The sequence below is a fragment of the Triplophysa rosa genome, linkage group LG6, assembly GCF_024868665.1.
Source record: "Triplophysa rosa linkage group LG6, Trosa_1v2, whole genome shotgun sequence".
Taxonomy (NCBI): domain Eukaryota; kingdom Metazoa; phylum Chordata; class Actinopteri; order Cypriniformes; family Nemacheilidae; genus Triplophysa; species Triplophysa rosa.
In genome coordinates this window covers 2,008,962-2,237,374 of record NC_079895.1, presented here as the reverse complement: position 1 = coordinate 2,237,374, position 228,413 = coordinate 2,008,962, and the positions used below count along the sequence as shown (strand labels likewise).

The window sequence follows — 228,413 nt, the reverse complement described above, 5'->3', positions numbered from 1 at the left end:
AGACAGACAGACAGGCAGGCAGGCAGGCAGACAGACAGACAGACAGGCAGACAGACAGACAGAAGACAGACAGACAGACAGACAGGCAGGCAGGCAGGCAGGCAGGCAGGCAGGCAGGCAGGCAGACAGACAGGCAGGCAGGCAGGCAGGCAGACAGGCCTGATGTCAGAGCCGCTGTGGCTGAAGAATCTCGTCTCGGTCCCGAATGATGTTGATTCTGTGAAGTCTGCTGGAAACTGACAGTAATCTGCTTTAACTCAGACAGATTGACACACGGCACAAAGAGTAAAGAGAGAAGAACGGCAGAGAGATAAGACACACGAGACAGACACATGTTTAGTTAAACACACCACAGAGGAGAGATTTTAATATCTCAAATTAAAAACAACATTTTTGCAATTCCGTTTGGTGACGCTGGTGGCTCGTGCTTCTCAAACAGTTCTCCTGAGAAAAAGACCCTACAACGTCATGTGTGCTGTCCTCTTATATTACAGCTGTGTATTGATGTCTATTGGTTCTTTGTCTGAATTTAGGAATTTTTACAAAGAAAATCTATGTATTTACCCTCATACTGTACACATCCAGTGCTTGTACAGTAGTTGGTTTTCTCGCTCTCGTCTACCAGCGGTACTGCGGCATTCTGTCTGTGATGAGAGAAGTGTGTGCGTGTGTGTGCGTGACATTAGTTTTCATCCTCATTCTCACAGTGGCATGTGTCTGTTCCATGTGAGTTTTGCCAGGTTTCCTTTTATATCCATTAACACACAAAGACTCTAAACATCATTACCCGCAGGAATGTGACCGGGTCAGAGTATGAAAGCTTCTAAGATCAACAGCGAGGGTTTGTGTTTAACAGCGCACTGATTCTCTCCTTTAGATGAATTCTCTCCATAGTGCAGCATAATTCTAGATTCATCCTGTTCGAATTCAAGGCTGCCGGGTGTAAAGGACAAAAGAACCTAAAGTGAAAAAATGAACTAAATATATCAACAGTTAGGTGACGTTAGCCTCTTGTGTGGTTGTGCTCGTGTCTGGTTAAAAAAAATGCTTCAATAAAACACTGTTTATTAAAAACAATATCTTATTCTATGTGTTGATGAAAGGCGTCCTGGGGAGGGACGCCTTTACTGTTAGTAAACATTGTGATGCGTTTTTGTGGGCGGAGCTTAGCTGGAGGCAGAAAGATCCCCCTGACCGCATTACTAATGCTAGGTAGCACGTTTTGTTTGCTTGCTTTTTGACAATGACTAGAAAAAAATCTGATTATATTTGAACATGTAAGGTCGCTCACTGTCTAGGACCGAGATTGTTTTGAAAAAGTTTAACGCCAGGAACCAGGCCGACATGTACGCGCTCACTCAATGGATCCAGGGACAAACCTCCAGATAGTTAACTGCTAGTTGTATAACTAATAAAGTTAGCTAGCATACCCTATGCGTCCAAAAGACAACGCGAAAAAAATAACCTTGTTCCCCGGTTTCTGATTTGGGCATATGTGAGATGTTTTTAGACACAAATCATAATCGCACCAACAAAAGACAGTCGTTTTTAATCTTAAGTGTTATGAAGTGAAACGCGGGCATTTTTGATGATCGTTTCTGTTCAGTCGGCTCGTTTTATTGTGTTTAACTACAGCTGTCGTCAGTGTTTTTGTTTGGCAGTGGCAGCAGGTATGTGTTAAAATATCAAATTGGAGACCGTATTCTGTCGATCGTGGCACTAAACAACACAATAAGATGATACTTTAAACTCCTTATGTAGCGGAATCTGTTCTGGTTTGTTTTGGCCGCCTCAAGTTTTGCCTTTGTTTTGCCTCCAGCTAATGCCGTGACGTAAGCGCGACGTTGGCGCAAAAGGGGTCCGATTTTACCTAATTTTACAACAATTAAACAAATGTGATATTGTGCAGGGATACAAAAAGCTGCTTCCGTAACCAAAATCAAGTGAGAAACTTAAAATTAATGTTTTTTTTGTCATACTGATGTTGCCGTTTTAAAGCTGCGTTCAATTAATATATCATTAACATTACATCTACAGTATGAATCCTGTAAACTCAATATTATCTAAGCCTATCTAAACATAAATAAAAATATTTTTTAGAATTTGTTCATATTAGATATTGTATCTCATCGATGGGCCTTGATCATGAAACACAAGAGGAAATCGTTTGTGTGTAAATTGTTGTAAACAGTGTAAAACCCAGAGTAAATATAAACAGGATTTACACAGAAATGTGTTCTGCTTGTTCTTCATGAGCAAGGCCGCTGTATATGAGCTTGAATGCCATCAGCAAATAAATAAACCTGCACTCGAGCAACACTTCAGCATTTTTAACTGCAGAGGATCGATGTTTTAAGAGAAGCTTGTTTAAACCACAGCCCACTAATAGGACGTTGAACGCTTTTTGACATGTGACACGGGTTCCATCATACTACTTTCCCACATATGAGGAACGTTTCAGCCTGTGACAAATCTGCTGCTGACGAGAATACCAACCACCAGATTTAAAAACAACCTCTTCAAACAATGTTTTTAAAAACAACTACTATCACACCAAAGCGAAATGTAACAGATTTTGGTAACTGTAATAAGGTTTTTTATGTTTAATTCTTTCCAGAAACTTTTCGTTAAGCTGGCTGAAAGTCTCGTCACATACTGATAGCAATTGCAGTAAAGTGGTCAAAATATGCTTAGTACAATACCAACATTACTAATAATTAGGTCGACCGATATGCAATTAAATGAGTAAACTGGATACACACAGAAAATAAGTGAATCTAAATGAACAATTATTGTGTATTATGTGCCTAGTTAGTAACAGACTTGAACACATGAAAAGGTCCACACATGACGTTGTATTAATTGTGGGTCACTAAACATGGCTTAATATGAATAAAATATAGCAATTTAAACATATCGATACTTACCATACAATTTTAGTATCTTTTCATACTACATTACTAAGTGGCAAATGCCTGTATCTTAGTGGCATTTTTATAAATAAAATGCTAATGTGCTGTATGGAGGCCAAACAGAAAAATATATCGTCCATATGTAAAAATATATATGAGCTGATGCTGATAATTAAAAACTTCCAAATATCAGCCGATATATCGGACAGGGCAACATATCGGTCTATCACTACTAATAATGCTTTCAACATTACTAATATATGATTAACATTAAACTCTATGGGGTGGTTTCTTGGACAATGTTTAGATTAAGCCAGGACTAGGCCTTACTCAAATTAGGAGGTTGAAGTAGTTTTTACAAACAAGACCAGTGTTGGGTGTAGCTAGTTACTAAGTAATTAGTTACTGTAATGTAATTACTTTTCCCTTGGAAAAAGTAAAGTACGGGATTACTCTTATTTTTCTGTAATTTAATTACAGTTACTTCTGATGCAAATAAAATAAATACTGTGTGTAATATAGTATGTGTGTGCAATAGTGGAATTGGCAACAAAATTCAAAGTCTAACTTTAAAACCCGTATAACGTATAATTCTCACATTAGTAATACTTTGGTCAGTTAAAAATACCACTTTATGTAGTTTTATATTATTTATTTGAATGAATTAAAAGAGCCGTTTCATGTCTATCCTTGAATCACTTAAATAATCAAGGTTGATGTAGGATATAGAAAGTAAGTAGTAAGAAGTAATTAAATACTTTTTTGAGAGAGTCATTTGTAAAGTAATCTAATTACACTATTGAATATGTCATTAGTAACTAATAATTCATTCTTTTATTGACCGTTTTAAACGTTTTTTTGTCTAGTACTAGTCTTTAAGGTTCAGTGTATGAAATTTAGCAGCATCTAGTAGGCAGGTTGTGAATTGCAACCAACGGCTCACTCCACCCCTCCCTTTCGAAGCACTACGGTGGCTGACACAGGACAAAGATGTCATCACGTTTTTCGCTTCTTTGCCGAAGGAGACAACAAATTCATGAAACACGCCCTGTAGCAGTTTGTCCATTTAGGGCTACTGTAGAAACAACATGGCCAATTTGGGGACCCGCGGTGTTTGTAGATAGAAATAGCTCATTCTTGGGTAATAAAACCATAACGCTTCATTATGTAAGGTCTTTATACACCGCACATAGTTATGTATATTATATTACATCGATCCTCCAAAAAATGACACCTTTAAGCCCCGCCCAGGAAACCACCCCGTTATTTAATGCACAATGAACTAACATGACTGAATAATGAACAATCGACAAATGCTATAAAACATCAAATGAAGTTTCTTTCCAACAAGATTGCATCATTGTGATGGTGTTTATTATTTAAATTCAACTCATAAATATGAAATCACTCCAACGTGACTTCAGTATTAGTGCTCTTTCAGAGCACGGTTTGACAATCTATATGGTTTCTATGGCCCTGAGACACCCTATAGCCAGAGAGAGAGAGAGAGACATGGGGAAAGTAAGAGCGAGAGAGACAGGGAGCGCGAGAGATGGAGAGGTGACGGAGAAGCGGAGTGGTTTGCGGGGGAGAGGGGCAGCTGCCGGCTGGGATTAGATACCTGAATCCAATCTCGAAGAGCAGAGGGTTCCAGCCGCGCTAAAGTGTTTTCAGGAAAATTTCTCATGTTCCCCCGCCAGCTGATTACTTCCAGATTTTAGTTCTGCTTCGGTGAAGATGAGCTGCACGGACACTTTTTGTCAGCTGCGGTTAAGATGCAGTCGGACACCGGTGAGATGTGCTGTATAATCACCGCTAAAGCAGGAAAAGTGTGGGAAAGCCACTGGCCAATCACCGTATGAAAATGGACGTGACATTAAATCATGAAATGGCACACTATACGTTTAGACATGCGGGACGGTGGGCTTTGATGTGAAATCGAGTTAAAGGTGATGGGTGTCAGTCTTTTTCTGTGTTAAAATACTTTCTCCTTTGCCAGTTTGTCGTTCCCAAAAAAGCGTAACATGGTCACTCGTTTGTCTTGTTTGAGATCGACCAATGATGTGAGCTTGGGGAGGGACTAACCGTTTAGCCCACCAATGATAGAAGACTGATGCTTTGTATCCTGGTTGCCAAGGCGTTGCTAGGATGTTCTAAGATTTGATAATTGAATATGGCGGATTCGCTATTTACACGGCGGAATATGCAAGAGCAAAGACTGGACGCTTATCCAGAGAGGAAACGCATCTGCAGACTATCTACAGGACAAGCCGGATTTTTTATCTTAATGCACACAATAATAATCTTTTACATTGTAGTCCATTTATTTTTCATATTTGGCATCCCTCTGTGTGTAATAAGCAGAATGTACGAGCGCTGTGCACCTGCCTATAGGCGCATATTACTAACTCACTCTTTAGATGACCAAAACCATATTGCGCCATTGACTTTAGACCAGGCTTGAGTTGGTCTATTTTCAGTTCCAACAATGCGCCTGAACACACCTCTTTTTTAGACCAACACGCCCATGAGCGCACAAATAGGCGCAAATGAATTTGCTATTTAAACAACGCGGCGCAGGACGGGACACTGAGAACTGCGTCGGGCTGAACTAGTAAAAACACTAGTGCCGCGCCTTGAGCCGGGTGTATGATAGGGCCCTTAGAGTTTCACATTAATATGTTTAAAGAGTACATTCCTCAATATTTTTAAGGGCTTATTTTGGTTTATGGAGTGTCCGACAACAAGTTTATGTACATACATGATGTAAAAATACTATTATTTCGTAATAATAAGCAGTTTTTATTACCTTACTTCTTGACTGACTCTCAAATGATTCGTTCCGCGATTCATCTGCGTAATCTCCGCCTTTCCGCCAGCGTAGTCTGATCTGATTGGTCAGATAGTGTAGTCTGCTGTGATTGGTCAGATGGTCTAGTCTGCTGTGATTGGTCAAACGCGTTCAGCATGTGTCGCAAATGGACCGCCTATCATTACTGCTGTATTACGGTTTGCAGGTGGTTGGATATTAACAGTGTATAGAGAGAGATGGCGTCGATTTTACCTTACCAGTTCGAGCCCGAGTCTGACGAATCATTCTTTAATCCTTATACAGATGCCAGTAAGAAAAAGGACTGTTTTAGACACTTCTCTTGTAACAGTTAGTTATCACGGCATACAGTGTACGGTGTTCGTATCTTCAGATGTTATTATAACTATAGTACACCACGCAGTTCTTGAAATAAAGACTTTGCGAGTTAATATGGTTGAACACTTACATTAGCGCAACGAGTTTATAGCTAACGTTAGGTAAACAAACAGTAACAACCCCAAAAATAACGGTAACGTTAGCTAAACACAGACATGAGATAACGTCACACAAATTTAATTTTAAGTAAAGACAAAAATAAAGAGTCACACTTACAGGTTGTGATTCGGTGGAGCTTACAGGTCCAAATAAAGTTGGTATTGCAACATCTTTTAAGGAAAGACGTTTAATGTATCCTGCAGTAAAGGCGCCAAGATTGATGAAGCAATCTTCGGTAAAATGACGCGCGCAAAGTAAAACGTTCGGTTTATACTCCTTTGGTGTCGTTTGAAAAATAAATAGTAACCATTTTTTCCTCAGAAGTTCTTCCTTTGGTAGTGAAAATAAGACTGACTTTGTTTCACTACATAGAACACAGCTTCTCTTAGACATGATGCACACGTCACGAACGAGCTAGTACAGTGTTTGGGGAGAGTTAAGTTTTCGCAGTCAGTAGGCGGGGATTTTTCTAGTGACGTAGGTACATTGTGGTTAAAGATTCGGACAGGTCATGGCTTGTTCGCGTGATTCAGAGTCGATTACCTTTTTTATAAGCTAATAACTTTGTTATTCGTTCACCTTCGGATTTACAACTTGGCAGATTGCGTACATTCAAACACGGCAAAATTAAACACTTCATGAAATGTATTTTTTATGATCTCGAGGAATGTACTCTTTAAATGGTGTTGTCAAGCCAACCTAATAAAAACCAATCTGTAAAGCATCAAGTGCTGTTTTAAAATGAAATAAAACGGGAATTCTAGATTCATCACACAAACGTCAGATGTCAAAAAGCGCCCGTTCCAAACTCTTTTCTCACACTGCTTAAAGTTCATGAGGGAGTTAAATCAAAGCGACGCCTATTTCTGATGCCACGCGACTAACAAACGCTTGTTCTTTTCTCTCTCTCTCTTTTCTAAACAAATGTCAGTTCTGCTCTTTTTACTTCTTCTCATTAACCTCGGCTTGCTCTTCCGACTACACACTTCTCACCGCACCCCTCAGTCTCCTGCCAGACTCCACGCTCCTCCTGGGACCCGTGTGGAACGGAGAGGTTGGTTAATCATATACCCTTAAGCTCCGTGAGATTCATCCACAGAGAGATTTTTATTGGCACCCGCTGTCTTCTCAACCTTGTGTTGTTGTTTTTTTTTTACGTTTTCATGATTTTTATGACTTCATGATCGAATCATCAGATCATCAAAGTGCTTTATGGTGAACTTGATCTTAAAAAGTTGAGGCTGAAGTAACCACATAATATTCAGGTCATTTCAACAATGCAGAATTTTAATGTCCTCGTTATATAATCTATGGCTAAAATAATATAGAATACAAGAAAAAACGAACTAGTATTATTTACTTCTTTATTTTAACAATGAAGTATAAGGGGGAAGATTTCATTAGTTTGGATTTTATCATTCGTGTCCTCGGGTGTTACATGTATTATCTTCTAAAACAGAAAACTGGCATCTTATTACAAAACATTTTTGCTTCTTGCTTATAATATTTATCGACAGTACCATATATAGTTGGATATATGATGTAAACCCTCATCTCAAAGCCTATGCACCCTCGAAGTGATACTATTTATATTCTGGTGTTGTTATCTTGCTGTTTTTCCTGTAAATATTTGTACGAATTTACTTTAACTTCATAATGCATCGACGGACACATGCAATTTCAGAAACCTGGCAGCACGCTTCGGCTGAACTGCTCACATTAGGCCTTTGTACAAATTGTCACGAAAAACTTGATAAAAGCAAATAAACTTGCTACATTTGTGCTCAAAATGAAAAGGGTGGAAATATTATCCGAAGTATAAAAACACAAAGGTTTATCTCTATCAGTCAGCCCCAGTGTGAGCACAGGAACACTTACTGTTATGAGGAGCTCTGGTGTGTTGTTCAGTCCATCTCTGGTGTAGAGCCGTACAATCTCAATAATTCAGCAGTGGGATTGCTACACTGTGTAAACACAGCAGAAGACAAGATGAGCAGCACATCATCTCCTCTACAAACTAGTTTTTTTTAAAAGTGGAACCAGTTCCATTCCCAACCCCACTCTTGATATCTGTATTTATCCCGAACTTCATTGCACCAAACAGATGCAGATTCACAAACAGTTAAGAGAAGATCGTACATCATCGTCTGCTGTGGTGATTAACTCATCACGCGGTTACTATAGTAACGACACAGCATCCGTAGGGGGGTGCAGTCATTACAATTAACCTCTATCATATTGTCTCTTCTCTTTTAATATATTTGACTATGTAACCTATATTATCAAGGTAACTTCAAAAAGAAAAGAAAAAACGCTCGAGGACAATTTTTCGGATTCCTCATGATTTTACAAGCAGAACTCAAAACTCATGGTGCAATTATTTGGGGCAACCTGTAAGAAAAAATCAGATGAGATCTCTGAACAATTGCTAGACATCAATGAGTTAAAATAAAGAGCAAATGGAAACTTTAGAAGAGACGTCAACAATGTCACAAACCGAGCTCAGATTTGTCTCGTCTGCAATCAAAAGTCAATATTATTGAAGATCTCGATATGAGCTCCAACATTTCTCATCACATTTTCCCAAATCCAGATTATTTGACCTTTTCTCTTCATGCGTTTCAACAATCATCTCTTTTGTGTTTGTTTTTATTTTTCCTAAGCAATTTGGGGAGAAACATCTGAGACTTGATGTTGAAATGAAGACCTTCTGAGCTATTTGAAGAACTCAGGCTAAAGAGGCAACACGAGACGTATCATTTAAGCTCTCATCAAAACCAGTCCGTCTCCATTCACACTCCCTGAAGGGAATACAGCAGAAGTTCTCATTGTGGGCATTAAATGTGCCACCAGCGAACGTGTTTTCCTCGATGTTTATTCAATTTCTGGTGCGAGGACAGCGATTAGCGGCTGTCTGACTGACATTTCCAGCCAGAGTTGTCATTTTTTGCGCTGTATTTGTGTTAACTGCTCAATAGAAGCGGTTTATTTAGCTTTATTAATCGATGTATTGCTCCCTGAACTCTCTGTTAAGTCGCTTTGGATAAAACCACCTGCTAAATGACTAAATGTAAATGTATTGAAGGACAGAAAGGTTTCCCTCTTTGAAAAATGTGTAAGAAGTGTTACATTTTTGAAGTTAGAAAGTCAAGGTTGAGGAAAAAAAAAAAAAATTAAATAAAAAAAATAAGTAAAAATTGAATAGAAAGATCCGGTAACATATTACTTAAAGCCTTCATGTATAATGCATTATAAAGGGTTATTAAAGGGTATGATGCATTATAATTGTTCATAACTTGTGTTGTGATACATTAAATGCTGTTGTAAAGAATAATTATAACCTAATTAAAAATGAATTGATAAGTGTTATAATGTATCAACTGTAGTTACAATTATTCATGAGACATTACAATGCATTATAAGGTGCATTACAAGGCATAATTAATACATTAAAACTACTTTTATAATGCATTATACATGCTTTAAGTTATACCACCATCGATAAAGGTTCAAGCTATAATATATGACATTTAAACTTGAAACATGTAAAAAAATATACTCGTTTATTTTCTTTAAATTCATCCTGGAAACCAAATAGACCATTTTAAAACATTAAATTCGGTATATTTTCACTCTGATTCTTACTGTTAAGGTCGATGTAGTATGAGTGTGAAGTCATGTCCGGGTCACACAGAGTTCTGTCTGTTTTTAGTTTTTAGTTCTGCCAGATTTAACAGACTCCTCCTGTCTTGTGCCACCCTGCACCAGTCGCCCGTCCACACAGATAAATGCGAGACGACAGGCGTGCCTGCCTGGTAACACTCCAAACACTGGCCGTGTTTTCTACCCCACACACACAACACTGTCGATCTGCTTCACTCTTACGGGCCGTTTCACGTGATTCCCCTTTAACTGACATCAATGTAATGACATATGTTGGTTGTATAAAGCTGCAAAAAAATATGTTTGCAGCGATGTCTTACGAGGAATCTTTTTGATTTCCCAATGAACCAAAAGGGTCTTCAAAAACCTTTATTTTTAAGAATCTAATAATGATTCTAGGAACCTTGAACGACAGTAAGATCCAGACAGAGCCTGCAGACAGTTCTGTATTTTGTTTTGATTTTCGAAAACTGTAAAATGTGTTGAACAATGCTAAGATTACTATACTTATATTTAAAGGATATTACATATTTAATATATTAGAGATAATATTTACTAAATATTTAAAGGAACCGCTTACCAGAAAATGAAAAGTCAGTCATTATGTACTTTCCCTCGTGTCGTTTTCAGAATGCTGTTTGTTTCTGTGGAAGACCAAAAAGGACCCATTTAAAAGAAAAATCACAGATGACATCTCTCAGTTATTTCTCCTGGACATCAATGAGATTAAACGGAGAGCAAATGGAAACTTTTGCTTAAGTCTCATCTGTGTCTCAGAGCTTTCTCCTGAGAAAAAGAGTCAGAAAACTCACAAGAGTCTCCATTAGTTTCAGAAGAGATGTCAAAAATGTGTCAAACTGAGCTCAGATTTGTCAAGTCTGCAATCAAAAGTCAATATTATTGAAGATCTCAATATTAACTCAAACATTGCTCATCAAATGAACCCAAATCCAGTGTATTTTAGATTTACAATCTACATTCATTTTTGACAATTTTCTTGTTTCTTTTTATTTCTCCTAAGCAATTTAAGAAGTAAAAACGAAGAACTCCATCTAATCTTGTGAGCTACGAAAGAGCAACATATGAACATTTTCCACTGGGGAGAATTTCTCATGAATCAAACAACCATTTCTGTCCATCATGAACTTTAAAAACAACTTCACACAAGCCTTCAAAAGAGAAAGAATACAAACAGAGCTCATGTGGACCTGCACCACATTATTTCTTTACACATTTACTTTTCAAATGATTCATTTATACACAAATCATCCGAACCCAATTTGGAGGTTAAAACGCAGTAAATCCAGAATTCATTTAGGAGCCATAAAGCTTTGTTTATGTGATGTACAGATGAGTAGACTGGTAAATAACTTCCATATGCTTACAGATTGTGCACAGCATGTGTGGTGATGAAAGAGAGATAATTACACGGCCTGATAATAAGTATGTATACGCATAATCACATCAATCTGTAATTACCTGAACAGCGTCTCATTACATGCGCATGGTTAGTATGTAAATAGTGCTGTTTCCAGTTAGACACAATCAACTACATCACGTCTTTTATAAAGTACTGTTCTGTTTGCATACATAAACTCATGTGGATTCATTGGCACAATACGATCCAAATGAATTTCTATGGCTTTCCAGTTAGGTATTAATTACACATATAATTCGGTGACTTAGTAAATATCACAAAAAAATAAACAGCTATATTACTTTCATATAATCTTTTAAAATAATTTAAGTGATTTTTTTCAGTGGGACATATACATTTTTAATTTAATTGTTTAAATTTAAATAGTTAATTTCTCTAAATGAATATGTTTATTTAACGAAAATAAATATTTTATAAACAAATTATATTTTTAATATACACGCAATATTTTTGGTGAATTCTAATAGAGATATGTGAGATACTCAGATTTACTTAATTTTTTTACTTGCACTATAACAATATTTCATTGATTTCACAGCTTTAAATTGTGAACATTTTTTTGAATGTGTAAATTGTTTCACCAATAAAATGAGTAAATCACAGTTAGACTTTTCAGAGTGTATTAAATAATTATAAAAACTGTCATTTAAATTCTTAGTATTATAGACCAACATAAAAATACTGTAATATTTACTCAACCTGCTAGACACGATAATGTTTTTGAATCTTACTATAGTAAATAACAAAAACTACTAAAATATTTACTACATCAATTAACTATATTTGAAGAGTTTGATTCCAAAATGCTATAAATCCATTTTTATTAATTTGAGTAAAAATGTGTTTTCTTTACAAAGAGAGTGGCAAGATGAAAACCACTATTTTCTGTTTCAGAGTTTCACATAGCCTAGCATCTTTAGGTTCTAGTAACATAAACAATTCAAATCCAGATTTTGATTTTAAAAGATTTATTATAAAAACTGATCTTTTTTCCCCAAAATGCAATAAATCCATTGAATCAATATAAAAGTTATTTTTCATATTTAATCTGTTGAAAATACACAACAAAGTGAGTTGATCCACACATGACAGCCTCTGAACTCAATACATTACTAATCTTACATACAGGCACTGGACTAAAAACACATTCAATCAGTCATCGCTCCTAAAATGAATTCAACGGGTCATCTTTTAATGCTATAAATTAGTGCCTCGTCTTCTTAATCTCCTCGCGTAAATGATTAGATTTCGATGGCTTACGTTTCTTCCCCACCGCAGACACCAGCACAGGTTCATCAATGCCGTCAAAATTATTCATTTTTGTGTTTGTTTGTTGAACACAAAGTAGAAAGTCGATCAGGGAAACTAGGAGCCGACCATATTCAGAGCGCCGCCATTACTGTTTACAGCGCGTGGAATGCTGTGCTGTGATTGGCTGAGCGGATATATCGCGTTCTGCAGAGAAGTGACACTGGCGTATACTGCGGTTTGGAAAGAAAGGGAGAAAACATGACAGAATAACACGGCAGATATCGCATTTTGCATAAAATTAAAAAGTGACTTTTCAATACCGACCTGATACAAAACTGATTTTGGAGGAAACTCATTTTTTTAAATGGCGTTTATCGCGTTTTGGAACCAAACTCTTCATTTAATATTACCGTATAAGATAGTATACTTACATAAGCATACTATATTGTACTACAGTATAGTTTCTATAATACAGTATTCTACAATTTACTACAGTAAATATAAAACTACACACAGCAAAATCGCCAGTGTTAAAAAGGGTCTCGTTAACTCTCACAGTGTTTATATAATCCACACTGAGAGTGTGGATTATACATACACTGTGAGTGTTAATTTGTCATTTTTTAACACTGGCGATTTATGTAGCCTATTTATGTGGGGAGGGTATATACAGTATAATGCAGTTAAATCTGGATACAATAGATAGAAAATCATTTTCTAAACATTTTAGGTGATTGTTAAATGATTGCCAATCTGCTCTGGGTAGTTGCCACTGGGTTACTAGATTAACAGATATTCACTTTAAAAATTCCCACGGCCGTGGGAACCCCGTATGAATATTTAAATATATAAAGTGTGGAGAGGATCTCTAATGAAGGTGCTTTTACCAGGCGCTACCAAACTCCCTGATGGAGCTAACGATGACATTTTGGGCCACTGCAGCCAGGGGTTCTGAGGGAATTCAACAAAAATGTTCATTAAAAGGTCTAATAATTAAGATATTGATTAATTAGTGCAGCATTGATTTACAGTCACGCCATATCAAGTCAAGGGTTTCTAATTACTCTGCCATTATGGCACAGGCCGACCCGAACATTTTCTCGTCACATGTAATGAAAAAGAACATTTCTTCGGTGCCGTTTGGATTTTTGACCTGTAAAATTTTAATAGGGACTACAGTGGGAACAGGACATGGATTGGCGGATAAGTCAGAGCGAGGCTAATATCTCTGAGTCTGGTTAAGTGGCTGTACACCAGGAGTGCTGAAGCGCCTCTCCAGAGGTTTCGCTTTAAATACACACTCCCTATTCTTCATATGAAAACACTGGGATCGAACGAAAACGCACCCGCCACTTCTCCAAGAGCTTAATAGCGCATTTTCATCGCATTCTTGAAAACCTGAAAAGCCCCAAAAATGTAATAGTACAACAAAATTCTCCAAAGTATAATTGGGATGGTAATAATATAGAATTATGACTCTACTTGGATACAAGCACGCACTTTTTCTGGATGACATTCGGAGCTCGGTTAATGAAAAGGCGTTGAACAGGAATTGGATCATATTTTCCACTCCATAGCGTCAGAAAATGGTGCTTCAGACACTTGTGAGTGCAGTCAGGAATCCCAATTTGCCTGCTGGAAATTGGAAATGGTGGAACAGCGAGGCGTGATGTTGTTAAAGTGTGCTCTCTGGCTGGCCGGACGGTGACTGCCGAGCGCACGTTCGCTTTAAGAGGGCCTGCGGCGTGGAGTTGGGTTTGGACCCGATTACAGTCGGTCTGAATGACGCAATTCTCCTGTCAAACAAACACAGACACACAGTGAAACCTCAGTCTGCTCTATAGATGTGTGTGTGCAGATACGGTCAGTGGACTGATGTGGTGATGTGGCAAAGATAGACAGACAGATATAAAGATGACAGAGAGGTACAGCAGACAGACAGACAGATAAATACAGAGATAACAGAGAGATACGACAGATAGATAGACAGACAAATATAGATATAATAGAGAGATAAATAGCCAGATAAAAATAGAGATAATAGAGAGATACAGCAGACAGACAGATACACAGACAGACAGACAGACAGACAGAGAGATAAATAGACAGATAAATATTGAGATAATAGAGAGATACAGCAGACAGACAGACAGACAAGTGACAGACAGACAAATCAAGAGATACAACAGACAGGCAGGCAGATTCACAAACATACAGACAGACAGGGAGATAAATAACAGACAAATATAGAGATAATGGAGAGATACAGCAGACAGACCAACAAATATAGAGATGACAGAGATAGACAGACTGACAGACAGACAGACAAATATAGAGATAAAGAGATAAAACAGACAGGCAGATAAACAGACAGGGAGATAAATAGACATGATAAATATAGAGATAAGACAGACAGATAAACAGACAGGCAGATACACAGACAGACAGACAGATAAACAGACAGACAGATAAACAAACAGGCAGATACACTGACAGACAGATAAACAGACAGGCAGATACACAGACAGACAGACATAAACAGACAGACAGATAAACAAACAGGCAGATACACTGACAGACAGATAGATAAACAGACAGGGAGATAAATAGACAGATAAATATAGAGATAATAGAGAGATACAGCAGACAGACAGACAGATAAACAGACAGGGAGATAAATAGACAGATAAATAGAGAGATAATAGAGAGATACAGCAGACAGACAGGCAGATAAACAGACAGGCAGATACAGCAGACAGACAGACAGATAAACAGACAGGGAGATAAATAGACAGATAAATAGAGAGATAATAGAGAGATACAGCAGACAGACAGGCAGATACACAGACAGACAGACAGAGAGATAAATAGACAGACAAATATAGAGATAATGGAGAGATACAGCAGACAGAAACTGCATGACTCATATTTACATGAAAAGATTTACAGATTTACAAAGTACACCGAGATGATATACATGAAAACACTTCTCATATACAGCAGACTGTTTCTATTCCTCAAACAAAATTAGAAACAAATCGTAATAAATAGTCTAATGAGAGACGAGGGGTCTTCTTTTCTGTTCTAATGAGACGAGGGAGAGAAGCCACCTCTGCGATTTAACTCTATCTGCACCTCTGTCTGTCCAGACCTTTGTTTGCACTCTATATTTGCATTTCAAAGAGCGCCCAGGGGAACCTGCCTTGCATATTTACATGCGATTAGCAACTTTAAATGAATATGTCAAAATCTGTAAGGTGCTGAACGCTGACTTTGACGTGCAAACCTGCGCCACACACACACACACAGACAACAGAACTCACTGATGCTTTTTATGACAAAACAAGAAAAGAAATATTTCTTTGGCCCAAATCAAAAACGTGCAAAAAAAATCTGCATGAAAATGCATTTTGCGGAGCAGTCAATAAATTAAATTATGTGCATATGAATGGAGGCGGTTATATTTAGATTAATTAGATGAAGTTGTAAAAGTGCTGGTTTGGGCATTTTGAGAAGCTTAATGGTAGAGAGCGTAACTGACGGTTCAAGGTCGACAGGAACCAGAATTGTGCGTATGCAGATAGTAATGTTCCACAGGTAAAGTGCACTTATGCGCTTTGCAAATATAAAGAATTTTACAGGACAAAAAAACGTATTACCCACAAAAACATCACTAAAATAATAGCCGTGCCATTTTTGCTTGATTTACAAAATCCAAGAATAAAAGACAGTTTGAGACAAAGAGCGGCCAGGCGAGCACATAATTATGGCCGCCGCAACTCGGCCATGCAGAACCGGCGGAAAAAACACGAAAGAAAGTTCAAAATGTTAAGGTGAACGCGGCCGGCGCGTATAAAGTAAAGCGAATATTCCAAATTTATGCTCGCTCGAACTTTGTTCGGGCTCGGCGTATAAAATATGAACTAACTATGTGATTATTAATTGGCCACCGTTTTGATTTCTGTATTCTGGGCTGCATATTGTTCGCCAGCTCTCGGCGGGGTCCGTCTGAGCGCGCGCGTGTCGAGGGGCTCGAAGCTGCGCGCCTCAGCCATTTAGAGAGCGGCGCGGCGTGTGCGCTGCAGAATACCAATGAGCGAGGTTAAAAAGGCACGGCTCCTCTCGGAGACGACTCTCCTCCTTCCGCGCACCTCCGTCTGGTCTCCACGGACTAATTTTCAAAACCACCTCTTAATGTGGGCTCGTGTCAATCACCTGAACAGACAGCTTCATCCCCAGATATAGAATCGGCTCTATATTAGAGCTACGCACGCCCGCTCCTACACAATGGGACCCCGCTTTCTGAAATAAAGAAGAAGGGGAAGAAAAGGCACTTTAATGCCAATTGGGTATAAAATAATGCCTTATTCATGTTCACGCACACATTTACATTATAATGATAAAGGCCCATATCAAAACGTGTCTGAGTGTCGTGTCGATAAAGGGGAGAAATACATAAAGCTTTTCATTTCTGCGTTTGGTTACACACACATATATATTTTATACACACACACACTAAGTACACATTTCTAAAAGCAAGGAACAATTTCTTTATTCTCTCCCCCCCACCCGTCTCTTTCAGATGAATGACCACTCTGTAAACTTTCATCTGTTCACGCTGGACGAATGCTTTCTGACTTCATCTTGTGACTGAAGTCTGAATCAAACTTCAAAAGAATCGACTGCGGATAAAAAAATAAGACTGGCAACTCATTTGGTCCTGAAAGCTGTCTGTTGTAGTCATTTCACTCCAGACCTTATCACACACCCTTTCAAGAGCACGGGTTCTGAAACAGCCCGACGAAGACCCGGAAATCTCCCACTGAAACACAGCTGGAAGAGAACAACGATTGGCTCTTAATACTTTCAAGGAGTCGTATTTAAACAGACTCATTACAGCTATAACCGCGCTTCACCTAACTTGTGCAAGGAATCGGTGCTTTAAGTAAGGAATAATTGACGACTCCGCTTCGCGTCGGCCTCATTACCACCTCGGGTGTGTAACTTTCGAATAATTGAACGGACCGGAGTCAATTATTCCGCTTATACCACGGTTCCCACACCACAGGACATTGTTCAAATGTTTAATTTCAATGTTTGTCATGTTATCATCTTTTAAATGATGTTGTACAGTATAAAGAATACAGTTTGTACAGTATACAACTCATTACGCCAATGGACTGTCCCCACGGAGATAATAAAACATACATGTGTGTGTGTGTGTGTGCGTGCGTGCGTGCGTGCGTGCGTGTGTGTGTGTGTGCGCGCGTTCATGTTTGTATATCCCGGTGGGGACCTAAACCTGAATACACATCAACACATGGGGACTCGTGTCACCGTGGGGACCAAAATTGAGGTCCCAGGGGCAAAAAAGCTAATAAATTGTACAGAACAATATTTTTTACAAATCTAAAAATGCAAAAAGTGTTCTATGATCTATAGGTTTAGGGATAGGGATAGGGGATAGAATATACAGTTTGTACAGTATAAAACTGTCCCCACGGGATAGTCAAACAAAGCCTGTGCGTGCGTGCGTATGTGTGTGGTGTGCGTGTGTGTGTGTGTGTCGTGTGTGTGTGTGTGTGTGTGTGTGTGGTGCGTGGTGTGTGTGTTGTGCGTGTGTGTGTGGTGTGGTGTGTGTGTCGTGCGCGTGTGTGTGTGTGTGTGTGCGTGTGTGTGTGCGTGTGTGTGTGTGTGTGAGCGTGTGTGTGTGCGTGTGTGTGTGTGAGCGTGTGCGTAAATATACAGTTTGTACAGTATAAAAAAACATTACGCCTATGGACGTGTGTGTGCGTGTGAGCGAGAGGTCGCGCTCGCACACCTGCGTGTTTGCAGTAATGTGACAGAAAAGCCAGCGATAATAAATGATGTATTCCTTGTATTGTTTCTATCATCAGCAGTAAAAAAAATCACGCAAACTTTTGAAAGAGTAGGTCTATCAAAATATATTTGTTATCAGTTTAGCAGCATGAAGAGGAAAACGAACCAGTAGGCTGTCAGTGTTTATTAAGGCATTCTGTTTTTCTATTTAGTCATTTTATTTATTCGATTTCAGTATATGTATTTCTTGTTTTTGAAATGCTTTGTTTATTGAAACGAACCTGCACACGTTTCCATTAATTGCAACGTTTGACATGATAAACGTCAGATCAAGAGCGGGTGCAGTGTGCGGTGATGGCCTGTTGGCTACACTATAACCTTCTGTTGTTTAAACTTGGCGAAGTGATTTGGAACTGTAATGCGGTCAGCAGACCTGGAACACCTTCATAGGTGTGCGTTTAACTGAAAGTTAATGCATACCCACAGAACGTTTGTCAACCAATCAGATTGAAGCATTCAACAGCCCCGTGGTATTACCGTGACTTATTACACGTAATGCAAATACTAAAACGGAACTTTAAAAAGGATAAATAGAACATAAGCAGTCTTACCGGCGGGGGTTTGCACACCGTCTGCTGATGATGTCAAAGGCAGAGGGACCAATCAAACTTCATGCTACTTTGGCACAAATTCATCGGTCACTTGGCACTAGCGGATGCCAACATGGGCAGTTTGTGTGACGTGCCCTCGCCCTGAAAAAAAACGATGACCCAGAATGCACTGCGTACGAGTTCACTGACAATGAGGATAAACATCACAGATTCCAGAGCAAATGACTTCACATTACATCCAGATTGTACTTATTTGAAATTACTTTGATACCAAATAAACAGTTCTTTTATCATTTTCTTTTATTCACATCCACAACACTTGACGGGTCTATAGTAGAATTCAAGAAACTATTCCCATGGCCTCGGAAAGCAATGGACGGTCTCCTGCTTTTCTTTCTGGAGAATAATACATATTCAGCGGAACTGTAACTGTCAAGCAAATTTCTCTCTTTGTTTTGGACAGCTCTCTTTCCCTCTTGTCCTGTGACAAAATCTCTCAAGCTTGTCAAAACTGTTTACGAATGTGTTGTCGGAGGGCTTTAAAGTCTTCGCGAGGGGCAGTCGGCTGTGACAGGGCCCTGCACATCAGCATGTCAGTGTATGAGAACATACAGCGGTACATGAACGCATCACACACACACGCACACACACACACACACACTTGAGGATAACTTCTGAAAAGAGAGGTCCAAGGACAAGTGTGTTTTATAGAGTATTTCGATTCACCCTCGTGTTAATGAAAATTGCATCAAGACGCTCGACACATGAAAGCTCATGTGCGCGCACCAAAAACGCACATGCATCGGATAGAAATGATCGTCCTTGTGTGCCGTGCATCGCATAGAAAAATGTAAATTTAATTAAAATGCAATTCAATAGCGATTCAACATTTCCACCACCAAAACCAGAATCAATTCTCTTTGGGGTGTTTAATTACTACAACATACAACCAGACGGATTTTCAAAAACTCAAGGTCTGTTCATCCACAAGCACCGATGAGGATTATTAAAGAAATGATTCTTGTCAAGGACTGAAATATAGAAAGTTCATTAAAAGGAATGTGCGCGAGAACCTACGGCAAATACAGAAGCGGTGTTAAATCCTCTGAGGACGGCACTCAATAAACGTCAATAGAAATGAAGAGGGACGATATGTTAAATCGTAAAGATTGCCAGCTTGTGTGGAAAAAGAAAGGACGGCTTACAAAGTTGTACAAATGCAGCTTTCACGCGCAACTAGTTTTTATTACCGCATGCCACTCATTTAATTCGGAAACAAAAAAACAATGGATGAGCTGACAAAAGCTTTTCTTTCTCCCCGTCCGCCATTGCTTGGACAAACAGATCCCACTCCAAATTACAACCCTGTCACATGTTGAATTCTTTATTTCTGGTTGTTCTTAAGAGCAACATGAGAGTCCGAATGATTCTCTGGACCCCTCCTGAAACATCTTGATATCTCAAAGCGAGAGTTTAACAGAGTGACTGCGTGTCAGCACAAACTCCAATCATCGATTCAAATACGATACTGCTGAGGTGGCTTTAGGGTGCTGATGTGCCCTTCAGCAGATTCAGCACAGAGATTTCAAACAAAACAAATGTATAGACTGACAAATGAGACGTACAGGAGAGCTTCCCACCGCAGGCCATTCTGAATTCATCTCAAGACTTAAAGGGGTCATATGTCACGGCTAAAACGAATATTACGGTTTGTTTTAGATGTAATGCAATGTGTATACACGATTTAAGGTATTTTCCACATACCGTCCATGTTTGTATCTCCTCTTTGCCCCACCTCTCTGATTTTTTACAAAGCTCATGGCTCTGAAAAGCGAGGTGTGCTATGATTGGCCAGTTAACCAGTGCGTAGTGATTGGTGGAATACTGCAAGCATGTGAGGGAAATGTAACGCCTCTTACCATATTTGGAACATCATGCTCCAAAGCAATTGTACTGACAGGTACACCCACCTTCCTTGTGTATACAATTGGGCGGTCTCAGTCAAATCAGACCACCAACTGAGGTAGATTTGTGGGGGTGTGGTTACACGAGGCGTTTCAGGCAGGTCTGGGTGAGCATTCGATTTTAGATAGAATGCATCTTTTGTTCCCACACTTTCATTGTTGCAATTTTACGTGTCTAATACATGTATGGGCAACTTATAACACACCAAAGACACAGAAAAACACGTGTTCGTGCCATATGACCCCTTTAAACGGTCAGCACTGAAATCTATGACCGCTTCAGCCACCCTTGAAGTGATACTCCACCCAAAAACAAAAATTCTGTCATGACCACTAGTTGTTCCAAACCTGTATAAGCGACTTTGTTTGGATGAACACAAATATGTTTGGAAGAATGTTAGCAACTGACATTTCTGGGGCATCATTGACTACCACAGTAGGAACAATTAAAACGGTAGTCAAACGTGCCCTGGATCGGTTTGCTTTACAAAAAACCTCAAAATATCTTATTTGTGTTCAAAAGAACAAAAAAAAATACAATCATTTTTCCTATATGGTAGTCAATTAGGGGTGTAACGATACACTCAGCTCACGATTCGGTACATATCTCGATGCTGGGTTCACGATGCGATACACATCTCGATATTTTGAACAAAATTAAAAATTCAAATAACATTTATTTTCAAAATATTAATAATTTCAGTAACTTATTTTGTTTGTTGCACAAACAACTTAATAAAGAATTTTAACATTTTAAGGCTTAACTGAAATTAGAATTAAGATCAGTGTCAATTTTGGCAGCAAATTTTGATTTAGTTTTAGTCATAGTCTTTTGACTAAAATGCATTTTAGTTTTAGTCATCCCAATTTATCATAGTTTTAGTCCATTTTTGGTCGACGAAATCTACATTATATTAGTCTACTAAAATCTATCTGGATTAACTCATTTAATTGGTGTAATTAAATGTTCCATACAAAGATTGAACTGTTTCGACATCATTTACTTTACCTTGGAGTTAAATGAAACCAGGTCATTACCTTTATTCTTCAGAAAAGTTGAGTAACTACTGGATATGCATTGTTGTAACACAGAGAATATTAGACCATGAGCGACATGGAGCTGTTCATTCAGTCTCATTTTGACTCAATTGACTCGTTCGTTCAGTGAAGGGCGTGTTCATTCAACCAATGAAACGCTCTGACAGAGCTCACGCTCGAGCGCTATTGGCTCGTGTCTCTTTGAAGCTGCGCTGTCTTTGCTTGAGACCGTAATGAATGAGAGAAATCTTTCAAAAAGACACATTACATAACCTGTATTACATTTCTTCAATCATGCAGATCACATACTTGTTTTTTAGCGTGTCATTGGATCTTTTAATCTACAGTACGACTCACTTCATCGCTTCTCTGATCGGAACAGCGCTGGTTTCTTTTGACTTACTTTATGTTCATATCACGTTATGCAGCAGCTCACGTCAGCGGATAAATGAACATTGGCATCTAAAAACGTTTGTGCTCCTTTGTAATGAGTTTCGGGGTGACTCGCCTGCAGTCACGCTTCAAGTTTGCTGTGTTTTAAAGGCGATTGTGAAAGAAAATATGACGCTTTGTAAACCACTTGGAGACAGATTGTGTCTTGTGCTTCTCTCTCTACGCATGTGCGAGATAAGCACACGTGACGCGCTGGTGCAGAGTACAGTAGGTAGCGTCTTGACCGCTGAACGCATAGAATTAAACATATCGTAAAATATCCCCATCTCTCTACGATGCGCATCGTAACATTTTTGCATCGCGAAATATAGTAATACGAAGTATCGTTACACCCTATAGTAGTCAATGATGTCCCAGAACTGTCAGTTGCTAACGTTCTTCCAAATATCTTTCTTTGTGTTCAACAGAACCAAGAAATTTATGCAGGTTTGTAACAACTTGAGGCTGATGAGTAAATGATGACAGAATTTTCATTTTTAGGTGAGTATCACTTTAAATGCTTTGTTTAATACATAGTGAAAGATATAAAATATACATTTACTTGCATGTTGACAAGAAGTACTTCAGGAAACGGTTGCTGCGATATTTCTGTCCAGTTTTCCAGTGCAAACATCTCAACATTTTGAAATCACGATACGTTTACTTGAGAAGCAAAGTGACCTAAGATATCAAGTCTTGTTTTCTAAAAAAAAAAAAGTTTAAATTTCGAACAAGAAAACATATCTGCCAATAGAGTAAGAAGCTTTTTAATCACAGTTGATTATTAATTTTCTTTCAAAAAACAAGACTTAATATCTTAAGACACATATTTAGTAGTATATTTGTACTGAAAAACTAGACTAAAGTAATTTTGTTGCAGTGGAAATGGAGAAAACCTTTTTTGTTCTCCATGTAGATCGCAAACCCCTGAAATTGCTGAAGAAATATAAAAGTTATTGCTCTTTTTATTCAGAAAAAACAGCCCCCTATCCCTTCCGTGTGCTTCTAGATGGTTTCATCAGATGCACAGGCCTGGACCAAAGTTTACTTCCGGTCTGTGTTTGGTTATAATATACCAATATACTTAATATGTAATTTATATTACTTTTTTGATTATATATTAATTTAATTGTATTCAATTCAATTAAAACTACTCAACAGTTGTTGATTCTTTGCGGAGGTCTACCAGAAGTTAAGTTTGGGCCACATAACGTTGTGTTCCGTTGTTACCGTCTATAGGGCAGTCTTGCCCTTTTCATTATGACGGCGAAGTTGAAATATGATTCACATATGACGTCTGCATGTCTATGATCTGAATAATAAATAATATAATTAAATGGCACAGACGTCTGAAGGTAAGTCTATCATCCCCTTGAGTACCGGCTGAAGTCTGGTCCACGGATGAAATACTAAGTTCTCTCGACCATATGCGAATAAACACATTGTCATGAAATTCATTACAAACTGTACGTAACATTCATCCCGTCTCGACTCATCTCCTTCACTTATCATTCCTATACCCTTAACGTGCTTTTCATGTTCTCAGACCAAGCCAGAGGGAAAGACACAACATCAGCCCACATACCGCGTTTGCGCTCTTTCCCCGTTACACACGGAGATGACACGCGACACGAGATGTGATGAGAAAACTGTGGGGAGGCTTCCAGTAGATTGATCCTGCCATCCCCTCATTCTTTTCTAGTTAGTCTTTTATTGGGTACAGAGGTAGGGGCGCGATGCAGCCAGGGGACGGCTCTGGCCTGTTTAATCCTCGGGGAATTATGGGAAGGCGATCACTTCTGAGGGCCTACAAGGAAATCAGCGCTACAGCGGAGAAGATAAGCTGCTTTAAAAGTTCAACATCGCTTCTCACGGGGAGGAAGAGTTACGAAAGTAAGGAACACAGAAGACAGAGAGAAATACTAGAAATATTCGAAGGAATCTAAAGATCAAGGTTCGGAATTCATTCAATGTTTTTTTCGTGATGGTACAGATTTGACCTTAAAAAAACTGTCTCAACACTCATGAACAAGAGTATATTTTTGGTAATGCTACATGAACGGACTAGCAACGAAAACACTACAGCATTTATTGATCTTAGTTGATGTTAATTTCAACATTTACCAATACGTTTTTTACATCCGACGATGTATCATTTGTTAATGCACAATGAACTAACATGAACAAACAATGAACGCTTGCATTGGTTCAAAGATTAACAAAAGATAGAAAAATATGTTTTGCTGTTAGTTCATGTCAGCTAATGCATTCAATATGAACAAGAAATACACCAAAAGTGTATTTTCTATAAACAATGTAAATAGTTTTTCTTCTTAAACCTCCCTAAATCGTTGAATTTTATTTGCTTTCCTAAGGATAAAGAATAAGGATAACGAAGACCATGAAAACAAATCTTGACATCTTATGCAAATAAATTCATTGTTTTCCTCGTGTTTATGCATGGTCACCAGAAAACAAGACCAAAATACTCATTAAGAATACAGTATATATTTTATCACAGCGTTTAATCCACATTGATGTTGTAAGACAACACAGAACCGTTACCAGACCTGATCACCATGAAATCACTCGACGCCTTTACGTTTTTCGGAACCAAATCTGAAAGAGAAGCTGTGTAGGCGGGAGACGCGTTTGATCTCGCTGATGCCCTGACCTGCTGCTCAAAGCACAAAATGAGAAAACACACAAAGTCCTTGACATGACAACTAACTATTTCACCGGTTCACTGTGGTGTTTTATCTATTGCGGACTCGGTGGATTTCAGGGATTTAGATATACAGATTAAACATCGCACTCGGAGTCTAATACCCACGCTTCAACTTTCAGTATTTTCTCCTGCTCTGTTTCCCTCCACCCCCCGGCCATGTCAGGCAGACAGCGGCGTCGATTACCCAGTGTCCTCTGGGAGAGAGAAGAGGACATGCGGTAAGCTCTCGCTATATGCCTTAAACTCCATTGCATTTCAAGGCAGATGAGTTGTGTTTATTCAAGACTAAACCAAATGCGTTTCCAAAAGTAATTCTCACCTCTCGCTGGACCTGACACGACATAGACATCACGACCACAACACTTCTGTTACACACTGAGGACAAATCCATATGCGTCTCGTTTCGCTATGTTCAGGGTCCAAAACGATCACACTTCGCAAATAAAAACTGGATTTGGTGAGTAAATAAAACTTCAAAAGAAATAATTCATGTTAAATGGTAGATTCAAATGAAAAACTAGTCAACCCTATAATCATAGTTTGATATTTTTATTTGTTGAAAACCATATTAAAACGAACACAAAGTGTAGTTAAGCCGTGAATGATCATGTTTGTGAAAAAAATTCAAAAAGAAGATAACAAGGGTTTTCATATTTCTTGTAGAAAAGCTGTAATTCCACACGTTTGCCTCTCTAGTGCCATCTCTGTTTGAAACATAAATTGCAGGTTATTCTATGTATACTTATCTTTACGCGCGTAGAAAAACAACCAACATTTCTTATGAAATCGTACGATTAATCGCGATCAATCGCGTCCGGAATAAAAGTTTGTGTTTAGATTATATATGTCTGTTTACTGTGCATATTAATTTTGTATTTATAAAGACATACATGCACATGTATATATTTAAGAAAAATACAAAATATAAAAATCAATAAATGTTTATATATAATTTAAATCTTAGATAAATATAATTAAATATTTCCTACATTTATATACATGTACGTGTGTGTGGTAATAAATATACAATTAATATGCACAGTACACAGATTTATGTAAACAAAAACGTTTTATTCTGGATGCGATTAATCGCGATTAATCGCTTGACAGCTCTAATTTTAACCCAAAAAGCGTACTTAACCATAGGCCTTTGACAAACTCAAATGTACACAGCAAAATCGCCAGTGTTAAAAAATGTCAAATTAACACTCACAGTGTATATATAATCCACACTGTGAGTGTTAATTTGACATTTTTTAACACTGGCGATTTTGCTGTGTATACACATTTATCTAAACCAAAAAAAAAACTACCAGCCAGTGATGCAAGAAAAAAAATGTTTAAAGTATCTTTCTAAAATCAAGATCAAAGTAGACATTGTAACTAAAAAACAAGACCAAAATACTCAAGAACAAGCATAAACCTTGATCTTTGCCTTTGACATCATTTTTCTTTAACTGATTTTACGACACGATCTTTCAAGACGACACGATCACAAGCACAAACATAACCCGAGTCTTTCCTCGCAGCGGATCAAGCCAGCGTGTGCTCAATGCACAGAGCCTCGCCTGCATTAACCTGCTCACCTGCATACATGTGCAACACAAGATGCTTCCCACACAACAAATCTCCCCGATAATGATGCTTTTTCCTCACGACAGCTGCAACTTCGCTGCATCTATTACAGAGCAAATGAGCGCTATTTAGATCTAAACTCTCTTAAATAGCCCCATGTGAGTCTGCGCATCAACACGGTGCCCAACAACCACCATAAAACGCCCACAGGATGTTTGAGAGGATGAAATATGGAATTAAACCTGTGATATATACACGACTTCAGTGGAGCGGGAGACCAAAACTGAACTCTTCAAGGGTCGAAAGGTCGGCGGCTGGCGTCACGTTTGCAAGTGATGAGCGACGTGTGGAAAGCTTCGGTGGGCTCGGAGAGTCTTTAGTGAGGGTGAGAAAAGAGCTGGCTGTCCGAATGCATTTCAAAGCCTGAGAGAGAGAGAGCGAGAGAGAGAGAGAGAGAGAGAGACTTTAAAATTAATGAAGGGAGAACTCTGACTTTTAGTCAATGTAAAATTTTCATTAATGTTATTATTCCGTTGTCTGCGTGGTGCTGAATTTCTATCACTTTACGTTCTGTGCGCTGAATTTTTATGCGAGTCACAGGGGTGGGGTGGACAAAAAAATCTTCTAGAAAGTTAACTGAACACATCGTTGCGTTAAGTTAAGGACAGTGGATTTTGCGTTACGCTTTTATTTACTAAACACTGTGACAACCTTCATTATCCTTTCAGATGCCTCTAACGATTTCAACCACATTTACCAAGTTTCAATCCACTTCATACATCCTCCCCGGAAACCAGAGCCTAAAACGCAACCTGGGCCTCGGTAGGAGGTTTATGTCCCATTAATTACGGCGCAAAATGAACAAGAAATCCTCAAACAAATCCAGTCAAAACCGAACGGCTCGACAGCAGTAATGAATCGATTCTCTGTGGCGTTTAGGGTTGGGCTGAAGAGGCCCGAGCACTCGGAGAGAAAACGTCTCTCTCTGTCAATAGCGCTGAAACGCTCTTCTCGTCTCAAGTAGCGCCGCACTTCACAGAAAACATTCTGGAATAACAACTCTCTTCAGATTTGAGGAAAACAGCGCGTACACGCCGAAAGAGTTTTACGCTCAAGTGAGAGAACGAGACGAGAGCAACTCTATCAGCCAAACAGCATCAATTGAGAGGAGAATGAATATTTTTTGTCAGGGGGTAAAAAGAGATGCTTCAGTGTAAATTGACTGAGAGGAAATTAAATTTGAGTTTAGTCTTGAGAGGTGCATTCATCCATCACAGGTAACGTATAATGCGATCTGAACTAGCGTGTATCATAAAACAACCATGCACCTGATACTTCATTGACTTTATTCATTCTCTTATTTGTGCAGGATTTGATGGCGCGTGTTGAAATACCAACTGTTTCCTATTTCTGTTATTTCTGTATTCTCCATGCATTGTAATTATTTTGCTGATGCTTTTATCCAACGTCACAAATGAACCACATCACAAGCAATTCTAGTATAAAAATGCACTTTCACAATCGGATCAGTCCACAATAGAGAAAGCCCCCACAATCTCATTGAATGTCGTGTTTCTTGCAGAAATACATCAGATGTAAAACAAGATGCAAGTTAAATGGGTTACCAACGCTGTGTTGACATTAAAGAGCCCACAGATGCGACGTTTACCGTGATGCACAACAGCTGCATGAAATGCCAAAGCATGGCATACAACTAAACAATCGCAAAAACAGATGCTATTAGCATGTAAACAGAAGCAAAACGCATCAAGCAATTACAAACAAGCCCATAAGCCACACAAACACATGCCTGTTTAGATGAAAAAAACATGTTCAGAATTAAATACGGCCATTTATATTCTCAGAATTATGACCGCCAGTATATGTGTTTTGTTAAACGCATTGCAGAATAAAAACGATAAACTAGACACTAAACATATTCATCACAACGAGGGCAACAATTTGTTCATAAAATATCGCCGCTGACCTTTGGATGTCCAAATTTGCTGTTTTTCAAGAAAAGGACTTTTGAAATGATTAAATACTGTGTTGTCAAAGTTGACTTCTTATAGGTGAGATATTTTCAAAACCCAGTGACAAACATAAAAGTTGACTAATAATAATGATTTATGGCAAAACAAAATCATGAAATATTGAAATAGGAGCGATATGCTGCATTGTAATTAGCGTTGGAGAATAAATATCTAATTACATAAATCGCAAATTAATCTTCTAGTAGTTCAAACCGATTCAAAAAATCTGTTTTTAAAAATGTTAGTAACTTTAATAATAACCTGATGCTATTGAGACAAAAAGGCGGATACCAACTGCGAGATAGGTGTAGCGGTTTAAGGAGCAATGAAGGAAGGGAAACCAATAGGAAATCGCGTTTCATCACTATTTGATACTTGTTTTAATGTCTGACCACAGAAACAGAAAATATGTCAACGAGAACCGCTTTATTGGCCATTCAGTTGTATTAAAATGAAAGTGCCAACACTACTCTGAACAAAACGTGATGTGATGATGTCACAAATATGCTAATTGGCCGTTTTTGAATCAAAACATGAGGTATCAAAGGTTCCCACCCGTAGTTCTTACATCCCACGGTTGTGTAAAATACGGCCAAACCTAAGCTAGAAAATGTTCATATTTGACCCAACCATGGCTGTTTTTTTAGCAGGGTAGCCGTCATCTGGACCTCACACAGGCCACAGGAACATGACGCTACAGTAATAAGCTGAAGATTCGTGAATGAAAAGATCAGAAAGTGCAGGATGTCTTTCATTCCGACGATCTAAGTAAGCTCTGTGACCCTCAAGAAATCAGCGTCCTACCAGCAGCTCTCTTCCTCTTTAATCTCAGGGATCAAAGTTTGCTCAGTGAAAATCATCTTAGCGTTTCTCAGAAGAGGAAAGAGCATTTGCTTTTGCACTAATTGGGAAACATCATATTTGTTCGTAAGCGTAAGCTCATTTAAATCCAAACAAGCTTTTCAGATTCTCGTGGGGGGATTTTGTAAACGCACCATTGTGTGCCGTCTGCTATTGATAATGAGCCTTGTAGAGGACCGCACCAGTTTGTTAGCTCCGTGTATCAATATCCACTTCGTTTTAATTTTCCAACTCACGAAATCTGAAAGAAATGAAAGGCAGAGAACAGAGAAGGGATTACAGATAACAGGTGTGTCAATGTCCTGTGGTCTGTCTGGACGGGAGAATCCACAGGAACAATGCCTATAATGCAATTACGCTCATTAATTTAAATCTCAGCGACAACACGGATTGAAAAATCGGAAATAAACCCAAATTACAAGTATTAACCTCACACTGAACTTTTACCGTAGGCACACCGTACCTTCATTTTATAGCAAAATTATTTATTGCTATTTTGGCCTAAAGGAACCACATCTGCCAACTAATCAAAGAATCATAAAAACAACGGTTTTCATTTAATGCTTTTAAAGTCATAAGACATCTCTGTGTGAGAAAAGCACCAAACTTCTGTCATTCAAAACTTTGTAAACACTTTATTCATTAAAAAAGCATAGATTGAAAGATTTTTTCAAAACCTTTACACTCTTAAAAATAAAGGTGCTTAAAAGGCCACAGAAGAACTATTTTTGTTTCCACAAAGAACCATTCAGTCAAAGGCTCTTTAAAGAACCGTCTCTTTCTTGCCTTGTTATAATCTGACGAACCTTTTTTCGCCACAACGAACCTTTTGTGAAACAGAAACATTCTTCGGACGTTAACGGTTCTTCTATGGCATCAAAGAACCTTTTGAAGCACCTTTTTATAAGAGTGTGTGTATATTTATCTGTAGTATTCATTTACTTGCTGATAATTGTTCCCTCCATCAAGCGTTATTCTCTGTTCAGAATTCATTGCATCATGCCTTTTTTGTGAAACGAACAGGTGTGAAAAACATAAATAAAGACAGAATTATAAATGAACAAACTTCTTTAAATAAGTGCACATTTCTTTCTTAAACATCACACATAGATATTCCCTATATAGTTTTATTTGTTATAAAATCATACTAACCATCAATTTATCAACAGAAGGCATAGTTTAACCGTGGTAATTAAAGGCAATAAATCCACAAAAACATAAAACCATGGTTAATTTTCTTCCATAACACAAACTCTGTCTGAGTGACACTGCAGTCGCCTGCCGATTGAGCGAGCGCTCACAAGGTCAAAGGTTATCGGTCTGGAGAAAGAACCGTGGGACGCTGATATTGATGAGGGTGCATTTTGATCTCGTCTAGTTCGATACTTAACAAAACTCCCAACTGAGCGGGACATGATAAACACGCATGCCACGCAACCCCTTGCATGCGAAACCATAGATCACTCACTGTTCCAGAAATGCATTTCGTCCAGAACCAAATAAACGATCATAAACTACTCATAAAGGCACTTAAACATGGCATATAACCTGTCTTTGTGTCAGAAAATGAAATTGAGGTTAAACGTTAGCCTGTTAACAAAACACATCACTTTTGAGCGATTCATTTTCACTCATCCGTAATGCTAAATTCTTTAAAAAAGATATCAAGTTGAAGGTAAAGGCGGCAATTTTAAGAAATGTAAAATATTGGGAGAAAAGTGGTTTTGTGTTCACACAATGGAAGTCAATGGAGATCAGTCTTGTTTGCTTACCAATGTTCTACAAAACATCTCCTTTTGTGTTCTGCAGAAGAAATCAAATCAAACCGGTTTGGAATGACGTGACGGTGAGTAAATGATGAAAGAAAGTCCCTTTAAAGCCTGGAAATCTCAATTAAAACTACCCGATTTCCCATCTTTTCCACAATTACAGGACCTCCGTGTGCAATAAATATTATAGCTCTACTCACATAAAAAATAATCAAAGATGATCATTACTTTCAAATCTGTGGAGTAATTGGAAGACTGAAGCTGCTTTTGTTGGGATTTCCACAATAAATTTTTCACTTTACAATTCTACACAATTAGGTCTTTTAAAAGAGACTCCAGCTAATGGCCGGCGGCCCGCAACACGCTGAGAGCTCCGTTCTGAGCAAGAATCCTGCTGGTGAACACAACAATAACAGGTTTTTCTTAACCCCGAAGAGACACATAAAGCTTTATCGATAAAAAAACACATCGCATGCTTCCGCAAGCTATCAACTTCTTCTCCGCTCTTGATAGACAGTCGCTTTCAAAGCTAATCTTTCAGAATTACACAATCTGGCAACTAAAAAAAAATGCTTTCTGCGGATGAATGCATTAGCGTGCTCGGGCCAAACGTCTATTGTGATGTCCGTTTACACGATTGTGAGCTTCAGTCACTCTGGATGTTGCCTAAAAGAAGCGGGTAACGGCGGGTCAGGGCCGTTCTAACTGTGTCCATAACCGAGACGAAATCAAACACATCTCTTCTCTCGCCGACTTTTCTCCCTCCACACAAGCAAGCGTGGACTTTCCACGGATGTATCAATAGGCCGATATGTACCAAGGTCACATTTTCTGAAAGGTACCGACATGGGAATGACGTCCAGAGAATGTTTACAAAGACAAATCTGCCCGTCTGCGCGATCTTTAATAGAAATAAGTGTTAACGTGGATCCACCTGAACCGAGACTTTGTGTTTCCCTGCAGGAGCGACTGGAGGGACGGAGTGAACTCTAATTCAATTAACATGTCCTGTAACAAGGGCCACTATGAGAGGGACACAGAGACAGGCCACGCTTGCCTCTAGTCTTCCTTCAACTCGCCGATGAAAGAAAAAGCTCTTTAAATCTATGAGTGAATAACACGCAGAGCAAAGGTAACGGAGCGAGCGTTGGAAATAAACGTAGGATGAGAAAGTAAGGCGATTGAAGCTGAAGTGTACAAATGTAACGTCACATGCACAGACGCTTTGTTTGTACTTGAAATGAAAGCAGGCCAACATAACGACTGGGCGAATGGCACGCGTTTTGGGAACTGTTTGTCTGACCAATGACAGACAAGGAGTGTTTGAAAACACAAAAAAATTTGCCGTCATATATATTTTTATTTAATCAAACTGGCTTTACAAGTCAACTTACTGTTTTACATTTTTTTTATGCTTTTACATTACTTCAACTCATCAAAACAAATTGAGCAATTTCAACCCATTTTTGCAAGTTACAGCAACTCTGGACAAAAATGTAAAATTGTAAGCTGAAATGAGCAAAATGTTTTTATAGCGTACGTTCACAATCACTCACTCGTTCCTTCATCCACTATTCCCAATACAAAGTATAACATTCGAGTTCACTACATGGGGAAGAAGGGAACAAAGTGATTTCTGACACTGATGTAAAAATGCATTTTTATTAATTTATTTTATTTAATTAGCGTTGCGAAACTTTTTACCATAAACATAATATCCATCACATTTTAACATCTGTGTGGCGATATGGTTTGTTTCATAAAATGGTCAAGTTCCTTTTCGCACTATTTGATATATTTCACATCACATTAGCTGCGTCTCAATTTGAAGGCTGCGTCACATTTGTCGGCCGCATATGTCATCAAGGTTATTATTTCCGCAACCATTACATTTCAAGGTTTAATGAAACTACAATGAGTACGTCTAAGAGAAACAAATGTTAATTTTATGTTTTTGTTTTTACTGAAATTAAACAACCTCGATGACATATGCGGTCGTCAAATGCAACCTCCGGAGGACGCAGCTTTTGAATTGAAACGCATGTATTAATTGTATTTGCTGATAATAAGGAACAAAATCAGTCTCTTGTCCTGTTTATTTACTACCATGTTTAATTATAATATGTTTAAAAACATTTAATTAATCTTCAAAAATAAAACACTCCTGTGTGTGAGTTTTTTATTTATTTTATTTTTAGAACAACTAAAAACTCAACTAAACTAACAAAAAAAACAATCGTCAACAAGAACAAACACAAGTGTATGAACACACTTTATGACATTTTCGCAGACTTTACCGTCAGTGTCCTTCTGTCAGGTTGCCGTGTCACATTGAAACATGGGAAATAGCTAGCGAGTGTACAGTACATCAGAGTGCATTGTGGGTAAAAAACGGAATGAATGCAGGGAATGAAGGTGTTGGCTAACACTCAATGAAGTGCACTAAATAGGGTGCAGTTTCAGACGTAGCTAATGATTCGACTAATACATCTTGATCAGCTCCTAATCAGCGAACTGAAACGTTCGTTACCTAAACATTCCCACAATGCAATGCAAAACCCAGGGAGCATGACACTTTAACAACACGTTTACGACGAGTACGCACACTTTCTGTCCAAAGAATTTCCAACACGTCTTCTAAACACTTCATTTCTCTTCCATTGTATACCAAACAAAAAATTCGTTCAGCATTTCGCTTCCATTACAGACAGACAAATTACTTGACGTTGGGCGATCATGTCGCGCCTGGTTAGCACACAGCGTAAGAATTAAACGCAGCCGGTGATGATGGTCCTTTGTTGTACTCTGACAAACCAGAGAGCCGGACCATAAATCAACCGCTGAAGGACACCAACGCAAGACCCTACAGCGTGTGCGAGACACAGAAGGTTCAGAGACTCAAAGCGGCGCGTCTGTAGCTCTCAGTAACGCTAACTGCGGTTTTACACATGTACGTAGATCAGCTGTCATCTCGCACTTTTCTAATTTTGCTTCTGTAAAGCAAAACACAAAAACAAACCTTTTAATGGCGAGGAGGATTTTGGGGGGCCCGGCTCTGTGCTGCGGGGGGTTCGGGGAGAGAAGGGGCTTTTTATCTGCGCCGAGCTGAACGACACCGTGTCACATCCTGTCTGGAGCCTTTCATGTTTCACTTCACCGCACACTTCACAATCCCTCCGCTTCCCTCCCCTGCCACCGAATACATTAGTCTTGTTGTTCAGGCAGTTGTCATGTTTTGAAGACATTCCAGTAAAATGCAGAATAATAACAATGGCTGTGATAAAAGCTAATGCAAAGAGAGACGATGCCTCAGCTGTATATGTGCGGAACCCAAAGAAAATGTACAGGGATATACTGTATATATGAAGAGTTTGCTTCCAAAATTAGAAAAAAATCAGTGTTTTGATTATGTTTTTATTGTGTTAGTTAGCTGTATTTTTTTAGTTATTATGGCTTAAATTAAAACAAACCAGCTGCAGTTTGATTGATATTAATTGGAACGCACAATAACAAAAACATGACTTTTGAAAAAAAATGTAAATGGAGTCATCTCATTTTGAAACCAAACTCGTCATATGTATATAAAGACAGAGAGTTCGGATTTTACATGTATGCATTTGGTAGATGCTTTTATCTAAAGTGACTACCAGGGCATTGTATGGTACACATTTCATCAGTATGTGTGTCCCCTGGGGATCGAACCCATGACCTCTGCTCGGCTAATGCAATGCTCTTACCTATGAGAACATTTTCGGACGATTTCCAGAGGGTGTGATGTTTACCTGAAAATGAAGAAAGAATACAACATTACAAATGAACAGTTAATAAATCATCTTATAGATTATAAAATGTTACCTCTCTTTAGCATCATCTAAGATTGAGATAACATTTTGTAGATGTTCTTAAAAGATTCAAAGCCTTTTCTGTTTACGTGGCCTATATGATGGACAGCTCCACCCCAAATCAAATCTCATTCGTCCTAAATTTCACTCCATATAGACTGTTTTGCAAGACGTAAACAATACTAGTCCAGAAGCACTTTCTGGTTCGGATGTTTAGTCTTAAAGATGCTCGTTTCGGTTTGATTCGGTTAAAAGCCAAACGTCCTGTTGTTCGATCTATATTTTGGTCCAATTGTTTGTGTAGTGTTCAAAAACTGAAACCGGAAGTGCTTCTGGATCAGTGGTGTTTGCATCTTACGAAGCGGTACCTGTAATTAAAGACAACCTGAAATCCTGTTCACACACCTGTAATCTGCTGAAGCATCTCCAAATGAGAAAGTAGAATGAGATGAAAAAAACATGGTTTAGATGGTGAAAGGCAGAGAGGGGTTGGAAAAATATGAGGGCATGATGAAAGGTTAATTCAGAAGTTGTTGTATTTCAAAATATTTTTGAATGAAATAACACGTATTAATGCCTCATTGTCCTAAAGTAAATAGAGTCAGTTTTGACTTTAAACATTAAATACTGTGTGCTCGGGCTAATGTAGCCTGATTTTAGTAACGTACGCTCTTTTTAATATTATATTTTACCTTCATATTACAATTATAAGCAAACTTTTTGTGATTTTTTCCAACAATTTTTTTTATATCACAACAATTTGTGGTGCATTTGTCAAATCTGTGTTTGTGTGCGCGCGTGGAGAGAGAGAGGGGTTTTAGTGAGGACGCTGTAAGTGTCTCTGATCCTAACATCTGTTCATCCCTGGCAAGCTGTGGAAAACCCTCTCACTCTCTCTCTCTCACACACACACGCCCGGTTTATTATCTCCGTGGGGACAGTCCATAGGCGTAATGATCTTTATACTGTACAAACTGTATATTTTATCCCCTACCACTAAACCTTAAGATCATAGAAAACTTTTTCATTTTTAGATTTTCAAAAAATATCGTTCTGTACGATTAATAAGCTTTTTTGCCCGTGGCCACCGTGACACGAGTCCCCATGTGTTGGTGTGCATTCAGGTTTAGGTCCCGACCGGGATGTAAAAACAAGGCCACACACACAGTTTACAGCCATCTTGAGGACATCCCGTGGACTTGTGCAGCTACACGTGAACAATTCACATGAATCCTAAACCAAACCCCACACCTAACAGAAAACACGTATTTAATTGAAATGTTTACTAATCTAAACATTCATAAATACACACAAATGCAAGATGCAGATGTGATAAATCTTTTTAAAAAATCATTGAAATTCTTTTTGAGCAATGTGCCTAATAACTCACATTGCTCAATTCAATTAATTTTCAATCTTTTTCAAGACTTTCAATCATTATTACGAAATACTAAGTAAATATTGATTCACTGATTGACTGAAGATCTGGAACACTGAGAGCTTGAACTTTGATGTGAATGTGTTAAAAGTTGAAATACATCAATCCAGATTATTTCTAATGAGCAGTCTTGAGTGCTTCTGTCTGGATCTGTTCTGCCCTCTAGTGGCCGCAGTTGATAAAACAACTGATCCATCGTGTAATTCAAAACCCTGTATCTGTAAAAGCATGTCCGGAGTGATCTCAGTAAAACAATGAAGATAACTGGGGCTGTGTTAGGCTCCCAAAACAAAAACAATGTCATCCATGTAATATTCTGATAGCACAGAGAAATCTAAGTGTAAGAAGCACGATGAAATGAAAGTCATTATTTACATATTATTCCGCTCTCCACTGAAACTCTGAATTTTTCCCCTGTGCACTATTAAGAAATGACAACTTTAGAAGACGCACCAGGTTTAGTGCACTATAAAGAAATATAATACTGTAATGTTACCTTTATAGTGTTCTACATCCAGTTTGGAGATGACAGCTGTGGTCACCATGAACTGTCATTCTATAGAAAACAGCAACAGAAATGAGATATTAAGGCTAATTCACACTGATTCAAACAACTCATATATTCTATATATATATTCTATATTACAATGATGGTGTTTGTTAGATCAGTTTGAAATAACCTTTAAAGCACATGAGATTATTAAACGTGTACTATATTGTATAATGTTGATATTTTGTTGCTTTGTAACCAAGCAGAAAATCACTATTTTTTGACTATTTCATACATAAGTGACTTTTAAACTAAAATAAATGACACACAAAAATAAAAATAATACATCATTTGAAGTGAAAGAATATTTTGTGAGTATGTCTGTACTCTTGTTGTATGTTCTATTCTATTCTAAATACAAACGTGTTATTGCATTTAAAACGGGACATATTAAATATATGTTTTGCTGTGTGTTAAACTGCGTGAATGTTTTTTTTTTTTGTAAGATTTTATTTCTTAATAAATGAGTATCTTAGTCTTTCTCTAAATGCTAAACTGATGCTGAATTCCATTACAACGGATTTTGCTTTAATCTATCAGGGTCACACGTGCTTCTGTTCTGATCAAACAAATGACAAACACTTAGTAGCCAAATTATTACTCGATAATCAAATTTTAATATTGGCTCCCCGAAAAAATTGGACATTCTATTTTTAGCAAGATAAGCCTATGTGTATTAGGAGAAAATACACATAGAAAACACAATAAAAAAAATGAATTAGGTTTTTTATTTACAATATTGCTCAGCCGTATTATCGGTGACAGCTTCATTCATATTTCCAAAACGTGAAACTCAAGTCATTCTCGCGAATTCACACAAAAACAGCTCAAGTTCAAGCTACATTTATGTTTGACAAAGACAATTAAAAACTCAGCACCACCATCATAATTAAAGAAACAAAACATATTTACGTCAAATCAATCCGTCTATAATCCAAAACAATTCATAAAGCGACGCGTTACTGTAAGAAATCCAGAGAAACAGAGATAGTGTGAGAGGTAAGAGAGGCCCAGTGAGAGGTCAGCTCAATATTGAATTTTTGCGAATATTTCACGGAATACCTCCTGGCAGTGTAAATATTTTTGACTACAGCCTGATACTTTAGGGAAGTCAGATCTCCCGCACGGCTCCGCTGCACTTCTAGCCTGCCCAGAAAGAGAGAGAGACAGAGAAGAAAGATTGCTTTAGGTTATTCATGGATTGACTCTTCAAATCCCAACATATGCTCCTCTGTTTCCATTCCCAAACACCAGGAGAAATGGACCATTTCCTCTCCGCAGTCTCTTCTGCAACACCTCGTCCGCTGCTCGCAATGTAAATCAGACGGAGATACGAGCCAAACCAATCCTTCCCAAACACATGTGGGGTGTGTGTGGGCAGCCTGTGATGTTTAAGACCTCATCCAAGAGACCGTGTGTGTGTGTGTGTGTGTGTGTGTGTGCATCGTATTTGTCTTTAAATAACAATTTCAACTAAATTTGCATTTCCTCCAGGAAATATCGGCGCTCGCAGCTAACGGCAGAACGATGTTTAAGTTTAAAGTTTACTTTTGGTGTAAATGCCACGTTTCTTTTTTTTTGGCCATGCATTAGGCCAGACACAAACTTTACCAACCTGATCTCACGGGAAATTCGTATTTTACAAGGCGGCTAATTCTTAAAATTCTTACGTTGTGAATTGTACAAAACCGTACAATTACTAGAATAAAGCAATGTTTGAAGCCCCACCCCCAACCCCGCCCCTAAAATGCAAATCGACCCCAATGTACGAATACGATCGTATGAATAAGCCAAATTTATCCACTTCGTAAAATAGTTAGATTGTGTTGACTATGCAGGTATTTTAACAAAACTGTTTATCTTTCAGTTTTGAATGCTTATCATTTCTAAACGTTCAGTATTTTGGGTCGCACTAGTTCATACTAAAAGCCAAAAATTTTTACTTTCGATTTTATGGGGACTTTACGGTATTTTAATCTCCCCCTTACTTTCAAACGGATCCAGATCTAATCTCAATTACGCCTCCATTTAATTGTGCCGTTCTTTCCTTCAGCTCTTTACACTGACAAAACATATGCCAAGCATTTCTTCAGCTCCTGTCGCCGACGTGTCACATTAGGAGATTTATTATCAAGTCTCTGAACTGATGATGAAACGCTAACGCTAGACAGAAGGCATCATTTTCTCAACAGTGTCAGAAGATCAAATCTACAAACACAAACGCGTGTTTGTATGTGTGTGTGTGTGTGTCTGGCACACTACGCTGCTGTCACAAATCTTTCCGTTTGTTGTATTTATTTCTTTATGTTTGTTCTTAAGAGACTCTGTTTTTTTTCATTCCTTTCTGTACAAAGATGTTTTTGCCTTCCACACCTCCCTGATCCAGCTGCGTCGTTCTTTCATGCGTTTCTGCGTTTGATGGTTGGTAACAGCTGCCCATCTCCTCCGCTTCACTCCCGCGTGTTCGATGCGCTCTACACTTTCACTATAAACTCTTTTGAAACTCAAAAACTGTCTGCAGTCTTTCTTGGAGTAAAGAGAAATGTTTCTCACCCGAGCCTTCAGACGCCGTGTCTATGGGCCGCCCACCGTCCGTCTGATGCACGAGTACACAAACGGGAAGAGCTGCTAAAATCAACATTTTCAATCCGAGATCCATCTGGAAACAAAGTCATATTTACAAAGGAAGTATTTTTGAACAAGATGAGAGGCATGAAAACCATTGAAAGATACTCAGAGATTTGACGCAAGTACACTAGATATGCGCCAGAAAAACTGTATCCGCTATGTTTTCCAAAGAGCTAAACATGCAAGTAGGTTTTAAGGTTTAGACATATAAAAACAGGTAAAACAACCCAAAGTCTGGCTATACAGTGCCACAGTTTCATTGGATAAAACAGCCATTAACTTAAGGAACTATTTTACCAACCGCCCACTCGTACACACACTGAAGGACTGGATCCAGGTTTTGACAAGTGTATAGCTGAGAGCAGTCAGTTTCATCTCATAATGAGAATGCAGGAACATTGAATATTGACCATTAAAATGATTGACCGAGAAGGCCTTCTCTCTTCTTTTACCGCCCATCGCACGCTGCCGGGGTCATGACAGTGGTACGCGGTTCAGGTGTTGAGTTCTGGCCTCCGGGCGCACAGCAGCGGATTCGTGAGCTGTGAAAATAATGCCCCCGTGTTGAATTAATGTGCAGAGTTGAGGGAAAGTACAATTATTAAAAGCTTGATTTGACCAGGTTAGTCCCTTACGATTAAAAACTCTTTTAAGAGAGACCAGGTCCAAACTGACAGTTTACAACATAAACTAAAAAACATTCGGGTTATTTTAGCAAATAAAAGGGCCTGCTAAAACTCCGACTGCACTTTAATTTCTTCTTATTTTCTAACACGCCTTTTAAAATGTACAATGTTATTTTGTTTTTCTTTTTTATCTTCTGTATCTTTGCAGCTTGTATTGCAACTTTAAATGGATTCCATTTTGAAGATCTTTGAATTTGACTGTACTTTCATTCATTACCTCTTTACTATTATCGTTATTTGTTTTATATCACTTTTGCGTTTGAACTGTGTTATATAAATTAAAATGCATTCACTTTTGCATTTTTGGCATGACATAAACCGTCTTATGTCCAAACGTGACATGTTATGAGCAAATAGAACGTGCCAGTTTGAATATTTGGGACAAAGGAAATCTGCAGCAGTAGGAAACATCTTTCTACTTTTCTTTACTAAATTAATTTAAAACACAAACCACCATCTAAAAACCTAATATCTCCAAATAAAGTCAACATGTATTCTGACACATTCTTCCATATTTTACGTAGAAATTCAAACAGAAAAGTGGCTACAGTATATATTTACTATACTATACGAAGAGTTGAGATTCAATGAAATGAGATTCAAAAATCATGTTTTTTTATTGTACGTTCCAATAAAAATTTAAAAACGGAGTTATGTCATTTTGGAACCAAACTCTTCATATATACAAACATATACATATTATATATATGTAAATACATACACACACACACACAGTGTATATACACCAAAATATATAAGTTATAAAAGAATCGTAAAATTGAGTTTATTTTGACTTCATATTGACAAAATTTTATTGACGCATGTCACAATTTATTTATTTAACAACCCTGTAAATATTCTACACGTGTCATTCTTTAAGTCTGTGCTCTGTACTTCAATTCTTTTCAATGTCCTAACTGCTACCAGCGTTTCATCTGGCCTTTATCTATAGGAATTAAATGGTAAAAGCATCAGAACGGCTCTGAGCCAATCCCCCTCTGGCATATTTAAAAATAGTGCTCTTTTCTTTCGCCTTTTGAGACTTAATGACTCTTTTGCAACTCTGTGGAGAATCGCTCACGGTAATTGATTATTAAAACTTGAAATTGCAAAGCACATCCATTATTTCATGAGTGAATGTGTATCCTCGTAATTAACAAAGCAGAACACTCTCGGTCCTTCCACACAGAGACCTCAGGAAACGAAAAAAAGAAATGAAAAAAAAACACAGGACAGAAATCCTGAGGTTAAGCAGACCAGAGAGTCCACGCTGTAACACTGCAATTAGCTCCAGCTACAATCTATCAGAGCGAGAAAAAGAGAGAGAGAGCGAGAGAGAGAGAAAAAACACACACCTCATGGCCACGACAGAGAGTCTGTGTCAGTTTATTCGCTCGAGAGAGAGAGAGAGAGAGAGAGAGAGAGAGAGGCCTATTAAATATAAGAAAGTTTACAGAGCAAATTTATTCTGAGCAAATGACTTTTTTTGATGATTAGTCATCAGGATACAGAGCATTCTCTGTAAATAACTCTCCTCTTCAAACGTTACAGTATTATTATTGTCATTATTTACTCATACAGCTGTTATATTTTATTTGCAAAAAACGTTGGATACAAATTTCAAAGAAGCTTGTATGGCAAGGGTAAAGACAGGGTTATTCTATATTGTGCTCAAGGTGTAAGAACTGACTTTTAAAAAATTATTCAAAGCAGGATCTGAGTTTAAATACAAGATTTTTTTACATAAAAACTTAACTTATTTATAGTACATTTCTTTCTGGTAAAAAATTAACTTGATTTTTAATAAAGAATTTATTTATTTTTGGGCAACATGTCATTTAAGCTGCATAATTTAAAGAATAAATATTTTGTTAATTTTAAGGTCCTACTTTGGTTTATGGAGTGTCCAACAACAAGTTTACGTACATACACGGTGTAAAAACACTTTCATTTTCTAATAGGCAGTTATTAGTAATTAGTTATTATTATTATTTGACTGACTCTCAAATGATTTGTTCATCGATTCATCTGTCTAATCCCCTCCTTTCTGTCAGCCTACTCTGATCTGATTGGTCAGATGGTCTAGTCTGCTGTGATTGGTCTACCGCATCGCAAATGGAACGTAGGCAGGCATTACACAGAGTGACGCAAATCCAGAACTGAAATTAGAACGACAGACGACTCGTTCGCGTGATTCAGAGTCGACTCCTTTGTTCCCAAGCCAATAACTTTGTTATTCGTTCACTTTCGGCTTTACAACTTGGCCGACTGCTCACATTCACACACACCAACATTACACAAAATTAAATGTAATTTTAAGGACATTGTAATAGTTACTCTTTAAGTACAGACCACTTCGGAAGACGAGTATGGTTTTATTTTTAAACAGTGCAAACATTTGAACAAAATACAACTAAACGGAACATTTATAACCAAATCAAACTGTGAAACGAATATCTTTAAGATTTAAATATGGGTATAAACCGTGTGTCCTATGGTGTGACAAAAATGAATATGAATATATAAACAATGAATATATAAACTCTCTCTTTTTCATATTATAAATATAAATAATGTAAAATAATATTTTATTAGCTGCTGGACCAGTGTTCACATCTAGTTCTATAATGAACTACACAAGAAGCATTTGAAATGTCCCTAGCGCATTTTTATAATTTCTCAAAACTCAAACATAATTCACACTTCATCGATAATGAAAAATGTCTGTTTCTACCATTACTACCCGCAACACACACATACCATTAAATATTTCCAACAAAACTGTAACTGTCAAACAGTATATGAAGAGTTTGGTTCCAAAATGAGATAAATCGTGTTTTTTAATTGAGCATTACAATTAATATCAATCAAACCGCAGTTGGTTTGTTTTGATTTAAACCATAATAACTAAAAAAAATACAGCCGACTAACACAATTAAACACAATAAAAACGTGATAACATAATAAAAAACAATTAAAAAATTAAACAGAACTATCTCATCTTGGAACCAAACTCTTCATTTGTCCGTGTAAACAAAGTACAGAATTGATATTGCACTGACGCACTAAAAGCTCTGATGACTGAACTGATGCTCTAAGTCACTGTTCTACTCTGAACCCTACAGAGGCTTCTCATGGCGTGTATGTTTTTAAGGGAGCAAGTCTCTGGCTCCTGTAATCTTTACTTCCTCCGCTGGCAGTTCACCACCTCTGGGGCTTCTGTGACATTAGCGCTCGCATTAATGCCAACTACAGTCATTCGTACCTCGGGGCACAGCTTGACCCCTTTCGAGGGAACACTTCCTGTGACACGCTCTGGTTGTGTACCCTCACCTCTGCTCTGCCTCATCCCACAGCCAGGTGACTCCCGCAGACACCAGGATGCTTGACTTTACTACGGTAGTACAGCTACCGCCTTTACATTCAAATGTGTCTGTCATTAGAGTTTCAGAAGAGATGTCAACAATGTGTCAAACTGAGCTCAGACTTGTCAAGTGTGCAATATTCAAAAGTCAACATTATTCTCAACATGAACTCAAACATTTCTCATCACATTGTCCAGCTCTACGTTGCTAAATAAGAGGTGCAGTAATAAGTGCCTTCGCTGATCGGCGATGGCAGCTACCCACACCACAGGCACTTTGGGCCGCATTTAACAGGATGAATTCATTAAGGAGCAGATTCTCTCCTGTGCTGCTCGCACACAGACAGCTGCTCTCCCTGTAAACCCTGCAGCCAAACACAGATCAATGGAGAAATACATCCGCAGGAGCTTTTAACAGCAGACCTTGGACAAGACTGGAGTGTGTTTAAGACATTGGTGCATTTATATCCTCCAGATCTGAGTGGAGAGAGAAAGACGAGAGAGAGAAGCGCTCGGGGTGGGCGAGGAGAGATGCTGCGCTTAAACTCACATCTGGGAATCAAAGCTGATAAAATATCACATGCATGAAATGTGTTATGTCATAGGAAAGGTGCATGAGATTTCTGATCTGCTGCAGAGATGCAGGTGTTCACGTGGAGCAGATGTCACTCACCAGATGCTACCGGAAGTGACACTGTCCTCTACAGCTGACAAAGGCAAGGTGCAAAACAACATCTAGATCAATTATTCAGTTTACTGTATTAAGACTGATTTAATCAAATAATGCACGCACAGTCACACCTGTGAGAGGATTATTAATGAAAACACATTACATTGAAAATGGTGTCAGTAATGAGCATATACAATAAAATAAAGTTGTAAAAATGCGTGGTTTCTTATTTATTTATTTAATTTATGCTAGTCTATTGTGTTCTATTAAATAATATTTCTCGTATTTCTAGCTCTTTACATAATATTAATCATTGCTTCTTCATTTTCAAATAAGCAAGATTTAGTATATTTATTAATTAATTAATTTCCCTCGTGACCTCAAGTGTTACAATTTGCGGAAGCATTTGAAAGCTACACCTGTACACGTGCACGCGCAAACATCAGAGCGCAATACACGCCAATCTCAACAACGTACGTAGTGTTTAAATAGAAACTCTAAAGACACACACGATTTGGAGAACTGGAGATGCCAAATAGTCTTTTTCCCAACTGTGTAGATTAGTGGTTTTCGCCGTGAATATAACGTTAGTCATAGATGCTGGAATCATGGCGTTCGCAAGAAAACTCACCGTCTAAAGCATCAGCAGAGTGAACGTCTTGGATAGAAGTAAATCCACGTTTTCGCCGTCAAATAATTATTCACATTTTGTGTTAAATTACATTGAAACTCCATAGAAAGCTAATCTGCAGATCACCCGAAACTTTACCAAACACTGAAGAGACCAGTAACAGTCACGTGCTGCCCTCGCGTGGTCAGTGACGTGTAATGCAGGTCTTACAAACTACTGCACCTTACAATCCCCACAGCACAGATCTTTATTTTTTAAATAATTATAAGTTGCTTAACTACAGTCGATCTATATCGGTATACCCACGCATATGTGTATACTTTCACGACAAAGAATTAGTGTAAACATTTGCCATACAACCAAAAAGCGATGGTAAAAAAGGGTATCATACCCTGCTGTACTACATGTTTTGCTAGGTAAAAATAAAAGACAATATTATTAAGAATTTAAGAATTAACAATTAAAATTAAGCAGTCTAAAATAAAAACATGACTACCCGTAAGATTTTGACTTCCCTACTTTTGAGTGGTTCATTCACTTAGAAGCTGCTACCTGATTGGTTCCTATCTTTAAAACCCGCCTTCAACACCTAATTTTAACGAGTGGATGAGAACCTGCCGGAAGAAACATAAATCGGCGTAATCATACAAATGATCCTAATATTATCCTAATCCTAACTATAGTAGGGTAGTCAATATCGTGACGTGACGGTGAGACCCCTAATGTCGGGCCGAAGAGAGCTGTGACGTATGTCTCGCCGGCTCCGCCCAGACCCCCTGGGTTCTGCCCATATAAATCTCATTTAATGCCACTTCAGACATAATTTCTTTCATGGCTACTTTGAACCTACGTAAATATTGGGGACACCTCCAGCCAGCACTTTAACACAAATGAATTGTGTTATTTGACCATGCACAATTGTGTTTGTACTGTAACATAATTTATAAACATAGTAAAACAGCACATATAAGTACATATAAGATAAGAGGTCATCGTGGATGGATGGAGCAAGGTGTTTCAAGTTTATTTGCTGTCAGTGTCATTAAACAAACTGGAAATAAAAGGTAGAGTGAGTTTTCCATTTACATAAAATAACAGAAATAAAAAATGCAAAAAAAAGTCTAGCACTGAAAAAGTAACCAACACACACACACACACACACACACACACACGCACACACACACACACACACACACACACAGAACGGCGAGTGAATGTTCACTAAACATTGGAGTCAGAAAATGACTGAGTTCTTTGATCAGATACAGGCTTTTGATTTGATCCGATTTCAATGCAGGCAATACGACTGTGGGTGGGTTTCCACTCCGATACAATCAGAAAATCACAAGCACATCTGCTGTAATTGATCTTTGCTCTTGAAAAGAACACGATACAGTACATAATCATGGTCATTTCATTTCACCTACAATCCAGCATTCAGACAGACGCAGATCCATGTACTAGGATGGATATGACGGCAATAACAGACACAAAATATCCTTAAAACATCATCATGAAATAAAACGAACAGTCGGAGAAAAGGAATCGTATCGTACTGGATAAGCATGACGAAAAGAAATCAAGTTCCCAGTGTTTCAACTACAGTGCAATTACAACCTTGACCATCTGAACGATTTTTAATGGTTTTGTGATCCCCCCCCCATTTTTGTTTTAATACACGGCTGTAAAACAATTGATCATATTGCGACATTGTACAAGTCATTCTACAAGAAACATACACAGAAAAGATCAAAGACTGAGAAAACGCGGTTGATTCGTTTCTACAAAACAGCCCAGTGGACGTGATGAATGTGCAGTTCTTAAATGGCACTTTCCACAAAAAAGTAAAGAGTCATCGGTGCTTAAGATTTAGAAAACGTTCATCATCAACCTCACGAGGTTAAACCAACATGACATCAGCTGTTTAGTCGTCCGTTTATTTTTTAAGAGGTCTGTAACGTTTGGAACCCCGTTATCAAATTTTAAGACTGAGGTCTACTTACAGATAAAAACCTGATTGGTGTGATAGTTTGGGACCACGTGTTGGTTAATAATCTTCAGGAAATGTGAGCCAGTCTGTATAAACCAGGCTAAAGTCTCAAATCTAATTCTGAGATAAGCATCAAAGTTTGATTTTCACTGGGGTTTCAATATTTGATGTGTCCTTACTCGGTCAGTATTGAAGATACAAAGGTTACACTTTCACAAAATGTTCTTTACAGTATTATGTTACATTTTAAAAATATATAGTTTGTCATTTGTTATGCTTTTTAAAACCTTTGGTAACAGGGTTGATTGGTTGAGCACATTGAATGCATGTGTGGGAATGAGATTCTTGACTTTGGGTTGAAAAAACTTCATTTGGTTTGTGTGCAAAAACATCACAATTAAAAATGAGAATCATAATTAATGTTCAAAATCACCAACTTTTCATTTAGAAAAAGCCAACGTACCCAGGATTTATGGCTCCAATGCTTCGAAAAAGTTAATGAATATTTGTGGACAGTGCCCAATCATTCCATTTTGTTCAAGCCATTTCATAATTATTATTACAATAATTTGTTCAATGTTTATGTTTTAATCTACATCTTTGTTTTTGCACCATTATATTGGACATTAAGAAAGAACATTGCTTCTTCGTTTTTTTTAGATGAACTACGCAGGATCTCATAAAAAAAACTGCACATGCAGCATGTTTTAACAACCGCTTTCATCATTTCACCATAACAAATGTACCAATTCAGGTCTAAAACACCATTTACCTGAATTCTGCCACGTGTCTATAAAAAAATCAATTTCAATGTACAACAATTGTGAGTTCTGTGATCATCGATAAGTCACATGATTATTCTCACACGCTCTTCGTCCGAGCGCACAGCTCTTCCATGTAAACCGCATGATATCGTAGGCCCGTCGCTGTCATTGGGAGGAAATGATACGTTCCACGGCACGGAGAGTCTAACGTCAAGCATCGCCCACGGCAAACACAATTGTGCCATCTATGGCATGCACGTACATGAATCTTTTGCAACAAGCATGTCCGTGTGTAACAAATACCTGAATTTTTGGACACATGACTAAAAGAGTAAAACGTAACCCTCTGGAAAACAGCAAAAACGTTTCAGCTTATATATTTAGGTTATGGCTATACCATGTCTTGTAAGCCAGGTGCACACCGTGCGATGTTTATCTGTCTTACGATTGTTGCTTTTAAGATTGTACGATGTGACTCCAGTGAGTAAAAGCCAAAGCGGATTGTGCGGCATCAACCATCTTGGATGTCAAACTGTACCGTGTACATCTTTAGGGCTTTGGTCACGATTGTCAATGTTGGACGTTTAATAGCTTTAAACACATCTGACATCCTCTTTCAAAAAATCGAAACGGTACAGCTAAACCCTCGCTCTCATGTCAACAATGTGTCGTCAAAAAAATACAAAATAAAAGATAAAAAAAACTGGAGTGTCAGGAGTCTGTTCATGATTCTCAAGGTAAGTTTGATAGTATAGTTATCGTTTTTATAAGATTAATCAAATCTAAACAAATGAATTAAAGATTGTTGATTTTGCCCTACGAAGTACAGTACAAACCTGGCAACCATCGTTCAGTGTACACCCAGCTTTAGTTCGTTCACACCACTACATGTCAAAGTGAGCTTTGTTCGGTAGCTTAATAAGGTGGTTTCAGGAAATAGTAGCTGCAAAATTACGCTACAAGTTCCCGTTTACATCCACACCGCAAATGATTATCCCTCCATCAGGGTCCTGAAAAGTCTACGCGTCACACACGCTCTCTTCTAATATCAAGCAGACAGCACCAGTCTTTCATAAATCAGTGAAGATACACTAAAGTTGATCAGGTCAGACCCCGATGCTCATCTCGGGGTGGACGGTGAAACCCTCCCGGATAAAGTGGGTGGTTTCCGCCGGTTGAGTTTCCCGTCCAAGGCACAAGCTGATGTCCGAAATATCCCCGCGTGTTTAAGGGCGCGGTGCGTTGCAGGGGTCCTCGGGAGCCTCTACGGGCCGTCCTGCGATTCAGAGGGTGATTCGTGCACAGTGATGTTTAAGCTTTGAGGGCAGAACGCCTCTGTTCAGCTGGTAAAACTCCACGAGCTGCAGCAGGTCAGTGAAACGCGTGTGTCCGTCGTCCAGACTGTAGAATAACTCGCCGCTCTCTTCGACCTGACGCCGTCGCAAACACATACACAAACAGCATTAAGACCAAATACATGTGATGTTTCATGTTGTTTTTTATGGTTCAGACTTACAGGTACGATCTGAAAGTGTTTGATCTTCTGCGTATGGCACAGTGACAGAACAAATGTCCTGGGGTTACTTTGGCTGTCCCTTACGAGAAAAAGCCTGAGGAGGTACAAATACGGTAAATAATGTCAATAAATAGAACTGTTTTAAAATACTCATATTAAGATCATGTAGAATGACATGAGAGTGTCCGAGTGAATGTAAATGTATTGTTAAAAGATGTCTGGCAAGACCTTTTAAGACAGAAAGGAAAATGAATCGATCGTCTTAAACCTTGAATTATCGGTTTGAAGTGAACATACCCATCAATGAGGCCGTGCTGCGTGATTAATTTCTGAGCCTCATCCCGGGACACTTTACTGTGAAACCACGGCTGAGCCACATGGATAGCTGGAGAAACACAGACATGACAGTAAGAAACAACTTATTTATTCTGTCTACTCATTAGTCTGGTGCGTAGATTCAATTCAAATGATTATTTGAATTACCTCCAGAGCACTTTTCACAATTTTACACTGCAAAGCACGTACAAATCCACATTACTACAGACAGTAGAGACAAAAAACCCCTGAAAATTATGTAAGAATTAAAAATAAAATAGATAAAAATGAAACAGGAAGTGCTTCTACACCAGTGTTTACATCTGGCGAAGTGCTCTATATGTACAACAGATAATGGACTAAACAACTAAGGAAAGCCACATTTCTGTCAAATTGTACTTGTAATAAACACTACTTGTCAAAAAAACGAGGTCTTATTCCACGGATAAAGTGAATAATCTCACGTTAAGCATTTTCTCCCGACCTCTGACAACATCGGAAGTTCATCGCTACGCTTGAGTCCATTACATAAATTAGTAAATTTATTTTCTAAACAGAAAGATGGCCAAATTAGCATTTCAAAGATGGACGGGGGTAAGAAATATCTGTCATTTCATACAAAGGCTCGAACCTACATCAGTTATTTATGGGAAGACAATGTATGTGCTAAATATATGTTCAATGTACTAAAGCGGAAAATACTTTTTCTGATTTATTTATTCAATTAGAATGAAAAATAATAAATAATTGTATTTTTATTGTGTGTATACTATCCTTGTGTACTGCGAGAAGAGTGTTCAAAGCGTGTTTCATATGTTGTGTATGGTTATGCACGTGATGTGTTAAACTAGAAATGATAAATGTGTGCATCTGACCTATGTTGGACATGGAGCTGTGAGTGGTAGAAGGACTGCCGTGAGAGCTCAACCTGTGACAGCTTTTCCTCTGGAGGAGAGAAAAAAATACACAAAAGCACACACACACACACACACACATTACACACCGTGTTACAAAACATCACAGCACCATACTGATCTGTGCGGCTGTGCAATGTAGCTAAAATTATACCTTCATATTTTCAGGTTTGATCATATTCGATATATATCCTAATATGAATGAATTTGCTCAGACATGGCATAAAAATAAATCTTGAGAGATTGAGGGAGGTATTTTATACCCGCCATGACAGGCCTTCTTCCACAGCCACTGAGAGCACCTCGGACGGGTTCTCGATCACTCGACTCTTGTGTCCTGAGAAGTCCATGGCCACCAGTGAGTTCTCCGAAATGCTCCTCTGCAAACACACAAACACCCCAGTAAATCTCACGTAAACATCAGCGTCTGACCTCTGTCCTGCTCTGATCGTCTCAAAGCCTTGATCTCACAGAACCGAAGAAGAGGTCAGGTTTTCTACACCAGCTGTTGAGGTGTATGTGACTATAAATGAAGTGGTTTAAACATTGTTTTGTGCTAAACAAACACGAGAGATTATGGACTCACCATAGGAGAACTCTTCTGCTTCTGATAGGGCTGGATGAAGTTCTGATAAAGCTGCATGCCATACTGCGAAGAAACCAAGAAAACATCATGACTGTTTCATAACCAGCAACCAACTTAAAACATTACCAGTTAAACCCAATCAACAACAAACAGATATTTGTATAAAAGCGATCAAAGGGGACAAATAACTTTCAATGCTACTTTCAAATGTTAAATAAATGATTAATACATATAGCGCAAGGCAATAATAGACAAAGGCTAAATGGCTAAATGACTAAATGTCATTTCATACCTGTATAAATAACTCTGTTCTGATGAACACAGAGAAAGATATGAAAGATATGTGTTAAAATTAATATTATTGTGTTAATATTACAATATTGTTTAACAGAACAAATAAATTCATGTAGATTTGAAACAACCTGAGGGTGAGCAAATGATGACAGAATTTTTATTTTTGGGTGAACTATCCCTTAAAAAAAAGAACGAAAAAAGAGAGAGAGAGAGAGAGAGAGAGAGACCTTCTCACCTTGAAGAGGCGCATGGCTGTAACCCAACACGTTCTTGTCTGCTCATCATCTGCACACAGCAGCTTCAGGTCACGTGCAGCATTCGACTTACTTGCCTATAGAAGAAAAAAGGACTTTTCTTTCTTATAAAACTTTAAAACAAATCCTAGGTCCAAGTATGGAGTCACAGTCCACACTGGTGATTTAAACTAAACTCGTTACTCTTTTCTCACAGTGAATTTCGCAACACATTTGTTTGCTGTAGGAAAATGGTTACATTTCAGAACAGTCTAGCGACAAAATACAGTATTTGATCTGTTTACTGAGCTCAAAAACGATACAAACAGAAGTCAGATTAATACCCCCTCTCCACCCACACATTAAAAAATATATATTATAACAAAATAAATATAGGATACATGTTGTGTTGTCTGAATTTAACAGTAATTTACACAACCAAAAGTAAAATACAGTAACAGTAACTTTATGAGAAGACCAGAAAAATGCAACCAGAGGCGAAGGCTCAATTCAAGATATCACTTTAGGAGACGACTTGGTTGTCAATGAAGTGAAATATCAGCTTAGATGTGATTATGTGTTTGATAAACACCACGCCAAATCTTTAATGAAACTGTATGTTTATTTATATTGCACTTTCACATGTAATGTCTGACCACAGATCAACACTGTAGAAACATTACAAAGGTCAGAGAAGATAAGAAGCCAGACAGATTGTTTGATTATGATTGTTTATAACTCATAAATCTGAGACTGTATTGGGCTGATTACATGATAAAACTCGCTGCGATCGTGTATGATGACGGCGTGTAGCAGCTTGAAGTGATTTAATGTCCGTTACCTTCACACAGAATCCGTAGTCTGTCGGGGCGCTGTAAACTTTCCTGCCGTTTAATAATGTGTAGACCTCACTCTCGCTGAACTCACAAATAAACTGGAGGTGTCTCGGTTCCTACAAAGGGAATAGAATTATGATCCAATATCAAAATATGAATTGAAATCCTCAAACATACAACTGATTTATATGCCTAACTTCAGTGCATTAAAGATTATATAAACAAAACGTGATCAAATAAATGATAAAACACATACACACAAGCATTCCTCCAAAACTTGTAATCTTTAAAAATGTATTTCCTTGAATATTTTTTTAAGTCACGGCTACGAGCACATAATCTAATCTAAAGACTACTGCAAAAAATAGTATTTCTTCGTCTTGTTTTCTTATATTCTTTCTAAAAACTTAAGCAAAACGATTTACAGATATTATGACTTAACGATATTTAGTCAGTTTCTGAAAAGAATACAAATGTAAAGTTAAGTTTATACTTAACACAAGAAAAAATATATGCCGATTGGGTTAACCAAATTCAAAGAATTGAAGTTTTTTTATTTCCCCATTGGTAGATATTGTTTGGTTATTTTAAGCATTATTTCGTTTTTTTCATTCTGGCTTTCAAGCAAATATATTCTGACTTAACCATTTTTATGATATTTGTACTTTTTATAATAGTTAGTAGATTGTACAAACTATTGAGTTTATAGAGCACACAATGGTATTTTCATATGTGAATCTTGCCCTGATCTACCAGACGCGTGTGATGGGCGCGTGCTCGCATGCCATCTGACCGCGAGTCCCAACATTAAGCTTGAGCTTTAACTCGGGATAAACTCCCACATGAGAGCTATGCAGAACATCTCTCAAACCATCAGGACACAAGACACATGCGGTGAATCTGTAACGTAATATAGAGACGAAATGAGTGCCCATTGACGGTCACTCAGAGACGTGTGCAGGGTGAGGAGAGAAGCATCTGTTCATACTGACATTATTCAAACATATTATTATTATTTGTTTTAAATATTTTCCAGAAATTCCAAACACATGATCTGATGAATGTCTAGTGTCTTCTCTTTCAGACCGAGCTCTCAGTTCCAGCGAGGGTGTAATATGCATATCCATGACGAGAGAAACACGGAAACATGCCGCAATGGCAGGAGCTTTATCTCAACAACCACTAGTGAAGCGAGTCGAGAGAAAACTGAGACACACAGAGAGAGACGACACACAAAGACAGGCTTTGTCTCACCTCCATACATCTCAGTTCTCTCATTTACACACACACCAAGATAGAGAAGAAACTACACTACTGACCTACAGTATAGACAGACAAAAACACTATGACTGCAACACTGAAAAAATATATATATTTCTTACTTAGTATTCTTGTTTTCCCACACAAATAACAAAAAAATCTAAAATCAAAATACATTTACTTGAGAAGCAAAATGACAGATAATAAGTTTGCATGAAAAATAATGCAATTATTGTCAGAGCCAGGTGGTCGAGTGGTTCGTGCTCCGACATGTGGCGCCGGTGCATCCTGGGTGACCCGAGTTAGGGTCCCGGCTCGTGGTCCTTTCCCGACCCTACCCCCTCTCTCTCATCCACTTTGCTTCCTGTCCTCTCTGAAAAGAGTCTCTCTCTGTCAAATAAAGGCAAAACGCCAAAAAATAAATCTTTAAAAAAAAAAAATAATAATAATGCAATTATCAAAATTAAATTCATTCCTAAAACAAGAAAAAAATATCTGCCAATGGAGTAAGAGAAATAGAATTAAAACATGTTTACATCTTTATTAAGTATTTAATTGCAATTGGCAGATTTTTGTTTTGTTTTAAGAAAAATAAAAAATTGAAATAGGTTTTACGTCCTTATTAAGAATTTCATTTTAAGTTGATTTCTCTTACCACATTGGCAGATATTTTTGCTTGTTTTAAGCATAAACCGAATTAAGTTTGATTTAGTCGTTAGTTAGAATTAGTTTTGATTTAGAATTTTTTTTAGAAACCAAACTAATATCTTGGATCATTATGCTTCTCAAGTACATTTATTGTGATTTAAGATTTTTTTATATTTGTACTGGAAAACACAACAAAAGAAAGAAATTCAGTTAATGGCAAAAAAGACGAATCACGCCACGTCGTCTCAGCTGAATTAAAGCAACTGCTTTTTTATTTTGTTCTGTGAAGTATTTTGCAAATGATTTACCATGCCCTGATCATTACGATGTGACGGTAAAGCTTCATCTTTTTTCTAATAGTTACAGTATACTTATTTACGTTTTACATCATATAAATTCATACGAATTAGCAATCTCGTAACAAATCCAGGCCAGAAGTCTCTGGTGATTAAAACATCTCTTTTTACTGACAGTATTAGCAGACAAGTCACATTACCCATTAAACACATTTCAAAAAAGACAATTGGCTAAAAAGGACAAATAAAACTGTCCATAGCTGAAGAAACAGCCTTAAATCATGAAGTGAAGAGCGAGGACTTCGCATGTCTCAAACAAAAGCTCTGTTGTGGTAAGAACAATGAAAAAGCAGAAGACGCCGGTTGGCACAGCTCAACTGTTGTGTGACTGCAAGGGTTCGGGGCTGGAAGTGTTACACAAAATCCGGCTCTACCAGTTTTACTGAGCTAAGCCCCATAAAGCCGCTCTGTTAGATCTAACCATCCCATCTCAAAACAAGTGACTGCAGAACTCGAGCGAACCTTTATAAACCGAGGGCTCCGTATAATCTGTCTAATATAGACAGGCGGTGCAGCTCACCTTTAAGGGATCTTATGAGTAAGAGCAAGTGGTATTGTGAATGATTAAAGCTAATCCCTGCAGACTCCGTGGCGTTGAGATCTGAAGATGGAAAGTTTTCACCGTCTAACTGCACGCAGAAACCCAGCAGACGCTGGAAATCGCCCGGTGCCGCGTGAAGATTTCAACCGACCTTTGATGTGCCCTTGTTGGAGAAGTACAATCCTGATCTTCTCAGAACAAAGTAGAACTTCTTCCAAGACTTCCTGCCGTGTTCTTTAGCGTGGAGGTACCCGTGGATCTCGGGACAGGAGCTGGAACTGAGGAAGGTCTGCGGGTGGAACGTCAGTAGTCACATTAACAATGGTCTCTTATAAAGTTCATTTGACTAAATGCACCAAATAATCGCATTTTTAGACAGTTTTAATTTATGAGTACTTCTACAGTGGCATCAATAACTGAAAACTTTGGTTTTGGTGTAATTGTGCACTTAAAATAGAGGTCTGCATTCCCGCAGGACCCGATATGAAATTTTGCAGCGCGGGATACATTTTTTCAGATAAAAGTTCGGTAGCGGTCGGGAGCGGGTCTTTGGACGGGAGCCCACTCCCGACATCCTTCTAACTGACCACATGTACAGCCTGATCAGAGGACTGTGTTATGCATGTGCTGCGCGTGTGGACCAGTTCTTACTCCGTTATAAGTCTAATTTGCACGTGTCAGCCCCCAGACAGAGCGGGGAAGGACCTTAGAGAAGAGAGAGAGAGCATTCGTGTTTTTTGGAGGGGCGTCGGTCATCAGGACATTTCTAGCATGGATGTTAAATAGTTAGGTAAAAAAAGCGATTTAATTTTACACGAGATAGCTATAAGCCAAAGGGTTTCGTTGATTCGTGAATAAAAGTGAAAGACGTCATATTTAACGTATTACATTTATTTTTCTCTATGACCTTTTGTCTACTGTATTGACATTAAAGATCGCGTATCACAGGCAGTTTCTGCCAATCTCATATTAATCTTGAGTGCCTGTACAGTAGTATTGCATACGTCGTATCTTCGAAGAGGATTTAGTTTGATCATATTTATAAAAGAGAGATACAGCTGTAGGATTATTTCCGGAAAAACACGAGCTGCTAGAGGTGGGACTAGTGGGGAGAGTGGGATGGAACTACAGCACGAGCACACAACACATCATCACATCATCCCTTCGTGTTTTGTACATTATGCACGTACACGCCGATTGCCAACAAAACACAGACATACAGTTTGACTTAGTTTCACTTACCGCATGCAGTTCCGGCATCTTTTAGCGCTGGGACCACCGCCATCTATCAGTTTCAAACGATCTCCAAATCCAGCGTTATATCCATCGTTTATATAACATCCATCACTGAGATGCCGTGAACCAACAGACGCACCTAAACTAACACTATCGCAAGAGTAACCAGCTGCAGCGTAGTGCAGCCCATCTTGACGCAGCGCAGATAATCTTGATGGTAAGCGGGTCTCGCTCGTCAGTTGGCTCATGGGGAAGTGTATCAAGTACAGAAATACTACGTCATACGTCCAACTCGTTTTTTAACAAGTTGACCATGTTAAGCATGAGAAGCCAGCACGTTTAACAGTGTAAGGAAGTCAGAATGCATGACATAGCATGATAGCTCCGCTTTAAAATGTAAGAACAATTTTGTATATTGACAAGACAAAAAAAAATAAGTGATAAGGTTTTTGTCGAGCTTACATTTTATATTTGTTATGGAGAAATTTAAATGTGAGATCTGGAAACGTGATCTAAATTTAGCGGGATCCGTCAGGTCGGGACGAAAATCATTCTAAGCAGATAGCGGGCGAACAGTGAACACAGAGTAAATTTTTAGCGGGAGCGGAAATAAAACTTAGCGGGTGGAAAGAAAAAAACAGTCCCGCGCAACCTCTGGTTCAAAATATCCTTTTTTGTCTTCCACAAAATACGTGTTTTGAATATCAGGGTGAATAAATGATGACAGAATCTTTAAGGTAAATTATCACTTTAATATTATTCATATAAGTAATAATAATAGCGTAAGAAAAAGTTTGTCACCTGGATTAGTTGTGAGTGGTTCATGACTCCATTGGTTTCACTTGATACAGACACCATGTGCTCAGGAAAAAAATCCTGCGAAAACCCAAACATCACATACAAAACACAATGACTTCTGTTTCCACAAACACAATCTGACAAACAGGTCAGGTTTGAAAACTCTTAAATCACTGATACAGTATTTTACTAAGCGCTACATGAAACCGTACTACGACCACAATGGTAAGCTTATAACAATGATTTAGTTGATAGAAGTTGATCTGTCGGATGCGATTTCATGGAAAATGTCAGTTGGATGTCATCGGACTTTAAACCACGGCAAGATACATAAAGTACATAAAGTAGCCTGCATTTTTAGATTTTGTAAAGAGATGGCGACAGAGGCAAAAATGATGTATTCCTGATTTAAACCATGCTTATTAAGATCTACAGATTCAGTTTTTAACGATGCTTGATTCCCATCCAGCACAATTACAAATCATGGGAAACCCTTTGGTGTGGCCATCTGTGCTTTCAGGTACGACTGAGAGCTTGACTAAAACTCTGTTCCCCAGCAAATCAATTGCACACGATGAGGATGCCATGCGTCCAGAAACACACAGACTCACAAGAGGCTTTTTGAAGAACTCGTATTTGGCATAATTCTTCCTGAAGTACAGACAGCAGTGCGAGTCCATTCCCCAACTCGACTGAACCTCCATCACCGGCTCATGGTCTTCTATGGTTCTCTCTGGAAAAAGAACAGATACACAAGGTTAGTATGTTCTCACCACTTGACGTATGGACACTATATGCTGACACTCATTCATGTGTATATGCAGTACATAAACATACGGATGACGTGTGATGCCTTCGATGTGTATTCAAGTCAACGTGAGACACAGAGCGCAAATTATTTGATCATGTACTGAACCCAAACGTTGATCATGAAATTGTATTGGCCATTATTGGTCAAGAGGTTGGAGGGGGGCATTTTTTTCCATTTATAAATAACGTGAAATGGTCTAGTTTGATTTCATGTTGACTTCATAGATTAATATAGTCCACACAAAGTAAATATTGCACACGCTGTTCAATAAACAAAACTTTTCCTGTAAAGCCCCGCCTTCTGTTCCATAAAAAAGATGTGATTTTACCATCAAAGCCTAAAAAATAAAACAACAGTTAATGTGTTATGTGTTACAGTGATTTTACCATAGTAAAGAGCTGTTTGAAGGCACAAGCAGCAACTGCCACGTAACAAACAAGCCATTAACGTTCAATGAACACTTATATTTATTATTAATACAAAGAGAAATGAACTAACGCAGCTGTGTGTTTTCTGCACTTTGCAAAAGCATCAAAGGCCTCTCGTCCAATCAGAATTCACCGTCAGAGCTGTCTGTTTTATAATACTGCGTTTGTTTTCAGCCCGGAGGTTTGGAGTCTGGCAGCAGCGTGGGCTTGACGGATGAATTATTATAACATTTTGCAAAAATTATGCTTTGATAATAATGAGCGACCTTCGAGGAGAGTGATGCGCAGGGCGCCCGTTACTTCATTTCACCATTTAATATTCTTCAGCTCCTGCGATCCTGAAAGCTATTTATTGACCATATAGAACACAGCCATCTGAAAGACTTGCGTTATCTAATACTCATTCATTCACGAAGCGTTTCGGAAGCGAGACGCCAGGAATGCTCGGACAGTGACAATGTCGTTTGCACTGGTTAGGATCTCAATTTCTCAGTGAGGCTGGTTAAAAGTTGTCTTGGCGTCTTTTACATTTTTCTTCTCAAAACTCATATTGGTGCATACTGGACTCAATAGGCGTGAAGATATTTATTTTATGTAATTATATGCACATCTATAAATTACAATTAGATAAGTCATGTATGAAGCTCGATGATGTTGTAAACACAAGACATTACAGTATTTTTACACATCAGGTCACTATTAAACAATGACGTGTGTGATTATATCGCTGTTGTCACCACTGTATAAAAACAATATTTATTCCATAACCACTCATTTAACCGTAATAAAGTATGTCACAGAGAAAAACACCCTTTATATCAGTCGATGTACTCTAAACGCAGGGCTGGGGCTGAGTCACGTCAAACGGACAAAGTTCATATTTTTGTATCTTTACTATAGTATTAAGTGTAGTCCTTACTGTTTCAACTAAAACCAATACATATTATCATGCAGGATGTCAATAAAGAAGAAAATTCATTAATTGAGTGAATACATTTATTCAGGGTGATGTTTCAATCCAGCCACTTTATATGGCAATGCCTTATATACACTATATATACAGCCGCAGAAAACATTGAGAATCCATTTCAAAGCACCATTTCAGATTTACTAAGTCTATTTATAGGTATGTTTTAGGTAGAATTATCATTTTTGTTTCATTCTGTGAACTAATAACGATATTTCTCTCAAATTTCTAATTAAAATATTGTTTCTATTTGCATTTATTTGCAGAAAATGAAAACTGGAGAAACAGGTGAAAATAACAGAAAAGATTCTGTGTATTTTTTCAGACCTCAAAAATGGCAAAGAAAACAAGTTCATATTCACTTTTAAGCAATACAACAGTTATATTTCTACATGTATTTAGGACAAGTTTAAAGTTTAAAGACAAGTTTATATTAGGACTGTCAACGTTAACGCGTGCGATTCATTTTTTTAGATTAACGCGTTAAAAATATTTAATGCCATTAACTCAACATCTGTTTCTTCTGTCATCAATAAGCACATTTTGTCTAGTATTTTCGCTTCCATTGTATGAACACAAAAACCACTGAGACATTTCTCAAAATATCTCCTTTTGTGTTCCACAGAAGAAAGAGTCATATACAGGTTTTGAACGAAAGAGAGCGGCTTACCGATGCCCAGATGTGGTATGTGTTCGAACAGAGTCCAGCTGTGGTCATCGACGCAGTGGTTCTTCAGGATGAACAGCTGGCAGATGTCCCGGGCAGTGATGTCACTGGGTACCTCCACAGCCCGGCTGGTATTATCTTCACTGTACACTTTGATTACCTGCAACGGAGCAAATTCAACACTTTGCTTTTGCCGAGTTCAAACATAAGCGTTTTGTCTTTCTGTGAAACGACATTTCACTTCACGTGCCATATACGCAACAACCCATCAATTCAAAGTGGGAACAGTGTGTTCTGTGGAAGTCATGAATGTTGCCTTTCATGAACGGCGGAGTTCACCGTCACGTTTCAGTAAAGCAGCAAACCTACAGTCCGATGAGCGGAAGAAGCCGCTGGCTACAGTATCTCTAAATCAAAGCTTAAATGATCCCACAGAGAAACAGTTTCGCATTTATTTCAGGAAGGAGTAAACCGGCGCAGAGCAACTTACCCCCGTGTTCGGCGAAGCGCAGGGCTGAGATTTCAGACCATCTCTGCAGCTTATGTAGGGATGAGTGCACAGCATTTTCAAACTTAAAACATAAACGCCAACCGTCTTGCTTTATCTGTCCCGTCTCTCTCTCTCCCTGCAGCTGAGCTCAAATGAGGTAATTACAGAGAGCACGCTCAGTTGCAGCCTCCGCTGCTGCATGTCACCCATGGTTCTGTCCAATCACCTGCTACCGTTTATCCAGCGGGGGTGAGTCCCGCGCCGTCTGCCCCCAACTCCCCCGCCCCCCTCACACACCAGAGAAGAGGGGGGTAGGGAGGAAAAGTCACAAGTTTTGCCGTTCACAGTCAAGCATGCAATTCTGCATCAATCCCAGCATGCAATTAGCAAGCTGCTGGTTAAATGCAAGACTGCCTGATGTCGTCAATGCTGACTGAAGGTACGCAAGGTTTAATCTAATGAGCTACAAAAACACACACCAGGAAAGGGCAAGAAAACGAGAGTTATATTATACAGTACGTAATATTTGAGATTAAATCTTATAAACCTATTTTAAAGATGGAAATAGGATATTTTCATGTAGCATATTGTAAATTATGTAAAGGAAGGAATAGATAAAATGAAAGTGAAAGTTCTGTCACATTCACCTCCCTCAAAACGTTGAAATCTCATTTACGCTCGATGTCAGATTCACAAGATTGTGGTGTTGTGTTAAACCTCTTTTGAAACGCTCCTTCACCCGGGGTTTACAAAGAAAAGAATTAACAAACGAATATGAAACAAATATTTGAACAAATCATAGTTTCTTGCATATTTATATCGCTTTCCATCCTTTGCGAATATCCTGTAAACTATGGCTTCTAAGACACAATGTTAAATGCTCTCTCATTTATAAGTTGCTTTGGATAAAAGCATCTGCTAAACAAACACCTAAGTAAATTTACCTAAGAGAAGCTAGTTTGCCTAATGACATCACTTTCAGTAGAACAAAAACTAATCAGTAAAAATAAAAAAACATCAGTATGAATGTAAGCACTGAGTGTGATCATTTCTGATGTTTTGTGTAACTAATGTCACTTTAAACATTTCTAATCATGATAAAATTACAAAACATGTATGTGATATCCAGTATTTACAAATATAAGAGACTGTTTTTCTGATTAGGTAAAATGATGATTTTAATGAACATTATTTCTCCCAAATTTCAAATAAAAAGATTGTTTCTATTTGCATGTTTTTGCAGAAAATGAAAACTGGAGAAACAAGTGAAAATAACTATTTTTTTGCACTATAACTATAACGTGTTTTTGCAGAAAATATATTTTTTAAGACCTCAAATACTGACAAAACAAGTTCAGATTCGCTTTTAAGCAATACAACAGTCATATTTCTACATGTATTTAAGAAAAGTTCAAAATGTATTTTGTAATGAGAGAGAGAGAGAGAGAGAGACAGGCTCACACAAGCTTGTCACACTTTGTGTGTGTGTGTGTGTGTGTGTGTGTGTGTGTGTGTGTGTGTGTGGTTGTTTGTCTGTGCGCGTGTGTGTGGTTGGTTGGTTGTTTGTCTGTGTGTGTGTGTGTGTGTGTGTGTGTGTGTGTGTGTGTGTGTGTGTGTGTGGTGGTGCGTTTTGTCTGTGTGTGTGTGTGTGTGTGTGTGTGTGTGGTTGTTTGTCAGTGGTTGTGACCATGTGTTGTTGTGTGTGTGTGTGCTTGTTTTCTGTGGTGTGTGTGTGTGAACCAATAGTGTGGTAGTGTGTATTGTATTGTGCTGTTGCTGTGTGATGAACAAAAAACAAACAAAAAACACAACCTTGGTTGTGAGTTTGGTTGTGTGGTATTGTTATAGTTCTGTGTGTGTGCAGATGATGTGGCTTTGTTTGCGTGTGCGTCGCTTGTTTGTGTGTTACGCGTGTTGGGTTTGGGCTGCCACGCGTGGTTGTTTGTGTGTGTGTGCGATTATGTTGTTGTGTGTGTGTGTGTGTGTGTGTGTGTGTGTGTGCGTGCGTGTGGTTGTTTGTGTGTGTGTGTGTGCGCGTGTGTGTGGTTGTTTGTGTGTGTGTGTGTGTGTGTGTGTGTGTGTTTATGTTTGTATATCCCGGTGGGGACCTAAACCTGAATGCACACCAACACATGGGGACTCGTGTCACCGTGGGGACCAAAATTGAGGTCCTCATGGGCAAAAAAGCTTATAAATTGTACAGAACAATATTTTTTACAAATCTAAAAATGCAAAAAGTGTTCTATGATCTTTAGGTTTAGGGTTAGGGATAGAATATACAGTTTGTACAGTATAAAAAACATTACGCCTATGGGCTGTCCCCTTGTGTAAGGCACATCAGTAGGAAGGACTCGCCGGCCCTCTTTCAGTGAGAAAAGGAGGTCAGAGCTCCCCAGCAGGGCTGGGGTTAGCAACCCTTTCAGCCAATCACAGCCTTCCATGGTGACATCATCCCTAAACAATCTACTGTTTAGTCAGTAAGAGAGACCTACAAGACACAGAAAAGGCAGCGAGGAGGAGGAAAACCCTCACAAGGACCGGTGCTATAAATCTCTCTGACAGGCGTAACCTGTTAAAGTCACGAGGTAATAAAACAAGCAAGATTCCTGCTGCGCCCTTATCAGAGTAAATATAAACAGTGCTTACGGGTAAATGAGTAATCGATGGAAAGTTAAAGAGTGTCCGGTACACCAGCACAGTACAACAGTGTTATGAACAAAATGTTAATTTCCTGGAACAGGACATCAATTCAAACTCGTCCAGACCACCAAATGTTTCTTACTGTTTGACAAATTCGTAAATGATCACTTGGATACATCGGGCAAACAATCATTTAATGTAATAATGATTAAATTAAATAAAAAAAACAGCATAGGCCAAATCATTCGCCAGGTCACCGGGTGCACCCAGAGATACAGTATGGATACAATATGGCCAAATAAGACAAGTTTACATGTTTAATTGTTTACAAATACTCCAAGCTCAAATAAAGAGTAAAAAATCAAGTTTTTTTTTTTCCAGATAACATTCGATTCAATTCTGTTATAGTTTTAATAAATGAATATAAATTCACAATCAGCATGTGACGCTCGCCCCACACCGCTTCCTCCAAATGAACTTTTAGCAAATGTTTGTTTGGATTCGTTAAAAATAAAGTCTGAAGGTTTGAGTACTTTGATGAACTCTCAGTTTAAGGTCACAGTTGAAAGAAGGTGATGCCACAGAAAATCACATTTAATGTGACAGTTCACAAATAAAAATTCATTTATTCACTCTCATGTCATTCCAGAAGAGTCTGTCTTCAGTGGAACACAAAAGCAGATACTCTGAGAAATGTCTCCGTGGTTTTGTGTTCATACAACGGAAGTCAACAGGGTTCAGTGCTGTTTGGTCAACGTTCTTCAAAATATCTCCGTTTGTGTTCTGCAGAAGAAAGAAAGTCACACAGATTCGGAACGACATGAGGGTGAAGAATATTCAAAGATCTCTTCATGCAATGCATCCATGCACAAACGATATCTTAGTCAGAAACCAGGTTGGATTTGAACAGGGGCTTTGGGCAAAAATGCCGTCAAAATTAACCAAATTTAAAACAGAGTTTGCATCTGCAGTGTTATGCAGGTTTTGTTGATGTTGATAACATCCTACAGTGTGTCTTTACTCTGGTATACTGATATTCTAATTTAATTACACTTGACATAAAGGACAACACACAAACATTTCATAATTAAATTGTGTTTTTTATCATTGTAAAAATGCCCCTGGAAATCAATTCCAAATACTGCCCTTTAATGAAAGGGGTTTGGTCTCAAAAGCTGCGTCCCAATTTGCATACTATCCGTCCTAAATAGTATTAGAAAATAGAATTAGTATGTCCCAAATCATAGTATGTTGAAATGAGTATACTCAAAGTACCCGGCCGGATGGTAAACTGTTTCCGGTGAAAATTCGAAGTCTGAATCCATGGACACTTAACGGCTGATATTACCCACAACTCACCACGAGAAGGCGGAGTTTAGTGACGCTACACTACATTACTAAAATTAAATAATAGATGCTTTGCTAAATTAATAAATGTAAGTATACAGTAAACATTACATACGAAATAATGAATGATTAAATACCTAAATGCAAGGAAGAGCTGTATTTTGATGTTCGTGACAGTTAAGGATCAGAGTGTCGTCTAGGCAACAACTACTACTTCCGTTTCGTGCTAGTATGTCCCAGTGCGTGCACAGTTTTGCTACGCACATTTTAGTGTATAAAAATATACTATATACTTTTCCATAACAAAAGCAGTGCATACTTTAAAGGCATAGTATAAGTAGGCGAATTGGGACGCAGCAAAAGAAAGTATATAGTATATTTTTATACACTAAAATGTGCGTAGCAAAACTGTGCACGCACTGGGACATACTAGCACGAAACGGAAGTAGTCGACAGGATGCATGATGGGAACCATTTCAGCAGTAAAGCTGAACTGTGTCAAACTTCAAAACGATCTGACATTCCTCTTTTGTAGAACACTCCGTTCTGCACGAGACAAACACACGGCGCGGCCACACACATGCACACCCTGTTCATCGCCTTTTCACACATGTACGCAAAAACCTGAGAATACAAAAAGCTGAACTAATGCTTTACATTTAAGCATTTGGCAGATGAGTTTATCCAAAGTGACTCACAAAGTGCATGTCAAGCTTCACTTCCAAAAAAAACAAGAAAACGATCAGATGGTATTCGCAGCCGTAAAATAAAAATGAGATCCAAACCAACCAATACGACCGACGCAAAACACAAAAGTCTTTCTTAGTAAATGTATTCTGGCTTCCGATGATGGTCGGGTACAGCAAAGTAATAATGAGTGTTATTTTGATTGTGTTTATTTTTTACAGTACTTCCTTTTTCACAAGTCACAGAGAATAATGGGAAACGCAGTTTGATTGCACAAACCCATCATAAGTCGGCCAAATTATTATTTTATTATCAACAGACCACAACACGAAATGTCTCGAAATTCACAATTAAAAGTCACAACAACCAAAGTTTCCCCCATCATAAATGTATGTTTTTTATTGTTGTTCATGAGCGCTCCTCTCGTGAATACGACGGTTCCCACCTGACATGAAGGCACAAGACTCATTAGCTCAAGGACGGAACGCAAAGATCCGTTCACCAGCCTGACTAAACCTTGAACCTCTTTACCACAGCTGCGGGCCGCAAAAACACTCAACTTCACATATACCCACCCATCTACACACTGATATTTATAATGTCTTAAATCTATTCACATTTTACTGAAAAAAATCTAAATCATTAAAATATTTACAGGATTTTTAAATCAGGAATTGACCGGATTATGAAAAGTGGGCGGAATGGAGCCAGGTGAGCGGAGCGGAGGCTCGGAGGCTTTTAATTTTAGGAATAATACGGAATTATTATTTTATCTTTGAAATAAAATGTGAAATGCTTAATAAAAATTAACAGCAAACTGACGTGACTTTAGTAGTTTTTATTGGACCATCAAAATAAGACGTGTACAAATGGTACAAAATGAAAAAATTACAATTTAGTTAAGGTATTTGTAAAAAATTATTTGCCAAAAGGGCAAACTACAGCATATCAGGGTTTATTCTAATAAAAACAAAAAATGCACAGATTACAAAAAGTTTTAACAATTATTAATATTTTGTTTGATTCTTATTAGTGTCTAAAGCAGTCAGTCATGGGTCACTTAAAGGGACAGTTCACCCAAAATGGAAATTCTGTCATCGTTTACTCACCCTTAGATTGTTCCAAACCTGTTTAAATTTCTTTGTAGGAAGATAATTGGAAGAATGTCATTAACCAAACAGATCTCATCCCCCATTGACTCCCATAGTATTTATTTCCCTTACTATGGCAGTAAATGGGGGATGAGATCTGTTTGGTTACTGACATTCTTCCAATTACCTTCCTTTTATTAAAAGCTTTTCTCATGTGTCGTGTTATGTTTTGACAAACCTCCTTCAATTCAACTCAAAGCTGAGCTTCATTTTACACTCCAAACACAACAACAAATACAAAGTCTTAATACGTGTTGGATAAAATGTTTAAATAATAGGCAAAAACATACATTTTCCAAAGTTGGACATCACTTTTTTGCCACGACTATAATTTTAAAGTCCCCGTGAACCGCAAGTTGCGATCGATTTTACTTCCATATTCTGACGCATTTCCGAGTGAGACAGAATTTCAAATGAGAAAAAATAGTGGTTGTGGCTTGTATTTTTCACTGCGATTTGATCGGATGTATAAAAACAGCAGTTTCATTTTGAAATGGAACTGGGCGGAGCCGTTGAGTATGAGAGTTACGACACTCGATCTCGCCGCTGTGTGGTCACGTGGTTCATGGAGCAAATTTGGATTCAAATACAAATGTATAGTATCATGCAATATAAGTCGCTTTGGATAAAAGCGTCTGCCAAATGCATACATGTAAATGTATTTAAATTGATTTTAGCGGGACAGATAACAGCAACTGTATTTGCATACATTTTGCTATATATTAGCACATTGTGTACGTACACTGATTACTACGTTGACTACATTTATAGCAGGATTTTATCTTGGGAGTAATATGAATATAAGATCAGTCTTTGCGTTTAATTTTAACATTTAATTTCAACTGCCAACTTGTTAAAATGTAAAAACATGCACTTATTTCACCATCTGCACAGGGAGACACTGAAATGAATGGGCTTCAGTGCAATGTTTGGAACTATCGGACGCTTCATGACGCGAGTTCCTTTCTTCCCATGGAGGTCTATGTGAGTGTCGTAACTCTCATATTCAACGGCTCTGGAACTGGGAGCAGACTGACAGTTGAAGGGGAGGAGTTAACGGATGCTCCGCCCAAGCCGTCTAACTTACGCCATTTGATATGGATAGTCACTACAGGACGGAAGTGCATTTTCAGATGTTAACTGAAGATTATGAGGTCACACGGATTTTAAAAAGAGAACGACCCACATTGGTAAGCTATTTACAATAAACGCTGCAATATTTCATGAAAACATTGAAATTGTTCTTTTTAATTTCACTGGGACTTTAAAAATTCTGTCCAACCCATGAGTTGACTTTGAAAAGAAGAAAGCATCCTGGAACACAACCGTGTACAGATTGAATTGAGTTGACTGAACATAAATGTCCATCCCTCCATAGACATCTGTACCCAGTAACTGAAATTAAAGCAACTACTCAACACAACCATACAGACGCTCACAATTCAACAAACCTCCAGTATTGTGCTTGACATGTTCACGGCTCTCACACAAATGTTATTTAATCACTGTGTTTTTTTTAAAGAGCCCTTTCAGACGCGTTTTTCCACGAGCTGTCAGATTTGCAGTATTTTCCCCACTGCACCACAGTTAGGCCATTGTTAAACTCATCGCAGCGGGGTATTACCCTGTCTAACCAAGTGTCAAGCGTGCCTCTTTTGGCATCGGATACAACGATGACAACACCGATGGGAAGATCAGAATTCCCTGCCAGTGAGAGATGTTTCCAGGTGTTCGGAGAGGCTGGAAATCCACTCCAAGTCCAAAAACCAGCGTTTGTGTATAAAACAAGCTTCTGTCAAAAATCTTATGGATTCACGTTCACAACTCTTATTAAAATCCTCTGACACAAAACCGAGAATAAAATCGATTGAAGATTGACTGGATGAGCCTCGGAGACAAAGCTTGTGGTTTTGAATTCAACAGCCATTTGCGATCAAACGTATTCTTTATTGTTGTAGTACTTCACGTTTGAGAACACTACTAAAACCATGAAATAAAACAAATAGAATGATCAGAATTGGATGGAGACCAAAACAAACCTTCATAAAAGTGCATGCTGGGATGTTTTTAAACAAGGGTTCTAGCATGTCGGACACGGTCTTATATTAAAAGAACTACTCTGGCAGGAATGAATTTGACTTCTTGACAAAAAATACTTGAACATATTTGTGCACGCAACATATTTCAAACATTTATATAACCTTAAGCCTCATAAGCTTCACCAGATAAAAACATTATCAACGCACGTCACGTGAAACGAAATAAAACCAGAAATTACAAAACGAGAGACCCAGATTTTGAACCTCTTTTTCTTTCTTTATACTCCGGTGAGGTGAGATTTTACGGAGAAAAAGCTGCAAAAAAACGTTCTCCCTAATTTCAGCATGCAGCTGCCCACTGTGAACACACACAGTATTGTTTAAGCTCGACTAACACAACTATTAGTGACCAGCGTACAAATAAAAAACATACCCGCTTCTGTAGACAGAGAGGCGTTATAGCAGGCAGCGTGACTCTTCTGGCGTGGAAATTCATTCTGCTCTCCTCGTACTTGATCTGTTCTGTATACCTCCAGATCTGATGTTTCTCCGAGTGACGATTTCTGTTAATAAACAGCCGCAGTCGTGAGTTAATGTCTGCTCTTTAAAATAGTTGATAAGCGTGGAGTCTGCCGTCCCGTCAGAGACGATGTCTGCGAGAGTCTCCGGCGATTCTTGTCCTTCTGCAGACCCATCCTCCTTTGGCCTTGGAACCTGGAGGGTGTTTTTTCATCCCGCTCTCAATTCTAATAAAAACCTCTGATAAATTAGCCACAAGGAGTGAGGTCGAGAAAAAAACGACACAGTTATCTCAAGCAGAACCTATCAATTCCCATGGGAAGAGACCGTCGCAATAAACTCCTCTTCGGTTGTAGGTCTGAAGGTTCTATTTTTGGCTCGCTAGACATTAAGAGTTATTTGGTCACATTACAGCTCAGGTGTTGGAGGGTTAACCCAGGCCTCCAGGGCGAGACGGATTAAGAGCGGAGAATTTGACCACTGAGAGAACGCATTGATTCGGATTCCTAATCGCACACCAAAACAACTTCTGTGAAGTGTACTCGGACGAATTTCATCACAGGAACATAGAAAGTCGTCTTTCTTCTCGTAAATGTTGTCAAACTGATTCACGATGCTGGCAAAGTTTAGCCAAAAGGACGGCAGACAGGAGAATCTTAGGAGGAATTATTATGAGGATTTATGAAACTGGAGACAAATGAGATGAGATGAAGGATGGACCAAAGTTAGAGAAAAAATCTAATTAAAGCGTCCAAAGCAACATAAAAGCTGTTCCCTCTGGGTCCTTTTCTATTACATTTATAAGTGCAGGGCATAAGTAGTATGAACTTCTACAAGCTATGACGCATATGATAATTCTATTGTAAAACAATTACGGGGCCCTGTTGTCAAACGTGAACCTTTCTATATGACTAAAAAAGCAAAAACCTGCCTTAGTTGGCAGAGCATTGTGTTAGCAATGCAAAAGTCATCGGTTTAATCCCGGAGAACACACACAAACACACTTTGGATAAAAGCAGCAGATGCATACATGTTAATGAGGATTGGATTGGTTTCATTTGATTTATGTGTAATGAATAATTAAATAATGAAACCCTCTGTTTGTCATGTTCATTTAGCTGACAGCTATTAAAATCTATCTCATGACCAGTCAGCTTTTCTGAACCACACAGGTCAGAGGTCGAGCTGAAGGTCATCGGGAGAATGTAATCTGCTAGACTTTGTCCTGCACCTTGTCTCTAAAACCTGACTCTGTAAAACACTAAGATTTCAGTCGATGAAAAGGATCTTTAAAGGAAGAGTGCTGGGTAAAACCCAAAATTCGTTTACATTTTTGGCAGACGCTTTTATCAAAAGAGGCTTACATTGCATTATACTTTACATTTTGTTTCTGAGTATGCGTTGCTAGCGGCATGCTCTAACCACTGAGCTATAGGAAAGCTATATTCACTGGCTGTGGAATGAGAGATGATACCGATACAGACATCTCAATAAAGAACATGCAGAGCTCTATAGACCGTTTCAAAGCAACAACAACATAAACAAACGTTACTACGCATGCGCGCGTTCATGGACTGCCTTTAACGTCCGGTACACATTCGCAAATAACAGAGTACCTGTAGATTATTTCTGATAACAAGCAAAAGAAACCGAGAAGAACCATTACTTGGCTAAACTTGTCTCTCCAATATTTTGACTTAAGACTGCGATACCAAGCTCAACCGCTAGATGTCACTCACTGTACCATACGGTTTCTTTAAATGCAACAAAACTACAGGACCCATTCAACAAATTGTTTATTTAATTAAATGAACATACAACAAAACTCAATAAACCGCTTACTTAATACGATCATTATAAAATTAAATAATCATATAAATTAAATTAAATATCAATAGTTATATTATAGGACACTAGCTAGGCCGATAAACAAAACACAGACCATAAGATAACTGCAGTCCAGGCGCGCAGGTTCGATAAAACGGTCTATAGTATGAATTAGTTAACACTTCACAATAAGGTGTGTATTAGTTAATGCATCAGCTAACATGAACTGACAATTAAAAATACATCTATAGCCTCTTAGCTCATGTTCATTCCAGTATTTACTAATACACATTTTAAATCAAAACTTGTATGAGTTACCATTAGTTTATGCACTAATGTAAACAAGTACAATTTGTCTTATCTGTGAGTTTGATTTCTATGCGAATGGACTGCGAATGGAAAGCAGCAGCATTGTATTTATAATAGGGCTGTCAACGTTAACGCGTTAACGCATGCGATTCATTTTTTCAGATTAACGCGTTAAAATTGGTTAACGCCATTAACGCAACATCCGTTTTTTTCTGTCATCATTGTCTAGCGTTACATTATGTAATCACGCTCTTATTCATATAAAGGTCTTTAAACTATTTAGGCACGATTTGAAATGGTTGTATTGACATTAACAGCGGTCCCGTCTGGTGAACACATGGGCTAAAGAAGAAATCAATATGATTTTGTAGCTTTAATGAGGATTCTTCTGTATTTCATGTATTTAGCAGTAAAGACTGTAAAGTGTTAGAGAACTTTATTTATTTTCTGTATATTTATTACATGTTAGACACACTTATTATAATGGGTTTGATTAGTATATTTAATAAAGACATCAGTTGCAAAGCCAACAATATTAGAATGTTGGCATTCATTCATAAAATGACGCTGTTAAAGAAACATGTTGTTTCTACGTTAATTTGGAGATAAAATGTGAAATTATTAGAATGGAAAAGTATATTTAAAAACAAAAAAGCTGTGTGTGATTAGTTAGTTAATTTTTTTAATCGATTGAGAGCACTAAAATAAACACTTTAAACGAAATAAATAGTGTATGTTTAATTTCACTATACGTGTGCGATTAATCGCAGTTAATCGCACGGAAAGGGTGTGATTAATCGCGATTAAAAAAATGTTTTATCTATTGACAGCCCTAATGTATATATATTAAGGAAAAATATGAAATATAAAAATGAATAAATCTTTATATATAATTTCAATTATAGTATAAACACACATCTCTCTTATCAAGTCTAATCTGTAGTTGTTCTGTTAGTCGTGCAAGTTCACACAAGTCACACAGAAGAGTTAAGATCAGATCAGAATACCACCGCCATCTCAAACGCTTCTCTACAGCACTGACCAGAGAGAGAGAGACAGAGAGGCTGTTTCTTTATCAGCTGTGGGCAGTAGTAGCACAGACATGCAGGCGCTAAAGCTTATCACAGAAATATAAAAAAGCATAATAATTGAAATTAACTGAAGCGACTGATAAGACAAGTCTCTTCGATTCTCAAAACACTGACCAACTCAGACACGGCGACCTTGACCGTCTTTGAGAGTCAAACAATCGTCCAATGCTTAAAGACACACACATCTACACATCGAAACACACCCACACCCACATACAAGCTCGTCTCAGAGACATTATACATTACACGAATGAAAATAAGGGCCATAACATTAAAGGAATTATTATTCAAAAAATATATACATCTGTTTCCTTTAACCAAATGTTTCCATCAGCCCTGTGCAGTGTAGAAACATAAATGGTTCAACTGGGATCTGCGCCACATTTAGCTGTTTTACCCTATGTATTTAACATTATTTTTACATTTTCAGCAATAAACCTTCAATCAAATCAAGTCAATACTGTCAAACCTTAATCTTAAATTTCCGTAAGAACCACAATGCTTTTAAAGTCCAAAGTATCTCAGCAGTTTGCACATTAAGCATGTTAGAAGGAGTTATTAGCATAAGTTTTAAAATGAGTTTTAGAGAACACCCAAAGCAGAATGTTTGAGGAATATTAATGATATAGTGCAACTAACACGGTGAAAATAGGGTAAAACAGCTCAATGTGGCGCAGATCCCAGTTGAGATTTGTTCTGTATGGGAGTTGTGGGATGGAGGCCGGGGTGTCCGGAGCGGGACAGATATCTCCTCCGCCGCAGACATCATGATCTGATGTGAACACCAGCACGTCTGCAGACCATCTGTCTGTCTGATGAGAATCTCTCTCCGTACTTAACCCTTCATCTGCTGTCAATATGTCATGTCCATCTCATCAGCTGCTTTAATATGACATATTTCTCTTGTCTCTTCTCTTAACTATGAGCTATTTTTCAAACAATCCTACATCGGCCAAACCGTAAAAGAGACCTTAAAGCAGCAATAGCACAAAGTAGCACAGTATTTACACACTGTTTGTCTGTATTTTTTACCATTCTGTCGACTGATGGGAAAACCAAAATAATGCCAAACGTCATTTTGAAAGCTCATGTTCAGTTCAAGCGATTTGCACGTGACACAGGTCACATGTTACCACCTCGACCAATAACATTAAACATATACCGAAGGTTAAAGAACTGACCTGATATTGAACCTTTTACTCATTCAATTAAACCCTTGGTATGGGAAAGCGAATAATACTACTAACTAAGACATGTCGATCCTTAGAATCCGCACCACGACATGAACTTGTGAAAGTGGATTATTTCAGCAGCGCTGAGAAGTGTTTAGTGAAGAAAATCTCTGGCTCCCCGGTGGCAGCGGAGGGATCGTGGTGAGGTCAGACTCCAAAGTGCAGTGGGATTCTGTTTCACTAAGTAGTCACATACATCCTGCGGTACCCGTCCTGCTCTCAAGCGTGAGGTACGTGAACGAGAGACTCAACACTCAACACAAATCTACCCTGACGGAAAAAAGAAGTCTATTCAAGTGTACTATTACTATACCTTCAGTCTGCTTCCCAGAAATATACTTCAAATTACACTTGACATATACAGACAGAGAAGTCCGAGTATATTCAGCCTGTAACTGTACTCAATACTTAGCTTGAGAAAAAGTCAAGTAAAATGAAAGTTTACTCTTGCAATCTTCTAAAAAATAGGGGGGGGAATAAGTATTTATTTTTATTCACATTCTGTATATATTTCAAGTACAGATGAATACTTTCATATTATTTTATATATACTGTAAGGTATATTTCAATAAAACTACACTTAAAAGTGCAAAAAGAACATATAAATAGTCAACTATAAGTGTGAAGTATACTTGCGTATAAAAACTATTTAACTAAAGGTTTACTGAGAGTATACTATACTTCAAAGTGCTACAAGTGTTGAACTAGAAAATTATCAGTATACCTACAAGCTCACTTTTAAGTCTACCAAAGTTTACTACAACTATACTTTTATATATAACTAAAAAGTGAGCCAATTTAGTCAATAGTAGTATTGAAATAGTACACTTACAATATACTGCTAGCACACTGACATAAGTATACACTGAAAAAAATGAACGTATGGGTCTTTGAAATTACAAAAATGAATCACGTATAAGCAACACAATTCATTTATATTCCTTGTGTGAATGTGATTTAATCAATTAGTTTTAAATTTATTTGTTTGAATGTTGAATGCAGACATTTTTCTCACGTTGATTGAAAGTGATTAAATTGAAAATTGAACTTAATATAATTGAGTTTGCATGCACAACTGGCAGAAGGTGGCGGTAATGCGTCAATGAGAAGAACGTAAACTGTCATAAAAGAATAAATGACGTCGACTGCGTTAACCGCCAATTTGCGCCAAAAATGGAAAAAAGATTCAACAGCAGCCAGCAGGTCGCCTCAGACTTGCACCTAATTACTGAAAGGTAAGTTTATCAATTTGATTTGTATTTGTTTTCAAGTGGGTGATATCTTCACTAGATTAACGTTTTTTTTTTTACAGTGTGTAAGGTTAGAATCATCGATTTTTCGAATTTGTTTATTTAAAAAAATGTTGGTCTACTCGAGAACAGTCAGGTTCATAAAAAATAAAGGGGTATTTTTTAAACGAATATTGAAAGTATATATTTTTCAATATGTATATAGTATATTTTCTTCACAGTACATTGAAATTTTGCTGACATTGTGGCGGTAAAGTTAATTGGAGATGTAGAAATGGTGCACGCCTCAGTAAACGCAAGTTTGCAAGTCGATTATGGTATCGTTAACGTTATAATATAAAGTAATTATTTGTGTGCTTGTGTATCATGAAGCAAATTACACCATGGCAAAATAACTATTAGCATGTCCGTGCTTTATTCGCATGACCCTGTAACGTTACTTAAACGGGCACCGAGCGAGCATTTAAGTTACAATCCATTCCTGTTTGAAAGTTCAGCTTAAAGCACGCAAGTACGAATATGTTTTTTTCATGTTTAGCCGTTGTGTTCGAGTTGAAAACGATCAGCTTTGTGTAAAATGTGGTCGTCAATGTCACCTAGCCGCCTTTTTCGCTAACTTGCACACAACAAACTACACTATTGCGTGGGGTTGCGAGTCAAGAGCAGCTAGTAATTTTAAACTAGTCCTTGTGACCAACATTGAGCTGTATGACAGACAATACTGAAAATGCTCGTTTAATAACGTTAGTTGTTTTGTGTTTTTGTGGTCTTAATTATTGAAGGTTGTGCTTGGAGTTCACCTAACTGATTCTTAATATTTTGTTTTGTAGGTTTATCATATGAGATACACACTCAAAAGCTTTATATTGGTAAGTCATTTGAATTACTTTCATATTGCTGTTAGGCCCAAACTTTACATCTTTGTTTTTGTGACTAATATAGGGGCTTCATTCTAGCACTTGCATTACTCAAAAATATTGTAGTAGTTTTATTGTAGTAAAATTTAGTAAACATTATTGTCGACGGATTGTCTTGGTATAGTTTTAATGCAAACATTTTTTGACTAAACTAAACCTTTAACAGTTTTTTCCTAAAATGTATTTTTTTACTTAACATTAACTCAATTTTTCCTCACATTTGTCTATGTTGTACAGGACATGGATGAAGTCAGTGTCTTGAAAGCAATTAAAGACACCACTATTGGAGTTTATGTTCTAAAACATGCTGCTTGCTAGGAGCTAGAGGATGTTGGTGTTGTCCTTGAAGGCATCAGGGTGTTGCAATACCTTGACAATGTGTCATTAGCTGTTGGTATGCTGTTTGGGCTGATGTATGCCTTAAACCTCAGCTATCCTGCTGACCTCCGCTATACCTTTGAGGTAATCCAAAAAATGTTCATGGAACTGGATGGAGATAAACTTTCAAATAAAGTACTGACTTTAAAGAACAGGCTCTTTCAGTGAATGGGTCAGAGGCTGAAAAAAAAACATGAAGATTGTTCTGTTATGTTGAACTGTTTCATCTTTGACTCTTTTTTTTGTGTGTGTGTGTTTTTTAGTGACTTAGTATTTCTCTTGAAGGAATATGCATTGTTTTCATTTTGCCATTTACACTGTGACTATTGTGGTAACACAATTGACTATTTCTGTTGTCCTGTGACAGTTACTATTAGTTTTATTAATGCCTGTTCTTAACATTTGAGATGAATTTGACTGTTGTCCGTATTCTACTGGGACAACTGTACTACATTTATTAATGCCTGTTGTTCTTAATCCACATTTTAGATCAATTTGACTCTGTTGTTTATATTCTATTTTGACCGCAGTAATGGTTTTTAGTGATTTGTATTTGCAGTATGTTTTTTGAGATTCATTCGACTTTTGCGTTTACTATTGTTGAAACTGTACTAGATTTATAAATGCCTGTTGTTGTTCTTCTTCATCATCCATATTTGACATGCATTCGACTGTTGCATGTTGTAATGTGAAAACTGTTTCCACATTTGAGATCAATTTGACTCTGTTGTTTGTATTCTATTGTGACAGCAGTTATGGTTTTTGTTGATAATTTTGTGTATGTATGTATATATATATATATATACTGTATATATATAATTCTTTTACAATGCTGTACTGATAGATACTGTGCTGTATACTGATACTGCATTTACAGTGTTTGTTAAAAACTGAAGTTTTACAATTCAATACAACCTGACTATCTGCCTTTTTTGTCAGTCCCATATGTATTTTAATGATTTTTGTATTCACACATTTACACACAGTAACAATACATTTGGATGAAGTTTACTTAAAGCAATAAGAAATCGTGTGAGAGTTACTTAATATAACATATTAGCATTCAGAAATTCAGTTGGAATTACAAATGAAAATCTGGTACCTATGACTTGATGAAGATACTTCAACATTACACAATTAATTTGTTTTACATTAATGAGAAATAACACTTTCAATCAACATGATTGTTTTAACTAGTGTAATATAAATTAAATGTGTTGGTCTGACACACAAAAATTAATTAAGGAAAATTAAGTTGGTTCAACACAATCTGATCATGTGGGACCGATGTACACATTAAAATTAAGTAAATCCAATAGATTATTTTTTTCAGTGTTATATCTATATATACTATATAAAGTATCCTTAATATATTTTTTAACTTGACGCGATGAAGTACACTTGTTTTTGTAAGGGTACTCTGAAAACCTGCATTTAGAAGTGTACACTTCATGAGCATGCAAAATGCAACAGCACATAAATAAAATGTTACGTCTGTACTTCTAGGTATAGACTCACTGTTTCTTACTGATAAAAACGTGAGCAGAAAGTATTTTTCACAAAACAAATGAACACAGCAAATCCGTCTGCTTGTGGTTCACGAACAAGGCCAAGCGTGTGCAAGCACACAGGAGAGGTCTCACCGCGTGCTTCGTTTCTGCCACGCTGAAGCCAAATGTCTCGTTTACATGTGAACGTTACTCTCCTGGATGTGCGACATGTGAAAGGGGAAGTACAGATCGCTAGAGCACGACTAACCGAGAAGACACGTTGCACACTGTTTGCATTTCGACTGAGAAAGGAGGGGTGGATATTCTGTCTCGGGAGCACGAATTTAGCCAACTCAGCAAATAAAGCAAGGCCAAAGCGGTGGTGCGGAGAGGGAGCGATAGCAATTTACAGCTAATAATACCTTGTCCGTCGCCTTGAAATATAACAGCGTGTTCCAAGTCAGTGTCGGGGGAAACAAGGAACCCCCAGACCTTGAGCTAAAATAGGCTTGGGTTGTGTTGGGTTGTGCTGAATGAAGCTGTTATTTGCCCAGCCGCGGTTTAGACGGACATAATCGCTCGAAGACGATACCAACTGGAGTGGCTTCTTAACTCTTACAGCGATAAGAGTCGTGAGAGTCCAGACGCTGAGATAAGAGTTTCGATGGACACATTTCCTGTGGTCTGTAATGCAAAAGGAATTCTTAAATCGACAGATCCCATAAATACATGCAACAGAGCTATGATGATGACTACAGTGAAGAATCCAAAAACAAACATGTCATTATTTACTCACTCCCTGTCTGCCCTCACTCACCACCGGACTACACTTCCCATCAGCCTTTGCACCCATCATCCATCATTGAATACACCCGCACCTGATGCACATCACTGGACTCTTTAAATACTCACCCTCATCTTGCACTTTTTGTCCGATATTGTTTAATGTTAAATTGCTTGTGGTTTCCCTTGTGTTATTCTTCGTATTAGATTATTAAAGTCTATGCTACTGGAATATATATTCCCTTCTCCGCACAAGAGCATTACAATGTTATTTGAATCCTTTATTTGTTTTTCTTATTCCTAAAACACAGGAACGACGATGTTAAGTACAACGTTCAGCTTCCGTTTTACTTGAAAACAAAGTGGAAGGTGATTTTTATTACCAAAACGAAACTAGAAAATCTTATCATATATAAAACTACAATACCAACTTTGCAGTGTTCATTTATTTAATATACAGAATTTTACTGAAAAGTTGCTGGGTGGATTGACAGTGTTCGTCCTATAGCAAAGATATAAAAATATAGATATAAAACATAAAACTACAATAAAATATAAGTAGTACATATGACTTCATAAAATATTGCATGGAAAAATGGGACAACACTCACTCTTTCTAGAAAGAAAGAATTCAACTTTATTAGTTAAAATTTACAAAATTAATCAAGTTTCATTCTTTTTTCTAGAAAGAAAGTGGTACACAATTTTTTTCTATGTAGTATGAATTTTTTATTTTTGGTTGCACCTCCTCTTGTTTGATGTTCGAGCATCTCTTTTCAATTCTTTGTATTCTTTGCTATGAAAGAAATTTTACCCCCCCCCCAAAAAATGATATGGAGTTGAACATAAAAGTGAGAAAATACATTTTCATTTTTTGGAAGAACTGTTCCATTAAAGTCCCCGTGAACCAAAAGTTGCGATCGTTTTTATTTCTGTATGTTGACGCATTTCCGAGTGAAATGGAATTTTGAATGAGAAAAATAGTGGGCATGTCTTTTGTCTTTCTCTGCGATTTGATTGGATGTACAAAAAAAGCTGTTGCTTTTTAAAATGAAACTGGCAGCAGACTGACAGTTGAAGGGGAGGAGTTAACTGATGCTCCGCCCAAGCCGTCTAACATGTGTCAATACTAACCACAGGCCGGAAGTGTATTTTCAGATTTTAATTTAAGATTATGATGGCAAACGAATTTCAAAAAAAGAGAATGACCCAAATTGATAAACTATTTGAAATAAACGCTGCAATATTTCATGAAAAAATAGGCATTGTCATTTTTTATTTCACTGGGACTTTAAATACGTCTATTGTGTCGTGCGAACCGGCAGTTCACATAAAAAGAACTAACCCATCATTGTCTTACAGAAGAATTATGGTGAGGTATATAAATCAGTTTAAGTGCATATGGATGTAGTGAAGTGTGAAAGCGGATCAGGGCTGGAGTCTGGGAGAGGTTACTGAGCTCTGAGACAGCACTTCTCACTCTCTGGGTCTTTGTCATGTAAATGTACCATGACACTGCAGGAGAAGTGCTTTCTCACGACTAAAATAGCTTTTAAAGACCGCGTTAAACAAAGCCACGTCAATGGTCGGGACCTCTGGGCGTTTCAGACTCCACTGGTAAAATAAAAAGCAAGAGACGGAAGGCACGATTCAACATACATGTGAATATTTACAGATAGGAATGTTTGTGAATAAAACTTGAATTGAAATCCTTGTGGATCCTATATCGGGACAACACTGCCCTCTTGTTGATCTCAATGACAGTCACAGACACCAAATGTCATTTCTAAAGCTGCCCATTTATCAAGGACTCAACTTTTACACACATGGAGAAAAATAATAATACTCTTTCATATCTCAGGATATATTTCATATCTATCTAAAACAACTGTGATATTCAAGAGACCTCAATTTTCTTTCCTAAATGCAAAAAAAGTCTTTCACATTGAAACAAGAATTAAAAGATTTGAGTCCTACATCTGACCACACGCAAAAAAAACCCCGTGTAAATACAACAATGCCTTTATTTACTTTCAGTGTCTCTTTTGCTAAAAAAAAATGCAGTGTTAATGCTGAGTGGTGAGACGGGCGGGTGGAACAATGATGCAACACTTCAGCTGGTCTCTCTACATCTATTCAGTCGAGTCTCAGGGCAGTGGGGGGGGGGAGAAATGATGTCATGGCCTGACCGTGTGACTCAGACGTGCTGTCAGACAAACAGCTGTGAATGCAAACATTCACGTTTTGTCCTGCTTGAAGCAAAGACTGCTGAAAGACCTGTCACACAAATCACCCTGATGCAGGAATTAAACCTTTTCAGCCCCGCCCCCTCAGTTACTGCTGCCCACTTCACACCCCTTAAGAGTGAACTTTCACAAACAGCACTATTTTAATAGTACAACATGAAAAATAAATATGTATACAATGTACAACTTTGTGCATGTACAATTATATAAATGTACACTTTTTGAGAACTGCCCCAATCTACCTTAATTCACACTGTTTTTAAACATTTATTTGAACACAAATTAAAGTGAAATAATTATTTGGCTACCGTTTCTATATGGGTTTGCTTACTAGTAACAGTGCCTTAGCAACAACCTTTTACTGAATTTTACAAAAAAAAATTCTGAATGCATCACAGAAATTGAACAGTAACTTTTCAAAGATTTACATGAATTATCCAAACACACATCCCACATGAAATTATATTGTAGAATACTTTGGTGTTTACTATATCAAACTGCAATAAAACTTCAAGATACTATAGCATTTTAAAACCTTACTATAGGAAATATTAACGTATTTATTACAGTTATCAATTTACTACTACAGAATACCGTAGAATACAGAATATACTACAATTTACTATATAGTCTACTATAGTACTTACTACAGTTTAACAATTCACTATTGTTAATACTACTGAATACTGTAGAATAGGGCTGTCACGATTATTATTAAATAATCTTGTTTGACCTCATCGCGATGGTTTCAGATCATCGCAATTATTGCACATCTCTATAGAAGACACTAGGGGGAGCTGCAGTGCATCTGCATATTGCATATTTTAGTGTATATATTGTAACTAAAGCATGGTAATACTTGTAAAATGTACCACCACAACACAATCACTTAAAAAAAACTAAAGCATATACCATAAAAACAACCTGCAGTACAATTTAATATTATTTCAGTGTGAAAACCAGTCTACCAAAATCTCATTAACATAGAAGTAAACTTTTATTGTAGTCTTGCAAGTGAGAGAAAAAACTGACTAGAAGCTTTTCTAAGACTGATAGCATTTTAATGGTGGCTTCAATTCACACCTGATCAATTTACAAGTATTTGGCTGTTGTATTATTGACAGGTAAAAGCCTAAACCTTAAGTATGATGACCCAATTTTTTCCTATGTATTTCCAAGAAAAAAAGAACATGGTCTTCATATTCAGAACAATATGGTCGTTTCAAAGTTTAATAAAAAATGTATGAGAATTAAAAGTCAAAGCTCTAAAACAGACAATTAATCGTCATAATCGCAATGATTTACTAGACAATTAATCTCCAGCCAAATTTCATAATCGTGACAGCCCTACTGTAGAATACACCAACAAAATTAAGCAATTATTATGAACTACAATTTGCTATAGTATATTCAAAAGTCTACTACAGTATTTACCACAATCTAGCAAGCTACTAATGTTAATACTTCAAAACACCGTAAAAAGTAAGACTAAGAGTACTCATTTTTATAATACTGTATACTATAGTAGTATACCTCAATTTACCACAGATTACTATAGTAAATACTAAAGTCTACTACAGTATTTACTACAGTTTACCAAGTCACTAGTGTCAATACTACAGAATACTGTAGAATGCATTAACAAAGCGTACTCATTTTTTTATAATATACTACAGTATACCTCAATTTACCACAGCTTACTACAGTAAATACTAAAGTCTACTATAGTATTAACTACATTTGACCAATTGACTATAGTTAGCACAGAATACTCTAGTATGCATTAACAAAGTGCAGTAATTATTTGAATATACTAAAGTTTACTATAGTTCTCAGTAACGTTTTAAAAGCAGGGTTTAGCAAAGGGTTAATTGTGATGTCCAAAAACCCGCAAAGAACATCTATGAAGAGCGCTGGAGGTCATCCGAGACACCGTTTCGCTTTCACAGCTGAAGCTTAAATATTCCCCTCCTCTAAATCATCCAAAAACAACAGCAAATCCCCCATAATCCCATCAGCGGCCTTCAACAATAGCAGGCCAGGCACTGGAGAATTACAATACAGCAGTGAAGTGCAGCCCGGGGCACGTTTCACAAAGCATCAGGCAACAAGACCTGGATTGTATCCTGAGAGGACTTCACTCCTCTGAAAAGAGAACATCAACACAATCAGGCGCTTTATACAGCGAACAAAACAACCTGATTAACGGCAACGTCTCTGAATCCTACAATTACCACTGGCATGAAATAAAAACTCAACCGGTAACTTTATGTCACGCATATTCCTCTGCGGTCTGCAGTCTGTAATTTCATCTCTCACACACACACGCGTGTAAACCCTGACGCCGCCCGGCCCTCGACCGTCACCTCCACGACAGGCTCAGTCTGGGTCACAGCCTGCCCTCCCTGACTCGACAAACTGCAAAAACTAGCACAGCAAAAAGGTTTGGATGGCACGTCTCTGTAATCCCCCTCCTGATTTCCCTCCTTGTGTGTGTGCAGAGGCCATAATTGCTATCCTCAGATATAATGTGAGAGCGAGGGATCATTACTGCCCGCCTCGAATGTAGTGAAGGCCCCCATAATGGCAAACTGGAAAGCCACATTACGATGGCACGATCTGAATATGCTGTAATTTGCAGATTTTGCAGGTCAAAGCTGTTCTGGATAGTCGTTCATAGCATATATTTGTCATATAATAAGATCCACGGGGGTCGACGTCTTCCCAAACCAACAAAGCAAGCAGATGGCGTTGCTTATATAAGCTCTGAAAGGAAAAGCGCTTTTTCGATACGTAAGGGATAATGTACAGCCAGCCGGTTGTTGTCGTAGAAATAAGCCCTGACAGTGTGATCAGAACCCAACACGAAGCAGAGGGTCTTGTATCACACTGAAGGGGCTTATTTTGCGATAACAGCCGGCTGCGTGTACATGAACATGTATATTTGTTGAACAGTTTGTTTTGTATGCTGCATCTTAAGCGCACCACATCGCGTCTACAACTCGCGTAAATTCTGCATGCGCGAGCTGAGGTTCAGAGTCTACTCCTGATGCAGGATGGGCCATTTTTAACTACTTTTATTCTGTATTGCTTGAAAAGCATGTGGCCTTTGAATGTTAATCGGTAAATAAGCTCTTTAGCTCACTTTGGTAAATTCCGATGCAGCGCTGGCCGTGGAATTAAATTCTAGAATTCGTTTTGATTTCATTTTGTTCACATCAGTGGGTTTATTTCATTATTTGATCAGAAATTTCCCGCTTTCTTAAAGCTAGATTTGCAGGGATGACATAAATGATGCGTAACCCCGCGCTAAAATTCAAACCCTGCTTTCAGCCCTGGCCAAAAAAAAAATACAGCACCCCCAGCTCAATATACGGTCCCGCGGCTTTGCTAAACACCTTCAGCTTGTTTTGATGAAGTGAGTCGTAAGGTTCAAAGTTTATTATAATCCCAAAGGGTGATTTTTAATGCAGCATAGAGTTTGTAAACATACAAAAAACACACAAACAAATAAAACAGAAAAAAAGCCTTACAGCAGTAAAAACATAAGAGTTTCTATACCGATTGCTTTTAAGGATACTTCACCCAAAATTCTCTAATTTACTCATCTTCATATCATTCCAAACCTGTTTGGCTTTCTTTCTTCTGCAGAACACAAAAGAAGATATTTTGAAGAATGTTGATAACCAAACAACACTGACCCTCAATAACATCCATTGTATGAACACAAAACCACTGAGACAGTTCTCAAAATATCTTCTTTTCTTTTGTGTTCCACAGGAGATTCAGATACAGGTTTACAACCACATGAGGGTGAACAAATGATGACAGATTTTTTACTTTCAGATAAAGTGTCCCCACACTCAAATGGCCTCATATCCCACAAACATCCACCAAACATTCCGGACTGTTCTCAAGCCAAGTTTGAAATATATATGTACAGACACACAGACATTCAGTATGTCATCCTCTGAAACTGTTCAAAATGTCATAACACTCTTTCATAAAAAATAAGAAAAACTAGTTTCAATTGTTACTAGAGGTGTAACGATACTTCGTATTACGATAATTCTATGCGTTCAGCGGTCAAGACGCTACCTACTCTGCGCCAGCGCGTCACGTGTGCTTATCTCGCATATGCGTAGAGAGAAGAAGCACAAGACACAATCTGCGTCTCCAAGTGGTTTACAAAGTGTCATATTTTCTTTCACAATCGCCGTTAAAACACAGCAAACTTGAAGCGTGACTGCAGGTGAGTCACCCCGAAACTCATTACAAAGGAGCACAAACGTTTTTAGATGCCAATGTTCATTTATCCGCTGACGTGAGCTGCTGCATAACGTGATATGAACAAAGTAAGCCAAAAGAAACCAGCGCTGTTCCGATCAGAGAAGCGATGAAGTGAGTCGTACTGTAGATTAAAAGATCCAATGACACGCTAAAAAACAAGTATGTGATCTGCATGATTGAAGAAATGTAATACAGGTTATGTAATATGTCTTTTTGAAAGATTTCTCTCATTCATTACTGTCTCAAGCAAAAACAGCGCAGCTTCAAAGAGACACGAGCCAATAGCGCTCGAGCGTGAGCTCTGTCAGAGCGTTTCATTGGTTGAATGTACTGAATGAACACGCCCTTCACTGAACGAACGAGTCAATTGAGTCAAAATGAGACTGAATGAACAGCTCCATGTCGCTCATGGTCTAATATTCTCTGTGTTACAACAATGCATATCCAGTAGTTACTCAACTTTTCTGAAGAATAAAGGTAATGACCTGGTTTCATTTAACTCCAAGGTAAAGTAAATGATGTCGAAACAGTTCAATCTTTGTATGGAACATTTAATTACACCAATTAAATGAGTTAATCCAGATAGATTTTAGTAGACTAATATAATGTAGATTTCGTCGACTAAAAATGGACTAAAACTATGATAAATTGGGATGACTAAAACTAAATTGCATTTTAGTCAAAAGACTATGACTAAAACTAAATCAAAATTTGCTGTCAAAATTGACACTGATCTTAATTCTAATTTCAGTTAAGCCTTAAAATGTTAAAATTCTTTATTAAGTTGTTTGTGCAACAAAATAAGTTACTGAAATTGTTAATATTTTGAAAATTAATGTTATTTGAATTTTTAATTTTGTTCAAAATATCGAGATGTGTATCGTATCGTGAACCCAGCATCGAGATATGTACCGAATCGTGAGCTGAGTGTATCGTTACACCCCTAATTGTTACACTTTCTCATTTGGATCTTGACGTACAAAGAAATACTGTCTCTGTCTAGATCGGTGTTTCGATCACAGATACCATCTGGAGCGAAACTATGATGAAACATTAAATGAGACGGTGTTGAAAGTATGTTTTGGCCCATGGAGATTTTCAACAAATAGCAGCAAACAGACGTCCAAGAACAATCCATCAGTCAACCGATCTCTTGCCCAACCATGTCATCAATCCTTCAATCTAAAGAAATGCTTGACATACATTCATATTATACTGTACTATGCATAAAGTTTTTCTTGTAGGATACTCCCTTAGAGGTTAGCACCCTATGTAGACAGCAGACAGCAAAAAAGCTTTTTTTAAATAAGAGAATGTGGAGTAAAGCACGGAAGCGCGTCTCACCTGACTCGCACTGTTTTTGGTCCAGGGTAAAAGACACTCAGACACTAAGGAGACAGCGGCCGGCAGCAGCTCTGGAAAGGGATTTGGGACGGGTCCCATTTGCGCTTCTGCCCCCTCTTTGCATTTCCTGAAGAAAAGATAGACATAACAGTGAGAGAGAGAGAGAGAAAAGTATATCTACAAAATACTAATTTACCCGACCTCCTCCGGGAAAACTCTTACTGCTATAAAAAAACAAATTTTGTATGCGAGACACATAATGATGGTTGCAGAGTAATGAGACATAAAGCGGATGTTCTTCAAGCTGCTGTGTAAGACGGCAGGCACAGACAGAGGCTGATGTCATTCTAATGATGGAGCAGATGACTTGACTTCTGTCTCCAAGGCAACGCTGGAGTGTTCAGTTACTGTAGCGATGACCTCATCGGCTGTACCTGAAGGGTCCCCGGAGAGCCCGTGAGAGGAGCAACAGTGTGATGTTGTGTGATCATGTGCTTATTTATAATTCGCTTGGAGAGATGTCTGGAGCATGACTGGGTGAAAGTTCAGGTCAAAATCAAAAGAAATACATAATATAAAAAATATAAATATGTATTATTTTCTTTAATAAAAAGTAGCCTATTTTGGCCTGTTATGTTTTTTCATGATGCAATTCTAATTGTAACAATTTGACACAAATTCACTCAAAAAAATGTTATTACTGTAGCGCATTAAAAACATATTTATACTACCTACATTTTTATAATATTTAAATAAAAAAGGAATAAACATTTTCATTAAAACTCAATGAGTGTTAATAAAGACAGCAGATACAGTATTGTTCATCTATCCTTGAGGGGACCAAATATAAAAACCGATTCATAAACATATTAAATGTGGCTTATCTGAACATCTAAAAGGCAAAAAGGTTTTTGTGAGATTTCGGTTAGATGTGTGGCTAGCAGTAGACGATAGAAAATACCATTAGGTCTGTATAACAACAACAGAAGTCTATGGCAAGTCCCATGAATGTGTGTGTTTGTGTGTTCGCTCCATCTCAGCTGGCACACCCAACCTAGAGAGGGAATGGATATTTGAGAAGCCTGAAGAAAATGGAACAGAACAGAGTGAGAAAGAGCGAGAGAGAGGTGGCGAGAGATAGAGAGACTGCTTTGATTTTTCCATTCAGTGAACCCTACAAACATAAATATGGGGTGATGGCTGGCAGCATGCAGAAACCACAGAGTAAATCAGCCAATCAGCATCAAGAGCAAACAAAAATGAGATGTGACAGATTCAACAAAAACAAAATTCAACCTAAATAAACCTAAATAAACGGCAAAAGCGACCATTAAAGACGGCATAAAATCAAAATTGAAAAATCACATTTTAAAGAAATATTATAGTGTAGTGGTTTTTATAAGTGACTTCTAAAAATTCACGCGCCCTCGTGACCTTTAAATAAAAAGACCCCCACCTAGAAACGACTTCTCATCACATCCTGTAACGAGGAATGGCGCGAGGGCGGAGCTTTCTTCATGGGAGGGTGCCGATGGTGAGTCCGGTGGGGAATAATCCTGCACGTTTGCCTTCATTTCATCAGCAACGCCCATCTTCCAACGATCCAATCAGTTCTCGATGTGGGAAATCAAGTACCGCACAACATTTTCTCTCATTTCCGTTCCACTCAGACATACGGAATATACAGATATCCACAATACGGAAAATATGATCGTTACTTCCGTTTCATGCCGACGACTAAAACTTGTGTGACATTAAAACACAAAGAGAAAGAGAGACTATAAAAACAGAACAATCCGAGGTTGCGCTCATGTACGAGCATCTTCTTCGTCTAGCACAGATGTCCGAGTTTAACTGGGACAGTCCCACTTTAACATGATTCTCGAAAAATAAAATAAAATGTCCCGTTATAGAGCTGGATTGACTAATTGATCATGGGGCGGTTTCCCAGACAGGGTTTAAGGCTAGTCTCAGATTAACTTAAATGTGAGAGATGCCTTGATCGAAAACAACTTGCACTGACATATCTTAAAATATATCACTGTGATTGTTTTGTCTCAAGATGCACATAGTAATATTTTTTTTGTAAAGTATGTTTTTTAAAACAACTTAATTATCCTAATTTAACTAAGGCCTAGTCCTGGCTTAAGCTAAACCTTGTCTGGGAAACCGCCCCCATATGGATTATAAAAATAACAGATGACGGGAGAGAACAAGGGAAAATCTTTTCAAAGACAGAAATCGAATACGTTTAAATTCAAGTTTACAAAAATATTTTTTCCTGATTGAATAGTATAGATGAACTGTGCACCGTAAGATAATAATTGTGTTTTTAGAAACTAATTTGGACTTCATTTTGACCTTAAATGGATGATTTTAGTTAGGGATGCACCGATATGTAGATTTTGGCCGATAACCGATATATTGGCCGATATACAATATCTAAATATTAACATAAAATTCCCTAAGAGTGAAACAAAAGGCAAAACATGGAAAGCTGCTTTAATTTGAAAACATTCACTGCAGAAAACAAGGTAACCATTAGTTATTTTCTCCCCTGAAAATCATGTAAGCCTACTTTAAACTTTTCTGGTATACTGTTTTTATTTAATAAACAAATTATAGATGTTCTTCCAGAGCAACGCATAATTTTTTTCTTAATAGCCACATGTCTAACAGGTCTCAAGAAAGAAAGCATATGTGTATATGTGAATAACAATATGCTTTTGTTCCTTTAATTTACACGTTCATAAATATCTACATACTGCACCTACATCAACAATGTTTTGCTAATAGCAGTAAGTGAATGATAAGGACAGAAAGACAGTACTGTACTGTATTTTAACTGTGAGCAGCGTGCAGCTGAAGAAGTTTAACCAGAGGAAATGATTTATTGGCTGTAATATATCGGCCTAAATTGTATTATCGGCCGATACCGATAACATTAAAAATGATCGTTTATCGGCCGATACCGATATGGCTGATAATTGATCGTGCATCCCTAATTTTAGTGGCATTTTGATGAATGGCATTGTTTACTTTGGAAGTATAATTTTTTCTCATATTTGTGCATCTCAAATCAAGACTATAAAACCCTGGTGATCCAGTATAAAGAAACACACTTGAGCGCAGCAGGGTTGTTTTTGTGTCTACACATGAGGACACGCAGCGGCCATGACAGTTGTTTGCGACTGTCATAAAACTGTTATACCGCTTTACACAGAGTCCTGTTTGTGATTGAAATACAACCCCCCAGAGCTACCGAATCACACATACATAACAGACGAGATATAAAGTTTTCGTGCAGAGGCCCCTGTCTGCGATCCGTCTCGCTGTCTGACCGGGCCGGACAGTAACAGGTGCTTGGTCTGATTCCAGCTTCTCCGGCCTCTTCTGTTTACAAGTACAAAGTCTACGGTCCTCTCTCAGGCAGACAAAGGCAGCACTATTCGCCGCAGGTAGAGAGACGACCCGTCGCATGTGCGGATGTGTTAACCATTAACCCGTGAGAACCGCGGTACGGTATCGGCACACACAGGTCTATGTCCCGAGTTGCGTGTGTGCACAAACCCATAAACACAAAAAAGAAAGTTGAGTCAATAAACGGGTCAGAAAGAAGGAAGAGAGGGTCTCACCTATTTCCCTTGAAGAGCATGGAGGCCGCAGGAGACGTCTTGTTGTGATGAGCATTGGGTGGCTGCAAGGGGGAACGCAGTGGGATCAAGGTCGGCCCGACGTTCTCGCTGCCTCTCGCGCCCCGAAATATGGCCGCTCTCTCACCGTGGCTGCCGGAGGTGTGCGTCTCGCCCAGAGAATCATTCATAGCATTCATGGAGCAGGGTCACAGCTACCAGCTCATCTGGAGCACAAGACAGAACAGACGGCATCAGGACGGGTCGAGTGAGTGCGAGCGTGTGTACTGATCTCTCTTCTTCTCTCGCCGTGCTGGTGTTGTCACAAACACACACGCTCACATGCACAAACGCACACACACGAGTCTGTGCTGCCCCTGCATGGCAGGCTGTCCTAGCATGGGAAGCAGAGCCCTCCTTCCAAAACATGATCCGCAATAAAGTTATTTTTAACTCTGTGACTCCTGAATGTGCGCGGCTGGCTCTCACGCGCCGCGGGGATCAAAAACCGCCCGCTCCGTCTAATCCTGCCTCTCTCAGTTTGGTCTGGGATTTCTGGGCTGCTCGAAAAGCAGACCTGCACGGACAGACAAAAGGTTTTTTCCGTTATTGGTATGCAACTTCGCTTCGTAATGAGACCTGGAGGTCGGCCAGACAGTAAAACCTACTGTTTCTTTGTCGCCGACTTCGCTCGGCACTTCAGCCCTCCCCTTTCCTCACTTCTCGCTAGCGCAGCTGCTGGTAAGCTGTACGCGGAGGTTAACGTCCTCAGATAAGGTGTGTTTGGGTCACTCATTGACAAACAGAGACGGATCATGAGTTACGTACATAGAGAGAGATAACCAAACAATTCGATGTTTATATCTGAGCTAAGAATATTTATAAGCTAAGGGCCTGTGTTTCAGCTTTGACCATCATGAACTTTCCGGTGGGACATCATTTATTCATCCTCATGTCATTCCAAACCTCTGTGACTTTCTCACTTCTGCAAAATGAAACACTGAACCCCATTGACTTCCGTTGTAGGAATATAAAACCACCGAGACATTTCTCAAAATATCTTCTTTCGTGTCTCACTGAAGAAAGAGTCGTATTCATGTTTACAAACACATAAGGCTAAATAAACGATGACATAATCGGGTGAACAATACATTCACAGCTGGGTGAAAAAAGCACTTGAAATGATTTATTGCTGTCATGTCCTCTACGGTAAAGGACTTTAAAGGATCAGTACAGTATAGTTTTATCTTTAGTGCATTTTCTACATTTCCCTGGACCATTTTTTGTCCACCCACACCAGCGAGGTAAAACTGCTCGGAAGAGCGAGTTATCTAACATCAGCTCCCTAAACGTGCGTGTACTGTAAAGTATAAAGTAGTATAGTGCAGCACAATAAAGCAGTAAAAACAAAGCGGACGCTGTGGAATACTTTGTACCACAATGCGTTTGTCTTGAACATCTATGAAAGTAAACACTGACAGGATTGTTTAAACATCTTTAGATTGCCAAAAGTTGGTCAAGGTTTATCTTTACATAACTCTTTCGTTTCAACCCATAAGAAAAGAAAAAGCAAAGATGAGATCTTTGCAATGCAATTGTTTTTCCTAGATATCATTACTTGCTTGCTTGAGTTTCCTTCTTCGCTGATATTTCCGCTGAGGAAAAAGAGTCAGAAATCTCACAAAGGTCTCTGTCATTATAGTTTAGACGAGATGTCAACAATGTGTCAAACTGAGCTCAGATTTGTCAAGTCTCCATTCAAAAGTCAATATTATTGAAGATCTCAATATGAACTCATCCGTTACTTTTTATTTCTTCTAAGCAATTTTAATTGAAACTTATGCCGGGGCCTCACCACAAGATTATCCGAATTCTCCCCTTCCGACAATCCTAGGTAAAGTCCCGATGATCTTAAACGGCTCTAAAGATTATCTTATCAGATTTTCCTGTGGTGTGGTGTGTGTTAAGAGTGAATGAACCTGATCGGAACAACATCGGAGCCGCCCCGATAGCGAATCGTAAATATTCAACATGTTGAGTATTTACGATCAGAAATCCTGATGTGTGCGGGAAACCCCGAGGACAAACGCACAAAAACTCTGTTGATTGTCACGTGGAACAAAACAATACAGAATCAGAAAGCCAGCTGACCGACGTAGACACGACTTCAACCAAACCCTTTTCATTTATCTGGCAATTTTCTGTCAAAAGCATTACAAACACTATAATCGCAATTACGAATAATTTCAATTAAAACACAGGCAATTCGCAAGTGACGGTATTGTTAGGAGTCCGAGTGTGCGGATGCTTTAATAGGCATTTTCCACTCGTTCAACTTCATTCACACGGCACGGCAGCCAAAAATGTGCAATTCATTGATGCATACAACAGAACAAAAAAAGAACAGCAGCAACAATAATGCGCTTACCTTTGAGAGTTGCCTTAACATCTGACAGAACAACAGTACGTCTTTCTTGAAGTATATATTGCAGAACATATAATGCAAAATTTAGCAAGTCCAGCAGCTGTCAAGGGCGAGTATGATGAACAGAAGTAACGCGAGTAGAATCCCATATTCAGTTTGATTTTAATCATTCAACTGCTGTGAATTCAGTTATAATTATATTTACAAAGTCTTCGAGTCGTCTGTCACCACATGTGTAATCCACGTTGTGAGATTTGAGTTACTCTCCCTACCGTGCAACATATATTTGGGCCACTTTGACATTGCGATCGCTTCAATATACAAAATCTGGTACTTTATCGCGCCAAAACCCCATCACTCACGAGCCATCACATGATCTCAACTGTAGATTGATTGACAGGTGAGGTCTTTCTATCCCAGACCTGTTTGGTTAAACTGAACCAATAAGGGCTGTGTTAAAGAGTAATGTGTTTATGACTGCACTACACATTATTTTACAACGTTTTGAAATAACTTGAGTCTCAAAAGCAAAGAAAAGGCAAGCTGCTTGGGCGGGTTTTTAATTTCGTAGGCAAGCCCAAATTTTGTCCACCCGCCCAATGCATTTTTCTCCCGTCAAACCCGTTCAAAAGAAGCCCAATTGGGCGGGAACCCTGCGCGCAACCTATATCTATTCGTGTGTGTCTAATTTCAATTGGATTAAATGATGTGACAACACATTTTCTACTTGTTTATATAATAATAAATAAATCAGCAAAAAATAATAGGCCTATTTGATAACATTGAGAGATTAATAATTCGTCGCTTTACTTACATACATAGGACAAACATAAAAATCTGTCCATTAAAATACACATTTAAATATTTCAAACAGAAATTCGTTGCAGGCAGCTATCCAACCCACTTCTTTTAATACTGGTGGTCTGCGCTGAATACAAATTATTTTACATTGCAGAAAATAAAGCAGTGTTATTCTATTCATAAATTCTTTATTTTTGGTCTTATTTTTTATTTAAAAAATATATCCAAAAGCACCGATAAGACAACCGTTAAAGTAGCAGACCGATAAGCAGTATCGATAAGAGTAGTAATACCGTTAAAATCTTAACGATACCATCCCCACACCAAAGACACAGAAAAACACGCACCATATAACCCCTTTAAATGCTTTAGACAAGGCTGCTTGAGCATATTATCTCAACGATATGTTTTAAATCACATAAAAAGTTATATGTACGCATTATACGTACACGATTAAATCTAGGATTTTTTTCTCCTCATGTTTGTGGTCTCTCACAGTTTAAAACTCATAAGATTTCGAAACAAATGTTTTGGTGTGGCCCCAGCTTGAAGTAAATCACAATCACCTGAGCTATGAAAAAGCCACATCTGAGCATTGCAATTTTCCTATGGGAGGGCAAATACACTGTCAATCTTACACAAAATCAAGATGTGATGTTTGTCTAACACAAAACATAAATTAGCAGTCTCTCTGGTGACCAAAGGTTTTACTGGGTCTAAGACAAGGACACCAAAGGCCGGACGGCATGGCGCTCCAGAAATAGGCTCCGGCCTAAAACACATTCTTCTGTTATCAGTCAATGCAAACGCTTTCTAATTACATTAGCAGGACATGAGATCCAGAGCTATTTCAGTTCAGCTCGGTCACTCCTGCATGGGGCCCCACATCATAACAAGAGTCCCAACTCAGCGGGTTCATAAAGTTGAAGATGAAAATATAATGAGTTTAATAATGGAACAAAAACCAGAGCGACAACTATGTTCAATGAAGCATGCGCGTATAGATAACCACTGACCATATTAACTTTACATATATCCATGTGTAAACAAATCATCAGCAGCGCTCACTTCAACGTTCACTCAACAAATTTTGTTTGTAACTTAGTTAGAAAAACTTTGTACCAGACCCCTGCGTTCAGTGTACCATCATTTATGAAGACTTTTAAAAACCGAATGCAAAAAATGTAGTTCTAGATTTGGCAATTTCCCATAAGAAATCTCGTCTGCCTTATAGCATTTTATCTTTATCTCTTCTGTGCAAACGTGACAGGTGTTACAAGATGATGCAAATATTATTCAGAGACATGTTCCGTGCATTATACGAGAACATCACCGCAAACAATGCTTATATAACATGCAAGTAGAATTAGCAAATTATCTCACAAATACTAAGAAATCAATCAATACCTCTGTCTTTCTCAGGCTGTAACGTCAGAATCCACGCTACCGCGTACTCTTTCAGGACGAGCACGAGCTCAGTGAGCTGCGCGCGTAAAGAAAGTCCGTTCTCGCATGTTTCTGAATCTGGACCGCCGCCTACATGCTAAAAGCGCAAGCGCTACAAATTCGACGCGCAAATGCATCAAAAGCGAACTGAAACAAACCTGATAATCAGTGATCATACGGAAAGAAACCCACCTACGCTCACAACGCCCTGCCGCTTTGTGGCACACGCGAATGTCCCACAATTTACCGCTCTATAGAAAAATGAAAAAGAGACGCACGTGATCGCGTAGTTTTGAGACGCTGATACAACATCTTTGTCAATAAATAGCGCAAACGGCAGTGCAATACATGAAATTAATACATCTTTCTTTCTCATGCTGTAACGTCAGAATCATCGCTACCGCGTAGTCTCGCTGGGCGAGATCAGTGCGCATGCGCAATAGTAAAGCGCGATTAAGTTTACATTTCTATCCCAGTTTAAATGCTTGACGTAAATGAGTTTTCACACTTTAATATGACGAACAATAAAATGGAGCCAGCATGCAAAGGATATGTCATTCAAAGAAAAGTTTCAGGTGGATAGCAAATCATTACATTTCGAAAAAGACTACGTGACTAGGGAGGCGTGACGAGAGCCGTGAGAGATAGGAGGCCGGTGTGACGCCCAGCTGACACTCATAATCAACTCGCTTCCTCCTCCTCCCACGGCTCTCGTCACGCCTCCCTCGTCACAGACTATTATAAGAAGATCATTATTTTTTACATGCACTAATAAATTGTGCAATAGACCAAGTATGTGCATTTAGACCGTTTGATTTAATGTTAACTATTTTAATGGAACTCGGACATTAAACATGGCCTAAATGTTTAGGATCAGCTGTCTTGTTTCTGCTCCTAACAGAGTTCCCCTCATCCGATATTACATCTTAAAGTTCACTGAAGGAGAACGCAAGGAAACCCGCATCCCGAGGGTATAATTCAATGTTCCTTTGCTGGCTTTACTGTAATGATTAATGTTAACATGTAGACAGAGGATGCTGGGTGTACACTACATGCAAACAAAGGCTTGTGGTGCTGGTTTACTGTGTCACGAGCCATCAGAGTTTTGTCATGAGTCTCAGTGACGTTGACAAATGACACTTCAAAGTAACATCGTAGAGACGTCCATCTCTGTCTCCATAAGCCGGATACGTGCTGCCGGGTGATACACAAAGCCACTGCTAAATCAAACAGTCTATCTTCACATCTTTCTATACGTCAGGTTACATATTAACATTCAAATGCACACAGAAGCCCTCGATTGAAATTTAACTTTGCATTTAACTTTGATTTACTGAAAGGGAACACCAGTAGTCAGTCAGTTACAGAGTCCAAAGCCTTGGGAAAGAAAAATCACACAGGACATCTCAAATGTCTCAATTGTTTCTCCTACACAGCAATTAGAGGAAATAGAGAGCAAGTGGAGAATTTAGCAAGAGTCCACTGCATCTCAGACGTTCTTCATTCTGACTAGAGTTTCAGGAAAGATCCAACCGCGGCTAGAATGGCATACTGACATACTGCTTTTACTATTTCTGCTGTTTGTAGTATGCATACTGTATGCCCAATATTTCAGTTTCAATATGAAGTCATCCATTTATCCATTTGCACAAGTGTACATACAATCTGTTAATATGTTTATTCTACTATATACTACCCTGTACAATGTCTCTTATATGTTATTATCCCCCATTTTCTGTAAAATAGTCTTTATTTTATATATGCACAATTTAGAATCTTTTAGACTGTAAATCGTATTATATTGTATTGTCATTGTGTTGAATGTCTGTACTAGAAGCTTCCAACACCAAAGAAAATTCCTTGTGTGTGCAAGCACACTTGGCAATAAAGCTCTTCTGATTCTGATTCTGATTCCATCCACCTTCATTTCATACTCTTGCCGTAAACCTCGCTGCTTTTGTTTCTGTTTTTATCTCTCTGAAAAAATAACTTTAGGGGTAAACATCTGAGACAAAGTCGATACTTCCACAAAACTTCACAGAGAACCAGGTCTCAAAAAGAGCAACCTCCGAGCAATGAACTCGTCCTCTGGGAAGACATTAGCGCTCTCGTGGGTGCGGAGTTAGAGGATGGAGCCCCGTGCAGGGGTGGGGCAGGAACACGAGCTGGAGTCAGCATCACTCGTACGGTCTGAAGTCATTATCAGATTAACAGGATTCACAGGGGAGTGTGCACACCTCATCTCTGCTTACAGACAGGCATTTGTGCATCTGTGCTGTGAAGGATGACGCGGGCACAGTTATTCTGAGGCCATCATGTACAGACTGAAGTGTACATTAGAGACACGGTGCATGGTTTAACCCCTTTAGAGTTATTTGACCTTGAAATACCACTAAGTAAAGACCGTATGAGCTGCAGCAGCAACTGGTCAAGGTTCAGCAGTCCATAACACCCTGCTGGTACACGTAAGGGGCTACATTTTTCACAGAGTTCTATTAAAATATTATTTGTGATTTGTGTTCAGTCCTAAATAATATATTATAGTAGATGCACAGCCAGTGACATTTGTTTAAAAACGAACCATTGACTCGAGGTGGACAGTAAGTGTAGCATTTTTACTCTCAAGTACATTTTTAAGTATCTGTATTCTATAAGTCTTTTTTTGGGGGGGATGTTACTTCATATCATACTTTTGACTCCACTAAATTTCATAAATACGTGTCTCTTATACCTTTAATACTTAAATGTATTCAAATCTATTTAAAACTTTTTTTTCAAAAATTTTACCCGAATAAAAGTAAGAAAGTACTAGATTTTTTAAGGACTTAAAGTCCACGTGAACTGGAAGTTGCAATCATTTTAAATATAGAAAAATAGTGGGCGTGGCTTTCATCTTTCTCTGCGATTTGATTGGATGTACAAAAACACCCGTTGCATTTTGAAATGGAACTGGCAGCAGTCTGACAATTAAAGGGGAGGAGTTAACAGATGCTCCACCCAAGCCGTCTAACATACATCATTTAAGATGGATAGTCATTACAGGACGGAAGTTTTCAGATTTTAACTGAAGATTATGAGGGCACACGAATTTTAAAAAGAGAATGACCCACATTGATAAACTATTTACAACTAACGCTGCAATATTTCATGAAAAAATAGGCATTGTTATTTTTAATTTCACTGGGACTTTAAGTATTAAAGCTTAGAAAACGTAAAAACAAATGTATGAAATGTAGTGGGAAAAAGTATGTTGAACTATGGTTACAATGTTTAATTATAGCATTTGTAGTAAAAAAATAATAACCACATTTAAATTTATTATTGTCATTGTAAATATTGTAAAAATGTATCATTGCCTACAGTAACCATAGTAACCACAAATGAACCATGTGCTGGGTCCTAATTCGCCTACTTATACTATGCCCTTAAAGTATGTACTGCTTTTGTCATGGAAAAGTATATAGATTTTAGTGCATAGCAAAACTATGCACGCACTGGGACATACTAACGCGAAACGGAAGTGGTTGTTGTTGCCTAGACGACACTGTGATCCTTAACTGTCACGAACATCAAAACAGCTCTTCCTTGCATTTAAGTATTTATTATTCATTCATTATTTTATATGCAATGTTCACTGTATGCTTACATTTATTATTTTAGAAAAACATCTTATATTTAATTGTATTAATGCAGTGTAGCGTCACTAAACTCCGCCCTCTCGCAATGAGTTGTGGGCAGAGCTGTTAAAACAGAGTTACGACATCAAGTGCCGTAACTCTGTATTTCAACGGCACTGGTTGCAGGTAATATCAGCCGTTAAGTGTCCATGGATTCACACCCCTTTTACAAAGATAAAACCAGCAGGGAATGTCCTCAAATTCACAAAATAGACAAAACAGAGATATTGCATGTCTAAAAAGTTACCGTATAATAATATACATTTATGCATATACTATAATAGAATACGCAATAGTGCAGTTGCTGTAGTTTAGTTTTCAGCCATAAAAGTCTCAAAGTGTAACAGCAGAAAATGCCCTGAAACAAAACAGGTTTGTGGAATGTTTCTGTTCTGTCCCAATGAAATCACTACACACACATCCATCACTCGCTGTGGAAGTCATCATTATGCACAAGTAAGCAATGTACAGTATATACCTGGTCATATTGTGCATGTCATTTGATTAATTATTTGTAATCAAATATTAATATTATCTCCTAAACAAGTTTTTTTGATGTTACCAAACCATCACACTGTTTACCTTTCCATCCATCTACCTGCTTAATTCTTGTATGTAACACCCCCTTCATGATAGATGAAATGTGTCCTGTCCTACTTTTAATTCTTGTGAAATATCTTAAAGATGTCAGTAAAACAGACACAAGTGTTTTATTTCCAACGCAGCAGTTTCCCTGCAAAATAATAACAATACTGTTGTGTTTTGTTCCTTGCTATTGTTTTATAATGGCTAAAGACGCAGTCTGTTGCATTATAACTTACATAACTTTTAACAGCACTTTTCTCTAAAGTCGAATCATTCGATCAAGGTCTCATAAATCAGTATTTTATCAGGAGAGAGGACAGGCCTTTAAATATTAACTAAACATGCAAACCATAAAATATTGATGTCTTGTTTCTCTGGGGCGCAAACAACTGACACTTTTGTGTAAATCCCCTTCAGCTCAGATGCATCTTCTCATTTCTCCCTTATTGAGATCTCAACAGTGTCTCAAACTGCACAGATCGCTTAATTCCTCATCTAAAATCCTCTTAGCTATGCAATCCACATTATATCATTATATTATGTTATAGCTCTATACTATTAACGTATAGAGAATGTGAAGGTGACGTCACACCCTGTTGCATGTTGCAGTGGCGCCGCCATCTTGGGAGGATAGTACTCCACTGCTATTATGGTTTTGATTTGTACCGTTACTTGTGTTGTTTGATATATGGTGAAATCAAAAGTGAAAGAACCATTGGCTTTTCCTGAACGACTCTGCGTAAAGCTATTGCGGTTTTTAACACAACAAGACCGACCTACCATTGCGGAGCCTGTCTGGTCACCCGTCGGAGAAAAAAAACAAGACCCGCAACTCCGTGGCCACAGTTTTGTAAATCGTTCCCTCAGTTTAAAAAAACGTACTCACCGATTCTTAAACTGTGCTCTCGGATTAATAAACTGTACCCACAAGTTTCCAATCCGTGCTCTCGGTTTAAACCGTCCCCTCAGTTTTTTAAATCTGTATCCGCAAATTCATAAATTGTGCACACGCTTTCGCAATCCGTTCCCACAATTTTAGCAAATTAGACCCTAATTTTAACTCAACTCAACTCAACTTTATTTATATAGCGCTTTTACAATTTTCATTGTTACAAAGCAGCTGTACATGAGACACATTGACTACAAGCAAAACAATCAAAGTTGTACCTGCAAAAACAAGAAAAGGTTGAAAACACAGAAGACAGACACACCCACACACAAAACACTCCACACACACGCACCAACACACACAGACACACACACACACACACACACACACACACACACGTACGTACACAGACAAGTACGCACACACACACACGCTCAGTGAGAGCACACATTTAGGATAAAGGAGAGAGAAGCACAGGTCAAATATAACAGATAATAAATTTCCATATGCAATATTAATTAAGTAAAACTTTAAGATTCTAAAGCAGCCCCCCCAGTCAGGCAGATAGTGCAAAAACAGTATGCAAACGGTGGCGAGGAACCCAAAACTCTAATCGAGAAAAAAAACCTCAGGAGAACCCAGGCCCAACCAGGGGATTCCAGTTCCCCTCTGGCAAAAGCTGCTGCCTCTTTTAGGGTAATTTTACCCTAAACGTTTAAAATAAATGAACATTTTGTGTCAATGTTCATTAATTACATGTCTAATTTTTTTTCATGAATTAAAAATTATTATATACACATTTGTTTCATTTTAATTATTCCCCTTGATCTTGTAATTGAATATTAGATTTAACATTAAGTATAACTTTTTGTAAAGCAATTAAATGTCACGTTTGATATAAACATCCAAAAAACAGCTCCTGAAATATTTTATGATCAGGTCAGTTTTATTTCCAACACATTAATTAAAACTCATCAGAACTGTATACGAAATAGGTTGTTACTAAAAATTATAAAATAGTATGTTATTAAAAAAGGTGTTATATTTGCAGCAGTCAGATTGTTCCGTTGTGCATGAGAACGCGGACTGGCATAAAGTAGTTGGTTGGACGTTCGATATTCGTGAATTTAGGGACCATCTCTAAAGTTACATACACATTAAAATACATGTTTCCATATATTATTGATATTTATTACGATAAACCGTCAAACCCTATGCAAATATTACTATGTGTTTCACTGTACAGTTAGTTTTGTGGCTAGTCATCCCTTTAAATGCAATTGAGCTTTAATAAATGTATATTTGTGTATGAGCCCATACAGCTGTGAAACACATAGCAATATTTGCATAGGATTTGACGGTTTATCTTAATAAATATCAATAATCTAAAAGGTGTGCATTATAGTTGACACACACATGTGTACAGTTAGTTTTGTGGCTTTAAATGCTATTGAAGTTGGAAACATGTATTTTAATGTGAATGTAACTTTAGAGACGGTTCCTAAATTCACGAATATTGAACGTTTAATGTCAAACCAACTTTATGCCAGTTAAATGCGGCAATGAACGCGTGCTTTATCTGCGCTGTAAACGCGCGCGTGTAAACACATTTAGACAATTTATAATATAATCTAAATTAAAACAGTATACAATAACCTTTCATGTTCCTGCAGGAGCTTGTTCTGTTCTTATGACAGAGGCTTCAATTCCGCGAGTACAGTTTGCAAAACTGCGAACGAATTGCGAAAGCGTGGGCACAGATTATGAATTTGTGGGAACAAATTTCAAAAACTGAGGGGACGGTTTACAAAACCGAGAGCACGGATTGGAAACTCGTGGGTACCGTTTATTAATCCGAGAGCACGGTTTTGTAAACCGTAATCTGTGAGTACGTTTTTTTAAACTGGAGGGAAGGAATTACAAAACTGTGGCCACGGATTTGTGGGTTTTTGTGGGTTTTTTTCTCTCTGACGGGTGACCCGACGGGCTCTGTATACCATAGTTATATTTCCTAATCAAACAAGAAAAACAAAACACTGCATTGAACCCACTAGCAGCCATCCTCCCAAGATGGCGCAACATTCAACGGGGCGTGACGTCGATTAACAAGCTCTATACCGACTTGTCTTATTTGCATCTCTCATTTTTTCCTAAATAATTTTTTCTTCAAAAAAAAAAGAGTTGAGACTAACTTGACACCATAACAAAAGAGCAACTTCGGAGTAATGCAACTTTCTTCTGGTCTTTGTAGAATGGATCCATGCAAACTTTTGAATTCATGAATATTTCGCCATAAATGTCACTTCTGAGCAGATCCAAATGGAATTCCTATTTGGGACCATTTTATTTCAGAGTCTATCCTACAAATCACTCATAAACAAAACTCGTCAACATTTTCTAGGCCTGAGTATCGGTATACGTCTCTGAAATGTGTATCACGTTTAATTGACAGAAACTAAAACCAGTTGCCTGTGTAAATGATTCGCAAGGAACCGGTTGAGGAGTGACTGTCACATGGTCTTTCATTTAAGCGCAGACACACAAAAGACTGGAGGACACAGAAGAGCAGAAAATTATAGCCTGTAGCAGACACCCACCTCACCTCACCCTCCAACCAATGCGCTCGCTCCATCACTACAATCAGCACATTCACAAACACTAATGTGGAATTAACATGCAATCATGTTACTAACACACACTTTGGGCGTCTGGCCGGGGGGCGCGGAGCCACAAAGATGAATAAAGCCGGATCTGTAGAATACGAGCAGAGAGGACACAGAAATGCACCGGCATACTTTCACACACTCCTACACCCCATCAAGAACCCTGCGTTCTTCCTAACTCAGTCCGGTCAACCACATCTCTCACAACATTCAAAAAACGACTTAAAACCCATCTCTTCTGTCAATACTTGACAGACAAATGAGAGAGAAAAAACACTAACCCTCTCTCTCTTTCTCTCAACAGGTATTGGTCTGGCTTTTGTTGAAACTAGTAACTTTGTATTAGCACCTATTGTATTATTGCTCCTGTATGACATATCGCTTATTGCTCCCTGAACTCTTTGTAAGTCGCTTTGGATAAAAGCGTCTGCTAAATGTAAATGTGAATGCTTTTGGGTTGCAAAAGTCTACAGGGTGGTATTTAAAGGAACAGTTCAACCAAAAATGTATTTAGGCTTGGAATGACATGAGGTTGATGATGAAAGAGTTTTCTCTGGGTTTGTTGTTTCAAACACAAATATATTCTGTAGGACACAAAAGGTGAAATTAGGCAAAATATTTATGTAGCATATGGTTTGCTGGAATGCAGCTACTTTGCAAGTCTCTATGCTATTTTGATACTTAAATATAACTAGTGTCCCTCTTTCAACGCAAGTCTATTCCTCACTTAGAAAAAAGAATAGTAAATTAACTTTTTGACGCAGCTACCAATGGCTGGTCACTTGAGAAAAAAAATCATTAAATTGTATTTTGCATATTAATTTGTTTTATTTGTATCCCTATGACAATATATGTATACAGCTCTTTTTATTTGTTTCCAAACCTGATTTTCGGAATAAAACTATGATTTTGTTCCTTTTCATGTAAAAAATCTAGTCTATGTGGCCACATGGGGTTCAGGAGAAATTTCTTGTAAAATGGGAGTATCACCAAAGTACAGTTTCCCATGTTAACACATGCATTATGCTACACTTACTAATAAATGTACCTTTTTTTGCATGTATAATTGCTTGAACTTTTACTCATAATTGACCATGAACGACAAACCCAGCTGTTCCCAACAAGCCACACAATCAGAGTTATGTTTGGAGCACAAACAGTGTTTAAATCATTAACCCTTAGAAAAGTGTCAGAACGCATTGCTAAATCCAGGCGACATAAATCCAGTCCTACAAAGATTAAATATTGCGTTTCTCTGCACTGCCAGCAGGTGGCAGCAGTAAATGTGCCACTTTTACCACAGAGCGACAAACCCCTAAATCACATCATTCATCCCTGATGTAGTTGATCCTATAAAACTCAAAAGGGCAGTGAGGTGTAAAATTTCAATTATAGTATATAAAAATCACTTTTGACTACGTGCAAAGATTAAAAAAGCAGTTGTATTTTAATAAAAGAAAAAACGGGGAATTGAGCACGCAGCAACTGACTCCGATTGCACAACATACACAGACGCACAAATCTCATCAGATGTGATCGGAGTGATGAAAATAATGTGAAATCAGACTTAAAGCTCCCTCCTCTACTTGATACGTGAACACCTATGCACATATTAAACTGCACTCTGTTGTACAGTAAAGTACAGTACAGCAGAGTAGGCTACAGTACAATAGAGTCCAGTGAAGTACACTTGAAGTACAGTAGACTAACAGTATACTATGGTAAAGTACAGTCCAGTACAGCAGACTATAGTCCGGTAACGTTACAGTCCAGTCCAGTCCACTACAGACCAGTACACGGCAGTGGCCTCTACTGCAGTAGCGTTACGCAGCGCGTAAAAGAGCCCGCATATGCCACTTTAATGTCATTTACAGTCATGCGTTGTGTTATATGTGTGTGTACCTGCTTCTGCTCGGCGCTCCCCCTCTCGCCACCATCGCTGCCCTGTGAGCGTTTGGACGCCTCTGACGAGCGGCGGTCCTCAGGCTTTAAAACGCGACGTCACGATACTGCACGGAGGCGCGGATCAGACGCGCGCGCGTCTGCGGGAACGAGGACGGGCATCACAGCCCCGCAATTTACAAACAAGGAAGTAAGCAGGAAATAAGAAAACAAAGATATGCAAGCAAAGAAACAAACGAGGAATGAAAGCGCTGAAAGAAAAAAGGCTGATTAAAATACAAGGAGGAAGTTAATCCTCTAGAAACATTCAAATGCAACATTTTTGGGATTATCATAGTTTGGGATCAGAAGAAACTCATTATATTATATTATATACATGCTTTAAAGTCATTTTTTTATAAATACATTAAAAAATAAATCAGGAAATAAAATTTAATAAATTATGAACATTTATAAATATATACATGTTTTATACATTGAACATAAATGATTTTAAATTGAAACGCCCCTTACTGAAAAAGTGAAATAATTTAACCATTTGTTTTAAATAATCATTTTATAGTATTACTTTAAGGACTGCAAAGACGACAATCACTTAATTGCATAACTGAAGTAATCCTTCATTGTATTTCAAAAGTATTTTGTTGTGTTGCCTCAATAGTTGATAAAAGAAATCAACGTAAAATATCAGAACTGGAATATCATGCAAAAATAACGAAAGAAGTCGTTTAAAAGTCTGTTATACTTTAATACAGAACAAAGGAAAGTTCAGATATTACAGCAGTTTTCTCCTCACAATAAGGCCAGTGTCTTCTGTGTTGGCACAGAAGACACTGCCATATCATTATTATTATTGGAACATATAAAACTATAACCCATCATTAATAACAATACATTTTGTGCTAACGTTTGACAAGTGAAAAAGCAGGGCTTTGTGTATATTTCAGTACCATTGGCTAGCAATTATATATCAAATTTGCAGCTAATAATTTAAACAAAATAAAGGCCTTATAATAGAATAAAGCATACTCTAAATCTGCACATTTACAACATTTCTCATCTCATTCGTAAGACACAAAGCAACCCCAAAATATTCAAATGGATGGATTTCAAAATAAAATAACATTAATAAGATTTCTGTTGTTTAATTTCTGTCTTCAGGGAAAAAACAGTGTAACAGATAATAAGAAAACAGTTTAATCTCCGAGAGTCCATCTGAAGAATACATGAGAAGAGATCAACGGTTGTAGCTTGTTTCTTCCACGTATCCACTCGGCGTCGATCTCAACGTCAGGTTATCAAACCGATCTTCCCACTAAAGGTAGTTCAACCCAAAATGTGAATTCTGTTGTTATTTATTCGCTCTTATATGGAATTAGGGTGAGTAAATAATGACAGAATTCACATAACTATCACTATAAGGCACGAAGGCAGATGAAAGCATCACCGCAGTCTGAGGAACAGCTTCACATCCATGATAAGCAACGGAGAACGTTCTGGTCAGGTCTGGAAGGTGCTGAAAGTATTTTGAACTGTGTAGCTTTGAAAGGTAAAAAATCATAATATTTGAAAATTCGAAGAAAATACGTTTTGTCGTGATGAAAGTGGTTTGCAGGAAAGACTGCAGCTGGATGTCCGTCAATAAAAACACTGCGAGTTGAAATTCCTCATTCCTCTACGGATGCTTCTGATATTCCCTTCAGTGTAGGAGATGGTCCTAAAGATCCCTCAGACCCCTATAAACAACAAAAAAACAGAAACTTTATTAATAGAATAAATACAGTGGCTTTTTTCATTTGTGAAAAACTGTCTCTCAATTATGTGCATAAATGATGTAAATTCCCTTAAGGATATCGGAGGAAATGAAGGAAAGTCTACAGTTTAGAGGGACTCACGGGTGACGGTTGAGTGTTTTCAATCTTACACGTCCCCATATCTGCGTCTGAAGCAGAGCACGGCGCTGGGTCGTCACGGCCCGCTGTTTGTGATGGGGCCGCTCTGTATCTCTCTGTGTCTTCCTCTCCATTGTCTGTCACCTGTGGTCCACAGGGGGATCAAAACACACAATACACACTCTGTCATTGAGGAGTGGGAACGGTGCACGCCAGGGTCCACCACAAAAAAAGAAAAAGACACTGTGTCGTCTTCATATGATTTATGTGTGTGACACAGTATAGACCGCTAAACTGTACCCCTCTGGGAATCACGTGCATTGAAAAAACGATATATTTACACACACACGAGTGAAATGCAGATGTCTACGTAACACAACCAAGAAACTCAAACACAGACACAGTCCCATCAGTAAAACAAAAGCTTTAACCACAAGCATGTTTTGATGGCGCTGAGGCCCAAACACACATTGTGGGGACTGACGGCACACAACAGCGCCCTGAACACACTCACAGCTGACCTCGCTTACACAACGACAAAAGAGCAGACGACGGGTCAATCCAGGACACAGATTAATGATGTTTGTGCGTCAATACATTCAGTACACACAACCATTACAATGAGTGTCACCCAACTCTCGATATTAATTTACTAGGGCCGGTTTAAACTGGGTGTATTTTACAATAGATTATTTGCTTAACAAACAACCGCAATACAATGAGACTAAAAAATGAGAATCAGACCTTACAGGTCAAGACTCCACCCGCACTGTACTGTACTCTGACCTCATCACTATTTGACTTCTGTTTTTGAGTGGGTTTCATGAAAGCTGTGACAAATAGATAGATATAGACAGACAGACAGACAGAGAGATAGAGACAGGCAAACAGACAGATTGACTGACAGACAGAAAGATATAGGCGGACATACATAGACATAGACAGACAGATAGATGGATATTGAGAGACAGACAGATATATTAATAGACATAGACAAATATAGAAAGACAGACAGATATCTAGATAGCTAGAGACAGACAGACAGATATCTAGATAACTAGAGACAGACAGACAGACATCTAGATAGCTAGAGACAGACAGACAGATATCTAGATAGCTAGAGACAGACAGATATCTAGATAACTAGAGACAGACAGACAGACAGACAGACATCTAGATAGCTAGAGACAGACAGACAGATATCTAGATAGCTACAGACAGACAGACAGATATCTAGATAACTAGAGACAGACAGACAGACATCTAGATAGCTAGAGACAGACAGACAGATATCTAGATAGCTAGAGACAGACAGACAGATATCTAGATAACTAGAGACAGACAGACAGACATCTAGATAGCTAGAGACAGACAGACAGATATCTAGATAGCTAGAGACAGACAGACAGATATCTAGATAGCTAGAGACAGACAGACAGATATCTAGATAGCTAGAGACAGACAGACAGATATCTAGATAGCTAGAGACAGACAGACAGATATCTAGATAGCTAGAGACAGACAGACAGATATCTAGATAGCTAGAGACAGACAGACAGATATCTAGATAGCTAGAGACAGACAGACAGACATCTAGATAGCTAGAGACAGACAGACAGACATCTAGATAGCTAGAGACAGACAGACAGACATCTAGATAGCTAGAGACAGACAGACAGACAGATATCTAGATAGCTAGAGACAGACAGACAGATATCTAGATCTGTTAATTAAGTATTATATTTTACCTAATAAATTTTACACAGTTTTTAAGTAAACTTTACTATTTTTGTGTCAAGTTGCACAAATAACAAAACATAAGGACATCTTACTGGCTGTTTTTTTGCAGTGCATAAATAGACATAAACAGACAAATATAGACAGACAGATAGATTTCTAGATTGATGCAGGACCGCAGATAAATATAGAGAGACATACATATAGATAGATATAGAGAGACAAATACAGACAGACATATCTAGATAGATAAAGACAAACAGACAGATACAGAGAGACAGAAATGATAAAGACAGACAGACAGACAGACAGATAAATAGATAAAGACTGACAAATATAGACAGACAGATAGATATCTAGATAGATAAAGACAGACAGAGATTTATAGATAGATAGATATAGACAGACAGACAGATACAGAAACACAGACAGATAGAAGATAGATATAGACAGACAGACAGACAGCCAGGCAGACATAAACAAACAGACAGACAGACAGGTACAGAAACACAGACGGACAGAAGATAAATATAGACAGACAGACAGCCAGGCAGACATAAACAAACAAACAGGAAGACAGACAGATATAGACAAGACAGACAGATAAATAGATATAGAGTGACAAACATAGACAGACAGATGTATAGATAGATAGATATAGATAGACAGACAGACAGACAGAGACATACAGGCAGAGAGATAGAGACAACCAAACAGACAGACAGATATGCACAGTCAGTCAGACAGACAGACAGACAGACAGACACAAACAAACAAACAAACAAACAGGCAGACAGACAGACAGAGACAGGCAAACAGACAGAAAGACAGACAGACACAAACAAACAGGCAGACAGACAGATACAGAAACAAACAGATAGATGTAGACAGACAGACAGACAGACAGACAGATTTGACTCACTGTGTTCGCGGGTGGCTCGTGTGTCTCTTTAACGGAGCTCGTGTGCACCAGAGGACGCCGGGTAAGAGTGTGAGAGCGCTTGGCGGCAGACAGCACAGCCTGAGCGAAGCGAGAAGGTGTCGACGGTGAGTACGGCTTGGGTGCAGCAAAGCTTCTCAACTTATCCAGACTCAACGCAGGCGAGGGGTTTGCAGGAAGACTCTTCTGACGGGTCAGACATGAAGCGGGGGGGAATCTGGGAGGCTCGACATCTTTCACAGGGTGTTGGGGTTTAGTTCCATCTACCTCGGTCTCCTCAGGATGAGTGACATCCCTCGGCCTCTCACGTTCCTCCTCGTCCCATCGCACAGGCCTCGCTGCAGGACTGCTACACCGACTGCTGCCGCTACTGCTGCTCCCGACACTCGCCCTGCGCACTGCCGCCGAGCTCACGTAATCCCCGGCCGTCCGTTTGTGCGGAGGCAGACGGAACGAAGCTGGTTTGGGTCTTACGGTGGGTGGAACTTTCTTCTCTTTGACACCGTGCTCGGTTCCTGATGGAGACGCTGGAGAGAAGACGTCATCTTGAGGAGAACCTGGAGGAATGGTTTGTGAAAGTTCCGCGGGTTTTATGGATGATCTCGAGTGGCCGTTAAGAGCAGGCGTGCCATTGGTCAACAGGCCAGGCGGAGATGAGACGGTCTTGCTGTCCGAGTTCTCCACGCCGGCATCATTGCGTCTTTCCAGAGTCAGTTCCACTTCAAAAAAACGCATCTTTTCCCGAGACATCTGAGGCACGATGGTGTAAGTCGTCATGCCCACTTTGGGTATGTATTCACGGGTCAGCTCGTTGGAGGGTTTGGGTTTGGGCTCAGTATTTACGATATACTGTGCGTTGCTTGATTTAGACGCTGGGAGTTTTGGGGATTGAATTGTTGAGCTGGTTTGGGGTTCAGGAACGTGAAGCTCTTCTGTAGAAGTGGCCCTGTCCCGCTTTGGCCCCGTTGAGGGTGTGGACACAACTACTGGAGGTTTGATGCAAACGTCAGATGATGGAATGTTAGAGAGAGCCGTGGGATCTGTCGGGTTGGTTTTTTGCGTGAGAGGTGAATGACTGGGCTCAGGGCAAGATCTGGGTGGGACCGTGTTGGATTCAAGGGATTGAGATTGTGAGAGTGACGTCTGGATGCCGCAGTCGAACGTTTGAGGCATGTTGAGCGTAGAACCAGTCGTCTCTGAAGCGCTCACAGAAACCTTCTCCAGAACAAGACTGCTTTCAGAAGATTCAGCTGCTTTTTCTTTCCTTTCCTCCAGGGGATCTGCAGAAAGAGAAAACAGTCAGTCACTGAATCCTGTCACTTTTGGTAGCTCTTCTTAAGAACACAACCCTTAAACAAAAAAATAAGATATTTCATACATTAGAAAACATTAGCTTTCAAATCTAAAGAGGCGTGCATTTATAAACAAATGTAAATGTAATCCCCTGTGTCCAAACCTTTGACTGGTAGCGTATTTATAATCAAACTAATGATGTTTTTAGATGTCATTTTGTACATGGTGTGCATTACAGCAGTAAACTGGGTTCTGTGTGAACTGACTGTTAGATAAGCACTCTTTCAATCTTTTTAAAACAATGTCCAGAAGTTTTAAAATGTTTTAGAAGTTGAAGATCAGCTGAAGCGTACCCGTCTCTGATTGGGCGTGACAGCTCATGACCTGCTCTGATTGGACCTCTCCATTCATTGCCACCTCAGGTATTCTGTAAAAAAAAGAACACTCACAAAATAAAATAAATGGAAAAATATATATATACACATTACAATTAACCAAACCATGAAAAAATGTAATACTTTAAAATAAAAACTAACAACTTTTACGACAACGTATAAAAAGCAACAATTTGAAAAGTCTTTGGAATACACTATTAAAAAGCTTCTATAGTACATTTAAATCAAAAGTTGACTTGAAAAATGCTCATGACCTTCAGAATTTCTTAAATAAAACCAAATATTAGTCCAAGGTTATTTTGGTTTACTAAAATTAAAAGTTTGAAAACGTTGAATCTAAAATATTGATCTAAAAATGATTTGAAAAACTTAACTAAAGGAAAATCTTGAATGTTGCCTTAAAAATAAAGTGAAATAAGTTTAAAGCAATAACATTATAACAATAAACAAAAATAACAAAAAAAAAAACTTAAATAGAGACATAAAAAATAAACCAATAAATAAAAAAATGACAAAAACACATACCAAAATTGCTAAAACTCAAAAAATCGACACAAAAACACATAAAAATAAAAGCTAATTTAAAATATTTATAAAACTAAAATCAAAACTATAATAATTCTGTACTATTCCACTTTTAAGACATAAAAAAAATGTTCAAGGTTAATTTGTCACATCGTAGAACCATTAAAAATAAGCTAATGGAAGCAAAACCAAAAAAGACTAAAAACTTTTATACATTTATATGCAAGATATATGCACAGATGCATGCCGATGTCACACATTATATTAAAATGGAATGATAACGTAGACATGTTAAATGAAGAAAAGCTTTAAATTTTATTGTAAATTTCTTTAAAAATGTTAAAAGTCCTAAAAAGTAATTTAGTTACTGGTTCAAGAGTATTTTTCTACTAAGCTCTTTGACATTTAAACCCCACTGTATACTTTATAAACACACCCTGGACAAACAGCTTCTACTGTACCCACCCTGGATCAGCAGATCTGAGGTCACGTGATGGATCGTCTCGGGACGTCCCGTGTAAAGATACACGTTCCATGTCTGAATCTTGAGTAGTGGAGTCGATTGAGAAATCAGCAGACAGGTTCAGACTGCTGTTGTCCTCCAGCTCTCTGGGCACAGACACCTCCTCCTGTTCCCTGATCTCCTCCAGAGGACACGCCAACACGACCTCTGTAATATACAATCATGACAATCATTAGAATTGAAAACAGAAATCTCTCTTATAAAACAAAGTTGCATTTTGAAATGGAACTGGAAGCAGACTGACAGTTGAAGGGGAGGAGTTACAGGATGCTCCGCCCAAGCCGTCTAACATACGTCATTTAAGATGGATAGTCATTACAGGACGCAAGTGCATTTTCAGATTTTAACTGAAGATTATGAGGGAACACGAATTTTAAAAAGAGAACGACCCACATTGATAAACTATTTACAATAAACTCTGCAATATTTCATGAAAAAAATTGTATTGTAATTTTTTATTTCACTGGGACTTTAATGACAAATGGTGTTTAACACGTTTGTATTATATAATAAACGTTTTTTTTTTCAGAAAGATGAAAGCGTTTTCCAGAATACTGTAAGGTGCACTTTATTGAATAATTTACGCTTTACAAACAAACTTGAAAGAAGTCTTTCCTTCTTGACTATATTACATGTATAGCACAGCCTCTTGCGCCGTATTGCATAATTCTCACGTGTTTGCATAAACTCCATCAAGTAATGCTTTTATATTTTTTTATATTCTGCATCGGCTGTAAATAGCATGATGCAAAACTCGACAGTATGTGAAAGTAGCCTCCAACACTTGGAGTTTATCGCGGTGTCCCTGAGCTCCAGTCGAGCAGGGGTATCCCACTTCAACATGAATTATTCACATCCTCTCTCTCTCTCTTTCATGAATGAACAGCAGATATAAAAGAGAGAGAGATGGCATTTGCAGTATTAATATGAAATCTGTGCTTCTGAGTGAGCGAGCACAGCTAATGAACACATCTCCGTCCTCTGGCTTCATTCAGTTCAATCGCTGGAGACACACGAGATGAAGAACCATTCCTGTGATCTTTCCATCTCCACAGAGACACTTCCATTCTGAAACTCATTTCTCTTTTTCACTATCGTCTTCTGCCTTTACACTCACAAACCATGCAGGCAAAGTTTTTTTCTTTTTAAATGCATCATATCATAGAGGAACATGTAAGTAGACAAAGGGGGGAAAAAACAATTCAACAAAATGTATCGTGCACGGTGCACCTCAATACATACGAGAAAAGAAGAAATAAGACATTAAATGAAAATCAGATTATTATGTCCTGCATATCAAGTTTTCTTCCAGATTGATTTTTAGAAGCAGATGAGAGAAAGGGAAAGAAGGGAAAACATTTGTTCCTAACAGATGCGCTTAAAGAAAGATACATACACAATTAAAAAATACATAGTGTTATCAATAAATTAATTTAAGCTGGGATAGTTCACCCAAAAATGATCCTTTATGCACTCTCGTGTCATTCCACAACTGTATGACTTTCTTTCTTCTGCAGAATGCAAAATAATACATTTTAAGGAACGCTGACCAAACAACACTGAACCCCATTGACTTCCATTGTGTGGAAACAAATCCACCGAGACATTTCTCAAAATATCTTCTTTTGCGTTCCCCAGAAAAACAAGTCACATACAACCACATTTAGCTTTTTTAATGGAAGACATGTCATACACTAAACAGGCTTTAAAGCACAACCCTGCACATTTGATACAGCATTTGGGAACGAACATCTTTGACATCAGAAACTCAATACACCTCAGAAACAGCTGCGGAGAAAAATACCCTCGCGTGAAAGCGAGCGCAGTGAAGGATCGTCCCGGGTCTCTGGAGAACGTCTCTGTACGGTTCTGAACAATGAGAAAAGTCTGCCTGATGATCCCAACGCCAGATTAGACACCAGATCCAGTCCAAAACAAACCTCCGGACCTGTCCATCTCCTCCATTACTTCACACAAAACCTGCTATCACATCTTAACAAAACAATGTGTTTTATGAGTTCAGGGTCCCCGGACAGAGGAACAACACGTCACACTGACAATAGCAGCTTTAGTTGGGTTACATAACGGGACGAGGAAACACTTACATCCGGATTTAAAAAGAAGAAAAAGCACAGAATGACAAAAGAAAACAATCGGAGAATGACGAACTAGTAACCGCATTAAAGTCACTACATGCTTCCAAATTATTTACATTTCTTACATTTACATTGACGCTTTAATTCAAGTTTTGTCCAATGGACGTTTTTTATTCATCATTTTTAATATGTGACCCTGGACCACAAAACCAGTTATAAATATCACGGATATATTTAGCAATAACCAACAATACATGGCATGGGTCAAAATTAGGATCTTGTAAAGATCATGTTCCGTGAAGATATTTTGTAAATTTCCTACCGTAAATATATCAAAACTTTATTTTTGTAACTTTAAATTCGATTTTCTCAATATTTCGATTTTTTTGCACCCCCAGATTCCAGATTTGTAAATAGTTGTATCTCGGCCAAATCTGTTCTACACAAACAAATGTAGAGCTTTTTTATTCAGCTTTCAGATGATGTATAAAGCTCAATTTCAAAAAATTGACCCTTATTACTGGTGTTGTGGTCCAGGGTCACATGTGTATTAAACACTTTCTATGCATGTTGTGTTTGGAGTGTAAACTGAAGCTCAATTTTGAGAAAAGCTTTTTCACCAAAGCCGCACTAGTTTTCACATTATAAATTAATCATATAAAATATATAACAAAATAATATCAGAAATAAATAAGTGACATTGAGGAAAACTTTTAAAAGAAAGAAAACAAGTAATATGTTCTGAGTAAGAGATCAAGTGCAGGCATCAGATGATGCTGAGAGAGTCTCATACGCCCCCTGCTGGTGAATCAGCAGGACGAACACACATTAGTGAGATAAATGATGCTCTGCTGTCACAGATAATGACATGAACAGATTCTTCACCCACATTCACACCATCACCGAGTGTGTATGAGATCACAGCCCGTCTCCATGTCTTTGACTAATGTCAAGAACAGCGAACAAAGTTTAGTGCTTTCTACAAGTTGCCTGTGCAAGAGGTAAAACACAGTCAAATCAGATTATTATTGATATATAATCACATTTAATGACACTAACTAAATACTAAAAAACACTTCACACACCTACTGATGAATTATTTTCATGTTATTGCTTGCGATTATTAGACATCTTTTTTTAACTAATGTCATACAGACTGCTGGAGATGTCATAAATCTTTGAAATTTAAACAGTTATACCTTTCATCGAACAAATGTCTGAAAACAGACAAAGCTCAAGTATGCGATTGCTGACAATTCTTTCAATCAAACGTAGAGAATGAAGTGATTTTGTAAGAATTTCAACTCAATCTTCATGAGGCGACTGCATCATATGAACGATGTAGTACGATCTGCTTTCACACCGGTGTCATTTTAGTTTCAGGACGGGGCTTCCTTCTTGAGATTTCCTAATAATAGCGTTCTCATATGATTCACATTGCACAAATCCGTCGTAAAACAGAAAGGAAGCCCAAGATTGAATTTCTGATTTCATACTATGATATGCTGCACAACACGTGTCAAACACAGGCAACAGAAATTAAAATATACCGTTTCATTGTGTTGTCCTCGCTGGTTAAAAGAAAGAACACACACGATACTAGGGATGCACGATAAATGGTCATTTTCAATGTTATCGTACCGGACCGATAATAAAATCAGGCCGATATATTACAAATGATTTCCTCCGGTTAAACCACTTCAGCAGTACAGAACTGTCTTTCTGTCGTGATCGTTCACTTACTGCTATGAGCAAAACATTGATGATGTAGGTACAGTATTTATGAATGTGTCAATTATAGGAACAAAAGCATATTGTTTGAATCAGACTGCTGTCTGAATGCTTTAGACTTAAAGTCCCAGTGACATAAAAAATGACAATTCTTATTTTTTCATGAAATATTGCAGTGTTCAATGTGGGTCATTTTCTATTTCAAATTCATGTACCCTCATAATCTTCAGTTAAAATCTGAAAATGCACTTCCGCCCTGAATAGACTATCCATCTCAAATGACTTAAATTAGACGGCTTGGGCGGAGCATCCGTTAACTCCTCCCCTTCAACGGTCAGTTTCATTTCAAAATCAATGCACCAGCTGTTTTTACACATCCAATCAATTCACAGTGAAAAACGCAAGCCACGCCCACTCATTTTCTCCTTTGATATTCCTTTTCACTCGGAAATGTGTCAGAATACGAAACTTCCGGTTGACAGGGACTTTAAGAACACTTTTCTGGGTTGCTCTGGAAGAACATCTATCATTTGTTTATTAAATAAAAATGATACCAGAAATGTTTAAAAGTTAAAGAATCGTTAACTAGTGTAAAGTAGAATTTGATACGTGATTTTCAGGGGGGAAAAAGAGAACTAATAGTTATCTTGTTTTCGGCAGACAATGTTTTCAAATAAAAGCAGTTGTCCACTTTTTGCCTTTTGTTTCAGTCTCAGAAAATGATAATTTAGATACTGTATATCGGCCAATATATTGGTTATTGGCTTCCAATGTTAAAGAATTATTGGTTATTGGTAATGGCCAACATTTACATATCAGTGCATCCCTACATGACACTTGATTGTGATGTGCGCAGCAGGTGAGTGTCGGTTAGAAATGCTGTCTGACTTGATATGAAGTCATGCTAACGTGCGCCAAGAATACTTTCGTGGCACTCCGCTGTTAGAATCATGACAATCCTTACCCTGGACTGAATGTTTTCACAAGCAGACCCTCTCACAACAATTCTGATGAAATGTCAAAGCTCTTTTTACACACGCACACACACACACACACACATAAACATACGCGCGCGCGCTCGCTCGCTCGCTCGCTCACTCACTCACTCACTCACTCACTCACTCACACACACACACACACACACACACACACAGGCTTTGGTTGACTATCCCCGTGGGGACAGTCCATAGGCATAATGTTGTTTATACTGTACAAACTGTATATTCTATCCCCTATCCCTAACCCTAAACCTAAAGATCATAGAACACTTTTTGCATTTTTAGATTTGTAAAAAATATTGTTCTGTACAATTTATAAGCTTTTTTTGCCCATGAGGACCTCAATTTTGGTCCCCACGGTGACACGAGTCCCCATGTGTTGGTGTGTATTCAGGTTTAGGTCCCCACCGGGATATACAAACATGAACACACACACACACAGATTTGCAAATGGTGTGTGTGTGTGTGTGTGTCTGCGTTTGTTTGTGTGTCTGCGTTTGTGTGTGTGTGTGCGTGCATGTGTGTGTGTGCGTGTGGGTTTGTGTGTGCGTGCATGTTTGTGTGTGTGTGTGTGTGTGCGTGTGTGTTTGTGTGTGTGCGCGTTGGTGTGTTTGTTTGTGTGTATGTGCGAGTGTGTGTGTGTGTGCATTTAATTAATACAGCTGCAAACATTTAGACTCCGAGAGTTACATCCAGTAAATTTTCAGCATCTGGGGAAACACTCAACTCAAGCATATAAAACACAGATCTGCATTACTTACAAACAGACTTCATCCCAACACAAAAACCTCATACGAGTCCAGTTCACAACACAAACCTGCGTTCAAATTCATCGACTTCCATACTGTATAGTATGGAAAAAGCAGTATGTGAAATGAGCGGTATTTCAAAACACCAGCATGCAAAAAAACTGCATGTGAGAAATACCCAGATGATCCACCGAGATTTCTCAGTTTGCATCAGATGGACACTTTTCTATCCCAAGAGAAGACACCCAATTCTAAAAGTCAATACATTAAAAATACTACAAAACTATGAAGCGGGCAGCATTAATAACGTGTATACAGTTGTGAAGAACTATACAGGACATACATACTTTCACATTTACTTCACTATGTGCTGTACACTATTTTAAACACATTGAAAGACTCGGCACAAATGATTTAGCATACTCTGACAAGCATGAAAAACATTCACATTTGGCACACTCACAAATGCAGGCCTAATAAATGAAGTATAATAGAAATTTCTCTTTCCTTGTCCGATTTATTTTCTCAAAGCTCATCGCAGTGCATTATGGGATTCTCTACAAAGGACACATGCAAGACTTTGGCCAGTAGAAGGTCTTTTAGAAGGCATCATAATCCTGTTGCTTACATTTCTTAAACAAGTAGTTCACTAACATGCCGCTCTGGTTTTAGAACAGAGCTCGGCATGTGCCTGCTCTCAAAGTCTCAAAGTATTCCGCTCTTTTGTGGTATCAACGCTAATATTAAAGTTTCATTCTAGAGGGGGGATTACACCTGACCTTTCATCCGGAGACACAAAACAAAGCATATGGCTTTTTAGAGAAAAGATGTAATGTGTATGTTTCATCACTAGGTGGCATCAAAGCATACAAAAAGATTGTGCACCGTTCCTCAGATTTCCAGCTACACTTGATAACGCGTGTTAACATCCTGTCCAAAGAACAGCTGCGACACTCATTCAAGTCCTTTCATACTCAAAATACTCTAAAGAACGGAACGCTTTTCATCACTTTAACACACTGACAAAAACAGTCTGAAGATGACTCCAAACCCACCTCAGAAAAGTTAGTATTCTTAATCATTTGCTTTGAACTATTGCCCTTGTTATTAGCAGGGGCGGACTGACCAGTAGGACAGTCTGTCAAAGTCCAGAACGGCCGTCCCACCGATTGCGGCCTGGCGGACGTGATTAAAAATGAGAATGCACGCAACGCTAAGGCATTAGCGAGTCGGACACGTAATAGTGCAACACAATGCACACGCTACACCCGTCGACACATTTGGTGGAGGGCCGATGCCATCAAACACACTTCAAAGTATACTTTCATAAAAATGTGCTACAAGTATTGAACAAGTAAACTATTAGTATACTTGTAGTATGCTTACCAGTACATACAAAAATATAGCTATTTGTAGCTATAGCCAATATCTAAATGTAGATATTGAATAGTACACTTCAAAGTACATTACTAGCACACTCTTGTTAGTATACTACATAAAGTATACTTAAAATGTCCTTGAACTTTACTCAAAAGTATACTTAATAAAATGAACTTAAAATACTTATTTCTTGTATTAAGGGTTCCTTAAGTATGATTGATTGAATCTGCAGACCGCTTTTTTACCCAGAAACCCCTGGAGAAGCTGATTACCGCGAGCACATTCTTTGAATTCCTTCTGTTTAACACATGTCTAACGTTTTCTAACCAACCTGTCACGCTTCTGTCCTGTGCAGCTTCATCAGGAGGGGCTCCGGCGCTCAGGGCGGGGGGCGGGGGAGCCTTGCGTTTGGTGGACGTCCTCTTGAAGCACGATTCTGTCGAGGGTACCGAGCTCAAAGGGGCCACGCTCTGTGGAACGCAGACGGGGGGTCGGCAATAAATATGACAGATAATTCCAAATATTTGGCATTCCCTGATGACACCGAGTCAAGAGTTTATGTAGAAACGAAACGAAAGAGTGTGAAAGCAGATTTACTGTTTTACAAATACCTGGTTGCCATCCAGATGCCCTGCCGTTTCAGGGTTTCCCTGGTGATGGCTGAGGTCAGCGGGCATGCTCTGTGACATCATTCCGGGTGGCAGCGGTGCTCTTCTCTTCTTTGGCATATCGGAGGGCAAGGTGTTGTAATCGTACGTCGGCGAATGAGCGCTGAAGGAGCTCATGCTCACCGGACGATGTTTCCTTTGTACCGGAGACGCCGGCGCACTCACGGTCATAGACTTCAAAGAGAGACAACCAATCACACGTCAGCACACTTCAGACCAATAGCACGGCCTTTGAAGCGACAGCCAATCACAACTCATTTCAAGGGAGTATTTGTAAAAGCAAATATGACCGCTGGTGCTCGGAGAACGTTTACAGATTAAACAAAAATACAGATGCCTTTGAACTCGCCCTGAAGTCAAAAAATCTTTCCTGTGTTATCGCAGCAGTTTTCTCATACAGGATTTCAGCACTCACCTGTTCTGACTGTTTGCGACTTCCTTTTCTAAATAAGCCGAACAGTCCTTTATTTTCCTTCTCCTTCTGCATCTGGTCCTTTCGGTGCCGAATCGTGTCTGTGATGTAATGCGGTTGTGTACGTTGTAGTTACATTCCAAGTATTCATATTGCAAAAAAGAATCAAATGTGATGTTAACTCACCAGAGCGAGTAGGAGATGGTGGCAGACTCACAGGACTCACTGGACTAAAAACTGTACAACAACATCAAGATTATTAGAATAAAATGCTTTGTGGCCATCTTGAGAACCTTAAAATCCCATACAAAAAATAAGCAAACTTCAAGGTCATTTTATTAAGTATACTGGTATAGTTTTTAAAGTATACTTTATGTACTAATTTCAATGCACTAGTAGTATACTTATAAGTGTGCCATTTCAAAACTATCTTATCTTAAATATCTTTTTAAAGATATTATTTTCCATCTGTTCCCCCTGTATACTTGAATGTTTGTCCTTATTAGCAGGGGGTTGTCAAACAAATTTTTAACATGGGGAAAACACACATTCGTTTCAATAGTTTTTTGTTTCATCACGAATTAATACGTTTAATTACGTACGGCAACAGCCATCCTTACATATAATAAAGCACAACATGCTTTAAATGATCTATTGATGAAAACATGATATAGTTTAAAAACAAATGGAAGCAGATCTGATATGTGATGTGAAAATTTAGAATAGTGAGATCAGCGGATTCGAACCTGCTTTACGGCTGTGTCAATATTACTTGTCACGCGTCTTTCGCACTAACGTTACGCCAATGAAGCCGTCGATAAAGCGGCGTATTTTTTATACTGTTTTCTAAAGGAGTCACCTACATGTTTCGCGCTTGTGACGCCCATGAATATTCTCAACGAGTTCTTACAGAAACAATTTATTCAAGTATTGTTTGTGTCGTCTTTGTCCCCACCACTTTTCAAAACAAAGTTACGCCACTGCTAATAGCACGCTTGAACTCTTTTTCTAAAGGGTGACCTTGTAGAAAGCAGTGGGGCATGATTTAATAGAGTGATTTTAATGTGTTTGTGATCAACACACAGTTGATTCTGACCTCTGGTATCTCTCGCGTACACTTCTCTCAGGCCAAAGTCATTGAGAGAGCAGTTCAGGTCCAAAGTGTCTTCAGAGTGAACGTTTCGTAGTAAAACTGTGGTCTGCGGGTCAAATTCACATTTCTCACAGACGGCTGGCAAGAGCTCTCGCAAAGGAACCCGAGGACTCACCCTGAGAATAGTCTTCTGTGTTTTCTTGTAGTTTATCACTAATCGTACAGTTGCCTGAGAAAAGAGACAAGAGGAAGAACAGTCTAAACAGTGGCGGATTTAGTTTAAAGGAGCTGTATGTAATCATTTTACTGTATTAAATCAAAACAATACATTAGTTTGTTCGTAGACATTTAGGAAACATGCTTCATATTTCACAAGTTCATATTTTGGTTTGTCCAAAAAACAATGCTATAGCCAGTTATTCCACTCTGAAATGTGCGATCCGTGCCGGAATGTTTTGGTCCGTGTTAATGTTATAGCCAAAAACTAAAGGGGTACTAGTCTAAAGGCCCGTTCACACCAAAAAAGGAAAACTATAATGATGACCATATAGCACACACAGCATCAGATCATGTTTACAATGCAGCATCACATGTATCCTTCACAGATTAGGCAATCCCAGATTGTTAATATATTATCTTTGGCCTTTCCCATTGAGCGCACGTTTACTTCCATTACAGCAATCGCAAGTTTTGCATTACGTCATTTTAAATACTCTGATGCTCAAAAACCTCTTCAAGAAGCTTATTTTACTGGCATGATGACGAACAGTAAACCAAAAACTGCTGTGAGCTGCCAGTGTAAACCTTTACATTTATTCAATACACCAGGAATTTGTACAAGTTGTTTTTGCTTAAAGATAATAAAATAAGTCAAGTAAAATAAAGAGAATTTCAGTAAAATCGTTTTTTTTCTTAAGTTTTTACTATTCCTGTCACATAAGCATAAAACAATCAAAAAACACTTTAATGTGCCGAAGCCATCAGAACCGAACCGAAAACCGTGGGCGAAAAACCGAGGTTCGTATTGAACCGTGGGTGAGCTGTATTGTTGCATCCCTAATAGTTGCACATATTTTTTTTTACTTTTGTGCTTACATTGCATTTTTGCATCATAGCATTAAAATCAAAGACTTATTAAAATCTTCAATGACTTGAATTGGTCGCTGATGAGGTTCGGTTTCAGTTAGGATGCCGTTTCAGAAGACAGCTGCCTACGAAGGTCGTGGAAGTACAGTGCACTAGGTTTTTTGAACAGAAAAAAATCTTAAACCATCACAGAAATTCTAATGGGTTTAATGGTTATAATGGGAATTGTGTTGTTTGTAATGGAAACTATAATGTGTTGTGATGTAATCTGGCAGATGGGAACTATCAAAACGCTGTTACCGTTAAATCCTACTGGAATAAAACCCAAAACACACTACATAAAGGAATCTTGTAATGGTCTTAATGGTAAAAAGCTGATGGTTCATAATGGTATTTGTAATAAAAACCATAAGAATTTGTATGTCAGTCAGGCTCCGCCCCTTTGAGTCAATGAAATAATTCTCAGGTTAATCTCACAGGGTGTGGAACAGCACGGCTACGGTTACTTATGACTAAATGAACAAACACGACTATGAAAATGACAGACGTCTATTTGAACACACAGTGAATAAAGTTTACAGAAACGTATCTGTCGAATCAAACCTGACACTGTTTACTTTCCTAATGCTAGTTCCTGGAATTATTGTGTAGAGTTCATTTGTGCATATTGTTCAAAAATAAGTTTGTCTCATGAACCTCTTAAAATGTAATAACTTGTTTGGCTTCTGAACAACTTTTCTTGTCGGTTCACGTCACAAATATTTGTTTTTCAACCTCCTGCCATCCAAACAACTCGTTTGATAATCAAATAAACATTAGTAATGAATCTTCTTCCGCAGAAGAAATAGATTTTTATAGATTTGGAACGGCATGAGAACAAAAGTGTTTTTTGTAGATTTTTGGTTGAGGTAGCTTTTTAAATCAGTGGAGCTGTACCTCTGGCATCTGTGGTCCTGTCTTTTTGCTCCTATCCTCCAGTCCTTTGGGTTTCAGTAAGATCTTCTCGGCCTCAAGGGCTCCGATCAAAGCGTTGGGTTTGAACTTCACATGGTTTCTGTTGGTGGTGATGAGCTCAATGGTGTGACCGGAAGGGTTCAGGTGGTGCTTGGCACAGAGCGTAACCAGCAGGTCCATCATGGGTTTGCTGAAACACACAAAAGCTCAACTTCTTAAAATGACGGCACTTGTAAATACATTTCAAGTCCCAGTCACCAATGTACATATATACAGCCGCAGAAAAAAATAAGAGACCACTCCAAAGTTTCATTTCAAATCAGCCTTTCTAGATGTATTGTGGCTGTTCCAGTCCAGTGTCTGTTGAATTTCAACCAAATCAAACCTCAGGAGGGACACAAAGTCATCCAACAGCAATGTGAAAGACTGACAGCAAGACAAGACACATGAAAACCGTGACAAAAATTAAGGTTCTTACAAATTGTTTTTTACTTTTCATGAATACATAAATACAAAAGTGCATATGAACTTTTTTTTCATTGAGGTCTGAAAAAATACACAGCATCTTTTCTGTTATTTTCACCTGTTCCTCCAGTTTTCATTTTCCGCAAATAAATGAAAAAAGCAACAATATTTTGATTTGAAATTGGTAAAAAATATTGTCAGTAGTTCACAGAAGGAAACAAATATGATAATTTTACCTAAACACATACTTATGAATAGTAAATTCAGAAAAACTGAAATGGTGCTTTGAAATGGTCTCTTAATTAATTTTTTAAATATATATATATATATAAAGTTCTCTAAAGTAATGTGACCAAGTCCAAGGGTATAAAAACAGCAGCTTAGATACATGGTTAACTATTCAGGTTTCACATAAATAGCAGAAAATTCATACCTCAATAATTTTTTTGAGAACAAAAGGAGAGCAAATGAAAACTTTTGCATAAGTCGCATAAGTCGCAGATATTTCTCAATATGAATAAACATTTCTCATCAAATTGACCCAAACCCATATTATTTAATGTCAAAACACAACGGAGAACTCCATCAAATCTCCTGAGCTATGAAAGAGCAACATCTGAACAATAGCATGTTCTGGGAAGTTATATGGGGTTGCAACATCATGTGGATAATGATTTTTGGGCGAACTATTTCTTTGCATTTCCAAAAAGAGACAAAGATCTGTTTCTTTGGTTCAAAGAGTCAAGTCAAAGCCTCGGGAAGAGTGAGGAGGAGTCTGAAATGTCACAGCATCAGAGGAATTTGCATGAGTGAGATGTTGCTGCAGGGAACTCCAACATGACATCTAAATCACGTAAATGAGCTCGAATGTTTTGGGGTTTTTTTCATGTTTTTTGCACTGCCATATGATGCGAGAACCATGTGAGAAACGGACCAAAGCAAAAACCATGATGCGATTTAAAGCCCCAGTGAAATCATTTTTATTTTAAAATTAGTCAGCCTTAAGGACGTCAATAAACTGATATGCTCCTACGCGCTAACACAATTCCCATTTAGAAGATATAAGCATTCAAAACTGACAGTTTGGCACCTGCGCTCAAAAAATCTAGAAATTCCATCACATCACGCTACACTTCAGCCTCTCGTCAAAGTTCTCGTCCAATCAAATCTGCTTTAGAATCCCGCCCCCTTCACTATGAGAGCTGCGGAAGCGGCACCTCAAATCAGCCACTTGTTCGCACATTTATTTTGTTCTACATGGTGAATGACGCATAGTGCACTAGATAGGAGATAGGGGATGATCCAGACAATGTAACCATTAACATTAAAGTCTTCATTTTTCGCGTTAGTGTCACGCGAGCGGTTGCACGTGAGTGTCCTCCGATATAGAGACATGATAGTAGAGAGCTGATCATTTGCACAAATCCGCTGAGAAACCAAAACCTATCTGACCCGTTTCAAGTCTACGTAGAATGTATATATAGGATCTCTCATTATGAAACAAAACTGTATTCATAATGTGACTTAAAACAGTAACATACTGATAAAAAATGTATAGCATGAATGCACGGTAGGTTGTTTTGGATAAAAGCATCTGCCAAAATAAATAAATGTTAATGTAAGAATGATTTGAATGTTTCTACAGTGTTTTTGAAACTTCAGTCACCATAAACTGTATGGCAGAATTGACAGTATTTTCCTTTTTGGATAACCCATTCTTTTAATACAACACCCACATCATCATGGCGTAAATAAATCATGATGTTACAGTAAAGTTTGCACCACATGAGCATGAACAAACAACAGCTTTCAGTTAAATGTGTTTTGCTTTCTCTTTTCATTGGACTCTAGCGGGACTTTAGAGAACACCAATCATACACGCTCGACATGTTGCCCATTAAAAGTGTGGAAAATTCTGCAGAGACAGCTTATACATCACAATACTTTCCAACTGCGTTCGGTACTCCAAGATCGGAGAGCCCTTTAAAAATGCACAAATCATTTCATCCCGATCAGAATGAGGCCGGTTTGCGTGGCATGTGTTAAATTCACAAAAGCAAAACAGAAGGATTTGATGATTACTCCTTTTTATTGAATTTGGTTTCAGGGTTAAAAAAACAAAATCAGCAGTTTAGCCTAAAGGTGTTTTGCATAACGAACAAAATAAAACAATGATTAAAACAGCGATGACAGATCTAAGATCAGTCCAACAACTCGCTGTCAAATGCCTGAAAACAAATCCAAATAGCATCATCATAACAATCATTGACTATTATGTCAGTTAACGGATGATATTTGCGCATGAGCTTGTTGGCTGATAAACGACTGAACAAATCAGATGATAAAGATGCTGGCACACCTTCAACAGTTAGCTTAGTTTGACACTAAAACATCCTGACAACGACACACTATTCACATAATCTCTTTTTAAATACACACACCTTCATGTGAGTAAATCATCTGAATAATGAAACTATAAGTGCTTAATCGTCTCAATGTTAAAAGATGCAAGATTACTGTAACGTCTTATTCCTCATACCCAAACCGGCTGAGATCTGCTGCAGGAAGTTCTGAAATGTGCCGCCACACCCGATGACTCACAGCAAAAATTATTTAATTTGTTTCATAACCGAAATCATGTGAAAACCTTCATGATGTCATTGTCACCAGAGTTGAGTTTTAGTGAAGCCCCCCCCCCCCTTCGAAAATCCCTCATCATTTATTGACCTTAACGTCGCGGAACACAAAAGAAGATATTTTGTGAAATGTCTCGGCATGTCCATACAATGAAAGTCAACGGGCGCCGCACAACCAATACGAAATGCATTCCTCACCTGCCGTGGACCACGGTGGTCTTCTCCACCCCTCCTGGCAGGACCACGGTTAGGGTCAGGTCCTGATCCAGCAGATTCTCTTTCTGGTCCATGTTGGGATGAGGGTACGCCGGGAGCTTGTGACTCAGCAGTGGACCATCCAGCCCTTTCAGAACAGGAGGAGGAGAGGGGGCTTTGTGTTTCGAAGATCTCCTGTAAAACAGAGAGAGAGGACGTTAAGAATATAAGAAAAGAGCTCTTTAAATGAAAAACGAGACGTTTGGGTTCAGGGCGAACGCAGTAATTGCACCAAAAACGTTGCATGATGTTGTCTGAAAGACCGTCTTTCATCTGCACTCGGTTTAATGAGCCGAGATGCACTTTACACGCCAGTCACAAGACCGAGGGGAGATGCCATTCATTCATCACAGCAGACAGTCACCATCTCAGTTTTTGAGCCGCATGGGGCCACATTAGTTTTAAAGCACTGCGCTGCAAAAAATGAATTTTATAAAACTAAATCTGCCGATGGGGTAAGAAAAATAAAACTTGAATTTAGTTTTAGCTTTTTCTTAAGTACCAATTCAAGTACGTTTGTCTTACCCCATCTGAAGGTTTTGGCTTGTTATAAACAAACTTAAGACATTTATAATAGAAAAAGACAAAAATATTTAGAAAGAAATTCATTTTTTGCAGTGTGAATATAAGATTTACCTTCACCTTTATTCTTTTTTCTATAAAATCAACATTAAGCACAAAACAGTCATAATTCAATTTTTCATCTTTCTTTGACCCTTAGACCAGACACATACTTCACACCCGTACACAAGTGCAGACACGAGCATTTTAACCCCTTGCAACCATTTGGTCTTGGTGATGGAAAGTGAAATTCTAATGTCTAGCGTGTTGTTATTGATGGAAAAAGCGTGTCATGTAAACTTGCTTAACAAGATTCCAACTGTGGCTCTCTCAAATTTAACATGAAAAGACGGTTTACGCTAAAGTCTGTTACAGTGTCATTTGCATACCTACAATGTGTTTCAACTATAAAGTTCAACTAAACCAGTTGTTAATGAAGTTATGCCCTTAAAGGGGAACTCCGGCCAATAATTACTCACCCTCAAGTAGTTTAACATCCCTAGGACCTCCGTATTTCCCCAGAACGCAAAGGCAGTTTTGGAAGCTTTCCTCCATAGATTGCAACGCAACCAAACTTCAAAGCGCTGAAAGTGCGTAAAGACATCATAAGATAGTCCACGCGACTCCGGTGGTTCAGAATGAATTAATATAATGTAACGAGGATACTTTTTGTGCAACAAACAAACAAAAACGTCCTGATATGAGTGTTAGTTTCCAGCGAGCGTTCCCGAGAGCCACACAACAGTGCATCCGGTGTCAGCATCGCTCGACGCATGCGCGTTCTGACGTAGAGCCTGTGTGGTCAGAACATGCATGCGTCGAGCGATGCTGAGACCGGATGCACTGTCATGTGGCTCGTGTGTTTGGTTGATAAAATAAGATAACGAAACTGCTCAACTAAATAAATGTCAATTAAAGCAAGAAGCCTACATTAAGCATGGTAAAATCACAGTAACACACAGCCTAAAAGACACCTTTATTGTTTTGAAGCAACACAACCCAATGAAATGACTTTAAATGACATGACTTCAAACAGCAAGCAAAGCCGCAGACCTTGAATGAAGAAATCAGTCAACAAACTCACATGCAGACATGTGCAAACAACGGCCTGACACGACGTGTACGACACTGATGTTTCAAGGTTGTGCAACTATCAGCCTCTGTAACCATAACAAAGTACGAATGCGTGGAAATCAGCTGGGATTCAGAAATACTGCAATGGGTCATTCTGTGTCAAATCAACCGAATGTCAATGGTTAAAATGACAAACATTTTTTATTTTTCTAATTCTTTTTCTGTAAAAAGAAGGACTTAAATTAGGCAAAAAAACTAAAATATGAAATGCTGTAAATGGATATTTATTGCGTAATTCATTTTGTAGATGGGGAAAAAATAACTTTCACCTAAACATTTTTGAGCCAAAATACAGGGGGTGCGAAATGACTTTAGAAGGACGGCAGCATCATAATTGTATTTTTACACAGAGATTGAAAGATCTGAAAGTAGATATAATGTGAACACTGACAGCTCCAAAATGAGAAAAAGCACTTTTTCGTTTTCTTTTTCCAAAGTTGACATGCTTGTAACTCAAGAAATATTCATTCTGGTTCTTAACAAACTTGTCTTTTGTTATCTATATTGATAAGGCCTCATATTTCACAAAAAAGAGAGATATCAATTGTACCCTTCCTATGCTCTCTGGTTAAAACCAAATATGAGTCCTTTTGCATACAGCTGATACTTATTGTATTTACATATAACTGTCAGAAGAACAGATAAAACCGATACCAGATGTGTACCTTTATTTATTCACATAAAAAACAATGTGAGGCCACAAATATACTGTAGATTTGGCTGATGGGAGTTGACGCGGAATGACCCCAATCAGGGCTCTAGACTGCGACTAAATGGTGGCATTTTGCGACTATTTTTCCTGCCAGTGCGACAAGTTTTCTTAATGGTCGCACCGGTGCGACTGCCAGACTGATCAATATATAATTTTTGCGTATTATAAATTTAATGCGCAGAAATGTTATATTGCAGCGCATTCAGTCACTAATTTTCGTCTCCCCTCCTTCAATCATTCACTTATCTATCAGTGCCCCGCCCCCAAAGATGTAGTTCATGAAGTACCGAAAGACAGTACATCAGTCCAGGGGCGGAGCCAGACATTGTGGACATTGGGGGCTTAGCCCAAAATCTAGGGGTTCCATCCAGGGCATGGTCCCCAGGAGATTTTTTTCACATTTATGGCAGCTATAATAAACTATTTTTAATCTTTAATCGAAGTGTTCTCTTTTTTATCATTCTGAAACTGTCAAAATTTGATATGTTACAAAGACATTTTCACTTCTCTCAAATAAAAACAGAAAAAATGCTGTAAACCTGTTACCATGAAGTTACACAAGAAAGGTAGATTAGGAATTTGGAATAAACATTACTAATTTAAAACCTATTTTGTTGCTTAGAAAAAAAATTAGCAGACAAAGGTGCTACCACTGAATCCATGAAGTAACAAGTAATTCAAATCAAAGCTCATCAACAATGCCAAGTAAATGTGGCATCTAATACTCTAATTATACTCTTTTATTTTTCCTTTTATTCTTTAACATAACAAAACAATAGAACCATAATTTGTTAGGGAACAGCACATTCCTTTCGTACTCCTCCTGACTTCATCCTGCTCTATCTCTCTTTGTGCTGTAAAACAAAGGCAATTATAACAACAACCAATAGAGATTTTTTATATAATAAGAGGTATCAGTTGATCAGTAATTTTTCAAATTATCACCTAAACCTGGCTGTCTCTTTTTTTTTTAAAGTTCGTATATCCATCTATGAATAGATATTTGCTATGAGCGTGGATTTGTCACAAGGCTTTAATTCACTTTGAATAACTGTACTGTAAATATACCAACATGCAGACAGACTAGATCAGTGTTAACGTTAGCCGTTAGCCGAACGCTATTTAACAGTATAAACAAACCACATAACTAAAAATAGACACTTTCAAAGTAATAATGAAGCCACTGTAATAATGACTGATTTAAAAACGTGTTTACTGTCGGAAGATTCTGTATTTTAAGTTGCAGTTGCACAGAATGCACGCACCTTCGTTCAGACTTGAACGTCTCCTTCGCTTTGACTGGAGTGGCGGACTCGGACTTCAAAGCTCAATGCCGCCACTGCGCCACCTAACGTACTGTATGAAATTATTTAACCTGAGAAGATTCGGGGCTGAAGCCCCAGAAACCACGCCCCCCCCCCAACCACCCCCCGCGCTCCGCCCCTGCATCAGTCAATCTTGCAACTGAAATAAATATGCAGAATACAAGAATTTCCCGGCTAAGGTACAAAACAGCAAAGTTAACGAAATGTGTTGCGAGTGTTGTATGAAGCTGAAGCTAATGCAGGAAACATGCGTTTAAACTTTAAGCACTATTGTACAAAACGTTATACATCACGCTAAATACTATTTATTTGTAAGTCGCTATTGATAGAAGCCAAACGTGTATCTTTCATGAAGAATAATCACTAAAAGCCTTCAGGTCTCGCGGGTTGTTTGAGATGCGCGCGCCCAGAGAGTCAGAGCACAAAATACTAAACGGAGTTCTCTTTCACGCCTTCTTACTCTGAAACGCACATATAAACACAAAATAACCTAAAAATTCCCATATTAACAAGAGACCTTGTAAAGGTATTCAGTTTCGTGACCAAACAGTTGGGAAACAAAACACATGCGTGTTCCAGTATATTGCGCGAGCTCTTAAAGGGGCAGCAGCATAATAAAGATCTCTGTTTATAATGTTCATCAAACAACAAAGGACGGGCCCAAAAACCCTCACTGATATTAAAGGAATTGTGTTCTCTTATAGGAGTCGTTCACAACAAATAAAGGAAGAAAGTAGCTTTAAGAAAGATGTGCTTTAAATATGGTAAAGTGTTGAAAGAGAGTTTACATATACAATAAAAATAATTCAATCATAAACAATGTTTTGTATTAATTTCTAATTGATTTATTAATGTATTAAATACATTTCAATGAAGTTTTAGTGATTATTTTTTCTTACCTCACCCCACGACTCTGATGCTATCAAATTAAGGGCTGGTGCCACCAACTGAATGACTTGGTAGCACCAGTGCCACCTCTCTCAAGTGTTAGTCTAGAGCCCTGCCAATGCACATTCTCTTATACTGAAAGTAAAAACATTGTAATTTTGCGCAATATCTGATACATGCAGCTCATTGTAAACATTCATAACTGTTGTTCCATACACTTTATGTGTCATGTGTCATGTGTATGTGTTGAGACGCTGGACGCCCAGTGCAAATGATTTAAGAGCCACTGCCGCCGATCTTACATTTCTACAATGTTTTCTCAACATTTCATCTACTCAGACCAATATGTGATGCTTATATTCAAAACAACTGAAACTGTACCCTATTGGAAAGAAAAGCCCATGCATGGCGGAACACATTGTGAAAAAAAGAGCATCTGACAGCACACATTGAGCGATGTGTTTTGTTGACATATGCAGCTTTGACCGACATGTTGATGTGTAAACAATTGATTGTGCTGAAAAGACAAAAGGTGTGTGACCTGTTGACTGAGATCTGATATGCTGGTTGATGTTTAGTTTACACCGGAGCAGAGGATGCAGATCCAATGAAACTGTGATGTGGAGTCAAACATACATCACAGACGTGTTGGTTCTTGACTGGAAGAGACTCTTTTCCTGTGACACATACACTCCATTTAAACTCATCAGATTACTGTCATTAAACACACATCCTGAACAAACTACAGCACTCGCACAAACACACAAACAAACATGATTTGTTCAGAGACAACACAAAAACCCGATCATACTCAGCATCTCAGTTTTTGCATTTATTTTACTGCTGTCAAACGATTAATCTCATCCAGAATAAAAGTTTGTGTTTACATAATATATGTCTGTGTACCGTGCTTGTTAATTTTGTATAAACACACACACATACATGCATACTGTATATTTAAGAAAAATATAATAATTAATCAATCAATCAATCAATCAAAACTTTATTAGGGACACTTACGGTCCAGAAATACACGCAAGCCTACATCCACATTATCACGTATTTACATATAAGCTACAATGCCAATTATTGGCGTTGATTACCAAATGACCTCTTATTAGCTATTAAGGTGTAAAAATGCACACAAGATCATGCCAAAAACATTCACATAAACACAGTGGTTTCATAGGACCCCCAGTTAACTTCCGGTTTGTGTTTGGCTAGTGTCTAAAAATATAACTATTTTATTTATGTTAATATTAATGTATATAATAATTTGTGGTTTGTTGAATTTGGTTGTATATTCATTTTATTAAATAAACAATTTGTTTGGTCGCATTTAAAGAAACCGTATGGTACACTGACATCTAGCGGTTGAGCTTGGTATCGCAGTCTAAATTCAAAATATTGGAGAGACAAGTTTAGCCAAGTAACGGTTATTCTCGGTTTCTTTTGATTGTTATCAAAAATAATCCACAGGCACTATTGTTTGTTAATGTGTACCGGAAGTTAAGGGCAGCCCACGAACGCACGCATGCGCAGCAAAGTTTGTTTATGTTGTCACATTGATACCGTCTATAAGTGAAGATAACAGTGGATGTGATTTAGCATTAGCTCTTAAAGTGACAGTCACCTAATAAACCTAAAGCTGTCTCTTATAATAAGGCGATTTATTACGAAAACACTTCACAGTAATACAGTAAAAATGGCAATGTGTGAATATCGATATTGAACGATATGAAACATTAAATCGATGATGCATTTTTCAACTGTATCGCCCAGCCCTAGACAAAACCAAATCAGACATGCGTGCACAGCAGCTTTCATTGGCCAACCACGACTACAAACATCAATCCTGTAAGATGGCTGTTAGATTTAGAATGAACAGGTGTGTTGCAGTTTGACAGATCAATGTGTCTTGGCCTTTAAAGAACAAAACACACATCTCCCGAAAGTCCTTCAGCCTATCACATGATTTTGAACCTCTTGAAGTTTGTGTTTCTTATGCATCAGACGTTCATCCAGCAGTGCATAAATGTGACATCTGAGGCTGAGACTACACAAAAAGTCAATCTGGGCTCAGAAATTTACATTCATTACATCATGATGTCATTTTATAAAATACTGCGGTAACAGTGTGACTCAACGTCTAGAGAATGTCTGCATGGATCATTTAATTCTTTAATAAGCCAAACCTACAATTTGATCATGTGAACAGCTGTGCGGATCACACCTCGAACTCTCTCATGCGTGTCAAACACCTGCTGCAGTTTACAAAAGAAATCTGACAACATGTGCAGCTAATTTCTGTGTCTCCAAAACAAGACTGGGCCAAAACATCAAAGCATCAATTTACTGTACAGGATGTTGTGATCGTAACGCTGAGTAACACGCTTGGACTGGGCCGGATCATCCTGTCCCCAAACTGATCTGCTTCGAAAAGAGGTTTTATCAAAACATCGGTGAAAAAACACTGATCTTGTGGACGAGTTCTGCTCATTCTCTCATCATGGTGCGTCCTGGCATACTTTCTAACCATTTAGATGCAGTGTTTTCTTCAAACTTCACAAAACAAATGTAGTCAAAGGTGTCCAAATGCTTGACTGGTAGTCTTTTAAAAACAGCTGCTCAGACCCTTACTGTAAGTCGGAGGTTGTTGTCCGTCCTTTTGATGGACAGGCTCGTAAAAAATCGATTATTACCCGTCACTATGGTGCAAGGTGGCATTACGTGCTAATTAGCATGTTTGTGACGACATCATGCTGTACTTTCATTTACTCTCTGAACTTACTGTATTTTAATACAACTGAAGGACGCTGAATCACTTATTGTACAGTACACTAATGCTGTTAACATCCATCAAGATAAGCTTTAAGCACATCAACTCAACGCCAGTAGTCCTTTAATCATCCCAGATCTATCCATCAGGGTGAGAAATATACCAACGTCCTTTACGGAAGCCGTGCCACTCGGCGGCCATGTTTTCAATGCCTCTGGGCAGCTATTTACGTCATAGCAAGTCCAGAGTCCTATCTACGTGAATGGGGGAAGGCATATATTTCTAAAAACGCTGGCAAATCACAATTAAACAGCATATTTCCGATCAATAATTAAACATGACTTGAACTGTTTCATAACTTTGGTTTGCTAAGCCTAAATTTTGCTAAAAATCTCGGGCGGGACTTCCTTCGCTAGAGCGCCGGCTGTATTGAGCGTTGCATTCCTCGCCGTTCATTGTAACGGCAGTTAATATTAATATCTTTGGATATAACTTACTGTGTGTAAAGTGTTTATACTGTTGTTTTCTTTGCATATAGTTAAACTTGAAATGCTTACATCTTCCCAAATTTAACAGTACATAAATAAATAAATCAACATTTTTGCCATTGCTCTAGAGTCCAGAATAATCAAAAAAGGTCATTTTTCTTTTTCCCCAATAAAAAAATCATAATTTTGATCAAGCATTTAAAATGTTTAAGAGCACAACGAGTAAAGGATGTAAATGCTGCTTGAGGTAATGGAACAGAATGGCTGTGGTATTATATTTGGTCACGGTTGTCTTCTTGCACAACTTGCCAATGATGGTATTTCATTTGTTATCCATTTCCTGAAAAACAGATCATCCCCATTTGACAGATGCATTCTTTTTGGGGACAAATTTATCATCTACTCCGGTGTCTTTTTCCACACCTGTTGTCGCCATTTTGATCATGACACATTATGTTTTGCACTACTCGTGAGATGTAAGCGGCGAGCAAAAATGCCTACTGATGCCATTTTTGTCACATTAATCTTTCATTTTAACAATATTCAATATTTGCAATATTCTGAAATTTTATATCTTTTATATCCTCATCTCATATAAAAATCAATATATTGCCCAGATCTAATGCACATTCAACTATAGTTGCCACATTGAACTGAAACTACAAGAAAGAGTAAAACACAGACACAACCATTGCTCTGAGAACTGAAACAGAGACTTGTCTGACTTTTGTCTGTTAACCAGGCGTAACGTGTCTTGTCCGTCACCTTTATTAAAGGCCGTGCGGTCTTGTGGGCGGCGGTGGGCCGGTTACTGTACACTAATGAATGTTTACATGACTTACACAGCAAGACCACTCGCGTTATTAAAGCGCTCGCAATCGCCGCAGCCGGAGAGAAAACTTTAATATGTATTATATTGGGAAACTACAATATCTAGAAGACGTTTGTGGGGGTCACTGGAATGCCACGCATTCCAGCTCGCATTATTGCAGCTGCCGTGTGAGGCGGCTTCCCGGGAGCGACAGTTGTGCCGCTGGACGGAATTTCAATACCCGAAACATGTCAACTGTTGCCTCTGGATTGTTGAGAGAGTTTTAAAAGCATGCTGAGTGAATCTGGGACAGTCGCATCAAAGCCGAGCGAGATCCTACAGGGTTATTGTGTGCAATTGGTGGTACTGACCCTTTGGGAAAAGGTGGGTTTACGTTTTAAGAACTGAACAATATCCGACAGACACCTTCCTGCTCCGTGCCCGACTCCACCCGGGATATTTTAAGAAGGCAGTTTAACAATGCACCGCTGTTTAAAACGAAAACCAGCAGGAATCATCGTTTCACATTTCACTTTTATTCTAACGCACTTCATATTTAGTCTTGTACAGACAAACTCAAACACCCACGGTGTGATTCTTGATAACACCTGCCCGATGACTTCTTTTAAAGGTGTAATAAAAACAAACACGTAACGTACCGTCGTGTGACTGGTTTCACCGCGTCGTGTAAACACGGCAGAATAAACTGAGTCACTTATGAACGTGCACCGACAAGATCAACTCAGATCTGCAAACATTCAGTGCCGTAGAGTTACCTGCCCCACAGGTACAACACAAGGCTTTCATCAAACCCAGATTCAGATACTATTGTTTCCATTTGTTTTCTTACCTCGTAGGCTGTGCTGTGAAAATCCTCTTTTTAAATATGTGACATATTCCATTAATCCACACAGTCAGAGAGAGAGAGAGAAAGACTGGAATAGAGCAAGTCTGTACACAAGTGGCAGGCCTACCTTAATGCCACACCCCCTTCTAATGACATCAGAGATGATCTATGCCTCCCACCCTGGCGTAACGCTCCAGCATGCCTTGTCAGAGATTTAGAGAACCCCACCACCACGGCTGTGTGTGTGTGTGTGTGTGTGTGTGTGTGTGCGTGCGTGTGTGTGCGTGCGTGCGTGCGTGTGTTGCAGCCGATTGTGGTCATATTGTCAATTGTTTAATAAAATATAAATATATAAAGTATATAATAACTATTGTATATAATATTAAATTATGTTAACTCTGTTTCAGCACGAATATATACAAAAACAAACAACCTCTAGTACTAATGAAATAAGACAAACGCTGTCAATAGATTTAACAATTCCATGTCAAGATTCACAATTAATCTCAAATTTTTGTAGTTAACATGTTAACACATTAAATTCTTTCTCGTGGAATGAAAACAAAACAATCGTGTGTAAACTTAACTGTTTATACCAACAAAGGCAAAATTCCACAGCAATCGCTTTTTCTATAATCTTCAAACTACTTAAAAATGTACAAACTGAAACTGAGAGCTCAGTGAATTCAGGGGCGGGTGAGAAAAACCTCCCAGTATCACTCGATTTAGCATGAAATACTTGATCTTTCACTGTTGACTGACCAGTTGAAACAGCATTGATTGTGTTTCTAATGTAATCAAGTCTTATCACTTTCAGCTGTGTCTGTGTTTCATTCATCATTATCAAACAACGCAAACATACATCATGCCGGACCCAAGAGCGGATACATATTCAAGTTAAAAAAAAATTATATGATTTTGATCAGTTTTCATGTGTCTTGTCATGCCGTCAGTCTTTCACATTGCTGTTGAATGACTTTCACTCCTGAGGTTTGATTTTGTTGAAATTCAACAAACACTGGACTGGAATGACCACAATACATCTAGAAATGATGATTAAATGAAAAATTGGAATGTCTCTCAATATTTGTCTTTTTATCCAATACAAAATTTTTAAAACAAGATTTTATAAATTCAAGCTTCAAAAAATGTACCAAACTTAATTCAAGTTTCTTTTATACATTTTTTAAGTCTTTTTTTCTTTAAGTGACAGAGTTTCTATGCTTTAAAGTCCACTTTTTACTTCCGTATTCTGACGCATTTCCGAGTGAAAAGGAATTTCAAAGGAGAAAATTAGTGGACGTGGCTTGCGTTTTTCACTGCGAATCGATTGGATGTGTAAAAAGAGCTGTTGCGTTGATTTTGAAATGAAATGAAACTGGCAGCAGACTGACAGTTAAAGGGGAGGAGTTAACAGATGCTCCGCCCAAGCCGTCTAATTTACGTCATTTGAGATGGATCGTCATTTCAGGGCGGAAGTGCATTTTCAGATTTTAACTGAAGATTATGAGGGTACATGAATTTGAAAAAGAAAATGACCCACATTGATACGCTATTTACTATAAACGCTGCAATATTTCATGAAAAAATAAGAATTGTCATTTTTAATTTCACTGGGACTTTAAACCAGGGGTTCCCAAACATTTCAGCCCACGACCCTCAAAATAACAGTGCCAGTGACTCGAGACCCCCACTATCCTTGGAGGTGGTTAAAGTACACAACTGTGCACATGCACTTATTATGTCTATCCAAACACGCACATATATCAACACAAAAGAACACAGTCTATATTATTTTCTATTCTTTTCCGTGTTTTGGTCGATATTAACCAATGTGTCATTTCGACGAATAAAAGTATCCTAAACTTAATCCCTGAAAAATAATCTGTGTGCACATATGGGAATGTTTAACGTGGTGCTGTAAATTGACTTGCTTGCACCTAACCTTATGAAGTCGCTAACGTTGTTAATGTGACGTTATCACCTCAGGGGTCACGATCGAGGGGACGGAAATTCGAAAGGCTGGTGGCTTTTTATTTGTATTGTTTTATTTTTAACTTAACTAATATTTTGTAACACTTATTGATCAAATGTTATTTCTAATCATATAAAAAAATGGATGTCTAGAAATCATCTTGCGACCCCGCCCTCACGGCCTTGCGAGCCCTACTTTGGGAACCCCTGCTTTAAACAAGACTTCATATCTGTTTATTGATTGAAGAATGTTGAGATATTTGTGCTGGAAAACATGGCATAAAATACTAAAGAAAAAAAAAAGAAAAGCATAAAAAAGTAAAAAACAAACACAAACTCTCAAATAAATTGACGTGCTCAAAGCCGAGTGTGACCGCACCTTAAATCTGTTTCAAACAAACCCAGAGAGACAGAGTAAAACAAAAGTATTTCTGCACATTCTTGCTCAGGCATGTCATGACCCAGAGGTTCAATTAAACCTGCTAACAGAACAACAACAACAACACGGCTCTTCTGCGGTGTCTGTCATCTCATGTTTGTCTGTGCTTTTCACTCCTCATGAGATCACATCAATACACTCGAGTCACGGTTATGAGGTGATAACTGCCAAAAAATTATCGATTTAAAGGGCTAGTTCACTCAAAAATGAAAATTCTGTCATCATTTACTCGCCCTCAGGTTGTTTCAAACCTATAAACATTTCTTTGTTCTGTTAAACACAAAGAAAGATATTTGTAAGAATGTTAGCCGTTTTCAGTTCTGGGACATCATCCACTACCATAATAGGAAAAAAAATATTGTTTTTGTTTTGTTGAACATAAAGTGTGATCATTTGAAGAATTTAGGAAAACAAACAGTTCTGGGGCACCTTTGACTACCATTTAATTTTTCCTAGTATGGCAGTCAATGATGTCACAGAATTGAAAATGGCTAACATTCTTACAAATATCTTTCTCTGGCTGCGTCCGAAATGGCATACTGTGACAGTACGTACTGAATTTGAATAAGTACCTACCTATCGGCCAATAAAACAGTACGTTCTATATAGTATGAGTGGGAGTAGTATGAATATATTTCGGACATACTGCGTCCGCCATGTTTTATGGTCATGTGACCCATATGCTCTTTGACCTATGACGTATTAACAACAACCTACACGTGAGCGTTGAAAAAAACATAATTTAGTCACGAGAAATTCATTTATTGACACTTACATTAGGGCAGTTGTGGCCTAATGGTTAGAGAGTCGGACTCGTGACCAGAAGGTTGCCGGTTCGATTCCCAGGGCGTAACAACTGAGGTGCCCTTGAGCAAGGCACCTTACCCCTACTTGCTCCCCGGGCGCTGCAGTGATAGCTGCCCACTGCTCCGGGGGTACGTGTGTTCACTACTCTCTGGATGGGTTAAATGCAGAGGTCACATTTCGTTGCCTTGTACCTTCGTACATGTGCAATGACAATAAATTGAATCTAAATCTAAATCTAAATCTAAAAAAAAAATCTACATTAGAAACGGACGTCCGCCTTGAAGTTTTCCGCTATATTTATTTGATTTACTCTTGACCGTTGCTCAGCTCCCATGGCATCATGGGATAGAGTAGTGTCCATCTGATCCACACTCATGAATCTTGGCGAATCAATTAATCGTCATAATCGCAATGATTTATTAGACGATTAATCGTCAGCCAAATTTCATAATCGTGACAGCCCTACATCCGGGTATTTCTCGCCTACTGTTTTTTGCATACTGAGGTTTCGGACATACTATTCATGACTCATACTCATTTTCGCCTACTACTGTATATAGTATGGAAGTAGGAGAATTCAGACGCAGCCTCTGTGTTCATCAGAACGAAGTAATTTATGCAATTTATGTAATTACATGACGGTGAGTAAATGATGATTTTTGGGTGAACCATCAAACGCAAATGCTGTGAAGAACGCGGGTTTATGAGAATTTGGATGATACAACAGATTTTGTAGAATTAAAAAGGATGCAATATGTTGGGTGACTCAGGAACCATTCACACCGAGGACAATAACTATTAAGTAAAGTCCTTGATGTGAATGGGCCACACTTTCTAAATCGTTTAATTTGCTGTTATGACACCAGATAGTTTAATCGCGCTTCACAAATGCGTTCGATCAGTTCCTGACAGACACCGACTCACCAATTGTGCGCTAATACACATTAAAACATCTTCAGCATCTTCCTTCAAAGAACAGCTGTGATTCATGCGTCCGTCTGTCAGCTGGGTTCTTCTCTTTATCATGTGACTGGCTCACAAACAGAAGCCTGCGGAGGCGCTGAACCAGACCGTTGCGTAGGAAGAAACAGATTGTTTTGCTAAAACTCCAGATTTGACTTAATGAGATAAACTGGTGCATCCAAACAGTTCTGCTTCAGCCCAGCTGTCAGTCCCCGGGTTCCAACTGTGCTTTAATAGGCCCAAGTATGACTGTGTCATGAAGGACAGAAAACACACAAGGAACGGGTCACTAATTTACAGGGTTTCATGATGTTTTGTGAAAACATCGGTTGTGGACTGAGGCGAAAAACGATGCTGAACAAATGAAACGCAATTTAACCATGCACTTAGGACGGACGATCAAATAAAGAGGACAAATGCTACGTTTCTGGGGTGGGTGTGAAAGGCTGAGCATCTAACAAATACATGAATAACTTGAGAACAGTCGTGTGACGTGTCGAATCATCAAAAAAGATCAACTTCTAAACACAATAAATTCACGTTCACTGGCATAACCATGCTTTTAATATAGTCAAATTGAAGTAATCGTGTTTTTTGGCAGATTGACTACCGACTGTTCCAATATGGCAGACGACTTGCGAGTCTCTAATGAGGCATCTACTACGTATACATCTACGATTAGAACATCTTATGATAAAAGGTTTACCTGTAGAGGTTAAAGTGCCTGAAACAATCAGATGGAGGGAGAGGCCCTAAAAATTCCAGTCATATGCTTTCAAAGATTACTGCCTAAAAGTCAAAGAGTATTTGCATGCTCGAACCTGATTCCTGCCGAGGAGAACATGTCTGAATGAGACCTCGCTCCTGACTCAGTTTATGCACAACTATTTGAAGTGCGTATCATTGTTTGCGCAGCGGAAAGTTGAATTCAACATGAGCGTTAGAAAGGCAGGAAGACGTGACCTTGAGTTCCCAGTTTACCGCGGTACGACAGCTTCCTCAGCTTCACAAAGAGCCCTCAGATCTGCGAGGTGGGGTTTGGTGATTTTCTCTCTTTATATTCGCGGCTTCCAGCACCCACACACCTCGCTGGAGACAGATGTTGATCTTGCCAGTTTTCCCTTGGCCTTATAAAAACAGTAGGAATGGTAAAAGCGCTCACTGCTGACAGCTCCTCTCCGCAGATCTGTTGAATGGGTGTGACGGCTGTGAATGAGGGCATTATGTTGGCTACCTTTGGAAATTAGGCTGAATTTCCACATACAACAACACAGGGCAAGAAAATCAAAAATGTCTTTATATATTATATAGATATGTTGACTCGTTTCTCAGATGTTGCTCCACAACCGAAACAAAAGTATCAAAAGTAAACAAAAATGTCAAATCTACTCATATGAAAACAGAAAAGTAATTACATGACAAAGAAGTGAAACCATGCAACGATAAGCAAGAATACTGAATGTTAGGTTTGTAAATGTCTCGTGATGGTTTCATGCTTTGCCAGCCAATAATTCACCACACGAAACACATTGTGGTTGCCACAAATCAAGTTTATCTTCACTGCTAATGAAGCTGGATTTAATGCAGTCTGGGTCATAGTGGCTTTTCTTTTATCTTTTACCTTGCGTAGGTTTCAAGGATAAGGCCATGTAAAGCTTTATTCGTGTTGGCGTCCAACAAACCATCTGGCTAACTCTTACGCTACCAGACAAATTTATGTGAAAAAAAAGTATTAGACTGTATTTAACACTAGCTTTTGACATCAACATTTAACCGTAGTTATGAGCCTAGATGCATTTTATTATTTGCATTTATCATTATTGCAAATGCAAATGCACATTTGCATTCAGAACAGACCAGCATCTCAATATATTTTCCCAAAACCAAATGATCTGAGCTGTGCCGTCCACATTTATAGTTCTGAAAGTCTTACTGCATGTCAACAGTTCTCTTACAAGTCTTAAAGATCGCGTATCACAAGCAGTTTCTGCCAATCTCATATTAATCTTGAGTGCCTGTACAGTAGTATTGCATACGTCGTATCTTCGAAGAGTATTTAGTTTGATCAAATTTATAAAAGAGAGATACAGCTGTGCGATTATTTCCGGAAAAACACGAGCTGCTAGAGGTGGGACTAGTGGGGAGAGTGGGATGGAACTACAGCACGAGCACACAACACATCATCACATCATCCCTTCGTGTTTTGTACATTATGCACGTACACGCCGATTGCCAACAAAACACAGACATACAGTTTGACTTAGTTTCACTTACCGCATGCAGTTCCGGCATCTTTTAGCGCTGGGACCACCGCCATCTATCAGTTTCAAACCATCTCCAAATCCAGCGTTATATCCATCGTTTATATAACATCCATCACTGAGATGCCGTGAACCAACAGATGTACCTAAACTAACACTATCGCAAGAGTAACCAGCTGCAGCGTAGTGCAGCCCATCTTGACGCAGCGCAGATAATCTTGATGGTAAGCGGGTCTCGTGGGCGGGCTCTTTCTTTCGCCTTGCCGTGCTTTTCCGGGAGAATGGCCAATAAAAGGAATAGGATCCTTTGACGACACAGGGATCCAGAATTATAAAAAAACTTTCCGAAACAAGTTGGAGTGCTGGGGAGTGTATCAAGTACAGAAATACTACGTCATACGTCCAACTTGTTTTTTAACAAGTTGACCATGTTAAGCATGAGAAGGCAGCACGTTTAACAGTGTAAAGAAGTCAGAATGCATGACATAGCATGATACCCGATCTTTAAAAACAGCAACACATGAGCAATAAAAGGTTTATCCGGGCAATCTGATGGCAGACATCCCTTACTTTTTACAAAAAGAAGATCAAAACTTCAAACCATTCTGTGAGATGATGATAAAATGACAGCCAGACAAAATGGGTGGGACGTGAGCTGAAGAAATGACTCTGATTGGTCAGAAGTGTTTGACAGACAGAGTGGGTCACCGCAGGAGGTTGGGGGGATTATTCCCTGTGGAAAGACAAAACACAGAACCGCAGTCGCAGCTGGTAATATGGTAAGCGAGGTCGCTCACAGTAAACACAAGCTGTTCAGAAAAGGTCTGGAAAGGACATTACTCCAAAAAGCATTATGGGATGGGAAGATATAGAAAGGGAGAGATGAGGGGGAGTGAGACTGGGGCAAAATAGAGAAGAAGAAAAATACACAGTGACTCTGGACATGAATTCACTTCCTCTTTGCATCCCATTTATTTTAAGCCTAAGTGTTAAACTGGGCAACACATGTGTGACACATACTCAAACAATCAACTAAACACAGTTTTCTAATATCATCTTACATAATAGGCTGGTTGCGATAGTCGTGTCACCGGTGATAGTTGATGTGCACGGCCGCATCTTCGACCACCCCACAGCAAACCCCCCACCGCCAGTACTACCGGTGTTTTTACACATCCATTAACCGGTGGGAAAATTGAATCACCGCAACATCCCTATTACATAACATAAAGAACAATCTGAGAAAATAAATGTACTTTGGTATATTTAATATTGACCCAGTAGGGACAAGTCAAAAATGGAAATCATTGTTTAGGAATCTAATCGGTACTTTTTGTGCAGAATAAAAACACACAGGGCCAAGAAAATCATCAATATCAATATATTATAAATAAAGATATCTTCTATCAACGTATGTGTTTTTTAGGAAAACCACTGAAGACTCAGAATCTCACAAGGGAGCTGATGGGACATAGACATGAAAGTTAAGAAAGTTTCAGAGAAGCGTAAAACATTTATGGTCCACACTAAAGCAGCTTTCCCATGACCAGTGCCGAAGCTAAACATCGTGCTATGACAGAGAGTCAGTACACTAGCGATCCAGATGTGACCCGCAAACGACCCCATACTGTAAAGGTCATGTAGAAGGTCAGTGTACTGGTCGATGAACTCTCACTCTACCATTTCACCCACAAGACTCTCCGGGGTCACGCATGTCCTGACCTCGACATTCCCACCACGGAAAACAGAGATACGGAAAGACAAGGCCAGCTAAAAATCGCGTTCTCTTCAGACTGGTGAAAACATCTGCCAGGCATTTAGATAAGCAATGCTGAAGAGAAACGGTTCAAATCCCACCCTCGCAAGAATGTTTTGTACCATTTACAAGATAAGTCATCCGAATTAAACGCTCAGCTTACCGACAGGGCAGTGTAATTCAAATCCACTTTACCCACTAATGGTGTCGCCTGCTGAGTTGGAATACACAGGGTATACAAGGTTTGCGAGTTTCCCCTTTATTAGCTCGAGAACATTTACATTAAAGTCAAGGGAGATAAGTATTTCTCCTGGAGTCATAATTCAATCTATTACACTACATCCTTTCTTCAGAAACAAAGAGACATTGTTTACAGACAACACATTTGCCAGAGATACACCAGCTCGAGTTTTCCCTCCACAGCCAATTACACACACAGTAGCATCCAAAAGTCACCAGACGCTTCTTGACTTCAGAAGTCTAATCTTTATATCTGCTTCAGTGTGCTAATGCATTCACTGTTGTGTTTGTGCCATCCGTATAATTCTAGTACCATATTTATAACATGGACGTATGTCCGTGTGGCTCCCTCTGCTGAGTCTTCGTTCCTTTTCAAATGTATTTTTCATCAACCTAAAACATCTCAGGAAGCCTCTACTTTGACTTTATCGAGTTGACACTTCCTGTCTGAACAGGAAGTCGGAGTGGAACATATCAAAGGGCTTGTCTCTATATGTATAAATATACACTACAGCTCAAATTATAATAATATAATACATGTTAATTTTTTTCAAATTCAATTTGTTTTAAAAAATGTTTTTAATATAATGACTTGTGCCGAATAAGGCGGAAAAAGCCATCCAATAAGAGTTCAGAATAGATGTGAACTGTAAAACTGTTTTAAAAAGCATTTAATGGTGAGGCCTCAAGATTCTGCTTGATCATAAGAAAACATTTCTAGAATTCTAGATAAAAGTAAACTAATGTACTGAAAATAATACAATTTAAGTTTTGATTTATTGGGATTTTATTTGTGTCACAACATAATTCCCAGTTACATTTGTGTCATTCTATGGTGAGTTCAGTACTTTAAAATGTGGAAAAAAAATATAAATAAAGAAATAAATATAATAAAGAATAGGCAAGTGACTAAACTTTTTAACGTATATATGTACAAACAGATTAAAAGGAACAAAACCTTTTTTAAGGTTTTTAGGAAACGATTAATATTAAAGTATTAAAAAAGGTCTTGACATCTAAACTTCATTGACAGCTGTTGTACATCAGCAAAAAAATATAAAGATTTGACAAAGTTCAATGTGTTCACAGCGATGCTGTAATGAAATGTGCAGATCAACTGTCTGAAACTGAGTAACTTTGATTCATAATCGATACGACAGATGGATATTAATACATTTCAAGTTTCCTAGAAAAATGACAACGAGGGGAAAATCTGGACTTTTGTGTGCCGAACAAAACAAAATACCATGATATCATATTAAAAAGATCTTTAGATGTGGTAGGTTTCGATTTTAATATTCTTAAGTAAAAGTAGTCCAAATGCGGGGTACTATGATTTCCAGGAGGATGTTGCTAGGTGATAGCGACTGTGTTCCAGGTGGTTGCTAAGGAGTTGTTAGGATGTTCTGCGTGGTTGTATACTGGGCCAAGTCAACAAGGTTTGTTAAAATCAAAACAATATTAATGCTTTGGCAAACACCAAGCCAACCGCCGAATACTTTATGATTCTGTGACACCATAAAACTTAACTGCAAATTGTTAAAACCATTTACTCCGGCTATGACGAATCACGGACCAGCTGCCAAGAAATTAACCAAACAAATTAATCCTCAAACCTCGCTTAACAAATAAAGTCATGCGTCCATCACTTCTACAATATGAGCAGAACCGCATGGCTGAAAAGGATTTGTGTGTAGGGTTTCATTAATGCAGTCAGATGGATTTGTGGCTTTGGAGTGTGTTCACGAAAAGAAAAAACACGAAGGTGGAAAAGTCTGCGACAGCATTTCTTCATGAAAACTATGAGTCCTTTCAGTTCCCACAGCAGGTTCAGTGTGTTTTTATGAGGTGAATGTAGGTCTGCTGTGATTGTGAAGGTTGTCAGTGAGCGTGCACATGAAGCCATCCACAAAGACGCATTCTTGTGTTAGAAAACAGCACGCCACTGAACAGACTGCGGGGGTCTCGCAACATGTTTTTCAAATTTAAAATACGTTTTTATTAGACAATGACTGCGCTGTATTCATGGTGTCTCGAAGGAGCCTAGCCCATAATAACAATTCTGTGTATATGTTTCAAACGGGGTATATAATATCAAAAATGCTGGCGGGGAAAGAGTTAATTGTCTACAAAACCCAAACTCATCGTGTAAAGCCGTCTTCAAGTGCTCATGGGCGTCTTCTGTACAGTAAGCGTACACACACAACACTGACAACATACTACTATCCTGCCAACAAACGCATCACACTGGAGGAACTCGACACGCATCATATTCTGGAATTCGGTTTAGCACGCAGTATCTGCCCACTGGAAGAGTCAACCTACCCCACCTACAGCAAACACAACAACCCATTCACCCCAAACTCATCAATCTGGTGCATGTTGCTCTCCGCTGTATTCAAAACTGTTTACGGTCACTGCCTGCACGACCGACAACGAAACAAAGCCACCCTCATTCTCCGGCGTTCTCTGGAGTTCTGCCACTAACTCTCTCTTTCAGAGCTGAGAAGCACAACATGCAAAAATAAAGGCCTTGTTTTCTTCAAACAGGGGAGGCAGGAGAGATCGGCTCTCCTAATGAAAGTATTCTGTTGAATACAGCTGTCGAGAGAGCTTGTGCGTGCGGTATGCGGAGGAGTCATGACTTATGGTATGTGCTGCAGATCTATGGCATCAACAGACACAGGCTCCGTACCAAAATCTAGTGAGCTGCCTACATAGGCAGCATATTAAGGCATCATATGTCATCATTACGTTGCTTAGAAATAATAAACAGAGTAAACTTAGCTCTGCGTTTACTGAACAAACATCTTTCAGCTTTGACAAACATAATTACACCAATACTGTAACACTGTGAATTTCAACACTAGGTTTAAGACAACAGCTGTGTGTGTGTGTGTGTGGGTGTGTGTGTGGGTGTGTGTCCCCACAAAGATGGCAATATCCAAAATCCTTGTCCTTGTGGGACATTTTTTGGTCCCCATGAGGAAACAAGCTTATAAATCATACAGAATTAACTTTTTTGAAAATCTAAACGAGCAGAAAGTTTTGTGTGATTGTTAGGTTTAGGGTTAGGTGTAGGGAATATGATGTACACTACAGTATAAAAACCATTGCGTCTATGGAATGTCCCCATAAAACATGGAAACCCAGTGTGTGTGTGTGTGTGTGTGTTTGCGTTTTTGTGTGTGTGCGTGCGTGCGTGCGTGCGTGCGTGTGTGTGTGTGCGCGTGCGTGCGTGAATAGAGAAAGATGGAGTGTGAGAAACAAGGAACACATCTACAAAAATGCCTTCATCCCTGAAGTGACGCAGTCTCTTGAAGCCCTGGCCCTCGTTGAGGGGTCTAGGGCCCTATATTTTCCTGCAATGTGGAAAACACAAACGGAATCGTGGAATCCAGACATAAAAACTGAATTTGCTGCATAACACGGAATGGCACAGAATCTGGCAAATATATTACTTCTTAACCAGAAAGTAGCGCTGCACAGCTAACAAAATGTGCTATAAATAACGTAAGAATTATTCAGATGCGGTTTACATAATTTGCTTGTTTTGCGTGTCTGTATTAAAAATAGTTTGGTTGCGTGTGTACTGTACGCGTAATGCCCCTGTGGCACTTTCAACTGCATTGAAGCTCCTGTGAAACACACTTAGCGGCGACACGTCAAAATAAAAGTCTGGTTGACTTGAATAGGTTATAACATACCCACATTTTACCACGCCATCCCGCTTGAATTTTTTTATAATTCGACCACTGAGAATATTATTTACTTTAGAAAATGGAAGTTAATGTGCTAGTAAAATAAAATAAATATTAAAAATAGACCTGAAAACAAAAGAAAATAGAAAATGTACTGGTAAAATGGTTTAATAACAAAGTACATTATATATATATACTGTATGGCTCAAAGTATCCACTGTAGCTTTTTTAATATAGTTTATACTATAGTTTGCATTTTTTATGTGGGCAAATATATCACACAAATATATAACAATTTGGGAAAAAATATTTTCTATTTCATAGGCCCTAGGGGTCCGTGCTGATCATTTGGAAATGGTCAAAGATCACTTAACATTACATCATAAGTGAGTAAACGTTCTGACAGCTACTCACACAACTAACCGTCCGTCCAGCTCCGAATTCCAAGAACAGATGTCAAGAGCGAAAGAAGCCAAACTGCAGCAGCGCACGGCACAGTCCTGCCAACACCTGTGAAGTTTCACATCTTGCATTCATATTTGCAGACAAAGAGAGTTCAGCTGAAGCTAAAATTTCTCTCATTTGTCTTTTGCAATTCTGAGTCAGGTGATGGCAGGCCTATAGCGAATCGCCAGGCTTATTGTGTTTATTTGAACGCAATCTACAAATTTAGGTAGTATGGTAAAATGTGTAAATCGTGTAGAAGCGTTCCTGTAGCTAAACTGGCAGAACATAGCGTTAGCAACACACAGGTCATGGGTTCAATCCCGTTCAACAAAAACTGTATGGATAAAAGCATCTGCCAAATGCGATCACTGTTCACACACAAATAATGTGAAGACAGACCGGCGTGTGGAAACAGACTCATGTTTTGAACCAAGTGTGCAAACAGTTATTATAAATTAGGCAACTTTGGAAAATACTGTGTGTGTATAGTTTCCAAATAGTTTCACCACACAAAAGGTCTGCAGGTCTGTTGGCCCACAGTGCCAGACAAACCAAAATCCAGCTTCCGAATTATACAACTGCTGTCACAATTTCTTCCAATCCTTTCTGATTAAAATCCCAATAACGCGGGGATGCGCTCATTGCCAACGGGAGAGGAAACGCGTGTGCGCAAGAGAAACGATAACAGCTATGAGAACGTGCTGGAAAATATCTCAGATTTCATAGAAAATGCTTCCAGCCATTGGAACATTCAGAGCTGACATCATCTAAATCTGAAGCCATTGAGCACATATTTCCAAAGTCCTAAAATCCAAAGTATGTTAATAAAGATCATATTTGACTCTAATGTGAACACGGGATTCCAGATCCCATCGCTCATTATATAGACGGATAATCTGTCTCATGTGGTATCCAAGGACAAATGTCTGGTTGGTATATCTGAACGTCTTTTCATTTCTGCGTACTGTAGAGTCTTGTGATTGTGAACCCGTAGCCCCACAGCTATAGATTTTAACACAAGATGAGCCCAAGTACAAGTGCCTCTGAGATCAAATGAAGCACAACATCATAGTCTAGATGTTTATCTTCAGTCATATCTAAAGGGAAATGAAAACCATAGGATGTGTTTCTTATGAGATCTGTACAGTAGTAGTTTTAAATGCAATTACATGCTCGTTTCCTCAGCAAAGAAATGAACCACGAGCATTTTATAGAGATTTCTCTCCTCCCAAAAGTTCATTTCCCATGACCTCCACATGTGCCGAGAACGTTTCTCAGCTCTGCAAGCAGGAAATGCATTAATGTCAAAGGTCGAGGCAATGCCTGCAACAACAGGGAGTTTAATTACAGCCACGCTGTCTCATAAACAAACACACATCCGGGACAGCAGAACTATGGTTAGACATATAGACCTTCTTAAAGAGAGAAAAATATACTGTGGTCATTGACGGTTTTACTTTATTTTGTTTTGATCGGCAACTTCACTTCCATTGTATGGAAAAATTATCAGCTTCAAAATTCTTGATCTTTTCTTGTGTTCTAAAAGAAGAAAAGAGGCAAGTACAGTAAATGACAACAGAATTTTGAAGAAACCTTTTAAAAGACCAGTCTGCAAGGAATTGCTCACACATGTCTTGCCCGGTTTCTCCCAACACATTAAACTAACTTAAGTTATACAAAATATCTTTTAATTCCAAAACTCACAATATCCATCATTAGCTCTTTCCTTTGCAGCCCAAAAATGTGGTGGTTAAAACCCAAAGGGAAGAGACCTGCTCTTTCTTCCCGGGACCTCTCCACTATATATAAACACACAGGTGTCACCAGATGATCCATCATCATATCCAGGTATGTAATCACCAAACACGTTTCATTTACATTATGAACTTTCCTTCAATTTCCTATCAGACTCACTCATCTACAATAACAGTGCCATTTATAGATGTATATTGACTGCATTGACCATTTAATCGTATGTCGCTGCCATATGGGACAGGCTTAGAATGCCCTATAAATACATACAAGTACAGTACAGAAATGTTTACATTTCTTAATCAGTTCCAATGGGGCACAATCCATACTTTATGGAGTATACAAACACTATATGTCAAGAAACTTATTCATTGTCAAAAAAAGAAAACTCTGCATTGTCAAGCATTGAAATCAATTTAGAAATGTAAGTTAATGAGCTTGTGTGTTTTTGTAGAGCAGTTTTGCCCTTTCCAATATGGCGGACACGTTGACACATCTCAGCAACAGACAAAACGTTCTAGGTTTCTAGTGCCTTATTGTCATGTGCCCTCACTTTCCATCCCGTTAAGTCTTCTGTAAATATCCCTTTAACTAACAAAACACTGTTCCATAATATCCTCCCGGAAGTGGTGTCATTTCGTGGGAAAACAACAGCACAAACGTCAGTAAAGATGAGCAAAGAACGTGCGTTTTCTTGTCTGAAATCACACACACATATCTATAACATCGGTTTGTTTCTCAAAAAAATAATTAAAAGCTGTCAAAGTTAACATTCAAACTGACACACAATGTCATGCCACGCTGATCGATGCCAAACTTCCTCGTTATTTACATACTCATTCAATGCTCGCTCCATTGTGACAATAATCGAGTTACAGTAAATAAAGTTCAAACGCATGTGTCTGAACCACACGCTTTCCAGAGGAATACTAAACTACAGGTTACACAGTTAAACAGGTACTGTAGGACACGAGTAACCTAACTAAAGTTACACTAAACAGACAAACCCAGCGCAGACGAGTAAATCTGTCAACTCTGTTTACCTTCGGTTGCGCGCATCTCCATCCATCCCAGCAGCGGCTGTGAGATTCACGGCACTGTGAGACAGAAAGCAAACAGCAGTCATTCATTTACAGCCCGAACGCAATGCGGATCGATCGAGAAGTTAACAAACTAGATCGGTAAGTTCATCGCCTCTCTTCATCGCATTGCCTGCGGCTTCAATAGAGGCGTTTTCCCGGGGAGGAGGATCTTTCACCTCTGTTACCAAATCACATTTCAGCCTGTGCAACAGGGGCGTCGTGCACTTTTATGTTGTTATCTGGGGTGCATCAAAATGAACCATTTTACTTCAATAACTATTCGTTATGGTAGATGTTGTAAACCTACACTAACCACACATTTACCATGGTTTTACTACAGTAACCATGTAGCATTTGTAATAAAACCATAGAAACCACAAATTAACTACAGTCTCACTACAGTAATCATAGTTTAACCATGGCATGTGTAGTAAAACTAACCAATCCGCAAAAACCATGGTTACTGTACTTTTATATATTAAAACAATGTCAAGTTAATTTTCATAAGGAAATTCTGGCAGTCCTTGCTAGTTTTGTTTCTTATGTGACCAACTAACTAACTAAATAAACGTTTTTGTTTAGATGACCGTGACTTTACGTTTGTTCTGCGTTTCTTGACTATTTTTAAAACAGAGCCACGCGGGTTCGAATCCCACATCGGCATGACATTTTATTGCGTCGCTAGTTCGAACCCCGATCAAGCTCGATTTAAAAAAAAATATGACGTTTCGAAATATGACAAGGACCAACATTGTGATACTAACTCCTTTCGCGGTATGACATAGAAAAGTCACGGTATGAACTGACCTTGATCGGCCTCGATGCTGCGCGCTGCTGTCAACCTTCATCAGTGCTACTAAAATATCAAACTCATCACCTTCAGGTCTTGACGCGTGCTGAAACCACTTCTGACTAAACACTCTCGGGTCTCTCTACAGCTGTATCACTTTTGTCCCGTTACACCCTTACAATTCTGTAACTCCCACCATATTTTCCAAAGTCCTGCCCCAGTCAACAGAAGCTCTCTGTTCCCATTGAAGAAAGAAAGAGACTGCAGTCGTGTCACGATGGGTTCGTTACAGTCATTCACAGTCCTCCCATCTTCATATTCACACTCCAGTCAGACGGTGGGATGTGAATTTGCATGGTCGCCCCCAAAAGTCACAATAGAGCAGTGATGTGCTGAATCCCACCCAAAGCCATGCGTTTTCCAGTTTGTTTGTTTACATTGCAAATTGCATATAAAATATCATTAGGATATACTAGGAGCTAGTAACTTGATATGGCAATGTTTATTAAAAAGTAAAGAATTAAAAGTGTATTAGGAATTCATGAGGTAAACACATTTCTAGCTATACAGTGACATCTAGAGTCGTAAGTGTGCATTATGAAATCCAATTATTTTTACAGTAAGCACTTGAAATTGTATCCAAATTGACTAAAAGTGGCAATTAATCATAACATTTATCTGTACGTGTATTCCCTGGGATTTGAACCTGTGACTTTCCGGTTGAGCCAGAATCGAGAATTATTTTGCAGTTATTTTCAACACAAAAGTGTATGGTGTCCACTTCTGTCCTAAAAGAAAGCTCAGGGTCATTTTGAAATATGTATAATACGTAGGACACCTAGTGAGTGCGCATCCTTGTTAGAGCGCCTGATACCCACGCCGGACCTATTGCGAGTTCGAGCCCCGCTCAGAGCAGGGTTGAGTAGGACTAGTTACATTTATACATTATTTCTACAAATGTATTTCTGAAATTGTACTTTTTACATTACAGTTGCATTCCATTTACCTTAAGCACAAGTTTTACAATTATACTACCTCTAAAAACGATTTGTATTTTGTATATCGTCGCTGTCCTTCTGAAACCTTGTATGTCCAAATTCACTGTTTTTCAGGAAATGGAAAAAAAAATACGACTTTTTAAATGATTAAAAATAGTTGACAAGCACTTTATCTTTTTTATTGGTTAGATATTTGCAAAACTCAGCTACAAACATAAGGTTGACTAATAATAATGATTTATGGCTAAACAAAAACAAATCATGAAATATGGAGATACAAGGTTTCTGAAGGACAGCGGCGATATGATTTATTTAATACACCAATTAAATCATACAACAATTAAAGCCATAACAAATGTATCTTAAAAACAGCATATAAAAAGGTCTTACAATATCAAATCTTTAACAGACTGATATTCTTTGTAGCGTTTATAATCTGTAAGAGAGTGCTGGTGGTGCTGAGAACAGAGGTGTTGGAGACGGTGCAGTAGAACATCTCTGCTCCGTGTGAACAGTCTTGAGGGAAGAGCGCCATCATGATGATACCGATTATCATGACGCAGACACCCACCACCAGGATGATGCTGGGAATGAGGTTTTCCCCACGAAACCAGCGGCCATTTGAAAGCTTCAGAAAACAGGCGGAGGGAAAGATGAAGATGAGAGGTGTGGCGCTCAGAACTCCCTGAGAAACAACACAAATGTAAGTATGATCTTCCTTACACCTGCAAATCATAGTTATAAATTAAATCCAAATACTCTTATAAAGGTGCTAAAAGAGTTCTTCACCATGATGCTATAGAAGAACGTTCAGCCAAATGTTCTTAAAATAACTTTTTTCTTTTTTGAAAACTTTTTTCTACTACAAAGAACCTTTTATGGAAACATACAGCCCAACAAAGAACCTCTTCGGGAAGATCTTAAAGCACATGATACGGCTTTTACACATGATTAAACAAATGAGACATTTATTAGACAATTACAGCATTCTCAAGTTTTACGAGAGCTCAGTTTAGATCATTTCCAAACATCATGAATCTGTTTTGAACTTGAAAATCGCATTTTCCATCTTAATAAAACTGGACGTGAACTTCTGTTGCTAGCAGCTGACTGTTCTGTTGCTGATGTATTGACAGGAAAACTCACGTTTAGTTCCAGTACGATACCCAGACAGTCATAAAAGAGGGATATGGCAGTCGTTGCCGATATAATCACCATGGTAACAATGATGTGGGCAGCCTTACTGAGTTCGCCTTCAAAAAAGATATTAGAGACCACCTGGACACAGTGTGAAAACCATCAAGTCGCAGCCAACTGGTGGGTTACAAGAAGGATAAAATACTAGAACACACATCAGTGACATGTCGCTCTTTAAAAAGCCACCAAACTGTAAAGGAGGGCTAAAGAGGTTTCATTGTTCAAGTTTTTAAGTAGCCCCAATTGAAGAATCGGTAACACTTTACATTAAGGTTTCCTTCATAAAGCATTTATAAATGTGTTTATTAATGATTAATAAGTCATTTACAAATGTAAATTAAAAATTATAAAGCAGTTATAACTGCGTAAATAAAAAGGGATTCTAACGAAATACCTGCCAAATAGTGAGCCATTTTTAACTCGCATGTTATGAATGCTTAATAAATGTATTTATTCATTATTTATTTGACTCGAAAGCAGATTCATTATTATCTTGATGTTGTTTGCAAAATAGGCTGTCAGACGGGAGACTGTAGGGTGTTATGTTGGTTTTTCTTATGTATATTTGTATATTCTATATCTTGTGTCACTTTTCAAACCATGTTGCTTACCTGATCCGATTCCGAATGTCTTACGGTGCCCTCCAGGATGCCTTCAGATCAAGATGCTTACCCAAAGTAGTTTTTTCTTGCTTACCAAGATAAATACATCAAACTTTTGATCACTTTTTAACACTAAATGAACAAAGGTTGTTACTACTTCCAATAGTTAATAAAAACCAGAAAACATCTATTTATTATTTATCGTAGAAACAGAATACTTGCTCACAAGGCTACATCTCTGATGTGAATCATACATTTAGAAGTATTGACCGCCCATGAAAGTGCACTGTAAAGAAAAGTGGATGCCTGTGAAGTATTCACATGTATTAAGCATGTATAACATGTGAGTTAAAAATGGCTCACTATTTGGCAGGTATTTCGTTAGAATCCCTTTTTATTTACGCAGTTATAACTGCTTTATAATGCATTTGTAAATGACTTATTAATCATTAATGAACACATTTACGAATGCTTTATAAAGGGAACATTAATGTAAAGTGTTACCGAAGAATCTTTTATATGAAACCCTCCAATACGTTCTGCACTATTGCAGGAACGAAAAAAATGAAGTCATACCTCACGCGTGACAAAGCACTCCAGAGGGAACGTGGTGACTATACTGACACCAAAACAGAATCGACCAAATGTGGCCAAGTTGTCATTCTTGCAGAAATTCTCAAATATATCACCTCAGGAAACACAAGGAGGGAAAGCAAAACAGGACTGCCATGAATAGTTTTAGTGTATCTTGCACATTTTTAAACAGTGAATTTAAAAACAGTGACTCCCTGATGTAGAAAAGTCATGGAAGTTAATAACAACGTGCAATCTCTATAACATGATTTTTAAACATTAATAAAAATGAATTGCTGGAAAAGTCATTCCCATTCATTGCAACGGGAAGTCTGATCCAAGGACTGGGTGTACCTTGCGTGTAGCCAGTAAAAGTTGCATAACCTGCAGTTGCGAAGACAACGCTCACGACGACAGCTGAACCCACGGACACATGCGTGACCAGAGACCAGTTACTCAACGTGGGCTGCTGCAGTGACCCATAGATCATGAAGCTGTTGTGATGGCAGATAAAGGCTGAAAAAAATGCCACGGTAATGTTGAGCCAACAAAAATCTCTGACCTACTGAAATAAAAACATGTTGACGATTCCAAATGAAATCCCACCAAACGACATGACAGCGACTGCCGGAATGGCATTCCAGCGAGCAAACACCCACGCATCATCTGACGGAGGTCTGTGAACAAAATATACAGTAAATGAGTAAATCTGAAGAGGTCATGTCATATTTCAGATATCATGGGCAAGGTGTGTTGAAATGTGTTCAATAAGGAATGCATGTTACACCGTTTTAGTGGCCTGATTTGGTCTTCACGAGCTAGGAAATCATTTTATAAATATAAAAACGTTATGTTGTGTTTCATTGCAACATGCCACAGATGTGCTCACTAAACAAAGCTTCTGATGGAAAGTCAAACCAAAATCCATATCAGGAGCTCACAGGGGTCACTTACATCAGCATTTACAGGGGTAAATATTAGCCTGAGCTGCCGTCAGCAAATACAAGCATATGGTGGACATTATGTGTGAATGCACACAGGAGAGAGAGAGTTTTCGTACATCTGTGGTCCTAGTGTGGCTGCTTTCACGACAACTGTGATGAGGATCGCAACAGTCAAAAACATGGACAATAAAGACACCTATAGAGCAAAGAGAGAGAGTTCAATCATCTTCCAGCTAAAGGAACACAAGTTTTGTCTCATTATTTCACCCTCATTTCATTACAAACCCAGTTTTGAAAAATCGTAAGATATCTTCATATAAGAACAGTTGGGAGATTTCCCAAAAAGAAAGAGAAACGCTTCTCTGCCAAAGGCTCGAAGTCTCTCGTTCGCATTTACATACAATAAAAGTCTAGTTTGACATTACTGACTTACACAAAACTTGGAATATAGTTGCAGTAAATTGTGTGCACAACATTGATGTTTTCTGATAGGGATGTCAAACAATTAATAAGATTAACCAGAATAAAAGTTTGTGTTTACATAATATGTCTGTGTTCATAATAATTTTGTATTTTTAAACACATGCACATATACATATTTAGAAAATATTTACAACATTTTTAATACATCTTTTTTTCTTAAATATATGTATGTTCTTATAAATACCAAAATTAATATGCACAGTATACTGACATATATAATGTAAACACAAACTTTTTTTCTAGTTTCTGGTCCATTAGAACTTGACAGCCACTATTAAAAACAAATATTTATATCCATAAATAGAGAATTGTTTGTAATACTTTACCTTTCCGAGCTTTGCTATATCTCTATATAGAGACAGAGGGGTCGTGAATAGAACAGTGGACAGAAGAATTACAAAATGTCTGTCTGTCAGAATGTCTCCAGGTCCAACTGCGCGAACAAAGGACACATCACGCTGCTTAAAATGGGTGTCTGAATTTGTATTCCTAGTCTGGTTTTCTAGCTAAATTTTGAAACAACATAAATCAACTTGATAAGCAAAATTATGTTAGACATTCAGTCTTGTTTTTAGATAATAATTATTGAATTTAGTGTCTATTTCTTACCTCACTAGCCATTTTTAAGCACAAATCTAAGTTTCAGTTTACTTTGGTATTTTAGTTAGTATATAATTGTTAACGTTTTGGTAACACTTAACATTAAGGTACCCTTTATAAAGCATTTATAAATGTGTTCATTAATGATTAATAAGTCATTTACAAATGCATTATAAAGCAGTTATAACTGCATGAATAAAAGGGGGATTCTAACCAAATACCTGACAAATAGTGAGGAGGTATAAGAAAAACAACACAACAACCTACATTCTCCCATCTGACAGCCTATATTGCAAACAACATCAAGATAATAATGAATCTGCTTTCAAGTCAAATAAATAATGAATAAATACATTTATTAAGCATTTATAACATGTGAGTTAAAAATGGCTCACTATTTGGCAGGTATTTCGTTAGAATCCCTCTTTTTATTCATGCTGTTATAACTGCTTCATAATGCATTTGTAAATGACTTATTAATCATTAATGAACACATTTATAAATGCTTTATAAAGGGTACCTTAATGAAAAAAGATTACATTCACACTTTACACAATAAAACATAAGTGAGACAAAAACGAATGAATTGCACAGTACAAGAAATGTAGACACAATATAAAAATAAGGAACAATGTAAGCATAAGCAAAATATATTTATAAACAGCTCACCTCCTTGGATTCTCATAAACACTTTGGTCAGTGTATCGCCTGCTACGATGTTGTAGCTGATCATGGCTGTACGTGGGAATCAGAAGTTTATTTTCTCCATGAACCTTTGAGTGCAAATACAGGTCAGATAAGGTCGGAAAATGTTGTAAATTGTGATTACCAATGAATGGATACATGAACTGCAGACCAGATAGAATCAAATATCCCGTCAAGCCAAAAGTGCTTCGCACCAGAGTCTGATAACTCTGAGTACCCGACAGATTTCCCCCTCGAATCAGCAGGATGATGGAGTAATCTGCAATACAGTATACAACTACATCTCAACGTGTTTCAACAGGGTTACATCATTTTATCACAGAAATGCGGGACATCTGACGGACAGGGCGGAATGAAGCATGCATACTGTACCTGTGATGAAGGCAACCAGAATGAGCAACAGAAGGCCCATTGGGAGACCTGCCTGACTCATGGAGTATGGTAAACCTAGTCAAACAAAAATATGTCAGAGATTGTTCACTTTGAAACAGCTATCTTTTTTGAATAAGAAAGATGACGATTTACACAAGTATAAAAACGAACTCTTAACTAAAGAGTTAACGCCTTTTCTCTACCCTAAAGATACATCATAGGACCGCGTAAAAGTGTTTTTTACCCTGAGCATCATGTGAATGAACTGGCTGCTGTGCAGTCATATGATTCTGCAGCGTGCGAAAGCCAAACCAGTTCTCACGTTTTTTTGACCTACGAAAATCCACGGAAACTGGATTAATGGGAATCTAGTAACTACAGTTCAAACATAAATGCTCTTCAGAAGAACGAGCTTTCTATTGTGCATGTCAATATTTTGTTCAAACTAATATATTCTGGCTCACGTAAAATGATTAGAGCAACAAAACTGTGCACGCGTTTATTTATTATCCTTATTTAGTACGACAAAGCTTTACCAATAATTCCTGATCCGATGATCGAGTTTATGAAATTAAAAGAGGCTGAGGACATCGAGCTGCTTCCGCCTCTATCCTTGTCCTTTTGCAACAAACTATCTCGGTCATGATCTGTCTGAAACGACAAAAATCACATTAGGACCGGGGTTAAAACTGTATTCAGTGAATTGCAGATCATGTACAAACTCACCTGTTTCTCACTTTCTTGGTTTTCCATTGAAACAATCCGTCTGTGTTTCCCTACATGAATGTTCTCCCATATCACTGACTCGAACAGCAGTGAAAAACTCGCTTCACTTCATTCATTCATTCCGCCCCTGAATATAATAATACGCCCCTTGTTCCACTTAACCGTTGAATACAATTGTTATTTCCATTTTGAGAAAATAATCTCCGTTGACACACCAAACCGTATTACACCGCATTAGAGCAGTTGGCCTCATACAGCCTCACTTTTTTTGGATAACATTGTAAAATCATTCATAAAAACGAATGGTCTGTGACTATCATTTATTTTGTCAATGAACATCTGCAACACCTGGGCCAGACAGATTAAGATGGTCTGAATATGTGAGGTGCACTAACACTAAACATATAATAGGTCTAACTTAAAACTACATTGATTTTCTTTAGCCCACAACTGGTGATCTTTGTTTTCTCCGTTTGTTTTGTTGTTGAAGCATGTCTTCATGACTTGCTTATTATTTACGTTTGGTTAAGACTTAATATAATATAATATAATATAATATAATATAATATAATATAATATAATATACATAATATAATATTACTTAGAATTTGTTTTATTCTCGGTACAGCATTGCTTTGTTGCTGTTCATCCACTAGATGGCACTAGAAGCATTCGTGCATTCGTTCATAGAGCAGAACTGCTATAAAATCTTAAAATTGGGCCAAAATGCCTCATTTTTCTCATCATACATTCTGTAAATGGTGTGTTTACGTGTTAATGAACGGCCTTGTGCAAGCTATTTTAATAAATTATGTTGGGGCATCATTGTGCTTTCGGAAAATAAACATGTAAGGTAAATATGTGCAATAATACGCGGTAGAAGTTGGAGCCGTTAGCGTCAAAGTCGTTATGCACATATAAGCTTCAAAAAGCACCGATAAATAAAATGAGTGGAGTAACGAAATTAAATCACGTCACACACGTCAGTCAAACTCTGGCAATTTGCGACGCCTACTATGTTTATCTTTCTTTTCTTTCTTTCTCTCTGGCAATGTGATGTAGCATTGTTGTATTGTGTCTGTGGCAATGAATATTTTTGTTTTGCGACGCCTACTATGTTTTGTTCGTATTACGTCTTTAACATTCATAGCAATTCTTTATTGGACTGGGGGCATGCTACGTCACTACAGCATAATCAATATCCCAAAACAAACCCCTTGTAAATGAAACATTGACACTTATGTCTATGCATTGACCGAGCAAAGTCGGCACTGCATACTTAATATTATTGAGCTCGTCCTCAACCATAGTATGATTGGTAATTTCGCTCCCTACAGAATTCCCGGAAGCGCGCATGGCTCCGCTCCCAGGCGCTTCTCACTGTTCATCAGTCTTCTGTGAAATTGATCCCCGCCGAAAATCTCTTGGATCTAACTTACTTGATTAAAGTTTCCTCACTGAATATATTTTTCTCAGGTTTTGCTCTTGGATGCTGAGGATTATTTTATCTCCGCCGCATGTTGGCAGAAATTCCCTTATTTTGCTGGACGGTGGTGAGTACACTATGAAGTATTGATGAAAGCGATCATCTGTAATTATAATAAAACAAACAATATCACATAAGCTTCGTGGTGTTTTAGATGCAATACAATTATATTATGTTTAGGCAACTTCAAGAGGGCTGAGGAACAACATCAGACAACAGTGGAATATTTTCTTTCTTTAAATTCAATTCAAGGCTGAGACGGTCTGATATTTATTATAAACAATAAGAAAAGTAATTAACCTTATTTGTTTATAGATTATTTTGCCATTCAGCCGCGTTGCAACATAATTGAATCTAAAATCAAATAATTTATTTTAGAGAATGATAGGGCCTATCAATGCCTGTGCTTACCTGTGTCTGTGTTGTGTTTATAATATTAACACGAGATAATAAAAATATGATAAAGTTATAAGCATACTGTTCTGTACACGATGGATTTGGTTCTATTCCGACATCCATTACTAGACTTCATGTCAGCTGCGCCACAGGTCTGTGCACTAAAATTAACGCAAATTGCGTTTGTGTCTGTATTTTAAAGGGTGCAAAAGTGTGATGAATGATTATTAGTGCAATGCTTCATATCTTATTCTTATAATGGTTTGTGTTTTGGGATTCGTTGAGGGTGCATGCTGCTGCCCATGGTTGACGCCCTGGACATTCAATTTTCCAATGATTGATTCCTGACGTGGTGCAAGAGGATACTGGTTTGCATATAAAAATAGTTCATTCAGCGTTTACCGAGTTGCTATTCTAAGCATATCTGTCTGTTGTGCTAGTGCGAGATTTGTTTTTGTTTTTTATGCACGTGCTCTTTAAGATTTTCACATAGCATTAATGCAGACTGTCCTGTTAGTGCAGGACATATTGCACGTGCGAGAGGAGAAATAATAACAAATTAATAAATGTTGCACGATATTGCACGTGCAAAATCGTCTCGCGCTTTAAGCTCCCTTCATCCACTATAATGTTCAGTCTGTATTTTCTGCCCACCCAACAGTCCAGCAGACGCCAATTGAAATTAAATCAGATGTTTCCTCAGCAGTCAGTCATAATATTAAGCTCGTTTTCACCAGTTGCATAAAACGAGAAATGATGCTCACTTTGTGATGCAGTGGATTGTATTACACGGACTAAAACGGTTTGATCGTTTATCTGTTTTCTACCGATGCCAGCAAGTGGCTTAGAAGTGCTGTAAGTGACTTTACAGAATATACTAAGAAAAATCACCCTACTATCTCAGATATTTCTGAAATTGTTCTTAAAATCACACATATCTCTGTGACATCACAGCCACCTTGAAAAAACGCGTTGTTTCTGTACCACTAGCGGGACTAACGTTAAACAAAAAAACAAAATAATGATTTTCAATCAGGATTCTGAAACACTCCCCTTTTACATCGGTCGGAATTACAGGTAGCCGGGCCTCGTCTTTTTTTTTGCAATTCACTAGAGAATCAAATTGCGAATCATTCGTAGAGATTCACAAGAATGTTCGGCGAACAGTATCGCCCATATTGTATTTTATTAAAATATTTGAATTTTAAAAAACCTGTAATATCAAAACATTTTTTAAACTATTGATGACCGAACAATTGCCTTTAAAATTAATATTAGAAACGTTCTCTGTGGGTATTTTAGAACAACACAATTACATTTATATTACCCCTCAGCTAACAAACGTCTATTATGTTATTCTATTAATTTATTTGTTATTATTTTTTAAATAAAACATTAAAAATAAATGCATTACAACATGTCAGCAGGCATAGGCTACAAAAATATAGTACGAATAGTGTGTGTCCATTATTGTGCATGGTTTGTGATTCAGAGGCATTCTGCTAAGTGCTCTAGGAAGGTTTTAGTCCACCCCAGTCTATAGGCACACTTGGGAAATGTAATGTTCTAGTTCATGAGGTAACAGGAAACAATGGGAAGTGCCTGTGCATTTCAGGAATGGTTTTTGATTGAAAGTATTTGTGGTTGTGGCTTTACTTCTTAGAAAAAGCATGTTTTTCCTCCCTGAACAAAGGAACAGTGAAAACGAGAGAGAGAGACACTGAGAGAGAAAGGTGAGGAGAATTTTAACATTGCAAGCAATTGTATTTATTTAGAGTGTAGAATGAATAAAAAACAATGGATGCATTTTATAGAATCAATTTCCCCAAAAAGTGTAAAGATGTAATGGTCCTGTCCTCCTTGTCTTGAAATTTCTAGTTTTATGGACAGGGTCATGACAGTACCATGTCTTGTGTGTTATGTCTTGTGTCTGTGTTATTGTCTCGTGCTTTGGCCCCCTTGTTTACCCGTCATTGTCCCATTAGTGTTTCATTCCCCTCACCTGCCCCGTGTAATCTTCCTGTTAGTGTTTCATTCCCCTCACCTGCCCAGTGTAAATCTTCCTGTTAGTGTTTGATTCTCCTCACCTGCCCCTTATTAACTTCCCTCGTTAGTGTTCCCTATTTGTAGCCCCAGTTTCTCTTAGTCCCTTGTCGGTTTGTTCTTCGTACCCTGTTTATGATTAGTCCCTGTCTAGAATATCTTGCCCCGTCCCTGCCTTGTCCCTTATTGTGAGTTTTGTTTGTTTTTGCTTTAGGTCTTGGTTTGCCCCCAGTGGTAAGTTTTTGTTTGCCTTTTTGAGAAGTCTTTTTGTTATTGTGTTTGTTCCCACATCATGGGTTTTAGTTTTACATTTTAATAAATATTTTCTGTTAACCCCTTCACTGCTGTCTGTGTTCTGTCCGCAAATCGTGACAAAACTGGTGCTTTAAATTCATTCTTCTAGCCTAGGTGACTTGCAGTGCATTCAGGTGACGCCTTTTATCAGTATGTGCTCTTCCTGTAAACATAAACTCATGTTATTTGTGTTTAATCATTTTACTCTAAGGTACAGAGATTATTGATGGCAAAGATACTAAATATTACATGTATTCATTTTGCATCATTTTTGTTTATCTGAAGGAAATAAGAATTATAAGCACAAGCTACTGTTTAAAATCATCTACTACTATAATTCAGTGTGATGGCAATGAAAAGTTTTAAGTGACTAATAATGAATCAAAGTGCAAAACAGCTGCCATGTGGTGTTGTTTTCCCAGTGTCTGTCTGGTTTATTTACCTCTTCTCAAAAGCCTCACAGAGTCAGTTTGTCATGAAGAGAGATTTATTGGCTTTGAGTTAGAGTCAGGTTTCTATTGTCGATGGTAATTGTGTGATGAGCATCATGTGTAGTTTGAAGAAACCTCAGCACAATTTTAATTGTTGACCCGTGGCTTTATTTGAAGTTTATTTTGGCTCATGTTGGATATCTGGACCCGTCAGCTCACCGCTCAACCTCTAATTAAAATGATCCGCTGAATCGCCTGAGAGTACAGATGTGTTCAACAACCTGTTAATCTCTCTGAGGACAAAGCCTACAGATAATCATCTGGATTTATTACATCCTTCGCGTACTCCGGAAAGTACGGTACATTTCTTACAAACAGCTCGATGATGTCACAAATGTCTTTTGACAACATTTATCGTATTTCTCTGTTTGCTCTAAATGGCTTGATTGTTTTAGGCATCATTTCAACGAAAGTAAAATGGTCACATTATACAATAGTCTCAATAGGATTTTCACATTATTTTATTCGATTTTAATAGCCTTGGGAGTACATCAGACCGTTTAGATATAAATTGTGTTTACAGGGTTAGTTTAAGATACGACATTTGTTGAATTTAAAGGAAAGATATACGTTTTTTGATGAACGTTTATTTGTTAGGCTACACATTGTGCACAATACATCAGAATTAGCCTATATGTTTTGTTGCTAATGTGCCACTGAATGTTTTTAATCCTTCAAACTAAAGGCAAATTTTCAGATGGATGCAGAGTGAAATGCATGTAGGTTATCGTGTATTTTATTATATTTTAATATAGTCCAAATTGTAAAACTTGAAGCATTGAATGCATACCACGTTAGTTATATTACATTTTTCTTCAGTATTGTGTGGCGGCCCTATTTGTTTGCATTGTTTAATCTTTGTTTGGTACTGATACTATAGAACACTGGCTTCTTATTGTCTATTACATAAACAGATGTACAGTAGGTTCCCTACAGCCTGTTAAACTAGACTATAGGCTTGCAGCAACCGCTGACTAAATGACCAAACTGAACAGCGCAATGTTCATTCTTCTGTAAACCGCGTAAACTGTGGTTTGTTTGCTTTAGCGTATAATCTGAACCCTGTGTCATGTTGAATTGCAGACATTGAATGTCCCTAGACAAGAGTGCTGTTTTTTGAGCATGATTCTGTTCTTGCTCCACTTGTCTTTTTTAATGTGATTTGTAAAGTCTGATATGTGAAGGAAATGATGTCTCCTTTTCAGTGACCTGAAGACAAATTATGGCGCGGTAATAGAATTAGGAAATGATATCTGCTAATGATTCCAAGTAGACGCATGTCTGCCTGCGTGTCTCTCGCATGTTGGGAGTTTCGACATTGCTTGTGAGTTTTTTGCTGGTTTTACACTGTTTGTTTTGATTCTGGTCTAGGTCGCAGACAGACTGAGAAAGTAATTCAGTCAAAGTGCAGAAAAACGAGCTTTGTCACAAATGTTGAGCATTTTCCGAAGAAAACCTGGAATAACACGTGTTCTTCATTTTAACACTGGCTTGGTGTGCAGCTTGATAGAAAGGAACGCAGGGCTTGTGTAATATATCAAATAATCACAATCTGTTTTGGTTGACTAGCATATGTTATGTTGTATATCTTGGATGCTGTTTTGGAAAACAAACCCATGACCACCATGCGTGCATTGGCATTTTTCTGTAGTAACCGAAACTACAATGTTTTTAACTGGAATGGGCTGCAAAAAGCCCCTGACTCATAGAGCGATCTGTTTCTGATATGATGGTTTTGAGTATAGGCGTGTCCATCACTTCATAATTGCTGTTTTGTGGTTCCAGATGCATCATGTAGAAAGCTTTACCATACCGTATACCATGAGTTACCCGCTCACTCTTTCTCATCCTCTCTCCGTCTGTGGTTCTGCCAGTCGGATCTCATGCAGAAGTGTAGAGAATCACTCTGAAGCTTCAGGATGAAAAGATGGCGCAGACGTTTACTCCACCAGGACCAAAAAGTCTCCGATTGTTCACCCGTGAATCTCTCAAGGCCATCGAGGGCAGGATCGCCGAGGAGAACGGCAAGAAGTCAAAAGTCAAGCGGGAGGGAAGTAAGGACGATGGAACCAAAAGGAAACCCAACAGCGGCCTGGAGGCTGGCAAAAAAATGCCGATTATTTATGGAGAAGTTCCCAGAGGAATGGTCTCCACACTGCTGGAGGACCTGGACCAGTTTTACAGAAATGAAACCGTGAGTTTATCTTTGTTATATAAATGAGTGTTATGTTGTTTGACACTTCTGTAAACATCCCTTACGGTCATCTTCATCTACCTTTTCTTTAGACTTTTATAGTAGTCAACAAACAAAATGCAATCACCCGGTTCAACGCCACTCCTGCCTTGTACATCTTCAGTCCCTTTAACCCTTTCAGGAGAATATCAATCAAGATTTTGGTACATTCATATCCTTCACAAAGGCTGAAATGACGTTATCTTATGCTTGCATGCATACCGTTTTTCTGTGTTGGATGGGTTTCATATGTTTTTGCCGTAAGACGGAGGTTCTCATGCTTAACACAATTATTAAAATATAATTCTAGTTAGGTTAGCAAAATAAATAAGCCTGTTAACTTTTAAAAAGAGAAATTAAATGTATAAATGAATATATCGTAATGTAAAGCAAAAGGGGCTTTACTAATTTAATTAAGGGGCTTTATTAATAATAAAGGGGCAGTTGTGGCCTAATGGTTAGAGAGTCGGACTCGTGACCAGAAGGTTGCCGGTTCGATTCCCAGGGCCGGCGGGTAACAACTGAGGTGCCCTTGAGCAAGGCACCTGACCCCTACTTGCTCCCCGGGCGCTGCAGTGATAGCTGCCCACTGCTCCGGGGGTACGTGTGTTCACTACTCTCTGGATGGGTTAAATGCAGAAGTCACATTTCGTTGCCTTGTACCTTCGTACATGTGCAATGACAATAAATTGAATCTAAATCTAAAAATAAAAAATAAAAAAATAATAATAATGTTCATCTTTTTTTTTCAGTGTTTTATTCCGAGAAATTCTTTTGCATGTGTACTATGATCAGTTAAGTATTGGTCCTCCTGAAAGGTGTACTGAACTGGCCGTTTTTATTATTTTATACTGTTGTCTGAGGTCTACTTATGACGTTCTCGTGGTTTTTACATTCGAAAACATCAAAATCAATAAGTGATAGGTTATTTTCTACACTGGTTTTGAGGCCGGCTGGAGAAACGCTCGGTTTTAATGGGCGTGCCGCATAGAAGACTTGGGAGTAAACGCCCACTGCTATGATTGGATAGCAGCTTGCGTAGTAAACTTAGTTGGAGCCTTCTGTGAATTTGGTTAGACACGTAACGTTAGTTTACACATTATCAGGGCATATCAAGCGATCTCTAACAAAGCAATAGTGACGCATAGTACAAATATGTTTTACTCACATAAGATTGCTGCGCCATTCCTATCGGATCCAATATTGACTGCACAGCACTGCTTTTTAATTTTAGTCTCTCTGCAAATCCAGCGCCTTGTTCACAAAGGAATCCATGGTAAAATGATGCAAACAAATGCTCAATGTTTCTTCCACAACCAGGCGCTGCACAATGTTGCATGTTTGTTGCTTGGTCGCTCTAAATAAAAATAACAGTGAAAGAAGTCCTCACTTTTGCACATATGACACGGGGCTAGCCGCCCTCGAGAGCCCTTCGCTAAAGTGACAGGGTTGCCAGATCTTCACAGAAAAAATAAGCAAATAAAGACAAAAACAAAACTTAAAATGCAAATTGTTTATATATTTTATAAGACCAAAAATTCTTAAACTCCGCAACAGACCATTTATTAAGACCTAAGTGCCGAGACTTTTTGATCTAAGACCAAACAACAAGCATAAAAGCGTATATTAATAACAAACATGGCAACACAGCAAAAGAGCGCTGTGTGATGGAGCATATCAGCAGTTTAGTTTAAACTGACGGACAAAACGAATCTGTAGCCGAAAAATATGTCGTGCATTCCAGGACCTGGCGTTCACTGAGCCTGGTGTCAATAACAGCTGTAATTTCAGCTGACACTTACAGGATGTTCGCTTGAATACGATTCCCTCTTATATAACAAAAGCTCCGGTTAAAATTGAGGTCTTAATTCATTGCCCCTTTAAGCAAAACCATTTGAGATTTTTGTCTGTAAATAGTTGTAGATTGTAAAAAGTTTTTGTTATACAAACCAAATAAAGATCTTTAAAATATTTAGCCTTGTGCACTTCGAAAACCTATTTTACACCTTACTGCAAAATAACAATTTCAAATGGATGCTATTTTAAATATTTGCCCACCAGTACAGTATACTTTCCTTAACTGTTTTCACATTGTTTAGCATGTTTATAATGTTCACTATATTGGCCAACTGCGCTTTCATGACCTACACACAACCCCCGGATTGGGCCAAGAATCTAGAGTAAGTTGATCTCTACCTCTGTTTATTTTATTTTTTTACATTGTAGATCAACGAAGGATACTGTACAGTACAAGCAAGTTGTTCTTGGTTTTAACAGGTACGCTTTCACTGGGATATACACCTTTGAAGCGCTCATAAAGATTGTTGCCAGGGGCTTCTGTGTGGGCAAGTTCACATTCCTTCGAGACCCATGGAACTGGTTGGATTTTATTGTTATAGTCATGGCGTAAGTATTCCTGTAATATGTCTAAATGTCCGGCTGGCTGTGAGGTTACATTGCTCTTGAGGACAAACTTATCATCAATTCATTTTTGATTGCTTAAAGGTGATGTCAGTAGTTTGACATTAAAATACTGTCTCTTGTACCTCATTACCTTTTTTTCTGTGACCCTGGAGCACAAAACCAGTCTTACGTACCACAGGAATATTTGTAGCAATAGCCAACAAAACATTGTATGGGCCAAAATGATAGATTTTTCTTTTATACCGAAAATAATTAGGATATTAAGTTAAGATCATGTTCCATGAAGATATTTTGTAAATTTCTAGCGTAAACTTTATTTTTGTGATTGGATGCCGCAAAATCGCTCACAAAAATGGCCAGAAACACGCCTACAGACTCGCTGCTGCCCGCTCTTTGAGAATTACCCACTCAAGTTTGGTATCTATGTAAAGCTTAGAGTTTCAGCTTTCGGGTTTATCTACTCTCCACAACGTCATTACAGCGGTAAGCCAACAGAAAGCGTTAAAACAAACCTGTTTTTTTCTTAGCCATAGCCTGCTACAGCATCTCTAATTAACAACTTCAAAGGCGATATTCTCAATGTTTAGATTTTTTGCACCCTCAGATTCCAGCTTTCAGGTGGTGTATAAATCCATAAGGCCCGATTCACATTTTGCGCAAATAGGGGATGACGCGGTGCGAAAAATTTTCTAGGCGCTTTGGCACCGCCAAGATGGAAATAGTTAAACTTTTTGGAGTGCTGTGCGCGAAATAGTTAAACTTTTTGGAGTGCCGTGCGCGCGGGTCATTTGAAGAGAGAAAGTGGCACGGCTAGCGTTTTTAGACGTGAAATGCGAATTTGGCCTAATGCTGGGTTCACACCAAACGTGAACAATCGCGTTCCACGCTCTTTATTACTCGCGGGAAAAGTTCGTTATTTTCGCGTGAGTGACGCAAGCTGACAAATATTTTCAACCTTCGCGGAAGACGAGATTGACGTGCGTTCGCGGCAATCGCGCCACCCAATTTGTGTCATTCGCATCGCCTGCCGCGAGTTCACGTTATGCGCATCTTTACATTGACTTTGTATGTAATTTGCTCACTCAAATCGCTTAATTGCCATTTGGTGTGAACCCAGCATAAGACTGGTATTGTTGTCCAGGGTCACATTTCAAATATTACAACTTTTCGTTTAATGGTCGCAGCATTTCAACATTTGTTGCAGGCTAACTGTTTGGTTAACTAGTTTGGGAAATGCATGGTGCAGACTGTGGGGTGGAAATTACACACTTCACCTTTAACACTACATAATCCATGCAGTTTAATTGTCATCTTCAGATTCATGTCATATTTGTGATCACTAAGAAAAGCAGAAAGGTATAAAAAGGGTATTGGCAATGCTAAAAAGCCATGCGGTCGTGCAGGTTTGTTACAGACTTAATAAATCTAGCAGGCCTAGACCGCTGCCGTCTTGACCTTCCTGTGTCTTGTATGTTCTATAGTGTAAGACTGCCCACCCTCCATGTTTCAGATACGTTACAGAGTTTGTGGATCTGGGTAAGGTCTCCGCCCTGAGAGCGTTCAGAGTTCTGCGAGCCCTGAAAACTATATCGGTCATCCCAGGTGAGATGTTAGATGCTAGCGTTACTGTAGATCAGTGTAATGCTGGCTGCTTTCTTTAAGCTTGACGGTCTAGAGTAGCAATGCTAGTGAACATTATACTTTACAAATGAAAAACTTTGAATGTGATCATTTTCTCTTTATTATTTGTAACTTGAGGGACACAAACAAAAACATCAGATTATTTCTAACAAATTAAGAAGTTTAGCATCAGATATAGTTTGCTCTGAATGTACTGCTTTAGCTTAAATTGAGCAAGACACTCACATCTGTAAACCTTGCATTGTAATCCAAATATTTAAAAACAATGAAACTTCAAGAAATCAAAGAATCATTTCTGCTTTCGTTTGTGATCCATGCATTTCGTGATATGATTTCACTTGTGTGCATTGAGTGTCTTTCATGTTTTCATACGGTCATTGTTTTACATTTTCTATTCATGAAAAACGTCTTCCATTACTAACTGGACAGCTTCAGCTTTTTATTCTGCCACATTTGATGTTATTTTACAAATCAAATGCTATTACTTTTCTTTTGTAGTAATGTTACCGAAAGCTGGATAGTGACAGTGTTTTTGTGTTCTCCACAGGGCTGAAGACGATCGTCGGAGCTTTAATCCAGTCAGTAAAGAAACTGTCCGACGTGATGATCTTGACCCTTTTTTGCCTAAGCGTCTTCGCTCTGGTTGGACTCCAACTCTTCATGGGATGTTTAAGAAGTAAATGCGTGCGGATGCCACCCAATTCCACATTCAATGTCACTTTGCAATTTGACTGGGATGTGGCCTGTAACCAAAGTTCTGATTATTGCTGGGAAAGTTATTCTAATAATCCTGGTGAGTTCATGCTAGTTTTGATGGATATGCAGAATTAAAAGTGATGTGTAAAGGGTCTACTTCCAGCTGTCTTGGTATCACATTTTTATATTATGATAAAAATCTGGAAAAAGGTTTTCAACTCAGTTTTAAAGGGGTCATATGGCGCGAATACGTGTTTTTCTGTGTCTTTGGTGTGTTATAAGTTGCCCATACATGTATTAGACACGTAAAATTGTTCAAATGAAAGTGTCAGAACAAAAGATGCATTCTATCTAAAAGCGAATGCTCATCCAGACCTGCCTGAAACGCCTCGTGCAACCACACCCCCACAAATCTACATCAGTTGGTGGTCTGATTTGACTGAGACCGCCCAAATGTATACGCAAGTAAGGTGGGCGTACCTGTCAGTACAATTGAAGAGGAGCCTGATGTTCCAAATATGGTAAGAAGCGTTACATTTCCCTCACACGCTTGCAGTATTCCACCAATCACTACGCACTGGTTAACTGGCCAATCATAGCACACCTCGCTTTCAGAGCCATGAGCTTTGTTAAAAATCCGCGCGTTTCAGAGAGGCGGAGCAAAGAGGAGATACAAACATGCACGGTATGTGGAAAATACAACGTTTTTGAACCTTAAATCGTGTATACACATTGCATTACATCTAAAACAAACCATAATATTCCTTTTAGCCGTGTCATATGACCCCTTTAATATAATGCAATATAGTGATAATACAGCAATTATCTTGATATGAAAATTTGATACAGACGCATGCCTTTAGCCATCATTCAGGATATGAGTGTGCAAATTCAAGAATAGGAGGAAGGGGTTCCCGCTGACTCTTAGGAGGGGAATTTGGTAATCTACTGCAGACTAAAATACTTTGTAAAAGACATTAATGTTTTGTTATTAAACAAGGTTACGCTTGATTTCAGTAGTCCTCTTTAGACATTCTACTAATTATAAGTAACATTGCAATTACATGTCAACTAACTCTCATTGGAGGATTCGTAGGCTATTGGGGTTAGGGGAATAAGCTGACATGGGGGACTGTCAGAGTAAAGTTTTACCAGACATTAAATCTAATGACTGGTAGTTGACAAGAAATGTTATTAAATATGGTGCACCAATCTGTGAACTGTTTTGGCCTTGTGCTTATTTGCATGGGGTGGCTCCCTGCGCCTTTGTGTACAAAACACGTTCCCCACCCCACCCCATCTCAAAAGTTACTTGGATGATCAGCTTTATATAACAAAAGAAAAAGTATTAAAAACGTATTAAATTAACACAGTGTTCTCTGCTCAAGTTCAAATCTTCCGAGTCATTTTTTTTAGATCACAGCCTAATGCACTATTGCATATTGTTTAAATTATGTTATGGATATTTTAACATTTCTCTCCTTTTCCTTTAGATAACTATTATATCCTGCCAGGAAAGAGAGATGCTGTGATCTGTGGAAAAAGTCGTGATGCTGGGTAAGCTCTGGATTTCAGATCATTTCGTGAACCTTGGTGAGAGTCGCGTGTGCGCTAAGTTTGTATGTCTCGTGTATATTTCAGGCAGTGCCCCGAAGGATTTTACTGTGTTAAAGCAGGTCCCAATCCAGATTATGGTTACACCAGTTTTGATAGCTTTGGCTGGGCCTTTCTTTCCTTATTCAGACTGATGACTCAAGACTTCTGGGAGAATCTTTACCAACAGGTGTGTTTGCATACTTCTGTCATTGACATTCTTTTTTGAAACCCCTTTTTGCTTAAAGCTGCCATAACACACGCCGTTTCTGCCAATCTCATAGTAATCTTGAGTGCCTATAGAGTAGTATTGCATACTTCATGTCTTCGAAGAGTATTTAGTTTGATCATATTTATAAATGAGAGATACAGCTGTACGATTATTTCCGGAAAAATACGAGCTCCTGGGGGTGTGCAGGTGGAGGAATTAAATCACGAGCACACAATAGCCTACTTCACCGCATTATCCCTGCATAACTATTGATTCACTATAAGTTCGTGTTGTTTACATTATACACGTACACGCCGATTGCCAACAAAACACAGATATGACTTAGTTTCACTTTCCGCATGTGGTTCATGTCCGGCATCTTTTAGCACTGGGACCGCTCCATCTATCAGTTTCAAACGACCTGCAAACCCAGCATTATATCCACATCCATCACAGAAATGCCGTGAACAAACTGACACACCTAAACAGGCCTAAAAAAATCTTGACACAGTGCAGCCAATCTTGACACAGCGCAGCCAATCTTGATGTTAAGTGGGCCTCGCTCGTCGGTTGGCGGGTGGGCGGTCTCTTTCTTTCGCCTTGCCGTGCTTTTCTGAGGGAATTGCCCAATAAAAGGAATAACAGGATCCAGACTTATAAAAAACTTTCCGAAACAAGTTGGAGCGCTGGGGGAGTGTATCAAGCACAGAAATACTATGTCACACGTCCAACTCGTTTTTTGACAAGTTTACCATGTTAAGCATGAGAAGCCAGCACGTTTAACAGTGTGAAGTCAAAATGCATGAAACTCCGTTGCATGCCCCCTTTAAATGCTCAATCTGCTTTTAACATACAATGACAGTGAATGCGGACATCAAGTTGGCCTAGAGCCCTTGTCGAACCTCCTCTAAAAAAAGACTATCATCAAATGTTCTTTCTGGAGTGAACTATTCCTTAAAGCGACAGTTCACCCCAAAATGAAAATTCTGTCATGGTTTACTCACCCTTGGGTTATTCCAAACCTGTATACATTTCTTTGTTCTGCAAACATAAAGGAAGATACAGTATTTGGAACAATGTCAGTAACCAAACAGATCTCACCCCCCATTTAATGCCATAGTAGGGAAAACAAATACAATGCATGCAAAATGCAATAGAACTATCCCTTTAAACGTTTGCCACAAAAGTTTCCGCCAACCCTTCTGAATGTCTTCCTGTGTTTCGCACACACTTATAACAAAAAAACATAATCGTGAGCTTTTCTTACAGACTCTTCGGGCCGCAGGGAAGACCTACATGATTTTTTTTGTGCTGGTTATCTTCCTGGGATCCTTCTACCTGGTGAATCTGATTCTGGCTGTGGTTGCCATGGCATACGATGAACAGAACCAAGCCACTATCGACGAGGCACTGAAGAAAGAGGAGGAGTTTAATTCCATGATCGAGCAGATCATGAGACAAGAGGAGGAAGAGGTGCATTCTCGAAGTGCATGCGCTATGATTAAAGAAATAGTTCACTCAAACATGATCGTTTCTATAATAGATAATGTGATTAATGATGCCTTTCTTTCCTGAGTTCATATTTAGTTGATATTTAAATGTCACCTTATGTTTAAGGAATAGTTGTACACCAAAATGTATTTACTTACCTTTAATTGAGTAAATTGAATTATTTACTCTTCAGGTTGGGTATCTCTAAGCTTTACGAACTGTTGCTTTAGTGACTGCGTGGGTTTTCTTATATGATCGACAGGCGGCTGCTGCGGCGTCCAAGTCTGAGGAACTCAGCGGAGGGATGACGGACAGTTCTTCCGACAACTCCAAACTGAGCTCCAAAAGTGCTAAAGAGAGACGCAACCGCAAGAAACAGAGGCAGCGTCAGGAGGAGAAAGACGACGATTCGAAGAAGGACGGAAGCGTTAAAAAGACAAGTTTCAACATTCCAGACAGAAACAACCGTCGCTCATATGAACGTACTTGCACATCTCCACGTCAGGTTAGTAACATCTGTGTGGTTTTAGATTTATAACACACGTATAGTATATGCGTCTTTAGATCTCATCCTCATTTGCTCCAATTGGATGGTTTGAAATTAGTTAGGTTGTGTTGAGTTTCTCAGCATTAGAGATGTGAAACTTCCTCCCTTTATTATCACCCGCTCAACTTTCCTTTCCACAGTCATTGGATTCACAAGAATTCCTTCTTTATGACCATTCTGTGCATTTGTTTTCCTTATTCTTCTTCACCTTAGTTGATAATGTTCAGCATGACTATGTTAAACTGTTCTTGAGGCTTGTGTATCTCTCCAGTCCCCCTTAAGCGTTCAAGATTCGGTCTTTACTCTACGGCGCGACAGCAAATCTAGCGTCTTCAGCTTCCGTGGCCGCGTGCGTTCCGAAAACAACTATGCGGACGACGAGCGGAGCGTGTGCGAGGAGACGGACAGCCGGAGGGACTCGCCTTTTCTTCCGCCTCGTTCTGAACGTCTGTGCAGCAATGTTAGCCAAGGCAGCCTGACGCCACGTGTGCTGCTTCCCTCTAATGGAAAGATGCGCTACGTGGTCGACAGCAACGGCATAGTGATGGTGTCAGGGGACTCGTCCATGCCCAACTCCCCGTCTGGACTGCTAACGCCAGAGATGTCCAGAAAAAGAGCCATGTTTGAAGACTTCTGTGTAAGGCGGAAACGTTTCCGTGCACAAACCTTGCTTGCCGTGTGACGTGCTGTATGTGCTGTTGACTTTCTTTGGAGAGTTTTCTCTTTGTTTGGCCTTGTACATTCATTATTTTATTGTTTTTCTTTATATTCCATTATTTTATTATTCACAGCCCCGACGGAATCTGTAGATTGTTTTTGAATGATTGCGGTGGGAGATGTGTGAAAAGTTGAGGCATGGACTTGGACAAATCAAACTGTACAAATATTGTGAATTACAGATGCTTCAATTTTGCACATCCTTCAAATTTTGTGGTGTCTACTTTGATAATCGAGTGATCTATCGAAGTCAAATTTCTGAAGGCATGTGAAAGCATGTATCTGTGATAGTTCTCATCATGCAACTGTACAAAACCAACAAGATGCATGATGTGAAAAGACAAAACGTGAAGCACTTGATGGTTAGCCTGGAAAAACGCAAATACAGATACAGTTGTCACTTTTTCTCCATTCCACAAGTGTTTCAGGTTCTGTGTTTAGTGAAGCATGTGCTTCAAGCATGTCATTCCAATGTTCTCCAAATCAAATGTATGTCGTTCATTAGCCCTTTATACATCAAGATTACAGCAATCCTAAAAGCCTTACATAGCTTGCTTAGGTGCGTTTAATGAGGAAAAATGGATCTTCGAGAGAAGATTTGAATAACCATGCTTTACATTTTGGATAAGAAGGCAGCAAGGCCTTTACACATGATGCCCTTAAAGGGATAGTTCACCCAAAAATGAAAATTCTAGCATCACCCTCTTGTCACTTCAAACCTTTATGGCTTTTTTCTTCTGTAGAACACAAAAGAAGATATTTTGAAGAGAGTCGGTAGCCCAACAGCTGCGGCACCCATTCACCCATTGTATGGACACAAAACCAATGCAAGTGAATGGGGGCAAGTTAACATTTTTCAAAATATCTTCTTTTGTGTTCTGCAGAAGAAAGAAAGTCATACAGGTTTGAATTGACAAGAAGGTGAGGAAATGATGACAGAATTTTGATTTTTGGGTGAACTATCACTTTAAAAGGCAGAGTAGATGTGTGAAAATCTATAGTTATACTTTTGATGGCTTGTCTTTTAACAGGCAGATACAGATGAAGAATACAGAGGAAGATGCAACTCGCAGCGACTCGCACGAGCTTTATTACATGACCAGTCAGTCCGGAAGAGAGCTCTGAGCGTGGCCAGCGGCTCCAACAATCCCTCTGACTGTAAGGCAAAGAATCGAAAGCATAGTTCCCCCGAAAATCTTCTGATGTTGTTTATTCTCCTGCTTGTTCGTTCTGGTGTTTTCATTCAACATGAGTTGATAGTGAACACTAGGAAATTGAGAAGCATCATACTAAATACGAATCAAATATTTTATAATGAAATATTCCTAAAATATATGGCTTTTACATGCTCTCTTCCTCTTTTGAATGTGGCAGCCATGCAAGTGTGGAAGCAGAAGTGTGTGCTTTGGAGCTACGAGTTTGCGGAGAACTATATGATCTGGGATTGCTCCCCGACTTGGCTGAGGATCAAGGATATTGTCCACACGGTTGTGATGGACCCTTTTGCAGACCTCTTCATCACCATTTGTATTGTGATAAACACAGTATTTATGGCCATGGAGTTTTATCCCATGGATACTAGTTTTTCCAACATCCTTTCGACCGGGAACCTGGTAAGTATTTCAGTCGGCATGTAACAGTAAAATGCTTTATTCATACTCATTTGTTTCCCAAAATGATTGGGATCATCTCCTTGCCTACAGGTGTTTATAGTCATCTTTACCGCAGAAATGATTTTGAAGATCATTGCTTTGGACCCGTACATGTACTTTCAGGAAGGCTGGAATATCTTTGACAGCATCATTGTCTCTCTGAGTCTTCTGGAGCTTTGCCTCAACAAAATCTTGTCTGGAATGGGCTTACTCAGGCCGTGTCGACTGGTGAGTGTGAATTGAGAAAACTGCCGGATGAATTGAGAAGCGCAATCACGGTTTGTAATATTGCTGCTATTGTCAATTTTGGTATATTGTGACCAGAGGCGGCCTTCGCAGTTTCAAAGAAACAGTTGGAGGTCCCCCATTTATTTTCTAAACACTGTATTTAACATTTTTATATTTCGGCCAGAGGCGTATTAAACGAATTCTATCCACCCTGTATTTTATTTCTTTCAACAGAACTATTTTATTCAACAGAACTATTTTACAATTAGTTGAACTATTTTACAACTAGTTCAACAGAACTATTTTACAATCACGAAAATATATATTTTTTAATAGAAATAACGTAAATTTAGGGGGCAGTTGTGGCCTAATGGTTAGAGAGTCAGACTCATGACCAGAAGGTTGCCGGTTCGATTCCCAGGGCGGGTAACGACTGAGGTGCCCTTGAGCAAGGCACCTGACCCCTACTTGCTCCCTGGGCGCTGCAGTGATAGCTGCCCACTGCTCCGGGTGTACGTGTGTTCACCACTTGCTGTGCGTGTGTTCACTACTCTCTGGATGGGTTAAATGCAGAGGTCACATTTCGTTGCCTTGTACTTGTACATGTGCAATGACAATAAATTGAATCTAATCTAATCTAAAATAACGTAAATTTAGCTCAGTCGGGCGCTACAGATGAATTAAGCCGCGTCTGCTCCATAAAGCGCGTTCTTTTTCAACTCGGCATGTAACGGAAGTAGCGATTGTTTTTCTTCCGTATCGTGACGTGTGTCCGAGTGAAACAATTTGTGAGATGAGCAAAAATGTTTGGGCGGGACTTGATTTCGTTCAATTTTCGTTCGCGTTTAATGCCGTGGTGGCATATATTTCAATTTAACATAACTCTTACTTGATTTTTTGCTTGAATCTAAAGTTTCTTAAAGTGTCTTTTTTAATTATAATAATCATTTTGACGACACTTTTCCCTCAAGTCCCCTTAACATTTAACCCTAGTGCATGCGCGGCGTGATGGCAGGGGAAAATTCTCTATATCTGGATTCGTTTGGATTACTTAAATGATGGATGTTTGTGCTTTTCCAAGCTTTAACAAACTAGGACCTACAGTGTCTATACAAGCTGTAAATAAAGTGAGCGTTTTTATTCAAATCTTCGTGTTCAACTGAAAAAAGAAACTCGTATACACATGGGATGACGTGAGGGTCTGTTATTTATGAGAGAATTATTTCATCAGATTAATCAGATTAGCTGTAAAAGTGTAACATGCCAGCAATAAAATACTTCATTGTCGATCCTGTTTATTGTTACAGTTGAGGGTCTTCAAACTAGCCAAGTCCTGGCCGACGCTCAACATGCTCATCAAGATCATAGGCAACTCGCTGGGCGCCCTGAGCAATCTGACGCTGGTGCTGGCCATCATCGTCTTCATCTTCGCCGTGGTGGGCACGCAGCTGTTTGGAAAGAGCTATCGTGACTGTGTGTGTAAGATTTCCAGCGACTGCACTCTTCCTCGCTGGCACATGTCCGATTTCTTCCACTCGTTCCTGATCGTCTTCAGGGTGCTCTGCGGCGAATGGATCGAGACCATGTGGGACTGCATGGAGGTGGCGGGACAGCCCATGTGTTTAATCGTTTTCATGATGGTCATGGTGATCGGAAATCTGGTGGTGCGTATGGTCTGGTTCTCTGAAAAAGAACACGAGTACGATTTTTGTGTGTGTTTGGGGAAACCTGTTTCGGAACAAAAGCATTAATTTGGTTCTTGCAAAAGCTCTGAGCAATAAAGTTCTCCTTCATGTTTCTTTCCATAAACGCAACACATTTGTTTCCTCGTCCGCAAGTCGTACGCTAACTGTCATTGGTTTCCGTCACGTCTGTGTTCCTTGCAGGTTCTGAACCTGTTCCTCGCTCTGCTGCTCAGCTCCTTCAGTGCCGACAATCTCGCTGTCCCTGAAGACGAAGCCGAGAAAAACAACCTGCAGATAGCGGTCGGTCGAATCAAGACGGCGTTCGCCGTCGTCAAAGTCAGCCTGCGCCGTTTCTTCTGTAGCGGCTGTGTGAGGAGAAAGAAGCAAAAGAAAGCGGCAGATGGGATCGCGCACAGGATGGGCAGCAGGGAACTGAACGATCACACCGCAGTGGAGCTGTTTCAAAAATCCTCGCTGGCAGACATTGACAAGGAAACCGAGCATATTATCAGCAACCCGAGTTTGACCGTCAGTGTCCCGATAGCTGAAGAGGAGTCTGAATTCGAGTGTCTGAACACTGAAGACTTCAGCAGTCTCTCTTCGGACCCCGAGGACGAAAAAGAGGTAAGGTGGTCTGCTGTTTGAAGTGGTCGGTACGTTGACCTGGAGGTGCGCAACAGAATTGATCCCACCAGATTTGATGTGTCCCACTTTTTTAACTGCCCAGAAAAATGGGCAAATGACATCACCGTTTGTCGCCATCAGTGATGACAATTTGCCCCAGAATCGAGATGTTTGTTTATGACATCACGGGGGACCTTCAAGATTTGCGATGCAGCGTCGAGTTTCTCTCAGGTTGAGGTAATTGCCGTAAGTGCTTTGAGGATTACGTCAACGTTTATGTAATCGGACCCTTTATGAGAGAGGGGTCAGAGAAGCAGATCCCATTATCTGCTATTTAAAGCTGAGTGTGAATGTGTGTGTTTACTTTCGGCTAGAAAACAAGGGTGCGCTGTGTTAGTGTACAACCGTCTACATTCTAACCATTTATCCACAAGTTTCCTACGCCCCATGATGCTTTGCGCGCGTTTCGTTTATAGCAGAATGTGAACTTACACACTGACAGCACTTATAAACTGCATCAGCATTCTGTCCACTACTTTATAGAGGAATAGATGATGATTTTAATACTTGACGACGGATATTTAGCAACTTTATTGATTCGGTTGTTGTGACCGTAAACCAATGAGCAATTTGAAAATCATGGAGGGTTTTCAATATCTTTACATGATGTCGATTGTGTGCTATTTAAAGATGTGGTAAATCATCATTTTTTTTGTATTTAAAAGCAAACTGCAAAGGGTTGCACGGGCCGCGTGCACGTATCATAAATCTGACAAACATTATAACATTACTAAAGATCACGTGCCAAAGCTGCCTTTTTACATTTTTAAACATTCTCTTAAGATGTAGAAATATCTACACCAAGCATACCAGATGAGAAATGTAGTCCAAGTCCACATCACATGATGTGATATAGTCCAACAGATTTTGACAACACGTCGGTAAAATACAGTAAGGAATCCTTGTAAATCCAGTTTATTATCTCCATGCAGTGTTTTGATGATTAACGTTACATGAATTCTATTTGCACTCTCTTTTAAAACGGATAACCCTCCTCTTAAACTATGAGTACAAGTAATGTTTAATGTTTGTTATCTATTTGCTTGAGCTAAGCAGTTCACATTTTAAAGTTCGTCTTTTAAAAATGGTGAAGTCCCTCACGGGAGCAGTCCATCTTAACTTGAGATCGGTGTGTGAAGCGATCTTTTTTTAAGACGCGAAATAACCTTCGCCTGGTTGCAAGTGCAGCCGTGAACAGCAGGTGTTGCTCATCAGTTTCGAAATTAGTTTTTAATAGTTGCCCACATGAAACCAACAGTATTGCAATTCAAAATATGAATCCAGTCTCATTTTCTGTCATCAGAATAAGTTATTCCATGCTGCAATTAGTGCAAAACACTACTTCCGCCGCTTCACCGGAAGTTTTACCCACTTTCATTTTTACACTAGCGCCCTCCGGAAACTTGTGGATATCCTCCAACGTTGTCATTAAACTGTTGAATTTACAGTTCTTCTCACTGTATGTGCAAAAATAACCCAGTTCAATCGTTTATATACACTTGATTCTTAACGCTGTGTGATGTTTCCTGAACGAATGTTTTTATGTTTTGTGTCAATTGTTATTATATCTTTTTTTTTCTCCCGTAGTAACACTTACAGACGTTAAATATTGAATAATAACAATTGTGAATTCAGTTTATTTTACAGTGCCAAATCCAAACTAATTGAATTATTGTTTAGCCCTCGGCCGTGTTAGGCACTGACTGTTGAGATGCTGTTAGACAGAAATGTCCGGGTCAGATAAGGACTCGAGCAGTTTTGTTCTTCATCAGAGAAGATCAGGTGGTTTATGGGATTACTTTTGTGTCAACAAAAATGAACGCAAACTAAATTTGAAAGTTTATTTGAAAATCATGTCACATTCTTGCAATTGAGTTTATTGTTTTCATTATCAAAGTGTTTTCTTTCTTTCTCATTGTATATTTTTGTTTGTTTTTTTAAATTTGCGTTCATTTTTATTGACACAAAAGTAATCCCATAGTGGTTGTGGATGAATTTGATCACAGCATACATCTATATTTGTTTATGAAGATTATTTAGTGTATATGGAGATTATTTAGTGTATGTGTAATTGCTCAGACGCTAGTTCTAGTCTAAAAGTAGATCAAAAAGACATGTAAGCTTGTGAAGTGACTCAAGCCAAGCTTCATTTCTGACGCTTGTTGAATGACCGAGACAAAGTGATTGACAGACATCGCCGTCTTCTCCACGGAGACTATAGTTGCTATAGTCACACGTGTTGTGAATGTGCTTCTTTTGCAGAAGTTGGATAACGTGGATGCGAGCTCTTCTGAGGGCAGCACGGTAGATCTCCGATACTTTGGACATGCTAGAGATGGAGAAGGGTCTTTAGAGGTTGAGCCGGATCGATCTACAGACCCAGAAGCCTGTTTTACAGCTGGTGATGTTTTTCATCTTATCTTCAGAATATCATACATGGGATAGACTTTTTGACTAGGGCCATTGTGGCTTTTTGATGGGTCCAATAATGCCATAAAACTGTTATAAAAGCAATGTTCTTGGTTACAATCATTCATACCATGGTACGTGCAGATGAAAATTGAAAAGTGTGTAAATGTATTTGCGTATTGAAAGGCAATGCTGCTCTTGTTCTGCAGGGTGTGTCCAGAGGTGTCCGTGCTGTCAGGTGAATGTTGAAAAGGGCTTCTGGAAGACCTGGTGGATGCTGAGACAAGCATGCTTCAGGATAGTGGAACACAGCTGGTTTGAGACCTTTATCGTTTTTATGATTCTGCTCAGCAGTGGCGCTCTGGTAAGAGGAATGCTTAAAAAATGTAATATATATATATATATATATATACTGTATATTGGTTTTATTTGCTTAAAATAATAATAAATTTAAAAAATGTGCAAAAAGTTGGTTGATCCAAAGTGACCAATTTTTTATTTGAATGCCATGTTCATGAGACATTCATTACTATTTTTTTAGTGGATTTACTTTTTATTTGTTTTGTGACATTAATGTACTTTTGATAATGAATTATATAATGAATTTAGAAGATTATGAAGTGTCAATGGCTGTATTTCATCATACGGTACCTGTGTTATATTTTGCATGTGTTTTGCAGGCGTTTGAGGACATTTATCTCGAGTCACGGAAAAATGTTAAGATCATTTTGGAGTATGCGGATAAAATTTTCACGTACATCTTCATTCTTGAGATGCTGTTGAAATGGGTCGCATATGGATTTGTCAAATACTTCACCAATGCGTGGTGCTGGCTGGACTTTATTATTGTTGATGTAGGTGCTTTGTTTCATAAATATGACATCATCTGACTAACTGTGTGCAGCAGACTCTTAAAGGAACAGTTCGCCTTAAAACAAAAACGTCTTTATTCCTGGACAGTGACAAAAAATCTTCTGTTTCAATCACAATGGGGTAAAAATGAGTTATTAATGAGACGATTTTTATTTGGAGGCAAAGTGTTCCTTTAAATTTGTAAATAAATTAGTTTTATCTTTTACCACATTCAGTAAGTGGCAATGCATCTGTAAACAGTGTGTGTCCATTTGGTGAGAGCGTCTGGAACAGTGTGTGTGTGATGTTGGAGAGATGATGTTTGACAGAAACTGAGTGAGTGAAATGACCATTTCTACATTAGAAAAGCCATTTTCCCAGAAGAAACCACAATGAGAAATGTGCGGAAGGAGAGCACACATCCCTGTTTTTCTCCTACATCCTACATGATTACATCTTTGTGTGTGTGTGTGTGTCTAGGTTTCTCTGATCAGTCTGGTGGCCAACGCCCTTGAGATCTCCGAGTTAGGTGCCATCAAATCTCTCCGAACCCTTCGGGCCTTCAGACCTCTCCGAGCTCTGTCACGTTTTGAGGGAATGAGGGTAAGATCTCACGTCATGAAATCTAATATCAAAAGCACATTACAGAAGATCTATAGACACAATTTCCAAAGTCAAGAATAAGCATGAAATATCAGAAATATCGTCTTTAAAAATCTATACAAAATAATGGATTTTTTTAGGTAAATATTTGTTTTTTAGTGATATTGCCTTGCGTTAGATGTTTTTACATTTTCACATTAAAAATATACCATTGTTAAAAAAAACTATGAATATTAAATATTCATACTAATTAAGGATCTCTCCCTTTTCTATTATTGTAGTAATATTAATATTAATTATTAAATGATTATTAAAATCATCAAAGTGAAGATTTTGTTCAAGATTTAATAAAAAAAATCATATTCAGTATCATCAGTGTTTGATATATTTGAAGTATTTGTGCATATTTCATTTAGACACCCCATGAAAATAGAGTTTTAGTTGAGTTGTTTAATTTAATGTGTTAGTGTTAAAGTGATTGTTGCTGGTGTTTCCTTAAATGTAAACTTTTTGTTAATTTTACATTTAGTCTTACATTTTGAATGTTTTGTCCAATCAAATTCTTTCGTGTATTTTAACTTAAATTCCGCTACTGTTCTTCCAATTCAGTGACCTGTGGGGTTCAATTCACACTCATGAATTATAACCTGGATAAAATTCTGAATTTAGCAAATAAACAGAATATATATATACAGTATATACTGTATATACAATGTATGTATCGTTTTATTCTGATGAATTATGTGATACGTTGTGATGTTTTTGTGGACACAGGTGGTGGTGAACGCTCTGCTGGGCGCCATCCCCTCCATTATGAACGTTCTGCTGGTGTGTCTCATCTTCTGGCTGATTTTTAGCATTGTGGGTGTCAACTTCTTCGCCGGAAAATTTTATCAATGTGTGAACGCAACCTCAAATGAACGGCTGCCTCTTTCAATAGTCAACAATATAACTGAATGTAAAAACTTGAATGGAACCATCTGGAGAAATGTTAAGATTAACTTTGACAACGTAGGAAACGGATATCTGGCCCTTCTGCAGGTGGTAAGTGACCTCAACAGTATATGATAGTGTTTTGATCTGGTCATTTATTGTTTCTCATCCCCCTCCATCCCATCTTTCTCGATAGGACTAAACAAACTTTTTTAATTTCATTGTAGCAGAGTACGGATGACAATAAAGATCTTACATCTGTTACGACTTAAGACTAACACCGACGCGGCGCAATAGAACTCATTATAATTTTACATTTCGTCCACACTGGATGATTTAAATCCCATTAGAACAAGCCGTGTGTTGAGTTGAGACACGGTGTTGTTGTGCAACATTGACTGATAACTGAAAATGTGTGTGTTTAGTTCATCTCAGGTCACAGTTCCCGTTGTTTTTACTAACTAACTTTGTTTTGTATTGTAACGTGAGTTTCACAGCACTTCTTTCATAATCATTTATATTAACTTATTTTACTCATTTTATTAACTTTTTTATATATCACAATGTAAAGGCAGCGCAACAGATACTGATGTATTGATGAATACACAATGCTGCTTCACAATTGTGTAGAAAACCTAATAAATTTGTTTATTTACTTTTTCCTTAAATTGACCATGGTCATAGTGTAAAGATTCTTAATAAGTTTAAGAACACACTCACTTGTGATGTTGGGATGTGACTGGTAAGTGATCTTCAGAGGTTTTATTTCAAATTGTCTCATTATTGTTTTGATCTGTTTTAAGGCCACTTTTAAAGGCTGGATGCCCATTATGCACGCGGCTGTGGACTCACGCAAAGTAAGTGTTTTTTGGTTGATATTTTGTAAATGGCTCCATCAACTATAAAGCGTTTCACCACAAATGTATTTGATAGACATCATAGTGATTCGTTTTGTTCCTGTAGGTCGACGAGCAGCCGGACTATGAAATTAATCTGTATATGTACCTGTTTTTCGTCATCTTCATCATCCTTGGAGCTTTTTTCACATTAAACCTCTTCATTGGTGTCATTATTGACAACTTCAACCAGCAGAAGAAAAAGATAAGTATCTATATAAACTGTAGATTGACAGTGGGACAGTTGTTTGTTTCTAAATCATGTCCATAGGATGTCTTGTCTTATGTCTTTTGTGTGGTCATATTTGATGACTGGATGTGGGCATGTCTGTTGTCTTTAGATGGTTGTGTCTGTTGTCAGGATGTAGGCATCTCTGTTTTCTGGATGTTGGATAGTCTGTTTTCTGGAGGCGGTGTGGGTGTGTCTGTTTTCTGGGGGTCTGGACGTAGACGTGTCTGTTTTCTGGAGATGATGTTGGTGTGTCTGTTTTCTGGAGGTAATGTGGGTGTGTCTGTTTTCTGGGGATCTGGACGTAGACGTGTCTGTTTTCTGGAGGTGATGTGTCTGTTGTCTGGAGGTGGTGTGGGTGTGTCTGTTGTCTGGAGGTGGTCTGAGCGTGTTTGTTGTCTGGAGGTGGTGTGGGCATGTCTGTTTTCTGGTTGTAGGCGTGTCTGTTGTCTGGATGTGGGCGTGACTGTGTTCTGGAGGTGATGTGGGCGTGTCTGTTGTCTGGAGGTGATGTGGGCGTGTCTGTTGTCTGGAGGTGGTGTGGGCGTGTCTGTTGTCTGGAGGTGGTGTGGGCGTGTCTGTTGTCTGGAGGTGGTGTGGGTGTGTCTGTTGTCTGGAGGTGGTGGGTGTGTCTGTTGTCTGGTTGTAGGCGTGTCTGTTGTCTGGATGTGGGCGTGACTGTGTTCTGGAGGTGATGTGGGCGTGTCTGTTGTCTGGAGGTGGTGTGTCTGTTGTCTGGAGGTGATGTGGGTGTGTCTATTGTCTGGAGGTGGTGTGGGTGTGTCTGTTGTCTGGAGGTGGTGTGTCTGTTGTCTGGATGTAGACGTATCTGTTTTCTGGAGATAATGTGGGTGTGTCTGTTGTCTGGAGGTGGTGTGGGTGTGTCTGTTGTCTGGAGGTGGTGTGGGTGTGTCTGTTGTCTGGAGGTGGAGTGGGTGTGTCTGTTGTCTGGTCTGGTTGTAGGCGTGTCTGTTTTCTGGATGTGGGCATGTCTGTTGTTTGGAGGTGGTGTGGGAACACTATACATAGTGTTGTCTGGAGGTGGTGTGTGTGCATCTGTTGTCTGGATGTAGTTGTGTCTGTTATCTGGAGGTGATGTGGGTGCATCGCTTGTCTGGATGTAGGCGTGTCTGTCTGCAGGTAATGTGGGTGTGTCTGTTGTCTGGATGTAGGCATGTCTGTCTGCAGGTAATGTGGGTGTGTCTGTTCTCTAGATGTAGGCGTGTCTGTCTGCAGGTAATGTGGGTGTGTCTGTTGTCTGGATGTAGGTGTGTCGGATGTAGAACTTCTGTACGGTGTGGTCTAAAAGTCTGTGACTTGAGTGTGCAACATTAAAGGAACCAAATTTAAGCAAATCTGTGAAATTGACTGTTTCAGCTCTTTTATGTGAATGGTAAGAGTTTCTTGCTTTTGTTGAAACACATGATCAAAGAATCACACAGGGATTACGTGGGATTGCACGTTTATTTGATCATTTATGGAGTCCATGCCAGCTTTGAGGATATGCTGTCAATATAGCCACAGCCCACATTTCAGTTAATAAATTTATATGAACTTACTCAAATTCATTTTAAAATCATTGTGGTTATTTAAAAAATCCTAAATAAAACTGTGTATAGTGTTCTTTCCAAAATGACGTCTCTGTGTTGTTTCTTTACTTTGGAGGTCAGGATATTTTCATGACAGAAGAGCAGAAGAAATATTACAATGCCATGAAAAAGCTTGGCTCCAAGAAACCTCAAAAACCCATTCCGAGACCAACGGTAAGCAACCTTTTGAACTTATTTCTTTATCTGTTCGTACATCTCTTGAGAAATGCTCATCTGATCTCACATTTATTCCAGAACAAGATTCAAGGATTCGTCTTTGACCTTGTGACCAATCAGGCCTTTGACATTTTCATCATGGTTCTTATATGGCTCAACATGGTCACCATGATGGTGGAAGCAGACGGTCAGTCCAAAGAGAAAGCCAACGTTTTGTACTGGATCAATCTTGTCTTTATAGTACTGTTTACCGGTGAATGTGTGCTGAAGATGATCTCGCTACGACATTACTACTTCACCATCGGCTGGAATGTCTTCGACTTTGTCGTGGTCATTCTGTCTATAGCCGGTAAGTGGATGTGATCGACTATCACTGATGCTAGTAGTTGTCAGCATAGACCTTACAATACATGTTTTTTTATCAATATCTCGGTCATAAGAAGATAATATTGGGATTTATTTGTTTAGTGTGCAAGTTGTTTAACAACAATAATTTGTCCTTGCAGGAATGTTCCTTTCGGAACTCATCTCAAAGTACTTCGTCTCACCGACCATGTTTCGCGTAGTACGCCTTGCCAGGATCGGTCGCGTGCTGCGTCTCATCAGAGGTGCCAAGGGAATACGGACTCTTTTATTTGCTCTGATGATGTCACTTCCTGCCTTGTTCAACATCGGACTCCTGCTCTTCCTTGTCATGTTCATCTACTCCATCTTCGGCATGTCGAGCTTCGCCTACGTCAAGAAATCGGACGGCATTGATGACATGTTCAACTTCGAGACGTTCGGCAACAGCATGCTGTGTTTGTTTCAGATCACCACGTCGGCGGGCTGGGACGGTCTTCTGGCACCGATGCTCAATAGCCAACCCCCCGACTGCGACCCGAAGAAAAACTTCAGCGACAGCAAAGTTGTGGGCGACTGCGGAAACCCTCCAGTTGGCATTTTCTTCTTCGTCAGCTACATCATTATATGTTTTCTGATTGTGGTGAACATGTACATCGCCGTGATTTTGGAGAACTTTAGCGTGGCCACCGAGGAGAGTGCAGAACCTTTAAGCGAAGACGACTTTGACCGCTTTTATGAGGTTTGGGAGAAATTCGATCCTAAAGCCACCCAGTTTGTGCAGTACTGCAAGTTGTCTGATTTCGCGGACGCGCTGGACCCTCCTTTGCGTATTCCCAAACCCAACAGACTGCGACTGATGTGCATGGATTTACCAATGGTGAACGGAGAACGAATCCACTGTCTGGATATTTTGTTCACATTCACCAAACGTGTTCTCGGCGAAGGGGGCGAAATGGATATCCTTCGTGGACAAATGGAAGAACGCTTCATGGCCTCCAACCCCTCCAAGGTCTCGTACGAACCCATCACGACCACCCTCCGCAGAAAGCATGAGGACACGTCGGCCGCCGTGATCCAGAGAGCCTTCAGGAAGCACAAGATGAGACTTTGCATAAAGAACAGGGGTAATGTGTACAGAGAGACAAAAAAACAAAATGGAAAGGTCCCAAGAAATGAGTCTAATGACAATGAGAATTGTAACGATAACACCGAAAATTCAGACCTGACGCCTTCCACATCATCTCCCCCATCGTACGACAGCGCGACGCCGGAGGACAAAAACAAATACAAGAAAGACAAATGCGAAAAGGAAGTCAAGGGTAAGGACAACAGCAAGACCGATTGACATTCTTAATGTTTACAACTTCAAAAGATTATTTGTGATGGCGGTTGCCATTTGGCGCGTGTTTCTATGCCATTCTGCCTGAGCATACTTGAACTTTGTGCCTATTTTCAGAGCTGTGAGTGACTGAGTTGGGCAGTGAAGCTGCCGTTTCACTCGCTGGCTACATACGGCAATGGACCAAATGCTGTTGAAAAGTTTGTTTAGCGTGTCTGTGCTGTACGTTTCAGGGTTACACCCAGTGTCTTGCATTTAAATGCAATCTCTTGTTCAGTTTGTTTTTTAAAAAATGTTGTATTCGGTCATGGTTTTTTTGTGCAATTTCTGGAGAGTGTTGTGTTGTCCGGGCTCAGACAAAATTCAGAATTCATTGTGTTCTCCTCAATTCATGAATTGGAATTTTGAATTGAATCCCACAAGACGTTGAATCGGCCAAATTGAATTAAAACAAAACGTTTCTGAAAATACTGTGCGGTATAATGTGTGTACAGTAATTCATGCTGAAAAATATGCACTACTAAAAAAGTTTTTCATTTCATTACATTGCATTTATAAATCTAATTATGCATCTTCGAGCGTTAGAGTTTGTTTACATATTGTTTTTAAGAACTAAAAACTCTTTCTGCTTTTTGGCTATTCATTTCAATTTGAATGGCGTAATAATACAACGTTTTGAAAACTTGTTTCAAAGTGCAAGTTTTTGAAAATAATACTGTTATCATCTCTGCATAAACTACAAAAACACAAATTTGTGAAAACTGCTGTTATGCACATAAAATGTTCACTACTTTAGAAGAAGTTTAGAAGAACGCGAATGTGCTTGGTCTTTCTTTACAAAGTGACACCGCCAACTACTGGCCTGGAATGCATAATACAGCCATTTTAGTTTCTTCGCAGATCCGCGTTGTCACAACAATGTTGTTTGTATGTGAAACTTCAAAAACGCACATACGTAGTTGTTGTGCTAATGTACTCCAAATTCAGATTCATTTTAAATTCAAGGATTGGATTTGAATTTATGCGCCATTATTCTTCAAAGGTTTTACAAACAAAAGTGGTCTATTCCCTGTTTGTCACTAGAAATGTAACTGCATGAATGTTCATCTGTAATCCCTCTCAGAATGGCTGACTGCCTCTCAGGTGTCTTTGAACGTGATAGAAAGCCATTCGTTCACGTGCCTTCCCTCGATCTGCAAACACCCCACATACAACCTCAAGAGTTATGTTATATTTCACTCTTCTTTACTCTCTCACTTTCAGAAGGACGTTGCTCATGCAAAAGCTTTAATGAATCATTCCCAGATCACATTGTGTGGTGTTGCTATTCTGAACCTCGTTTAACAAATCTTTCGTCTTTTACTTAAATCCTTTAAAATGTTTCCGTCTGAATGATTATTAACGCGTGTAAATATTTTGTAGGGATATGCAGTTTGTTGTATAATTTCTATAAATGATGGATTATAATCTATATGGAGAATGTGAAAAGTTATCCATCTGCATTAAGATAATTTACAAATGACCAAACTATATTAACAGTGAAATGATATGGTGAGTGTAAACATTTTCATTGTTTATACTGAAATGTCAAATATTACCATTTGATTTGTATTATGCATTTTGTTTTTGTGTCTATGCACTTTTGTTGCCTGATTTTCCAGGTCACGAGACTGCCGAAACTCAATGCCATTCTAGTTCTGTACTTTTCTCTTTTATCAGAAGACTATTTTTTTGTCAAATTTTGCTTGACACTCAGTGCAGATTTATCCTTATGATGTCAGAAACTGAGTTGAGAGTTTGGGATGGTATGACATCAGAATTCCTGTATTTGTTTACATTTTTATTTATGAATGTATCAGTTTTGTTTCTTAAACAAATACGTTCACTGTCACACAACACAGTTGTAAGGTTTATGCGCTCCTGTGAATGTGTCCATGTCATGTATTGAGAAAAATAATTCTAGTTATATTATGACAAAACAAATATCAAAGTAGCATCTATCAGAAATCTGTAGCTTTTTTATGCATCATGCTTGTAGTATGTGAGTTAACTGCATGCAAGATATTGGGTCTGTTCTTAAAGCCAAAAGAATAAACTCATCACTTACATCATATCTGAGAACTCGGTGTATTTTCTGTTTTTGTTGTGCCAACAATTCAGTGCCATTGAACCATAGGTAACTAGGACTGAACAGATTTTTAGATCAGATTTTCTTTCGAAAATTTCTTTTTTCACTAAGGTTTTTTGTTTGGATGACGTAAAATTTGAAACGGAAAAGTGCTACATCCATTTAACATGAGAAATGTGTTTATTGAATTTTAAACATGCACTAATATAATGAACACGAGTCCCCATAAATTCAGATCGTAAACACACATGAGTGTTTCTGTGGAAAAGAGAGAAGTTTTATGGACACCGCTTTGGTCTCCAGTGATTTTGTGTCGGCTGTAATTAGGAGAACATTAGAGCTGCCCGTAATTTCAATTTCTCCACTGCCAGCAGCATTAGTCCTGATCCACGTCCGGAGAAAACCCTCCTTTCTCTGCTAATGAGCTTTTAAGTGTAAATGTTACATTTTCCTTTCCTCCGAGATAACTGTCTGACCACACACAATGTTCTAATGCTTCATTTGAAAGAGAAGATAAGAGATCCATTAGCAAAAATATTTTGCTTTTTATGAAAGGGATACCACCCAAAAGTCAAAATTCTGTCAACATTTAGTTGTTCCAAACCTGTATAAAGTTCTTGTTTGGTTGAACACAAAGAAAGATATTTGGAAAAATGTTAGCAACTGAGATTTCTGGGGCATCATTGACTACATAATAGGACAAATTATTGTATCGTTTTATTCTGTTGAACACAAAATAATATATATTTGAAGAATGTAGGAAAGCAAACAGTTATGGGGCACCTTTAAGTACCAATTAATTTTTTTCTACTATGGTAGTCAATGATGTCCCAGAAATGTCAGTGGCAAACATATTTTTCTAAATATCTATTTTTGAGTTCAGCAGATCAAAGAAATTTATACAGATTTGGAACAACTTGAGGGTAGGTAATTCATGACAGAATTTTCATTTTTGAGTAGATTATCCCCAGGGGCACATGCCCCAGTATAAATCTGCTGTGCCCCATTGTGAATTTCAAGTTTAAGTTTGAACAATTTTGTTTATTTGTCAATGTATTCATTTACATTGATAATAGCGACAAAAAACGGATCTATATGCAACACAGTTATTAACTAATTCACACTTGTAAAAGTGACGCAGTCGCGCTTTTTAACTGGTCCGAAAACACAAACTCGTGCCGTACTTTCGCGCAGAAATCCGTGTCCACGCACGTCTTGTATTTCCTTGCAACAACTGCAGCTGCGCACGCAGGCGCGCATTGGTGACGCCACGTGACTGAGGTAGACTATGAAAACATGACAAAACTAAAGTGAGTTTATAAATAATATCGTTCATCTTATTCTCACTCGACCATTAATAGCCCCTGTAGATGGACATCAGAATTTGTTGCTGCAAAGCATGGAAACGGAAGCTGATAGGAGATGATGAGTTTGAGGGAGGTAAGACTTGATAAACAAACTACTGTACATCCCCTGACAGTCAGGTCTCAGATTAGAGGAAATTGTTTCCCTGTACTTTCAGAAATGAAATTAATATTTAATTTACTAGCTCTAGTTTAGGACATACAGTTTAATGCAGTACAGTTGGTTCAAAAAATGAACCAACTTTGTTTGGACTTGGCTGTGAAACCAGAAAATATTGATCAATTATGTTCTTTACATTAGTTGGAGCCATAGAACGACTGGTTTCTTGATTAGCTTAATAGGACTAGGTGTTATAATCCCACTATTTTAGCACAGTTGAATTGCCCAATAGGACATTTCCCACGCCTTATGCCAGGGGGAAGCAGTCAAGAATATGAATAGAGGAAAGGAGGTCTGAGGTTTCACTAGGTTCGTCGGTTAGGTTTCATCTGTGTTTTGGGGATAAATGATTATAGAAATACATAGCAAACTTACCTTTCCTTGCTATTATCAGAGAGACATCTTATGAGTTGTGTGTGTCCCACTTTCATCACATCCATTATCCTGGGTGAAAGATGCCTTTTGGTGAGGTGCTGCTGATAATGCCCTTTGTATGGTTCCCATCAATGCGACACATCGTCAGTTGTGCACCTCAGCCTCATTGGGTGTTTCGGCCCTTTATCACAAGACATCAGCCAAGGGAGGCCCACCACAGGTTGATCAGACCTGGGTGTGCGTTGCATTGTTACAAGGTCATCTGACAGCCCATGCTGTGTCCATCCGCCTCAACCACAGCCATTGGCTTCTTCTTTCCGCACCACTGGCCAGTTCTTGATTATCCGCCACTGACCTGTCCTCTGAAAGTGACCAATTCGTCAGCTATGGCGACCTCTGCATTTAACCCGTCCAGTGAGTAGTGAACTGGCAAGTTCTTTGACCACCGTCCATTGGGCCTTTCTTCTGATTCCCACTTACTTTAGCAGCCTTGTGGTGGAATTGGAAACAAAGCCCCTGCAGTCCACTTCCACCGGGAACACTTTCGTTGTCCATCCCTGATCTTCAGCCTCCGCTGCCAAGTTGGCATACTTGAGATTCTTTCTTTTAAATGCTTAATTAATGGCCTCTTCCCAAGGTACAGTCAACTCAACTATGAGGACTGTCCTACTGGAGCTGGACCACAGAACCATGTACGGCCTCAGATTGGTCGCTGGGATTTCCAAGGGGAAATGAAGTCTGTGGTTTAAATCAACTCGCATTTCCCAATCCCTGGCTATACTCAGCAGACCTGAATCTGGGGTTAAGGGCTTGGCCCGCGTTTTCTGCCCCTCCTGAATAAAAGGTTGCCTTTTTTGCGAGTTAGCCTGGGCGTTTTGGGGGATGGCATTTGCTGCCACTCTCTTGGTCTCTTCTGCAGCCAAGCACTTTAGTACTTGATTGTGGCGCCATGTGTATCACCCTTGTGTCAAGCTCTTCTTACAACCCACAAGAATATGTTTAAGGTTTGCTGGAGCTGCACATAGGTGGTAGGCTGGATCCTGTCCACACCAAACATGCAGATTTGTTGGTGAGGGCAGCACATCATATGTAGCTCTTGTGATAAAACTTAGCCCTTTTGATTCCATACAATGCCTTCCCACCTCATCCAACGGCTTTGCTGGGCTTGAGAGACCACTCTGGCGCATCTACTTGCTTCCTCTTAACGCCGAATCTCCTCCACTACCAGGTGTCGATGTTCCTTTGGTGTCGCTTTTCGCCATGTGGGTGTTGTTGATGCCAAACCAAGTCCCCCTCTGCCATGTTGAACTCGTCCCACAATGTCCTTATGGCTGAGGGCTGCCTTCGCATCTGCTACCGCTGTTGTTGGGTTCTATTTCCTCCGTGTCGCTACTGTTGGAGCAGCATCTCTTACACAGGGATAACAGGATTCTTTTAGCGTCATCTCTAACCTTGTTTTGGTGCATTTATATTCCTCCACAAGGATTTAAATGGGAAGAGAGAGAGCTCCATTCCCGTACATCCCTATGATGCTAAGGCATCTTGGTAGCCAGAGCCATTTCCTCACTTTTGTACTCACCAATCTCTCCAGGTTCTTCGCGTGAGACACCGTGAGCTCATACATTGAAATTGGCCACATCAGGCGTGGCAACAAGCCAAATTGGAAGCACCAGAGTTTCAGCTTCCCAGGAAGAGCTTTATTATTGATTTTTTATTGAGTCCACTGGCTGTCTCTTGCCTGAGTTGTTCCACTTGTTCGTTGTCTTTAAGGTCTGTGGTGTACCCCGTCCAAGGCTTTTGATGGGCTTTTCCGTGACCGTTGGTATGGGCTCACCCTTTATACAGAACCTGTCATTGGTAAGCCGGCCCTTCACAATAGAAATGCTGCGGGATTTGCTGGGTTTGACCTCCATTTGTGCCCAACTAATGTTCTCCTGGAGCTTGTCCAGCAGCTGCTTTGTACATGCTTTTGTTTTTATGATGGTTGTCATGTCATCCATGTACAGTATGCCCTTATCGAGGTAGGCGCAACCCATCTTTAAAACGCTCTCCTCCAACCACCCAACATGATGCCCGGATTATTATTTCCATTGCCATTGTGAAAGCCAGTGGGTTTCTCTTGTGAAATATTGTAATTGTAAATTCTTGAAAAGGTGTAATTATTCATTGTTATAATTGTGTAATGAATGCCGATGTGCAAGAAAAAATGATCTCTGCTTTCATTATTTCCATTCAGTGCATGCAAACATGTTAATAATGTTTGTGTTAAGTATGTTGAAGATATGCAGTGGTTTAAGCAAGGGAAGTTTGTATAGGGCATTGTGTTGCATATTTTTTTTAAGAAAAAAGTGATGCAACAGTAGAACAGTAGAGTCTAGCAACGCCCCTGATAACCCCCTTAATTTAAGACTTCATTTATTTTGCTAGTGAAAGTTGGGTCAAAAAAATAAATGTGGATTTCTGTCTCTTAATTTAAAAAAAATATGTATGAAAAGTCAGCACATGTTTTGTGAAAGTCTCTAACATTTTTTTTTGTTTGGAGCTCTGGTGTGCTGACTTTTCATATTTTTTTATGATTAATGGTTGAGCACCCTTTTAAGGTTGATATGTGTGCTTTTGTTGCATTTTTGTTTCGTGATATTTGTAATATTTCCCTTTCCTGATGTCATGAATTTGATAAGAAATCCCCAAACAGCCAAGATACTGTTAAAATTCTTGATGTTGTCATTTTCTTCAACTTGAAACTTTATTTCTGGCTTTAAGAGTTTTCAATGTGGCTCTCCGACCTTTGAACCTGACTGGGCTCGTATCTAATCTAGTCACAAAAAAAGAAAAAGTTTAAAATAAAAAATAGTCCCCTCATTGAGCTCATTGCCTGCTCTTATATAAGAAATACTGTGTGTTGATGATATTGTTTCTTTTTTATTTACATTTATTTTATGATCATATCATTTATATCTACATTATATCTATGTGATCAAAGCATACTGTTTACGTAAATTCATATGTATTTCTTCATTAAGTGACCGAAAAGCATCTTTCCAAGACCACATATTGGAAAATGTACAAACTTCATCAACACAATCTCTGTGTATTTAAGTGACTTTAGTTTAAATCTGTTAATGTTTAATGAATTATTAATCTGATGAGCTTTTATCTCCATACACAGGAGAAGAAATCCTGTCATTTTCTGGCTATTCAATAAAAGCCACTCGGCATTCTCATTTTTCACCACACAGCACCCACATATGTCATTTGCGGTGTTTATTTCCGTTTTCCACTAAAAGTCATTTGGGCTAATGCAGAATAACTCGATTGGATTCGCAGGCTGCCCCTTATTTAACCCCATTAGCATGACTATAATTTAATAATTTAAGGAAAACACAATTAAGCAAGACGTTTCCTTACAACCATTCCGTTCGGCCCCTAAAGTGACCAACACTGACAGAGAAGATGGTGTTTAAGGGCCGGTCGGTATGTTTTCTGAAGCTCATGGCTCTTGTTATAGCCTTGTGATTGGCTGAACTCAGGAAGCTCTGGTCCGAGACACTTATTCAAATGAAAGTGATGCTGGAGTGACTCCTGTGCTGTTGCTTAGCAACGTGACATCAGGTTGATGTAGTCACGGGACTTGCAAAGCAGCACTGCATTAATGTTCCATTATTTTAAGCCATGTGTACTTTTTTTGATCAAAATATAGTTTATAGAATTTTTTTTCTTATTTTGTCTTACATTCATTGTGTGTGACAGCCACGTGTTCATTTGCATACTGAATTGTGATTGGTCCCGTCTTCCTTGCGCAATGTTTAACCATTCACAGCTGAGTTTACACTACTGCAGGACCAGAGCCATTGATAGCCATTGAGAGAGAGAGAGTTGCGTCAACTCCGTTGACTCCAATGGAGCAGTTTTTTTCACAGCAATGGCGGTTCATGGAGGCTCTCAATAGTTCCCGGAAGTTACTAGTAACGCACGGAGCTGCGGCTAAACAGACCAACCGAGGTAAACTTTTAACCCATTTAAAGACGTAAGTAATTTAATGAATAAAACGATGAAAGAAATAAAGCATTTAAAGAGAAAACATAACTTCCTGGAACTATCTGAAGGCTCCATGAATCACGTGACACACAAAAATTTTGAACTTCCGTTGGCGCAACTCTCTCTTTTCTGAATGGCTCTGTGCAGGACCAAAGAAGCAACACATGAAACTCAAACCTACCTTAAATTTTAACCTTGCACGTTTTGAGATACACCAGCGAAGATCCACCACAGTAAGACGCAGTTTAGTGGTTAATAGCCGGCGCATGTCAAATGTCACTCATAAATATTTAATTCTAACCTTACATATTTAATGATCCATTTCAATGCTGGCATTGACTTACGACGTCTTATTAAAATGTCCATATGAACTCTTTAAGCTCAAAGTGATATTTGATATAGTGCTTTGCACCGTCTATAGGAGATGCTCTTCGGCGGGTTTACAGTGTGTTGTGTGGAGGTTACCAGATGAATCGATAAGAGTAACTACAGGAAAACCGCAACGGAGAGGCAACATCCAGCAAATGGAGCCACGATTCCCACAGCGAGGTGCTTCTGACCGCTAGACGTATGAGAAGATTTGAGAAATGTTCTTTAATGAGTTGTTGTAAATTTCTAAAAGCACTCACTGTGATATTGATCAGGCCCCGGGCTGTCCGAGTAATTGCATATCTTGGCCTAAACGTGTTTAAAGTGCTTTTGACACCGAGGCCATAAAAATCTCTCCGGGTGCTGTTACGCTCTGAATGCTGCTCCTGAGAACACTCGAATATCCTTGAAGAAGACTGGAATATCCACCATCGAAAGGTACATAAGGTTACCTATCGCAGGTGTCCTGAGAAATGACATTATGTGAATTAATCACATCCAGAATAAAAGTTTGTGTTTACATAATATATGTCTGTGTACTGTGCATATTAATTTTGTATTTATAAACACATACTGTACATGTATACATAGGAAATATTTAGATGTATTTATTTACCAATCATTAAAATGATATAAAAATGTTTTCTTAAATATATGCATGTATGTGTATGTTTTTATAAATACAAAATTATTATGCACAGTACACTGTGACATATATTATGTAAACACAAACTTTTATTCTAGATCCGATTAATCGCAGTTAATCGTTTGACAGCCCTAAAACAGAACAAACGTGTCAGGGGAGTGCTTCACATTTTAGCCAATTGGAAGCTTCCCTTCTGTCTGTCAATCATTTTGGATGATCAGTTTTGTTGATGTTTTGGAGGGTGCGGTTCACAAAAGCTTCAGAGCAATTTTAAGTGTGCAAATGACAAAACAGCAGATGATGACACACAGCAGAGCATATGTTTTTGATCCATTAAATATATGAAACTTTTATTAGCAGAGCAGTGCAGTGTTGGCTTGCTCACCGGGAGACTGCATTTATTTATTTATTTATTTATTCATTTATTTATTAGATATTATTTATTATAATGATCTTGCTTGGTCTATAAACACCATGCACTGTGCTGTGTTTTACCTTTCTGTGTTTTTCTTATTTGCTCCTGTAAAGCTGCTTTGGAACAATGCACATTGTGAAAAGCGCTATATAAATAAAATTGAATTGAATTGAATTGAATTTAAAATATTGTAACAAACACTAACACTCCTAAAAATAAAGGTACTATTTGTGGCAACGCAGTAGAATTTCCATTTTGCTTTTTCCAAAGAACCTTTCGGTCAGAATGATTTATTTTCTACCTTTTTGTTGTTTGTAGAACCATTTTAATACTATCTTTTGTACAACTGTGTATGTTAAAGGTTTGTTGTTTAAATTTTACCGCCCAACACTGAACCTTTAAGGAACCTTTATTTTGAAGAGTGTCGTGTCCTTTCCACTTTTCGACACCTTTTCCTACTTTTATATCCAATGTAACATTTTTATCAAACATTCAGATTGAATGTCAGTGGCTAAATTTATTTACAGCACCTATAAATCTTTTAATGAAGAACGTATTTTTTTCATGCCAAATGAATCCATCATCCAAATCTAATGCAAGATGGTGCTGTATTTTCATACATGCATTTTACACTGTATTGTAAAGATCTAATCGTAAATATTTTTTGTTCACAACTTTTGATTAAAGATCTGTCTGTTTTTTTATTATTATTATTTATTTCATTTTTATTTGTGATTTATAAAAAACGTTTGAGTTTGCACAAGGCACTATAACCTGCTATGTGATACGGTCACAAACTTATGTGCTCTCTCTCTCTCGTTCTCTCTCTGTTAAACATAATGATTATCCGTCAGTGTGTGTATATGGAATGATATCGGACAGGCGGAAGCAGGGGGCTGTGTGGCCTCTGGATCACACCGCTCTTCCCAGTTTCGCTAAACAAACCAGATCTGATTTCACAGTCTATGATCTGAAACTGGATTGTGTAATCTTGATCTTCATTAACACTGATGAGGATTACAGGATTTTTCCATTTTAATTGTGTGGCCACTGTGAACAAGACAACATGGGAGATTCCAACATTTGATGTTTGATGGAAGTTCATGCATGAGAGTGTTAAGGAAGCGTTAGAGGTGATGAGTGTTTGATTCTATCATTTTTGTCTGACCTTTTTGTAAAGTTAAGGAGTATGGAGGTGTAAAATGAATGTAGATTGTAGAGGCAAAATAATCTGAATTTGGGTAAATTTGATGAGAAATGTTTGAGTTCAGATCTTCAATAATATTGACCTTTTACTGCAGACTTGAGCAATCTGTGGCCTGTATCACGAAGCGAGGTGAACAAACACTGAGTTGCAGAGTAAATTTTGAGTTGACAAAACCAGACAAACCCAACCTGGATTAGATCAGGGTCAGCTGTAGCACAATGCATGGTATACACGTTCTCTGTGAAACTCCGCTTTGAGCCAGAGTTCGTGAGGCGCGTGCACCTGAAAGTGCGACACGTGCGGCAAACAGCCAATCACACGGAACATGGAACGCATCATCAGTTTGACTGACTTCTCGCGAGTATCAGCGCAATTCACTTTTCTGATGAAGATGACGATCTCATTATGACAAAAAAAGTCATGAATTGAAACACATTTACGAAGCAGGAATAAAAACTGCTGCAGTGAATGTTTGAGAAGGCAGCTACTGACTATAATACAGAATCAACCGAATTTAAATTATTTATATAGCTTTACAATAATATCAAAAGATATGCTTCATTACTTTAAAATGCTTTATATATTGAAGTTTGTTTTTATACGAATATAGTTATATGATTTTTTAAATGCTATGTTTAATATTAATTAATTAATATTAATTATCAACTCATATAATAATTATATGAACGTGTTTTAAATTATAATCAATAAATGTAAATATACAATACAAATAAACAGTTAGCAGCAAAATATTTTCCCTCTAACATCTTATCACTTTAAAGATTTTTTTTTATTTGGAGCGAGAGATATGTGCAAGAAAAACCTGAACCAGAAAAAGAAACCATTGATTTAAACTCATTGATGTCCAGGAGAAAGTTTTCTTTCGTATTAGGATAATAACAAATATCAAACACTCTGTTGTTGTTGTTGTTCAAGGCTGTGCATCTCATGAATTAACTTGTCACCTTTTAAAAGCTAGTCAAATGTGCAGACATGGACAGGTTAAATGATATGCTACAAGCCTTCTAAACCAAACCTACAGGATACACAAGAATAAAAACCTAACCAGACTATAATAAATATTAGCTATTATTTATTAGCTGGCAAAAGCATACAACCATCAACAATCAAGAGACACTTAATAGTTTAAAATATTGTTTGGATTTTTTACAGTTTAACATTAATTCATTGTTAAAGACTTATTTCAGTTTTTGTTGGTTGAATCTCTGCTTGAGTTTCAGAAAATCTGGTTCTTGAAGTAAAAGCAGCTGTAAACAACTTTCGTTTTGTTTGTGCAGGTTTTGTGTAACCAGTGAGACGAAGGCGGTTGTGAAAGAAGCAAATCCACACGCTCATGACCACAGTACAGTCATGTGATGAGCTTTATTCCAAAAGTGATTCAGACACATCCGCAGAGAACCTTTTGCATCTATGCAAAACAGCCCAGCCTTAATTTTACATGCAGAATCATGCAAAAAGACGCAAGTGTTGTAAGATGATTTCAGCACTTATTGTGAGTCAACTCATGACATAATTCACTACAGAAAACAGCATTAAATCCTCAGTTTATGGTGTAATTACATTTAGATATGTTACATTGACTTACTTGGTTATTTAAAACATTGTTCAAAGTTCTGGAACATTGTCAGGCCTCACATTACACTGAGACTCCATTCTTGTGACTTGTGACACAAAAGCACACGGCTCATTTGACATAAAAGTCTCATAGCTGGACAGTCATTTGTCTCATAGCTGGACAGTTTGTATGATAAGAATTTTGACAATGAGTTGTATATCATTCATCACATTTAACATTCATACTTAATTATTGACTAATTAGAATAAGTCGTTCTTTTGTTTTTATTTGGGGAATTAAAAAATCTACAAACATAAGCTTTTAAAACTAAGGGTATGCAAATTTACGAATTTATAACACTAAAACTCTTGTAATGAATATAATAAAGAAATATAATTAAGTCTTCAGAAGTGGAACAACAGATTCACCAAAATCCAGCTGCATTGTATTGTTGCACAAGTGTTTATTACATCTTTCATAGTTCAGTCTGTCATGAGAACCTATAATTAAAGGAACATAAAAACTTATGAATAACTGTTTGTTCATTCAAAATGCATATACACTTTAAACAGTCAGTTTTTGTAACATTTTAATTTATACAATTTAAGCATCATTTAACCTGCGGCTCTGTGTCATTATATGTAAAAAAAAAAGATTAAAATCTGTGCTAAATGCAGGACCCCTAAACCTGCATTTAAATGCGTGTGGCGACATCTAGTGGCGTTTAAAAGAATTGTCCTGCAATCCCTCTCATTTTATTTCCGAGGGACACAAAGTTGTCTTCAAATTTCAATTGTATATTAATTTTAATCTATTTTTATTATTATTTCAAACCATGTTGCCAAAGCATCAATACAATATGATCAGTGATATAACAACTTAAGATTGACATCAGTGTGAATGTCTATAAGGTAAGTATTGATATTGTTGAGAGAGATACTCCAAGGTGTTTTATTTTGTAAGAGACACATTATCATTCATTTAAATATAAACTATATTCTTTCACGGGATATTTCATGTTTAAACTTGAATTAAGTACGTTGTGTAATACGTAATAAATAATAACAGATGAATAATCAAATTAAGTACATATTTTTGGTATTTCTATGTAATTCTGACAAGATTGAATTCGTGTTTGCACCAAGGCTGGTTTTCAGACTTCAAAAGATTATCAGTGCATTGTGGCGCCACCGTGTGGTGATGAAAAATATTGCGCCGCAGTGCGTAGCGCCAGAGAATCGTTTGACGTCATTTCCTGGTTGCCAACAGGAAATAGCGGAGTTTGTTTTGGTTGCTAAGTTGCTTCATCGATGTTCAAGATGGCGAGATGGGGATGAAATAGAATAACCACAGTAATTTGTCGTTGTTGTCTGTTGACAGCCGTGTTGTGTTGACAGCATGTCGTGCGCTGAGGATGAAGAATCGACGCTCGTGAGTGATGAAAAATGCAACTGTTTGTCCAATAAGACGAATGATAATGATGCAGCTAACAGTCAAGCACGAGATATACAAAATAAAGTAGTTGAAATGCTTTTCGTCTTGTGATGTTTAATAGACATATGCAGCTGTACAAGATAATACAAGACTAACAGAATAACGTAATATTTGAAGATACTGCCATACAAATTGTTAATGCTACACATATTTTTTTATCTAGCCCCCCCCAAAAAACCTTAAGAGTAAGAGCATGCTTCATTGGAAATCACAGTTTTTGGGTCATTCGTCTATTGCAGCAGTATTTCCATCTAATTTAATCATTATTGTTTTTCTCCCAAAAGTGAAGTTAAGAAATCTTTCATGCAATAATGATTTTCTTCACATTTTGTTCAAGGTCACACAGTATGTTTGTAGAACAAAAAACGTTCCCATTACACTTTCTTTTATTGATAGTTTTTTTATGTAAATAACTGAAACGTTTATATATATATTTTTTATATATAGTTTTATTTGTGTTTATATATATATATATATATATATGAAGAGTTTGGTTCCAAAATGAGATATTTTTTTTTTAAAAATCATGTTTTTTATTGTGCAATCCAATTAATATCAATCAAACTGCTGTTGGTTTGTTTTGATTTAAGCCATAATAACTAAAAAAGTACAGCTAACTAACAAGATAAAACACAATAAAAGCATGATAACATCATAAAAAACATGTTTAAATTTTTTTTTAAAACAGAGTTATCTCATTTTGGAACCAAACTCTTCATATGTAGTTTATAATATATATTTATTAAATGACTGACGCTGTAGAATGACTGTGTTGTTGTTGTTTTCAGGCTTTGATCTTGTACTACTCTCAGGAGAAGTTCTTCTGTCATATTGTTGATGTTTCCAGTGAAGCTCAACGGAGGTTCAGTCATGATCCCATCTTTACATTTCTTCATGCGTATGGACTGCTCATGCTAGGTGAGGAAAAACCAACGTTCACACATATATAATCACTTTATTCATTGCACTGTTGGTTCAAACACCGCTTTGACACACTATTTACAGTCCGTTTTCACTTTACTTGCATACACATACCACACTTACCAATACATATAGGCCTTCTCTAATGCACATTTTTTTATTATTTCTTCTTATTCTGCTTTGTCTTATGTCTCTACTCTTTACTGTTCGTTCTATAATTTTTGAAAGTTTTTGTTTTGCTGTAAGAATGCATTTTCAGATTGTGGAAGCACTATAGAAATACTTTTGATTGATTTAAACGATTGATTTCTTATTTGAATTCTGAAAGATCAAGTGTTAGATGCCATCCAGGAGTTGGAGCTGTTGAAGGAGAAAAAGGACATTTCTCTTTGTGCGCTCATGGCTCTGGTTTATGCCCACAAGAGAAGACCAAACCCTGGTGCGGCTGTTGCATTTTCTTCCTTCTATAACTCATCGTGTAGTTTATGATTAATGGAATATAATTTCACATTTCCTTAAGAAACGGGTCTCTGTATTATGCTAATTTAACATTTTACAATCTATTGTCTTCATAAACATCTTCGTAATCAAGAGGCAGTCAAACTATCATTGTGAAAGATGTCTGCACCGATCGCAACATTTAAAGATGCGCTGTGTCTCTCTGCACCTGTGTGTAGACCGTGACATCATTCTGGAGCTGGATGGACGAGTGAAGGAGGAGAGGAAGACCTCAGGCCCCAGGGCTCTGTATTACGCCGGGATGCTGCTGTGGCTTCTGGGCCGCAGTGATAAAGCCAGAGAATATGTGGAGAGGATGATCAAGATCTCCAGCGGCTCTAAAGAGGTGAACTTCACTAATGCGTCTGCTGCCGGACCTTTTCATGATGGGAAACCAACAGATCGAGTTGCCGGTTTATTTGATATATCAATAGCATCTGTCTGACAGCGCTTTTATATGTTCAGAATAAATAAGTCCAAACTCAGTTTGCTTTACTATATTGCTCTAATTTATTTGAAGGAAATTCTCTGCACTTTTGAGATGAAAGAATTAGTGTAAAAATATAATGTGACACGAATTAATTATTTAATATAATGTTTGACTAACAGCCAAACTCATGTGGAAAAAAGGGGTTGTGTGGTCCCTTTAAATGTCACGATAACAAATCTTTTATTTGGCTGTTTGTCAATATTTGTTGCCTGTTGTTTAGGGACTTGTGCTGAAAGGTTGGATAGATCTGAGATCTAACAAAGAAGCTTATGCCAAGAAGTCTGGGAAATACTTTGATGAGTCGCTGAAGGAGAAAAGTGACGTGTTTGCTTTGATGGGGAAGGTGAGCACTCTTCTGCTCATTTACTGTATATTACATTTCTAATAAAAATCACTATAATATTATCTAATATTAACTATGTTTTGAGTTTAAGGACAGAGAACAAACGTCATGCTTCTAAGCACTTTATTTATTCTTTTTCTCAGGCAGAATATTATGAATTTCGTCAGAATTATTCGGGTGCTATAGAGATTATTAACCAGGTCATTGTGAGTTACCCGTCGTTTCTACCCGCCCTGATCAAAAAGATGAAGCTGCTGTTAACCTTACAAGACTGGGAACAAACTGTGGATGCGGCGCAGAGGTAAATCACTTACTTTGATATATTTATAATACTTTTTAGACATAGGGCTGTCACGATTTTGAATTTTATATTTTGGAAATCGATTAATTATCTATCAAATAATTGCGTTTATGGCGCTTAATTGTCTGTTTTAAGGCTTTGACAATATAACTATTAATGACAATTAATTTATCCAATGAAGAAAAGAAAAAGGCTTCAAATGTTTATGCAATATGTCAAATAGAACAGCAATGTTATTGATCACAGAAGTCATTTTTAGGCTGACCTTGAAGTTGATGTTCACCGATCATTTCCTCTCCATCATCGCTCTTACATCTCATTTGTGCTTGTGTGTATGTATGCAAACAAATGGTTGGAAATGTTTTTAGTTCGTTCACTGGTTCATTTTCGGGCCTTCAGGCTTCTCCAGAGAGACAAAAACAACCTGGATGCTGTGAGGATGTTGGCTCTGTATTCTCTCTGCAGAGAAGGAAACATCGGAGAGGTCAGAAAATTGAGTCTGGGTTAAATACCAAAAACATTTCTCTTTTGCCTTTTTCTCCCGTTCAAAGCTTTCTTTAATCTTCAACAGTCTGCAAACCAGCTGTCAAATCTCATCAGTAATCTGGACATTCAGGAGCCCAACAATCCAGAGCTCTTCTACAGGATGTCTTTAGCTTTCACTCGAGTGGTAACACTTTACCTTAGAAACACAAACACAGATGTTTTTTGTTGTTCTGTAGTTATTCTGATGTAGATAGGTGATGTTTGTTAGTGTGGCCGATCAGAGCAGGTTCTTCAGCACACTCACAGGATGGTGGAGCGGGCGTTTACACAGGTCCCAGGTGACTCGGAGCTGGCCACAGAGATGGGATACCAGCTGGTTCTGCTGGGCAGGGTGAAGGAAGCCATGAAGTGGTATAAAACAGCAATGACTCTGGACGAGAGCAGCGTCTCGGCTTTAATAGGTGAAACGTGAACATGTCGTCCTCATTCATTCATTCATTCATTCATTGTGCAATAGAAGACGGGGTGAGGACATGATGTGAATATTTTGTGTGCGTACTGTCTCTTTAAACAGGTGTGTGTCTGTTGTGTTTGAATGCAGGTATCATCAGATGTCAGCTGATGGAGGGACACATCGAGGATGCAGAACAACAGCTGGAATTCCTAGCAGAGGTTCAGCAGTCCATCGGTAAATCAGCGGTAAGAGATTCACTGTCGTATTTTCACAGAATAAAGAGGAAGCGAACCGTTTTGGGCTGATATGCATGATGATCTTTTGATTCAGATGTGCTTTGTGGCGTAACAGAGCGTGTTTACACAAACTGAAGCACACTTACAGAAACACACACACGTCTGTTTAGCTAAACACAGCTGTTGTGTGGCATGAGTAATCGTTTAATAAAACACATTTCTTTTATTGTCACTTCAGATAAACGTGTCTGCTAGATGAATATGTAAAACAGCTAGTTTACTCAGTGTGGAATATTATAGGCTAGGACTTGAATTCAAGTATAGAAAACGTGTCAAATAAAGCCTGGGTTCAAGGCATCAAGTTATTTTTAGTTGAGTTGAGTTTTAGTTTATTTTTGCATTTATTTTTCTTTGAATAATTTTAGATTTTATGCTAAGTTAAGTTTAGCCATTTTGTTACGTGCTTTTCTAATTCTTATTATTTTATCAAATTTAATTTTTTTATTACATTTTCATTCATTTCATTTCATTTATTTGAACTCATATTTTTTGTTTTGTTTTGTTTTTCTTTCATTTCAATTAATCATTTTATTTTCTCAATTTAAACGGTAAACTATCACCTTATTGTCAAGGCAAAATGTATAAACAATATTTATGCCCATGCTTTATTTATTTGAATAAGAAACGTTTATTTAACAGAAACATTGTAATTTTGGTAGTTTTAGTTGTCTATAATCTATCATTTGTTTCAGAAATGTTTCCAGAGCAAATAAAAACATCTTGAGAACAGAAACGATGCACGATTAGTAAGCAGATTTTGATCACAAGTCCTATTTTAATCCGTGTGTTTGTTCTATAAGGAGGTGCTGTATCTGCGCGCGCTGTTGGCACTGAAAAAGCGACAATCTCCAGACGAGACGACTAACCTGTTAAATGATGCCGTGGACACTCACTTCTCAGCTCTACAGGGTCTGCCGCTCAGCGTCGAGTACTTTGAAAAACTCAACCCTGACTTTCTCCTGGAGATCGCCAAGGAATATTTAGCTCTGTCTCCCACTAAGGTCTTTACACCCGTACCTCTGTATAAAGCCACACAACATCAGTCTGGTTTGTGTTGGATTGAATGATGATGTTCTGGTTTCAGGCTCCAGCTCCAGGTCAGACTCCGTCTCCTCAGCTCTTGCATTGTGCTTCTGTTCTGGATACCGTGGTGAAGGTGGTTCCTGGTCTACCGCAGGCCGTCTTTCTCATGGCTAAAGTCCGCTTCCAGTCAGGTGTGTTGTTCAGCGTTCTATGGGTTTTTTCATGTCCGCAAATCTGATTCGTTTGTTTGGATAAGATTGATTTATATTTTGGCCTCTCTGGGAAATCTCCTTGGAAAGCAGTTATGCTACATAGATCATTAGAAAAATGTCCTGAATTGAAAAGAATGTCGTAGTGGCACAAAAATAGGCTTTACTTCTTGAAAAATAAAAAATAAACACATTCTTAAATATATTCACTTGAAAAGCAAAAACATGAAGTCTTACTTTTGTAAAGTTTGTGCTTAAAACAAGATCAAAACTGTTTGCCGATGGGTACGAAATAATACTAATATTTCCTTTTAAATTCGATTATTTTTCTTACCCCTTTGGCAAATCGTTTATTCTTGTTTTAAGCAGAATTTTGTTAGAGAGCAAGACAAAACATTCTTGCATTATTATCTGCCTAGTTTTAGAGGTTCAATCATATTTGTATTTTTTTGGGAAAACTAGACAAAATGAGTTCTCGGTCTGATATTTGACTTGTTCTCTCAAGTGTGGTTTGTTTGCTCCCAAGGCGACACAGAAGCGGCTCAGAGCGGCCTGCAACACCTGCTAGATCAGAATCCAGCGCACGCTGATGCTCATCTCCTCATGGCTCAGATTCATCTCACGCAGGGGAGCTTCAAGCTCTCATCCCAGTCTCTGGAGCTCTGTCTCAGCCACAACTTCGAGGTGAGGTCACATGTCTTTAAATCCTGTTGGCTTTCAGCTTCTTTAATAACTCCAGACTGAACCGGCACTCGTTCCTCTTCCACTCAGATCCGCGAGCATCCGCTGTATCATCTGATCAAAGCTCAGACTCAGAGGAAGATGGGTCAGCTCCAGGACTCCATTCAAACGCTGCAGATGGCCATGAGTCTGTGTGGCGTGAGGAGGACGGGCTCCTCGGCTAAAAGACAAAGCAAGAAGACGGAGCTGAGCTCGGCAGACTGCGTCTCTGTGTTTCTGGAGCTGGCTGAAGCTCTGTGGCTCAATGGAGAGCAGGTCAGTGAACGGCTGCGTGTGTGATTCGTTCTGAGAGAACGGGCGAGGGTTTGCTAAAATGTTGTGTTTGGTGGAATAACTTCCAGCACGAGGCGGCTAAAGTGATGCAAGACGCCATCAATGAGTTCACGGGCACGCCGGAGGAGCTACGGGTCACTATCGCTAACGCCGACCTGGCACTGATGCGCGGCGACACGGAGCTGGCACTGAGCATGCTCAGAAACATCACGCTAGAGCAGCCCTACTACATACAAGCCAAAGAGAAAATGGCCGACATCTACCTGAACCACAGGAAAGATAAACGCCTCTATGTGAGCTGCTACAGGTAACACCAGAAATAAAAAAGCTGTTATAATCCATATTTGCTTTTTTGTTGAAGTATTTCATGCCAGAGTATCTTATCTATATTTGTATCTTATGTGTTACACTTTCACAAACAATCATACACGCATACACTCATACACTGGTAACGTATAAGTATCTGTGTTTTCGTCAGGGATTTGGTGGAGAAATTGCCTGCCGCTCATAGTTTTCTGTTGCTCGGTGACGCCTACATGAACATTCAGGAGGTGAGATGTCGTCCGGATGTTTATCGATGTTTCAGCAAGTGAAGAAACTGAATTGTGTGGTTTGTCGTGTTTATGAAACGTACTTAAATTCCCACAAATATTTACTGCGCAGATGTAAACAGGTGAATCTTATGATTCAGACATCCAGATCACATTTCATTACAAAATGTAAAAGAAAAACAACTGTATCACGCACATAAGTAGGTGTATTTTTTTAGGTTTGCTATGGTCAGACAAAATATAGAACAAGTAGATTTTTGAATGATTTCCAGAAATTTGGATAGTGAATAAACTTTTTGTAGTTTTTCGGTTTGGCTGTAAATTGCTTAATGTCGTCTTTTCTTGTAAAGTTTTGTAATAAATAAATAAATTATTATTAAATAAATTATTATTATTCAATAAACAAATAATACTTTTATTAAACAAATTATTATTGTTATAAATAATAATTATTCGTATTATAATAAATTAATATAATAATAATACATGAATGAATAAACAAATAGTTATAATATAAATAAATGATTATAATAATTATTTTTACTATAAAATAAATTATAATATAACATTTTTTTTAGTTATTTAAGTCGTTAAAATGTATTGGTCGAAAGAGGAAGAGATTTTTTCTTGCATAGCGACATTATTTTCATGAATGAAGCACACACCACTCTCACATTTTTTGTTACCCATAATGCAACTGAACCTTTTCCTCTATTTCTATTCTTTGTCATTCTCGTTATTCTCAACAGCGATTCGAATTACTTTCTTGTTACTGTAATACAATAATTCTACTCTGAACCCCAACCAGGATACACTGTATTCTTTTCTGAGATCCCAAACATTGCGTACAGTCTCTTATGAGATGATTACCTTCAGACAGGCGTATCGTGTTTTTCCCTCATCCGCACGTCCATGTTTTTGATATGTGTGAATATGATGTTCTCTGCTGACAGCCAGAATTAGCCATCGAGGTGTATGAACAAGCCCTGAAGAAAACTCCTAAAGACGGAGCGGTGGCCAGTAAGATCGGGAAAGCGCTTGTTAAGACGCACAACTATGTGAAGGTGAGCGGCGAAGATGCAAAAGCAAAAAGAGAGATGTCTTTGTTTGCTAATGTATATCTGTAAGTGTGCTTTCTTCATACATCTCATTGTTTCTCCAGGCGATTAACTATTACGAAGCTGCCCTGAAGAACGGTCAGCAGACTTTTCTGAGGTACGATCTGGCCGATCTGCTCATGAAGCTCAGACAGTATGAACGCTGTGAGAGAGTTCTGCAGGAGGCTCTCGCACACGATCCTGGTGAGAAAACATCAACACAACACCCAACATGTCTTGCATTTCTTTTTAAAAACAAATCAACGTTTTTGAGTCTCAGTTCAGCGATGGAATACAGACACGGTTCTTTGTAACTCTTAATGTCCCATTTATCAGGTTTAGTCAGGGTGGTATCACTGTTTAAAGGGCGTGTATTCAGTAACCTGTTGTCATGTTGGGAGAGAGAAGACCAGAAACAAGATTTTGGGCGTGCCGTAAGAAAACAGGGTGTGGAGGTGAACCGAACCGTTAAAAACAATTGTTTTAGTTGTGTGTTAGCTTTAACGTACTGAACAAATGAATGGTTATTACACAGAACAGGTTCACACTTTAGTCTTTCCAGCATTTCTTGTAGACGATTGCTTGTGTGACGTCACTGTCATTTGTACTTCACACGCACACACACAAACTGCATTTACACGCATTAGTTAACACAACATGGGCGCTTGGAAATAAAACTGATGTGTCTCTGTCTGTATTTTTCAGTCAATGAACTCATGCTGCTCACTGAAGACTGCCGATATCTTGTGCTTCTCGCCAAAGTCCAGAGCAAAGTCAATAAAAATGATGAAGCCTTACTGTCCTTACAGAGAGTAAGTTCAATCTCAAGGTTTTGGTTTAAAGAGATACTCCACCCCAAAATGACATTTCTGGCATGAACGGTTGAACACAAAGAAAGATATTTGGAAAAATGTTAGCAACTGACATTTCCAGGGCATCATTGACTACCATAGTAGAAAAAAATGGAAGTCAATGGTGCCCCAGAACGGTTTGTTCTCCTACATTCTTCAAAATATCTGATTTTGTGTTCAACAGAACAAAGAAATGATTTTCCTACTATGGTAGTCAATGATGTCCCAGAAATATCTTTCCTTGTGTTCATCAGAACAAAGACATCTATACAGGTTTGGAACAACTTGAGGGCGAGTAAACGAGGACGGAATTTTTCATTTTCGAGTGGAGTATCCCTTTAATTATAGCAAATATAACTTCATTCAAATTTACTTCTGAAGTGCTTTTCATAATGTTGCATTGAAAATACATTTTAGAATAAAGAGTAGAGACATAAGAACAAAACATCATAGACATAAGAAATGGTAAAACATTTTTTTTATTTGATTCAGAGTTTTAATGAGCTTTTATTTAAAAAATGTATATATATTTTGGTGCTTTGCTTTTGTCATTTTATAATCTTTTTTTAAAAATGATGCTATATAATAGCAATTGATTAATTTTTATTTTAGTTTTATTTTAGCTTTCGTTTATTGTCACAATTTTAGTGCTTTAAACTCTTGATACAACATTTACATTTTTCCTTTAGTTAAGTCTTTCCCAATAATTTTTAGGTCAATATTTTACTTGATTCCAATGAACAGAAGCATTTATAAAGGTTTACTTTTAGTCAACTAAAATAACCTTGATTTGAATGAATTCTCAGTTGTGATTCATTTAAGTTATTTAAGTCTCATATGTTTTTCCTTAAAGAAAATATCAAACAGAAACAAATGAGACTATAATTGTCGAAATCCATGAAAACCTACATATACCGTAGGTGTAAAATAAACGCTGAATGGTAAAAGTCAGGACAGTTTTCCAAACACTTTTGTGTTTCATAGGTTAGTCCTGCTTTAAACTCATGCCATTGTTGCTATGACGACGCGTATGGATGCTCAAACAAACACAGCGATGTTTGGGTAACACCACAATGTTGACACATTTTAGTGAATGCCTCACTTATGTCCACGTATTAACCTAACGAAATCAGTTTTGCGCTCCACAGAGTTCTCTGGTAATAAATCTTCTCGTCCGCAGGCGAGAGACGTGCAGGCGAAGGTCCTGAAGCGCGTGCAGCTGGAGCAGCCCGACTCGGTGCCGGCGCAGAAGCAGCTCGCCGCAGACATCTGCGCTGAAATCGCCAAACACTGCAGCATCCAGCGCGGCTACGAGCGAGCCGTCAAGTTCTACAAAGAGGCGCTTGTGTACTGCGACGGCGACAGCAAGGTCAGTGTGTTCCTCTCCCGGCAGCTGGACACGCCAGTGAGGATCTGCATTCAAACGCTCATTCAAAGATTGCATTCATGCGCAACGAAATAGAAATCAAAGAATACTTGGCTCAGCTGTGTGTGTGTGTGTTCAGGTGATGTTGGAGTTGGCTCAGTTATATCTCACTCTGGATGCTGTTGACGCGTGCCAGCAGCAGTGCGCTGCCATTCTGAAGAATGATCCCGTGAACGAGGCGGCCACGCTGGTACAGTTCTGTCCCCCATCTTTAAGCATCATGAAAAAATCCTTCGATCAGACGAAACGAATCCATACGTTTCACTCTCTGTGTTTGTCGGCAGATGATGGCAGACCTGATGTTCAGGAAGCAGGACTACGAACAGGCTGTCTTTCACTTCCAGCAGCTCCTGGAGAGGAAACCGGGTATGTCATTCGTCTCCCGCACCTTCTAACCCCCCCAGATCTCCTTCCAGAAGAGTAGAGCAAATCAAGCAGCCAGAATGACGCGATCAATCTCGTCTCCAGACAACTACCCAACGCTGTCCCGCCTCATCGATCTGCTGCGCCGAGCCGGCAAACTGGAGGAGGTCCCGAGGTTCCTGGAGATGGCAGAGAAACACTCGCAGAGAGCCAAGTTTGAGCCCGGATTCAACTACTGCAAAGGGCTTTATCTGTGGTGAGCGTTTCGATTCCTTCCTTCGACAGACGCTTTGATCCAAGATGTTTGTTTCTGGAGTCTAATGGTGATGTTTTTGTAAGGTACACCGGTGAACCCAACGACGGGTTGCGGCACTTTAACAAAGCCCGCAAGGACAACGACTGGGGTCAGAATGCCGTGTATAACATGATCGAGATCTGTCTGAACCCTGACAACGACACCGTCGGGGGAGAGGTGTTCGAAAACCTGGACGGAGACATGGGGTGGGTTCCGATGCCGGTCCTTTCAGTACGATGAATGTAGATGGGAGAGGTCAAATAATCTGGATTCGGGTGGATTTGACGAGCAATGTTCATAGAGTTCACATCGAGATCTTTAATAATATTGACTTTTGATTGCAAATCTGAGCTCGGTTTGACACATTGTAGACATCTCTTCTGAAACTCTAATGACACATACTGTATGTGAGATTTCGGACTATAATCGAGATATTAAAGTTTCGTATTTAGGCGGTTCCGTATGGAGCACACAGCCAGTTATTCACATACTTCACGAATGCCTTTGTTGGTTTGATTCAGGAACTCCACAGAGAAGCAGGAGTCGGAGCAGCTGGCGGTGAGAACGGCCGAGAAGCTTTTAAAGGAGTTGAAGCCGCAGACGCCTGCGGGTCACGTGCAGCTGCGCATACTTGAGAATTACTGTTACGTGGCCACCAAACAGAAAGCAAACGTGGAGCGAGCTCTCAGTGTGTTTATTGAGATCGCAAACAGCGAGGTGAGCGACATCACGCGACAGTCACGGAACTTCGATTCGATCGAACTGTGTCGGCATCGAAGTGCATCGCAGACTGAGATGACAGTGAACGTTTGTTGTTGATTCTCAACAGAAAGATTACGTTCCTGCTCTGTTGGCCATGGCCACTGCCTACATGATCCTGAAACAGACGCCCCGAGCCCGAAACCAGCTCAAGCGCATCGCCAAGATGAACTGGAACATCATCGACGCGGATGAGTTTGAGAAGAGCTGGTTACTACTGGCCGACATCTACATCCAGTCTGGGAAATACGACATGGCCGGAGATCTGCTGAAGAGATGTCTGCGCCACAACAAGGTGACCTCTGAGTAGAGAGTTGATATATGACGAAAGAGGTTTTGTTTTTGTGCGAATCAAACACTTGTGTTTTCATGACAGTCTTGCTGTAAAGCGTACGAGTACATGGGTTACATTATGGAGAAAGAGCAGTCGTTCAGAGACGCCGCCATGAATTATGAAAAGGCCTGGAAGTACAGCAATCAAACTAACCCCACTATAGGTACCGTATGAGTAAAGCTCTCCCGCCCGACCGTCTGTTCTGTTCGCATGTGAGACTGTCTGTGTGGTGACATCTCTTTGTGTGTCTATACCAGGATACAAGCTGGCATTCAATTACCTGAAGGCCAAAAGACACGTGGATGCTATAGATGTGTGTCATAAAGTGAGTATGTGAAAACTTCTTCTGTAAAGACTGCATAGAGGGCTTGCAAGTATCTTAACAGTACGTGTGATTTATAGTCAAGAGTTTGTATTGGACTGCCGTTTCTGATTCGATTATGTTTTTTTGATTTGTGAGGCGTGTTTGGGAAAGGGAAATACATGGGAAAGGCTATGAAATTATTGGACATTTGTTGTTGTGCTTTGTTGCTTATAAAGTAAATAATAATGTTTAAGCAAACGTTGACCGTATATCTGAATGTCTCGCACCAGGTCTTAGACGCACATCCAAACTATCCACGGATAAGAAAAGACATCCTGGACAAAGCAAGAGCGGCTTTAAGATCATGACGTCATCATGACCAGTGTGTGTGTGTGTTTGCACGTTTATGTGTTCACTCAAGCGTGATTTCATGTATGTTTTGATCAGATTGATCATTTGATAATAGTCAGTACATGAATTTTGTACGACTGCTTACAGTGTTCAGCATTCTGACTGGTGTCATGTTGTTAATCATAATGCACAATTAAATAAACATTTGAAAAAGTATATAAAAATAAAAAAGTAAAAAAATAAGATGTACGAGTTTGTTCATTGAAATGATTTAATCAATTAAACTTATTTCAGGGAGAATTACATTCTTGGAATATGATATCTCAGTTATTAATTGATCTATTAATTAGATGGTTCAGTTGTCTCAAATGTAGTTGGGTAAGCTAAAGTAAACCTTACTAGGGTTCCATCGTTTTACTTAAACCAAGTTTTCTGCATTTGAAGCAAATAATGAAGTAACAGCCATTCAGAATAGACGTGAACTCCTTTAATACTGTTTAAAAACATCTCGGGGTGAGAATGAGAACCTCAAGAAACTGCCGGATAAAATGACAAGAAAACATTTCTACAAACTTCTTCATGAAGTGTGACACTGACGATGATCAAATATAAACATTTGGATTGGTTTTGGATACCTTTATTTTTTACGCATAAATAAAGAATAGTTAGGAATTCTGTTGTTGGATATGGAGAGGTTGAACACAAGGGAACTCGAGGGAAGGTGCATTTCAAGCCCCCTACAGAGGAACTGAGGACTCTGAGCCTCTCTGGTATTCTTCTCTTGTCCGGTTTGTGTCCGGTTTCTTTTCTTTACGCTGCGCACACAGAAGCGCTTTATGAAGCTCGTGCGCACGGGGACGCGCTCGCGCTGGATCCAGTATGTCTGGTGAGTGCGCTTTCTTTAACCTATATTCTACTTTATTATGCCCATATTGTAAATTAATTTAAATGCTAAAATACTAACAATGACGCACACTTAAATCTGACCCATCGGCGATTACCGTGATTTTGTCCAAGTTATTCTGGACGAACCACTTCTGACAATTGTATCCCTAGAAACCATCACGTTTGAATGGATGTAATGGTTAGAATGGGAATTGTGTTGGTTTTAATGGAAACTACCAGTTGCACCGGTGGGATTATCTGGTGGATGAGAACCAAAAGATAAAATCCTACTATTAAATCCAATTTGAATACGGCACAAAACACTTCATTGAGGCATTCCGTTATCGAGTTTAATGTTTTTCGAAGTGGAAGGATAACTTTGAGATTATTCCTGTTGCTGAAACGCTTCTCTCCGCGTTGTGATGCGCGCGTTCCTGCGCTGCGCGTCTCCCGGCAACATCCTCGCGGAGCGGATGCCCGTAATAATCCTGGTACTTTAATATCAGCCCTGTTCCCAAACTTATCAAACCCTGTTACTTTCTAGAAACGAAAATGCTTGCGTTGATATGTAAGGGAAGTATATATCGTCCTTTGAAACTGTAATAATGTCAAACTTCGTATTTTTTCAATCAAACATCATTTGGCGCGGCTGAACAAACTTAAATCACACCTCACGCGATCAATACCAGCAATATAGCTAATATTTACTTGGCATGTTTCCTCGCCAAATATTGGAGGATGAGCATTGATATTACAAAGGCTAGAATGCAAGAACTGGTCATATAAATGATTTTTAATAAATGAATACGGAAGGAAACGTAAAACGTCACGGTGGTGGACAAACCCAAAATATCAACATTCCTGCAATTTACATGTGTAGATCAGCAACATTTTTCAAACGCTTCTCGCTGACGTTGCTTGACGCACCCTCCGAATGAATGGAGGTCAGATGTGGCGATTACGCACTCGTTACGCACGCTCCGCCCTTTTCCTGACTGAAACGCACCTGGCGCCACACACGCCCCGCCCCCTGCCTTCACTCTTCCTGTGAGAAACACACCTGGCTCGAGCGACGCGGAAGTCCGAGTGTGATTACTCCACATTGACGCCGCTGCTGGAGTCAGACGCAGACGGCGGTTCGGCTTTGAGACAGTCCTTGTGAAGCTCGAAACACTTCTGAATATGTGTTTGCATGATTGACAACCGCCGGCGGTATGTTATATACTTTGTTTTACAATCTGAGAGAGAAAAACGTTCTTTAGGTGTTTCGTGTGTCAGTGCTTCATTCGTGTTGTAGCGCTCACTATGATGCATACGTGGATGAAAATGACGTGCCGTATTTTACTGTGCGTTTGAAATGTCATTTTTACATTACGCATCTTTATGAGGCATTTCATGAATTCGTTTAAGAGTGTATGAACTAGTGTTATGATAAAGTTAAGTTGAATATTTTAGTTTAGTCTACTGTATATTAATCCCTTGCGAAAATGAACCGTGGTTGGCTACAGTAACTATAGTTTCACCGTGACATTTTATAGTAATGACTTGATTCAGTCTTTTTTATTGTTGTTACTACATTTGCTTTTAATTCTCTTTCTAAATATCACATACTTTTTGTTATTTTTGCACGCATCAAGAAAGTAAATGAGTCGGTCTTCAATGCTAAAACAGACATTTAAAAACACTTTTCCATTGGTTAAAAGGACCAATTATCATTTGGAACTATTACAATTCACTCCAAGTGGATGTTTTTAAAGAACTTAAGTTCACAAAACGACTTCTCTCATGTGATGAATGATTTCCCAGCTACCTAAACTGGGCTTAAACGTCAAAGGAAATGTTTAGGTTGGACGTTCAGCGCTGGCACTGAAGTTCACAGCGTCTCGATGTTTTTCCTTCCTCGAACCAGTTGTCAGTGTTTGTCTTGAAAAATGTTCGCGGTGGCTCGGCTTGTGTTCTTTTGTGTGCGTATCTGTTCGTCATCACCTCCGTCTCATTCACAGGTTTGACAGCCGGCGATGTTACGCGCAGGGTGTGTGCCAGGTGAAGTTTTGTTCCAGAGACTCTGAGCGCCGGCCTCCGTTCACAAAAGAATGACATTTCTCCGCAGACTCCTGCGCAGGCGGCTGCACCCGTGGAAGCTCGCCATCGTGGCGTTTGTGTTCTTGACGTTCCTGTTTCTGATGCAGAGAGAAGTGGTCAGTCACAACCCGCGGGATGAGCCTTGGCTCAGGGACATCGTGGGCAAACGGGACGCCGTCATCGGGATGGTGATGGGAGCCGTGAATAACTTCCGGGACGCTATGCCAAAGATGCAGATCAAAGCTCCCGTGAGACAGCAGCAGCAGGGAAATGAAGGCCTGGCCTGTTTACCCGGATACTACACGGCCGCTGAACTCCGTCCGATTCTGGAAAGACCCCCGCAGAACCCCAGTCACCCGGGGGCTTCTGGGAAGGCTTTTCACACTGACCACCTGAGTCCAGCAGAGCAGAAGGAGAAGGAGAGAGGCGATGAGAAGCATTGCTTTAATTTGTACGCCAGCGATCGGATCTCGCTCAGCAGGGACCTGGGGCCCGATACGAGACCTCCGGAGTATGTATCGCCTGTTTGCTTTGCTCACCTGACGCTGATGTTTTTCACCCCCACGAACAGTTTGTCTTTCAGTTTATCGCTGCATTTCATTGGATGAAAGGTTGGGCAGGTCTCATGTCAGCTTATAGCTGCTTTGGAGATGTCAAGGGCCTCGTCTCGAGAATAGCCAGGTGTATGAGGTCGTATTTTTGTCAGTGAGGGTCTTCACATCTTGATACAGTTTTAAATGTGAGGCGTGCCGAAAAAAGTCTGACACGCACTGACACATTTAAGATCGCAATCGTAACATTTCCAGACAGAGAGGATCTTGAGGATTTGTCTGAGTTTGAAGATTTCTTCAGATTCGTCTGGTGCTCTCTTGTGAGGTTTTGTCTTCAGACACTTTATCTAAACATGCCTCCACTACTATTGAGATAAATTAGAGACTCGGAGGAAGACCAGCGCTTTTTCTTCAGTTCAACACGTTTGTTCTTGCCCTTATTGTTATATGAAGTGACACGTAACACAGTTCGAGCTTGGCTTGATCAACACAATCTCATTCATGCGTATCAGTATGATCTGCTTTTGCGCCGGTGACGTTCGGTTTTGGGGTGGGGCCTCATTTTTGCGTTTATCTAATAATCACATCGGTGGTGTCCTTCAGAAACCTCGCGTCACATAAATCATTATTATTAGTCACTCACCCTTTATGTTTGCCACTGGGTTTTGCAATTACCTAACCAGTAAAAAGTGTTAAAAAGTGCTTGTCAACTTTGGCAGTATTTAATCATTTAAAGAAACGTTTTTTTTTTCATTTCCTGAAAAACAGCGAATTTGGACATCCGAGGTTTCAGAAGGACAGCGACCATATGTTTTTATGCTTTTTACAAACTGCTATGGATTTGTAAAACAGTTATGAATTCCTGTGGGATCAGGCTGGTCGCATAACTAAAATAACTCAAGTATATACATCTTTTGGATGGAAGGTGTAAGTGAGGAGAAGTATGTAGAATAAGATGAAACGCATCACCTTTTTTGGTTGAAAACAAATAAACATCAGGCGTCTCACTTCTCACCCTTATTTACATCTGATTTAATCTTATAATAATGATTCGAGCTGTCGGGTTGGATTTTGTGGGAAATTTGTGGTATCATTTGACTTAAACACACGTAAAGAAGGACGTAAAGTAACCTGCAATTTTGTGTTTCAAACAGAGATGATGATAGAGAAAAACGTTTCGGATAGCAGCTGAATTATAGTTCATTTGCAAAAACAGAGAACTCGTTTCATTTCATTTTTATAAATCCTGTTTTGGGGCATTCGAATGCATGTGATTTATGATAACTTATCTCTTTTTGCATATGAACTCTTCAAATATTGCTTTATCATTCCAACATCTGTTGTTGCCAGTTAGATTACAAATGTTCAATATGTGCAAGAACTAAAACTAGAACTGTTGCAGGCGAGAACAGGGTCCTGTGACCGGGGGGTGTATTGTAGTCCTCTATGGTATAAACTTCACTTTGAGACCAGGTGGGGGGCGGCCACTCATAAAACTTTTTAGAGTAAAGGCCAAAGACAAAATAAACTCAAAATCTGTGAAATCGTCGTGTCGTCATTTTTATAGTTGTATTCAGAACAATTCGGTACACTCTTAAACAAAAGGTGCAGAAGAACCATTAATGGCTGAATGGTTCCATAAAGAACACCTGAAGATCCAAAGAACCTTTTCTTTATCCAGGTTTTTCAGGTTGTAAAATACATCTATAATAGTGTATATCACTAAGCCCTTCGATGTATTCATTTGTCTCCCTTTCATTTTTTCACAGATGCATAGAGCAGACGTTCAAGCGCTGTCCGGCCCTGCCGACGACGAGTGTGATCATCGTGTTTCATAATGAAGGGTGGAGCACGTTACTGCGCACTGTCTACAGCGTCCTGCACACCTCCCCTGCGCTCCTGCTGAGGGAGATCATCCTGGTGGATGACGCCAGCTCTGACGGTAAACACCCCTCTGTGCGCTTTAATGGGTGTCCGGTTCCAGCCGGGCAACCCGTCTCGCAGAATTCCTCATGAAAAGGTTACAACAGGAAGCAGAAATGTTTGCGAATGTTCTCTGAGGGGTTTTGCCGAGGTTTGGGGGGCTGTCAGTGGACTCTTAGAAACTAGACCTCTGTCGGCGAGGAAGAGAAAGAAGGGATGAGAAATGACGGCAGGAGATCTGCTTGAAATACAAGACCCAGAATTTTTGTTTGACTTCAAGTGTTTAACATCCAACATGGTACCACACAGTGTTGGGTAAGTTACTCTGAAAAGTCATTAATTACTAGTTACTAATTACACATTCAATAGTGTAATTAGATTACTGTACAAATTACTCTCTCCAAAAAGTATTTAATTACTTATTACTAATTACTTTCTATATCCTATATCAACCTTGATGAGTTAAGTGATTCAAGGATAGACATAAAACGACTCTCAATTCATTCAAATAAATCATATAAAACTACATAAAGTACAATTATTAACTGACTTGTATAACAAATGTGCGAAAGATACATGAATGCATGCATTTTAAAGTTAGATTTTGAATTTTAATGTCAATTCCACTATTATATACATTACACAGTATTTAATTCAGTTACATCAGAAGTAACTGTAATTTAATTACAGAACAAATAAGAGTAATCCCTTACTTTACTTTTTAAGGGAAAAGTAATTCAATTACAGTAACTAATTACTTGGTAACTAGTTACACCCAACACTGGTACCACATGTGTTCAATAGTAATTAAATTAGTAATTCATTGAACATTTTTTGAGTCCACAGACTAATTACCGGTCGTGTAAAACAATCGAGTTGTTTTGGCTTGACGAAGTGCTTAGCGATGTAAAGAGGATCTGTTATATTGCTGATGTGTTACTTTTTTTTTTTTTGCCGACCGAAAATCCTCCTCATCCCAACACTGTGGGCCGGAAATTAGTCTGCCGACCCTGGCGTCCCAAAAGCTTACCGTCGCCATCTTGTGTAACTAGCGAATTATATTTAGGTTCTTAATTACTGTATGGCTTTCTTTCTTCTGCAGAACACACAAGCAAATATTTTAAAGAGTGTTGATAGCCAAACAACACTAAACCCCATTGACTTCCATTGTATGGACACAAAACCACTGACACATTTCTCTAAATATCTTCTTTCATGTTCAACAATCATGTTTTGAAAGACATGCGGGTGAATAAAAGATGAAAGAAGTTTTGGGTGAACTGTCCTTTTTTTATATACCCTGACCAGGTTGTTAAACACCTGGTTTGCGGTTAGTGAAGGATTTGGCGGTCCCGGACTGACTGACCTTTCCATGCTGGCGTCTCGCCATGTGAGAAATGGAAGCTAGAGAATTGGCTTTCAACGTCCTCTTTCTCATTCTGTCTTCTTTTAATTACACTCTCTCGTGTGGTTTCAGTTTCTGCTGAGAGGGACCAGCGTGCTGTGTGTTCAGTCAGAATCAAAGCCAAAACTTTTAGTACACCGTACTGTGAGGCTTGGACTCCTTTCAGCTGCCTTGTGTTATTCTTTTAAAAGAAAATAACTCTAATAATGTCATATCACGTATCGCAACATAAATTTGGTGGACCTATTTTAAAACCTCAAATATTATATACGCAGAGAGGCCTCATCAGCGGCTGTTTTATGTGAACTCCCGTCCGCCATATTGGAAAGGTCAAAGTTGGCCTGTAAGCAGTCAAGAGCAAGTCGATTTTTCTGTTCTGACATTTCTGTTTCTCGCAGATCGACTGAAGGACGAACTGGACGACTACCTGAAACAGTTGAACATCGTCCGTGTGGTCCGTCAGCTTGAGAGGAAAGGTCTGATCACGGCTCGGCTCCTCGGGGCATCGGTGGCTACGGGAGACACGCTCACCTTTTTGGACGCCCACTGTGAGTCATCATCTCTTAACGTCGCATGAATGTCCCTGTGACCGCCGGCTAATAAAAACACGCCTGTGGTCAGTCAGAGTTCTTCTCTGCTGGAAAGAATGTGTTGCTTTTAATTCTGTCGGAGTTTATGCCTGTTAAAGATTCACGGTGGGGTTTTTTGGGCATGTTTGTGGAGTCCAGTTCAGAACACTGTTGTATTTACTGCAGCGCTTGTATTTACATTCTGGTTTGGATTTGAGTTTTGAAAAACCCCAGAGTAACTCATTGAATGTAATAATTCAGCGCAAACTGTTTTCCCATTCAGATTTAGTTTCGAAAAGGAATTCGGCCTGATGTGAGCTGTCTGGTTTTGTTTTCTTTCGTAAACTTCGCATATTTATGAGCGAAGTTACTTGTGTTGCATTATTAATCGCGCTTCGATTAAGAGTTTATTTTAGCCCCAATGAGAAAAGATGCAAAAACTGTTTTTGTTACCTGCTATTTCTGTCTTGTTTTCCTGTACAAAGCTTCTTTCAGTGGGATGAGAAATATAAACTTAATTTTAAAGAACAGAAATGGCATAAACTCACATAATTCTGATCATTTATTTCAATAAACAAGTTCAATAAAGTTTAATAAATAGTATAATGTTTAATGTTTTACGTAATTTTGCTTGTCAAAGATATCTTGACTTAGGAAGGTTTAGATATTTGTACAGGAAAACAAGATTTTTTTGCAGTATAATAACCAAAAGCAGGGCTTAACGCTAAGGATTTTTCCCACTGGCCCGGTCGGGCAAGTGATTCCAATTTTTATTGGCCCTGCCAAAATTTTTACTGGCCCCACCACAAAAAAAAGAATAAATAAATAATATCGTCTAGTTATTTATTGTTTTTTACCTATGTAGTCTTAATATTTAAGGTTATAATACCATTAAAACTATTAGGCTCTGGGAATAACGAACCTGCGAATGTCGCGACTGGCCAATCAGAATCAAGCATTCCAACGAGCCGTGTAATAATAGTAGTTATCAGGTACAAAAATTAAATAATGTAAAATAACACTTTATGGTTTTCACTGTATAAATTACATTCAGAATAAACCTTAATAAAGTTATAGTTTAACCGGTCAGGAGCAGTGAATGTTTTTTGTCTGTTTGATGAACATTAAAAACGAGTATGTTTTAATAGGCAAATGCTAAAGTTTGGTGACGATACAGCGCTGGGTCTCAGATGCTGGCCCCGGGCTTATTGTTGAGCCCTGCAGAAGGTTATACTTTGACTATGTTGATACTCTTTTGATGTTTCTTCACTGTGAATACAGCCCTGACTGTTCTCGTTAATGCTATTTATTTTTTTATGTTCTTGCAGCTTTGCTCAGAATTAATTTGAAAAAACGTCCATAACAACATAAAATATCAATTGTAAAACCATGGCACCACTAAATATACCAAATTTGACCATTCCCAGTAATTCTTAATAAGATTCTGTTTGGTTTTGGTATTAAAGTTTAACAAGAGAATGAAGGAGTGATGTGTGTTTTTCAGGCGAGTGTTTTCACGGATGGCTGGAGCCTCTGTTGGCCCGGATAGCAGAGAACTCGACAGCCGTGGTGAGTCCTGACATCACCACCATTGACCTGAACACCTTTGAGTTCATGAAACCCTCACCGTATGGACAAAACCACAACCGTGGGAATTTCGACTGGGCCCTGTCCTTCGGCTGGGAAGTGCTTCCGGCTCACGAGAAACAGAGGCGCAAAGATGAGACCTACCCCATTAAGTAAGAAAAAGCTTGGATTAATGATTCACCCAGAAATACGCGTGATCTATCATGCCCGTATGAAACCGTGAAGCTTTTTACAATACGATAACAATAAACAACTGAAGCAGATCTGCTGTTTTCCTTTAAATGCTTTGACTGAGAAAGTAAATTGACTTTATAACACTCAGAACCTCATTAGATTTCATTGTTGGTGTTCTATTTAGTGTTTGTACCCACGCAGTCTAATGGAAAAACATTAAAAGCAGAGGAATGTTTGCAATGTAATCACATTTGTCCTCGCAGAACTCCCACATTTGCAGGCGGTTTGTTTGCCATTTCAAGAGATTACTTCTACCACATCGGAAGCTATGACGAAGAAATGGAGATTTGGGGAGGAGAAAATATTGAAATGTCCTTCAGGGTGAGACAGTACGCACGCACGCACGCACACACACACACACGATCTACACACATGTACATCTCAATAAATAAATAAATGCTAACAAATATACAGTTTATGTTCGAAACTAAATATTTTGAGTCAAGAACAAGCACTTAAAGTCCCAGTGAAATAAAAAATGACAATTCTTATTTTTTCATGAAATATTTCAGCGTTTATAGTAAATCGTTTATCAATGTGGGTCATTTTCTTTTTCAAATTCATGTACCCTCATAATCTTCAGTTAAAATCTGAAAATGCACTTCCGCCCTGAAATGGCTATCCATCTCAAATGACGTAAACTAGACGGCTTGGGCGGAGCATCCGTTAACTCCTCCCCTTCAACTGTCAGTCTGCTGCCAGTTTCGTTTCAAAATGCAACAGCTGTTTTTACACATCCAATCAATTCGGTGTAAAAAACGCAAGCCACGCCCACTCATTTTCTCCTTTGAAATTCCTTTTCACTCGGAAATGCGTCAGAATACGGAAGTAAAAACGATCGCAACTTCTGGTTCACGGGGACTTTAATTAAAAAATCTAAATAGATCAATTTTGTTATCATACAAAATTTATTTCAAATTTATTTCTATAACGCTTCTTACAATTTTGCATTGTTGCAAAGCTGCTTTGCAAAAAACACCGTAGAACAAAAAGTAGATAAAAATAAGGAAAAAATAAATAAAATAATTGTATTGTTATAATTTATTGTAACAATTATGTAAGAGATAATGTACATGCAGCCAGTTGTTATCACAAGAATAAACAGTATGACTGTACATGATCCCACTTATTACAAGGCTGTTGACTTCATAAGTATGTTATTAAACATTAAATATTGTTATGTAAATTAATATGATTTTATTAGCTCATTTTTAACAAATGTAGACCTTCTGCGAGAACCTGTTTACTTTCGGTTTTAATGTAAAAGACACAATGTTCAAATGCAATTAACAGGCAATTTGGTTTAATCATTTGTAAATGTAATGTCATATATGTACATGATGTAAACTCATTTTTTGTGTGTGTGTGTAATATTAAACTGTGCCTGTCAAAATGATTTGTAGCATCCGGGTTACCTATGTGATTAGTTTTGAGCGGTTGTTATTTGGAAATATCGGACCTTGAAATGTCGCGACTGGCCAATTGGAATCAAGCATTCCAGCGCGCTGTGTAATAAAATCGTAGAACATTATTATATAATATAAATATGATATATTTTTAAGAAATCGTAAATATTAGAAACATAAATTTACATTGTAAACAGTTTATATTATACAGTAGCTATCATAATATATTTGATATAAACTGTTATTTATAGTGCTATTAAGCAAGTATGTGTGTCAAATGTTCTGTAAGATGTTGATGTTATTAGATGTTTACGGAGCTATTTGTGCTGAAATGCAAGAGGAATACTGATTTCAAAACGCAGTTTTGTGTAATGACTGAAACGAGTTGTTTTCTCTCTTGTATTCATATTGTCCTGATGTCTTCTCATTGTTTTATAGGTGTGGCAGTGCGGCGGGCAGCTGGAAATCATCCCCTGTTCTGTTGTTGGTCACGTGTTTCGCACGAAGAGTCCACACACCTTCCCCAAAGGCACACAGGTGATCGCTCGAAATCAGGTGCGACTGGCTGAGGTGTGGATGGACGATTATAAAGAAATCTTCTACAGGAGAAACCAGCAGGCTGCAGACATCGCCAAAGAGGTGAAGATGAGCATTTACACACCTGTACACAAGACTGAAAGCACTTTCTTCATCTTATACTTTCATTTCTATCATCTTCATTTATACCTTAAAGGGACACTTCACCCAAAAATGAATATTCTGTCATCATTTACGAGTCATTCGATCATTCGAGTTGTTCCAAATCTGTATACTGTACATTTCATTGTTCTGATGAACACAGAGAAAGATATTCGGAAGAATGCTTATAACCAGACCGATTTTGCCCCCCATTGACTCCCAGAGTAGGAAAAAATACAACGGTAGTCAAAAGTGTCCCAGAACTGTTTGCTGTCCTACATTCTTCAAAATATCTTCCTGTGTGTTCAACAGAACAAATAAAAATAAAAAATTTTCCTACTATGGGAGTCAAGATCTGTCTGGTTATAAGCATTCTTCCAAATCTCTTTCTCTGTGTTCATCAGAACAAAGAAATGTAAATGATTTTTGGGTGAAGTATCCCTTTAATTGTACTTTGTGTACAATGCAGTGATTTACGGTTTTGAGTTTTATAAAGAACTTTTACTAAAGTTGGGCTAAAAGCCTCTTCCCAAAGCAATGTGATGCTTCTTTCCAACCTAAAGCACAGAAATCCGGAGACCTGCTGCTGTTTAATAACCACAGATTTAAAGCCGTGCCTCAGACAGCCTGTGGGACGTCTTGTGATGAGATTCTAAGATGGATTCTGTAATGAAACCTCTCTCTCTCTCTCATTACAGCACTCATATGGAGACATCTCTAAGCGTGTAGGTCTCAGAGAAAAGCTTCAATGTAAGAGTTTTTCCTGGTTTTTAAAGAACGTCTATCCAGAGGTGTTCTTGCCTGATCTCAATCCACTGCAGTTTGGCGCGGTGAGTTTGTGTGTGTTTTAGGATTTCTCTCTCTCTCTCTCTCTCACCGCAGCGTGTCGTGTCTGACTGCTGTGATTTCCCACCATGCTGTAGATGCTGGTGAAAACACGACTCTGTGTTTATACAGCTTTCATGTTACGACACAACAATCCGTTTGACTTCCTCTCCTCCCTTCTCTCTCTCTCTGTCTCTTCAGATCAAGAACATTGGTAAGGATGGATGTCTGGACGCTGGAGAGAATAATGAGGGAGGAAAGTCTCTCATCATGTATCCCTGCCACGGGATGGGAGGAAACCAGGTACAGGAACAGTGTGTTCTCTACATGAACCAATGCTGTGAGAGGGAAGTTAGTCAGAAACGTATTTCGATGATCACTTTTTTCCCGCTGGTGGACAATTAAACATTGACAGTCAATCAAAATCCATTGCGCCTTAAGACCAAACACGCAAGGTTTGAAAAGATTGGCGACATAATTCACCGTCCACGGTCAAACAACAGCTCTGGTCTCATTATTTGTTTCACGGAAGAATGAAATTAAAAACAAGGTCAGTGCGACATGGGAGTGCATGATCTCAGAATTCTCATTAAGGGGGAGCTGCTCCTTTAAGGCGACGTTCTATTGCGTTTTCCTTTAAAAACGCATACCTTTTGCTACGGTCACACCTGCCGTTTACACCGATCCGGCGTTATCGACCCCCCAAAACGGAGACTTAAAGATGTTTTTCAGCAGCACCCATGAATATCCAGGCTAATATCGCTATATAAATGTGTTTGACATGTTGCATCGTTTTTTCTCTGATCTTACAGTATTTTGAGTTTTCAACCCATCATGAGATCAGACACAACATTCAGAAGGAACTCTGTCTGCAGGCGGCCGAAGGAGTCGCCAAATTAGAGGACTGTCAGTATAAAGGACACGACAGTAAGACAGGACCACAGCAGAAATGGGAGATAAGAAAGGTAGAAAGACATTTTAAAGGCTCTCTCTCTCTCTCTCTCTCTCTCTCTCTCTCTCTCTCTCTCTCTCTCTCCCTC

At 38.6% G+C, this 228,413-nt stretch overlaps 6 protein-coding genes across 15 annotated transcripts in view; 3 read left to right on the top strand and 3 right to left on the bottom strand.

The window, feature by feature from the left end:
* Window positions 1-46,208: 46,208 nt before the first annotated feature.
* grb14 (growth factor receptor-bound protein 14) lies at window positions 46,209-104,534 on the bottom strand. 5 transcript variants are annotated; one of them, XM_057336140.1, is made up of 15 exons: window positions 104,422-104,534; window positions 90,037-90,260; window positions 86,402-86,528; window positions 60,375-60,531; window positions 58,110-58,231; window positions 57,502-57,576; window positions 55,616-55,753; window positions 52,665-52,775; window positions 51,826-51,921; window positions 51,297-51,359; window positions 50,974-51,090; window positions 50,672-50,741; window positions 49,779-49,866; window positions 49,482-49,575; window positions 46,209-49,395 (listed from the first exon to the last, which is right to left on the bottom strand). In XM_057336140.1, exons 2-15 carry the CDS (start codon window positions 90,231-90,233, stop codon window positions 49,249-49,251), a joined length of 1,602 nt encoding a protein of 533 aa, XP_057192123.1. In that variant the 5' UTR covers window positions 90,234-90,260; window positions 104,422-104,534; the 3' UTR covers window positions 46,209-49,248. The 5 variants fall into 5 exon arrangements, with proteins under 5 accessions (XP_057192123.1, XP_057192124.1, XP_057192125.1 ...); XM_057336141.1 differs by lacking the exon at window positions 55,616-55,753; XM_057336142.1 differs by lacking the exons at window positions 90,037-90,260; window positions 104,422-104,534 and adding an exon at window positions 87,858-88,691.
* A 611-nt stretch (window positions 104,535-105,145) lies between these two features.
* Window positions 105,146-152,287, bottom strand: cobll1b (cordon-bleu WH2 repeat protein-like 1b). Of its 3 annotated transcripts, XM_057336078.1 has the most exons (14): window positions 152,024-152,287; window positions 151,178-151,231; window positions 126,193-126,384; window positions 122,876-123,083; window positions 120,857-121,082; window positions 119,947-119,997; window positions 119,764-119,861; window positions 119,292-119,522; window positions 119,012-119,150; window positions 111,669-111,873; window positions 110,637-110,710; window positions 108,973-110,270; window positions 106,317-106,457; window positions 105,146-106,157 (listed from the first exon to the last, which is right to left on the bottom strand). In XM_057336078.1, the coding sequence occupies exons 1-14, from the start codon at window positions 152,062-152,064 to the stop codon at window positions 106,089-106,091; spliced, it is 3,027 nt and encodes a 1,008-aa protein (XP_057192061.1). In that variant the 5' UTR covers window positions 152,065-152,287; the 3' UTR covers window positions 105,146-106,088. The 3 variants fall into 3 exon arrangements, with proteins under 3 accessions (XP_057192061.1, XP_057192062.1, XP_057192063.1); XM_057336079.1 differs by lacking the exons at window positions 151,178-151,231; window positions 152,024-152,287 and adding an exon at window positions 142,252-142,482; XM_057336080.1 differs by lacking the exons at window positions 151,178-151,231; window positions 152,024-152,287 and adding an exon at window positions 135,798-135,927.
* Window positions 152,288-152,503: 216 nt separating this feature from the next.
* slc38a11 (solute carrier family 38 member 11) lies at window positions 152,504-159,562 on the bottom strand. 2 transcript variants are annotated; one of them, XM_057336213.1, is made up of 12 exons: window positions 159,207-159,562; window positions 159,017-159,131; window positions 158,481-158,555; window positions 158,233-158,367; window positions 158,073-158,138; window positions 157,130-157,236; window positions 156,437-156,516; window positions 155,983-156,053; window positions 155,731-155,892; window positions 155,380-155,492; window positions 154,151-154,282; window positions 152,504-153,689 (listed from the first exon to the last, which is right to left on the bottom strand). In XM_057336213.1, the coding sequence occupies exons 1-12, from the start codon at window positions 159,231-159,233 to the stop codon at window positions 153,399-153,401; spliced, it is 1,374 nt and encodes a 457-aa protein (XP_057192196.1). In that variant the 5' UTR covers window positions 159,234-159,562; the 3' UTR covers window positions 152,504-153,398. The 2 variants fall into 2 exon arrangements, with proteins under 2 accessions (XP_057192196.1, XP_057192197.1); XM_057336214.1 differs by lacking the exon at window positions 159,207-159,562 and adding an exon at window positions 158,725-158,813 and having other exon boundaries at window positions 159,017-159,195.
* A 439-nt stretch (window positions 159,563-160,001) lies between these two features.
* On the top strand, window positions 160,002-191,189 carry scn1laa (sodium channel, voltage-gated, type I-like, alpha). Of its 2 annotated transcripts, XM_057335856.1 has the most exons (27): window positions 160,002-160,759; window positions 165,791-166,110; window positions 166,203-166,321; window positions 168,240-168,329; window positions 168,427-168,555; window positions 170,084-170,175; window positions 170,762-171,007; window positions 172,404-172,467; window positions 172,552-172,693; window positions 173,984-174,187; window positions 174,468-174,710; window positions 175,024-175,389; window positions 176,501-176,627; window positions 176,844-177,082; window positions 177,173-177,349; window positions 178,657-179,013; window positions 179,236-179,658; window positions 181,981-182,119; window positions 182,337-182,491; window positions 182,808-182,981; window positions 183,460-183,582; window positions 184,357-184,626; window positions 185,319-185,372; window positions 185,479-185,616; window positions 187,299-187,403; window positions 187,485-187,755; window positions 187,913-191,189. In XM_057335856.1, exons 2-27 carry the CDS (start codon window positions 165,844-165,846, stop codon window positions 189,094-189,096), a joined length of 5,898 nt encoding a protein of 1,965 aa, XP_057191839.1. In that variant the 5' UTR covers window positions 160,002-160,759; window positions 165,791-165,843; the 3' UTR covers window positions 189,097-191,189. The 2 variants fall into 2 exon arrangements, with proteins under 2 accessions (XP_057191839.1, XP_057191838.1); XM_057335855.1 differs by lacking the exons at window positions 160,002-160,759; window positions 165,791-166,110; window positions 166,203-166,321; window positions 175,024-175,389 and having other exon boundaries at window positions 168,262-168,329.
* An 11,451-nt stretch (window positions 191,190-202,640) lies between these two features.
* On the top strand, window positions 202,641-215,460 carry ttc21b (tetratricopeptide repeat domain 21B). The gene is made up of 29 exons (XM_057336678.1): window positions 202,641-202,799; window positions 203,651-203,780; window positions 204,112-204,222; window positions 204,461-204,627; window positions 204,992-205,114; window positions 205,258-205,415; window positions 205,815-205,899; window positions 205,987-206,085; window positions 206,170-206,362; window positions 206,503-206,600; window positions 207,452-207,652; window positions 207,736-207,865; window positions 208,410-208,567; window positions 208,655-208,879; window positions 208,966-209,204; window positions 209,376-209,448; window positions 210,402-210,512; window positions 210,611-210,749; window positions 211,251-211,357; window positions 212,577-212,765; window positions 212,902-213,012; window positions 213,107-213,188; window positions 213,291-213,441; window positions 213,525-213,686; window positions 214,002-214,197; window positions 214,310-214,534; window positions 214,616-214,736; window positions 214,831-214,898; window positions 215,168-215,460. The coding sequence occupies exons 1-29, from the start codon at window positions 202,767-202,769 to the stop codon at window positions 215,243-215,245; spliced, it is 3,963 nt and encodes a 1,320-aa protein (XP_057192661.1). The 5' UTR covers window positions 202,641-202,766; the 3' UTR covers window positions 215,246-215,460.
* Window positions 215,461-215,826: 366 nt separating this feature from the next.
* The window catches only part of galnt3 (UDP-N-acetyl-alpha-D-galactosamine:polypeptide N-acetylgalactosaminyltransferase 3 (GalNAc-T3)), a 36,277-nt gene continuing 23,690 nt past the window's right edge, over window positions 215,827-228,413 (top strand). Inside the window, exons 1-10 of one of the 2 annotated variants that reach the window (XM_057336302.1) lie at window positions 215,827-216,114; window positions 218,117-218,706; window positions 220,516-220,688; window positions 222,473-222,622; window positions 224,148-224,382; window positions 224,668-224,785; window positions 226,309-226,509; window positions 227,247-227,378; window positions 227,575-227,676; window positions 228,186-228,338. In XM_057336302.1, the coding sequence (XP_057192285.1) occupies window positions 218,207-218,706; window positions 220,516-220,688; window positions 222,473-222,622; window positions 224,148-224,382; window positions 224,668-224,785; window positions 226,309-226,509; window positions 227,247-227,378; window positions 227,575-227,676; window positions 228,186-228,338 (1,764 nt within the window). In that variant the 5' untranslated portion in view covers window positions 215,827-216,114; window positions 218,117-218,206. Of the gene's footprint in view, window positions 216,115-217,158; window positions 217,326-218,116; window positions 218,707-220,515; window positions 220,689-222,472; window positions 222,623-224,147; window positions 224,383-224,667; window positions 224,786-226,308; window positions 226,510-227,246; window positions 227,379-227,574; window positions 227,677-228,185; window positions 228,339-228,413 lie in introns of those variants that run through there. The other variant, XM_057336301.1, reaches the window with a different exon arrangement.

Bases quoted from the DNA above. Each gene is read 5' to 3' on its own strand.
- ttc21b (XM_057336678.1), top strand. From the start codon at position 202,767: ATGTCGTGCGCTGAGGATGAAGAATCGACGCTC. The intron at 204,223-204,460 runs GTGCGGCTGTTG...ACCTGTGTGTAG, and splicing joins CAAGAGAAGACCAAACCCTG to ACCGTGACATCATTCTGGAG. The intron at 208,568-208,654 runs GTGAGGTCACAT...TCTTCCACTCAG, and splicing joins GTCTCAGCCACAACTTCGAG to ATCCGCGAGCATCCGCTGTA.
- scn1laa (XM_057335856.1), top strand. From the start codon at position 165,844: ATGGCGCAGACGTTTACTCCACCAGGACCAAAAAGTCTCCGATTGTTC. The intron at 177,350-178,656 runs GTGAGTGTGAAT...TTATTGTTACAG, and splicing joins TACTCAGGCCGTGTCGACTG to TTGAGGGTCTTCAAACTAGC. The intron at 185,373-185,478 runs GTAAGTGTTTTT...TTGTTCCTGTAG, and splicing joins CGGCTGTGGACTCACGCAAA to GTCGACGAGCAGCCGGACTA.
- grb14 (XM_057336140.1), bottom strand. From the start codon at position 90,233: ATGAATGCTATGAATGATTCTCTGGGCGAGACGCACACCTCCGGCAGC. The intron at 52,776-55,615 runs GTCGGTTGAAAT...TTCCCTTTGTAG, and splicing joins CCAACAAGGGCACATCAAAG to GAACCGAGACACCTCCAGTT. The intron at 51,922-52,664 runs GTAACGGACATT...TTTCTTCTATAG, and splicing joins ACTACGGATTCTGTGTGAAG to GCAAGTAAGTCGAATGCTGC.
- cobll1b (XM_057336078.1), bottom strand. From the start codon at position 152,064: ATGAAGGTTGACAGCAGCGCGCAGCATCGAGGCCGATCAAG. The intron at 111,874-119,011 runs GTTGGTTAGAAA...TGTATATTACAG, and splicing joins ACAGGACAGAAGCGTGACAG to AGGTCGTGTTGGCGTGTCCT. The intron at 106,158-106,316 runs GTGAGTCCCTCT...TGTTGTTTATAG, and splicing joins AAAACACTCAACCGTCACCC to GGGTCTGAGGGATCTTTAGG.
- slc38a11 (XM_057336213.1), bottom strand. From the start codon at position 159,233: ATGGAAAACCAAGAAAGTGAGAAACAG. The intron at 158,368-158,480 runs GTACAGTATGCA...ACTGTATTGCAG, and splicing joins TCTGGTTGCCTTCATCACAG to ATTACTCCATCATCCTGCTG. The intron at 156,054-156,436 runs GTACGAAAACTC...TTTTGTTCACAG, and splicing joins GCCACACTAGGACCACAGAT to ACCTCCGTCAGATGATGCGT.